The 267,606-nt window shown below is 51.8% G+C and overlaps 27 protein-coding genes across 56 annotated transcripts in view; 13 read left to right on the forward strand and 14 right to left on the reverse strand.

The window, feature by feature from the left end:
- The first annotated feature begins 1,268 nt into the window (after positions 1–1,268).
- Positions 1,269–9,218, forward strand: DCAF11 (DDB1 and CUL4 associated factor 11). Of its 7 annotated transcripts, none has more exons than XM_080807475.1 (15): positions 1,269–1,425; positions 2,076–2,232; positions 3,154–3,281; positions 3,505–3,632; positions 3,909–3,973; positions 4,287–4,387; positions 4,618–4,764; positions 4,978–5,032; positions 5,370–5,438; positions 5,795–5,852; positions 5,953–6,138; positions 6,581–6,734; positions 7,143–7,295; positions 8,149–8,255; positions 8,350–9,218. In XM_080807475.1, exons 1-15 carry the CDS (start codon positions 1,320–1,322, stop codon positions 8,482–8,484), a joined length of 1,749 nt encoding a protein of 582 aa, XP_080663601.1. In that variant the 5' UTR covers positions 1,269–1,319; the 3' UTR covers positions 8,485–9,218. The 7 variants fall into 7 exon arrangements, with proteins under 7 accessions (XP_080663601.1, XP_080663602.1, XP_080663600.1 ...); XM_080807476.1 differs by having other exon boundaries at positions 1,289–1,425; positions 2,049–2,255; XM_080807474.1 differs by having other exon boundaries at positions 1,295–1,425; positions 2,049–2,232.
- A 3,888-nt stretch (positions 9,219–13,106) lies between these two features.
- FITM1 (fat storage inducing transmembrane protein 1) lies at positions 13,107–14,401 on the forward strand. Its single transcript, XM_080807481.1, has 2 exons — positions 13,107–13,387; positions 13,763–14,401. Exons 1-2 carry the CDS (start codon positions 13,122–13,124, stop codon positions 14,373–14,375), a joined length of 879 nt encoding a protein of 292 aa, XP_080663607.1. The 5' UTR covers positions 13,107–13,121; the 3' UTR covers positions 14,376–14,401.
- A 1,798-nt stretch (positions 14,402–16,199) lies between these two features.
- PSME1 (proteasome activator subunit 1) lies at positions 16,200–19,231 on the forward strand. Of its 2 annotated transcripts, none has more exons than XM_080807482.1 (12): positions 16,200–16,247; positions 16,457–16,586; positions 17,215–17,247; positions 17,392–17,454; positions 17,570–17,680; positions 17,769–17,814; positions 17,928–18,025; positions 18,277–18,345; positions 18,431–18,498; positions 18,606–18,660; positions 18,738–18,824; positions 19,005–19,231. In XM_080807482.1, the coding sequence occupies exons 2-12, from the start codon at positions 16,548–16,550 to the stop codon at positions 19,083–19,085; spliced, it is 750 nt and encodes a 249-aa protein (XP_080663608.1). In that variant the 5' UTR covers positions 16,200–16,247; positions 16,457–16,547; the 3' UTR covers positions 19,086–19,231. The 2 variants fall into 2 exon arrangements, with proteins under 2 accessions (XP_080663608.1, XP_080663609.1); XM_080807483.1 differs by having other exon boundaries at positions 16,210–16,247; positions 16,532–16,586.
- On the reverse strand, positions 19,227–21,618 carry EMC9 (ER membrane protein complex subunit 9). Of its 2 annotated transcripts, XM_080807485.1 has the most exons (6): positions 21,483–21,618; positions 21,208–21,250; positions 20,989–21,065; positions 19,810–19,879; positions 19,636–19,730; positions 19,227–19,470 (listed from the first exon to the last, which is right to left on the reverse strand). In XM_080807485.1, the coding sequence occupies exons 2-6, from the start codon at positions 21,229–21,231 to the stop codon at positions 19,290–19,292; spliced, it is 447 nt and encodes a 148-aa protein (XP_080663611.1). In that variant the 5' UTR covers positions 21,232–21,250; positions 21,483–21,618; the 3' UTR covers positions 19,227–19,289. The 2 variants fall into 2 exon arrangements, with proteins under 2 accessions (XP_080663611.1, XP_080663610.1); XM_080807484.1 differs by lacking the exon at positions 21,483–21,618 and having other exon boundaries at positions 21,208–21,474.
- A 1,102-nt stretch (positions 21,619–22,720) lies between these two features.
- On the reverse strand, positions 22,721–26,591 carry PSME2 (proteasome activator subunit 2). The gene is made up of 11 exons (XM_080808951.1): positions 25,931–26,591; positions 25,589–25,621; positions 25,109–25,171; positions 24,787–24,873; positions 24,652–24,682; positions 24,471–24,568; positions 23,829–23,897; positions 23,593–23,660; positions 23,370–23,424; positions 22,975–23,061; positions 22,721–22,884 (listed from the first exon to the last, which is right to left on the reverse strand). The coding sequence occupies exons 1-11, from the start codon at positions 25,976–25,978 to the stop codon at positions 22,804–22,806; spliced, it is 720 nt and encodes a 239-aa protein (XP_080665077.1). The 5' UTR covers positions 25,979–26,591; the 3' UTR covers positions 22,721–22,803.
- A 274-nt stretch (positions 26,592–26,865) lies between these two features.
- On the forward strand, positions 26,866–36,920 carry RNF31 (ring finger protein 31). 2 transcript variants are annotated; one of them, XM_080808008.1, is made up of 21 exons: positions 26,866–27,256; positions 27,344–27,490; positions 27,629–27,784; positions 28,021–28,089; positions 28,183–28,258; positions 28,737–28,914; positions 29,804–30,206; positions 30,378–30,668; positions 30,934–31,182; positions 31,293–31,478; positions 31,584–31,790; positions 33,244–33,417; positions 33,501–33,599; positions 33,695–33,784; positions 34,969–35,083; positions 35,197–35,315; positions 35,589–35,702; positions 35,853–35,910; positions 36,107–36,203; positions 36,498–36,666; positions 36,777–36,920. In XM_080808008.1, exons 1-21 carry the CDS (start codon positions 27,065–27,067, stop codon positions 36,828–36,830), a joined length of 3,243 nt encoding a protein of 1,080 aa, XP_080664134.1. In that variant the 5' UTR covers positions 26,866–27,064; the 3' UTR covers positions 36,831–36,920. The 2 variants fall into 2 exon arrangements, with proteins under 2 accessions (XP_080664134.1, XP_080664135.1); XM_080808009.1 differs by having other exon boundaries at positions 31,012–31,182.
- A 518-nt stretch (positions 36,921–37,438) lies between these two features.
- Positions 37,439–42,647, forward strand: IRF9 (interferon regulatory factor 9). Of its 6 annotated transcripts, none has more exons than XM_080808011.1 (9): positions 37,439–37,574; positions 38,354–38,534; positions 38,848–39,034; positions 39,513–39,643; positions 39,727–39,811; positions 39,914–39,988; positions 40,612–40,953; positions 41,887–42,008; positions 42,168–42,647. In XM_080808011.1, the coding sequence occupies exons 2-9, from the start codon at positions 38,355–38,357 to the stop codon at positions 42,294–42,296; spliced, it is 1,251 nt and encodes a 416-aa protein (XP_080664137.1). In that variant the 5' UTR covers positions 37,439–37,574; position 38,354; the 3' UTR covers positions 42,297–42,647. The 6 variants fall into 6 exon arrangements, with proteins under 6 accessions (XP_080664137.1, XP_080664140.1, XP_080664139.1 ...); XM_080808014.1 differs by having other exon boundaries at positions 39,518–39,643; XM_080808013.1 differs by lacking the exon at positions 37,439–37,574 and adding an exon at positions 37,621–37,644.
- Positions 42,648–51,208: 8,561 nt separating this feature from the next.
- REC8 (REC8 meiotic recombination protein) lies at positions 51,209–56,758 on the forward strand. The gene is made up of 19 exons (XM_080808537.1): positions 51,209–51,408; positions 51,480–51,548; positions 51,674–51,816; positions 51,911–51,986; positions 52,097–52,217; positions 53,042–53,126; positions 53,479–53,558; positions 53,798–53,930; positions 54,017–54,089; positions 54,169–54,254; positions 54,406–54,455; positions 54,779–54,928; positions 55,249–55,315; positions 55,412–55,560; positions 55,747–55,795; positions 56,026–56,092; positions 56,188–56,319; positions 56,400–56,506; positions 56,612–56,758. The coding sequence occupies exons 1-19, from the start codon at positions 51,353–51,355 to the stop codon at positions 56,701–56,703; spliced, it is 1,785 nt and encodes a 594-aa protein (XP_080664663.1). The 5' UTR covers positions 51,209–51,352; the 3' UTR covers positions 56,704–56,758.
- Positions 56,759–56,795: 37 nt separating this feature from the next.
- On the reverse strand, positions 56,796–65,956 carry IPO4 (importin 4). Of its 2 annotated transcripts, XM_080808538.1 has the most exons (30): positions 65,840–65,956; positions 65,659–65,745; positions 65,452–65,531; positions 65,320–65,361; positions 64,558–64,687; positions 64,275–64,454; positions 63,976–64,041; positions 63,761–63,862; positions 63,592–63,675; positions 62,740–62,904; positions 62,600–62,653; positions 62,333–62,442; positions 61,933–62,041; positions 61,643–61,772; positions 61,335–61,448; positions 61,120–61,233; positions 60,756–60,876; positions 60,472–60,583; positions 60,249–60,364; positions 60,070–60,147; positions 59,936–59,993; positions 59,729–59,834; positions 59,435–59,628; positions 59,247–59,285; positions 58,719–58,844; positions 58,420–58,628; positions 58,173–58,305; positions 57,986–58,090; positions 57,265–57,334; positions 56,796–57,164 (listed from the first exon to the last, which is right to left on the reverse strand). In XM_080808538.1, exons 1-30 carry the CDS (start codon positions 65,906–65,908, stop codon positions 57,034–57,036), a joined length of 3,234 nt encoding a protein of 1,077 aa, XP_080664664.1. In that variant the 5' UTR covers positions 65,909–65,956; the 3' UTR covers positions 56,796–57,033. The 2 variants fall into 2 exon arrangements, with proteins under 2 accessions (XP_080664664.1, XP_080664665.1); XM_080808539.1 differs by lacking the exon at positions 59,247–59,285.
- A 296-nt stretch (positions 65,957–66,252) lies between these two features.
- On the reverse strand, positions 66,253–72,304 carry TM9SF1 (transmembrane 9 superfamily member 1). 2 transcript variants are annotated; one of them, XM_080808541.1, is made up of 6 exons: positions 71,733–72,304; positions 70,714–71,075; positions 69,310–69,931; positions 68,692–68,877; positions 67,472–67,745; positions 66,253–66,910 (listed from the first exon to the last, which is right to left on the reverse strand). In XM_080808541.1, exons 2-6 carry the CDS (start codon positions 71,056–71,058, stop codon positions 66,517–66,519), a joined length of 1,821 nt encoding a protein of 606 aa, XP_080664667.1. In that variant the 5' UTR covers positions 71,059–71,075; positions 71,733–72,304; the 3' UTR covers positions 66,253–66,516. The 2 variants fall into 2 exon arrangements, with proteins under 2 accessions (XP_080664667.1, XP_080664666.1); XM_080808540.1 differs by having other exon boundaries at positions 71,388–72,304.
- A 3,408-nt stretch (positions 72,305–75,712) lies between these two features.
- TSSK4 (testis specific serine kinase 4) lies at positions 75,713–79,439 on the forward strand (the record flags this gene model as incomplete). 2 transcript variants are annotated; one of them, XM_080808542.1, is made up of 4 exons in its annotated part: positions 75,713–77,456; positions 77,821–78,035; positions 78,415–78,811; positions 79,257–79,439. In XM_080808542.1, exons 1-4 carry the CDS (start codon positions 77,232–77,234, stop codon positions 79,437–79,439), a joined length of 1,020 nt encoding a protein of 339 aa, XP_080664668.1. In that variant the 5' UTR covers positions 75,713–77,231. The 2 variants fall into 2 exon arrangements, with proteins under 2 accessions (XP_080664668.1, XP_080664669.1); XM_080808543.1 differs by having other exon boundaries at positions 78,445–78,811.
- A 1,450-nt stretch (positions 79,440–80,889) lies between these two features.
- Positions 80,890–84,939, reverse strand: CHMP4A (charged multivesicular body protein 4A). Its single transcript, XM_080808066.1, has 6 exons — positions 84,745–84,939; positions 82,992–83,141; positions 82,728–82,905; positions 82,178–82,292; positions 81,634–81,769; positions 80,890–81,204 (listed from the first exon to the last, which is right to left on the reverse strand). The coding sequence occupies exons 1-6, from the start codon at positions 84,905–84,907 to the stop codon at positions 81,146–81,148; spliced, it is 801 nt and encodes a 266-aa protein (XP_080664192.1). The 5' UTR covers positions 84,908–84,939; the 3' UTR covers positions 80,890–81,145.
- A 361-nt stretch (positions 84,940–85,300) lies between these two features.
- Positions 85,301–86,941, reverse strand: LOC308345294 (magnesium-dependent phosphatase 1). Of its 2 annotated transcripts, none has more exons than XM_080807316.1 (6): positions 86,638–86,941; positions 86,467–86,527; positions 86,284–86,394; positions 85,853–85,960; positions 85,676–85,761; positions 85,301–85,507 (listed from the first exon to the last, which is right to left on the reverse strand). In XM_080807316.1, the coding sequence occupies exons 1-6, from the start codon at positions 86,672–86,674 to the stop codon at positions 85,416–85,418; spliced, it is 495 nt and encodes a 164-aa protein (XP_080663442.1). In that variant the 5' UTR covers positions 86,675–86,941; the 3' UTR covers positions 85,301–85,415. The 2 variants fall into 2 exon arrangements, 1 of the variants encoding a protein (XP_080663442.1); XR_013967050.1 differs by having other exon boundaries at positions 85,308–85,507; positions 85,614–85,761; positions 86,638–86,798.
- Positions 86,942–87,547: 606 nt separating this feature from the next.
- NEDD8 (NEDD8 ubiquitin like modifier) lies at positions 87,548–99,429 on the reverse strand. Its single transcript, XM_080807317.1, has 4 exons — positions 99,299–99,429; positions 88,732–88,779; positions 88,484–88,566; positions 87,548–87,903 (listed from the first exon to the last, which is right to left on the reverse strand). The coding sequence occupies exons 1-4, from the start codon at positions 99,314–99,316 to the stop codon at positions 87,807–87,809; spliced, it is 246 nt and encodes an 81-aa protein (XP_080663443.1). The 5' UTR covers positions 99,317–99,429; the 3' UTR covers positions 87,548–87,806.
- A 97-nt stretch (positions 99,430–99,526) lies between these two features.
- On the forward strand, positions 99,527–106,136 carry GMPR2 (guanosine monophosphate reductase 2). 2 transcript variants are annotated; one of them, XM_080807487.1, is made up of 10 exons: positions 99,527–99,902; positions 100,288–100,408; positions 100,521–100,640; positions 102,917–103,000; positions 103,148–103,321; positions 104,058–104,139; positions 104,228–104,334; positions 104,521–104,563; positions 105,136–105,295; positions 105,503–106,136. In XM_080807487.1, exons 2-10 carry the CDS (start codon positions 100,322–100,324, stop codon positions 105,690–105,692), a joined length of 1,047 nt encoding a protein of 348 aa, XP_080663613.1. In that variant the 5' UTR covers positions 99,527–99,902; positions 100,288–100,321; the 3' UTR covers positions 105,693–106,136. The 2 variants fall into 2 exon arrangements, with proteins under 2 accessions (XP_080663613.1, XP_080663614.1); XM_080807488.1 differs by having other exon boundaries at positions 99,755–99,902; positions 100,312–100,408.
- TINF2 (TERF1 interacting nuclear factor 2) lies at positions 103,589–109,239 on the reverse strand. Its single transcript, XM_080807486.1, is given in 10 exon segments — positions 103,589–104,585; positions 104,587–104,592; positions 106,942–107,033; positions 107,137–107,204; positions 107,295–107,754; positions 107,913–108,009; positions 108,095–108,202; positions 108,284–108,385; positions 108,508–108,612; positions 108,757–109,239. Coding segments are annotated over 10 exon segments (1,380 nt in total). The 5' UTR covers positions 108,949–109,239; the 3' UTR covers positions 103,589–104,435.
- A 7,165-nt stretch (positions 109,240–116,404) lies between these two features.
- On the reverse strand, positions 116,405–134,088 carry TGM1 (transglutaminase 1; the record flags this gene model as incomplete). 2 transcript variants are annotated; one of them, XM_080808099.1, is made up of 15 exons in its annotated part: positions 116,405–117,430; positions 122,311–122,447; positions 122,809–122,969; positions 123,098–123,379; positions 123,497–123,650; positions 124,131–124,219; positions 126,678–126,781; positions 126,913–127,051; positions 127,434–127,608; positions 128,048–128,155; positions 128,260–128,378; positions 128,764–129,012; positions 130,015–130,203; positions 130,325–130,636; positions 134,007–134,088. In XM_080808099.1, the coding sequence occupies 15 exons, from the start codon at positions 134,086–134,088 to the stop codon at positions 117,202–117,204; spliced, it is 2,529 nt and encodes an 842-aa protein (XP_080664225.1). In that variant the 3' UTR covers positions 116,405–117,201. The 2 variants fall into 2 exon arrangements, with proteins under 2 accessions (XP_080664225.1, XP_080664226.1); XM_080808100.1 differs by lacking the exon at positions 134,007–134,088 and adding an exon at positions 133,181–133,282.
- On the reverse strand, positions 134,043–147,877 carry RABGGTA (Rab geranylgeranyltransferase subunit alpha). 5 transcript variants are annotated; one of them, XM_080808103.1, is made up of 17 exons: positions 147,775–147,877; positions 139,709–139,766; positions 139,438–139,548; positions 138,949–139,073; positions 138,570–138,757; positions 138,122–138,325; positions 137,724–137,807; positions 137,553–137,635; positions 137,362–137,463; positions 137,155–137,260; positions 137,008–137,059; positions 136,762–136,850; positions 136,532–136,620; positions 136,322–136,438; positions 135,374–135,487; positions 135,046–135,133; positions 134,043–134,285 (listed from the first exon to the last, which is right to left on the reverse strand). In XM_080808103.1, exons 2-17 carry the CDS (start codon positions 139,709–139,711, stop codon positions 134,137–134,139), a joined length of 1,704 nt encoding a protein of 567 aa, XP_080664229.1. In that variant the 5' UTR covers positions 139,712–139,766; positions 147,775–147,877; the 3' UTR covers positions 134,043–134,136. The 5 variants fall into 5 exon arrangements, with proteins under 5 accessions (XP_080664229.1, XP_080664230.1, XP_080664227.1 ...); XM_080808104.1 differs by lacking the exon at positions 147,775–147,877 and adding an exon at positions 146,143–146,176; XM_080808101.1 differs by lacking the exon at positions 147,775–147,877 and adding an exon at positions 140,085–140,193.
- Positions 147,878–152,186: 4,309 nt separating this feature from the next.
- DHRS1 (dehydrogenase/reductase 1) lies at positions 152,187–158,692 on the reverse strand. 3 transcript variants are annotated; one of them, XM_080808342.1, is made up of 9 exons: positions 158,435–158,692; positions 157,796–157,947; positions 156,340–156,483; positions 156,106–156,185; positions 154,612–154,744; positions 154,147–154,293; positions 153,559–153,625; positions 152,936–153,016; positions 152,187–152,769 (listed from the first exon to the last, which is right to left on the reverse strand). In XM_080808342.1, the coding sequence occupies exons 2-9, from the start codon at positions 157,943–157,945 to the stop codon at positions 152,633–152,635; spliced, it is 939 nt and encodes a 312-aa protein (XP_080664468.1). In that variant the 5' UTR covers positions 157,946–157,947; positions 158,435–158,692; the 3' UTR covers positions 152,187–152,632. The 3 variants fall into 3 exon arrangements, with proteins under 3 accessions (XP_080664468.1, XP_080664467.1, XP_080664469.1); XM_080808341.1 differs by having other exon boundaries at positions 157,796–157,969; positions 158,435–158,655; XM_080808343.1 differs by lacking the exons at positions 157,796–157,947; positions 158,435–158,692 and adding an exon at positions 157,217–157,336 and having other exon boundaries at positions 156,106–156,483.
- On the forward strand, positions 158,642–164,106 carry NOP9 (NOP9 nucleolar protein). Of its 2 annotated transcripts, XM_080808340.1 has the most exons (10): positions 158,654–159,097; positions 159,312–159,770; positions 160,717–160,827; positions 161,068–161,209; positions 161,302–161,494; positions 162,130–162,270; positions 162,648–162,773; positions 162,929–163,165; positions 163,379–163,484; positions 163,824–164,106. In XM_080808340.1, exons 1-10 carry the CDS (start codon positions 158,716–158,718, stop codon positions 163,979–163,981), a joined length of 2,055 nt encoding a protein of 684 aa, XP_080664466.1. In that variant the 5' UTR covers positions 158,654–158,715; the 3' UTR covers positions 163,982–164,106. The 2 variants fall into 2 exon arrangements, with proteins under 2 accessions (XP_080664465.1, XP_080664466.1); XM_080808339.1 differs by lacking the exon at positions 162,929–163,165 and having other exon boundaries at positions 158,642–159,097; positions 163,824–164,096.
- On the reverse strand, positions 164,085–166,918 carry CIDEB (cell death inducing DFFA like effector b). Its single transcript, XM_080808344.1, has 5 exons — positions 166,721–166,918; positions 166,262–166,406; positions 165,230–165,379; positions 164,814–165,004; positions 164,085–164,659 (listed from the first exon to the last, which is right to left on the reverse strand). Exons 1-5 carry the CDS (start codon positions 166,759–166,761, stop codon positions 164,521–164,523), a joined length of 666 nt encoding a protein of 221 aa, XP_080664470.1. The 5' UTR covers positions 166,762–166,918; the 3' UTR covers positions 164,085–164,520.
- A 1,649-nt stretch (positions 166,919–168,567) lies between these two features.
- Positions 168,568–169,644, forward strand: LTB4R2 (leukotriene B4 receptor 2; the record flags this gene model as incomplete). Its single annotated transcript, XM_080808345.1, has 1 exon — positions 168,568–169,644. The coding sequence occupies one exon, from the start codon at positions 168,568–168,570 to the stop codon at positions 169,642–169,644; it is 1,077 nt and encodes a 358-aa protein (XP_080664471.1).
- Positions 169,645–172,997: 3,353 nt separating this feature from the next.
- On the forward strand, positions 172,998–174,842 carry LTB4R (leukotriene B4 receptor; the record flags this gene model as incomplete). Its single annotated transcript, XM_080809735.1, is given in 3 exon segments — positions 172,998–173,105; positions 173,108–173,175; positions 173,816–174,842. Coding segments are annotated over 3 exon segments (1,203 nt in total).
- Positions 174,843–176,104: 1,262 nt separating this feature from the next.
- Positions 176,105–191,376, reverse strand: ADCY4 (adenylate cyclase 4; the record flags this gene model as incomplete). 2 transcript variants are annotated; one of them, XM_080808614.1, is made up of 25 exons in its annotated part: positions 176,105–176,816; positions 176,901–177,025; positions 177,333–177,447; positions 177,540–177,647; positions 177,940–178,086; positions 179,375–179,533; positions 179,990–180,074; positions 180,231–180,415; positions 180,674–180,784; positions 181,398–181,535; positions 181,644–181,728; positions 182,397–182,494; positions 182,829–182,898; positions 183,102–183,188; positions 183,314–183,357; positions 185,798–185,971; positions 186,174–186,306; positions 186,566–186,724; positions 186,879–187,006; positions 187,703–187,814; positions 187,893–188,041; positions 188,698–188,847; positions 189,481–189,642; positions 189,728–189,925; positions 191,218–191,376. In XM_080808614.1, 25 exons carry the CDS (start codon positions 191,374–191,376, stop codon positions 176,664–176,666), a joined length of 3,234 nt encoding a protein of 1,077 aa, XP_080664740.1. In that variant the 3' UTR covers positions 176,105–176,663. The 2 variants fall into 2 exon arrangements, with proteins under 2 accessions (XP_080664740.1, XP_080664741.1); XM_080808615.1 differs by having other exon boundaries at positions 180,231–180,433.
- A 1,601-nt stretch (positions 191,377–192,977) lies between these two features.
- On the reverse strand, positions 192,978–196,923 carry RIPK3 (receptor interacting serine/threonine kinase 3). Its single transcript, XM_080809146.1, has 10 exons — positions 196,746–196,923; positions 196,411–196,551; positions 195,968–196,277; positions 195,398–195,531; positions 195,224–195,270; positions 194,845–195,012; positions 194,637–194,704; positions 194,033–194,395; positions 193,829–193,889; positions 192,978–193,291 (listed from the first exon to the last, which is right to left on the reverse strand). The coding sequence occupies exons 1-10, from the start codon at positions 196,763–196,765 to the stop codon at positions 193,146–193,148; spliced, it is 1,458 nt and encodes a 485-aa protein (XP_080665272.1). The 5' UTR covers positions 196,766–196,923; the 3' UTR covers positions 192,978–193,145.
- Positions 196,924–223,610: 26,687 nt separating this feature from the next.
- Positions 223,611–232,899, forward strand: NFATC4 (nuclear factor of activated T cells 4; the record flags this gene model as incomplete). Of its 2 annotated transcripts, none has more annotated exons than XM_080808489.1 (10): positions 223,611–223,710; positions 224,834–225,929; positions 227,531–227,693; positions 228,278–228,477; positions 228,791–228,963; positions 229,407–229,547; positions 230,566–230,621; positions 230,899–231,025; positions 231,220–231,801; positions 232,525–232,899. In XM_080808489.1, 10 exons carry the CDS (start codon positions 223,611–223,613, stop codon positions 232,590–232,592), a joined length of 2,706 nt encoding a protein of 901 aa, XP_080664615.1. In that variant the 3' UTR covers positions 232,593–232,899. The 2 variants fall into 2 exon arrangements, with proteins under 2 accessions (XP_080664615.1, XP_080664616.1); XM_080808490.1 differs by having other exon boundaries at positions 231,220–231,480; positions 232,525–232,757.
- Positions 232,900–265,408: 32,509 nt separating this feature from the next.
- The window catches only part of NYNRIN (NYN domain and retroviral integrase containing), a 9,857-nt gene continuing 7,659 nt past the window's right edge, over positions 265,409–267,606 (forward strand). Inside the window, exons 1-3 of the mRNA XM_080808640.1 lie at positions 265,409–266,206; positions 267,095–267,225; positions 267,317–267,413. Of these exons, the coding sequence (XP_080664766.1) occupies positions 265,476–266,206; positions 267,095–267,225; positions 267,317–267,413 (959 nt within the window). The 5' untranslated portion in view covers positions 265,409–265,475. The remainder of the gene's footprint in view (positions 266,207–267,094; positions 267,226–267,316; positions 267,414–267,606) is intronic.

A 267,606-nucleotide genomic window follows, 5' to 3' on the forward strand; every position in this document is an offset into this window, starting at 1 on the left:
GGTGGGTGACCGGCAGAACAGACTATATAATTAGTAGAGCCCAGAGCAAGATGAAAATGCGGGGTGCTGGTTCAAATACTAAGAATTTCAGACAGCGACAGCAGGACATTAAACCAAGCACGGGGCCCTTCTAAGCGTAGAGCCCTGTACAGATCCCACGCCCATATGAAGACGCCTCTACTGACCAGAGACGATAAGCTTGACTCTAGGCGTCTGGAGACCAAGAAGCGCCTGGGTCTGACTACACCCTCGCCCTCCCAGGGACAGTGAGCGATAGGAGGGCCCACAGGACCTAAGAACCCTCGCACCCATCCCTGACCTCAGGGGGCCCCTGGGAGAGCTCGCAACACTTCTAAGAGTGTGGACTGGAGGCGCTGAGGTGCAGCTTGGACCCAGGGCCTTTGCACCCGGCGCGGCGAGGTCACTTGGCCTCCAGCCTTGGAGAGGATCCCGAGCCGTGGCATGTCCCGGCCTTGGACTCAGCGGGTTATTCATAAACCCGAAGGACAGGTAGGAGGCGGCACTCGTGCACTCCCCATATAAGGCGCCGGGAGATGATGAGAGGCCCGCTGGAGACCGAGGGCCTAGGGAAGGTCTGCAAATCCTGGAAAGCGCAGGGGCGTTAAGGACAACAGACGGAACCGGAAAGGCCCCTACAGACCCTGCGAGAATTAGGGAGCGTCTGCAAAGACCCCGGAAGGAATCCAAATGTCATCTAAAAAGTTGCCAAAGACGCTAAGGGGTGGTCTAGAAAGGGCAATCCCCACAAAACAAGGCTTCCGGAAGCTAAACCCGGAAGGGAGGGTGTGGAGGACTGCCCATCCGTGACGTGAAAACACCCTAAAGGCGCCGGTCACCCCTTAGGGCCCGACCGGCAGAAGCTGCAACCAGGAAAAAAAAAAAAAAAGGCTGAAGCCGGGGGGCGGAGGGTTAGGAGAAAGGGAGGCCCTTAGAGATCGTCTGGAAATTGCGAAGCCAAAATAACTTGAGGGGCCGACAGCAAATTGTATCCTTCGCTAAAGACACCTCCAGGTAGCGAACCACCGATTTCTTTTGTAAGCTCCGCCCCTCACCTATTAAGCGTAGTTCCGTTGTCTCTGATTCAGGAAGCTGCCGGTTCCCCATTTACTCCTCCCAAGTGGGAGCAAACGCCCCTCCTCGGTCGCGCGCTTTCTCCTCCCCTCCCATCCCTCACGCACTTTCTCCCGCCCATCTGTCAATCACTGTGCTCAGCTGTCCAGTTAGCGGGCCAAGGGGGCGGAGTTGTCAGGGGCAACGCGTGACGTCTACAGTCCTCCGGCCGGGAAGCCAGGAGATGCATGACGAAGGAGGCGCGTGACGGAGGAGCGGTTGGCCAGCGCTGCGGCCTCCGTCGGTGTAAACAAGGCCTCGCGCCGCTGCGGGTCCTGCGACCGCTCCTGGCTGGTGGGTGGTCTCGCGCGGGGCAGTAACCGCCGGCTTCAGTGGGAGGGGCTTCTCGGCTTCCTCCCTGCCTCCCCCACTTGGCGTACACACCCCCGGCACACCACGTGGGCGTGCGGCGAGAAAGGAGGGGGTGTTAGGCCGAATTCTAACCTCATTGGTTGTCGCTGATGCCGGCTTTCGCAAAGGAGTGCTCTGATTGGTCGGTAAGGGGGGGCGTCGGGGGGTCTCAGAGCCCTAAGGCTTCTGATTGGTTAGGTAAGATAAGCTAATGAGGCGCTTTCTTCCGCGAGGGGTTTTGATTGGCCGGCCGGAGAGGTTACCTGGGAATTCACCCACCCACCCCTCCAGGGACTTTGATAGGTGAGTTTGAGGTAGAAAACTGAGAAATTCCTCTTCAAAGGATTCTCATTGGTGAGCTAGGGTAGCGCCCTAGGCTTCACTCTGATTTTTTTTGCTTCACAGGATTGGGGAAGGTTTGTGTTCCTGAAGCCTTGGGAGTTGTCAGAGGCTACAGTGAAGGGATTTCAGTACCTAGGAAGGGTCGCACTCTTAGAGATAGCCACCGCTCTATCTCGGGAGCCCCTGGTGTTTCTAGAGCAGGCTTTGCTTTCACCAAACCCAAGGAGGTGACAGGAGGAGTCCCTGCACAGGACCTAATGATGCTGTGACCAGAAGATGGGATCACGGAACAGCAGCAGTGCAGGAACTGGGTCCGGAGACCCCTCCGAGGGCTTGCCCCGAAGAGGGGCTAGCCTACGTCGGAGCGAGGAAGAAGAAGAGGAGGATGAAGATGTGGATCTGGCCCAGGTACTGGCCTATCTCCTCCGCAGGTAACTTACCCTCTGATGTGTCCCCACCAGGGACCACCACAGTCCCTTGGTCCCAACTCCAGGCAGGGAGGTTACAGAGGCTAGGGAGTGGGATTAGCTCAGACCAGCTGTTGTGTTTGAACTTCCCTTCTGGACACTCATGGCACTCAGCTCAGAACCCAATAAGAGTAGTTCTTAATTAGGGTCACGAAGACACTTCGCTTTTGTGTTTGTGTTTAGGGGGGCCGTCTCTCTAGCTAAGACTATGCAAGTGTAATCTTGTTCCCAAGTAAATAAAAAAAATAAAAATGTTACTCTGATGGAAAAGGCGTGATGTAAGGGGTAAAGAGAAGAGCTGGGGAGGTGGGTGTTGAACTTTGGAGAAGTTACGGACATGTGATATGAGGCCATGTGGATTTACTTGAAAAACAAGTTTAAATTAACCTAACTCTAATCCTGTTCTTGAGGAAAGAATGCTTTGAGGAAAGTGACCACCACCAGTAATTGACTGGAAAGGTGTGCCACTTGGCTCTGTTTCCCAGCTGTGGCTCCTGGGGGAGAAGACAAGCCTGGGAATCCCTTCAGAATACTGTGTTCTGTGCCAGGCTCCTCAGGCAGAGGCTCGGAAGGAAATGCTCTCAGGAATTTTAGCTCTCTAGGAAGTCAGCTGAGTAGGTCTGTCAACCTCCATGGAATGTTGGGGTTCTCTACTCCTGCTGTAAGCATGAAGATTCATTTCCTACCATGTCTTTTAGGAGACTGAAAATAACAGCCAAGGTCTAGTCAGCTGCAAACTTCAAAACAGAGACAGTATGAGGGTTTGAGTAGCAGATAGTCTAAGAGCTCAATAGCCATTGACTCTGAATTTGGTTGGTTTGGGAAAGGGATCCTCCCTTTTATCATGGGCATCTCTCCACAGAGGCCAAGTGAGGTTGGTGCAGGGCGGTGGTGCAGCAAATTTACAGCTCATCCAGGCCCTCTCGGACTCGGAGGAAGAGCATGACAGTGCTTGGGATGGTCGTCTTGGGGACCGATACAACCCACCCGGTAAGAGGAAAGGCCAACTGAGACCTTAACGTTGGAAGACTTTCACTGGAAAACCCTTTTTCTGTTTTATTGCAAGAACAGTAGGTGAAGTAGAAAGAAGATGAGATAATTCAGGGAATGAGAGCGTCTTTGCAGCCCCAGTCTCTTCAGCTGCATCGAGTGTGCTGGAGCACAGTTCTGGGGCTGGAAGACCTAGGGTGGAACTTCTGCTTGGTACTCACAGTGGATGCAACCCCTGACACCCGGGAGCTGGAGTGCAATGAGATCAAGACCCAAGTGGAGTTGGCCACAGGGCAGCTGGGTCTTAGGCGGGCAGCCCAGGAGCACAGCTTTCCTCAGATGCTGCACCAGGTAGGCCTCTCCACCTCCAATCAGCCTGGCAGCAGGCCTCTCGAGGTAGCCAGAAGTTCTGCCTACCCCAGAGGAGAGGGAAGTAAGCCCTCCAAGGAAGCCTCGAGTGCTGGAGCTGGAGAGTGCTTGGCCAGCCTGCATTGGAGTTTGGTGGAACTTACTAGTGTGTGGGGTGTCCATTTCTGTAGCAAGAGCACTATCTTTGGAGGAGGGGGCTTGGTGCGGCTGAAGTGGCCCTCTGTTTCTGCTAGCAATATTCCCAATCCCTTCCTTTAGAGAGAACGGGGCCTCTGCCACCGGGGAAGCTTCTCCCTTGGAGAACGGTCTCGAATGATGTCTCAGTGAGTATGGGGCTTGGTGGAGAGACTCTAAGGGCCAGATAGGTCTTATCCCCTAAACTTTGAAGGGACAGGTGTTAGAGGATCCTCAGGGATATTGAAGTTAGGTCGAACGGGGTCGAAGCTTGAGAGGAAACAAACTGGAAGAGTATAGAAATTGAGAGGAGGATGGAATGAATGAAAGAGAAGGGATCATACCCCAAGCCAAAAGGGAAGTCCACCCTTGCACTCACACCCAGTTCTGTTAGGATTCCGCTAACCAGGACCAACTTCATCCTCAGCTCCCTTTACCTTCACTTTCCCTCTGCTTTCCCAGCTTCCTGCCCAATGATCTGGGCTTCACTGATACCTACTCTCAGAAGGCTTTCTGCGGCATCTACAGCAAAGATGGTCAGATCTTCATGTCTGCTTGCCAAGGTACCAGACCCTGGTCCTACCAAGTGCCGTGGCACAAGGAACATACCCCCTGACTGAGGCTAGAAAGCTCCAGATCCAGGGAACTCAGACCCTGGGTTAGGGATGCTTAGCCAGAACATGTTTCCCATGATCAAGGGAATATTCCACAGACATACAGTGGAAGCGAGGTCAGATCTAGAGAGGCTGCAAGGAGGGGGTTCCCTAATTCTGCCCGATCCCCATTTACCCAGACCAAACAATCCGACTGTATGACTGCCGGTATGGCCGCTTCCATAAATTCAAGAGCATCAAGGCCCGGGACGTAGGCTGGAGCGTCTTGGATGTGGCCTTCACCCCTGATGGGAACCACTTCCTGTACTCCAGCTGGTCTGATTACAGTGAGTATGCCCCAGACTTCCACTGGCTCTCCAGCCCAGGACCCCAGGTCTCCAAATGCCCATGTGCTCTGTGCCCAGACTCCGTGCCTTCTCCTGGGAAGATCACCCCCAGGGTCCAACACCCTCACCCTTTGTTCCATCTCCTGCCTCACTCCACTTCTGCCCTCCTTCCCCCAGCCCTGAAAGATTTCTTGTTTCTCTTGCCTCTCTTAGTTCATATCTGCAACATCTACGGGGAAGGAGACACACACACTGCCCTGGACCTAAGGTACTGCCCATCAGAAACTTCTCAGGGAAGGCTCCTGGAGGAGCAGACCTCTTGAACTGGAACCCCTGCTTAGAGGGAAAAGTACACTGGTTGCAAGTGTCTCTGTGGATTTCTGGGAGGGAAGCACCCATCCTTGTCAGCCAGAGGACCAGGGTAAAATAGGTGGTTGTAGGATTACTTCAGGGTGCTCACGGAGGGGATCCACGTTCTGGGATGTGTTGGCAAGACTTCGTTTTCCCCTCTGAAGTACACCTTAACAACCCTCGTCCAATTCTGTGTAGAGGCACAGAGGCTGAGGGAGGTCCCCTTGACCCGGCTCCCCCTTTGCTCTTTTCAGGCCAGATGAGCGTCGCTTTGCAGTCTTTTCCATTGCTGTCTCCTCCGATGGACGGGAAGTCCTAGGAGGGTGAGTATGGTAGGGGACAGAGCCTTCAATCTATGAGCTAGGAGTTCTCCCAGAGACCCGCTCTGCTCCCGCAGAGACTGTACTGGACACTGCTATTCAGGCAGCTACAGAGAACAGCCAGCCCTTTCCCAAGGTCAGCGATTACAAGCTGCTTCACCTCTTGCTCACTCTTTCCCCAGCATGAGATGGGAGGTCTCAAACCTCCTTGCAGACATAGCTAACTTTTGTCTCACCTCCGGCGTAAAAGGAGACCAGGGCTTGCAAAGCGAGACTTTGCAACAGGGACTGTCCAGAGCGCACGTAGCACTGGTTTTCTCAGTTACGGCTCCAGACCCCTCTCACCCCTTCCCTTTCAGGGCCAATGATGGCTGCCTCTATGTCTTTGATCGAGAACAGAACCGGCGCACCCTTCAGGTATTGCTTCTGAGACTTAGAGCCTCTGCCTCCTGGTCCGTGGCCTAGGAGAAGACCTAGAGAGAGAGGTCCTAGGTATTCTGGCTTCCTGCTTCCCTAGATTGAGTCCCATGAGGATGACGTGAATGCAGTGGCCTTTGCTGACATAAGCTCCCAGATCTTGTTCTCTGGGGGCGATGATGCCATCTGCAAAGTGTGGGATCGACGCACCATGCGGGAGGATGACCCCAAGCCTGTGGGTGCACTGGCTGGACACCAGGATGGCATCACCTTCATTGACAGCAAGGTGGGCTGGGAAGCAGACCTGCGTGGCCAGGTTACAGTCATCCAGGAGCCTGTCAAGGGGGCTGGGTGTGGGAAGTCCCCAAGCTCCTTATTCAGGTTTGCAAGAGCTGGAGTTTAGGGAAGGGGCTTAAGCCTGGGAACACGAGATCCTTCTGTATTCACAAGGCCTCAAGGAGCAGGGCAGGGCTTTCTGTAGAAGGAAAGACGATTAATCCAGGATTGACTAGGAGGCCCAGCCAGTGCCCTGGGCAAAGAAGGGGAAACCTAGCCAGAGGGTTGGTTCTATGGTAGAAAACCAGTGGCAAGCTCACCTGGATGAAGAAAGAGGCAAGCTAGGTCAAAAGACTGGCATTCTTACCCCTCACCTGGAGAAGCAAACCTAGATGGACAGACACCAGTGTTCGCAAGCTCTAACACCTGGGTATTCATCTGGGGATTCACAGGGTGATGCCCGCTATCTCATCTCCAACTCCAAAGACCAGACCATCAAGCTCTGGGACATCCGACGCTTTTCTAGTCGGGAAGGCATGGAGGCCTCTCGGCAGGCTGCCACACAGCAAAACTGGGACTACCGCTGGCAGCAGGTGCCCAAAAAAGGTGAGCAGAGAAAGTGGAGCCTGAGATCTGGAGAGTAAAGAGTCGGGGGTGGCAGTTTACATAGCTAACCCCTGGTAAGGCCTGGCCTGGACACAGTGGATATGACTGTAGCCTGGGGGTCTCCACCCCGCCCCTGTGCCCCCTCACCAGGCATTAACTCTTCATTTGTCTAATGGTGGGGAAAGGGGGGGTTCCTTGGGCTGGGTGCCAGGGATCACTCAGAACCAAGACTAAAGTGTTTCAGTATCTTCACAACCAGCAGAGCCATCTTGAGGAATATTAGGTGGGGAAAGAGCCACCCACTGGGGATTGAAAAGGTGGTCGGTGAGCATTAGTCTTTGCTCAGAACTAATGGTATGGGAGAGTCCAGGCTCCCTAACCTAGGGCTCTCCGTGCATTGCTACCCAGCCTGGCGGAAACTGAAGCTCCCAGGGGACAGCTCCTTGATGACCTACCGGGGCCACGGGGTGCTTCACACCCTCATCCGCTGCCGATTCTCCCCAACCCATAGTACCGGTCAGCGGTTCATCTACAGCGGCTGCTCGACTGGGAAAGTGGTCGGTAAGGATCATGTCAGAACAGGGGGCCCAGGAATAGGCACCAGTGTTTCTCGGGCGTCTTACCTCTAACCACCAGAGACCACCTTAAAAATCCCATTGGTGACTACAAGTCATGTTTAATTGAGCTCGCAGCAGATTGGGCTTCAACAGAGAAATGGAAAACCTTGTATTCATCAGCATTTTAAATTAAGAAAGGGAACCTAGAATCCTAGTCAGTAAATAGCTTACCAGAAATGCACTTCACTCTGTTTTGTAGCCAGTCAAGGAAGGAAAGAGATGGCAGATCAAAGGTAGAGGGGGACAGAAACAAAAGGACAGCAGCTCCTAGTAAAGGATGTGCGGCCGCTAAAGCAGGAGTTGTGTACAGAAAGACACACAAACACACCTCCGGCCATAAGGAGCCTCAGCTGGTGCGGTACCTAGGAGGGCACCCGGATAGAGCCCCCCTCAGGGAGAAAGATGAACCCCCGTCCTGATGAGAAAGATCAGGTTTGGACCTCTCAGACAGCCCATTGTTCACTTCTGCTATGCCTTCCGTGTCTTGTGGCTTTCTCCAAAAACCTATGTAAAGAGCTTTAAAGCCACGTTTTGTTTTCTTAGCTGTAGACCCTGTGACGTTTAGCTAAGGGCCAGGGAGAGATACCCAAGCTCTGCTAGACCACACACTCAGCCTGAGGTAGGGAGAGAGGGAACAGAAACTGAGGAATTAGAGCATCTTCTGGTGGGGGCTTTGCTCCCCTGCAAAAGTGGGGAAGTTGCCTGAGAGGCAGGTAAGCAGTGCAGCTCCAGAACCACGAGGGGTGCTTGGAAGGTCCTCTGGCTGTCCCTTCTCCACTCTGGCCTTCCCTGGGCAGTGTATGACCTCCTCAGCGGCCACATCGTGAAGAAGCTGACCAACCACAAGGCCTGTGTGCGTGACGTCAGTTGGCACCCCTTTGAGGAAAAGATCGTCAGCAGTTCGGTGAGGTCGTAGGGGGTGGGGGGACCAGCGCCTTTCTGGGACCTGGACTCAGGAAGGGCAGCACCCCTGACTACTTGCTGCCTTCGGCCCGCAGTGGGACGGGAACCTGCGTCTATGGCAGTACCGCCAGGCTGAGTACTTCCAGGATGACCTGCCAGAGGCTGAGGAACCGCCCGGCGCCCCTGCTCCCGTGCCCCACCCCTCTACCACCTTTTCCTCACCCCAGTAGATCTGCTTTCCAGCCCCGTCCACGGGTGAGCCTCTGACAAGCTCTCTGCCTCTTCCTGCCTTTCTCCCTTCTGGGAGATCTTTGGGGAATCACTGGCATTGGATGGGGAGACACACAAGCCCCGGCTTTTGGGCCTTGCTGAGCCCTGGAAGATCCTCGCTGTGGGGCAGAGTGGTCTCCTCGTGTGCTCACACCAGGTTGGCTTGGTTCTCTATCTCTGGCCAGAGTCCAGCAGAACTGCCATTATCTGAGGTGTGGCCCTTGGCAGCAGGAGAACTGTCCCGAGTGTTTTTAATCATGTTTGGATGTTAAGTGTTAGCTCCTAGAGTAGATGCCTGGGGTCAGGTCTGAACTGAGCTGTCAGCCGGGCCCATTGCCCTGGCCTTCGTGTTGAGGATTAGACTGGCCAGTCAGCAGACCAGGTGTTCTGGCCATTCTTCTAGAGGTCCTGAAGGCTAGAGTTCTAGCCTTTTTGGATAGGGAATGAGTAAGGCATGTCCTCAGCACCCTCCTGGGGTAGGGAATTATGTCTTCTCCCTCTCTGTCTGAGTCTTTGAGGTGGGACAGGCTGTGGTGTGAGAGGTTCCACGTGGCTCCACACAGGGCAGGCCCTCCCTTCCCAGACTATTCCATCATGCTGGAGGCCAGCAGCTTCAAGGAGGGATGCTGAAGTAGGACTCCTTCGTCCTCTCACTTGTTTTGGCTCCCTCAATAAATTCTCTGTGGGAACCGGGCTCAGTGTCTGTCTCTCTCTTTTTCCTGTCTGAGGGCTTTTATCCCCTCACTTCAAGAAAATAGTTTTGACAGAGCCTTCAGATATGCTTCTCTGTGGGGAAAAATACCCCTTTGATGCCCCCAAGATGAAGAGAAATACCAAAATCACTTGTTAACTGAGCTCTGCACCAGAGAGCTCCCTCACTGAACTCAGAAACTTGGAGCAAGTAGAAATCAAGATAGCAGGAAGCAAGCATGGTTTAGATTAGAGTCTGGAACAACCACAGCAGCTTTGTTCTGGGGTTGGCCTTGGAGCTGCTCCAGTCTATGATAAGACGTAGCCCAGAGCCAGAGAGAACCTGGCGGGCACTGATGCTGGGCCTCATCTGGGGGCTTCACGCCCAGGACCTCCTCCACCCTCACGGCCATGCTTTGTACAGGTCAGGAAAAGACAGCGTGCAAGGTCAGGCGACAAGCCCCAGAGCACACCCGTGGTGTGGTCAATAGGGTAGTTGGTTGGGCTTCACCTCCAGCTCTGATCGATCTGTTGCCCTGACATTGCATTATCCCTAAGGCAATTTTCAAACCAGTATGCACACCTCCAGGGGTCTTCACAGGGACAGCCAGGGGTAAAAGGCATCCCTCTTTCACATCAAAACAGGAAGCTTTAAAAGAATAGCTTGTCTAGCTACCCAGCCTACATGTGTTCTCCTTCCTCTGACTGCTCTGCCTCATGTGAAACTATCATGCCAGTGTTCCCTCCCCCCGTCCCGCCTTGTTCCCCTTCTGCCACTTCAACCCAGCGATGCCCCCAGTCTCACCCAGAACCTCTATTACCTCCAGGGCACGAAATTAGAAGCAAATTAAAATTCTTTGTAGCCTCAAAGCCTCCTTTATATTTTTTTTTAAAGATTTTTATTTATTTGTCAGAGGGAGAGATAGAACACAAGCAGAGGGAGTGGGAGAAGGGGAAGCGGGCTCCCCGCTGAGCAGGGAGCCTGAGGTGGGGCTCAATCCCAGGACCCTTGGGATCATGACCTGAGCTGAAGGCAGACACTTAACTGATTGAGTCACCCAGGCATCCCTCGAAGCCTCCTTTAATCAAGGCCCCAAGGACCATTCATTCTTCTCATTAAGAGATGCATTTACAATTCGGTTTGTATTTAATATTAATTATCACAATGTGTGAAGTCTTTGCTATACTGTGGCAAAGCTATACTAAGCAAAGCTGTACTAACAACGTCTTCTATAATTTTGTACTACTAAGAGTTATTGTGAGAACTCTATCCAGAAAAAAGTATTTTAACTTCTAGGACCTTATGATCACAGGAAATATTTAAAAATTAAGTTTCAGGGGCACCTGGGTGGCTCAGTGGGTTAAAGCCTCTGCCTTCGGCTCAGGTCATGATCTCAGGGTCCTGGGATCAAGCCCCAAGTCGGGCTCTCTGCTCAGCAGGGAGCCTGCTTCCTCCTCTCTGCCTGCCTCTCTGCCTATTTGTGATCTCTGTCTGTCAAATAAATAAATAAATATATTTTTTAAAAAATTAAGTTTCAGGGGTGCCTGGGTGGCTCAGTAGGTTAAAGCCTCTACCTTCGGCTCGGGTCATGATCTCAGGGTCCTGGGATCGAGCCCCACATCGGGCTCTCTGCTCAGCGGGGAGCCTGCTTCCTCCTCTCTCTCTGCCTGCCTTTCTGCCTACTTGTGGTCTCTGTCTGTCAAATAAATAAATAAATAAATAAAAATCTTTAAAAAAAAAAAATTAAGTTTCAGGGGCACCTGGGTGGCTCAGTCAATTAAGTGCCCAACTCTTGGTTTTGGCCCAGGTCATGATCTCCCATAGAGTCTGCTTGGGATTTTCTCCCTCTCCCTCTGCCCCCCTGCTTGTGTGCTCACTCTTTCTCTAAATGGGTAAATTGTTAAAAAAAAAAAAAAATTTAATGGGGCACCTGGGTGGCTCAGTGGGTTAAAGCCTCTGCCTTCAGCTCAGGTCATGATCTCAGGGTCCTGGGATCGAGCCCCGCATCGGGCTCTCTGCTCAGCGGGGGGCCTGCTTCCTCCTCTCTCTCTGCCTGCCTCTCTGCCTACTTGTGATCTCTGTCAAATAAATAAATAAAATCTTAAAAAAAATTTTTAAAAGTTTAAAATTACACACTTTTTTGGTAGAGAATTGCGATCAGTAAAACATTCAGGTATAAAAACATACTAGGATAACTTTTATGAGGGAAGTCTGATGGAAATATAATTTCTGACTATTAAGATCTTGTCACTTTTTTTTTAATGGAAAATGGTAAGATATATAATCACGGTAGTGTTTAGATCCATTGGGCATATTTAAAAGAATGAGAGAGAAATAATACACTGGAAATTATGTCCTGTGTAACTATTTAAAATTACAATGAAACATTTTTTGTTGGACACCTGAATGTCTGAGTCAGTTGAGTGTCTGCCTTTGGCTCAGGTCATGATCCTGGTTTCCTGGGATCCTGGGGTCCTGAGATCCAGCCTGCTCAGCTAGGAGTCTGCTTCTCCCTCTCCCTCTGCCCCTTCTCCCTATTCATGCTCTCTCTCTCAAATAAAGGAATAAAATCTTTAAAAAAATATTTTGTCAAAAATGTGAGGCATTCTATAGGCCTTCTGTTAGGGTCCGTGAACAGGAACCATGTTGAGGTATGGGCTTTAGGATCTGGAAGGAATCTGATTGATGAATCCATCTTGATCAGTTTATGGATGTGGGCACTGAGGACCAAGGAGGATTAGTTGATCTTCCAGAAGTCACACAGTTTAGAACCCAGGTGCACTTTCTTGCTCATTCCTTTTACTACTTCATGGGCCTACACTGTGCTCTGAAATCCAACCACCAGTCCTGAGGAATGATAAAGGATGACTAAAAAGGATCTTAGAACAGCTATTGAATAACAGGGACATCCCTTGATAGATTGCTCTCCGCGTTGTGGCTCCAGCCCTGGGAGGTCAGGCTGGGAGGCCAGTGTGGTACTTAGGACCCAGCAACCAGTTGGAGGACACAACCTAAGGCTCTGATAGGCTCCAAGCTGGGGATTTTCCTTGTAGGGTCTCCCCCACCCCATCCCTATCACATGGCAGTAAGCCTAATATTTGGGGTCCTGAAAGTCCAGACTGGGCCTCTGCCATCTCTCATACAGTATACCTTCCCGGGGACACTTAAAATTCATCTGTTGGCCGTCATGACAACTATACCAGAGAATGGTCCCATCTTAGATCCAATGTCTTGTGCATTGCATAAGCACCTGGTTTACTTAGGGCCAGACTAGCCACTCAGAGCCCCTCACACCAGACAGGGGCTGGATCAAGCCCTAGGGTCATGATACACACTAAGTGGGTATCCCTGCTGGTGTACCCTGCCCCCCAGCCTGACTTGGATGTGGGGCTGTGCACAGCCATCTTGTGCTCAGAATTTAGGAGAGGGGCTGGATCACACTGATGATGAGGCAGGCACAGATTTTTTTTTTTTTTTTAATGATTTCCAAGGTTTGTGGCACTTGATTTCCCCGTGGAGCAAACATGGTCAGGTTGGGGTGGGGTGGGGGTGACTGGCTGACGACAGACGGGCAGACCCAGGCAGGCTATGGACAAAACATTGAACAGCAAACCTGGCCCTCTGACATGAACCAGAACATGGTTGGACCTGGGGACACGGGGCTAACAGGAAAGGACACAGGCCACTGTCAGGACACACAGCCAAAGCTAGGACCCTGCTGACGTGGCAGCCCTCGGCCCTGGCCCCTTACTGCCCCCCGCCCCTCTCCCCCGCCTGCCAGCTGCCAACAGGGCTCTGCCCTGTGTCTGCCACACCTGTCACTGCCTGTCCTTGTCCAGGGGGGGCCCCATCAGCCCCTCCTCAGCTGTCCAGCAGAGCAAGCGGTTAGTGGGGAGGGGAGGGAACATGGAGCGGGGGCCGGCGGTGGGGGCAGGGCTGGGGGCCGGGGCCCGAATCCGGGCACTGCTGGGCTGCCTGGTCAAGGTGCTGCTCTGGGTGGCGTCTGCCTTGCTATACTTTGGAAGTGAACAGGCCGCCCGCCTGCTGGGCAGCCCCTGCTTACGGCGCCTCTACCATGCCTGGTTGGCAGCAGTGGTCATCTTTGGGCCCCTTCTGCAGTTCCATGTCAACCCTCGGACTATCTTCGCCAGCCACGGCAACTTCTTCAACATGTGAGTCCATTGGAGGCTGTGGGTGCCGGCTCCCTGTACTCCAGGATCCCAGCTCCCCCCTCCAGACTTCTGTCCTCCTGCCAGTCTGGACACTAAAAATAGGCTAGGAGGTTGAAGAGAAATTGGGGGGAGGGGGAGGGGAACAGAGTTGGGGGGTCCAGGGGAAATCAGGAGCAGGGCTGAAGAGGAAATGAGGCTCCTAGAAGGTTGAATGGGCCTCTAAGGAGCTGGCCAAGTTTAAGTGGCTGGGGAGGAAACAGAACCAGTGCTGATATGTAGGACGGGAGCCACAGCAGTGATGAGGACACAGATGGGGTGGAAGATGGGGTGGACAGGGGGTCTCTGTAGCTAGCCTCCCTTCTTCTCTGCCCACAGAAAGTTTGTGAATTCAGCATGGGGCTGGACATGCACCTTCCTGGGGGGCTTCGTGCTGCTGGTGGTGTTCCTGGCTACACGGCGTGTGGCAGTGACCGCACGGCACCTGAGCCGGCTGGTGGTGGGGGCTGCAGTGTGGCGGGGGGCCGGCCGGGCCTTCCTGCTCATCGAGGACCTAACTGGCTCCTGCTTTGAGCCTCTGCCCCAGGGCCTGCTGCTGCACGAGCTTCCCGACCGCCGCAGCTGTCTGGCAGCTGGCCACCAGTGGCGGGGCTACACGGTCTCCTCCCACACCTTCCTGCTCACCTTCTGCTGCCTGCTCATGGCCGAGGAAGCGGCAGTGTTCGCCAAGTATCTGGCCCACGGGCTGCCAGCCGGGGCCCCCCTTCGCCTCGTCTTCCTGCTCAACGTGCTGCTGCTGGGCCTCTGGAACTTCTTGCTGCTCTGTACCGTCATCTATTTCCACCAGTACACCCACAAGGTGGTGGGGGCTGCAGTGGGCACCTTTGCCTGGTACCTCACCTATGGCAGCTGGTATCATCAGCCCTGGTCTCCGGGGAGCCCCGGCCACGGGCTCTTCCCTCGGCCCCGCTCCAGCCGCAAGCACAACTGAAAGAAATAAAGGCAAATCAGGCCTCGATGGGGCTCTGCTCATTCTTTGGCTGGGAGGACTCAGAAAGGGTGGGAAGGGTGAGAAGGGAGTCAGGCAGTCTCTCTCGCGCTCCTCAGCCTTTCCTTGCCCTTAGCAACCTTGAATATCCTTCCTTATGCTTACTCTCCATCCCTCTTGCGGTCAACTCTCCCAGTCCTCGCAGATTCAAGCTCTCTGGTGGGACTTGGATGTCAAGGAATGGCAATGCTAGAGCAGGTAAGACTGCCCATAGGTAGGGGCAGCACTCCCGCGGAGCACGTGCTTCTCTCTGCCCCGTTGACTGTTTTTTCTGCCTCCTTCACTGAATCCCCCCTTCCACCTTCCCTCAGGGCCTGCCTGTCTTTTTACTTTTTACTTTACATTTACTTAGCAACTGTTTATTGAGCCAAGCATAGTTCCATGCCTTCTGAATAATAAAAACAAGGTTTCTGCTCTTTGAGGGCTGATGGGTAATGGGGGAGGCAGATGATAAACTCACAAATAACGGCAAATTTCTCTTGTGCTCACTATGGGTCAGGTAGAGGTCTAAGTGTCTCTAAGCTCTTCCTATAAATCTAAGCCCTCATAACACCACCACCAGCAGCAGGTGGGTTTGGTAGTGTTTCTATTGTACAGTTGTGAAAACAGGCACAGAGGTTAAGTGACTATGAGCCCAGGCGACAGGGGTCCATTTTCTGTGCTCTAAACAAAGAACCTGCAACTACAGCCCTCCTGTGGCCAGATTTTGTATGGCCTGAGAGTTAAGAGACGATTTTACATTTTTAATGAGTGAAAAACAAACAAACAAACAAAAAAACACAGAAGAATAATATATCATGGTCTGTGAAAATACGGATTTCAAAGTCCAGTGTCCACAGATAAAGTTTTATTGGAACCTGGCCCTGCTAATTCATTTAGGTATGGCTGTTTACCTGCTCTAATGGCAGAGTTGAGTGGTTACTTCAGACACCATATGGCCCACAAGAGCCTACAAATATTTGCTATCTGGCCTTTTAGAGAGTTTGCCAACCCCAGGTCTAAACCACACTATCTCCCCCCCCCCCAAATAAACTGGCTAATATCAGAGAGCTTCAGTGCTATGAATGTACTAAAGCAGGCTGGTTTGTAATAAAGACTTGGCAGGGAGGTACTTTATGGAGAGAGTTCTCTCTGGAGAGGTGATATTTGAACGGAGAACCTAATGACGACCTGAACAGGGAAAGGGTGTGTCAGGCAAAGGGATTGGTAAGGTCAAAGGGCCTGAGGCAGGAATGAATGTGACACCTAACACAACGGGTTTAAGCAACAATGGAAAGCTCAGCTATTTGCAAGTTCAAGGGAAGGGGGAAAGCAGTGGAAAGTGAAGTTGCTGGAGAACAGGGGCCAGGCAGGCCAGGCAAGACTTCTGGGCCAGGAAAGCCCTTTAGATTTCATTCTAAGATCAACAGGAGAGTGAGAAAGAGCTTTAAGCCAGAGAGAAGTCTGTGTGGAGAGTATAGAGGAGTATAGTTCACAACGAGGGTCAGAAGGGAGCTGACCGGGGCTTGGATTGGAGCGGTGACAGCTTCTGAATGTCACCGCATAGGCCAGACGATGCCCGTGGAGCCAGGGCTAGGGAAGGGAATCCAGAAAAGATGGAAGAGCGCCAGATAAGGCTTATCACTGTCCCAGGCCCAACAGAGACAGATTACCAGAGGCTTCCGGGCTCAGGGAAATGGAAGGCGGGGACTGGCCGGTGGCCGACCAATGGGCTCCGGGAGGCGGGGAGGCGGGCCCGCGGTGCATGGGGGGCGAGGGCGTGGAAAGAAGTGTGTTTGGTGAAGGTAATGGCAGCAGGCCGGGAGACGAAAGGCGGTGAGTGAGGAGGCGGGGAGGGAGAGGCTGGGCTTCGGGAGCTGGGCGGGGAGGGGGAGGAGGGCTGGGGCGGGCCGCCGAGTGAAGAGGGAGGTGGCAGCGCTCCTTTCGGCCTCCAGGGGGAGCCCGGCCGCGACGGTCGCCCTCCGCCCGCTCCTCTCCCGGGCTGGCCCCGCCCCCTCCAGTACCTCCTCTCCCTGGCTACCCAGGAAGGCCGTGCGGGTGGTGAGAGCTGCTTTCGCTTTCCCTTCCCTGTGCACCCTCCGCTTCTCGTGCGGCGCTAGGCCCCCCGCCCCGGCCATGGCCACGCTCAGGGTCCAGCCTGAAGCCCAAGCTAAGGTGAGCGCTGCGGGTTCGAGGAGGGGCTCCTTAGGGAGGCGTGGCTCCGAAAGGCTGCAGGCGTCGGTGACCCGCCCCCCAGCCCCGGTAGCTAGTCGGGGTCGCAGTCGATCGGAGCCCACGTGAGCCTCGGTGCCAGGAGCACCTGCGCCCTGGCCGGGGGAGACAGGTGAGGTCCGCCTGCCGGGAGAGGCCAGGCGGTCGAGCTTCAGCGGGGTGCGGTGAAGCGGAGAGCTGGCGTGGAGGGGAAGTCCGCTGGCGCGGGGCCCCGGGCCACACACAGGGTGCTGGAGCTGCACTGCCACCTCATGGCCTTTCCCACGGAAGGGCCCCCGGCCCACCCCACAGGGTACGCCGTCCCTGCCCCAGTCGCAGAGGCTCTTACACCTCTCCTTGCACAGCCCAGGAGACCCGAGGGAATCTGTTCCCACTTGGACCATTCACCCTTCACCGCCAGGAATGTTCGCATCCCCCACAACCAGCCCCACGGGGATCCACTTCACCCTTCCCAGCCCCAGGGGATGCATTCCACCCTTCCCCAGGTCAGGCCCTACATAACCCTAAGGGTACAGTCCTCAAACGAACTAGCCATAAGCCAGGTGTGTGAAGGACTGCCTGTGTCCCACAGGTGGATGTGTTCCGTGAAGACCTGTGTACCAAGGTAAGACCTGCCCCATCAGCACCCTGCCCCTACCTAACTCCCCTTGCTCAACCCTTCCTTGCTGGACAGTGTCAGCCCTGCTTCACTGCCAGGAAGAACATTTGATTCTGACCCACATCTTCCCCCACCCAACCTCACACACAGACAGAGAACCTGCTGGGGAGCTACTTCCCCAAGAAGATTTCTGAGTTGGATGCATTTTTAAAGGTACTGGGGGCAGCAGAAAGCTAGAGAGTAGGGGTCAAGGGGGGAGTCTGGGAGGCCATGAAAGCGAGGTGAGAGGGATACCCTTGCCTCTAGCCCTCCTTCCACCCTGCGCCAGGAGCCGGCTCTCAACGAAGCCAATCTGAGCAATTTGAAGGCCCCGTTGGACATCCCAGTGCCTGATCCAGTTAAGGAGAAGGAGAAAGAGGAACGGAAGAAACAGCAGGAGGCAAGCCGGGAAGAGCTGGGAGGAGGGACCCAGCCATGGAAAAAGTCAACCTTAGGCCTAACTCGCAAGAGCCCCTCTCTCCCTGCAGAAGGAAGACAAAGATGAAAAGAAGAAAGGGGAAGATGAAGACAAAGGTACCACCGTGAAGGGATTGAGTCTCACCTCCTAGGAGCTCTTCCCTGGGGATTCCTCTTCCCTGCCCTCACACAGTCCCAGCCTGGTGACTGACCCATTGCCCACTGCCTAGGTCCTCCCTGTGGCCCAGTAAACTGCAATGAGAAGATCGTGGTTCTCCTTCAGCGTCTAAAGCCTGAGATCAAGGATGTCATTGAGCAGCTCAACCTGGTAAGACCTCCCACTCCCACCCCCAGGCTTCAGATCTAACCCTTTGTCCTCCTTGGTCTCTGCCAGGTAGGACTTAGCACTGGCCAGGTATTAGCAGGAGAGAGCACAGCAAATGAAGCCAGAATTGTAGGCCCTGGGGCTTAGGACAGACTTGGCATACCTCCCCCGACTGTGGGCAGGGACACCAAGGATAGGAACCTGGGAATTAGGTTGGGAGCTGATGTGGTTTTGATGCCTTTCCCTCCTCCCAGGTCACCACCTGGTTGCAGCTGCAGATACCTCGGATTGAGGATGGGAACAATTTTGGAGTGGCTGTCCAGGTGAGAGCGCTACCTCACCCCTCTGCCTTCCCTACTGCTCCAGTCCCAGCTGCTTTCCACTTTCCTCCTTGCATTCTTTTCCCAGGAGAAGGTGTTTGAGCTGATGACCTCCCTTCACACCAAGCTGGAAGGCTTCCACACTCAAATCTCCAAGTGAGTGACTGCCCACCTCCACCTGCCTGCACACTCTGCCTTGGCCTTGGACAGAGGCCTGGGCTCTGTCTTCCTTCTCCCATTCCATAGCCTTCTACTTCCTACAGGTATTTCTCAGAGCGGGGCGATGCCGTGACCAAAGCAGCGAAGCAGCCCCACGTGGTAGGTGAGGCCCAAGTCAGGGTGCATGGTGGGGGAAGGACGCATCTGAAGTCAGGCCTGACCCAAGTCTCCCACAGGGTGATTATCGGCAGCTGGTGCACGAGCTGGATGAGGCAGAGTACCGGGATATCCGGCTGATGGTCATGGAGATCCGCAACGCTTATGTGAGGAAGAGAAGGTTGGGGGGCAGAGTAGCAGAGGCAGCTTTCCCAGGCCACCTACTCCCTGACCCTGCAGGCTGGGGGTGAAGGGTCACAGACCTTAGCCTCTCCATAAGGTTAGAAATGGGGCACAGGAGCCATTGGGGTCCTGTGGCTGACCCCTACTCCTCTCTGGCCCTGTAGGCTGTGTTGTATGACATCATCTTGAAGAACTTCGAGAAGCTTAAGAAGCCCAGGGGAGAAACAAAAGGAATGATCTATTGAGAGCCTCCCCTCATTCTGTAATGGGTCTGGCAGAGACCTTCTTATCTTTTACAGAGGACTCCAGACTTTCCCCAACTTCAGCATGTTGAGGTTTGTCCCCCTCTTGCCTCCCAGGCACAATAAATAGTCACACCATTGTCCTTTCATCCAAGTATTTTTATTGGATCCTGATCCTTCCCCTCCTACCATGCCCCCAGCCCTGGCTCAGGTCTTTCCATTGGTGGGACCCACCCATTGGGTGATTTGGGTGTTTAGCTGCTGGTTGGTCCAGTCCTGCCGGATGTCATCAAGGTGGCAGTCAAAGTCCACAAGGTGCTGGTGGGCCCGGCCCTCTAGTAGTGCTCCCACCATCTGCCGTGACTCTTCCCAGTCCCTCCACATCACTCTGAAATCATAACCACACCCCGTGGAGGTCACACTCAGCAGGCAGTGGCCTGACACTTGGCAGAGGTTAGCATCTAGAGAAGGACCCTTGGGGGCAAGATCAAGGACAGAGGAGGCCCAGGAGCTTTGGGCTTCCAGGAAAAGGTGGCGGGAGTAGGGCACTCACAAGTTCTTGTCCTTGGGGACCCAGCGGAGACCATGGTTTTCTAGGACGATGACGGGGGGCACATGAGGCTGAGACACCAGTTTCTGATTATCCAACTGCGGACAAGGAAGGAGTGGTGAGGGTTTCAAGGATCCCCCTTCCTACTTTCTCCCCACCCTGAAACCCAAACCTCACCATAATAAGGACTGCACCAGGGAAGAATTCTGCAATCCGCCCAGCAATTTTCAAGGCCAGGGGTCCAGCACTGTGTAGAGGAAAGATCAGAGGAGTGAGGAGCTGACCATGGGTAGACCTGTCCATCTGAACTGGACCTCCCTGGTCTCCTAGATGATGGCACAGTGGTGGCCTTTCCCTGTCACAGGCCTGGGGGTTAGGGCTGCTTTAAGCTTCATACACAACTGCTTTGAGGCTTGAGTGCAGTTGGGAACAGGTGCTTAGACTGCTGGTTAAGGTGGAGATCAAAGGTGGTCTTTCGGGAGGGTAATTTGGCATAACCACCCAAATTTAAATAGTATATTATACATATGCTGACCCAGAAATTCCATTTATAAATGTAATAGTTGGACAGTGCCTGTATTAACAAAAAATGGGAAACAATGTTTAAGGCATTAAATAAATCACGGTACATCCATACTCATACTATATAGCTGTTAGGATAAGGCAAATCTTGGTGCAGAGATGAAAATATGGCAGATATTTACTAAATGAGGAGGGAAAAGCAAATTACAAAACTATAATTTGATCCAGATACATGATTAAAACATAAGTAGATAATTTTATATAAGAAAATTTCCTTTTGGGGCGCCTGGGTGGCTCAGTGGGTTAAGCCTCTGCCTTCGGCTCAGGTCATGGTCTCAGGGTCCTGGGATTGAGCTCGGAGAATCCAGAATCGAGTATCATCCAATCCGGCTCTCTGCTCAGCGGGGAGCCTGCTTCACCGCCCTGCGCCAACCCCCCCCCCCCCCCCGCCTGCCTCTCTGCCTACTTGTGATCTCTCTCTCTGCGAATAAATAAATAAAATCTTTTAAATTTTTTTCCTTCTTTTTCCCTTTAAAGTTGCTAGTTGGGCTTCCTCTGTGTTCTTTCAGCACTTGGCGGAGGGGAGGTCACCTCGGTTAAAAGCAGGTGTCAACTTATTGATACACAGCTATCCTCCCCATCCCCACGGGATCTCCTCCAGGGACCTTCTTCATATTTCTCTATATTCCCTCACTCCAGTACCCAGCCTAGTCTGGTGGATATAGACCCCGCTCCTAAGCATTTGACGAAGGAAAGATGGAAGGAATGACCAGGAGTTCTCTTGATCCCCCATCCCATAACCCTTAGCCTTCTGCCTCTGGCTACTCCACTCACCTCTGGTCGTCCAGGGCTGCATTGGCATGATAGTACCCAGCCACTACCAGACCGGCCTGCGCGCCCCACACATCCACCTGCCGTGGGAAAGGGGCCATCAGAAACTCAGTGGCGACGCCCGCCCTGTAGGTGCGCACTGCTGCCAAGAGGCCGGGGATGGGCTTGGGCTAGGGGTGTTAGGGGGGTTCGCGGTGGCCGGTGGGCGTCCAGAGGCGGCACCTGGTTGAGGGCGACCTCCAGCATGACGGACAGGGCCAGATGGCTGTGGAACAGGGGCACACAGTCGGTGAGACACAGACATTCTCCCGACCGCGGCGCGGGCGCCAGCAACAGCCCGTTGACGGCGGCGTGCGGGTACCGGGCGGCGTGCAGACACATCTTCACGTAGGCCCGGGCCGAGATCTCCACCTCCCCCATGGCGAGCGGGGCCCCAGCTCGCGTCAGCGAAGCTCCCTCCCCGGCGCCTTCCTTGGCCCTTCCCTCTGCCCCCTCACTTAGATTCGGCAGTGACGCTGACTCGAGTCGAAGGCAGCCCGCTGGCTCCCAGGGACCTGGGTCCCGGCGCCCGGCCCCCACCTGGCCCAGAACGCAGACGGTACGGATTGCATGCTGCAGCGCCGAACTCCGCCTCCGCCCGCCCCCAGAGGGCGGCCGCAGATCCCGGCGGGTCTGGGGGACTCCCGGCCTGCTGCGGTAAGCAGCCCCGGTTTCTGTAGTCCCGCCCACGTGGTGCTCTTCGATAGGCTTAAAGGTTCTCATTTTGCCCAATCATCGGCCGTGCCCAAACCTTGCCCCGCCTTTGTCTCCTGCGAACTGAAAAGAACCCACAACTTAAAACTAAAGAGAACTGCCCACACGCTGATTGGCTAGGCTACTTGACTTCGGCCCAGGATTGCAGGATGGCTCCGTCTGATACCTGCGCCTTCCGCCCCCTAGGCCTAGCAAAGCCGGCAGGGTGGAGCGTGCGCCCAGCTTCGGGTGTTCCAGAGAGCCAGCGCCAGATTTCCGCACCTGGGAACGAAGCGGACTGCCCTCTTCCTCCTAGGGGATGGGTGGATTTGTACTCTAGGCCAGCTCCGTCGCCGATGAGCCGTATTACCTTTGCCACTACAGGGTATCTGGACCTTGGTTTCCCTAATGTAGCCTCAGAAGAAATAAAGGCGCAATTGGCTGAAGGAGGAGGAAAGAAGACAAAAAAAGTTATAGGCCCATCCTTCCCTTAATGTCCTACCGTATATCCTTCAACATAGTGTCTTCGGAGCGTTTTTTTTCCTTGTCAGCCCTTGAGGAGGAGTCCCACCATTCACCCATAATTCTCCCAGTGAAACCTCACTCCCTCTCCCGGCTGGCACTGAGCTGATGATGAGTGGTGTTCTTTCTTCTTTCCCTGATCTCAGTCCCAGAGCTTTCTCCTTGCTCAGCTTTCAGTCCAAGGCCTGCTTGTTCCTAAAAGGGGTCTGCGCAAATGCCACTTCTTCCAGGAAGCACTCACGAGCCCCCTAAATGTTTGAAATAATCTTGTGAAATTCTCAAATACAGGCTATCTATATAGCTATCATGACATGTCAAAATTTCCACCCTGTTCTTTAGGATGCCTTCTTAAGAACAGGATGGGTTTCCCCTTCATCTTTGGCCTCATGCATCCCCACTCTTTCCTGCCACCACATTCACATTCAGTATCTGGACATAGGCGACATTCAATAAATGCCTTCTGAATGAATGACACACCCCAGAGGTAATACACACAAAGAATAGGTCATTTATTTTTATTATTATTATCATTACTATTATTATTATTATTACTTTGGCTCTGGACTAGTACATAGATGGCTTCTCTTCACCCTTTGGGTTGATAATTTTCTCTAGGTTGCTGCTGATGATATGATAAAGCTCAGCCTGGAAGAAGGACAGAGAGTGGCAATCAGGTTCTTGGCTTCTCTCCTGTCCCCCTCAACCATCTCCCATAGGAGCTTCCTCCGCACTCACATAGAAGGCCCTCAGGTCCAGCACCATGGCCCTGAGCTCCCCATAGGCTGCCTCATCTCGCTCATGCACCAGGGCCCGGTAATCCATCTGGGATGTGGGAGGCAAAGCTGAGTCAGCCCCATGGGAGGCTGGGACATTAATCTGGTTTCCTCACATAGGGAAGAGGTAACTTGAGGATGAGCCCTTCTCAGGACCAAGAAATGGAATCCCTCAGGATCAAGCCAAGAAAGGGGTCAAGGTTTTTGAGGTCCAAATCAGTTTTTCTAGCCAGTGCTCTTGGGTTAGTATTTCCCACATTGGGAAAGTCAGAAAACAGACAGGGAAGACCTCTAGCCCCTCTTCCTTGCCCCACCTCCAAACAGCCTCAGCTAGAAGCCTGGTGACTATGTACTCACTACATGAGTCTCCTTAGAGGCCTTGGCCACAGCATCCCCACGTTCTGAGAAGTACCTGCCGAAAGTAAGGGAATAAACACAGGAACGGGTAGAGAGAGAGGGAGATATTCCCTCAGACCCTTCCCAGAGGCCCCCATCATCCTGATGGGACTGCCCAACTACAGGAATCCCAAAGAAATGTCCTTGCAGCAACCCCCCAAGCTGGCCCTCCGGCTACCCTCACTTGGAAATGGTTGTCTGGAAGGCTTCTACTTTTGTCTTGACTGCATTTACCCTCTCCAACACCTTCTCCTGTGATTCAAAAAAGAGAGAGAGAGATGGGCAGCAAGAAAAACACTTCATCTCTTCCCTCCTTCACCCACCACCTTCCTCCTCCTCCTCCCAGATTATGTCTAGTTCCTATCTCTCACTTGCCAAGCCTCTCGCTCCTCTCAATGTCCTCATACACCCTTTTCTTACCTGGATTGCCACCCCAAAGTCATTTCCATCCTCAATCTTGGGGATCAGGTGCTGGATCCATGTGATCACCTAAATTATAATCATGTAGAAATCATTCAACAAACTTACTGGGTCTTTCCTTTTACTGCCACTTTCTAATAATAGCTGTATTTAATTGAAGAGTTATTACAGCCAGACACTGTGCTACACATATATCTCATTTAATCTTCACAGTAGTTTCTCAAGATACATATTCTTATTGTACCCACTCGATAGATGAAAAAACTGTGTCACGGAGTGTCCAAGAAGCTTACTTAAGGTAACCAGCATGGTAAGTGATAGAGTCAGGATCTAAGCCCAAGCAGTCTCTAGGGCCCAAGCTCTTAAACCAACTCATGATGGCACAACACCTGCACTGTGTACCTGGTAAGAGGTGGGTTCTGACATTATGGGAGTGGATACAGCACAGTCTCTGATTACAAGGATACCACTGTGAAATCAGAGGTCTTGCAGAATGAGAACACAAGGTATCCAAACCAAAAGCACAGAGGAAGTTTCCTATATCAGAAATAGGTCCTTGAATGAAGGACTTGCATCTCTCAAGGAGACTAGGGCCGGCCCGGCTTGTCTTCCCTTTCTCTTTCTCCCAGTTCCCAGGCTTACCAGAATGCATTTTTCTTTGAGAGTCCAGACTTCTGGCTTAACCAGGGCAAGGAGGGCGAGAACCTTCTCATTTCCAGGGAGAAAGCCACACTTGGGAACTGTGAAAAAAAGGACATTCAGGCCCCTTCTCCAGCAGGCAATGTGCTGTTTCCTCTTCCCTAGCCACCCCTTCCTCTCTTACCTTCTTTCTTTTCCTGCTTATCTGTTTCCATCTAAGGTAAAATGAGGGACAGCAGCTTTAGAAAAGTCTTGGAGGTTGGAGGGCCATCATCTCCACCCGGTTTATAGTCTGAGCCCTGCACCCCGAGTGCCTCACCTCATCATCCTTGGGCGGGGGGTCTGGGATGGGGATGTCCAGTGGGGCCCGGAGAGAGGTCAGGTCAGCCACATTGAGGGATTTCTCCTGCATAGAGCTCACTGTCAACAGCTGTCCAACCTATTCCCTCATTCTGAGTCACAGACTTCCCTCCACACAGCCCACCCAACTCTCTCCCTATACTCAGGCCTCACACTATCCTAACGTTTCCAGTCCACCACTCAAACTGTTCTCTGCATGCTGAGCCCAGTTGTTAGCTAGAGGGGGTGGATGGAGAGGAGAGAGGCCTTGGGATGGGGTGGGAGGGGCCCATACTACTCACTTGCAAGAGCTGATTCAGGTGTATGATTTTCTGTGGCAAGAAACTGTAGAGGAACTCCTCCGCCTGTGGGTTACATTGCAAGGGTGGGGAATCTCAGAAGACACTCCAGAGGTGTCAGAGAAGTGAAGACTGGAAGGGCCCTTGTAAATCATTGACTCCAATACTTACAAATAAGGAAACTGAAGCCAGGAGAAGTGAAGGGACTTGCCCAAGCTGGGAAGTGGCAGAACCAAGGTTAGGACTTTGGGGCCACAGCTTTTCCCTCCACACCAAAAGGGGAGAGAGGAAGCAGCAGAAGTGGAGAGAATATTAAGAGGAGTCAAATTAAAGGTAGAGATCAATAATTAGGAGCCTTGGGTGAAGGTCTGATAAGGGAAGTAGGACCAAGGGTGGGTTTTGGGGGGGTCACTCTGAGAGGCTGCGGCTCTCAAGTACTGGTCTAAGATTCCGAGTCAAATCGCTTGAATCTAGGAGACTTACCTCCTGGAAAAGATTTTGCCTGAAGACATCCACCTGCACAAAGAGCAGTACCCGGATGTTGGTTAAGGGTCTCAGTTGTCAAGAGTGAGATCCCACCCACAAAGGGATGCCCTCCAACTTGACTCAGGCCTTTCCTACCACAAGCCAGATTTCCCTGGAAGCTCAGGCTCCGTGCAGAGACCGGCCAGAGGGCAGGAACTGGGAATCCCCAGGTAAAAGTGAAAGCACTAAGGAGAGGTTGGGGGAGTTCTGTGGCACGGCCCTGATCCCCTGGAGTACCCAGCCTGGCCACTAGCCAGGAGGGCTCGCCGGCCCTTTCGTGGCCTCCCGATCCCCCATTACCTGTTTGCGGGCTTCCCCGCTCAGGCGTACCCCACAAGGCTTGGCCATGCTGCTACAGTTGCAAGATCTCCGCTCTCCCAGCTCGCCGCCTGGCCTTTCGCTTTCACTCCACACGTCCAGGCCCGCCCCCCTCAGCCCCGCCCCCTTCCTTCTTTTCCCCCTCCCTCTGGCAGGCCGCAAACCGTAGGCAGCCCCTCAGTCATTCCCGGCCTGCTGCGACTAGTAGAGGCGGTGCGGACTCGGTCACAAGCCCAGGGGCTGTCCGAGGGAGGGGCTAGGATAAAAGTGGGACCGCGGCTACCGAACAGGGGCTGTCCCTCGGGGAAGTGGGGGGGCTTCCAGGGAGGAGTCAGAGCGGTCCTGGGAAAGTCCAGGGTTGGGGTGGGAGGGGTTGGAGAGTGGGAAAGGGGGTGTTCAGTGGTGGGGCTCCCCCTAGAAGGCGCGACTGCAGGGAGGAGCCCGAGAGGGATCAGAGTGGAAGTGGGGGGGAGGGCCGGGGGCTGAGAAGGACTAGTAGAATATGCAAGAGAGCAGTCTCGGGGATCCCTCCAAAAGAGCAGGAAGGGGCAGGACTCGCTTGAGTGGGCCCCAGAGTGGCCAAAGCTGAGTCCCGGCAGAGTGGGGCTTCCCCGATGGGGACCGGAGTAACGCCGACTGATCTAATAGAAAAGGTTTTGAAGGAAATAAAGTAACCCCGCGCCTAGGGCCATCCGGAAAGGGGCGGAACCAGCCTAGAGAAAGGCGGGGAAGAGAGCGCGTTCGGTGTTTAAGGACCGGACGCTCTAGGGGAGGAGCCAGGGACTATTTGGCCTTCTCATTGGCTGGCCCCTGGCTTCCCTCTTGGCCACGCCTCCCGATTTCCTGACCCCACCCTGGCCTAACCTTAAAGCCCTCCCCTTCCCCTGAAACTAGGTCGCAATCCCGCCCTCTTTGCTAGTACTTCCTGTTCCCGGCTAACCCTGGCGCGGGGCTCGGGGCTGAAGACTGACCGTGGCCCGAGTGACCTGGGGTGGCTTCGCCGACCGAGTCGGGCCGCGAAGCCGGACACCAGGCGGGAGGGGTGGCGCTCAGGCCGCGCGCAGCCTGCGCCAGGTCCCGGCGGGCGACGGGGCTGGGGCTGACTCCTGTCTCAGGATGCCGGGGGAGGAGGAGGAGCGGGCCTTCCTGGCTGCCCGTGAGGAGCTGGCGAGCGCCCTGAGGAAGGATTCAGGGCAGGTGTTTTCCATGGAGCAGCTGCAGCCGCTATTGGTCACATCCCTGCCGCCAGCAGCCCGCTACCTGCAGCTGGACGCCTCACGCCTGGTCCGCTGCAATGCTCATGGGGAGGTGAGGCCCGGCCCCGCTCGGGAGGGGGACTGGAGGACCGGAGCCCAGGGCGGGGCTCACAGCTCTCCGCTCTCTGACTGCTCCCAGCCCCGAAACTACCTCAACACCCTGTCCACGGCCCTGAACATCCTGGAGAAATATGGCCGCAACCTCCTCAGCCCTCAGCGGCCCCGGTACTGGCGCGGGGTCAAGTTTAATAACCCTGTCTTTCGCAGTACGGTGGATGCTGTGCAGGTGAAGCCCCTGGGCCCCTTGTGGAAGAAGGGGACTTAGCCTGGGCTGGGGGGTTGGCTAGAAAGGGCCGGAGGCAGTGCCCCAGCCCCTTTTGGGAAGGGGACCTGGTGGGTGGTGACTGGTTTGAATGTGTGGTAGGGGGGCCGGGACGTTCTGCGATTGTATGGCTACACAGAGGAGCAACCAGACGGATTGAGTTTCCCTGAGGGGCAGGAGGAGCCCGATGAGCACCAGGTGGCTGCAGTCACACTGGAAGTGCTGCTGCTTCGGACAGAGCTCAGCCTGCTGTTACAGGTGAGATGTTGAAGGAGTGTCTCTAGTCCTGAGGACTTAAATACCAGGTCTGGGGAGCCCAGCCTCACTCCCAAAGGCAGGCTGGGGACCTCATGCTGCTGAGCCATGGGCATAGTCCCCATAGCAACCTGGGAACTCCCCATACTGTTCTTGCTGTGGATGGTGGGAGACCATGGCTTTGAGGGCAGGCCTTGCCCTAGGACTCCAGGTGGAAACTCTTCTTACCTTGTTTGCAGAATACTCACCCAAGACAACAAGCCCTGGAGCAGCTGCTGGAAGACAAGGTTGAGGATGATGTAAGCAAGGTAGGGATAGGGCTCTAAGACCTAATGACCAAAGGGGACAGGGGTTGTGGGACTGTGGGTCCCCAAATCCTTGCCCTGTCCTTTTCTTCTCAGATACTGCAGCTCTCAGAGTTTGCCCCCTTATTGAGAGAAATTGCTCCTGGCCCCCTCACCACACCCTCTGCCCCAGGTATTATTCATCCTGTAATGGGGGGTGGGACAGTTTCTAGTAAACCAAACTGATGGAAATTTGGGGCCCTTCTCTGTGTATCTTCTTGGCCTTTTAAAAGAGATTAAAAGTTAAAAAAAAAAAGAGAGATTAAAAGTGCTACCTTAGGCCTGGGTATGTTGAAAAGTAGTCTATGATTTGTTCCCTCCCACAGCAAATTCAGATGTAACTTGGTCTTTTTCAGAAATATGTTCAATTTTGGGGGGCGCCTGGGTGGCTCAGTGGGTTGGAGCCTCTGCCTTCGGCTCGGGTCGTAATCCCAGGGTCCTGGCATCGGGCCCCGCATCGGGCTCTCTGCTCGGCGGGGAGCCTGCTTCCTCCTCTCTCCCTGCCTACCTCTCTGCCTGCTTGTGATCTCTGTCTGTCAAATAAATAAATAAAAATCTTTGGGGGAAAAAAAAAAGAAATATGTTCAATTTTTTTCTCTCCTATTTTTCAGGCTGCACTCCTGGTCCCTGCTTCCTCTGTGGCTCTGCCCCAGGCATACTGCACTGTTCAGCCTGTAAACAGGCCTTGTGCCCAGCTTGTGATCGCCTGTTCCATGGACACCCATCCCGTGCCCATCACCTCCGTCAGACCCTGCCTGGGGCCCCCCAGGCCACCCGCCTGACCCCCAGGTGAGAAATCTTCTCTTCTGGGTGGGAGTGAAGTTGAGAGAACTTACAGTGACTTGAATATCTACTGTGTGTCAGTTTTTATGCTAAAGACTGTTTCAGGGATGCCTGGGTAGCCCAGTCGATTAAGCAGCTGCCTTCGGCTCAGGTCATGATCCCAGCGTCCTGGGATCGAGTCCCATATCGGCCTCCTTGCTCTGCGGGGAGCCTGCTTCTCCCTCTGCCTGCCACTCTGCCTGCCTGTACTCTATCTCTCGGACAAATAAATAAAATCTTTTAAAAATAAATAAATAAAGACTGTTTCATAGAAGACACGTAGGCAGTTATTGCCCTCCAAGAGGTCACAGACATACATTTAAAGCAAGTATCAGTCACAGCAAGATAGATTATTATGTTGTGCAAATAGGAAGAGGAGGAACCTAGCCTAAAGGATCTGTTCAATCAGTAGGATTTCCTTTCTTTTCTTTTCTTTTTTAAAGATTTTATTTATTTGGCACAGACAGTGATTAAGAGAATCAGTGGGAGGAGAGGCAGAGGAATGGCAGCCTCCCTGAGGAACAGGAAGCCCGATGCAGGACTCGATCCCAGGACTCTGGGATCATGACCTGAGCCGGAGGCAGACGCTTAACCAACTGAGCCAAGCATGCCCCCAATCAGTAGGATTTCTAAGCACCTAGTATGGGTTAGGCCCAACATTAAGGATATCTATCAGCAAGATGTGAACTTTAAGATATAATTAAATATTAAACAGGCTATGGGTATGGAGTGTTCCAGACAGAATAATATGTACAAAGGACAGGGTCTGTGTTTTCCCATAGAGAATGAGGGATGTCCAGGAATAAGAAACCCAGGCACCAGGGCCCCCCAACAGACCTCTGCTTTTTCATTACAGCTTACCTGCATCAGCTCAATCACGGACCCAGTCAACCTCTGTGCTGACCCTGGGAGACAGCTCTCTTATGCTTCCCCTGAAAGCTTCCCCTGATCCCACAAATGCCCATCTGCCCTGGCACTGTGCTGCCTGTGCCATGCTAAATGAATCTTGGGCAGTGCTCTGTGTGGCCTGTGATCGGCCCAGAGGCTGTAAGGGGTTGGGGCTGGGGATTGAGGGTTCCCAAGGAGCTGGGGGCCTAGAATCTGAGCTTGCACGGGGTCGCTGGGCCTGCCAGAGCTGCACCTTTGAGAATGAGGCAGCAGCTGTGCTATGTGCCATCTGTGAGAGACCTCGGCTGGCTCAGCCTCCTAGCTTGGTGGTGGATTCTCGGGATACTGGCATTTGCCTGCAGCCCCTTCAGGTAACCTGTTCCTGGCCTTCCCAGCTCTTTATTTGCATCTGTTACCACAGGCCATTCTCTACTTCATCTCCTTTTTCCTTCAGTTTCTCTGTGTCTTTCCCCCCAGCTCTCTATCTTTCCATCTTGAGCCTCAGCCAGCTTTCAATCGGATAATTCTTTTTGCCTTCCCAGCAGGGGGATACTTTGCTCTCCTCCTCCCAGACTCCAGTCTGGTACTGTATTCACTGTACCTTCTGCAACTCGGGCCCTGGCTGGGTGTGTGCCATGTGCAACCGGACCAGCAGCCCCATCCACATACAGCATGCTCCCTGGCCCCATGCCAGCTCACTGGAAGAGCGACTCCCTGAGCCAGGGCCTGCACGACGCCTCAGTGCCCCCCTTCCCAGTTCCTGTGTGGACCCCGAGAAGCAGCGCCAAGACAAGATGCGGGAAGAAGGTCTCCAGCTAGTGACCAAGATCCGGGTAAGCATTTAGGCCTGGGAGGAGGTAGGGTTGAGCTAGTTATGAAAAGGAAAGGCCACCAGAGATTAATACAAGTTCTTGTAAAACTTGATGTTGTTAGCGGCAGCTGCCTCTTACTGAACACTTCCCACATGACCAGTGGCATGCCATACACTACTCACGTGATCCATACATCTAACCACTGTCAGCATTTTGGTTCGGGCAGAGAGTGGGTGGATGGTGCCCTTCCTGATGGGCCATCTGTCGGGGTGGGACTGTGCCTTAGGAAGGGGAAGCTGCAGGTGCCTGTCCAGAGGAGATCTTCTCAGCTCTACAGTACTCAGGCACTGAAGTGCCCCTGCAGTGGTTGCGCTCAGAGTTGCCCTACGTGCTGGAGATGGTGGCCGAGCTGGCTGGACAGCAGGACCCGGGGCTGGGTGCCTTTTCCTGTCAGGAGGCCCGGAAAGCTTGGCTGGATCGGCATGGCAATGTTGACGAAGCTGTGGAAGAGTGTGTGAGGGCCCGACGGAGGAAGGTACCAGCTGTGCTGGTGGGGTAGGGGGTTGAGGACTGTGGGTCTCGGAGCTTCTTACACTCTTTTGCCTGCCATTTCCCTCTTCACTCCTCTCCACCCCCAATTCTCAGGTGCAGGAGCTCAGGTCGCTGGGCTTTGGGCCTGAAGAGGGGTCTCTTCAAGCATTGTTCCAGCATGGTGGTGATGTGGCTCGGGCCCTGACAGAGCTCCAGCGCCAGCGCCTGGAGCCCTTCCATCAGCGCCTCTGGGACAAGGGCCCTGATCCCACCCTTTCCTGGGATGGGCCGGATAAGCAGGTGCCGGGAGGAGAATCCACTTGGAGGAGCAGGGGGAGGGCCAAAGGGTAGGATTCTTGGGGTGTGACAGCCACTTCTTCCCCCTCCCCCTGAATCACATTGCAGAGTCTGGTTAGGCGGCTTTTGGCAGTCTATGCACTCCCTAGCTGGGGCCGGGCAGAGCTGGCACTGTCATTGCTGCAGGAGACACCCAGGAATTACGAGCTGGGGGACGTGGTGGAAGCTGTGAGGCACAGCCAGGACCGGGCATTCCTGCGCCGCTTGCTTGCACAGGAGTGTGCTGTGTGCGGCTGGGCCCTACCTCGCAACAGGGTAAGCCTGTCCCCTCTGCACCTGGCCTTCGCATGACTCTCTTCCCTTTGGGCCCTGCTCCGTGTCAGCCCCCGTCTCTGGCCCTGTCTTTTGCTCTGCAGTTGCCCACGTGCTCCAGACAGTGTCGATGGGGGGTGAGGGGGGCAGGAATAGGCCACCTCCCCCCCCCATTATTTTTACAATTCCACTATGGAACATTACAAGCACAAAATGTCAGCTTTCTTCCTCCATGTCCCCCCAACTCCTACGTATTCATCACCACGCTTCTGCAGTCACCAGTGTTTAACCGGTCTTTATTCCATCTACACACACACACACACACACACACACACACACACACACGATTACTTTGAAGATCTTGGGCAGCATGTAGTCAGTCTGTAAACACTTGAGTGCGTATCTCTGAAAGATAAGTCTTTGAAAACACAGCTACAAATACCATTGGCACACCAAAAAAATAACCAGGAATTCTTCAATGTCATCATCAAATATCCATTTTGTAGGAGCAGGCCCCTCTTATCTCCCAAGCCCCTGCTTACTCTAGGCCAGAAGTAGCAGTTCTTGGGGCAAATACACTCCCATTTAGTTAGACGGGCTCTGTACGTGTTGGTGTGTGTTTTGTTTTATACTTTCTGTTTTAAAATAGTTGTAGATTCTCAGAAGTTGTAAAAATAGTATAGGGTCCTGTGTGCTCTTTACCCACCTCCTCCCAATGGTAGCATCTTCTGTAATTACTGTACAGTATCAAGACCAGGAAATAAACACTGGTACCGTGTGGGCCAGACTGCAGACCTTGTTCATTTTTCACATGGATGTATATGTGGCTCTGTGCTGTTTCATTCCGCGTATAGGTTCATGTAACCAACAAGATATGGATTGTCCCATCACTTGAAAGGATCCCCCTCATGCAGCCCTTTTATAGTTGCAACTTTCTTCCCTTCCTCCTGTCACCTGACAACTACTAGTCTGTTCTCCATCACTATACTTTGTTTGTTTTAAAGATTTTATTTATTTATATGTCAGAGCACAGAAGCAAGGGGAACAGCAGAGAGAGAGGGAGAAGCAGGCTCCCCGCTGAGCAGGGAGCCCGATGCAGAACTCGATCCCAGGATCCCGGGATCATGACCCAAGGCAAAGCAGGCGCCTAACTGAGCTGCCCAGGCGCCCCTCCATCTCTAGAGTTTTGTCAGTTCAGGGATGTTATTTGTTTGCTTCTAGTTGGATGCAAATACCCTTCCTGAGAGCACTCTTCCGTTTGCTGTAGGCCTCACCACTGTTTTCTTCCATGAGAGTCTTCAGACACTTAGGTTGCCTGCCAGGCACTTGTTGGAAGTTGCTACCTTGGCAGTCGTTCATTAGACTCGGGTTTCTCAACGGACCCCTGGCTACTGCCCCCTCCCCAGGCTGGCAGCGATGGCTTCAGACCCCCTCCTCTCTTGGCCTCACCCTGCAGATGCAGGCCCTGACTTCCTGTGAGTGCACCATCTGCCCTGACTGCTTCCGCCAGCACTTCACCATCGCCTTGAAGGAGAAGCACATCACTGACATGGTGTGCCCCGCCTGTGGCCGCCCTGACCTCACTGATGACACGCAGCTGCTCAGCTACTTCTCTACCCTTGACATTCAGGTACTGCAGTCCCTAGGACTCGGGGTGCCCTGGGCTTTGAACAGGAACCCTGCATACCCACCACTTCTGCCTCCTGTCCCCAGCTGCGGGAGAGCCTAGAGCCAGATGCCTATGCACTGTTTCACAAGAAGCTGACTGAGGGTGTCCTCATGAGGGACCCCAAGTTCTTGTGGTGTGCTCAGGTAAGTGGCCTGCCCAGGGGAGCTGACTGGAGTGGGTGGAGGAGGGCAGGGTGCCAGATCAGGTCTCATACAGCTTTATGTTCTTATACCTACAGTGCTCCTTTGGCTTCATATATGAACGGGAGCAGCTGGAGGCAACCTGTCCCCAGTGTCACCAGACCTTCTGCGTGCGCTGTAAGCGCCAGGTGAGGCACATTGATCCTTTCAGAAAGAACTTGCTAAGCTACTGACATATACTACATCAGACTCAGGGTATATCAAAGCATGGAACAGACGTGAGCTCTGGCCTCAAGGAGCCTGCAGACTAGTCAGGAAAGGAGGGAGGGATGGAGGGAGAGAGGGAGGCTGAGGGGGAGGGAGGGTGAAAGGTAAGGAAACAGAGGAAGGAAGGGAGACGGAGGGAGGGAAGGAAGGAAAGGTGAGGAGGAAGGAGGGAAAGGGAGTGTGGGAGGGAGAGAGCATAAATACACATGTATAAGTTCTATAAAGAAAACACAGGAATTTGAGATTAGGAATAATGGAACGGACCTACGTAGGATAGGGAAGTCAGACAAGTCTTCTCTAAAAATGGTTTAATTTAAGCTCAGGCCTGAAAGTTAAGAAGAAGCCAACTTTGCAAAGGATATTCGGGCCAGAAAGAACAACACATGGAAAGGCCAAAGTCAGAAAAAGTATTGTGTGGCTGGAACCCCAAGAGCAAGGGTGAGAGTGGCAGGCGGTCGGAGAGGAGCTAGCTGCCAGATCAGGAGAGGCCTTGAGGCCGAGTGAGGAAGGTATTTGCCTTTTATTCTAAGACTAAGCAAGGGGTGATACTATCTCATTTGCCTTTTAACAAGTTTAATATTTGAGCGCTCATTTTGGCAGCACATATTCTAAAAAGTTTAATGATGGATACCAAAAAGTGACATCTGTATTACAAAACAGTAATAACAAAATGACCACCTGAGACCCTCCCACTAAATCTTGAAGCTGGAACACTCCCAGTGCTGTGGAAGCTGCCTGCCTTACACTCTCCAAGGCATCTTGGCCACCAGGTGGAGCCTGCATCGCAGGCCAGCAGGGGTGGAGGCAGAGACACCGGGAACAGAGGCCAGACCTGACCTGGCTTGGAGTAGCACGGCCACAGTAGGGATGAAGAGAAAGGAACAGCGCTGAGATAGGCTTGGGGGATGGACCGAAGAACTGCCAGTGAATATGTGCCAGTATGAGGACGTGAAAGAACCACGGCCAGCCTCTTGGTTTTAGATGGGAGCCAATGGTGAAGGACAGTGCCATAAACTCAGCCAGGGAGCACTAGGTATGACAGGCGGGGCCCTCAGGAAGGGCCTAGGGTGGAATTTTCAGGTGAAGCTTGCTTTCCCTCCTGCAGTGGGAGGAGCAGCACCGAGGCCGGAGCTGTGAGGATTTCCAGAACTGGAAACGCACCAATGACCCAGAATACCAGGCCCAGGGCCTAGCCATGTATCTTCAGGAGAATGGCATTGGTAAGGGCGGACCACGAGGCCTGTTTGCCCGGTCATTTGTCACTGCCAGCCTCTCGTCCTGAGAGCCTAGAGGAGCAGTGGCAGCCACAGCCCTGACCTGCCGTCCTTTGCAGACTGCCCCAAGTGCAAGTTCTCATACGCACTGGCCCGAGGAGGCTGCATGCACTTTCACTGCACCCAGTGCCGCCACCAGTTCTGCAGTGGCTGCTACAATGCCTTTTACGCCAAGAATGTGAGCCTGGAGATGGGGAAGGAAGGAACAGGAGAGTGGGCCTCTGCCATTGGGTGGGGGAGGGGGGCAAAGGCATGGAGGAATAGCCTAGGGGAAGAGAAGGGGAGGCCAGTGAGGTGTAAAGCACCTCTCTGTCCCCTCCCCCCTTCTGCTTGCTCCAGACCCTCCAATGTCTCCATCTTCCCCAATCCCTACACCCCTCATGCAGGGGTTCTGAGAAGCCAGGACCCCAGCCATCTCCAACTTTCCCTCTCCCATCTGGGTTTCTGCCAGAAATGTCCAGACCCTAACTGCAGGGTGAAAAAGTCCCTGCATGGCCACCACCCACGAGACTGCCTCTTCTACCTGCGGGACTGGACTGCTCTCCGGCTCCAGAAGCTGCTACAGGTCAGGGCTGACCAGCCTGGTTGGGTTTGCAGATTGCCCAGGGTGGGAGGCAGGGCCCTGGGGGGCAAGAAAGGAAAGGCTCTCTGCTGGGCAATGCAGCAGGGCTGGCATCAAGGGGAACCTAACGCCCATCCATCTGCCCCTCCTTAGGACAATAATGTCATGTTCAACACAGAGCCCCCAGCGGGGGCCCGGGCGGTACCTGGCGGTGAGTGTTGGGACAAGCCTTGGTGGGGGGTGGTGAGGGCAGGCTGGGCTCCCACTGTGTTGTGGGTAAAGGGGAGGCTCAGGCGCGTGGTCCAAGTTCGGCCTGTGCTGCCACCGTTGATATCCCGGTTCTCTGGAGGCTTCGTGGTTAGTGACCTCCTCCCAGCACAAGGATCCCTTCTTTCCCTTACCCTTAGGTGGCTGCCGGGTGATGGAGCAGAAAGAGGTTCCTAACGGGTTCCGAGATGAAGCTTGTGGCAAGGAGACTCCGGCTGGCCATGCTGGCCTCTGCCAGTGAGTGTCAGGCATGGCATGGAGCATAGTGTTGGGGAGGGTACGCCTGGGGAGTGAAGGGGGTCTCCTGGAGTAGTGGGTCCTGCAGGGGAAGCAAGAGCGGGGCTCTCTGGGCAAGGGTGTGGCTAGGTAGGAGCCAGCAGCGTGCACAGGGAGACGGTGCCTACCCGTGCAAGTGGCAAGAGTTGTCAGTCTCGTTCATGTGAGTGGGCCAGTGACCGGCAATGTATAGGGTACACTGGCTCGATATTAGCCAAACAGAAGAACAATGATTCCACCCTGTCCTCTCCCCAGGGCACACTACAAAGAATATCTTGTGAGCCTCATTAATGCCCACTCGCTGGACCCCGCCACCCTGTATGAGGTAGAGGAGCTGGAGACGGCTGTGGAGCGCTACCTGCATGTGCGCCCACAGCCCATGGCCGGGGAGGACACTGCTGCCTACCATGCCCGTCTATTACAGGTAAAGCGTCCCCCCAAGCCTCACCTCTGACCCATGCTCTAGAAGTCCCTGTCCAGCCTGTGTCTGAGCCCTAGGCTTCCAGTGGCATCCTTTTCTCTCTCCTTCTGCAGAAGCTGATGGAAGAAGTACCCTTGGGACACAGTATCCCTCGCAGGAGGAAGTAGCCGAGGGCAAGAATCCTCCTGAGGGTCTCGAGGCCCAGCCTCCTGAGGAACAGCTCCAGCACCAATAAAGAAGCATCTCCTTGCCCAGGCTTTTTGGTGGTCCTTCTTCTGGCCCCACCATCTGGGGCACAGGGAGAGAGGGTGGGTGAACTGAGAGCTTTGCTGGAAGGGTCACCAGCCCACCACCTGACCCTCCTTGGACTCAGGGCCCGGAAGGATGGCCAAGGAGGCCCTCCCCAGTCAGCCACCTGCCTGGGCTTTCTCCTCTGCGGCCTCCTTTGTTCCTTCATCCAATTCAGCTGGTATCTGAGGTCACCTACTAGGCACCAGGCAGGCATGAGGAGGGAAACGTAGAAGCATGGGTGGTATAGAGCCAGCCAGAGGCTTCAGGCCAGACTCCACAACCCTGGCCTCGCTGCGAAGCGTTCGCAGCAGTGGCGCAGAGATCAGGGAGTAGCTAAGCGGGTGGGAGGGTATGGAAATTTGCCTGAGCGGGGAGGGGCCCTCCGGTGTCCCAACAGTGGAATTTCAACAGTGAGGTCCTCAGATGCTGCTGCCTCCTGGTGGCGCGCGGTTGCCCGGCAGCTTGGACCACGTGATTTCTGAGAAGCGGCCCTGCCTGGAGGAGAACTGAAACTTAGGGTGGGGACTGTAGGAAGGGGCGGGGAAATCAGGACGCTGCCTGGACGGCTGCTGAGCCGAGGGCAGCTAGCTGCATCCTGGGACAGCCAGCGAGCCGCGCAGGTAAGATGGGCTGAGCGTGGACGCCAGCCTGGTTTAGAGCTGGAAGGCCGGGCCGGATCGGAGGCGGGAGGTAGGGGGCAGGGGCTCCTGGGGCCCCTCCGCGGAACAGGACTATACAAATGGCCTGTGAAATGGAATGCGGGGCTATTTGGCCTGAGTGAGAGACTCACCTGGGGCCAGGGTTCCCAGCCCTAGAGGCAAAGGACAGGAGACCCTGCTGCTAGGTTGTTGAGGAGGGAAGTCTCAACCCGGGATCGAGTCCAGCGGCCCCTGTTTGTTTTCTTGCCTTCTGGCCCTGCCCACTTCCGCCAAAGCCCTGCCCCACCTACCCCAGAGGCAAGCAGAGGGGAAGGGTTGGTAGGGTCAAACTTAGGTTATGGGGGTGGCGGGTGGGGGATCGATGGGGTTATCTCAGAAGCCGAAACTACCTCTGCCGATGGTTGGGTAGAGACCAGGCCTCTTCCCTTGAGCCACACCGAGGGAGTTCTCTGCCAGACAGCCGATTCCTCAAAAGTCTTAAAACTAAGATCAACGCGTAAGGTTTCCTTCCAGATGTCATAGCTTGGGATGTTATAAGGGATGTATTTTCTTTATCATTACTAGTGAAGGGAGAAACGACACAATTTGGCCCCAGAATTTTGAGAAATGTCTACAGACAATAGATGAATGGGATCCCTGAGGGCCCTTGCCAGGACCCAACCCCATTTGTGAGGACCTTGGCAGATGTGCCCTCCCACGGCGTCGGTTCCACTGATGCTGCCTGCGACCCTTGTCCCCAGGATGGCATCAGGCAGGGCACGCTGCACCCGAAAGCTGCGGAACTGGGTGGTGGAGCAAGTGGAGAGCGGGCAGTTCCCCGGGGTGTGCTGGGAGGATGCCGCCAAGACCATGTTCCGGATCCCCTGGAAGCACGCGGGCAAGCAGGACTTCCGGGAGGACCAGGACGCTGCCTTCTTCAAGGTGAAAGAGCCCGGAAACTAGCCCCTCCGAGGGAAGGGTGGCCTGTACACCGAAATTCTCACCCTCCAAGGCTTGTGTCGGCCTGGGTTGCAGACAAAGGGGAGATGGGAGGGTAGAACCAGCTGCAGAGTGGACACAGCCCCATACAAAGTGAAAGCGCAGAAGCTGTGAAGGATTTGGAGGCAGCATAAACCTGAGCGCTGGCTCTTCTGTGCATGTGCTCAGGTGGTGTATCCCCAAAGTCGCTGCCCCCCTCTACCGGGGAGTGGGGTGTGTGACACGCTGCCTCTGCTTGACTTCCTGTGTCTTGAAGGCATGGGCGATGTTTAAGGGGAAATACAAAGAAGGAGACACAGAAGGCCCTGCCATCTGGAAGACGCGTCTGCGCTGTGCCCTCAACAAGAGTTCTGAATTTGAGGAGGTTCCTGAGAGCGGCCATAGGGACGGCGCTGAGCCCTACAAGGTGTACCGGCTGCTGCCGCCATCAGGGACCTGTCCCGGTGGGTGTCCCCTTGTGTCCCCTTGCACTGCCACTCCTAGAAGCAGCAGCCTGCAGACGGGGGAGGATGGAGATGGGAGCCTTCTGGGAGGGTGCTGGGCCTCTCTGCGGGATCCTCACTTAGAGTCCTGCCTGTCCCTGTACTTGGGAGCTGCTGCCCAGGTTCCCCTGCCTGGTCCTCCCCATCCTTTCACTGCCTCCTGTCCTACCCTCTGTCCCCAGTTAAGACTCTGATCCTTGGGATGCCTGGGTGGCTCAGTGGGTTAAGCCTCTGCCTTCGGCTCAGGTCATGATCTCAGGGTCCTGGGATCGAGCCCTGTGTTGGGCTCTCTGCTTAGCAGGGAGCCTGCTTCCCCTCTCTTTCTCTCCACCTGCTGTTCTACTTGTGATTTCTCTTTCTGTTAAATAAATAAATAAAATCTTTTAAAAAAAATAGAAAAGACTCTGACCCTTGTCTCCCCCTCCATGATATTCCACAGTGCAGCCAGGGACCCAGAAGTCACCATCGAAGCGATGTCACAGTTCTGTGTCCTCTGAGAAGGAGGAGGAGGAGGGCACCACAAAGAACTGCATGCTCAGTCCCTCCTGGCTTGAGGACCCCCTCAGGAATGTAAGCACTGGGGAGGGAATGGGGGATGGGGCAGGACATTAATTAGGTGAGAGGTGGGCCAATGATAGACACTGTGTCTGCAGGAGGAGGTGGGGGCCAATGGGGGAACAGGCCATTCAAACTTTGGGAGCAGCAGCAGCAGCAGCAACAGCCCTGAGCCTCAGGAAGGTACCACCTCCCCTGCCTCTGTTTGTCACCCCCGTGCCACAGCCTCTGGCCCGAGGACTCCCCATTCCCATCCTGAATCATATGCCCCTGCTTCCCCGATAGGTGCGGACACAACTGAAGGCACCCCTTTCCAAGGAGATCAGGTGTCATTGGAGTTTCTGCCTCCTCCAGACTCAGGTGTGTGGCGTTTCTGACTCATCCCTGTTCCCTGTCTCCCCAGCTTGTCTCCCGGGAGTCATGCGTGCATTACTGTATCTTTCGGGGCTTGTAGCAAACTGGGCCCCCCTTAACCCAACAGAGGCACTGGTTTCTAGGCAGTACACCAGGCCAGACTCCAGACTCCAAACAGCTCAGCTCTCAGAAGTAGCCCCTATGCACTCTGTTCCCTAGGAATCCACTTTGAGACATGAATTCCCATGGGTCAAGCAGAGCCCCAGTCTCTGGGACCTTCTTACAAACTGTAAGACCTTGGGCATTAAGCTCTGAGTCCTCTGGGCATTTGTGTATCAGCTCCTCTCCTGAGTGATGGGAAAGTCTGGCAGGAAGCTCCTTGGCTGGCGGGGCTGGCAAGAGGGTGGATAAGGAGGGAGATGCCTCCTCTAACCTCAGAAGGGGCAGCCAGAGCCCCAGCCCATGCTTGGTTTCCCTCTCTGGGCTTCATATTTCTCACCCACAAGATGAGGATGTGGGATTTGCAAGGAGCCCCTCCTGGTCCCCGCAGGCCCTGGTGCTGACCAGGCAGACCCCACAGGTGAAGGCCAGGTGCAGGCCAGGTGCAGCTGGTGGTTCTTTGTCTGCAGACTACTCTCTGCTGCTCACCTTCATCTATGGCGGGCGTGTGGTGGGAGAAGCCCAGGTGCAGAGCCTGGACTGCCGCCTGGTGGCTGAGCCCTCAGGCTCCCAGTGCGGAATGGAGCAGGTGGTCTTTCCCAAGCCTGACCCAAGGGAGCCTACCCAGCGCCTGCTAAGCCAGATCGAGAGGGGCGTCCTGGTCGCCAGCAACTCCCGGGGCCTCTTCGTGCAGCGCCTCTGCCCCATCCCTGTTTCCTGGAACGCGCCCCAGGCACCGCCCGGTCCAGGCCCACATCTGCTGCCCAGCAATGAGTGCGTGGAGCTCTTCCGAACCACCTACTTCTGCAGAGGTAAGGCTGTTCCAGCCAAGCGCAGCCCCTGCTCCTGCCCCTTAGTCCCCCTCTACTGGACCTGGTAGGCTCTGCTACCACCCTGTTTCCTCCAGTAGATCCTTCCTTATAGCTCATGCATGGCATCCTGCACTTGCACAGTGCACAGCCTGGGGGGCCGTGTGCTCAGCCCTGGCAGCTACCTGGCAGCTGCCCTTCCCCAGCCCAGGCCTCAGAAGATAAGGCTTAGGTGGAGCTGAGCAGGCGAGTCCCATCTCATGGACTGCCCCCCGAATGGCACCTGACAGTAATGGGAAGGTGTGCTCCCAGACCCTCCCTGGCGTCTCTACTTACATACACACCATCGACACCTTTGGGAGAGCTGGTGCACATTACCCACATCAGCCCAGCTACACCCTAGGCAGCAACCCTGATTGGCCTTCTCCCATCCACTCCTGCAGTTCCACTTCCTGCTTCCATTCACCTCTGAATCTGAAATCTGACCTTAGGAGTAGGGGCCAGAAGTATAGGGGATGCAGGGCAGGAGCGTGCCAGGGCCATGGGTGTCCTTGGTAGCAGGGTTGTGAGCAGGCAACAGAGGGGGGAGCCCCTGTGTGGTAGCAGCCCAGGCTGCTGCTATGAGGACTCTAAGCTCTTCTAGCAGAGGGCTTTGCAGGCTGTATTTAAAAACCAGTTACCTCCAAACACTTCTTACTTGGAGAAGGGGCACCCTTTCCTATTTGCATATGGGTGAATAGCAGCAGAGTTGCTGGCATTTCTCCTGGTGTGAGGAAACAGCCTCGTGACCCTGCAGCTCCTGTTCTAGCCCTGATCTCCATTTGGCCCTGCAGTCACCGCTCTTTCTCCAGGATGGGCCCCCTCTATACCCTTCTTGCCTGTGGCCTCTCTCTTCTCTTTCTTGCTTCCAATCCTTGACCCTTTCTCTTTCATCAGACTTGGCCAGGTACTTCCAGGGCCTCGGGCCCCCACCCAAGTTCCAGGTGACACTGAATTTCTGGGAGGAGAGCCCCAGCCCCAGCTGTACCCCAAACCCAAAGAGTCTTATCACAGTGCAGGTGAGTTCAGGGCGGGGGAAGACCAAGCCTGCCTGTGTGGGTGGGGTGGGGTGGGGTGTTCCAGGAGAAGAAGGGGCTTCCGGGGGGAAGGGTGCTCCTAGGGTAGTGTCTTCCCCAGCTGTGCTCATGACCATCTCTTCCCCCCCTTTTCTGGCACAGATGGAGCAGGCCTTTGCCCGACATTTGCTGGAGGAGACTCCAGAGGAACAGGCAGCCTCTCTGTCCCTGCTGCAGAGCCTGGGGGACCCACTTTCCTCCTTGCCTCTCTCTTCCTCCTATCTCCTTTGAAAGAGACTCATTGTCCACACCGTTGACCTGCCTCCCTCATGCTAATTCTCAGTGGTTGTCTCTCTCTGATGGTTACGTCCTTGAACTGCCGATGTACCTGGCTGGTGGAGAACTCAACAGTGATTTTTATCTACCCCACCACTTTTTTTTTCTCTTTCTTTCTTTCTTTCTTTCTTTTTTTTTTTTTAAATTTTGAGATATGCCTTCTTTCATCTCTGAGGAACTAACCTGGAAAAGTCCAAATGGTGTGAACTCAGGGTACCTTTCCTCTTCTCCCACCCCTAAAGCTAAGCACTTTATATTTTCTTCTTACTCAGTAGGGGTTTAAAATAAAACTTTATTGAAAGAGGAGTCAGTATCTGCTTTGTTGGGATGAAAAGGTAGCAGGGGTGACCAGGAAGTGCTCAAGACGTAATTTGAGAGTGAGGTACTTGGGTTCTCCTCCTGTTGACCTCCCTGGGCCCCTTTCCTCTCCTCCAACTGAGGTTCTGGCTAGGAAGATGTCTTTGCTCTGTGGGTTCTGGGCCCAGGGAGAGGATCAAGGTTAGCCAGCAAGAAGAACACAGCCCACAGCTGCTGTTGCCACCAGCTTCACTTGGAAAAATCTGGGTTCCGCTGATCTTGGCTAGAGGCCTCTGATTCGGGCCTTGCAACAGGCTCGGGGGGACTCCGGGCGGGAGGTCTAAATGAACAGGAGAACTTGAGGTTGCCCTCAAACTATGGGCTAGGGACCCTGGGTCCTGGGAAGGGAGGGGGAACCAAAGGAGGTGCTGAGCCCTCTCAGCGGAGGGAGACCAGGCCCCAGTGCCTCTTCTCCCAGCACATGGGGCACTGTCATCCCGACAGAAAGGGACCCCCGACCTGGTTTCCTTGCCCTACCTAAGCCCCACAAAAGACCATCTGGCCTAGACTGCCATGTCACCAACACTATTGGCTGAGATCTGAGAGCTCCAAATCATTTGACACTCCTCTCCCTTATGCCTGTGCTTCTTTGGCCACCGAACTGTAAGTTCTCCCTTCACAGGCCACTTGTCATCCTACCTCTCCACTCACGTCCAGCAGACCAGTTCAGACCTAAGCCACCACTTAGCTGATGGCACAGCCTACAGCTTCCCCCTTCTGCAGGGGACACCAGCTTAGAGGAGGGGGCCTCCCAGATCAGGCTCTTCCCTGTCATACCGCTCTTAGAAGCCTCCCCTGGCTCAACTACATGATCAAAGCCCAACACACCTAGATCCTCAAGGATCTTCTTGCTGTTGCATTTGACAAACTTCAGTGCTGCCTTCGAGCCTTGCTGCCTCCCTGGACTTTCTTCCTCTTCAGTCTTGCCCATCATCCTCCTGAGAAGCCAAGAGCCCAAACAGGCATCTGCATTAGCAGGGAAGTATACAGGCACTGAGCGTACAGGTACATGAACTCTGTGGTGCCCTTGATTTGCTAAAATCCCTCCTGGCCCTTCTTTGCACTTGCTACCACCTTGACTTCCATTTTCTTGCTTTCCCTTTCTTTTTAATTTTAATTCCAGTATAAAGAATGCACAGCGTTAAATTAGTTTTCACGTATATAATTTTTTATCCATTTATCAGTGGATACCTGGGCTGCTTTCATAGTTTGGCTATTGTAGATAATGCTATAAACATAAGGGTGCGCGTATCCTTTTGAATTAGTGCTTACATATTCTTTGGGTAAATACCCTGTAGTGGAATTACTGGATCATATAGTAGTTCTATTTTTATTACTTTTAAAGATTTTATTTATTTGAGAAAAAGAAAGTGAGCTCAAGCAGGGGGAAGCGGTAGAGGGAGAAGCAGACTCCCTACTGAGCAGGGAGCCTGATGTGGGGCTCGATCCCAGGACCCTGGAATCATGACCTGAGCCAAAGGCAGCCGCTTAACCCACTGAGCCACCCAGGTGCCTCAGTAGTTCTATTTTTAATTTATTAAGGAACCTCCATAGTGTTGTCTGCAATGGCTGCACTGGTTTGCATTCCCACGCACAGTGTACAGGCTTCCTTTTTCTCCACATCCTCTCCAACACCTGTTGTTTCTTGTGTTTTTTATTTTTAGCCAGTCTGAGAGGTGTGAGGTGGTAACTCATTGTGGTTTTGATTTGCATTTCCCTGATGATGTGATGTTGAGCATTTCTTCATATGTCTGTTGCCCATCTGGTTGTCTTTGCAGAAGACATGTCTTCTGCCCAGTTTTTAATTGAACTATTTGGGGGGTTTTTGGTGTTGAGTTGCATACATTCTTTATATATTTTAGATACTAACACTTTATGAGATATGTCATTTGCAGGTATTTTCTCCCATTCAGTAGGTTGCCGTTTAGTTTTGCTGATGATTTCCTTGCTGTGCAGAAGCTTTTTATTTTGATGTAGTCCCAGTAGCTTATTTTTGCTTTTGTTTCCCTTGCCTCAGAAGACATAGCTAGAAAAATGGTACAGCTGATGTCAGAGAAATTACTGCCTGTGCTCTCTTCTAAGATTTTTATGGTTTTAAGCCTCACATTTAGGTCCTTGATCTGTGCTCAGTTTATTTTTATGTATGGTGTAAGAAATGGTCCAGGTGCATTCTTTTGCGTGTTGCTGTCTAGTTTTCCCACCATCATTTGTTGAAGAGACCGTGTTTTTCCCATTGCATATTCTTGCCTCCTTTGTTGAAGATTCATTGACCATATAATTATGGGTTTATTCCTGGGCTCTCTATTCTGTTCCATTGGTCAATGTCTATTTTTTAAAATATTTATTTATTTTAGAGAGCAAGCAAGCATAAGTGGGAGGGCAGAGGGAGAGGGAGAGAGACTCTCAAGCAGACCCTCCACTGATCGCAGAGCCAGACATGGGACTCAGTCACAGGACCGTGAGGTCATGACCTGAGCCAGAATCCAGAGTCAGATGCTCAACTGACTGCACCACACAGGCACCCCGTTACTTGTCTGTTTTTATGCCAGTACCATACAGTTTTGATGACTACAGCTTTGTAATGTAACTTGAAGTCTGGAATTTTTTTTTATTTTTTTATTTTAGATTTTATTTATTTATTTGACAGAGATCACAAGTAGGCAGAGAGGCAGGCAGAAAGAGAGGGGGGTGGGAAGCAGGCTCCCAGTTGAGCAAAGAGCCCGATGCAGGGCTCGATCCCAGGACCCTGCGATCATGACCTGAGCTGAAGGCAGAGGCTTTAACCCACTGAGCCACCTAGGTGCCCCGAAGTTTGGAATTATGATGCCTCCAGCTTTGCTTTTCTTCTTCAGGATTGCTTTGGCTATTCGAGGTCTTTTGTGGTTGCATACAAATTTTAGGATTGTTTGTTCTAGTTCTTTGGAAAATATTGTTGCTATTTTGATAGGGATTGCATTAAATCTGTAATCTGGTTTGGGTAGTACAGACTTTTTAACAATATTTGTTCATCCAATTCATGAGCATGGAATGTCTTTCCATTTCTTTGTGTAATATTCAATTTCTTTCATCAGTGTTTTATAGTTTAGAATACATATCTTTTACCTCTTTGATTAGGTTTATTCTTGGGTATTTTATTACTTTGGGTACAATTGTAAGTGGGATTGTTTTCTTAATTTCTCTTTCTGCTGCTTTATTATTAGTTCATAGAAATACAATGGATTTCTGTACATTGATTTTGTATTCTGTGACTTTACTGAATTAATTGACACTTCTAGTAGTTTCTTGGAGTTTTTAGGGTTTTATATATATACTATCATGATATCTGAAAATAGTGAAAATTTTACTTCTTCCTTACCAATTTGGATGCCTTTCATTCCTTTTTCTTGTCTGATTGCAGTGGCTAAGACTTCCAGTACTATGTTGAATAAAAGTTGTGAGAGTGGACATCCTTACCTAGTGCCTGACCTTAGGGGAAAAGCTTTCAGTTTTTCCCCATTGAGCATGCTGTTAACTGTGGGTTTTTCATATGTGGCCTTTATAATGTTGTGGTATTTTCCCTCTATACCTTTGTTGTTGAGGGTTTTTATCATGAGTGAATGTTGTACTTTGTCAAATGTTTTTTCTGTGCTTATTCAACAATCATGTTTTTTATCCTTTCTCTTATTGATATGACATATCATGATAGATTTGCAAATATTGAACCACCCTTGCAACCCAGGAATGAATCCCACTTTACCGTGATGAATAATTTTTTTAGTTAGATTCAGTTTGCTTGTATTTTGTTGAGGACTACTTTTGCATCTCTATTCATCAGAACTACTGGCCTATAGGTTTCTTTTTTTGTGGTGTCTTTGTCAGGTTTTGGTATCAGGGTGATGCTGGCCTCATACAATGAATTTGGAAGCATTCCTTCCTCTTCTACTTTTTTTTTTTTTTTAAAGATTTTATTTCTTATTTGACAGAGGAAGAAAACAAGCAGGGGAGCAGAAGAGGGAGAAGCAGGCTTCCCACTGAGCAGGGAGCCCAGTGTGGGGCTTAATCCAGGACTCTGGGATTATGACCTGAGCCAAAGGCAGACACTTAACTGACTGAGCCACCCAGGCACCTCTATTTTTGGGAATACTTTGAAAGAATAGGAATTAACTCCTTTTTAAATGTTTGGCAGAATTCACCTGTGAAGCATCCAGTCCTGGACTTTTGTTTGTTGACAGTTTTTTGATTACTGATTCAATTTCATTGCTGGTAATAAGTCTGTTCAAATTTTCTATTTCTCTATGATTCAGTTGTGTCTCCAGGAATTTACCCATATCTTCTAGATTGTCCAATTTGTTGGTGTATAATTCTTCATAATATTTGATAATCTTTTGTATTTCTGTGGTGTTGGTTATTTTCCCTTTTTCATTTCTGATTTCATTTAAGTCCTCTTTTTTTTAAATGAGTCTAGCTAAAGATTTATCAATTTTGTTGACCTTTTCAAAGAACCAGCTCCTAGTTTTATTGATCTATCCTTTTTTAAAAATTGTATTTACTTACTTGACAGAGAGAGAAATATCACAAGTAGGCAGAGAATGAGTGGCGGATACCGGCTCTCTGCTGAGCAGAGAGCCCCACGCAGGGCTCGATCCCAGGACTCTGAGATCATGACCTGAGCTGAAGGCAGAGGCTTAACCCACTGAGTCACCCAGGCACCCCGATCTATCCTTTTTTTTAATTTAATTTTTACTATTTCATTTATTTCTGCTCTGATCTTTATTATTTCCTTCTTTCCTTCTATTGATTGGGGGTTTGTTCTTCTTTTTGTAGCTCTAGCTTTAGGTATAAGGTTTATTTGAGATTTTTCATGCTTCTTGAAGTAGGCCTGTACTGCTAGAAGTCTCCTTCTTAGAACTGCTTTTGCTGCATCCCAACAATTTTGGACCATTGTGAGTTTGGGGGGGTTTGTTTTTTAGAATATTTTATTTATTTGTGAGAAAGAGAGGGAGCACAAGCAGGGGGAGCAGCAGGCAGAGGGAGTAGTAGGTTCCCCAGTGAGCAAGGAGCCCAGTGCACAGGGCTTGATCCCAGGACTCTGAGATCATGGCCTGAGCTGAGAGCAGATGCTTAACTGGCTGAGCCACTTAGGTATCCCTGGACCATTGTGTGTCTTAATTTTCATTTGTCTCTATGTATTTTTTGATATCCTTTTTGATTTCTTAGTTGACCCATTCATTGTTTAGTAGCAATCTCCATGTATTTGTGATCTTTCCAGATTTTTTTCTTATGGTTGATTTCTAGTTTCATAGTGTTGTGGTTAAAAAAGATGCATGGGGCGGGGGGGCACCTGGGTGGCTCAGTGAGTTGGGCCTCTGCCTTCAGCTCGGGTCATGATCTCGGGGTCCTGGGATCGGGCCCCGCATCCGGCTCCCTGCTCAGCGGTGAGCCTGCTTCCCCCTCTTTCTGCCTGCCTCTCTGCCTACTTGTGATCTCTCTCTCTGACAAATAAATAAATAAAATCTTTTTTAAAAAAGATGCATGGTGGGACTTTGATACTTTTGAATTTGTTGAGGCTTCTTTTGTGGCCTAATATGTAATATATTCTGGAGAATGTTCCATGTGCACTTGAAAAAATGTGTATTCTGCTGTTTTAGGATGGAATGTTCTGAATATATCTGTTAAATCCATCTGGTCCAATGTGTCTTTCAAAGCCACTGTTTCCTTATTGACTTTCTGTTTAGATGATCTGTCCATTGGTGTAAGTGAGGACTAAAGTCCCCTTCTGTTACTGTATTACTATTGATTACTTCCTTTATGTTTGTTATTAACTGCTTTATGTATTTGGGTGCTCCCATGTTGGGTGCATAAATACTTACAATTGTTTTATCTTCTTGTTGGATTGTTGCATTTATGATTATATAGTGTCCTCTTCCATTTTCTATCACATCCCATATCCAGTTCATCAGCAGAGCTCATTATTATTCCTTCAGAACCTATCCAGAATCTGACCAGTTTTCTCTGCTTCCACGACTAACACTTTGGAATAACCTACTGTCATCTCTCACATCTCTTTCTGTTTCCTTCTACATCTTTTCTACCTCCACTATTCTCTCAACACAGTAGAGATCCTCTTAACACATAAATCTCATGTAATTCCTCTGCTCAAAACCCCCCATTGGCTCTTGACTCATTCAGAGTAAAAGCCCAAATCCTTACAGTGGCCTCCACGTCCTTGTGATGTGGCTCCTATCCTCCTCTAACCTCACCCCTTACGATTCTAGCTCCAGGCTCCTTGAGCCCATCACATTTCTGCCTCAGGACCTTTGTACTTGCTGGTTCTTTTGTGTAGAATATTTTTCCTTCAGGTAGATGCATTTTGTCTCTTCTCCTCAGAGAAGGCTTCCCTGAGCACCCTACCTAGACAGCAGCCCTCACTACTCTCTGTTCTCCTATGCTGCCTCATTGTTCTTATGGCACTGATCACCACTTAACATATTTCTATTTGTCTACTTACTTAGCATCTCTCCTTCCCTACTCCATGAGAACAGGGACTTGTTTTGTTCATTGCTCTATCTTCAGTGCCTAGAGGAGTGCATGGCACATAGTAGGCATTTCATAAATTCTTGTTGAATGGAGGGATGGATGAACAAATTACTGTTATCTCCTACACTAGTTTCTAAGTACCTTAAGGGTAGATGCCCCCACTTTGCATCTACCCTTAAGGTAGATGCATCTACCTTTGTTCCCCAGTGTGAACTTATAAACAGTGACAACATATGCGATTGAAACAATTTGTATTATGTAGAAACTCATTTAGCCAAGCACAGTGGAATAGGTACTAGAAATGCTGGAATTCAAGAGAGCAGAGTTCCCAACCAGCCTGTCATTCGGGAGCTTTGTGTTCTGGGAAAAACTGTCATGTGGGCCTCTGTTTTCTCATCTGTAAAAGCAAGTGCTGTAAAGCTTACAAGGACTAGATTTTGAAATCTCTGTCAGCCTTGACTGTCTGTGGTTGTAAATTTGGGGTAATTGCATATTCATTTGACAAATGTTTCCTGTGCTAGTTTCCAGGAACTAGTTGAAAAAGAAAAAGAAAAAAATATATCTTTTTTTTTTTTTTTAAGATTTTATTTATTTGACGGAGAGGGAGAAAGGGAGCACAAGTAGGGGGAGTGGGAGAGGGAGAGTCAGGCTTCCCACTGAGCAGAGAGCCCAATGTGGGACTCCATCCCAGGACACTGGGATCATGACCTGAGCCAAAGGCAGCTGCTTAACAACTGAGCCACCCAGCCCCGCCCCCACCCCCACCCCCCGCCAAATATCTTAATGTCAAGAGCTCATAGACTGAAGGAACAAAATAAAATAGGGTCAGCTCAGCACCAGTAAGAGCTGAGTGTTAGAGGCAGAAGCATGCCCTGGGGCCAAGCCTGGAAAGGGCATTTTAAGCCAAACCCAGGGGGCATACAAAGGCAGGAGGCGGGAAAACAAAGAATTTTTTGGGTCAGATGGTTTTTGTATAGGGAGATGTATGCCTTGCATCCCACAAAGCTGAGGTCTGTTTCAGCCCGGAGAACATTCACTACTGGAAAACAGCCAGAGGGGGCATGCCCACAGCCCAAGTTGTTCAAGTTTAGGAAATGACTGAGCATGTTTCCTGTGAGATCTGACTTCTTCCTCATTCATCCGCGGTGTCCCCGAGGCCACCTCACACCATCTCCACCTGCCCAGCTGAGGACAAGCCCAAGGCTGGACACAGAGGCAGACCAGTCTTTGGTACTTGGTGGGTTTCAGGAGAAAGGGCAAGGTCTAACCTCAGGTCAGGCACCCGGAATGGGGCAGAGCCCTTGCCCTGGGCATGACCCGACCTTCTCTAGTGGTCGAAATGGCCTTGTTACCAAGCTTGCTGCGGGGGCGAGGTTGGGACTAGCCCCTCGCTCATTGGTCAGCAGAGAACTGCCACCGAGAACCCTTGTTATCAGAGGCTAGAAAGAGAGCCCATTGGTCAGGACACCTCACAATGGCCCCCGCAGCACGCAGGGTTCTTCTGATTGGTTCGCTGTCTGCCTCGGGAGACACCTGTTGCCTAGACCCCAGGGGGGCTACTTGGTGCCCCGAAACCGAGCGCTCCCAAGCCCAGCCCTGTTCCCCATTGGCTGCTGTGGGGGCCGCCGCCATCTAATGACGAGGGAGGCGCCGAGTCCCGGAGCGCACGCCCCCTGCGGCGGGATCTAGGGCCGCGGGGACTGCAGGTGCATAAGCTGAGTGCAAGGCCCGGGAGCCCGGCGCCCCTGCAGAGGACCCCGTTCTCTCTCGGGACGGCCTAGGACCCAGCCCCGGCCTGCACTTGGGGCACTCTGTCTCTCCAACCTGGAACCCGACCCGGAAGGCCTCAGTAAGTTCGAAGCAGCCACGCGGCGTGGGAACCCACTCCCGGCGGCAGAGAGGGGCCTCCTGATTGCTGTGTGTGCGGTCCGCGCCTCCGTTTACTTCTCACCCTAATTGTTGACCTACACCTGAGTGTTTATCCGTTCCTTTACCGGGCGTTCTGGGGCTGCCCCGGCTGCTGCCTCTCCAAGCCCTTTGCCCCGACGGCGGTGTTTGGAAGCCCCGTGCCACAAAGAATTCGGATTGAGACCCCAGCGGAGGAGTGGTGGGGACAAGGGTGAAAGCCCGGTGGGACAATGTTCTACTATCCCAACGTGCTTCAGCGCCACACTGGCTGCTTCGCCACCATCTGGTAAGGCCTGGGCTGTGCGCGCCGGGAGGGGCACCCGGGGCCCCCAGCCTGACACCCCCCACCCCTTCCAGGCTGGCAGCGACTCGTGGCAGCCGGTTGGTGAAGCGCGAGTACCTGAAGGTGAACGTGGTGAAGACCTGGTAAGGCTGGGAATGGGAGGAGCGGGCAGGCCTGAGTGGGCAGGAGAGGTGGTGCTGGATGGGGTGCGCCAGGCTGCGGGGCTGGGCCTTGGAGCAGTGGTGATCGGGGCACGTTGTCCCCCTAGTGAGGAGATCCTCAATTACGTGCTGGTACGAGTTCAGCCCCCGATGCCCGGCTTGCCCCGGCCCCGCTTCTCCCTCTATCTGTCAGCCCAGCTGCAGATCGGCGTGATCCGGGTCTATTCTCAGCAATGCCAGTACCTCGTAGGTAAGGCGGGCAAGGCTCAGATAAGGGGCAGAGTCACCTGGCCCTGTGGCAGCGAGGGGAGGCGTGCTCTCCACCTTGCCCTCCCTGCCCGCAGAGGACATCCAGCACATCCTGGAGCGCCTACACCGCGCGCAGCTACAGATCCGCATGGATATGGTGGAGACTGAGCTGTGAGTGGCCCTGGGGAATGGACCACTCAGCCTTTGGTGGGGATCCTCCCTGATCAGGGTTGGCCCTCTGCCTCAGTTGCTGGACAGCTCACATTTTCTCTTGGTCTCAGACCCAGTCTGCTGCTTCCTAACCGCCTGGCCATGATGGAGACCCTGGAAGGTGCTCCAGACCCCTTTTTCGGGGTGATGTCTGTGGATCCCACACTTCCCAGCCCCTTCAGTATCCCTCAGGTAGGGCTCGTTCCCCACAGATGCCTGAGACTGGCAAGCTGACAGTGCGGGAGGGGAGTGCTGTTCCTGTGTCTGACACTGGGGTTCGGGAAGGGGGCCTGCCACAGCTCTCCCCTCTAAGAGTCCTTGCTGGGGGACTGTCATGGCAGACCCCTCCAGACAAAGCAGCCCTTGTCCCAACTTCTCACCACACAGTTCCCACTGCCAAGGCTCTAAGCCAGGCCCTTAGCATCTCTTAGCCTTAGGTTTCTGTGCCCATGTCTCCCTCTATCCATGTCCTGACACGTCTACAGCTTAAGACAATGCTACTTCCTTCTTTCAAAGACACCTCTGGCTTCCCACTGCACACAGCCCTCCATGCCCCTAACGGTCACCATTGTTCTACACTAGTTAAGTCCCACATGTCTTTAGCAGGCCTGGCTCCAATGTTTACCCCTTTCTATGAGGCTTTATCTCTGGCCAGAGCCAGATGTTGCTTTGGAACTGAGCACATTGCTAGTGCCTTGTCTCACCCCTTGTGCCGACTTGCTGGGGTCCTCTACACACTGGTCTTTCTATTAGACCATAGGCTCCTTGAGGTCTTTACCCCCCAACACTTGACGTAAGGGTGCAGTGCTTCCTGCACAGAAAAATGGACAAAGTCTAGATAGTGGGGGCAGGAATGGGAGGAAAAGAGAGCAGATGGTGAGTGGGCTCACTGTGTGCTGGTGTCACAAAGCTGCAGCATGAAGGAATATTTCCGTTTGCTGTCTGAATAAGGTTGTGGAGGTGGGAAAACGGGCTGAGGATGAATCCTCCCCTTTCATCCCCAATCCTCTCCAAAGATTCGACAGCTCCTAGAAGCTGCAACCCCAGAGAGAGAGCTTGAGGAGGCCCCGCCTGAAGTCCCTGTGGAGCCTAGGAAGCCTGGTGAGCAGAGAGCCTCTTTCCTGGGAGAGGCCTCAGAAGGCCCAAGAACTGAAGACCATCTTTGAGCTTCTCTTAAGAGCCAGGCCCTGTGAGGGGCATTCCATTTGTGTCACCTGATCTCTGCCTCACAAGAGTCCTATGAGATCAGAATTCTTATTGCCATTCTCCAGAGGAGAAAAGTGAGGCCTATAGTGCTTGAGCAACCTAGCCAGGGTCAGATTGCCCGTGACTGGCCAGGGCCTGACTAGAACCCCGGTTGACTCGATTCCAGAGTCTGTGCTTTGGCCGCCTCATGTGGCATGGGAAGCTGGAAAGCCACAGAGGGGCTGATGTGACTTTCCTGCCCCTCCAGACAGGATCCCGGTCACTGTGGTGTCTCCAGAGGCCATCACCCTCCAGGAGGCAGAGCCCATCCGCATGCTGCAGATCGAGGTAAGCTGTCCCCTTCCAGAGAGGCTGAGGCCTGAGTCCTGCCTCTGGTGGCCCCGCCTGCCTCGTGTTACTCTCCTGTCTGCGAGTCCTGCCTTCTCATCTCCATTCCAGCACTCCCTGCACCTGGCACTTGAGCGCATGGTGGGCCCCCTATTGCCCGCCTCTCAGGCCCCATCTCCTAGAGCCACTTGCCCTTTTCAGCAAGGGGATTGCATCCCCTCTTCTTACTCTCTTGCCAGGGTGAACAGGATCTCCCAGAGGTCAGCCGCCGAGACCTGGACCTGCTGATTGCTGAGGAAGATGAAGCCATCCTGTTAGAGGAACGGCGAGGCAGGCCTCCCCGGGAGCGAAGGGCACGTCCGGCCCCAGAGGGTCAGTGCCCTGGCATGGGCAGGCTGGGCCTGGGCGGTGCGCCCAGCTCCTCCTGTACGCTCTAAGCCCCAGTCTTCTCTCTGCAGAGGCCAAGGAGGAACCCCGGGCCCTGGAGGGGGAAATGGCAGTACCCCCGCTCTCACCTCCAGCTCTTGCACCGTAAGGGCAGGGTCCCCTGGGCCAGGTAGGGGGCTGATGCTGGGAGGGGTGTACTTATTTCTCCTGCCCATTTTCCCAGGGTGGAAGAGGCAGCAGAGCCACTTCCAGTCCCGGCCCCCGAGGAGGTGAAGCCAGTAGGCTGGGAGCCCGAGGCTCTACTTACTGGTGAGTGCCCATTGTGCCTGTGGCCTTCCTGGGGCTATGTGCACAACTGCCGCCACTCAGGGCCCTGTTGAAGGGAGGCCTTCTAGCTTCTGGCCTGGGCAGCTGCCAGGACAAATGCCTGTGGCAGAGCCGTGACCTAGTGTTGTTGCAGAGGTGACCCCCCCACCAGAGCTGCGTCTGCCAACACCACTCAGCCCAGAGGTGAGTAGTGCCCCTTCCAAGCTTTCTCCGCCTCTTTGCCCTCCTCTCCCAGAGCTGCTCATCTGTATTCAGCTTCCCCAAGCCCTGGGCCACTGCTAGCCTATCTAGGATTTGTGCAAATTGGTAGAAAATGCCCTGTTCACTCTCCATTTTATTGAGCCTGCACTCCCCATATGAGGTCAGAGCTGCACCCAGAGGCCCTGCCCAAGCTCTTTACCAGGGTGCCTCTGGAGTGGGGATGTGGGGCCTGTTTTATAGCCCATGAAGGTGACAGGAAAAGGAGTAATGGGGTAGCCTTGGCCCTGCCTCCCCTCCCCATTCAGAGGCGGCAGCCTCCAGTGCCCCCATATCCTCGGAGTCCGCCTGCTCGCCGCCGCCGCCGCCGCCAGTTATTATTCTGGGACAAGGAGACTCAGATCTCCCGGGAGAAATTCCAGGAACAACTGCAAACCAGAGCCCACTGCTGGGAGTGTGTGAGTGCAGCCCAGGCTCTACAGGTGATGGAGGGAGGCAGGGAGGGCTCCGGGCCATAGGTGCTGGGGAGGCGCTGGAAACAATCCCCAAAGTGCATGTGTTCCAGGTTTATAGAGACAACTCTCCTTGCTCCTTTAGTGACCCCACGGAGCACATGCCTGGGCACCACCTAGCAGTAGGCAGGGCAGGCAGGGGCCAGAGCCAGCATGGGGGGTCAGAGGTCTTGGAACAAAGCTTTGCAAGATAGTGGAGAAGGGGCAGTGAGGAGGGGCTCCCTCCTAACTGGGCTTCTGGCCTCCCCCTCCACCCCCCCATGCAGCCAAAGGTACAGCCTCCCGAGAGGACCATCAGGAGTCCCACGGAGCTATTCCGAACCCCAACTCATGGTAAGGAGTTGGCATGTGGGGCCTTCTGAACCCACAGTCCACTGTCTCAGTGTTCCTCACACCTCAGACCCCATCCCTGCCACCCCTCCCTCCCAGCTGGCTGGCTCCCCCCAGAACTGCTGGCTCTCTGGACCCACTGTGCCCAGCCACCCCCAGAAGCACTCAGGCGAAGGCCACCCCTGGAGCCTGAGGAGGAGGTGGCAGCTGAGGAGGAAAGGAGGATGGAAACTCTGAGCGATATTGAGGTAACTGCATCCCCTTCCTCCTCCCTTGGGAGCCGCCCCACTTCACTTGAGTTCCCGCAGGCTGCCTTCTGCCCACCCGAGCCAGTGGTGCCAGGTTCTGTCCTCGAGCGCAGGCCAAGACCGCGTCACCCTGCCCCAGGTGCTTCTGTGATTTCGGGGGCTTAGTTCTCACTCTCCCATCCCCAGGTCCCTCGGGAGGCCCAGGAGCCCAGCGGGCCCCTCATGCTGTCTTCAGGTAGGCACCTGGAGAAGGGAGAGGGCCACCACCACAGCCACCGTCCCAGGGAACGGGTACCTTAACCGCGAACGGTTTTTACTAGAGGGAGCACTTAACGTAAGGGAGCCTAGATCTCTTCCTTCTTACAAGTCACTGCACAGCAGTCACATCTAGTGTGACCAGGGGTCCTCAGGGTCCCGACCATTCTGATCTAAGCAGACCCACTCAGGACCTTCCCCTCCCAACAGAGCTCTCTCTAGAAGCGGTGGAGGAAGAGAAGGCCCGCATCAGCCTCATCCCCCCAGAAGAACGCTGGTAAGCCGCCAGTCGGGGGGAACTCAGGGTGGGGCCCTCGTCCATGTCACAGCTGCCACCTCCCCTGCTCCCCGCTGACTGCTGTGTCCTTCCAGGGCCTGGGCTGAGGCAGAGCAGCCTGAGCCCCCTGCACTGCCTGTGGTGCCTGAGGTCCCGGAAGTGGCCCTGGAGTTGCCTTCAGTGCTGCCGCTGGAGCCTGAGCTGCTGTCGCTGGAGGCCCTGTACAGGTGCAGGGAAATGCTGCCAGGGGAGGGAGGGGGGCGGTGGGCAGGCTAGGACTCCAGCTGACTGTTCCTGATCCCTACAGGGCCGTGGCCCAGGAGCTGCAGGCCAACAGGGAGCCCGATTTTGATAGCCTGGTGTCCCCACTCAGCCCCCGCTGGATGGCCGCCCGGGTATTCTACCTGCTCCTGGGTGAGTATGGGGACGAGTGGGCCCATGTGTGGGGCGAGGACACATAGGTCCGAAGGCTGCCGCAGGGATTCCCCCTGACCGGCCCCATCCTCTTCTCTTAACCAGTGCTGGCGGCGCAGCAGATCCTCCGCCTGGAACAAGAGAAGCCATATGGGCGCCTCCTCATCCAGCTGGGGCCCCGGTTCCACTGCGCTTAGAACTGACAAAGCTGCCAGGAAACTGGCCACATTAAACCCATCTTGCCTGCCTCGATTTTGAACTCTCTGCTTCCTGCTCTCAGAGCTACCGGTCAAGCAGAAACCGAACTGCCTTTATTAGGGTAGGATGTCAAGACTCCATTTGCACTGTCCTACAGGGTAACAGACCCAGCCCCAGAGACACCCCCATAAGGCAGCAAGGGGGGCTGAGACTCCCGAGTAGGTATGAGGCCCAGAATCTTTGGTAAGGCGTGAGCTGAAACAGGGCTGAGAGGTGGTCCTGGGGCCTGGGCAGGCTCTATTCTCTCTGGCCCGGCTGCAGCCGCCAGTCTAGGTGAGGCCCAGGGCGGCCTGGAGTTCCTGAGCTTTGTCACCAGGCAGCGAGCCCAGGGCCGAGTGGAAGCTGTCAGTGTGCTGTTGGGCCAGGAACGTCAGGAGCAGCAGCAGTGTAGCCTTGGTGTCTGCGTGGAGAGTGAAGAGGGAGAGAGCGGGGAGGCCTGGCCTGTAGGTCCCTAGCTGGCCCCCACCTCCCCGTGCCCTGCCCACTGCCACCCCACTCACCTGGTGGGATCTTGTTCTCAGCCAGGATGAGGCTGCAGATGCGCAGGAGCTCAGGAGCCACATCTACAACCTGCGGGGCGGGGTAAACAGGCTGACTTGGGGGTGCCAGCAGCCCTGGGCCCTGGGCCTGAGGAGAGCCGGAGTCTCCTGCTAGGGATATACACATGACACTGTTTCACATCTGAGACAACTGGGAAACCCAAGAAGGACCCATGAAACATGATGGGAGTAATTTTTTTTTTGAAGGAGACAGATGATGACCAAAAGAAGCCCAGACACTCAGAGGAGGCACACCCAACACAGCAGGCTCTGAAGGTGTAGGACAGAGGTGAACGACACAGGAACGTGGGCACCCAAGTCCAAACCTAGCTGGATGGTGCAGATGAATCTCATTCAGAAAGCAGAGCTGCTCTAACTGGAAGGGACAGGGAGGGTGGCCCAGAGATGCCCATGCTCTGAGGAACACCATAAGAAGGAACCCCAGTGTAGGAAGTCAGCCCAGGGAAGCTGGGACTTCCGCCTCCCACCAGAGGGTGCACAGGGCCAGGGAGGATGGGGTCTCCCGAGGGAAAACTGCTGTGCTGTGAGGGGGGCCCGGCCGCCGACCCTGGCAGAGTAAGGACACAGGAGTGTCCAAGAGCAGTTTAGACTGTGACTGTGTCAACTGTAAAGGAGGCCAAGCATGCCTCTGGCTGGAGCGTGAAGCGCCCCTCCAACTCACCTGGTCGGGGCTGCTCTGGTACAGGAAGCTGAAGAGATGCCCTATGGTGACCCACTCCTCCAAGTCCTCCTTAAGGGGCAGGGCGTGCAGCAGGGCAGCCAGCACCTGGACACAGAGAGGCCTCAGACCCCTGTTCTGTCTCCTTCCCCCGCCCCCGCAGCTTCTGGGCCTTGCCCCCAGCTCTCACCTGGGGCTCCGGTTTCCTTGTGGGACTGGCCATCAGCAGGCGGGCCAGTGCCCCGCAAATGTTGTCACGGACGCGATTGTGGCGCTCCCGTGCCAGGAGGGGCAACAGCAGCCCCAGCAGCTTGGGGAAGTATCTGGTTCCACAGTCAAGGAACAGGCCCACGGCAGACCTCTCCCATCCTGGAGCCCCAGGGATACTCTCCATTCCCCACTGGCCACCCCCACTGCCCCCCATAGCCCGAGGATACTCCTGAGCAGGCCGGCCCCCATGCTCCGCCAGCACACCCAGCCCGAAGACCGCATTGCTCCGCACCTCAGGGTCAGCCTCCCGGGCAGTGCTCAACAGCACAGGGAGCAGCCGGGACACGAACTGGGCTGAGGCGCCACCCAGGCCCTGAATGGACTCTGCCAGCGTCCCCACAGCAAAGGACTTCTCTGCCACTGTGCAACCCTGTTTCTGGTGGAGGGAAGAGTGTGAGTCAGGGTGGGACCAGGCACTGGGTGCACAGGCAGGACGGGGTTGGAGGCCAGGGCACAGAGCACTCACCGTCTTGCACAGCAGCAACGGCAAGAAGCTGGCGAAGAAGGGGGCAAAGGCATCTCCCCCCGCCGCAGCGGCCAGGGCAGGAATGGCCTCTCCAGCATGCTCTAGCAACATGGCGTCATACTCGGCCTGCGGAGCCGGGTCAGGGGCTAGGGTACTGGGGCTAGCTCTGCTGCAGGGGACACCCCCCACCCAGTGCTCTGCCACCGCCATAGGTGGCCCCCAGGGGTGGCCCTGGGTTGATGGGATTGGGTCCTGCCAGGCTGGACTCCTGTGAAGACCAGCTTTCTCTCCTGGTGAGCCTCCTCTCCCCTCTCGATCCCATCCTCCCTGCCCCCAGACCCTCACCTGCAGAAAGCCTTTCCAGAACCTCCGCTGCCTTCATGGGAGCAGGGATGCATTATTCAGAGCCATAACCAACCTTTTAGCAGCCCTGGCTCCCTGAGGCCAAGCCCAGGGACACTGTCCATCCCTGCTCTGCAGACACCCCAGGGACAGCCTGCTCCCACCATGTGCCTCCCACACTCTCACCTGCTCCTCTTCCTCCTCCTCAGGGTCCTGACAGGCTGTCTGCAGGAGGAGAGTTCAGCTCAGCCTGGGCTCTCTGGTCCCTTCTCTCCATGATGGGGAGGTGGGGGAAGGCTGGACCTGTAGCCTCTAACCGTCCCTGCTCCGGGCCAGGCCAGCTCCTCGCTCCACAGCCCACCTGCCCCGCTCACCTTCCGCTGCAGCACAGCCTTGAGCATGCCACAAAGCTCAGCAAGGCGCCCGGGGGGCTGCAGCACGAGGGGACCACAGCCACGCAGCACCCCCGTCAGCGCCTCAAGCACAGCCATCACCACCTGGCGCTCCCGCTCATTGCTCACTGCCTGCATGTAGGATGGCACCACCCGGGCCAAGGCGACCTGCAGAGCTGGGGACATCATTGGCTGAGGCCCCGGTAAGGCCCTGCCTTCCCCCGCCCCCCACCCCACCATCCACAGTTTCTGGAGGCCCCACTCTCCGCTGCTCACCCGTGGTGTTGGGTTCCGAGGGGCAGCTCTGACAGGCCTTGTGCAGTGCACAGCAGAACTGCCCGAGGGCCTCATGGGCTGCCTTCCGCACGTTCAGGTGAGGGCACTGTGGGATGAGGACGGGCAGGACAGGCCTGCCATGTTCATGGCCAATGCAGGGCCCCTCACCCTGGGGACCCCACCTGCTCCGTCCGCTAGCCCTCTCACCTCCAGCAACTTGAATACTTCTTCAAAGACACTCTCAATGTACGGAAGGAAGGCCACACTGTGGATAGACACACAGCCATGGGGAAGGAGCTCCCAGGTGGGGTTCCCAGTGTCAGGAAAGGACCAAGGCTCACCTAGTGTTCACCGAGATCTCCCCCAGAGCAGCACAGGTGTCTTCCTTCTCATCGAAGAAGGCGTTCTCCACGCTGTACCTGCAGTAAGGTTGGGGGTGGCAGTGATCAGGCACCTGCAGGGGCACAGGGCCCTTGCCCAAAGTCAGGGTTCCTCTGAACAGAATGGCACCCCTCCGCACCCTGAGATCTCAGAGTCGTCCTCCTCTTCTTCATCCTTGTCCATGAGCTCCTCCTCTTCCTCCCCATCACTCTCGTCGTCAAACAGAAGGAAGGAGCTGCTTCCGTCATACTGAGGCTGGGCAGAGGAGGTGCAGCAGGGACTCGGGCTCAGCTGTGCCCAGATGATTGCCACCCCAGGGCTGCCCTTCCTGAACCAACCCTGCCCACCCATTCTCTGCTCACCACAATGCCCTCCGTGGAACGCAGGGACAACAGCATGAGTGTGGTGATCTGTGGCAAGTGCGGTGCCAGGCCCTCTCCCATGAGCCCTGATAAGGCTGCGAACAGGCTGTACCTGGTGGAGGCAGGTGGAAGCCGTACAGTCCCGCCTGCCGGAGCCAGACAAAATGGGGAAGCCCAGGGAAACCCACAGTCCAGAACCACAGGACCGGGTTCTGGGCTCAGGGCTGGGGATCCAGTGGGCAGGCAGGAGGCGCGGGGTGGGGGCAGGACAGGGGCTCACTCACGTGCAGCGCCGCAAGTCAGGGTCGTCTACCTGGTCACACAGGCCCAGCCCCAGCTGGCAGCACTCTTCAGCCAGGGGCCTCATGGGCTCCCCCACTGCTCGAGCCAGCACCCCCAGCGTCTCTGTGGGGACAAGAGCCAGGTTAGTACTAGGAGGCAACCATGAGCCAGAGGGATTCAAGGCCAAAACCTGAAGGACCAAAGATAGCAGCTGGGGGGGTAACTGAGCAATCCCACTGGTTTCTAAGTGCAGTGGGAAGAGTGGCTCCTTGGATGGGAAGATATCTGTGCTGGCCTGGGGGAGATCCTCATGAACCCCTTGGCACTTCCCCGGCACTGGGAGCCCCGCCTGAGCCCCTTATGCACCCAGGCTTTGGATCTGCACAGGCTGGAGGTCCTCGCGGCCTGTCAGCAGGAATTCCCGCAGGTGCTCCATGATGGTGGGGAAGTAGGGCAGCAGGGAGGCCTGTGCAGCTGTGGCTGGGGGACAGAAGGACAGTGTCAGAGCTGGAATGAGAATCACCGGGACCACGTGCCACAGGCTCTATAGGGGAACCCAGTACGTGCCGCCTTCTCCTCACCAATGGCTCCCAGGGCGCTCACAGCCAGCTCCTTGGCCCGGGGGCTGCTGGGATTCCTCAGAGGCTGCAGCATGCACTCCATCAGCTCCGGAAGGTAGGGCTGCACCTTGGGCCCTGTGGGAAAGGGCAAGTCTCTAACACCCAGCCCAGGTCTCCTACTTTCTGGGGGCCCCCTGCCTCCAGGCTGACCTCTAACATCCAGCCCAGGGCTCCTTGGCAGCCTGCCACACACCTCTCCCTGCCGCAGGCAGCACGTCCCACCCCCTTCATCCAAAATGACAGCTCTGTCCCCTCCCTCCCACACCTACCTAGGTTCTCCACGAAATTCTCCAGGGCATAGCAGGCCTTGGCGAGGTGGTTTGTGTGCCCAGGAGGCACCGACTTCAGGTAGGCGAGGAGCAGTGGCATCACCTCCCCTGCATAGCTGCTGATGTGGGGCTGGGGGAGGGGTAAGGAGGCCCCGAGTCAGCCTACCGGGGCTGTGCCCACTAAGTGCAGTGGCGGCAGGGATGGGTGAAGAGATGAAGCTGAGGGGAAGCTGGTCCTGGGGACGGGTGGGGCTCTGCTAGGGTGGCCGCCCACGTTCAGCCTCACTGACCTGGAGGTTCTCTGAGAACTGGCCCAGGGCAAACAGTGCAGCATTGCGGACCACCTGGGACGGGTCCTCCAGGCCCTTGCATACGACCTGCAGCAGTGGGGGCAGCAGCCTGGGGGTGTGGAAGCCGGATGCTGGCTGAGGGGCGGGGCCAGAAAGCCCTAGGCTGAGCCCTGCCCCTTATTTCCCGGTTGAAACCAGGGCTATGTCACTGACAGCAGGCACCACCCCCTGCTCTCCACAACTGAGGTAGCCATTTCAATTATTTTTCAAACCAAAGCACTTGTGAGGGGAAATACTCCCCATATTAAGCTCCAACAGCTGTGAGAGACTAGGACCATCATGAGCCATGCGGTGGTCCTCCCCATGGCCCGCCTTCCCTCTAGGACGGAGGAACAGGCACCTCTGCCTGATGTGGTCACCAGCTCCATCAGACAGCACGGCAAGCACTAGGAGGCCAGCCTTGCGTTGGTATGGTCTCTCACTCCGCAAGGCCTCTTCCAGCACAGGCATCTAGGGGAACGGATGGTCTCTGCTGAAACCCTGGTCCAAGTCTGCCCACTCCTGCTGCAGCCCTCCACACCTGCCAGGGCCCAAATAGCCTCAGTGGTGGGAAACTAGGCACACTGAGGGAGAGGGAGGGGCAACAGGAGGACAGAGCCATACTTACCAGCAAGGGACAGAGCTTCTCCGGGGGCAAATGTAGTGCCAGCATGTCCACGACCTGAAAAAGGTCAGGAAGACTTTGCTGGACTCCATCTCTGCCCCACAGTGAACTAACTACCTGCCCCAACCCATCGCACATCTCACCTGTACAGCAAAGTGCTTAGGAGTCTCTCCTAACAGCCCACTCTCCAGCTCTTCCTCTTCTGAATCCTGGTCCTCAGGATCCAGCTGGCCCAGGGCAGGCTCAGCAGCCATAATGGGGAAAAGGGTGTGTAGTAAGGGTGGCAAGAGACGATTCTTCAGTAAGGCCTTGAAAGGGAAGGTGGAACCATATCCCTGAGAATCTGCTCCCGAGATGGACTCACAATAAAAATTCCAGCCTTGGGCACCTGGCTGCCTCAGTATGTTAGGTGTCTGACTCTTGACTTTGGCTCAGGTCATGATCTCAGGGTCATGGAATCGAGCCTCACACTGGGCTCCATAGTTGGCAGGCAATCTGCTTGAGATTCTCTCTCCCTCTAGTTCTGTCCCTCCCCCTGCTCATGTGCACACAGCTCTCTAAAATAAATAAATAGGGGCGCCTGGGTGGCTCAGCTGTTAAGCATCAGCCTTCGGCTCAGTTCATGATCCCAGAGTCCTAGGATCGAGCCCTGCATCAGGCTCCCTGCTTGGTGGGGAGCCTATTTCTCCCTCTCCTACTCCCCCTGCTTGTGTTTCCTCTCTCACTGTATCTCTCTCTGTCAAATAAATAAACAAAATCTTTAAAAATAAAATAAAAATGATAATAATAAAATAAATAAGTCTTTAAAAAAAAATTCCAGCCTCCTAGACCATAAAGGGTCCAGCAGGAAACTCCCAAACTCCCAGCCAAGAGCTGGAGTGAGGCCAGATCAAGTTTTGAAAACTGCAAGATACCCCTGAGATGAACAGAATGTCCCAGAAGTTAGCCCAAGGATGGAAATGGGGGTGCAGTCATGTGCATCACAGAGTACTCACTTTGCTCTTGACTTTGACCAAGAAACTGAGGCAGCAGAGAATCCGTACGCGTATCGCATCACCCAGAGCCACATTTCTAGCCACCTGCCCAGAGACGAACTTGAATCAGAGACAGGCAAGGGAACTCCAGCAAAACAAGCAGCAGAGGCTATGCCCATCCCCGGCTCACCTCCAGGCAGAATGTGAGGACCTCAGAGAGGTGGGAGGTGATGATGGGCACCTCTGACTCCAGCAATTCATCCAGGGCCTCCACAGCCTCACAAGCCTTTGCCTGCCAGCCAGTCAAACAAGTCAGAGAGTTACCATCGGGTTACTTTAGTGGACCGGGCCGTGTGCTCCTATACTCTCCTCAAAACAGAGCTCTTGCCCGAATGTTATCCTCACCTCATCTGCAGAGATCAGAGTCTGCACGGCCACAATGAGCTTGGGCACCAACATCCGTGCAAGAGGCTGGAGGGCAAAAAGCATAATGCACGCTCACTCATCCCAGGCCCCAAAAGCTGGCTGCATCCTCAAAGCCCGGACACAGGAGCCCAGGTACAGCCACCCACACTATCCCCTCTCAACTGCTAGGGACGACAAATGGCAGATAAAGAGTCTGAAATAGTTCTGCATCCTGCAAGGGTGAGGACACAGAAGCTCTGAGGACAGGGAGCCAGGAAAGGGGAGGACCCACATCTCACCACATCATCAGTGCCCAGGTAAGGGGCCATGGTGGTCAGAGTGCGCAGGGAGTAGAAGAGGAGCCCAGGAGATCCCACCTCACCAAGGGTCTCATTCAGAAGCTGAAGAAGCTCCCGGTGGTGGGGCTGGAAGGCCTCAGGCCGGGAGGTCACCACCACACTTAGCAGCAAAAGCCCCATCTATCCAGGTGTAGGGGATGAGAGAGAAAAGCGTATATGGTGTATCCAGCTGCTCAGTCCCCCTCTCCCTACTTCCCTCCCACCACCCACCATGTGCTAGTACCTCTCTCTCTGGGATATGGGGGCTGTGGGTACTGTGTTGAAGAAGTTGCATGAGCTGAGGCCAGGCCTCCAGGCCTTCCTTTCGAAAAATGGTGGCTGAGAGCTGGGCCAGGCTAAGGCTCACAGAGTGCCTGCAAACAGGAGAGATTGCCCCTGACCCCCAATCACTCTCCAATACCCTCCCCAGCACATGCTGGGCCTGCCTCCATGAGGTGGCCAGGACAGAAACCTCCAAGTGTGGGCAGAGGGTCTGCCAAATTGGGACACATAAGAGGGGGGCTCACAGGAAGACCAGCAGCAAGATAGGTGTGTAGTCTGGTGAGCCTGAACTCACGCAGACAATTTTGGTTCCATTTTTTTTTAATAAAGATTTTATTTATTTGACAGACAGAGATCACAAGTAGGCAGAGAGGCAGGCAGAGAGAGAGGAGGAAGCAGGCTCCCTGCTGAGCAGAGAGCCTGATGTGGGACTCGATCCCAGGACCCTGGGATCATGACCCTAGCCGAAAGCAGAGGCTTTAACCCACTGAGCCACCCAGGTTCCCCGGTTCCATTTTTCTGATTCGGGTTTAGGAGACCATCACAACCCATTCTCATGAAATTTAGTCTTCAACAATCTTAAAATCCTTGCTCCACTCTTGGTTTAAAACAGACATCTTTCCCCCTCCCCGGCCCTGTCCGGAGCTGAAACACAAGGCAGAAATCCAGAGGGTCTCAGCCTGGAGTCAGTCGGGATCCCAAGAGGAGGCAGGTAGGCACTTACTCGGTCTCCCTCTGAAAGGCGGTCAGAACCAGGGACTTGAGGCTGGAACACAGGTGGCAGGTGTGGGTACTTGGCCCGCCTAGGAGCCGCCTCCGCCCGGCCCCGCCCCGCCCCGCCCTTGGCCCCGCCCACCTCTCCCGGTGCTCCGCCGCCAGCCGTCGCCAGCGTGTGCTCAGTCGTCCACGGGTCAGCACGGCCGCGAACTGGCGGATCTGGGACGAGGAAGCACGCATGTGAGGGTCCGGGCAGGAAGGGGCTGGGCGGGCCGCAGGGGGGCAAGCTGGCGCTCGACCGGTGGCGTACTATGGGACGCTCCACGGGAAGGGACAGGCGTCTCACCTGAGGGTCGACCGCCGAGGCGAGCAGGTCGCAGAGGGCGGGCAGGGCGGCGGGGTCCCGAAGAGTGGTCTGGAGCTGCTCGGTGGCCTGGGAGGAGTCCCGGGGTCAGAGTCGGGGCTTTCCCACCACCTCCTCCCGTTCGTCCCGGCCCGGTCCCCACCCCCACACCCCCGTCCCGTACCCGGCGGATGCGCTCGGTGTCCGGCAGCAGCAGCTCCCGCAGGATCTGCTCCAGCCCGGCAGGCTCCATGGCAGCAGCCGAGCCGCCACTACTGGGTCGGGTGGGGGGAGGGACAGCACGTGGAGGCCCTGAAACCCGCTTCCGGCGGAAAGGGCGTTGCTCCGCGCCCCTCCCGTCGCCAGGGTGATTCAACTCGCTTTCCACAGGGAGCTTCGGCTTCGCCACTTCCGTCGGCTTTCCGCGGAAACAGGCCCCGGCACCGCAGGTTCCCCCGGACGAGAGTTCCCAAGCGGAGAACTCGCGTTCCGTGCGTTCCGTGGCCGACCCGTCTTCCTAAGGGACAGTGCCCATAACGGCAGGGCTAGAGTTCCTATATCCAGACCAACTCCCCCAACTACAGAATCCTTTTTCTTAATAAATTTTATTTTGATAATTGTAAAAAGAAAAATCAGGACGAAAACTAAAGGCAACTTAAAAAGTTCAAATATATACTCCTTATATAATAGAGATTTGTAATTTTCAGGCTCTCCGGGGGAAAGGAGGCCCAAAGGGCAAGGGAAAAGGCAACAATGCCATCACACAATTCAGTCAATTAGAAGAGACGTTGGTAAGAAAGATCAGTGGGCCTCTGGACGTGAAGAATGGGAGAGAAGAGCAACAGCTTTGTCACCCAAAACTCAGTCCATCTTGAGGTTAACATAGATATAACGGATGAACTTTAGGGAAGAAAAAAAGGAGATGGTGCCTAGCATGAGGAAGAAGACATAACCAGTGAGTAAGGAGTAGCCAAAAAACTCTACTGTCTGTACCGCCCCTGACATGTTGGAGCGCCGGGCATAGTAGAAAACGGAGTAGAGGAAGATGAAGAGCCCAGTGGAGCCAACACTCAGCACAGATCGCCACCACCAGCGGTAATCCTCCCCAGACAACTGGAAGTAGGTGAGCGCAATGGAGATGCATGCCCCCACGCTCAGCAGGATGGCGAAGACAAAGAAGAGGATGCCATACAGAGTGTACTGTTCCCGACCCCAGACTGTGGCAAAGATGTAGTAGAGCTCCACAGAGATGGCACTGTGAAGAGAAGACACGACACACCGCATTAAAGGGCTGTGCACAGGGCCAGCTCTGCACCCAGCCACCACCCCTCCGTGGTACCGGGTCATTGTGAAAAGTGGGTCTGCTCCAGTCCCTACCCGGGAGTGCCTGGCTTCATAGGGACTCTTCTACCCATGACTCGCCACGGTCGTTTCAAGAACATCTGCCCTCATCGGTTGAGAGCAAGGATCTTGCCTGTTTGATTTTCTGCTGTATCCTCTGCCTGGCACTAGAGGTCCTCAACAGATTGAAAAAGCAATGACGTGGGCTTCAAGCACCACGTGCTGCCTGTGGACACTAAAGTCAGAAACCAGAAAGATGGTGAAAGGGAGCAATGTCTCCGGAGAGCTTCCTAAGTGAGACACCCTCACCTGTGAACTGCTTCAAGCGGAGTCCTGCTTGGAGAAAGGAGGACTCATGTAATGATCTCTTACTGGTAAAGCTGAACCAGGGATTATCACTCTTGTTGGGTTAGGGTCCTGCGAAAGGAAAAGTCAGGAACCTGAGAGTGATGGCCATGGCATAAAGGGAGGATACCTGAAAGGCAGGAAGCCTCCAACAGTCATGTGGATGAGTGTAGACTTGTACCAGGGCTGGGGTGGGATTTCCCGGGCGATGTTCTTGGTGCGACAAGGTGCGTCAAAGGGGCTAGCATTGTTCTTCCCGAAGATGCCTCCGATGACCGTGAGGGGAAAGCCCACCAGCAGCCAAACTGTCAGCAGCAGCAGTATGGTGGTGGCTGGCAGAGCCTGTGTCGAACCATTAGCCCAATGCACCGAGTTCACCACACTCCACGTCAGGAAGAAAGGCACTGCAGGGATGGGCCCCCAGAAGGAGGGTCAGCAGGGGGAAGTTGCATCCCTGGGACCACCCACTCAGACTATCCCTGACCGGGAGAGAGGGTATGAAGTATCCTGCTCCCAGGCAGACCTCCGCCCTGCCACAGCCTGTAGTTTCTGTTCCTTATCTTACCAACATCCCCTCCCCCATTCATTATCATTAAAGAACAAGGCAACTGTTACGCTGTTACAGAATGATCTAAGAGTAACACAATCCACCTGCCTCCAAGGCCCTATCCCTCTGTGGTATCCTATCCAGGATTCCTAGCACGAGACATCCCTTTGGATTAAGGCCCTGTTTTCAGAAAGCTCTGGTTCAAACATAAATGTGATAAAATATAAATCAGACAGGATTGGGAACACAAAAGGCTTAGAATGCACACTACTACTGCCTCTGAAAGGACAAACTGGCTTATAAGGCTAGAGTCCGGTAGCCACCTCCAAATAAAAAAAAAATACTTTTTTTTAAGGGGGGGAGTATCAAAAAATAAGTTCCCAAAAGAGTGTTATTTCAATCTTGATGTAATGGTCAAGAATACGGGATCTTGAGTCACAGTGCCTAGGTCTAAAACCTGCTCCACTCCCTCTTAGGAGCGTAATGTCAGGCAAATTACTTAACCAGCTGGAAGTTCATTCTCCTCATCAGTAAAATGGTGACAATATTACCTTCACATAGGATTACTGTGAGGATTAAATGAGAGGAACGTGTGTCGAGTGCTTACCATGCTGCCTAGAACATTTTGCAAAAGAAATGCATTCTTGTCTTCTGAATGGTTTTGTTTCTTTTGCATATTTTTATTGCTTTGAAGCAATAAAAATAGAGTGCTTTGAAGCACTCCATTGCGGGTTCCACAATGTGATCTAAGTTTCTCAAATCGGCCCACCAGGCCAGCCCACCAGGGAAAGGGCAGTCCTCACCAGAGAAGAGGCTGGTGGTAAGAATGATGTTCCACACCCAACGCTCGCCTCCAATCTGCCGGTAGAAGTGGCTGGACACGTAGCCAGAGATGCAGCAGGTCAGGGCATACAACAAGATGGCTGCCGAGTTAATGGCCCCATGACGGTGCACATTGAACATGCCCAGCAGTGCCATGACAATAATGCCTGCAGGGTGGTAGTGGAAAGCCTGTGTCAAGTCTTAGTCTCTCCCTTTTCTGGCAATTTCAGAGGAATCAGTCCCCTTCCACCCAGACCCAAGGTCTCCAGGAAAACAATATCCCCTAATTCTGTTGTCCAGCAAACCAACTGAATATACATCTTTTTTTTTTCCAAGTAAGCTCCACGCCCAGCATGGAGCCCAAAGCAGGGTTTGAACTCATGCCCTTGAGATCAAGACCTGAGCTGAGATCGAGTTGGATGCTTAACCGACTGAGCCACCCAGGTGCCCCATACACCTCCCTTTTGAGGCCACCCCACCCCCCTTCGGTCTGCCCCTCACCTTGGACAGAAGAGAAGATCTGTAGATCTTTCCAGAACAAACCACCTGCTTAGTTCTACCCCTTGAGAGAAATCCCTGATTAATTTTTATCACCTCACCAGTGCCAAGGGCCAGGAACTGGGCACCCACACCAAGCACAGCACAGAGTAGACCACGGTATGGAGGGAAGCGGAAGACATCTGTATGGATAATTTTCCAGCCATTGTCACCTTGGTCAAAGTCATCACCAGAACCTGCAGACGTAGTCTCCTCATCCAAGTTGTATCGAGCCAAGTCGTTTCGAAGCACACGCATGAGAATGACAGCCACAAAACCCACCAGTAAAAACACAAGCACCATGGAATTGATGATGGATAACCAGTGGATTTCCAGCGTTCTGGGAAAGAAACCACCATCATCACCACGGCGCCTGTCACTCCGACGTTCCACTGAAGTCTCAGACCAGCGCACACTGTAGGTGTGGGTGAGGCCTAGGAACTCATCGGGTCGTAACCCATCTAAGCTGTGGGGCTTGACATCTCGCACTGAGACATTGGCAAATATAATTCGATCTCCATGGAATTCTAGGTGGAAGTCCAAATGGGTCCAGAGCCCTATTTTGTGGCTGTGAGGCAGGAAGCCACTCTCCTCCATGTAGCCCACAAAGCCACGGATTGGCAAGTCGTCCACTACAAATTCAAAGTAGTACAGTTCCTCAATGGCCTGGCGAAGTTGTTCCACCTACAAAGAGTAAGTCAGGAGTCAAACACAGCCTCCCCAGGCAGAGGGTTAGAGCAAGGTTTCACAACCTGGACACCACTCATATTTGGGGCTAGATAATTCTTTATTGCAGGGAGCTGTCCTGTCACTATAATAAGCACCATCCCTGGCTCCTTCCCATTAGGTGTCAGTAGCACCACCAACAGTGACAAACTGATCTCTAGTAGACATTGCCAAATGTCCCTTGAGAAACAAAACTGAACTGCCTCCTGTTAAGAAACATTGGGTTAGACCCTGGTATGCTGGGATTCTCCAAAGAGAGCAATATGACTTGATAGGTGTTAAGGTGTAGAAAAAGGAGAAAGGCAAGGTGGAAGAAGGTTTGGGTAAACTAAAGAAAAGTGCCCTAAGATAGGATCTGCTAAAGAAAAAAGCATCACGGGAAAGATAAGAGTGTAAAGGAGCTAGTTAAGAAAGCCAGTAAGTAGGTATGGAAGGAAACAACTATGCAGCAGTGACAGGTGGGACCTTATTACCAATAAGCAGCTTGGAGTCAGGAGCTCTGGGCTCTAGTATCACCTCTGTAATTCAATACCCACGCAGTCTTGGAAAAGTCTCTCATGAGCAAGTATGTTTCTTCCTCCACTGAATGCAAATAATACAAGTCCTGCCTACCAGTGGGGTTGTAGTTAGAATCCAGTCGGATCATTTCCATAGAGGTGCTACAAAACCATAAATTAGGAGGCACTCTTATGAGTCCCTGGGAGAGAGGGCTAAGCACTCGCCAAAGCAGAGAGGCTGACCTGCGCAGAATTGAGCTGCATGTGGCACAGAATTCTCTTCTCCACATTCTCCCGAAAGCGTATCTCGTACAAAGACTCGGCCATTCGGTCCCCATCCAGCACTTCACCCAGGCTAAGGCTTTTGTGACGGATCTTCTCAGGGCAGCAGACCGGAAGCTGATAGTAGTGGTAAGTCTCCTGAGGGTTGTGGTAGGGTCCCACTTTGTTGACGTAGAGAATGACAGGGTCACCGGCCTTGTAGTGTGTCACACCTTCCACCCCTGGCTCATAACCTGAGCCCAGCAGCAGTATCAGGACTGGCAACCACTGGCAGCTCCAACTCCGCGGCTGCCCAAGGACTGTCATCCTTAAGCCAGTGGAACCTGTTTGGGGGAATCCTGCAGTTATGAAAAGCAGGGATCAACTCCTGACGCCCCAGGTCAGGTCCTTCGAAACGAAGCCCCATAGCTCCAATCTCTCCCCCTGGCCGCTCAAACCCTCCCTCGGGAGGCCGCCCCCCGACCCCAACACAATCCTGTCTCTGTCCGCCTCTGCGCTCTCGTCCTCTAGATCTGGGGTCTCCGTCCCACAGTCAGCCTGCCCCGGACCTCCCAGCGCGCCCAGCCCGTTTCCATGGCAACACCACGCGGCCTCGCGCCTCCGGCACCTTCCCGCGGCACCCGCGGGGTCCTCACCGCTCGGGTAGGGCTGGCCTCCGCGGCGCCCGCGGCCTCCGCGGCCCCGTAGCTGCCCTTGGGCTCCTGCCCGGGTCCCCCCCAGAGCGGCGCGGAGCGGCGGCCCGGAGAGGACCTGACGACCGACCTCCACAGGGTTGGCCGCCGCGGCGCCTGATCGCAGCGGCTGCGGCCGCACCACGCGGGACGCCGCGCTCGGCTGAGTGACGGGCTCCTCGACGAGGTTTCTCCAGCCGGGAGGCCGGCCCAGCTCCGGAGAGCCCGCAAGTCTCGGCTAGTCTGCTCCCCCCGACGGGGCCACCCCACCGGCGATGTGCAGAGCAGCCCAGGACACGTCAGTCTTACCACTTCCGCCTCTCCCTCAGGGGCCTCAGCCCGGCGGAAAGCTCCTAGCTTGGAGCCGAGAGGGGACCACGCCCCCGCCCCTGCGGCCGTGGCGCCGCTCGGCCAGCGGCTTCTCGGGCAAGGGCTACGGCTGAGGCTGGGCTGCGAGGCTGTGGACGCCCCTTTGGGGTAAGAGTCGCCGCTGGGCCGCCCGCCCGTCCCCGGGGAGACTTGGGGCCCGGGCGGAAGCCCGGGAACCGCGTCCGCCGCCCGCGTCCAGTGACTGTCCCGGAGACGGAGCCGGGTTGGTGGCGGGGCCCATAACTAGCGGACGCCCGGAGCATTTGCCGGCTGAACCAATCGGACTCGCCCCCAACTGCAGAGGGCGAGCTCCGAGAGGCGGTCCGTGGCCCCAACCCGGGCGGGGCGGTGGGGGTGGGGGGAGTGAGACTTTGGGTGTCACTGTGCTAGGACAGCTCGGGCACAGTCCGTGCAAGGGTCCTGGAGTCTGGATCTCTCCTCACTGTTCTCCCAATCTGTCACGAATGGTCTCCCGCCGAAAAATAAATACATGAATAAAAATATTTTCCCGGGGCTGCACCGGAGGTCTCCCTGGCAATATAATGACCGTCGCATGTTCGAACTTAGGCAAGCCCGAGCCAAGTCTGGTGCGGAGACGGGCAGAAGAGACAGGGTGTCACCCCTTTTATCTGGTGAGTTGGGCAGCCTGACAGGGTTATTGTTACTTGCAGGTAAAGAATCTGGGCATACGTTCGACTCTTTGTTTTTGTTCGTATTTATCTGTGTACGTTCGAGCTTAATTTTGTATTGCAGGTTATTCTGGAAAAGCTTACCTTTGCCTGTCTCCGCTACTCCAAGGGCGTCTGCCATTAGGGGAGTTTTGAAGATCAGACCTAGGGGTAGTGACTTCCTTTTGGCTAGCGGGGGGCAACATTTAAGGATGCAGACTTAAGGTTCCCTTTCCCCCGAGGAAAGACGTATCTAGTACAGGGGAAAATCCTAAGTGGCTTCTGACCTGAAAAGTCCTCCATTTACCTTCTTCTGCCCTCTCTGACCCAGCCCTCCTCTCTGCAGGAGGAGGAGGTGAGGTTCTAGGAAGTAGGAGATTGAGGTTTTTTTTAGCTAAATCAGTGAATTTTGTAATTAGAAAAGTAACTTAGAGAAGCCAGAGATCTGGGACTGTTTCTCACTCCCCCATCCCAATCACCAGCCTCCTCAGATCAATGCTGTCAAGCCCCCCTGCTGCTTATTTCCTCAATATCTTCCAAATACTTGCCCTCCATGGCTACCTTGGTTCAGGTCCCACCCTCTCTGACCTAAATTAACACGACAACCACCTTGCTAGTCTCCTGGGCACCTCCCCTCTTGGGTCCATTTTCCACTCTGCTGCTGTAAAGATTCATACATCTACACACTGTCTATACTATTCCCTGCAACAGTGGTTCTCAAATCTTGGTGTGTATCACATTCGGCTAGAAGCTTATAAAAACAAGGAGCTCTGGGTCCACAAAATCAGAAGGTGACTAGGCATCATGATTTTTTAACAGGCCCTGACTTTGACCATTTTGATCAAAATTTGACCATGAGTACACTGGAGAAGCTCCAAAAGGCTTGGTATATGAGGCCTGTCAGACCTGGATCTTTATTACTTCTCCAGGTACATTACCCTTTTGGAACCCTATTCTGGATTCAAATTAGAATCTTGAATGTCATGTTCTCTCAAGCCTGCAAGCCTCATACGATTCCTTCAGCCGACAGCCCAGTCTACCGTTCCCTATTTATGTGCCTGGAGACTCCTCTTGAACAGTGCAAATGCCTCTTCTATAAAGTCTGCCTTTACATCTTCCAGTCTTTGTTTATAGCACTTTATCTCAGTGCACTGTTATTTTACCTATGTGTCTGTCGTCCTTGCTAATTACTAACTACTCCTAGGAAGACTAATTTATCCATCTTGATATCCTCAGGACTTAGCAGTGTTTTTGTATAAAGTAGGCAGCTTAATACATGTTTTCAAATGAACTGGTTTACCCACTGGACATGAGGAGGACAGAGCTGCCACCAAGCCACCTGTCCAGAGGAGCAGATGGGCAGGGCTGGGTGGCGGGGGTGGCTTCCTGACCATGGTGTGCCCTGGACAACTCATCTTGCTAGTGTGAGAATGTAGATCTAGCTTCCAACAAACTTTGGAACTACCCTGCCAGCAGGATCAGCAGGCTGTCCATAAGCAGGAATTTACCAGTAGCCTACCGCATAATCTGTTGTTGGAATTGTTTTTGTAAGACAGTAAATCTCATTCTTCTCCTGTTCTTTCCCTGCGTGCCATGTTCCCACCTTGCTCACACAGTCTTATATCCAGGTAACCCCTCTAGCAAGAGACCACAGTCTCTTGTCCTCTGTCATTCCCTCCAGACTTGTTCTTGTTTCATGGAGAACTGCAATCCCTCCTCTTGTCCCTCTGACCTTTTTCTAGCTTGTCTTTTGAACCCATGTGGCTTAGATTCTGCATTCCATCATTTCAGCCACATTCTTGCCTGTGTTCTTGATGCCTCTCTTCCATTCTTTCATTCCAGCTAGCGGGGGAAACCTTAATCTTGGGTTCATCTGTCAATATTCAAGCACCTATGGGGCACCTGGGTGGCTCAGTCGGTGAAGCATCTACCTTCGGTTCAGGTCATGATCCCAGGGTGCTGGGATTGAGCCCCACATGGGGCTCCCTGCTCAGCCGGGAGCCTGTTTCTTCTGCTCCCTCTCCTGCTCCCCCTGCTTGTGCGTGCTCTGTCAAATAAATAAAATCTTAAAAAAAAAAAATCAAGCACCTATACCCAAGATATTAAAAAAAAATCTTAACACTGTTAAAATCATGTGTCTATAAATTGTGTTTTTAACTTCCGTTGGACCCCCAGTGCTGCCCAGTGATCCTGCTCATTTTCCAGATCAGCTCTCTTCCATTCTCCACAACCCATTCTTCTCAAACCTCTGACTTCATCTCCCTCTTCTTGTCAATTGACCTCCCTTACAGCCCTAGCGGGAGATGCAAGCAGAAAAAACACAATTACAGACATTATGTTAGATGTGGTGACAGAGAAAGTACTCGGGCTCTGGGAGCACCCAGGAAGGAGGAACATCAAGTTTGGGTTTGAGCAGTCAGTAAAAGGTGTCCTTAAAATAGCTCATGAGCTAAGTACTCAAGGAAGAGTAGGGGTTTGCCAGTACAGAGGGAACAATGAAGGGAAAGTAATTGTTTGGCTGGAGCACTGCATGTATTTTAAAAGATAAAACTGGGGGCATCTGGGTGGCTCAGTTGGTTAAGCATCTGCCTTCAGCTCAGGTGGTCCTGGGATCAAGCCCCTCACTGGGCTTTCTGCTCAGCGGGGAGCCTGCTTCTCCCTCTCCCTCTGTCTATAGCTCTGCCTATCTACTATTTCTCTGTCAAATTAAAAAAAAAAAATCTTGGAAAAAAAAGATAAAACTGAAGAGGTAAGCAGGGTCAGATGCTGAAGCCATATAAGAATTTGGACTTGATCCTGAGACTGGGGAAGACATTGAATTGTTTTAAGTGGGAATAAAGTAAGTGTTATGCCTTGGGGTTCAGGGTGGACACTGGCAGGGAACAGAAAGCTTGCTAGAATTGATGGAGGCTTGACCTAAGTGGCAGCCGCTTCAAGAGGCCGGAATGTATTATTAAAGATAATTAGGAGGTAGAAGAGGTGACAGATCAGATGTAGGGGCTGAGGCAGAGGGGAGGGTCTAGGATGACACCTGGGTGTGTAAACTGAAGACGACTGTAGAACTTAACAGAGGGCACCTGGGTGGCTCAGTTGGTTAAGCGACTGCGTTCAGCTCAAGTCATGATCCCCGGCTCCTGAGATCAAGCCCCACGTCGGGCTTCCCCCACTCTGCTGGAAGTCTGATTCTCCCTCTCCCTCTGCCTGCCTCTCCCCCTACTTGTGCTCTTTCTCTCTGTCAAAAAAATTAATACAATCTTAAAAAAAAAACAAAACTTAACAGAAGGAGGCAGTCTAGGCCAAGAACATAAAGAATTCAATTTTGGACATGGTGAGTTTAAGAGACCTGAAAAAGACCTATCCATGTGATGTCCAGTAAGCAACTGGATGCTGGATCTGAAGTCCAGAGGACATCTGGGGTAGATATGAGATTAGGAGCAGTCAGCATTGATTTAATAACTAAAGTGTTGGGAATGGGTGAGATCCTAACAGGAGAACATAAAGCCCAGAGGAAGTAAGGCCTGTGGCAGGATATAATGAAGGGACAAATAGAGAAGATAAGGCTCCAGTGAAGTCTGAGGAATGGCTAGAGGGATAGGAGGAAAAACTACAGAACTTAGGGTCATGGGAAGCAAGATAAGAATGCGTTTCAAGGTTCACAGGTGGAGTCTCTCCCATCCCTTCGATCAGAGATCTCATAACCTTATAACTGTTTTTACTTGTATAAAGGTATGGAGGTGATGCTCTGCAATTTTGGAGCCTAGGCTTAGTTGATTGTGCAATTTCTGATTTTTTTTTTCCCTTTTGAAATTCAGTGCTACTCTGAGGGTTGCTGGAGGGGAAGAGGGCAGGAGGGATGAGGTGGCTGGGTTATGGACATTGGGGAGGGTGTGTGCTATGGTGAGTGCTGTGAATTGTGTAAAACTGATGAATCACAGACCTGTACCCCTGAGACAAATAATACATTACATGGTAATTTTTTTAAAAAAGCAAAAGAAAAGAAAAAGAAATCAGTGCTATTATGTGGAGGAACTCTGGCTAGTCCGGCTGGATGGTGAGACCATATGGGGGCAGAAACAAACCATCCCAGCTAAGATGAGACCACCAGAAGAATCACCCAAATGAGCCCAGCTCAACTTGCCAAAAAAAAAAAAAAGTGGTGGTTACTTTAAGCCAAACAAACAAAAAACACTGTAAGGTTAAGATTCCTTAGAATAGGCTTCTACAACACCTTGTAATTCTCTGTAATATTCTCACACGTTTGTTTCTCATTCTGGATAATAAAGTCTAGGAGAACAGGGTTTCTATTGGTGTTACTGGCGATTTTATCCCAGCACTCAGCATGTGGCCTAGCACACAGCGGATGTTCAATAAACATGCATGTTCAACTAGATCTACTGGGGGTCTCACCAGACTGCAGAAGTTGCCTCCGGGAATATGTTCCACAGTGCACCATTCTCAAGCCTTGTGGCCAGTGGTGGAAAGAAGGTGAATTGTGATGTATGTGGAACATGGGACCCTGGGGAGTTCCGTAACCAGGAGGAGAAAGAAGCAACAGCTAGTGGAGACAAAAAGAACTGCTGCTCCCTTCTTCCCCCTCCATGTTCCTAGTGGAGAGTTGAGCCCAGCATCCCAGACTTGCGTGACTATAGGCAAGCATTCAGAGACTGACTTCATTTTGGTACCCTAGCCCTCAGTGGCTCAAGGTTGGCTTTCTGAGCAAATAATAGGCTTTTAAGTAGCAAAGTTCCCTGCTCTCAGCAAGCCCAACACCATGGGGAAGGGAGACACCTCGGAGGTAGCACCACCCACCTCAGCCTACCGCTCTGTCATGGAGGACTATGGTTATGAGGTGGGCAAGGTCATTGGCAATGGCTCCTATGGGACGGTGTATGAGGCTTACTACACAAAGCAGAAGGTCATGGTGGCTGTCAAGATCATCTCAAAGAAGAAGGCCTCTGAGGACTATCTTAACAAGTTCCTGCCCCGTGAGATACAGGTTGGAAAGGGGGCCGGAAAAGGGAACTGATACTGAGCTGCTTAAGACTTCTCAGAGGGCTATGGTTAGGAAGGGGAGGAGACAAAACACCACCCCCCCCACATCCCAATCAGGGCTGAATGTCTTCCTAAGCAGATGGAAAATGATTTGATGGAAATTCAACCTCTTTCCACCCACCCACTCACCTCCAGCCCCTCACAAAGTAAAAGTCCAAAGCATAGGGTTTGCCCACAGACCATGCAGGCCTCTGGAGCTTAATCAACTCTTGCAAAGTTCTAAGTTCGTTAGAACAGCAGGAGGAGGGCTGGGAGCACAGCCAGGGTTCTCCCTTCCCAGGTCTGATGGGTCCCTCTTCCGGGGCCAGGTAATGAAGGTCCTGCGGCACAAGTACCTCATCAACTTCTACCAGGCCATCGAAACCACATCCCGAGTGTACATCATTCTGGAGCTGGCTCAGGGCGGGGACGTCCTGGAGTGGATCCAGCGCTACGGGGCTTGCTCCGAGCCCCTTGCTGGCAAGTGGTTCTCCCAGATGACCCTAGGCATCGCCTATCTGCACAGCAAGGGCATCGTGCACCGGTGAGGGTGCTGCCACCAGGCTGGGGCCCATGGGCTCTCCAAGGGGTTTCATGCATGTTTCCCATTTTCTGCCCTCTTTTCTCCTCCCTTGACCTTCCTCAGTTATCTAGGCCCCTTCATCCCCTCTATCTTAATTCTCTGCTCAAGAACGTTTCTGTAGCGCCCACTGTGAGCATGGCACCGTGAACTACAATGACGAGCCCCCTGTGGTCCTCAGGTACCATCCTCTCTCACCTTTGGGCTCTGCTCACGACTCCATGGCTCCTCCTCTCTACCCTGTGTCCACCTAATGGCACCTCTCTCCACTTTGCCTTTTCCATCTCTAGCCTCTGACCCCTGGCCCTTCAGCTCCCGGTCTAATACTAAGCCCTCTCCCCAGCCTGACCCCCAGCCTTTCTGCTGCTGGTAGGGACTTAAAGTTGGAGAACCTGTTGCTGGACAAGCGGGAGAATGTGAAGATATCGGACTTTGGCTTCGCCAAGATGGTGCCTTCTAACCAGACAGTGCACAGTAGCCCTTCTTACCGCCAAATGAACTGCTTTACAAACCACCTCAGCCAGACCTACTGTGGCAGCTTTGCTTATGCGTGCCCAGAGATCTTGCTGGGCCTGCCCTACAACCCTTTCCTGTCTGACACCTGGAGCATGGGTGTCATCCTCTACACTCTAGTGGTTGCCCGGCTGCCCTTTGATGACACCAATCTCAAGAAGCTGCTGAAAGAGACTCAAAAGGAGGTCACTTTTCCATCTAACTACTCCATCTCCCAGGAGTGCAAGGTGCTGGCTCCCCCAGGAGGGCTGAGGCCTCAGGGATGACCCACAGGGAGGGAAGACCCATCCCAGGCCTTCCCACCCTGGGGGAGGCTCTTCCCCACCAGATCCACCTCATACTTTAACCCCTGCCCTAGAGGAGTTGACCAGGAGGGAGCTAAAAGGGACACCCCTGGGCTCCACACCTTACATGACAGTCCTAAGCAGGTTTTAGCCTCTGTCTCTTTAGGCCAGAAGGGGATTATGCAAGTTTTCCCCCAAGGTACCCTTCCATTCCCTCTCCTCCAGGGAGTTAAATACCTGGCTCTTCTGGATAAAATCAGGACCACACTCCCTTTCACCAGAGTGGTGTGATGGGCTCTCCTGCTTCTCTCTTAGGTCCAACTGCTCACTGCCCGTGTGGCACAATGGGGGGCGAGCTCAGCCAAGACCTCTCTTTCCCCTGCCCTAGAACCTGGTCCTCCAGACGCTACGCCAAGCCACCAAACGGGCCACCATCCTGGACATCATCAAGGATCCTTGGGTGCTCAAGTTCCAGCCTGAGCAACCCACCCATGAGATCAGGCTGCTTGAGGCCATGTGCCAACCCCCCAGCACCACTAATCGGCACCAATCCTTGGAAATCAATACCTAAAAGTGGTTGAAGGAAGGGGTTGAGAGAGGAGCAAAGCAGGAGGGTCTGGGGCTAAAAATCTTTTATACCAAAAATAAATCTGATTTAGTTTCAGCAGCTGGGGTCAAAGACACTCTTTCTTCAGGGGAACATTAGCAGGGAACACTTACTGAGGGTAGGAGGTGGATTTTTTTCTTTCTTTCTTTTTTTTTAAGATTGTATTTATTTATTTGACAGATCACAAGTAGGCAGAGAGGCAGGCAGAGAGAGAGGGAGAAGCAGACTCGCCGCTGAGCAAAGAGCCTGGTGCAGGGCTCAATCCCAGGACCCTGAGATCACGACCTGAGCCGAAGGCAGAGGCTTAACCCACTGAGCCACTCAGGTGCCCCAAGAGGTGGATTTCTAACCAGAGTCTATAACCAGTCATCTTGGTATCTGTTAAATCAACAGGGTAATTCACAATGTAGCTCATACGTGGCTCATGGGGGAGAGGGTGCTGGGATGAACACCCACTTTTGGGAAGCTTCATTATTCTGGCCAAGTAGATGCTCATTATTTTACATCTCTGTGCATTCTAAATGATCAAGCAGTGGGACAGAGCCCCGGGTTGCTCTTTGGTTATGGCTCTGCCTCTGTATACAGTCCAAAGGGATGGCATTATTTGTTCTCTTTGAAATGGGTATCAAGATAGATGAGATATCCTGGTTCCTTCTCCCTTCTCCCGATGCCACTTTAACCACTACTGGAACAATCCCAGTGCATCACGGCCCCTCGTCTACTGCTCTTAGAAACAGAAATGACAAGGGCACCTGAGTGGTGCAGTTGGTCGAGCATCCCATGCTTGGTTTCTCCTTGGGTCATGATCTCGGGGTTGTGGGATTGAGCCCTGCATCAGGCTCTGCGCTCAGCAGGGATTCAGCTTGGGGTTCTCTCTCTCCTCCTCCCTCTGCCCCTCCTGCTTGTGTACACATGCTCTCTCAAAATAAATAAATCAATCTTAAACAACAACAACAAAAAGACACCAAAATGGCAGTTCAAACCAAGCCTACTAATCATGGATTGTGAATAAAGGAAAGCTACTTGCTTCTTTAACCCTGTATTCTCCCTCCCTGACCTTGAAAATGGACTTTGCAAAAGGAAAATGAGTAGTAAATCATGGGGCTGTCTTGGCAGAGGCATGACTAGGGGTAAGCAATGGCAGAAGACTCAGACAGCTCTGCATAGTTCTAAGATAAATAATCCCTGTGCTTAACCTCAGCAGTAAGCAAGCACCTCTAGGACAGACTAACTTGAAAGATAACAGCACCTACCTAGAACATAGGAGGTCAAGATATCATCAACTCCTATTTGTTCCCTGTTCTAATACTTCGTTACTCCCTTCATTACTCCCATTGTGATTCACTGCTTGACACAAGGCTCCAAAGGCCAGGGAAGAGTTTCAGGTGTAGACGAGGCAGTGTAAGCACTGTGGTTCCATTGGCCCGATTTTATTGCGAACAAGGGCACCGTAAGTGCAATCACAGAAAAGGGAGCCCGGGGGCTCCTCTCTCACCATGGTCCTTTTTCAGAGTTTAGCCAGGGAGGGGAGGGCGACAACCCCTTTTCACAAGGTCACACTATCATCCTCAGCAGGACCTCCCCAAAAGGCTTTGTTCCTTTAGCTTAGCACTTGGCACTTAAGGAAAAGGGACCAATAAGGCAGCACTGGGAAAACAAGCCCATACTCATCAGGATACCCACTCAGCCAACTGCTTTAGGGCTTCTTCATCTTCATCTGCTTCAGGAGCTTTGGGGACAAGGACACCCAGAAAAAAAAGAAGTGTTAGGGCCATAGCAACTCCCAACAATCCCCTGCTAGAATGCTGAGTCTGCTGAATTTTGTCTCCCCAGCAAAGAACCTAAATGTATGGTCCTTCTGCTTGGTGAGCTGCTGCTAATTCCCTGAGCACCCCCGTACTAATTAGGAGAATGTGCTGCTCTCTCCCAGTACCTGCAGCCCTATACCAGGGTACCCAGCTTGCCAAGTGAGGCTCAAGCAGGACTTTAGTCTTCATTCCTGCTCAGTCAGATGCCCTTATGCAGTCAACAACCTGTGCAACTGTAGCAGCAGTCCTCTCTGCCTGGTTCCTTTGAAGCAGTATATAAGAGGAATAATCTTTCCCCATATCTGTCCCACCTCCTCAAGTCCTTAAGACAACAGAATAGCCCTGAGTACCTGGCCCTGCAGGCAGATGTGTAGAGGGTACACTGGGCAGTTCGATGGGGGGTTCTTCCTCCTTGTCACCCACAGTTAATAAGTCCCGGGACAATTCCTCCTGCTCCAGCTCCTCTAGCTCCTCCAACAGTTCATCCTGGATACGGAACAACAAAACTGTTCAACCTAAAGAAATGAGGGGGGCTTGGGTAGTACAGTTGGTTAAGCATGTGACTCTTGGTTTCACCTCGGGTTGTCTTCTCAGGGCCCTGATCTCAGGGTTGTGAGATCGAGCCCCATGTCAGGCTCCGAGCTCAGCACTGAGTCTACTTAGGACTCTCTCTCCCACTCCCTCTACCCCACCCCTCCCGCAATCTCATGCTTTCTCTAATTAAAAAAAAAAAAAAAAAAAAAAAAGATGAAGAAAGGGAACTCGTACTTCCAAAAACATACCACTTCTGGAGTCCCTCTCCTCCCGCAAACTTGCCCCATGATTCTCTCGGGCCTTCCTTCTGGCTGGTCTCTTGCTTTCTCCCATATTTCCTGACCCCTCACTCCCAATCACCTCATCCACAACATCTCCAAAGCCCACAGGCCGAGAAATGGCATCTGAGATCTGCTGGGCCACCTCCTGTTGTTCTGTGATGTCAGCCATCAATTCATCCACCTTGTCAATGTCCCTGAGAACAAGATATACAGCCAAGAAATCAGGCAACAACCCTCCTAACGCTCCTGTCTTGCCTGAATGAAGACCCCTGCCCTGCCACCTCCTGTGGCCTGAGGCTGATAAATCCATGGCCATCAGGTAGAAGAGATCCCTGGGAAATTGTACGGAGGCAAGGCTGGCCTGAGGATTGGCAAGAAGCCACAGTGGGGAGAACAGGCTGCACTCCCTTCTCTGAAGGGTCTTCAAAACTTAGAAAAATCATCTTTCCTCCCTATAATGATTTAGCCAGCAAAGAGACCTTACAAGAAGCAAGGAGACTGACAAAGATCTCGCTGTCATAGGCATCTGTACTGTAAATTCCCATTCTGAGAGGTCTTAAGATTCAAAGTACAATACAAGCTACTTTCCCCAGTGCCTGGGCCCCCTGCTGCCCTCCCCCCGTACCCACATGTCCTGGTAGGCCTTCTTCATGCCTTGGGCAGCGAGCTCCATGGTACGAACCACTTCTGCATTGGTAGTGGCATTTTCAATGGCCTCACGCTGAAACTCCAGGGTGGATAATGTCCCATCGGTTTGTGCCAGCTGTTGTTCCAATCTTTTCTTCCTCCGCAAAGCCTGTAGGGCAGCTGATGTGGCACACATCCTGAACATCAGAGCCAGAAGCCCTTGATTCCCACCTGGGCCCGCCCTGTTGGCCCCTCTCCCCCATTACCTCTCTTGTTCTTGATCCCATGCTTCTTGGCCATCTGTAGCTCCTGTTGAATCCTCTGCTCCAGAAACTCCTGTTTCTTGATCAGTATCTTCTCTGTGTCCTTCAGTTTCTGTATTGCCTCTTCGGGGGTTGGCCCCTTCTCTTTCTTCCCTGGAGTCCCAACCAAGCCGACCCATATTGTGTGAAGGGAAAAAATCAGCCACCAGTCACCAAGTGCAGAGTGTGTGCTAGGCACTCGAAGGCGGTCCTGTCAGTCCCTAAATGATTCTCTACAGTGAATGTACTATCTTCAGTTTACATATACGAAAAGAGGCATAAAGACGTTAAAATAGTTTTGTTTGTTTAAAATCACAACTACTGGGGCGCCTGGATGGCTCAGTGGGTTAAAGCCTCTGCCTTCAGCTCAGGTCATGATCCCAGGGTCCTGGGATTGAGCCCCCATCAGGCTCTCTGCTCAGCAGGGGGCCTGCTTCCTCCTCTCTCTCTGCCTGCCTCTCTGCCTACTTGTGCTGTCTGTCAAATAAATCAATAAAATCTTTAAAAAAAATAAAATAAAATCACAACTACTAAAAATGGAGGAGGAATCGAAATGTGGCTTCCGAATCCAATATTCGCTGGCTATTCCAAGCTGCCTTTCAAGTCATTTCCAGGCCTTGTTGTTGTTGTTGTTAAATAAGAAACTTTCTTTTTTGGAGCCGGTTTAGGTTTACACTGTAAGGTAGAGTTCCCACCCACTCCCTGCCCTCACACCGGCACAGCTGTCCCATTATCACATCCCCGCCAGAGTTTGGTCACTTTTTATAATCACTGTTCCACTTGCTGTCCTAGGAGATGCCCAAGGTCCTGATTCCACAGGATCAAACTGAATGAAGTACAGGGGCTAGAGAAAAAAAAAAAGTCTGGTCTCAATTTTCCCCTCCATCTTCTGCACTTCTAAGAGTTATTATAAAAAAAGAAGAGAAAGAAAAAAAAAAAAAAAAGATGGCCCTTGCCTATTTAAAATCCTTCCAGACTCTATTGCCTACAGGATAAAATCCAAAACTTTAATGGGACATACAAGGCCATTCTTGATCTGGCCTTTGTTTACCTCTCCATCCTCACTTCCTTCTACTTTCCTCTTTTTATCGGGAGCTGCGCGAGCGCGCGCACACGCGCACACACACACACCCACGGCAGCCAGAACTCCTTTTCCCTAAACACACCATACTCCGTCCTGCCTGTTTCGCACACAGTGCCATCTTCATGGAGTCCCTCAATTCTCCACCTGGCATACCTCTCGCCTTCTGGATCACAACCCCCGCGCTGCTTCTGTGCTTCCCCGGATAGTGGGAACATCTCCGTCACGGAGTAGCTACACCACACTGTGTATGTCCATTTCTGCTTGTCTTCCCCCACCACGTAGGAGCTTTAAGTACGCAATCTTTCTTCACCACCTCAGATCCCCTCGGTCAGCATAAAGGAAGCACCAGTGTTTTGGAAAGGGCTGGATGACGACAGGCGGAAACTCATCGCCCCAGCCTAAAAGGCGGGGACCCCCCCCCCCCGCTCACGCCTGGGGCCGGCCCCCCTCTCTTCTCTCCGGGGTGGGGGAAGGAGGCAGCCGGAGCCTGGCTCCCGGACAAGGCGGAGACTCCTGGCACGTGTGGAGGCCTCGCTGGGCAGCGGATGGAGTTTTCCGGACAGCCCCGAGCCCCCGCATTCCCCGCAACCCCCTTGGCCAGAACCTTCCGCCTACCAGCCCGCCCGCACTCACCCCTCCCGAAAAGTCGGCTGAGACCACTCATCGCCACCCTCGCCTCTCCCGCCTCCGCCCCACGGCGTCCTGCGACTTCCGCCTTTGCTCGGGGAGGGTGCCGCCTCAGCGCTCCGAGGCCGGCCTGGGCCAATCGCTCCTTGGGGCATCCCGGCGACATCATCAGCTGGAGCCGACGAGGCCCCTTCCACCACGTGACCCGAGCCGCCTGCGGCGCTCCTCCCCACAACCCTTTAGCGCCACTTAAAGCCGCCGCTTCGCTTGGGACTATTAAAAAGGCCGCCGCACCCCCACCCCAAAATACAGTATTTGTTTTCCTGGGAGTGTGCAGGGTCGTGCACCCCACTGCTTGGCGACAGTGGAAGAGTTCTCCGGGCCCTTGACAGCGCTCAGCAAGCGGGGTGCGGATGGCGCGAGCACAAGGCGGGCACAGTCGGGGGCGCCATAGATTTCTCCGGCCCAACCTGATGAAGTCTAACGCCACGCCCTCCGCTCTTGGCCCCTCGGGATGGCCGAGGCCGGCCACACCGCTAGGCAAACAGAAATAAGCCGGAAGATCTCTTCTGTCACACACAAACATACTTTAATAATTTACAAATACACCTGGAAATGCCTTCCCGATTTCCTTTCCGTTTTATGCCTCCAATGAGGCTCAGCCACAGGACTGGACCTCAGGGTCCAGCCTGGGCCTTTGCAAATGTCTCTAGTCCTTCAGTTAGGGTTTGAAGACTCATTCCATTCTGGACAAGAATGCAGGTAACTCCTAGGAAGAAAAGAAGCCACATTTCATCAAGCCTGTTTTTCCTCTCATTTTTTTTGGATGTCACCCAAATACTGTCACGCAAACTACCCATCCCACACACACCTACCTAACCCCTCATAGGAACCCTTTCTCCTCGTTCCCCAAATGGCTAATCTCACTACTCAGTACCCAGTTTGCTGACGTCTATGATATTCCGCTTCTCATCATCAAAAAAGATCATCTGAGAGAAAACCACTCCAGTCTTCTGCTGCAACCTGTGCAAGGAGGGACAGGGTAGGACCCCGCTGGCTTCTTAGCTCCTTCAGCCTCTCTGGGCTCCCTCTTGCTACCCTCATCTCCACCTACCTTTCAAAGTGGGTGACCTTGCTGCCTGGATAGATTTCCCGATGAACAAAGTATCTGTCAAGGTCAAAGAGCTCCAGAAGCTGCTTGGCCCCTTCGATCTCCCCGGTCCTGCAGGAAGGTGTCATAGATGGGATCCGGGGGACCAGAGCGGCAAGCCAAGTTATATTTAACCAGGGGGAAGTCAACTTGCTATTTTTCCAGGACAGGTAGGCATCCTAGGTCCTCATTCAACTCCCTAGCCTTCCCGTCTGACACAGGCGACGCCGAGCCAATGTTTATTAAAAGCACGGGAGAGGGTACAATTACAAAGCTATGCAAATGAATGCAAATCCGCACCTCCGAAGGTTTTCTAGCCCAGGGGTGCCGCGAGCCGTCTCCCGCCTGCGTCCCTCAGCGTGAGACCGGCAGCGTTTTCTCTTCGCTCTCCTTACCGTGAAGCGACCGCCACGGGCACGCCAAGGTCCTGCAACCGTCGCAGGACGTCGGGCACCTCTGGGTACAGTCGGACGGCCTGGTCCCGCCGATCCCGGACGGCCCCGTCGCTGCGGGGCGAGAGCGCGCTCAGCTGCGGCCCGGGGCCCAGCCCGGCGCCGGCCTCCCCAGCGCCGCCTCACCTGCTCCTGTGGAACGGGGGGTCTACGTGCGTGTCCACCCAGAACGGCCAGAGCGTGTAATCTGCGGGAGGACGCACGGAGAGCTCAGGCTCCGAGCGCGCGGGCCTCGGGGGCCGCCGCTGGGGTTTGGAAGAGAGCGGCCTGCGAACCTCCCCCGTCCCGTCCCCTCACCCAGATCGAAGACCGCCAGCTTCGGGAGCCGCTCCATGGCGGGCGCCGGCAGGCTGCGCGCCCCGAGGCGAGGCGAGCCTTTCTTCTCCGCGGCTCAAAGAGCCGTCCCGCCTGCCTTACAGAAACCGGGACCACAGCGTCGCCGCGCCGGGCCCTGGCTGTCGGCTGGAGACTGCGCAAGAGCGCCTTCTGATGGTGCGGGGGGAGGACTGCAGTAAGGTGCCCACGCTACAGCCGGGGTGGGGGCACCGCGGCGGTCCGGCCGCTTCAAGGCACCTTCTTCCCTTGCTGCTCGGCTCCGCCCAGCCTGGCCGGAGTCGGCTAAACTAGAGAAGCCAGAGAAGGGAGCCCTTTAGTCTGGCACCTCTCTCTCATTTTATTTTATCAGTTGAGACGTAAGTGACCCATAGCTTGTCACTCCTCACACAACTTTTCTCCAAATCTGCCTCTCTCTGTAAATACAGAACCCAGAGCCCGGTGCAGCATTTTAGCCACAATGTAGTGTCAGTAAAGCCCTTAAGGTCTTAATCAAACCAGGCCCAAACGTCCGGCAGGGCTACAATGGCAGAGAATTCACTGTCCTGGTTTCTGCCACCCACATCGGTAGTATAGTGGTTAGAGTGTAACAACCACTTTGGGGGGAGGGACTGATTTGCCACTGGAGGCCAATTTAAAGCTACCAGCATGAAATCACTTATGGGGTTGGGGAGAGATGCCAATTATTAGATCTCCTGAGCTGGTAAGAACTGGCTACACACCACCCAGAGTAGACTTTCCTAGAGTCTCATAATCCCCCACCCCAAAGGCACATTCCCTCCCATTGCCCTACTTCTTCAGAGGTATAAATGAGTGTGTACTGGGCCCATTTCAATTTCAGTCACATTTGTGCAATACAAGAAAGATTCCAGGAGGTCAGGAAATATTTTATTGACAACTAGGGACATGGCCATAAGAGAGGGAAGCACACAGGACTGCAAACTAAAACCCAATAGCCAGCAAGGGCCCTTTGGGCCAGGAACCCTGAATCCTGGGGTCCTCACAGTCTCCCACCAAACAAGACTGGGCATCCAGGAGAAGGGGCAGTGGCTCTGGTGTCCCACAGAGTGAGAGGATATATGATGTCTCATTTTGAGAGACAGGGTAAGGAGGTAAAATGGAGGGAGGGTCCATCACTGCCTAAGACCACCTCCTCCTCTCAGAGCCAACACCAGATGGAGGACTGAACCACCTAGGATCTTGTAATCAGCTGCTGTCTTCTCATCATTCCTGCAGGAAAAGAAGGCCAAAAAAAAAAAAAAAAAAAAAAAGGAGGCCTTAGAAATACCATCTAGAACAGGATTCATACACTGGGTTTCTTGAGTCTTTTTCCTGATCTATGAGCTCAGATGAGAAAAAAATTACATCTTTATTTTTACTAACCCTTAACCGAAATTTGATTATTTTGATTGCTTTATTTAATTTTGAACACAAGCAAAAAACCCAAAGTGGTATTAGTGACATGTGTAACTGGTTAACAAAAGAAACTGGATATTTTCATACCATATTACAACTGTTTGCAAGTATTTTGAAAATAGGTCAAAATTAATGGTAATTAAACCCATTAGATCTTAACATATTAATAAGCCACATCTATTATACCACAAATGTTTTTAGTATTTTGAGAACTGTATCTCAATATAGTTTCTTTTGTAAATCTATGTATTTTATGTCTGCAAAAATCTTATTCTGAGAAGGAATTCACAGGCTTCACCAAATCACCAAAGGATCTGAGGCTCCTCCTCCAGTATTTGCTCCCTCAACCTCACGTAAGATTGTCACACCTCGTGAGTATCCATGTCAAACTCACATCTGTTTTCCGCTGTAGATGAGCCGCTGCTGCTGTGGGGGGATTCCCTCTTTCTCCTCCACACGCTCCTTGATTCGCTCCACCTTTAAGGGTACAAGTAGTCAGGGACTGCTAAGGGGTAGAACCATGGAAGCGGAAAGAACAAGAGCTATGCAGATAGCATGAAAGCAAAAAGGACTAAGTTCATCAGCATATCCAAACGAATGTGCATGTAGGGAGACAGGCATGAAGTACTGGCCATACATTACCTTGTCTGTAGGTTCAATGTCAATTTCAATCTCCTTTCCGGTCAGCGTCTGAAACAGGCAAGGGTTTCATGAGTCCTGCAGCCTAATATACAATTTGTCTTCTAGGTATAGTTCCCTGTCCGGGTCTCTGGGGATCTACAACTTTCAAGAGCAGCTCATTCTCAACAAAGCTGCTTTGAAGAATCAGAAGGCTTTGACCCAAACCTATATTTATCAAATACTTTAAGGCTGTAGACAGCTTTGATAGGGCAAGATACTATGAGCCACTTGATTCTCTTAATCCTACAGGTTATATTACCCCCCGTTCTTCCTACCCTACCCCATTAGAAACCATGAGAATAGTGTCATTCCTTTGGATGAGACCGCAATAGAGACGTCCTAAGGAAAGCATGCCTTTCAATCAGGATGCCCTGGTTTCCTGTATCAAAGCTAGAAATTAACATTCATATAATTCAAAGAATTCTCAAGGACACCAGAGACCACCTCTGACCAGCTTTAAAAAAAAAAAAAAAAAGATTTTATTTATTTGAGAGAGCAAGTACGCACAATCAGGGAGTGGGGCAGAGAGAGGGACAAGTAGACTCCCCGTTGAGTGGGGAACCCGATGTAGAGCTTGATCCCAGGACCCTGAGATCATGACTTGAGCCTAAGTCAGACACTTAACTGACTAAGCCACCCAGGCTCCCCCAGCTTCTTAAGTAACACTAAAATTCAACATTCTATTCTCCTCTTTCTCCAGACTTCTACCTAAGTACTAAAGTGCAGCTCTAGTCTTCTTGACTTCTTCCATAGGCTAAGGGCTGCTGATAATACATACAATTATTACACTGATTGTACATTTACAAATGTTGTGCTTCATCTAATCTAATCTCCCACTCATCCTTGCTCTTAAAGCTCTATCTGCATCAGTCTACAGTAATCCAGACCACAAACAGACCAAGCACAATCTGACTTAAGGGCATTTCTTTGAGTCTCCTGGTTCCCTTCTTGCCATACACTTCCCTACTCTTTCCCAAATGTTCAAGGACTCTTCAAAATTGATGACAGGTCCCCAGTGCACTTTAATACCTCTTGCTAGTTACTTAAGTGTTAAACTCTCTAATTTACACTCCATCCTCCTAAAAAGCAGAAATTCATCTTCCTAATCTAAGCACAAAGCACAGTTTGACATATAAGCAGTCAATGAGTATTTTTGAAAGGGCCAAATACACCAATGAGTATGTCCTGATCATAGCCAGCATTTAACGAACACTTTCCGACAGTCAGAAACTTCACTAAGCATCAATACATTTAATCCTTGTAAGTATTCTTGAGATATATACTATTACTATCACCATTTTATAGAAGAGGAAAATGGGGCTTGGATAGGTTAAAAAGCATGCTGATGAAGTCAAAGGGAGAGTGTGGACCCAAACACAGACTCTCTGACCCCAGACCCTGAGCCTCTAAAAAGAAAAGCTCTATATTCAGTACTGCCTGATTCTCAATGGTCTAGTATTGGGACCTGATGTATGCTCCTGTGATAGGTTCACAAAATAACATGGTTTCTACTTACGGGATTCACATACCCAACATGATGACAGTACTTAGGATCTAATTTCTCAACCATGAGAATCAATTCAGTACTAAGAATTTTTTTTTTGAAGACTTTATTTATTTATTTGTCAGAGAGAGAGAGAGCACAGGCAGACAGAGTGGCAAGGAGAGGCAGAGGGAGAAGCAGGCTCCCTGCAAGGAGCCTGATGTGGGACTCTAACCCAGGATGCCGGGATCATGACCCAAGCCAAAGGCAGCCACTTAACTGACTGAGCCACCCAGGTGTCCCACTAAGAATATTTTTTAAAAATGCAAGAGTAATAAGAGACTCTTAATGTCACAAAACAAACTGAGGGTGGCCGGGGGGAGGGGGGTTGAGAGAGGGTGGATGGGTTATGGACATTGGGGAGGGTGTGTGCTATGGTGAGTGCTGTGAAATGTGTAAGCCTGACGATTGACAGACCTGTACCCCTGGGGCTAATAATACATTAAATGTTTATAAAAAAATAAAAAATTTTTTTTTAAATGTAAGAGTAACTCCTTTAGATTTACCTGTTTGGGCGCAAAAGAATAAATTACAACAGTGCTTCTCAAGATTCTACCCTAATCCAAGCTGGTGTGTGTGAAAATTTATGGTAAAATGGGAAAAATAATGACAACAGTAAGATTTTTATAAAGCTAAGAAATATATTCAGGGGTGCCTGGGTGGCTCAGTCGGTTAAACTTCTGACTCCTGATTTCAGCTCAGGTCGTGCTCTCAGGGTCATGAGGTCGAGGCCCGAGTCAGGCTCTGCACTCAGCTGTCTGCTTGAAATTCTTTCTCCCTAAAACAAATAATTAAAACCTTTTAAAAATTTGGGACGCCTGGGTGGCTCAGTTGGTTAAGCCGCTGCCTTCGGCTCAGGTCATGGTCCTGGGGTCCTGGGATTGAGTCCCGCATTGGGCTCCACGTTCGGTGGGGAGACTGCTTCCTCCTCTCTCTCTGCCTGCCTCTCTGCCTGCTTGTGTGTACTCTCTCTCTGACAAATAAATAAAATCTTTAAAAAGAAAAAAAACAAAAAAACAAAAATGGGCACCTGGGTGGCTCAGTGGGTTAAGCCGCTGCCTTCAGCTCAGGTCATGATCTCAGGGTCCTGGGATCGAGTCCTGCATCGGGCTCTCTGCTCAGCAGGGAGCCTGCTTCCCTCTCTCTCTCTCTGCCTGCCTCTCTGTCTACTTGTGATCTCTCTCTGTCAAATAAATAAATAAAATCTTAAAAAAAAAAGAAAAAAAAAACTTTTAAAAATTAATAAAAATGTTTTTATTTAATTATTTACTTGTTCATTTTTTAAGATTTTGTTTATTTATTTGGCAGAGAGAAAGAAAGCAAAGCAGGAACAGAAGCAGTGGGAGTGGGAGAGGGAGAAGCAGGCTTCCCGCCAAGCAGGGAGCCCAACATGGGGCTCGATCCCAGGACCCTGGGATCATGACCTGAGCTGAAGGCAGACGCTTATCGACTGAGCCACCCAGGCGCCCAAAATAAAATTTTTTTTAAAATGTCCTTTTATGAAATAATAGAAACAATATATGGTGGGGTTTTTTTAAGCCCTTTCCTAACAAAATGAAAAGTTTGCAATTCTGTGTCATCCATAAATTATTTCACTTTATTGCTCTTAATACTTTTTTTTTTTCTTTTTTTTTTTTGGACAGACGGAGATCACAAGTAGGCAGAGAGGCAGGCAGAGAGAGGAGGAAGCAGGCTCCCTGCTGAGCAGAGAGCCCGATGCGGGGCTCGATCCCAGAACCCCGAGAGCATGACCTGAGCCGAAGGCAGAGGCTTTAACCCACTGAGCCACCCAGGTGCCCCCGCTCTTAATACTTTAAATGCAAAGATTCTCCAAGCAGATACTCTATTTCTAGATGAACTAGAAAGAAGGAAAAACTTGAAACTTGAGTACATATCCTAAGAGGAATATGAATACTAAACAGCACAGTTTTACTATAAAACACTAGGAAGAGCCTAACACCTATTAATAAGAAAACTATTAAATTATGGTTACATCCACAGGATGATATATTTATTACACAGTAGTTTATACACTAACATGGAAAGATCTAAAGAATGTACAATTAGGTATCATTTTCCATATGAAGATACGCACACACGCACACACACACACACACACACACAGAAGGACTAACAGTAATTATCTTTGAGAAGAGTAGGACTGACTGAGGGGAGGGTTTATTAAGGGGAACTCTCTCTTTATCTGCACTATTAAAATTTCTAGTAAAAATATACTCCATCACATAAATACTAATAAACAAATATCCATTCTGATTTAGAAAAGATTTTAAAGAGTAAAAAGGACACTAAGAGGGGCTCCTCGGTGGCTCAGGTAGTTAAATGTCTGCCTTGGCTCAGGTCCCAGGGTCCTGGGATCGAGCTCCGCTTCCATTGGGCTCCCTGCTCAGCGGGGAGTCTGCTGCTGCTTCTCCCTCTGCCCCTCCTCCTGCTCATGATCTCTCTCTCTCTCAAATAAATAAAATCTTCAAACAAAACAAAACAAAACAAAACCCTAAGATAACTGTTCTCCCAAGGGTAAGATGCTTGGACATAATGACATTAAAAAAAAAATAGTGATTTGTAAAATTTAAAACTCTAGAACTGTAGAAGTCTATGAATATATCCAGAGAACAATCTGCCAAAGTGGTGTCCCAGTAACAACACTTCTGGGAAGATAATCATGACTATGTAAAAAAATATCTATGACAATGGTCATTACAGTCTTTTGGTACTGAAAAATTACAAACAATCTAAATATCAAAAAACTGAGGGTTAAATTATGCCACAAACACAAAGGAAAAACTACAGTCCTCAAATAATGTGTGGAATAAGGGTACAATTCCAGTTTCATTTAAAAAAAAAAAAAACCACACACAAAACACATACATGTATTATTTATAGGCTTTCAAAAAAGTTTGGAAGGATATATTCATGAATGTTTTTATCTTGAGTTGTGAAATTATGGATGCTTTTAATTATATCATTTGTGCATTTCTGTATTTTTCATTTTTTTTAATACCATGGATACACTGTAATGAGAAAAACATTATTTTTAAAACAATGTTCTTGATGGGAGTATAAGGAAATGATTCTGTAAAGCAGCACTGGTCCAACAGAGATATAAACATAATGCAAACCACATACACAATTTTAAATATCCCGGCAATCACATTTTTTAAAGGTGAAATGAATCTTAATATTCTTAAACCCAATATGTTAAAATATTATCAATTCAATGTATAATCAATATAAAAAGTAATATACTTTACATTCTTTTGTTCTAACTAAATGTTCAAAGTCCTGTTTCATACTTACAACACATCTCAATTCAGATGGTAAATTTTCATCTGAAATACTTGATCTGTACTTAAATTTTATAATTTACAGTTAAAAAAGTAGATTTACATACCTAACTTGTTCCAAGCATACTTAAAAGTTTTCCACTGACTGAATAAAGTCTCAGGCTTGGGGCACCTGGGTGGCTCAGTGGGTTAAAGCCTCTGCCTTCGGCTCAGGTCATGATCCCGGGGTCCTGGGATCGAGCCCCGCATCGGGCTCTCTGCTCAGCAGGGAGCCTGCTTGCCTTCCTCTCTCTCTGCCTGCCTCTCTGCCTACTTGTGGTCTCTGTCTGTCAAATAAATAAATAAAATCTTTTAAATAAATAAATAAATAAATAAATAAAGTCTCAGGCTTTATATTTAAGATAAGTAAAATTAGGGCTGCCTAGGTGGCTCAGTCATTGGGCATCTGCCTCTGGCTTGGGTCATGATCCCAGGGTCCTGGGATCAAGCCCCACATCGGGATCCCTGCTCCCACTCCCCCTGCTTGTGTTCCCTCTCTGACTGTGTCTCTGTCAAATAAATATATAAAATCTTAAAAACACACACACACACACATATATATATATATATACACACACACAAACATAAAATTAAATACAAATAACATAGGTAGCGGTTAACTTCTAATTTCTCAGTCTCACTAGCCACATGTCAAGTGCTCAAAAAGCCCATGTGGCTAATAGTTACTGTTCAAGCATTCCAGCTAATATATGAAGCAACGATAAAACTAGATACCCCTGTTTTGTAGCCTCCAATGAAATAACAGATCGAGGCAATGAATAACATAGAAAGCAAAACAAGCTGACAGAATTACATGCCATACCATCACCTATGTATTATTTTCACAAAAACACATACAAAAGACTACTCAAGCCTCTAGATCTTACTACCAATCGACAGGAAATACTGAGGAAAGGGGAATATATTAAAAGTCAATATGGGGAGGAGCTCCTGGGTGGCTCAGTCCATTGAGCATCTGATTCCCCATTTCGGCTCAGGTCTGGTTCTCCAGGTCATGAGATTGAGCCCAACACAGGCTCCCTGCTTAGCAGGGAGTCTGCCTGGGATTGCTCTCTTTCCCTCTGCCATTCCCACCACTCGCAAGTGCTCTAAAATAAATAAATAAATACCTTTTGAAAACCCAAAAACAAAAAAGTCAACATGGGGAAAAAGTCAGCAAATTCCAAACCGGGAGACTGCATCGCACAAACAACCTACTTTATTCAACACGAAGCGGGGGGAAAAGGGGGAATTATAGATTTTTTAAAGACACTTAGAATCCCTATCAACCAACTTCAACATATAGCTCTTAGCTGGACTCACGTTTGTACAAAACAAATGAGAGGATGGGATACATTTGATGATAGTGAGAAATCAGTTAATTTTTTAGGTATGATAATTATACTTACATTAGAAAAATAAGAGCCTTTTTTTACAGATAAATACTGAAATACATACAAATAACATATGCTATCCTATTTGGGATTTGCTTCTTAAGACATCAGGTAAGGAGAGTTGGCGAATATAATTAAGATTGGCCATGAGAAAAAAAAAAAAAAAAGACTGGCCATGAGATGATAGGGTTTGAAGCTGGATATAAGGTGCATTATATCCTTCCCTCCCCTGCTAAATATGTTTGAAAGTGTCCATAATTAAAATTCAAAGTGAACAATTTTTTTTAAAGACTTTATTTATTTATTTGACAGACAGAGATCACAAGTAGGCAGAGAGGCAGGCAGGGAGAGAGAGAGGAGGAAGCAGGCTCCCTGCCGAGCAGAGAGCCCGATGCAGGACTCGATCCCAGGACCCTGAGATCATGACCTGAGCCGAAGGCAGAGGCTTAACCCACTGAGCCACCCAGGTGCCCCTCAAAGTGAACAATTTTAAAAGATATTCTTGATACTGTGTTTCTTCCCCCAAATCTGGTCATTGTGACCTGGGAATACATTCAGTGCTGTTTAGCAAGTCAATGATGAACCTAAGCTGAACATACTGCTTTAGCCACCAGAAGGATATAAAAGAAACTAAGTGTTCCAGCCCTTGTAAAAAATCTTTTTCAACTGGAGATTTTTAACCAAGGAACAATGAGACATACAATTAATAGAACAATCCAGTATAAAGAAAATGCCATATGGAATATTACTATCCAAAAACAAGGTATGATGACAAAGTGCTATGGTGGGTGAGAATCACATCAATTTAAACTTGAATGAAATTAACATTTCACACCCAGTATAATAGCTAAAATAAAAATGATGGACATAACTACAAGTTAGCTAGGGTACAGAGCAGCTGGAATGCTTATTCATTGCAAGTGGGAATGTAAAATGGCACAACCTCTTACAGAACTGTTTGGCAGTTTCTTTTAAACTTACATATGTTTACCACATGACCCAGTAATTCCATTAATAGGTATTTATTGAAAGGAAATAAAAATCTATGTCTACAAAAAGACTTGTATAGGACGCCTGGGTGCCTCAGTTGGTTAAGTGTCTGCCTTTGGCTCAGGTCATGATCTCAGGGTCCTGGGATCGAGCCCACGCTGGGCTCCCTGCTCAGCGAGGAGCCTGCTTCTCTCTCTACCTCTGCCACTCTCTCTCTCAAATAAATAAAATCTTAAAAATAAAAAAAAAAAGATTTCTATAACAATGTTCAAAGAAGACTTCTTTAAAATAGCCAGAAACTGGGAACAACCCAAACGTCCATCAACAGGAGAATGAATCAACAAATTGTGATATAGTCATCCAACGTAATCGTACACAGTAATAAGGAACTACACAGACGACAATAAACACAATTCTGTGTGAAAGAAGCCAGACACAAAATTATATATTCTGTAACTCCATTTATATGAAATTTGAAAACAAGCAAAACTAACCTATGGAATTTTTACAGGATAAGGGTGAAAATGTTCTAGATCTTGATGCTGGATGTGGGGTCAGGGAGTACTGTGATGAAAAAAAAATTTAAAGAACACTATGTACACTATGATTTTTTGTATGCCATGTCTCAAGCTTAGACTCTTCAAGCTTAGACTCTAAATGTTAGGGGGGTACACGGTAGGAAAACCTGGTTGGAGGTATTATAGAGAAATAAAGATATCAGTGAATGAGACCCTACACCAGAGAAAGGGTAATGGGAATGGAAAGGAAATCAAGCAAAAAAGAAGTTATCAAAGGAAAAATCAGGTTCAAAAGCAAACAATGACTCTAAAGAACTGGGTTCCAGATACCAGGTAGATTGATGGGATCAATATATGAGATGAATACTGGGAAGATGGCCTAACGCAGAAAATGATGTATTTAATTTTAGAAAGACAGAGATGAGGCATCAAAAGAAAATTTAAATCAGGAGGGATTTTGTTGTACAGGACTGCAGAAAGAGATATGGAAAAAGTCAGCTACATGGAGATTACAGCTGAAGAATTCACAAACAAACCCTGATAATAGAACCTATCACTTGTATAGTAACGGAAGAGCTAACTAATGGCTTTCCCATGTAGTTAGCATGATAAAACAATGCAGCCTACAAAAGAGGGAAAGATGAAGGACATAGAAACCTGTATGCGGAGGCACAAAGAAAATTGTTTCAGGAAAGGAGACTGACAAATTTAGAGAAATACCAAACGAAAACGGATTCAAAGAGACAAAATCTAGAACCTTGCTAGTCAGTGTAGTCCCCAGACAAGCAGCATAAGCATCACCTAGGGGCATGTTAGAAATACAGAATCTCAGGTCTTATCCCAGACTCACGGAATTAGAATCTACACAACAAGATCCCCAGGTGATTCTTATGCACTTTCAAATTGAGAAGCCCAACCACAACACAGTATTTTTAAATTTATTTTTATTTATTTTTTTAAGATTTTATTATTTATTTGACAGAGAGAGACAGTGAGAGAGGGAACACGAGCAAGGGGAGTGGGAGAGGGAGAAGCAGGCTTCCCGCCGACCAGGGAGCCTGATGCGGGGCTCGATCCAAGCACCTTGGGATTACCACCCAAGCGGAAGGCAGTCACTTAACAACTGAGCCACCCAGGCACCCCCACACAGTATTTTTTTTAACTGCAGGTCTCAACCCATCAGTGGGTTATGAAATCGACTTAGAACAGAACTAGAAATACCAGAGCATATCACACATGGTAAGTTTTCATTTTTATGGGACACGAGATAAAATTTTTTTAGCGTAGCGTGAGGGTTTTTTTGTTGTTGTTTGTTTTTTTAAGTTCACAAAACCCAGCACACCCGGATGGCTCAGTCAGTTAAGTATCTGTCTTTGGGTTAGGCCATGATGTCAGGGTCCCGGGATGGAGCCCCAAGTCTGTCACCTTGCTCCACAAGAAGTCTGCTTCTCCCTCTGCCCCTACCCCTGCTTGTGCTTGTGCTCTCTCTCTCAAGTAAAATCTTTTTTCAAAACAATAAGTTTACAAAATCCTGAACACAAGTACAGTAAAAACCTTTTTTTTTTGACTAAGAGGATGTGAGAATCCATATCCAAAAGCATTCTAGTGTTTCTCAGATTTTGACAGTGATTCACACCAAGAAATACATATGTACTAATAACACATACATGTGTTTAATACGTATAAAGTGAAAACAAAAATTTCGTGAAACAATACCCTGATATTTCTATTTTCTTTCTTTTGATGTTGCTTGTGACCCATTCAATTGATTTTACATTAGTGACTCTTTTAGTCACTACTCAAAAGTTTGAAGACCCATGATTTTTAACAAGCTCTTTGGTCTCAAACCTCAGCTAGGAAGTGGTTTGGAAAGACTGAAGAGGTTAAGAATGGCTGTTAAGCATGGTAAACACACTGATGAAATAATAGCAGACTTACTCAGCAGTAAAAAGGCCAAACGGATGTTGCACTGCGTCAATTTTTAGTCTGTCTCCCTGTCCGAAGGTAGGAAAGAAGCAACAGCAGATAGGACTAATGAGGGTTGGGAACTGGTGAAGAACCACGGGAGAGATGGGAGGTGAAGGAAACGCTGCTAGTACCAAGAACCAGGGCACGGATAACTAACCTGCCTCAGCTAAGGAAGTGAGGCTGGTCCAGGCGGCCCGGCTCAGAAAGGCAGGTGCTAACTGAACATACTCCCAGCTTTCTTTCCTGAAGGCCGGCTGAGATACCGCACATTGGCGACAACCAGCAAAGGCTTACAGTCTAGCTCCTGAGAGGCCCCCGGTTCCCCAGGCTAACGTTTTTGTGCTGCGCTTGCTTGGAAGCAGCTGCATTAGGGGCTGGGAGAAGCACGTAAGGAGGGTAATGCAGAATGGAGATTACAGCTTATTCCAAGAATCCGAGAAAGGGAGCCAAGCTGCTGCTTGGCCTTCTCTATGACCGCGGGGGTTAGAGTACACCGAGACCCCGAGCAAAGGCGACCTCCTTCTGGGTCATGGCACAGTCCTGGCAGAGAGAGCAAGACCCGCAGAAGCCCCGGGATCGTCAGGCCGGGCCAGTCCCCAGCCCTCAAAGCCCCCTTGGGGGCCCCCTACTTCCCATCACGCCTCGCGCGGAGCCTGAGACTGTCAGCACCCTCCAGGCTCGGGAAAGGCGTGGTTTTCCTTCCCCGCTTCTCCCGCAAGGCACAGCGGCCAGCCCAGTACCACAGAGTCTCGGCAAGGCTGGAGGTGCTCCCACCTTCACTTTAATTAGCATCTTCTTCTCAGTGTGGAGCTGCACACAGATACTTTGCTGCTGCTATCGTTGCGGTCGCCGCTGCCGCTCCCCAGCAATCCGCTTGCGGGAGTCACTTCTGCTTCCGGGTCACTGCCTGGCTCCACCCCCTCCTCCCCCTCCCCTTTCCACCGGGTTCCCGAGAGGCTCAGGAATGCTCCCGCGTTTCGTTTTGGTGGTGTCGTAAATAAAAAGAAGGCGGAGGTTTAGTTACAGCAGACATGACGCCTCCGCGATTCTTAGAGTTTCTGGTAAACTGGGGTTTGCGAAGCGGTGTCGGAACGAACTACTTCTCCCATCATGCCTGGGGAGAGCCCCGCGCGTTCCACCCTGGGAGTCGTAGGCTTCCGCCCCTCGGATCCAACGACAACCTCCGTGTGTGAACTCTGTTACCCAGAAGGCCTCGCAAGACCCCGGCCGAAACTGGGATTTCCCTGTTTCTCCTTTTCCCCCCCGCAATTGGCGGAACCTGTTGGTGTGGCCCACAAGGCTCAGCGGGGCTGCACGAGGCTAGTTGCTAAGCAAGGGGTACTGTGGTCAACTGCCACCTGAGCCACGGCGACAGGAAGTGAGTACCCCTATTCCGGAAACTAGTTGTGGGAATATCCCCCATTCCTCCTCACCCCCAAATCAGCCTCTTATCCCAAATTGCTCTTTGCAAGGGTGGGAGAAGGAAGAGCAGTGGGGGTAAGGAATGCACATTTTGGGGGTCCTTCACGACTCCATCGCAGTTCTCCCCATCAAATAGAACCTGAGATAGAGATACGTAGAGTAATTGCAACCATAGGACGGATCAGAGGTGACAGTCTTCAGGGACCATGCCTCAGCCAATGCACGACCTTCCATAATTTAAGCAAGGAGAGAGATGGGCACTGCCGTTGGCTCTAACAGGGCATTTAGGCCTACGGGGAGATTGGTTCAGATCTCTCCACCTGACTTTTCCTACCTTCCAGTTCTCGGATTTGTTGCTACCCCAGGGTCCCCGCCATGCCTCACATCGACAGTGACATCAAACTGGACTTCAAGGATGTTTTGTTGAGGCCCAAACGCAGTACCCTTAAGTCTCGAAGTGAGGTGAGCCTGCTTTCCTAGCTCCTGGTAGGCCAGGATCGAGACAGATTTCTGGTTCTTATCCTCCTACAATACTCATTTATTTGGTGAATGAAATTTCCTCTTCATATCTCAGGTAGATCTCACAAGATCCTTTTCATTTCGGAACTCAAAGCAGATGTACACTGGGATCCCCATCATTGCTGCCAATATGGATACTGTGGGCACCTTTGAGATGGCCAAGATTCTCTGTAAGGTAGGATTCCCTTATGCAGGTTTTCCTACTGGTGACCAGTTGTGTGAGCTGACTGCAGACATAATTTGCAAACTGCCCCCCCACCCTCCCCCATCAGCTGTGTGGCAGGTAACAGTCAAGATGTTCCAATTTACTATTTAATCCATTTTCTCCAACACTAATGCCCTTATCTGATAAGTTCAAAGGCACATCTGAATTAGTAAGATTCAAAGCTAAGTTTTACCCCATTTTTCTGATATATAAACATAACTTCCTTTTCTCCCATCCAGCAGTTTATACACCCTGCCAACTCTTCCCACCTCCCAGGTCATCCGCTCTAAATCACATTCATCCCTCCCATTACGCCATTGGTCACGACACTAAATACCTACTGTTTTAGTCCAGAAACTAAATATAGCGTGAGCATTCAAAAATTCCTAGCTAGAAGATCCTGGAAAAGTAGCTTGTTGATTTTCTTTCATGTCTGCTACCCTTTTTTATTTTTTTAATCTTCCTCTTCTGTAAGTCCTAGGTTTCTGGGAATTTCTGGGATGTGCCCAAAATGGAATGTTCTTCTTAGGCACGGGTTATTGTTCACTTTGAAAACAGAAGATGCTGCTCCCATCCATAATATTACCTGCCTCTATACTTGTAGCTGAGAAGGTAGATAGTCAGTCTGGGCACTCAAAAAACATATGCATTCTTCTGGTTAATCCATGTAGCCCTGGTTGATGGATTCTCCTGCTGCTTGTGGCTCTGTTAGCCTTAAGGACTTCTTCTCCCTTTCTCTATTTTCAATCGCTGTAAGTCTGTGTGGAATGTCTTTTGTCACTTCTCTGAGTTTGATAGTTATACAGTTTTAGTACTTCATTGCTGTTGCCATTCACCAACTGCTTAGGAATCTTCTTGTCCATGGTCCACCTGCTCTGCCCAGCAGAGTTGAGGAATAGTGAATCTGACTTTAGCATTAACAAACGTGCTGGAATATGTGGCCCTTGTGGAGACTGTCTTAATACTTTGTGTTGAGATTGGCTTTTCAGTACTACTGATGGGTGCTGAAGAAATCAGATTCTAGAGATAGGGCCAAGTTTCACAGTAATAATAAGGTTGGATACACTCATCTTTTTCTAGATCTCTAGCATGGTATGTAATTGGATATGCCTATCATGTCCCACAATACCAGTACATCTCCAAGATCTACTGACCTCATGGAATGATTTTTCTTTGTGTATCAACACATTGATGGCAGAGTGTTATTGAGGAAGTAGAACTCAATACCAGCTTTAGCAAGATGGTGTTGATGAGTGAGTATAGCAATACCACTTCCTTACTGCTGATACATGACTTCCTTGGATTTCTTGTCACTTGCAGTATTTGTGCTCTCTGTCAACTGCTCTTTTGTCTATTTGCATGTCTGCACCTTTAAAGCCCAAGCACTGGGGTACCTGGCTGGCTCAGTCAGTGGAGCACGTGACTCTTGATCTCAGGGTTGTGAGTTCAAGCCTCACATTGGGGGTAGAGATTACTTAAAATCTTTTAAATAAATAAATAATAAGGCACAGGCACCAGCATTTACAGTGGCCTCTGAATGCCTTTCTCAAAGTATTGGGATATTGTTTTGCAACTTGTTGACCCTAGGGAATACAAGTCTGATGAGTTAGTTCACTGTATCCTTGAACTTGGTTGACTGAAATAGATGGAATGCAATGGACTTTTTAGGTTGGTCTGTGTCTCCAAAAAATGTGGTCCTTTATTCCAGTGGAGATGGAGAAAGAATGGGGCAGCACCTTATTGGCTCCACTGAGGCCTTGCCTTTTGTGAGCATTTAGACTCACTGAATTATTGCTGGTAAATAGACCAGAAGATACCCCAAAATAGGTGAGTTCCGTACTAGGTTACCATGGGGGAGGGGCCAAGTCAGTGCAGGCAGACACCGGCTACGTACAACCTCGTCATGGCTCTTTCTTGTCTGCTGCTTGTCCTACTGCACCAACAGCTTGTCTTTGTCACCTTTTAAGTTAGAAGCCCTTATGTGCTGATAAGTGAAATCCACTCCAGGTGACTTTGTACCTGACCTGTTGGAGCGCTGGGCAAGCATTGGCTTATCGTAAAGCCCTACTGGTATTTGTAGGGAGAAAAATGGTTAAACTAAAATCCCAGCTCAACCTGTGGTTTCTTTCAAGTTGCTTTCCAAAGCTCAGTCCTTTTTCTCCCTCAGAATACTAAAAATGTCTGTTTCTAGCAAAAGAGACACTAGTATAATTCTCTCCTTTTTGATGGCTTTTTCTTCTCCCCAGTTCTCCCTCTTCACAGCTATCCATAAACACTACAGCCTCCAGCAGTGGAAAGAGTTTGCTAGCCAGAATCCCGAGTGTCTTGAGGTAATGCTGGTCCTCCCCTGATCCCTTCCTTATCCCAGTTTCCCATGCATCTCTTTTGGCTTCCTGGGGACCAACCCTCCCCTTCCCACCCCCACTGGCTGCTCACTGGGTCACTTGTGACAAGCCACTGGCCCTGTCTCTCTCAAGCATCTGGCAGCAAGCTCAGGTACAGGTTCTTCGGACTTTGAACAGCTCGAACAGATCCTGGAAGCTATTCCCCAGGTGAAATATATATGCCTGGACGTGGCAAACGGCTACTCAGAACACTTTGTTGAGTTTGTCAAGGACGTGCGGAAGCGCTTCCCTGAGCACACCATTATGGTACGTTTCTACCATAATGGCTGGTATGTTCCTCTTCCTTCCACTCTCTCCTGACACTCCACTTTGTTATGTCAGTTCATTTCTCCTCTGCTGCATTGATTTTCCTAGCCCACCGACTCACGTCACTGGGCGATAATCCATGGTTCCAGGCTTAAGAAGTTTAGATTGGTTAGTGCAGTTAGCTCTGTCCCTTGACCCAGGCCTCGTGCATACCTACGGTACATATTCATCTGCCCACTGAGGTGCACTAGAATCACATTAAAAGGGTCGCATGAAAGCGTTTTATTTGTTTACAAGCTTAGAGGAGTGATGACAAGGCCGCTTTTTCTCTGCAGCATCTAGGGGTCTCTCTGTACTGTCCATCGAAAGTAAATACAGCCGTGCAGGTGGCTATTTAGCTTATAGTACCGCATCTCCCCCTTTCTCTGAAGCCAGAAATTGTATGATGTAATGGCTTAAGGACAGGATATGTTAGAGTCTCTTGGCAAGGATGGGAAGATACATCAGCTCTGGCCTTGGTCTAGCTGGACCCCAGCTTTACCCTAGTGCAACAGTGATACTGGCCACTCACCCCTTTACCTCAGCTTGGGAAGTAGAGTCCTTGCCCAGTAGAGGAAACCTAGGTACCCTTCTTTGTATTAACGCTGGAAGGTCACAGTCCAGGCATGCTGTGTGTGAGAGCGCGCCACCTCCTCTCTGGTTTCTGACCCTAAGAGTGCCCTGTTTTGTGCCTCAGGCGGGGAATGTGGTAACAGGAGAGATGGTGGAAGAGCTGATCCTCTCTGGGGCTGATATCATCAAAGTGGGAATTGGCCCAGGTAAGCTGCTTTACTGGGGGCCTCAGTCTACTGCTCCAGTGGCACACACCCCAGGAGCACTTCACTGTTCCCGTGACATTCTTCTCAGGCTCCGTGTGCACCACCCGCAAGAAAACCGGAGTGGGGTATCCACAGCTCAGTGCCGTGATGGAGTGTGCAGATGCTGCTCATGGCCTCAAAGGCCACATCATCTCAGTAAGGGCCACAGGCAGGGGAGGGGAGGAGGCTGCCACACCGCTGTGTTTCCTGCTGTGTGGAAACTGTGGTAGCAGTGGATCAGGACTCCTGGGTTCCTGTCAGCTTGGAGGTGGGCCACGGGGACATCGCTCAGAGTGCTTGGGCAGTCCGTGTTCTCTCTTCACAGTGCTCCTTACTTTGCAGGATGGAGGCTGCAGCTGTCCTGGGGATGTGGCCAAGGCTTTCGGTAAGGATGCTGGGAGAGCAGGGAGGGTCCTGTAGAAGAGGATAGGTCACCTCTGAGGGTCAAGGATCAGGCTTGGAAAGGCTGAGAAAGCCATTCACATTCTTTCACAATATGAACTAGTGATCCTGAAGCTGTGGTGTCACTGGGGGCAAGGAAGCAAGGGAATCCTGAGACTCTGGTATCGACTGCCCAAGTATAGGCCATCTATAATATCCCCTGTACTGTTGGACTAAAGTTAGAGACCTTTGCCCTTGGGACACTTGGAATGAGTCTTGTTTAGCTGCACACAATGAAAAGAGAAGACCAGAAAGAAAAAGAAAAAAAAAAAAAAAAAAAGCAGAAGCCAGGCAAGGAATCTCCAAAGGCTCTTTGTAAATTCTTGAGGAAATCAGGCTCACTAAGGCATAGAGGCCAGAGCAGAGCAGGCCTGTGTGGGTTGTGGGTCAGCTAGGGAAACAAAAGCAGGAAGATGTTAGACTCATTGTCAGGACTGAGAATTTGGCGTGAGTTGCTTCTGAGGGTGGGCATGTGAGCCAGATTTAATTCATTGCCCCCCTTGTTGACGCTGGCAGGGGCAGGAGCTGACTTTGTGATGCTGGGTGGCATGCTGGCAGGGCACAGTGAGTCAGGCGGTGAGCTCATCGAGAGGGACGGCAGGAAGTACAAGCTCTTCTATGGGATGAGTTCTGAAATGGCCATGAAGAAGTATGCCGGGGGCGTGGCTGAGTACAGGTGGGTGCAAGGGAGCCAGGAGCCCAGGGTTCCTGGAAAGCATGACTAAGTAGGGTGGTGGCAGAGCTGCTGGCTGCTGGGAGAGGCACATACAGTTCTGGGAGGAAGAGTGGTGAACTGGGGCTCAATGCCAGACAGCAGGGGAGAGTCATCACTGGGCTTAAGGATTCCAAAAGGAAAGAGTAAGAAGGTTTTGCCTCCTCAAAGGGCCTCAGAGGGAAAGACGGTGGCGGTCCCCTTTAAAGGGGACGTGGAACATACCGTCCGAGACATCCTTGGAGGCCTCCGCTCCACATGCACCTACGTGGGAGCAGCTAAACTGAAGGAATTGAGCCGGAGGACCACCTTCATCCGGGTCTCCCAACAGGTGAATCCAATCTTCAATGATGAGAGCTAGACCTGAGCAGCTGTGCCCTCTCAAGGCACTAGCCCCTGAGCAAAGGGCCTCTCAGGAGGGCTCCTCACCCATCTCAGCCACTGTGGCTATTTCTTACTCAGTCAATTCCTGTCGCCTCACTCCTGAGGGCTCCCACAGTAATACCATACTCTGTACCCACAGAATGCCCAGGGCACTCACTGGGGAGGAAGCAAGGCAGGCAGGGTGAGAAAATGAAGTTAAGACAGTCAAGTGTGAATCTGGGGACCCAGCATCCTGAGAATTATTAAAAGGAACAGATGCTGATTCCTACCTAAGTGTTTAATGGCCTTGGTCTGGAAGAGGGAGGCTCTTGAAATCATGTTTTATTAATGAGCTTCATTAAACAGGATCTCTGAATACCTAAAAAGCCCAAAAGTGTTGCCATATTTTAAATATCTCAATAAAGAGATCCCAAGGACTTTGAAGAGATTCTGGATCTTTCTGCACAAGACTGGCATTCTGGGTGCCACTCCAGGGTAAGTGGAAGTGGAGTTGGCAATGACCCAGTTGAGCCAAGGACAGGACGTACTTTTTCCATGAAGTATCTCCATTGCAGTGCCACCACCCCTGGGTAACCCGATGGCATGAGAGTTTATGAAGTACATTCTGGCATCAGGACACACAGGTATTTTTGGCATAGCAAAGGGAAACTTCCCTTCCAGACTTTCAACCCTTCTTGGCATACATGAACATTTTCCAGGGGAAGTAAAAAGGCAAAGGGATTCCTCCAGCTCTGGTGAAGCCAGTTCTAAGGAATGACCTACACTGACTTGACAGAAGCCTTGATTTCCCTCCCTCACACCAAGACAGTGTTTTAACAAATCCAAATTTTAATTAACAAGGATTACAAAGTAATTTTAGCAAGGTAGTCAGGTCACCCAAGCCCAGGCTTCTGCTTTATTCCCACTAAACTGTGTAGAACTAAGGAACTCCTTCCTCAGGCGGAGTGCAGAGGGAATTCCAGTCCTATCCTGTGTCTAGACCTGTCTCTACTGTCAGGGAAGGGACAGACATGGCCCTGGGGCCAGAAGTGGGGAGATACTCATAGAAGGTGGGGATCAAGGTGTCAAACTTTGTCTTCTGATAGTTTTCCAGAGACTCCTGCAGAGAAGGGAGCAGGGAGATGCTATCATCATCTCATTCCCTGAGACCTCCATATTCTGGAGCATGTGGATTTCTGTCTCATTCTGCTCAGCCCCTTCCCCAGCTTTCTTTCCTTCCTACTCACCCTTCCTTCCTTCTGGCCATTTTCTTCTTCATCAGAATCCAAAACCAAGTCCCCTATGGTAATGACAGAGCTGCACAGAGATGGAGGACACACTGCAGGAACGAAACAGAATCACAGTACCCTTCTAGGTGAACAGGCCCTCAAGACTCCGCGAGAAAGGAAGCTGTCTAGCCCAGTCTGATTCAGGATACTTACATGGCTTCCTGGTCCTAGGAGGGGATAATGACAGTCTCAGGGGGTCCATGGGGCAAACCAAGCAATTCCTGCATTGGGAGCAAGCAAAAAAGATAAGGTGAGGGGAAAGCAGGCCAAAAAATGTCCTGCTAGGAGGGAGAAGCAACTGTTCCACTCACTCTTCTTGCTCTGAAGCAAACACCTCAACTGGGTTCTCTTTCAAAGCCCTTCCCCCCAGCGGCCGGGGTGGACTCTTTGGCTTTCCAGTGGACGCTGCTCTCGTGCCCACAGCACCTGCTGGATCTGCCATGTTTGTCCCATGTTCTTCCCTGTTCTCAGGCTTAGAAATGACTTGGGGTGGTGAACCCAGATTCCTAAAGGGGAACAGCATGACTGTGGGGCGCTCCTTATGGCCTCCCTTAGTGGATGCCCATCGGGACTGGATTCTTCGCCGGCCTAGAGGGGCCAGATTGAAGTGGTGGCCGGCCGTAGGTTCTGGGTCCTTCCTTGAGGCTGGTCCCTGAGGGAGGTATGGGCCAGAACTGGCTTCTGGCAAAGGATCGTGAAGTGCTAGTTTTGGTTGCCGAGGATTCTGCTCCGTGGGCTCTGTCATGCTCACCGAATCGTTAACGGAGCACTCTGAAAAAGAAAACGAAGCTCTTCAGAACAAACAAACACAACTCCGTCTAGTTTCTTACAGCTCAGGTCCATGTAACCCTTCTGACAGCCCATCTCAAAAGGTCTCAGGCTGAACAATCCACCCCCAAGTTCCTAGTTCTCCCAGAGGGTCCTCATACCTGGAAGTGGCCACCCCATGTCCACAGCATACTGGCACAAGACAGAAGAAGTAGTGATAGAAACTCCAGGCTGCATCCAACTGACCACATCCTGAAGCTGTGGGCAGAGGGAGAGAGGCATGAAGACCACAGTCCTTGATACAGCCATCCGCCACTCTGCCCTTACCTTATCCCAACAAAACCTGCTGTGTCTGCAATGCAGGCAGGGCTTTCTCTAGCTGACACAAATATTCAAAGAACAGCTTTTCCATGGCATCCAGAAAGGGTTCCCCATACTCTTGTTCAAGTTCCTGCAGTGAGGAAAAAAGCAGGTCAGAGGAGGACTAGAGCAATTTTAGCCCCATGATAGCTTCCAAACCAGCCAGTCTCACCTGCACCCTGGAAGCCAAGTCCACTGGGGCCTCTGCTAGATGCTTCACCTCTTGGCAAAAGGTCTCCTGCGCCTCCAAGACCTTCCTCAAATCCTGCTTTGTCTGTTGAGGGTAAGGAAAAGTAGACAATTTAGGGTCACTAGGACCCAGTGGCTGGAAGGACAATCAACTCTGTGGCACCCAGTGTTAACTGGGGTATAGGGCTTGTTCCGGAGATTACTCACCGCTTTGGGGTCCCGCACTACAGGTCCAGACTCTGGGAAATGGTGATGCAGGGCATTCAGAACCTGGGCCCATGGCCGGCCCTGCAGGATCAACTCCACCACTACCTGTGAAGGGTACTAAACTCACAATCTCCACTTCGGGGCAAGCGCCCTTTTCCAACAGTCCCAATCCCAAGCGGTCAAACCCTCCGCAAGTCCCCTCGTATCCCTCCCCTTTCCTATCTTCCAACTCTTAACTAGCTATAATACCTTGGCCTTCAGACCCATACACAAGCGTTCGTGGTGGCGGTAGCGAACTAAACCAGGGGCAGCAATGCGCAGTGATCGCAGAAACTCTAATACTCGCGGGAAATGCTCCACGCAGCGTCCCCGCACGACTTGCCAGCTGGCGGCGGCGGCGAAGCGCAGAGCCGCGGGACCGGCCTCCGGGGGCGTGGCCATGGCCGCGGGCTCTGCCCCGGGGGCAGGCCCTCTGGGTTCCTTCTTCCACGGCGAGGCTTCTCGACTCCGCCTAGGGGCGAAGCTTCCGGCGGCTCTCAGCGGCTGAGCTGTTTCGGTCTGCGCTGGGTACTTCGCGATGCGATCCCTTCCATAGGCCACCGGAATCCTGGAGGTGTTCAAAGCGGGCTAAGGCCAGCTCCAATGGCACCAGGTTCTCTGTTTTCCACGCCGCCGCCCCCTCAGGCCCGAGGGCTACCTCGCTTCCGGCTCTGCAGCCACTCTCCCTGCCCCGGAAAAGGGCGGTAATGGAGAGCCAATGGGCTACCGGGCAGGCTACGCGACGTGACGTAGCGTCATAAGGCCACGCCCCAACAGATCGGGCACCTCCCCCGCCCGCGCTCCCTCCGTAAGCAGCCCCAGGGCGGCAGGGACTGCTGTTGCAGGGCTTCGTGACCCCTACCTACCATCGCGGAGCCTACAAAGTCACGTCCTTCTCTAAGGCTGGACTTACGTGTCTGGAAAACGAAGATCATGCCTTTCCCCTCCCCGTCATCGGCGCCGCTGATGTACGATTCCTTAAATCCTAGCCTCGAAGCAGCGCCTGCAAGGCCTTGCCCGGCGGCACGCCCTCTTCCGTAAGAATTCAACTGTCCCTTTTGCAAAACAGTAGAGGGCGCCCACCTTTAAAAAAAAATACAAAGTTTGAAAAGCTACATCACGTAGTTAACTTGGTTTTCTCAGGATGATGAGACTGTAGGTCTCATATCACTTTTCTGTGATTTTTTTTTGGTATCATGTAATTTTATTTATTTTTTTTAAGTTTTTATTTATTTATTTGACAGACAGAGATCGCAAGTAGGCAGAGAGAGAGGAAGGGAAGCAGGCTCCCTGCTGAGCAGAGAGCCAGATGCCGGGCTTGATCCCAGGACCCTGGGATCATGACCTGAGCTGAAGGCAGAGGGTTTAACCCACTGAGCCACCCAGGTGCCCCTGTATCATGTAGTTTTAAAACAAACAAAAAAAAAAGTTTTCCTTTTCGGATTTCTGTTATGTGCTTACTCCAGCCAGCCCCCTTATGTGATCGACTTGTCTCCTTGTCACCCTTCCTGGTGTCTCCCCTTATTTTCATCACCAAGTACAGAGCCTGGCACACAGTGTATAGTCTTTAAATGTCGGTTGAATGAACTACCCTCCCTGACTACCTTATAGGAATGTAGTGGAACTACCGTTGTTTCGGATCATCTCATTTCTTAAGAGGTAGCGCCCCCTGGATCCTTCCTTGACTCACCCAAGATGAAACTTAGGTGATCTACAGGGACGGCTGGACTGAGAACCGGAAGTTATCTTCCCTTTTAAATTCTGCGCTTCCTCCTGGGCTCTGTAGTTTTGTGCACAGCGCCTCTCCTCACCTGTGAGTGAGAGACCCAGACCACAGCCCTTAACTCAGTCCTCCTTCCTCTCCACATCTAATTGTCATCAAGTCTAATCAGTTCTACTTCCTCTGGAACTTTACACCCCACCCCGTTTTCATTCTCACTCCTCTATCCTATTTCAGGTGTTCCTGTCTCTCACCCTCCCCACACCCAGCCCACCTCCTTTCTAATTTCTTTACCACATTGCTTTCATCATGAATCTTGTGAAATGCAAAGCTGATCATGCCATTGCTAACTGAAAGCTCTCTCTTACTTTCAAAAGAAAGCCCAAACTCTGAAATAGTCTGAAATAGCCCAAACTCTGGCCAAGCTTCTCTTCAGCCATATTCCTTGCCACTTTGCATGTACGCACCTAGATGCCAGCAAACAGGTTTCATCTTCCAAATATACTGTGTTGTCTTACAGTTCTGTGCCTTGCACATACTGGATGATTCCTCTGTCCTCCTTGCCTCTTGGACTTGATCCTTCCTCATCTTTTGTGGTTCATTTGATAACCACCTCCATAAAGCCCATCAGAGTTTTCTTGGGGTCCTCAGTACATCTTTTTATCACCACCACTGTTGCAGAAGCTATCTTGTAAGGTGATTGTAAGGACTAAATAAATTAGTAGTTATAAAGCACTTGGAACAGTTCTTGGCTCATAGTAAGTACTACATATGTTTGTATTGTTAATGTTTACAAGTCTGTCACCCCCATTCAGGGGGAGCCTGGGAAGAGCTGGTTCCTTTCTTGTACATTCAGCACCTTGTTCATGTATTTACAGCTAATACAACCAGCCCCATTTTAAGTCTTCTTTTTACTGCCTTAGGAGCCCATTGTCTTGGAAGCTGTCTTAAATCCAAAGGTTCAAGAAGACAAGTGGTCAGAGCTCCAAACTTTGGCCATGTAGTCTCATGGCCACTGCTGGCACAAGAAGAGTCTTGGCACAGAGAACATGGGGAAAATACAGCCGAGAAGAAATATAGAAGGTGGTTGTCCTCAATCCTTACTCTGCATAGGAGTCCGCCCCTTAGTGATCTTGTTAAAACACACACTTCTTGGCCTCTGCTCTGGGGATTTGGGTTAGTGAGGTCTACACTGGAGCCCAGAAATCTGTATTCTTTTTTTTTTTTTTTAAGATTTTATTTATTTATTTGACAGAGATCACAAGTAGGCAGAGAGCTAGGCAGAGAGAGAGGGGGAAGTAGGCTCCCTGCTGAACAGGGAGCCCGATGCAGGGCTTGATCCCAGGACCCCAAGATCATGACCTGAGCCTTAACCCACTGAGCCACCTAGGCGCCCCAGAAATCTGTATTCTTACCATCTCAGTTATTCTAATGTAAGTGTCTAGAGACTAGACTTGAAGAAGCCTGGGGTAAGGGAACAGTTTCAGTCAAACCAAATCCAAATCCTCCAAGTCACCCAAAGGAAAATTTCCATGTGGAAGTGAACTATACAAAGGGTATTGACTCTCTTGTCTCTGACCATTGCCTTCCCCTGCAGTTTCCTCTCTCTGGTGAAGGACCCCTGTCCCTGTGGATGGCACCCAATCGGAGTTCTCCACAAACCTGAGACCTGGGGGTTCTCCTATTACTGCTCCTCTCCTCCCTCCACCCAGACACACCCATACCTCCCCCAAGTACTGTGCACTTTATCCCCCAGATATTCCTCCAAGCTTTCCACTTCTGTCTCCAGCACCACCCTTCTGGCCCAAACTACTTACCATCTCTAGCATAAACGACTACAACTGCCTTCCAATCAGCGTCTGCAACCATTCCGACCCTGCTCCAATCTATTCTTGACACTACAGGTGGAGTCATCTGTTCAAAACACAACCTGGTCACGTCAACTCCAATTCCTTAATGCTTTCAAAGGCTTCCCACTGCCCTAGGGCAGATAAAGATCCCTAATCTGGCCTATGAGGCCCCACAAGGCATGGGTGGCCCTGTGCTCCTCAACTCCACATCCTCCACTCTGCCCTGTGCCTCTGCCCTTTGCTTTCGCTGCCTTAGCTACACCATCTTTCCTTGTCTTGTTTACTCTTCCAGACTCCCTTCCACCACAGGATCTTTTCACAGGCTATTCCTTTGATCAGCAGTGGTCTCCCTTCCCTCTCTGCCTAGATATCCTGCAGGGTCACCATAAAAGCTTGCCTAAGCACCACCACCATATCAGATCAGTGCCTTTACTGTTAACTTCAAAGTTATTTACTCTACTTTATTTCATGCAGTTACACTGTTTCTTTCTCAGGCTGCAAGCTCCATAAGGCAAGAGCTAGGATTGTCCTGTGCTCTGGCACTTTGTCCATTGCTTGGGACACATCATTGAATATTTCTTAAATGGGTAAAAGAATGGGTCCATTAGCCACCACCATGGCTGGACCCTGCCAGTCAGAGTCTTCTGTAAAATTCTGGTTCACCTGTGGACAAAAATTCTCTTTCCAGGGAGAACCTTAGAATGGCTAAAGGTAGCCATTATTTTAAAAAATTAACTTTATTTAAAATAAAGTACAATCACTGTGGTCTTTTCCATAAATCTGGGAAGCATTTATAAGTCACATCTTGTAAACCTTTGTTTTATATTTGTAATTAACTCCATCTGGCTTATTATCAGGAAAATAAAATCTTCCTTTTGATGTCTTTACTTCTTGCAGAATTTTCAAGCAGTCCATCCTAAAGGGCCAGCCTTCCAGCTTCCATGATTATTTGAGGAGACTTATGCTCTCCACAGGGTCTGTCATACTTCTTCCACCCATTCAATGTCCCCTTAGAAAACCAGCCACAGAGGGGCACGTGGGTGGCTCAGTTGGTTAAGCACCTGCCTTCAGGTCAGGTCATGATCTCAGCGGGATCAAGCCCCGAGTCAGGCTCTCTGCTCAGTAGGGAGCCTGCTTCTCCCTCTGCCTGCTCTGCCTGCCACTTCCCCTGCTTATGCTCGCTCTCTCTCTCTCTCTCTGACAAATAAATAAATAAAATATTTAAAAAAAGAAAATCAGCCACAGGGATTGGTAACTGAGCTCTCAGGCTTTGATACCCGGTCCAGACTGCTCCCTGGGCCAAGGGGCTGCAGGAGATTCTAGCATTGGCCACAAGCTTTGCCAAATCAAACCCACTCAGCTGGGGTTCAGGGACCCTCAAAAGGCTCAGACAGTTCTCAGAGCCTAGGATGGGCCCCTTCTCTGCTATTAGGCCTCAGCTGAAGCTACCACAGTCCACACTGATGTTCCCAATTTTAAATCTTGGGGCAGAAGTGATTAAAGAGAATACTGGTTCTTTATACTCAGGAAACCGTGGGCTATTGAGGCGAAAAGTCCACCTCCTCCCTAGTGATCATCTTTGTATACCAGGTGTCCCAGGAGAAACAAAACAGGTCACCAAGATGCTCAGACAATGACTGCTTCATCAGTCCAGGGGCACCAACTAGGAGAGCAACCCTAGTGGATTTCCTAAAACCGAGACTAAGGATACCTTCTTTTTATTAAAAATAAAGTGGGTATTGCCTGGGTGGCTCAGTTGGTTGAGTGTTCGACTTTTTATTTTATTTTATTTTATTTTATTTATTTGAGAGAGAGAGAGAGAGCGCGAGCATGAGCAAGGGGAGGGGCAAGGGTGAGGCAGAAGCAGGCTCCCTGCTGAGCAGGGAACCCAACAGAGGGCTCCATCCCAGGACCCTGGGATCATGATCTGGACCAAAGGCAGATGCTTAACCAACTGAGCCACGCAGGCACCCCAAGTCTGTTTGCCTCTTGATTTCAGCCTAGGTCATGATCTCAGGGTCATGGGATGGAGTCCTGTATCAGACTTCAGGCTCAGCCTGGATTCTGCTTGTCCCTCTTCCTCCCCCTGCAAAATTAATTAATTAATTCTTTAAAAATAAAACAAAACAAAACCACTCTGTAATATAAAGAAGGATGTCAAGGAAATAACCATATAAATAAACATAAACAGGCATAAAGTTGGTTTCCTTGGTATAGTTTTCTGAGGTACAGTCCCAGTAGGAGTCTGCACGGATGGTTATTACTCAGCCAGGTGCCCATTTAGGTGTCCCCCAGGTGCTCTTTCCTAGAGCTGGTCTAGTCACCCATCATATATTCTTCTCCCAAATGTCTCAAAACACAGTCCTCCACTGCTCCCCCCTGCTCCCAGGCTCCCCGTCACAATCCAACCTAGTTCCTCGTCCATTCAGCAGATAACTTGTGGAACACCTGCTGCATGTCACCAACTGAATCAGCCCTATCTCTGTCCTTATGATCTGACATTCTAGTAGAGGGGACCTAGAGGCCTGCGGCCAGAGCACAGTAGTCACGACACCAGGGATTCTAATGCCCACCTCCACAGAATTAAAGGAGATGCCCCTCTAGAGCCCCCAGCCGGAGCTTAACCCATTGTGGGAGCTCAGTATGTACTTGTTTCTTTCTCTCTAGCTGTTTGGAGAACAGAATTGCCTCCCCATTTTTTGTATTTCTGTATTTCTTTTTGAGGATATGGAGCATTTTTGAGCTCTAATAAACACAGGGGACCAGGGTAAAATGAATAAATGTGAAGCAAGTTATAAAGTTGTTAGAAATCTTAAGCTCTCACATTTTCTCTCAGGTGTTCAATAAAAAAAAAAAGATACTGTTGTGTTGCTGCTCCAGCTTTCTGGAAACTAATTAACAAAATGTATCCACCACCTTAAATATGCTCTAACCCTTTACCCAAAAATTCTCACTCTAGGGTTTTTTTTTTTTTTTAGGGAAATAAAAAAACAAGCACAAAGATATATGTGTTTGAATAAGAATATTTGTGCATGTAATAGCAGAACATTGCAAAGACTTAAACTTCCAGGAAGAAGGGATTAATAAAAAAAATCAGGTCATTCTATGGGACAGAATTTGTTCATTTGTTATTAAAAATGGGAAAACATTTAAAATAAAATAAAATAAAATAAATAAAAACATAGGGAAGCCACTGGAGTTTACTCCATAAATTCAAGGAACAATTAAAGGTCACATCTTGCAAGCTGCTGCCTTTAAATTTTAAGGAGGAAACATCTCTTGCACTGCTTGGTGCTAGGCCCTGTTCTGGGTCTTGGGACTGGGATGTGAACAAGACACAGAAGGTCTCAGTTCTTCCAGAACTCACATTTCAGAGAAAAGAGACAATTTAATAAGCAGGAAAACACCCCAATGTCCAACAATGAATGCTAGGCAGGACATGAAACAAAATAGGATGATAGGTTAAAGAGACCAGGGGCCAGGAAAATAACCAGATGGAAGGCCAGGGAAGAGCTCCCTTACGAAGTGGACTGTGAGCTGAGACCTGGATAACAGGGCAGGACTGGCCTTGCAAGTTGGGGGCAGTGCTCCTCCAGAAGGAGAAGCAGGGGCCAGGCCTGTAGAAGGTTTTGAGCAGAGGACTGACTGGATTAGATTTACCTGGCCATTCCAGCTGCTGTGTGCAGAACAGAGGACCAGAAGGCAAGAGTAGAAGTGGAGGAAATGATCAGGAGGCTGGGGGACAACCCAGATGAGAGCTGAAGGCAGCTCCGGCACCTGGGAAGGGAAGAGGAGATGAGGACGGGGCAGATTCTGAACAGCTCTATATGGAGATAGACCATCAAGATTTGCTGGTCCACTGGATGTGGGATGTGAGAGAAGGAAAGCCAAGAATGACTCCAAGCTTTGGGGCCCATGAAACTTGGAAAGATGGAGTTGCCAGTTGTTGATAGAGGGGAGGCCACAGGACATAGGCTGAAGGAGGTCTGGAGCTCGATCTTGGACACATACCACGTGGGGCATCTATGAGATATCCAGTAGATGTGCTGAGAAAGCAAGAGATAAGCAAGTCTGAAGTTCAAGGAAAACAGATACAATGTGGGAGTCCAGCAGTCTTTACAACCATGAGACTGGTAGGGCTCACTGAGGCAGTGTGTAGCTGGTTGGGGGGGGTACCTGAGTGGGGGCCCGAGTCACTCCAACACCCCAAGGCTCAGCCGGGGCTGCAGGAGGACCAGGAGGAAGGCCGGGAAGCCAAGACCACTGTCCAGTGTAAACATGATGTTTTGGGAAAATATTTAATGCTGGGGGAAAATGCTTACCCCAGTTACATGGGGGGGGGGGGGAGGGATGAGAAACAGCATATAAAACACAATGTTAACAACTATTTTCTGTACCTGGTGGTGGCTGAGGCTTCTTGTCTCCTTCTTTACAATCTTCTGTATTCTTTCAATTCTCAACATTGAACATGTATTACTTTTGTAAAAATTCTTAGATGAGGACATTTGAAAATAAATACTGAAAAGTGGTTTTGGCTGCTTGGAGAGAACACCAGCCTACTTGTACCTCCAACATGTCTCTCCAAAAGGCAGTTTAGATCCTTCTCTCCCACTGTAGGTGCCAGGGAAGGGAGGCAGTCCAACCCCACTCCAGGGGGCTTCCAAAGGGCTTTGGTCAATAGCTGCACCCTGGGGTTGGGGGGTGGGTCAAACACTCAAGGTTGTCCTGACGCTAAGCAGCCCTATCTTGAGAGCTGCTGCGCTGGTCCCATTGCTGACCCACCAGCCAGCCTTCTCTGACCCAGCAGCACCAGAAATGCCCCATGTGTCCCTGGGACAGACTGTGAGTCCACACTCCTTGGCCTGGCATGAACTCACAAATGGACAGAACAGTTTCCTTAAAAACAGTTCATTAAAAAATAGTTTATTAGCATCTGTGCTGCCCTGTGCAAGTAAAGAATGGCTCCCTCCCCAGATGCCCAAGCCTCCCCTCCTGGGCCTCTGGAGAGCAGCTCTGCAGTAGGCCCCTGATTTGAGGCAATGTCCTTGCTCATCTGACTCCAGTCCCATCACTCCTGGCCAGGGGCTAAGCCCCACCCCGAGATGCCATAGGGATGGTCTCCCCTGAGTGACTGTCGCCTCCAGCATCTGCGAAGATGCCCCCACCCCCAGGGGCCGGAGCCACGTCCACCTGGATGACACCGTGCACCTGGGAGAGCTGTGGGCTGTCCAAGCTGGCGATGAGCTGGCGGGGGCCTGGTCGCACTGGCACGAACTTCTGGTGCAATGTCACTGTCTCGTTGCCCCCAATGTCCCTGTGGGCAGAGACAGGGTCATGGGCGATGTGGCAGCCAGGAAGGAGGAAGCAGGAAGCAGAGCCCTTCAGGCATTTCTAGGCTCAGCTGGAACCCCTACACCCATGGCCAGGACAAAGCCTGAGCCCCAAGGCTTCCTGGCCTTTGCCTCTGCATAGTCAGGTCAGTGGCCTCCCAGCTGCCTAAGCTGGGAATCTTCTGGTCGTCCCAGGACTCCTCCCTCCCCACTCCCACACAGACCTGGACAGAAATAGCTGTCTTGTCTCCCCTACCTCTCCACCACCAGTGCTCCTGCCCTAACCACAACCATCCATACCTATCCCATCTGGGGTTTCCAGGACTGAGGAAAGTTAAATCCATACTTTGGGGGTGCCCAGGTGGCTCAGTCAGTTAAGTGTCTGCCTTTGGTTCAGGTCATGTTCCTGGTGTCCTGGGATCAAGCCCCAGATCTTGCCTCGTTCCCCACCCTCCTGCTCAGCAGGGAGTCTGCTTCTCCCTCTTCCTCTGCCCCTCCCCCTGCTTGTGTGTGTGCGGGTACGGGTACGCGCTCTCTCTCTCTCTCTCTCTCTCTCTTTCAAATAAATAAAATCTTTTTTTTTTCAAATAAATAAAATCTTTAAAAAAAATTGAGACTTTGGGGCTTAGCACAGTACTGCCAAATAATTTCAGTTTTGCCAAGAAAGGAAGTTGAAGAAAATTATATTTTGCCATGATCACCCTTCTAAACAGGAAGGAGCACTTTAAATACCTCAAAACATTGGACGGATGCTATCTCAGAGAAAAAGGAAAGTTCTTCCCAAGAACAGACAACTGGTGTCTTTAAAGTGACACTGTGTGTGTGTGTGTGTGTGTGTGTGTGTGTGTGTGTGTGTGAAAGAGAGAGAGACATACACGTGTGGGTATGCACACACTTACTAGTGTCTTCATTTTCTCCCTTCCTCACGGATATCTAGCTATTTAGTCCCAGACCATCCCTCTGGAAGTCACAATTTCACCAGCCTTCCAACTGGCCTTCTTGCTGCCTACATCCTATCTTATTTTTCCACTCTGGTCTCTGTTAACTCAGAGGTGAGCTGAACCCTTTGAGGGCTGGGCTTCCTCGGCACTTATGGGATGAGACTGAAGCTCCCTAACCTGACACACAGGCTCCCTCTGACTCAGCCCTGCTTGCATGGCCTCATCATCCCCCACCATTCCACCATTCCTCCTGCCCACCAGCCCTGACAGTCAGCTCCTTCCCCTCCCTGAACTTACGCAGTTTTCACGCTCTGCTCCTGGGCTGGCTCCAGGCCCTGCTCATACCACACTCTCAGTGAGAGCTCCCTTGAGCACCTCCTGCCCTCAGGGAAATAAGCCTTGTCCTGCTCTGAGCTCCCCCAGCAGCCCAGATGTGCGCTTTACACACTGAACATGACTGCATCCCCATCCTGCTGGCACATGCCTCTTAGCATCTGTCCTTTCCTGCCTCTGCCTGAACACTTGCTTCTGGCCCCCTAGTCAAACTAAGCCTGCCCTGGGGATCTTCTCTTCTCTGGAGCCCGACTCTGGGCAGACAGCTCAGTCCTCCCAGGGAATGAGCCAGTACCCCAACATCGAAGATGCGCTCTCCTTGGGGACAAAACATTTAGCTTGGAGCCTGCTTCCAAAGGGCTTCCCTGGACCACTTTGTACTCTTTCTGCTACCACTGTTAGCTGTGTGGTTTATGATAAGTCATTAAACTTCTCTGATTCTCACTTTCTGGTCTGTAAAATGGGATTGAAATGCAAAATGAGGGGGTGGCGGGGCACCTGGGTGGCTCAGTGGGTTAAGCCTCTGCCTTCAGCTCAGGTCATGATCTCAGAGTCCTGGGATCGAGCCCCGCATCAGGCTTTCTGCCCAGCGGGGAGCCTGCTTCCCCCTCTCTCTGCCTGCCTTCTGCTCTGCCTACTTGGGATCTCTCTCTCTGTCAAATAAATAAATAAGATCTTTAAAAAAAAAAAATGAGGGGGTGGGATCAGATAGTCTTGTAGGTGCCTCTAAGCTCCACGAAGGAGGGAAGAAGTGGCAGACAGGTAGTATATACAGTCTATCTGTTAAGTTAAAGACCAAATTTCTAGACTTCTTATCAAAATATATAATTAGACATGAAGTCTACAACATAACAGATAGGCTATACTGTGGCTGGTTACAAATTTGTATTTGTAACTTCTGCCGACTTTTCCATAGATATAAGAGTCAAGTTGTTTAGGCTCAGACCAGCCTTTAAAATTCCAGGTGTGCCTGGGCAGCTCAGTCAGTTAAGCATCTGCCTTTGGCTCAGGTCATGACCCCAGGGTCCTGGGATAGAGCCAGTAGGGACCCTGCTTCTCCCTCTCCTGCTCCCCCTACTTGTGCTCTCTCTCTGTCGAATAAATACAAATTTTTAAAAAACACTCTACTTAATTCACACTAGAACTGAATTGTACTATTTCAGAATACAGCCTTTATTTGTAACATGTTTCCTAGGGGAAGCTGCTTTCCAGCTTCCAGCCAGCAACATCAAGATCTCTCCCAGCCCTGGCCTTGGTGTCAGCCACGACCCTGCCACACCCACCTCTGTGAGTTTAAGTGGGATACATCAGCTGCTACAGCTGGAATGTGCCTGAAACTGAGTGTAGGTAATGAAACCAACTCTCTGACGAGGACACCAGAAATGAGACATCCAAATAAGCACTGTCCTGCAATTACGTACTTGTTCAGCCATGTTGCCAAGACTTGAAACATTTCTAAAAACTCCTCTCAGACTTTTCTTCTGAGCCACTGAAAACCACAGGCCCATCAAGTGCGCCCAGTCTAGTGTCTCTCTCTGTCTTGCCCCCCACCCCCCCAGCCCCTGCCCTGACACCCCATTTCTCCTTTACAGCCAAGCTTCATTTCTGATGGAAGAGGGCATCCCCACCCATCTTGTTCATCTGCCTTATTAATTAATCTTAGCTCTAAATAGCCTCAGGCTGTTTCCCCAAAGTCAAAACTGTCCCAGAAGGCCACCCTAAGGACATTCTAGAGACTATGATTCAGGCTGTGGGGGAAATTCCCCAGAAGGGCTTGGAACAGACTTCCAGCCTCCCCTGGTGACTGGTTTGGCCGTGACAACAGCCATCTGGAGGAGTAAGTCTGGAATGTTTACTAAGTGGCCAGTCGCCCCGCTGGGAGGCACACCTTAGGCTTAATGGGTTTTCCATCCCACAGCCTTTGATGTGCCAATAAGAGCAGAGTAACACCCAACTTGGAATCTAATATATCTGAACCACCAGCCCAGGCACTTCCCCTCAGAGTTCTCAATTGTTCTGTAGACCCCAGACTGGGCTCGAAGTAGCGAGGAGCCAAAGAACGTCCAAGGAGGACCTGCCTTGAGAAACCATCATCCAACCCTCTTGTTTGGGGGTGCGGGGCACGGACTGGGGCCTTTAAAGGCAGGGGTTGGGGGAGGCTCATACAAGCCTCACAGCTAAAGAGAAGGGATGGATCCCCCATGATCAGCACAGGGGTCCCCTCTTTACTCCCAGTTTGGGGGCAAGAATCTAAGGTCTGGTGGAGGTGCTGAGGAGAGTCCAGCTCTGGGAACCGCTCTCCATCATCTGCAGGTGAGAGATGTCTATACGGTGAGCTACCTGGGAGCCCCAAGCTGCACTCTCTAAGGTGACAGGGACCCACGTAGGGTGAATGGGGAAAAGCACTCTTCTGTGGCATATCACATCACCAAGGGTCAAGGCTGGGGCAAAGATCAGGATAGCAACTATTCAGCTTTGGCCTGTTGGCAAAAGTGAGCGGCCACCGCCGGGCAGAGCCTGCTGTGTGTCAGGAGAAGGAGTGGGCAGGGCAGGCAGGGACCCCCTGCTTCCCTCACCCCACTCCTCCACAGAGGCCACCCCTTTCCCTCAGGCACTCTTTGTCAAAAGAGGAAAACACCTGCCCCTGTCCTCAGAAGTCTGATCTTAAAGGTCAGCCTCTGGCCTTCTCTGCTTTCCCTCTGTGCTATTCCGGGGAGGGACATAGCAACGTGTGCACATCTATGTCAGAGATGACAGCACAGGCCCAGGGACACAAGCACTGTCACCTCACTGGGTACGGAGGCTCCCCTGGCCCTGTGCCTCAGGCCCCTCGCCTTGGGAACTGCTGGAATTGCTGCTCCACCCTCATGACGCGAAGGCAGCAAGAGGGTTGTGAGCCGGCCTGTCAGGTGCGCTGGGGCAGGAAGAGCGCCGTCTGCCCCTTATGGCGTGGCTGCCAGCTTCCCTGTGGTAAAGCGGGGCCGACGGTGGCCATAATCAAAATAAGAACAACCAACAGAGACTCACGCTGGGCCAAGGCCAAACTAAATGCTTTACGTGCCTATCTCACCTAGCTCTCTGAACCTCCCTCGGAACCCAGAGGGTTGTCATGCCCACTTTCCAGGTGAGAAAATAGGCTTCAAGGAGATAAGTCACCTGCTCCAGGGCACAGAGCCAGTGAGTGTTGGAGTTGGGACTTGAACCTAAGTCTTCAGGATCCCAAGGCTTTTCTTTTAATCATATGATGAGCTAGAATGTACCTTACAGGGTTTTTGTGGTCTGCGAATGAGATAATGACCCTGAAGTGCCCAGTGGGTTTCTGAGTGCTGGGCATGTGGCAGTGATGAGTTGCTAATGATTCCTAAGGGAAGCGCTGGCTCCCCAGGGAGAAGGCGGGGGAGGACCAGCCCGGCACTAGGCACGTGCCAGGTCTTCTTAACTGCTCCTGGCCCTGAACTGAGTCAGGAGACATTGCTGGCTGGCTCCAGGCTGCTGTACTGGGTCCTGGCTGACTATTGTCCTGACCAAGAGAGGAAGCAGCGTGGGACCCGGGGCAGAAAAGAACAGGGGTGGGGAGAGGCCAGACTCACCCCACATTGAGGATCTTGGGTCTCTGTAGGCCGGAGCCCTCAAGCCGGAAGACAACGTTGGTGAGGGTGACAGGCAGGGGGTTCCTGAAGACAATCTGTACTTCGCACTCCTGGCCAACCACAGCTGCCCCCAATAACTAGGAGAAGAAGCAGCCACCTCCACGTCAGAGAGCCCGGCCAGATACAGTGGAACCATCACTCCACCGATGGGAAAACTCTGCATCAACATCTCCCCAAGTCCCACATTTCCACCCTGGGGAGAAACAGGGCTCCGCAAAAGCCAGAGAAGAAACTCCAATCAGGAATATGAGATCTGATTTTACAGATGAGGACACGGAGGCCCAAGGGCCCAAAGCCAGTCTCCAATCTCCTTCTCCTAGAACTGCTCGCCAGGCCAGCCCTCTTCCAGATTCGTGCCCTTGCCCCTTCCCCTCCACCTTCTCCCACCGCCCCACCCCCACCCCCACGCACCCAGGGCACCCAGCAAGCCACACTCACTGTGAGGGAGAGGTCTGGAGTGCGCAGACGGAAGGTATGCTGCTTGGCCAGCACCTGGCCACTCTCCTTGACGTGGCCCGAGACATTGAGCAGCATGGAGCCCTGGTCTACAAGGTGGGGCCGGTATTCCTGGTAGGCCACAGGCATGGACACGCGGTCCGCTGTGGAGAAGATGCAAGGTGTCACGGGGGCCTTCTTACCCAGACACGGCCTCTGGGGGGGGTCCCTGGGCCCACAGCCCCAGGGTGCCTGGCCGCCCGTGGGGCAGGGCTGGGGAAGGGGCTCTTACAGGCCCCTGGCGCCAGCACCACTTCCTTCTTGCTCTCCTTGAACACAGGCCCTGTGACCCCGGTGTAGAAGGTGACCGAGAGGTAGAGGTGCAGCTTCACGGTGCGGGGGCTGCCGCCGCGATTGCTCAGCACCACGGAGACTGCCAGGTCCTGCCCCATCACTGCGTCCTGGGCCTCCACCTGCATGGCCACATCCTCTGCCGAGTCGCGGCTGGAGTACACATTGGGTTTGCTGCCATGTGCGGCTGCTGTCTCCACTGCCTTCCGCTCTGCTTCTGAGCCTGGGTGTGGGTAGGGGTCGAGGGTCGGGGTGAGGTTGTGGCTGCTGCTGGAGTAGGCAGGTGCTCAGTGGGAACCCTGGGGGCGGGCCAGAGCCAAGCAGGCCGGAGGACTGGTACCTTCCGGGTGTTTATACACGTGGGTGACATCGTCCCGCATGTTGGATCCGATGGCCTTTGTGACGATGAGTGTGCCAATGGCCTTCTCCTCCACATACACGATCTTGAAGCTGCCATCGTCCTGTCGCTGCCAGTAAACTTTGTCACTGTTGACCTGTCAGGGGAGGGGAGTGGTGGGGGGCAATGAGCCAGGACGGAGCAAGCCTGAGGGTCTGAGGGTGGGCCTGACCCCCAGCTGCAGGGAGGGCTGGATCCAAAGGTCGGGAACTTCCTTGCAGTCGAACTGGGAGACTTTCCAAGCTGAGCCAGACGAAGGCAGAGACGAGAAGCTGGGAGGCTCCGTGCAGTACATTTGGCATTAATAACAGTAATCCCTTAAGCTCATCCACTGACTTTACGACTTATAAAGCAGTTTCATACTCATTATTTCTTTTGATCCTGAGCACAGGAAGCACAGCAGCCATGATTATCACCCTTTCACAGTGGAGGAAACCTAGATTCTAGAATGAATGACTTGTCCAAGGTCACACAGCTACTCTGTCAGCAGTGAAGTCAGGACCAGAGAACCCAGACCCGATGCCAGTGCTCTTGTCCTGCCAGACTGCCTGAGAAGGACCTGGAGCAGAGCCCTCACCTCGGCAAAAATGAAGGGTGTGTCATACTTCATGTAGACCAGGCCATTCTTGATGGACTCCACAGAGCAGGGCCCACAGCAGAAGATGCCTAGGGTAGCAGGACAAAAAGGGAGGGATCAAAGGAGGCTGAGGGAACCCTGTGATCCTGGGGAGAGGCCCACCCACCCGGGCCCATCGTCCACTGTCTCAGGGTCAGGTGCCACCTGGTGCAACCCAGGGAAGGAACACAAAGAAGAGTTCAGTTCCATTTGGCCTCAGTCAACCAGGGCGAGGCCAAATGTGGGACAAGCCTGCCCCGACAACCAAATCCTCAGCACATCCTTCCTCCATTGGCCGAAGCTGGATGGTGGCTGTCTGTGACCCCAGATGTCAGGACCCCCATCCTGCACCAAGACGAACCCAGAGCCCATTGTGGCTCTGCCTGCTGGCTGGGAAAAGAGCCACCCTTCTAGAAAGATCCAGAACAAACCCTCAGCTCTGGAGCCTGCAGTGTGTCTTCTCTGTGGGGAGGTGGGAAGGGAGCTGGTGGGAAATAGAGGCTGTTCTCAGCATGCTCAGGGGAGATTTCTGGCAGAGATGGACTGACAAGGAAGAAGCTTGGCAAGAGAGGACACAATATAGGAAGTGAGGGCTATCCAACAGAGAAGAATCTTAGAGGGGCGCCTGGGTGGCTCAGTCATTAAGCGTCTGCCTTCAGCTCAGGTCATGACCCCAGGGTCCTGGGATCAAGCCCCACATCCGGTTCCCTGCTCAGCATGGAGTCTGTTTCTCCCTCTCCCTCTGCTGCTCCCCCGGCTTGTGCTTTCTCTTCTCTCTCTCAAATAAATGAAATCTTAAAAAGAAAAGAAAAGAAAGACACAAAGAAAAGAATCTTGGAAAACACCAGCACTATGGTTTCCTTTTACAGATGGGGAAACAGGCCCAGGAAGGCCAAACAGATATCAGGGTCTGACAAGACAATCAGATCAGAGAAAGGAAGGAACGGATATTGAGAGAAGCTGCTATGCTCCAGGCATGCTGCTAATCTCGCAAATGTATGATGACCTCATTGAATTCCCCCAACAACCCTATCTGGTGTATACACACACACACACACACACACACAACCCTATCTGGTGTGTGTGTGTGTGTGTGTGTGTGTGTATATATATATTCATTCCCCATATTACAGAAACACCAAAGTGCAAAGGTGCAAGCAACTTGCCCAAGGTGACCTGAGAAGTGATCAAGCTAGAATCAAGCCTGGGTCTGGCTGGCCTCGGAACCCCTGTGGGCTCTGCACCCCACTGCTCCCCAGAGTGGGGACAGGAACTCAGCTCTCCCAGGGTCCTGGGCCAGGCTGTCCTGGTGGGCAGCACTGGGTTGCAGGAGTCAGGGAGCACCATTCTCAAAGATGATTGAGAGGGAGGGGTCTGGCCAGAGAGAAGGAATGTAGGCTAGGCAAATGCCATCTGACATGGGGTGAGGAAGGGAGAGGTGGGGAAGAAGGCAACAAGAGGGGGAGGGCTGGCTGCCTAGCCCTGGAATGTTAAGGTGGGAAGGGAGGGCTGTTTGAGAACACAGTGTACAGCAGGTCTAGTTTTGGAAGAAACGTGTGTGCTGGGGAAAAGGAAATCAGTAGGTGAGGACATCAGCGATGGTCTCTGAGGTTTGGGTTATGAGGGCTATTTTCTTCTTCGAACCTGTCTGAACCCTGGTTTTACTTTGTACCATACATACAACTCAAAATGAGCAATAGAACAGACAAGAGGGGAACTTGATGAAAGTGAGAATGTGTGAAGGGAGGAGTCAGGGATAGGAGAGGCTCTGCTACTGACCTACTGCTCTGTGCCCTAGAGAAAGTCACTTGACCTCTCTGGGCCACCACTGCCATGTGTCCCACAAGAGCTTGCGGTGGTCCCCAACCCAGCTGATCTTCAGCATCAGCAGGGGAACTTTCAAACTTTCAAAAATATAGATTCTTAGTATCCATCTATCCCTGAGATGTCTGATGGGTCAGATCTGGGGTGGGACCTAGACATTTACTGAAGACAAAACAAAAACGTCCTGAGAGAGAATTAGGGAACTTTTACATTTTGTGTTATTGAATTCTAGACTCCCCTACTCCACTGTCCAGGCTTGTACTACTTATTATAATGACCTTTTTAACTTTAAATATATATATATATTTAAATAAAAGAGCCTTCAATTAATTATCTCCGGGATGTGTGAGTAAAAAAACAAATGAGAAGAGTGGGTGTGTTTGCGAAGGAAACCTCTTCCTGAACTCTCTCGAGTCTTTTGATTTTTGAGCCATCTGAATCTATAAATCATGAGAAATCATAAACAAAGGAAATCTAGGCAAATAGATGGTTACGCAGAAAGGCAACAATCGACTAAAGGCCAGGCGGTGATTCTGCTGGTAAGCCCATTTAAAGAAATATGGGGGTTAAAGGGCCTGGCTCTATGGCCCAGACTGGCCCTGACACTCAGGGTCTGTCACCCAGGCTGGGAGACGGGGATGGGGCCAAGGTGGGACACAGGGGCCAAGCAGGGCCCCGCCTCACCGCTGCTGGTCTCCTGGGGCGTAGCGTCCACCACCTGCCACCCATCAAAGCCCGATGGCAAATCTGGCCTCTTCATCCAGCAGTCGTTCCACACGTGGAAGTTCCTGGATGGACACAGAGGGTGGGCTGGGTCTGAGCAGCCTGCTCAGGGCCTCCCCACTGTCCCCTCAAAGTCCAGGTCATGGTCACCATCCCTTGGCAGGAATGGGCAACCCAGGCCCAGCCCCAACCTCACCAAACAGAATCATGGTTCAGGTGCTCCAGGGGTTTCATGTTCTCATCAAAGTAGATGTCCATGGTAAGAGATGTGTCTGTGTCGTGTGCCGAGTTGAAGTTGGTGACAGTGCGGGTAGCCAGGCCCAGGCAACGCAGCACTGTGGGAGAGCCAGGGTTAGGGTTCAGGGCCCGGACAGGGTGGGGGTGGTGGGCAAGCGAGGTACCAGGTGAGGAACAACAGGGTGACAAGGGTCACTGGGGTTGCCAATTGGCGTCAGGGGTCTGGAGGCCTTGGGGCCAGGGAGCGTTGGGGGTCAAGGGAAGCCAGGCTACCTGCCTGACATGTCCCTGCCTGGCTCTTCTCCCTCCTTTCCCCTAGGCCTCTCTAAGTAGTTAACACTAATTAATGATAATTAAGGCCAGCCTACCATCCATCCCCCCCACTTGTCCCTGCACTAGAGCCACCACTGGGTGGGGCTCTGGTTTCCCTCCCTCTTTCACATGGGGCCCAGGCAGCTCCTGGCCCAGGCCTTCCACTACCTGTGGTGGTCACGCCGGCGAAGACCCAGCACTGGCCATAGGGGACCGAATAGCCAGTGCGTAGGTAGCTGAGTAGGATCTCCACGCTGCCCACCCATGCTGAAGGGTTGGTGCCTCGAGAGTAATCACCAGACCAGTTTCCAATCAGGACCCCATTGTCGTCCAAGGAGTTTACCTGCCAGGACAGGATGGAGTGGGTTCGAGTGGAGGGAGATGTCTGGGACCTTCCATGTAGTCCCCAGCCCTGCCCCTGCCTCCACCACTTACCCATAAATGCCTTGGGATCTAGCCAGCAGCCTGAGCCCTGCCCACCCCTCCCAAAATCATCAGTTCCCCCCCCCCACAACCCCTGCCAGATCTGACACTGTAATGTGAATCCTGGGTGTGCCAAGTTTTGGGTTTGGCCCTACATTCCACAAGAGCTGGGACTGAAGCCAGGAAGATTGGGGTGTGGCCAGGCAAGAAGGAAAGAGGGAGTAAGACCCCTCCCACAATGCCCTTTGCAAGGGCAGGATAGGGCCGAGTTCTTGGAGAAATCAGAAAAGGCAGCAACATTGGACAGAGAGGGCAGGAAGCAGACACATAATAACACTCAGAGACATGAGGGTGCTCACCATGGCAGAGATGACCCGGGAGACACTGACGGGGTCCCCACGGCCTCCATATGGCATTCCCCGCCGGTCCAGGATGTACAGGCAGGCATCCAGCACTCCATGATCAAACTGGAGGGAGGGAGGGCAGAGGTGATGCCTAGGTCACCCACTCCCTCACCCCACCCCACTGGCCTCTTTCTTCCCCAGGCACATGCGGCCATGGCCAGCCGTACCTGTCCATAGTTCCAGGTCCGCTCACCAATCTGGGCTTCAGTCCCATAGTAGATTCTCCCAGACTCATTAAGCACATACTCTTGTCGCCAATCCTCATGGTCCACGTACACGATGTCCTCTGTGTCCCCAAAACACACATACCTGGTCCCTTCTGGCCCTCTCCCTGGGCCCCACCTGCCCCTGGGCCCATTCTGCAGAACTACTGTCCACAGAGGAGTGAGGACACCGCTAGCCTGACAGCATTTCTCTCCCAGGAAGGATGGAGGGAGCGTGACAGAGATGGTGGGAGGAAGGCGGCTGTAACCAGAGCTGTTCACCAGCAGAGGCAAGGCTGCATGACCTTGGGCTGTCGCCTTTCCATGCTGGACCTCGGTCGCCTCACCTGGACAACAAGGAGGCTGGCTTCTCCTAGTGCCAGAGACCTAGTCTAGGATTCTAAGAAGGGAAACTCTGACCGGTCCTCCTTCCTGTCCACGCCCTGCTCCTGATTCCAGCAGGCTCACCTGGGCACCAGGGATTGAAGAGGATGTAGATCTCGTTGCTGGGGTCAAAGGGCAGCTGGAACTCGCCAGCCTCGCAGCGTGTACGGATGGTGAACTGAAACTTGCCGATGATGGCATTGGGGGAAGTGTGGACCCGGAGGTTCAGATTCTGCCCACTGGCCTTGGTCACCTGGGCTTTCCAGCCTCCACTGCCCCCCTTGCCCACCGGGATGATCACGTGGGTGCCCTTCCCCACCTCGGGGTTGTTTCCTGGAGTAGGGGAAGCAGCAGTTAGCTGGTGAGGCTTCTCTGAGGGGAGATAAAGCATTAGACTTCTCCCAGCCCCACCCAGAATGTGTATGAGCCAGCATGCGTGTGTGTGTATGTGTGTGTGTGTCCCTGAGTTGGGCCATCACCTTAGTCTGTGACAGTCTCTGAGAGCAGCTCTGTCCCCACCCGATGCTGGCCCACATGCCAGGGCAGAGCCCCAGTCCAACATCCCAAACCTGTTCCCCTGACACTGAACTCAGAGCTGGGTAGAAGAGACCAGGCCACCATCACCCTCTGCCTGGCCTGACTGTCTCAGTGGCTGTGCTGGAGAAGTAGGGCTGCCCTGGCTGGGTCCCGGAGCCCATGTGGAAGGGCAGCCCACATCCCAAAGGAACCCTGCCTACTCTGTGGGGCTGCAGCTTCCAGAGCCTGGAGCATCCCTGGTGGCAGTGGTGGGGGTACCTGGGAAATTAGAGGCTGGGGTGGGCAAGGCTGGGCTCTAATCAAAGGGTATGAGGAGTCGCCCGCCCCCGGCAGCAGCATAATCACCAGCCTGGACAGTCAACGGCCACCAAGCAACGCGGTGAGGGAGGCACCTGCCCTGGGCCACGGGGACGGAGAAACAGAGACAGAGCTGGACAGAGAGGAGGGAGAGAGCCAGCCACACCCTGGGGAAGGACAGTAGACACAGAAAGAAAGACACACAGAGGCAGCCACGATGAGGAAGAAGTTGAAAGAAGCACTTAAAGAGAAAGTACTTTGAGACAGATGCCCCTAGAGGCTCAAAGAGGCTGAGCTTAGGAAAATGGAACACCAGGACCCTCCCTGAAATATACTCCCATGCTTGCCCCTGGCTTACATGGCAGAGGTGAGGAGTGGGGTGAGGGAGGAGCTTGAAGATGTCCCTCCGACCCTAATACCAGAGCTGCGAGGCCCTGCTAGCTAGCACCCCCGCACCCCCAACTCTAGGGCTTTTGTCCTCCCGCTGCAGGCCCCACTGACCAATAAGCAGCTCCAGGGCGACATGATCAGAGGACTCATAGGGCCGAGAAAAGTGGAGGACCACGTGGAAAGGCTGTCCACGGCGTATAATCAGCTCATCATACTCAAACTCGTCTGTGTGGTGCTCTCGGCGGTTCTGGTCTGACCGTGCACTCAGCAGATCCACACCGGTCACCACCAGCATGCCCTCTGCAAGGCCACGGCTCTGGGTCAGCGAAGCCCTGCGGGAAGCCCAGGCCTCCATCCTAGGCCTCCCAGGCCCCCATTAAGGTTTTTCAGCTCACAGAGAAGGTGGACAGGAGGGCCTCACCTCGGATGGTACCATCTCCAGCGGCGTTCACACCGCCGGTCCGGGAGCCAGGTCGGCGGGAATCTGAGCCCCGGGAGTCCGGTCTTCGACTTCCAGAGCGAGACCCTCGACCTCCATAGGGCTCAGGGCCCCCGTCGCCATCTGTCCCATTTCGGCAGGAGCAGCAGGCACAGCAGCGAGCCCAGAAGGAACGGCCTCCTCGGCGAGACCCTCTGTCTGGCTCTGGTTCTGGCTCCGGAGAAGGTGTGGTTGGGGGCTGCCAGGGGTTCCCACCCCAGCGGCCCACATCGGACCGAGGACCATCTGTCATGCCTGTGTGGAAGAGGCAGGGAGGCTCCGATCACCCACTAAGACCTCCTGTACTTAGAATGCCCTAGCCAACACACACAGAAGCCCTCCATCTGGAGAGCTCAGTCCCATCCAGCTGAGATGATCTGATCTTGCCCCAGAGACTCCTCCAAACCCAACCAAGGACCCTCCCCAAAGACTGCTCAGATTCACCTAAAGAAACTACCCACGTTGCAGAGAAATCTTCTCCCTTTCACCCTCAGTGACACCCACCAAACCAGACACCCCGTTGAGAAACCTGCCCTCAAGAATTCATCCCAGAAAGGAGTGGACACTTGTCACAGCCTTAGGACCCAGTACACAGACCATCCCTGGGACCTGCTCCCTCCACCTGCCAGTTACTCAGTTTACAGGTCCATGAGCCGTTTGCCTCTAGGACTTACTCTAAGCAGAGAACCTTCACCCCCATCCCTTAGCAGAGGCTCCCTGCAGAAGACAGGCGGTGAAATGCAGGACTTGGGGTTCTTGGCATTCCCCACGTTGGGTCAAACACCCGCACAGAGCTGTGGGAGTGGCAGGGCGCTGCAGGTGCGGGAGCCCGCAGTCCCCGGGGCGCGGAGCCTCTGTGTCGGGGGCAGCCTGACCTGGGCTGGCAGGCTCTGGCTGGTCTGCGCCCCAGTCGGCCTGACCCAGGTCCCCAGGCTCAGCACCGCAGTCCCCAATAGAGCCTCACCTGGCAGCGGTGTTGGCGACAGCAGCGCTGAGTGCCGTGGCCGGGCTGGGACAGGTCGGGACTGCTGGGACGGGGTGAGTGCAAGGTGTGGGGCGGGCGGGTATGTGGTTTATGAGGGGGGAGGGCGGGGCCAAGCTGTGGAGAAGGGGAAGCCTGATTGCTCCAACCCCCCCCCACACACACCCCGCAGAGGCCCAGCCTCCAGGGGCTGTCTCCAGAGGTAGGGGCAGGAAATGAGAGCTGGCCCCATCCCCTTGTCTCCTTTCCCCTTTCGAGGAACTGTGGCAATGAGATGATGCGGGGTGGGGCCGGGGTCTGCCAGGACTCAAAGCTGAGGTGAAAGTGGAAGGCTTTGGTGAGACTGCCCCCACTGAGGGACCCCACTCCAGGCTAATTCCTGCCAGACTGGGGCAGAAGGGACACCCTCTCCTGGGTGAGAGAGCCCGAGGGCAATGGGGCAAGGTGCCCCTTCCACCCTGGCCCCTATGCTGGGGACCCTGTTCCCAAGCTCAGGTGGGCTGTCTCTGCTCCACTCTCACAGGCCCCCTGCTGCCAGGCTCTGATCTGGTGTGGCCCAGGCCAGGCTCAGCCCTGTGAAACTGGCCCATGGGCCTGGGCCTGGTACTGGTCCTGCCCAGGGAGGTCACGGGCTCCTTAGCTGCAGACTGGTGACATCAGCAGCCAGGCCCTCAGACTTGCTCCACCAGCCAACCCCTGACCTGCCGGCTCTACCAGATCCTCTGATCCCCCCACCCATCTGTCCTTCCTACTTCCTCCAGCTGCTTCACAACCCCAGCATGAACAAACTGCCCCCAGCTTCCTGTGTCCCTACAAGTCTGAGATTGTGTTGGGGAGGGGAGTGACGGGTTACGGTCAGGGTAGGAGTAACTCCTTGTTTTCTCCCCTCAGCCTGGGAAGAAAGGCTTAGATCCTTGCTCTGCGGCTCGAGTGGGAATTGAGGCCCCCTTTCTAGAATGCAGAGTACCCCCTTCTCTCACCGAGAAGGTGGCCAGTCAGCTGGAGTCCAGGATTCTCCAGCCTGGAATTCTTCCCAGAAATCCTGACCAACCGGCTCCAGGCACCTGCCCTGTGTGTCTCCCAACTCCACCCTGGCACCGGAACACCGGGGATGCCATTGAGAGAACCCTAAGGCCAAGTGGAGGTCAGGCATCTTTGGGGAGGCTCTCCTGAAAGTTCGGGAACGTTGGGGCCCTTTTCGTGAGGTCTCTTCCTTCCATCCTGCTGTTGTCCTAGCTCCATCCATGTGCCACCAAAGAGAAGACAGTGAAAATGGGGTTGACAAGATGACACAAGGAAGCAAACTTGAGGAAGGGCTAAGTTTGGTGATGCATCAGTCAGGGAGGGGCCTCGGAGAGTAGGGACTGAGACTCTGGGACCTGGCAGGGAGCCCTCCACACCCACTCTGACTTTGCCTGCCCGGTTCTCAAGCCCTAGACCTGGCAGCACCTTCAACACTCTCAGGGGACACACAAGTAAAAATCAAAATTTCAGGCAAGCGTCAAGCAGGTCAGCCAAAGGGCTTTGTTGAAGGTTGCCACTAAGAACTTGTTGGGCAGAGGGGAAGGTTCTGAGCAGCCGGAAATGTGTGAGCACATGTGGGCCCCAGGAGATTCCCAAGGAGCCAGGGAAATGCTTTGTCACACTCTCTCCCTTTTGTTTCTCCTTCCCCACCTAGCCAGTTTTGACTCAGTGCCTGAGCCCCTGAGCAGCTCCCCTCTCCTCCCTCCAGGAAGGCCAAGCACCTCAGGGCTTTAAAGTTAGGACAAAGGGTGTGTCTGGGGGGGCTCTGTGGGAGCTGACACCCAGCTCAGTACCTTGGGAGCTGAGGTCAGGCTCTGCCCATCACTAGGTCCCAATGCGGAAGCAAGAACACGAGTCAGGAATCCCCAGCCGAGGTGCAGAGACAGCTGTGGCTCCCGCACGAGCGCAGCACACGGCGGGGGGGGCGCGGGGGGGGCGCACCCTACCAGCAGCTTCCTCCTCAGTACAGTGGGCCCCAACTTCTCATCCCTGAGCGCTTGGGAGGGCCAGCTGGGATCTAGCATATTCAAGGGCTCTTCAACCACAGGATGCTCCTCATGAGGACCGACGCTGTTGTTGCAGAGGGTGGCACACAGACACCCTGGTTCCTCATGGGAACAGCCCTCTCGGCTGTGGTGAATGAGCCAGGGCACGGAGGGCCTCTGGAATAGGCAGGAGTCATGGGAGAAACTTTTATGAGTCCTTCTAGTTGGAGACTTGGAGCTGCTCTGCAGCCCAGCCCCGGCCAGAACCTGAACCCAAACCCGATCCCTGCCCCAACCCAGACCAGAAGGTGAGCTCAGGTTTTGCTGATTCACCCCAGTACGAAGACTTCGGTTCCCCACGGTTAAGAAACAGCAGAACTGGGGTGCCTGGGTGGCTCAGTGGGTTAAAGCCTCTGCCTTCGGCTCAGGTCATGATCCCGGGGTCCTGGGATCCAGCCCCGCATCAGGCTCTCTGCTCAGCGGGGAGCCTGCTTCCTCCTCTCTCTCTGCCTGCCTCTCTGACTACTTGTGATCTCTGTCTGTCAAATAAATAAAATCTTAAAAAAAAAAAAGAAAAGAAACAGCAGAACTGAGCAGAAGATGAAAGCACAAGGGAAAGCTGACACAGCCTCACCCTCTCCCTTTCTTGTCCAGAATAGCTGGCAGGAGTAATGGCAGTAGTGGCACAGCATAGCAGCCCGAGGGGGCCTCTCCATTGTTTATTCAGTCCCAATAAGTTAAAGAGCAAGGGAGAGGAAGGATCTCTAGGTGAGGATGCTGTTAACTGAAGGCAACAGCTCAGCCAGGTGCTCAGAGGCACCCACTGCTTGGCACAGCGGGTTGCCCTGCAGGTGGAGGAGGACCAGCTTGGGGCAAGAGACAAGAGGCTGGAGCACTGTGGGCTGCCGGAGGCCTTGGACAGGAGAGTCAAGGAAAGCATGGCCGGTTCTCCCAGACCCACGTGCTCCTGCATAACCATCCCGGTTTTCCCACCAGAACAGGGGCTGCTGCTTCGCAGTCTGGCTGCTAGGCATCTGGCATGCGGCCCTGGACAGAGTAAGGCTCCAGACTGCGAACCCCTGCCCCCGGGGCCAGGCAGGAAGCCCAAGCGGTAGGTCGGATATGGTGCCGGGACTAGTGGACTATAGCCAAAGAGAAAGCTAGCTCTGGTTCCAGAGGCACCCACGTCTCCACTCGACAATGCCCAAGGCTGGCTGAGTGGAAATGCAGGCCAGAGGCTGCTTTAACGTCCATTTTTTTTTTTTTTTAAGTAGGCTCCACACCCAGCATGGGGCTTCAACTCACAACCCTGAGATTAAGAGTCATATACTCTACTGCTAAGGCAGCCAGGAGTCCCTAATCTCCCATTTTTAAGTAGTATCAGAATTCTAGATTTTTTAAATACAAAACTTCCTGATTTTTAAAATATCGTGTGGTACCCAAGCACACCTGCAGGCTAGTGGTCTGTGAACTGTGGCTTGAGAAAGTCACTTCCGCCCCGCGAAACCACCAGTGCACGGCAACGAGGTCCGTACGGCCTCAGGCTATCCTCTCTCCTTAGCCCGCACTGCCACAACCAGCCCCCTGACTCCCCACACACTTGCTGTGTATCCCTTCCCAGTGTGGCACCTCACCCCACCCGCTGCCCGAAAGGCACCCAGGAGGAAGGATACAGTTGTTACACAGGGAGAGCTCCTGCAGCCGGGGCAGGCTGGCGACACCATCCAGGGACTCTATAGCATTATCGTTGGCCTGCAGGACCTGGGGAGCAGGGAAGGCAGAGAAGTCGAGGCAGGGTAGGCAGCTGGCAGCATGGGACTGGGGCAAGCAAGCACGGAGGTTGGGGTGATCAGCTTACAGTGCAGGGAAGGCTGCTGGGGTCAGGCTAGGTGATGGAGGCAGAGAAGGCAAGGGGTCATCTGCAGGGGCTTTGTGGGGTGGGCAGACCTCTTACGGGGAAGGGAAAGGGCCACCCGGGACAGTGACAGAGCAGATCTTTACCTCAAGACAGCGCAGGGCAGCCAGGGCGGGGGGCAGGGCTCGTAGACGATTGTGTGACAGGTCCAGGTGAGTGACCAAGAGCAACTGCTCCAGATGGCAGAGTACCGTCAGATCCTGAGGAGGGGTATATCTAGTGAGACTTGGGGGAGGGTCTGCAGCCATGGCTCATGAGGCACTTACCCTCTGTGCCCCACACAGAGCCTTGGGTACCCTGGCTGAGGACAGGAACAGAATGGGTGACAAGCTTACCTTACAACCCCAAGCAGTCCACGTCAAGGACAAGGGACAGACAGGGAGCGCTGGGGTTGGGTGGTGGGTGGGTGGAGGGGCGGAGGCGGCTTGGAGTTGGGGGCAGGCACGGGGGATGGAGGAGTGCGCTGGGGAAAGCACCGACACCGTCAGGAGTGGGCCTGCTGAGTCTGGGGGATCAGTGTGGTGGCAGCAGAAGTGGGTGGCAGTGACATGACAGAACTGCTGTGTTGGGAAGACTGATTGGGAAAGACCACGAAGACAGAAAACAGAGTCTGGGAAGTTTGTCAGACCTCTCTGGAAATGACCCAGGCCTTAGGCTCGGGGGCCTGTCCCAGGGAGAGAAGGATCGGAGTGAGCGGGTGTGGGTGAGGCCTCACTGTGGGGAGGAATGAAGATGTGACTGGCCCTGGGGAAGGGATGGCACAAGGTGGCCCTGGTGACTCAGGACTGGAGACTGGGTGACCAGAAAGACGGGGGCAAGTGACAGAAAGCAAGGCCAGAAAGAAGACTAGGCTGGAAGGAAGATGGAGTCAACCTTGGTTAGGTAGAACATCCGGAAAGGCACCTGCTGAGGCCAAAGCCAGGGGCACAGGGAGGCCAGAGCGTCTCCGCTCAAGTGCATGGAGTGGACACAGAAGCTGGCCAGGTCACGAGGAAGGAAGGGTGGGCCCGGGAAGGTGCCCACAGCAGCTGTACCTTGTGACCCAGGTGCAGCACGCGCACCTCGGCGTACTCCATCTTGAGCACACTGTTCTCCACCAGGAGCTTGCTGCGCAGGTCATCCAGGTATGCGGCCCGCATCGGGTCCACGGCCTGGCAAGGAGGGGGATGGCAAGGAAGGCCCATCAGCTGTCTTCCTGCTGCCCACCGGGCCTCCCTGATCCCTGCTCCCACAGCCTGACTTGCCTTGAGGGTCTGGAAATACTGCAGCGTCTCCTTCTCATACAGTAGGGGGTCCAGCGCCCGCATCAGCAGGATGATGGTGAGCAGACACCCTAAGGAGAGAGTGAGGAAAAGGACTGTCTCTCCTAGAGCCTTCTCCGCTCCCATCTGGAGACCCTTCCCGCTCTCCCGGAGAGGCCCTCCTGGAAAAGGGCCTCCTCAGAAGAGTAGGATGTCAGGGAATGGGGCCTCACATTTATTCTCCGGCTCCAGCTCCTGCAACTCCTTACAGGACTCAAGTTCAGACTGGAGCACCGTAGACTTCTCCACCGACAGCTCACACCTGAGGATGCACAGGGCAGGGGAGAGGACGACGTCTACTTGGGTCGCCAGTTGTCCCCAGTATCTAGTCTGAGACCATCTGCCCAAGCCCAGCCTCCCGCCCCAGGCGCCCAGAGTCCAGAGCCCCTCTCCTGGTCTGGGTGCTTCCCTGCCATCACCTGAAGAGCTGCTCATCAGTGGCTGAGTCCCGGCACCAGCCCTCCTGGCGGCCTGTGAACAAGAATGGGTAGTAGAAGGGGACCACCATGAGGGCAGGAGAGGGATGAAAGTGCTGCCTCGGGGAGGAGAGGTAGAGACTGTGTCACCTTTTAAAAGCACACACTCCTTTTGGGCATCGCCTGCTGTCCAAATGACACGAAATGTATGCTGGGGCAACTGGTCATTGAGGGAGGCGGCAGGCAAGTCACAGAGCTGGAAGCACCGGGTTAAGGAAACGCTTGAGCCTCACCACTTCTCTGTCCCACTCCAGCCCCGCCCCAGCCCCCTACTCTGCCCCACCGGTCCTGGGATACCCAGACGTGGCTGGGCCGGGTCCTGCCATCTGGGGTCCTCCACTCCACAGCCAGGGGTGACTCGTCCACCATGAGCAGCAAGGTCTCTGTCCCAGACCCCACCTGGCCCAGGGGACAAAGACAGACCCGTCAGCCCCAATGGCACCAGGCCAACATCCATGATGCTCTCCGGCAAAAGCTGCAGGACTCACTAGGATGGGCCGAGAGAAGGAGACAGTCAGACAGGCCTCATCTCGGCTCACATGCAGGCAGCGCAGGGCATCTTGAGGGTCAGCTGGGGGGAGACACACCCTCAGGTCTCCTTAAATCCTCTTCCATTCCTTCCAAGCCCGAAATGCCCAGCCTCTTTCCCCCCTGCTCACCTCGTCCCAGGAGCCAGCGGTGATAGAACCAGGCACTCTGATCATTGGGGTCAGTGAAGAAGGCGTTCTGTACCAGCTCCAGTTCTGCAAGGGACCAAAGAGGCACGGGCTATGGCCAGGACCCTGGGGGGCCCCTGACCACCCCAGCATCCCACCCTGGCCCTGGAGTACCGCCAACTCTTGGTTCCATTCATCTGTTGGCCCTACACAATGGCTGCATCTTTCCCACTGGACACTTGAGTCTGCTGTAGCCAGGGGTTGACTCTTAGGTGCCCCCAAAACCAGGCACAAAGTAAGGGCTCAATGAGCCCAAGGAGCAGGTTCAGGAACAGGGTTAGGTAACAGGACTGGAAAGGCAACACCACAGAGTCTAGCCCAGCACCTCTGACCCTGCTGACCTTTGAGGAGCACATCCTCGGGGAGGCGTCCCTGGGATCCAGAGTCTGGCTGGGGGTGCAGCTGGGGCAAGAGACAGGAGCGGTAATGCCAGGAGGAGTAGTTGGAGAAGTTTCGGGTGATGAGGCTGTCGGTGAAGGCTAGCTCCTCTGCAGGGGGCACAAGTGCCTGTGCGGCCACAAAGCGCCGGTAGTCCCAGCAGTGAACTAGGGGAGGAGAGATAGCACATCTCAGAAGTAGGGCAAGGGGAGCCGCACAGCTGGAACCCCTGGAGTTCCTGTGGAAGCCCTCAGAAACACATCCGTGCGCTCTATGGGGGATGCGTTTGGCTCCTTCACCCCTTTTGCCATCAGCTCTGTGGGTCTGTCGTAGTCATCCCTCCCAACTCTGGGCATTACTGAGGCCCCAGGGACCCAGGGCACGGGGCACAATCGGCAGACAGGCACGTACAGTTCCTCTCATCAACCTCGAGGAAGCGGGCACATAACTCCAGCTCCCGGGCCCAGTTGGGCTCTGGCAGGCGGCTGAGCAGCCAGCAGCGGTGGTGCCAGGTACCATAGGACTTGGGGTTCACCCGTAGGCAGCTTTCCAGGAAGCCCAGTTCTGTCTTCACCAGAGCTGCCAACTCCTCAGGGGACCTGCACTCAGAGGGAAATGGGACTCAGGGCCCTTCAACACGCAACCTCAGCTCAACTCGCCCCTCACTTTCTACACCCAGCCCTCAGCTCCCCTCTATCTATGCCCCTGGCTGCCCCATTCTTCCTCTACCCCTGGACTCAGGCAGGACAGGGCCAGGGCCAGCTTCCTGGGGCCCTGAATTCCTACGCACTTTTGGGCCTCCAGCTGCTGAAGCACCTCGCGTCGACAGTTCCAGAGGGTGGCAAAGTCGGGGTTGGCTCCCAGAATCTGGCTTGTCAGTTCCAGCACTGATTCATCCAGCTCACCAGCCTGGCGCTTAGAAGATAGGTAGCAGGGTCAGAAATCATTATCAGTCTCCCACTGCAAGGCTAAATCAGATAAGCAGAACTACTGAAAATTCTGTAAACCCCACACTACACGATAGGTACCACGCAGAGCACTTCAGGTTTACGGGTATCCTCTGGTTGAACGTTCACAAAAACCTTATGCAGTAAGGCCCATTTTATGGAAGAGCAAACTGAAACTTAAAGGGATTCAGTAACTTGCCCAAGGTCACACAGCTTGTAAGCAATGGAATGCAGATATGGATCCAAGCAGTCTGACACTAAGGCCCAGCTCTTGGCCTCTGTGACACAGTAAGAGGGCCACCTGGAGAAGGGGCTACCTCTGAGGGCCCCACCTTCTGGAAGACCGTCTGGGTGGCTGACTGGTATAGCTTCAGCTTCTGCTCCCGCTCTAGCCTTTTGGCCTCCGCCTGCTCTTCCGATGTCTTCACCTTCAGGCGCCCGTGCTACAGGGATGGGAGAGTTGGAAGGGTGCAGGCTGCCTTGCAGGAGCATACCCACCGAACTCCCCCAACTGCGGAGCCCCAGGTTTATAGATGGCAACGGAGGCAAGGCCACGAGGGCCACGGGCATGCGGAGGTGAGGGGCTTGCCTCAAAAGTCTCACCATGGTGCCAGCTCAGGGCTCAGGACAGGGGAGGGGGTCCAGCAGAAGCCCGAGAAACCTGGGGAAAGAAGTGTCAATCACGATAGCCCCGCCCCCGGTAGCCCCGCCCCCAGCGAGTCCCCGGAAGCCGCACGCGACTCTTGGCGGAGACCCCCGGGACGTGAAAGGGTCCTGAGATAAGCGGCGCTAGTCCTAGAGGAGGCGCCCACCCAGACCGGGACTCGTACCCGTGTCGCCTCGCCCACAGCCGATCCTCTCCGGGGCCGGACCCAAGCCGGGGCACCTAAGCAATGGACACCACTCCGCGCCTGGAGACTACCGCTACCCGCCCACCCCACGGATCCCAGACACGCCCGCCCCCCGCGGGCGGACCCACCTGCGCTGAGGGGAGGCGTGGGGCACGCTAAGCTGCGGCGCCCGCCACCGAGCCCGGGCGCAGGGTAGAGCGGCGCCACGCTCCGGCTCTCCGAGACGCAGCGCCCTCTGCAGGCCTGGGGAGGGGCCGGTGGCGGAGTAGGCGGGCTCGGGAGGCGCGTGCGCTGATCCTCTCTTGAAAGGCCAAGTCACTGTAATTAGCCCTCTGGTGCCTATTAGTGCGCATGCGCGATGGTGTGCCGCGCGTGAAAGCTGTGGGGCTTGCAATTTCAGTCAGCTGTTCAAACTGCAGTGTTTTCAACAGCCGGGGACTCACGCAGTCACCATCCCACTGACCTCACTCTTCCTGCGAGGGCCGCCTTCTAGTTGCCACATCTAACGGGTGGAGTTTCCTGTCGTTATCTCCACTGACCTTTGTAGCTTTGATGCACCGACTTCCTTCCCCTTGATTACCCTTCCTGGCTTCTGCACCTTTGCCCCTCTCTTCTCATCTGTTCACCTTCTTCTCCCCTAAATGTTAGTGATCTCCAGGGCCTTTTCCTCACCCCCTTTAACATCACACACTATTCCTGGAAGAAGATTCACAAATCCAAGGCTTCTTCTGCTTGGAGTGGGAACTCCCCAGAACTCTCTCCTGGACCCACAGATTTCTGGCCCCACACTTTCTCTGGATGATTTCATCCACATTCATGGTTTTAATTACCACTTGTGAGCTGATAACACTCAAATTCGTGTCTCCAGCCCAGATGTCTTGTGAGCTGTAAAAATGAACTGAAAAATACATATATTTGAGGTGAAAAAAAAAAAAATATATATATATATATACACACACACACATACATATTCAAAAGTCTATTGGATATGACCTGGGTGTTCCAGAGACATCTAAAGCCCCAAAACTAAAAAGATACCATATCCCATCCATTCTTAAACCTTGGCCTTTAAGCATCCTATTGTAGAGAATGGCACTATTCTCATCTCACTTTTCCTTAGTAGCTCTTAAATACTATCTCCATTCCCATTGCACTAGAAATTAAGTTCCTTTCTTCCCTGATTGTTGAAAGTCCTTTCAATGTTCCCTCATCTCCACTCTGTCCTGTTCATTATGAGCTCATCATCTGTGCTGCTGGATCAACTTTCCTAAAAATGCAGTTTTGATCATATCACGTCTTTGCCTAAAAGCCTTCTATGGCTCCTAGACCAGCTCAGGAAGGTTTCCTGGTGAGCCTTCTTGGGGTTCAAGATGGCCAGTGAGTGTGTATGCGTGAGTGAGCATATGATGTATTTGTGAGAAGTGTGTGTCCCTGTGGCATGTGTTTATAGCTCACATTTAAGAAAGTATTTCTTTATATTTCTTTAAATTCTTTATATTCCCTCCACATCTTTCTCAGGTCCTGGAAATGTATATAAAGTGCCCACTATCTAGTCTGTCTTTCCTAGGCCCTGCAACAAATTACAGAGGAAAAGAGACGCTTTTCCTGGCCTTGTATACTTGTGGTCCTAGTGAGGAAAGATAACCACTTACTGGTTATCTTTGTGTCAGGCATTTTGACGGGAGCTTTGTGTGCACACAGGATTATCTGTGGAGGCAGTAAACAGAGTATGTGTGAACATGGACTCTTGGGCGCCTGGGTACAGATCCTGGTTTTGCCACTTAATAGCTCTGAGATCTGGGGAAAGGGACTTAACCTCTGTGATGTTTCCTTTGTGTCTCAGTTTCTTCAAAAGTAACAGGGAAGAAGTATTATCTACCTGAGAGAGTTGAAGTGGGGATTAAATGAAAGAATCTTTGTAAAGTGCTTAGCTTAGAACAGTGCCTATACCAAGTAAGGGCTCAATAAATAGTAATGGTAGTGATAGTATTATTATTTCTCATCTTCCCGAAAAAATATACAGGACATTGAGGCTCGGAAAAATTAAGTAACTTGCTAAGGGCCATCCATGTAGTAAGTGACCAGATGGGACCCCTGTCTGGTCTAGTCCAGCTCTCCCACCTCACCAACTCCTTTTTTTTCTTCCTTCCTTTCTTTCTTTTTTGTTTTGTTTTGTTTTGTTTTGTTTTGGTCACCACCTACTATTGCTTCCTGCTCTATACACACTCACATATACAACCAGATACCTGGAAACACTGATTATATCTTAATCACTAAGGGAGGGGGAAAGGGGCTGGTTGAAGGCCAAAGTAGGCATGAAATGATTTTTAGTGATTAGCAATCTTGAAACTGGAAAGGTAGAATCAAGTAGGCCTAAGAAAGGAACTGAATCTCAGGAAAGAATCTGCATCTGGGAAGATAGGGCCCGGTTTAGAAAAGAGAGGGCGGGAAGGGCATTTCAGGTATGTACTGGGACGCGAAGGTGGGGGAGAGAACAGATCTGGCTGGCTGGCAGATACCAGGTAACTTTGGAGGTAAGAACAATGGAATGAATGACAAGTGTCTTGCTTTAAGGCAAAGGGTGCTATCAGGAGTTATATTTGGTCTCCTGTGTGGGAGAAGTGGGAACCACACAGGTGTCTGTGGGCTGTGATCTGAATGATGTTTAAGGAAAAGCTCTTACTGCCCTCTATGTGGACAAAGGAACAAGCAATAATTGAGTACCAACAGAACCCCACACATCTTCTTTAATGTACTCACTACCTATATCAAGTTGTTATTTTTATCCGTATTTAAAATGAGGAAACAATGCATATAGTGGCTTCACAGAAGTTAAGTGGCTTCCCAAGGTCATACAGCAGGGAGGAAACACAACCAGAATTCGAACCAAAGCCTGGGTGGCTGCCTACCACATAGGTGGGAGCAGCCATTGCTAGAGGCTTAAATTTGAGCTTCTTGAGGCCTGGAACCCTTGTTCCCTTCATGCTGACCACCCCTTCCCCTGCCAGTTATTTCTCTGCAACCACTCCCCAAACACACACACACACACACACACACACACACACACACACACACAAACTCTCTCTCACAATGTTCCTAGAACCGTGAGCCAGTCATGGACCAGAGATGGTCTGGAGGGAGCAAGGAGACCATGAGCCCTGGGTCACAGTCCCAGTCAAAGCTTGGCTAGAAGCCATGATCTGAAGGTGGGGAGAGTAAGAGGGAGGTGGGTCCCATCGCCAGGGCTGGGCCTTGTGCAGAGTGTGGCAGCATATGAAATATGTTGATATTTGTTTAGTATCAGAGCTGGGTTTGAGAGTGTCCTGGGTGCCAGGGATACTGTGCAGGACCAGAAAGATTTGGTCTCTGTCTTCCTGGAGCTAGACAATGCAGTGCTATGCTAGACTAGAACTTTCTGCAGTGTGGAAATGTTCAATGTCTGTGCCATCAACTGTAGTCACCACTGGCCTCATGTGGCTATTGAGCACCTGAAATGTGCCCAGTGCAATGGATCTAATCTAATCCAATTTTAATTTATTTACATTTGAACAGCTACATGGGGCTAGTGGCTAGTATTGGACAGAACAGTCTCATGGGTGAGACAGACATGTCAGCATGTAAGCTGGAGCAGGGCAGGGGCCCATGGAGAAGGGGCACTGACCCAGACTGAGGTCAAGGGGATTTTGTTCTAGATCTAGTGATATATAATGGTTTAGTGTTTCTTTTCTTAAAACTCCTAATGTTTCATGGCGCCTAGGTGGCTCAGTGGCTTAAGCCTCTGCCTTCAGCTCAGGTCATGATCTCAGGGTCCTGGGATCGAGCCCTGCATCGGGCTCTCTGTTCAGCAGGGAGCCTGCTTCCCCCTCTCTCTCTGCCTGCCTCTCTGCCTACTTGTGATCTCTCTCTCTGTCAAATAAATAAATAAAATATTAAAGAAAAAAAAATCTCCTAATGTTTCCTTTTTCTTCCTGTAAAACTTGTCAATGAAGAGCAACATATATACTGAAAGTGTACAGCTTTGATCCTCCTACTTTAAACTCCCCAGCCACAGGTATGGGGAAGGGGGCTATTGTCTTCTAGAAATACAGGGAGTAGAGAGCAATGTGAGGAGGGGGGCCAGTGAGTGGATATAGACCCACTATGAGGTAAGACTTTCTAATAATTAAAGCTGTCTAAAGATGGAATGGGTGAGTTGTGAGCTTACCATCATGGGAGGTAATTAAGCATGTGTTGTTTAACCACTTTTTAACAATGTGGTCAAGGACATTGAAGGGCCCACCCCAGAGTTCTGAAAGGTTCTGATCCTTGGGTGGACCAGGGGACCAGAATGACTCAAAGTCCAAGAAGATCCTCTATATCACCCATTGCCTCAGCTCCTGGAATTCCTTGGGTGTTTGGTCTGAGTGCTTGGATTTTTTTCTCTTCTCCCTGCTCCCCAGTTTCTTCTGCCAGGCTGGGAAAATCCCTTGATGGCCCGTGATGCCACCATATGCCCACAGCACACTTCCTGGCTGAGGAACAGGAAGGAACGGGCTTGATGATGATATGGGGAGGACAGACCCAAAAGACAGGAGGACCCCAAAGGGAAAGTCCCCACAACAGTGCATGGTATTTCAGTGGGTGCTGACTCATGCCGGCATTTCTGGGGGAAGAGGTGCAGAGAGAGCACCCAGGGAATGGGGCTGAGAAGCTGGAAAAACTCCCTGAGCCAGAAGTGGAGCCTCTGTTATGGGACCAGGCGCACTGCACGGGGCGAGTGGTGATCATGACAGCATTGCATTACAATTGCTCAGAGTAAGATACGGAAGCTGAAGGGACTCCATCTTAGAAAGGCTCCATTTCTGCTGTTTCTCTGGTAGGCCTCATTCACACATGCTCTGTATTTCCCCTTGCATCTGAGTACAAGAAGTCCTCCTTTGCTCCCGCTCTAAGAGGGAGGCAAGAAAGTGAATCATTCTCTGCGTTTCATCCCAGGCCCCCGTACGCCTGATAACGTCTAGAGATCCTGAGCATGTTCCAGGACGTTTGCTTTGAACAAACTGTGGCTGACATCGGCGTCCATACCCCTTAACTTAGTGATTTACGGAATAACACTGACACCTGGCTTGGATCGGACCCTACTCCAGATGCCTGGAGGAACATGTGCGCTGGACCCCTTTCCAAAATAAACCCCTAGCCCCCAGCAACAGAGAAACTCACTCCTTTTCTGAGTGTCCCAGACCCTCCGTCTCCTAGACTCTATCACTTACGCTATTCAGTAAACTCTGCTCTCACCTCCTCCTGGCTGGAGTTTGAATTCTATCCTATGTGAAGCCAAGGACCCCTCTTGGCTGGTCCTGTGGCACCCCCTCTAGGTCGTCGGACCCAGCCTGCCCACATCAAGAGCACTGGTGGAGGTGGGAATGTGGCCAAGAAGCTCCTGCCTGGCAGGGCCTGAGTGGTGACCACCCCTGAACAACTCCAGGGGGTGCTTTGGGTTCAGGGCATATAAAATATGATTAGTGCCAGGAGGCAGTGCCCTCAGGCTCTGTGCCCATGTGAAAAACAGAAGCCTTGGAACAAGGTGAGACTGTGGGTGTCTGGAGCAGGAAAGGGTAGATGTTCTGGTAGATGAATATGGGGGACAAACAACTAGTCCCGGAAAGGAGGCACTGCTTCCTTGGGGGTAGACCCAGCCCTGACCCCTTCCCTGTCCCCTTCATTCATTCAACAGATAGCAACTAGGTGTCCTCTGTGCTGGACACAGTGACAGGCATGGGGGCCATAGTAGTGAGGAAAACACAGATACAGCCCCTGCCCTCATGGAGCTTCTGGCCCAGAGGAGGCCTGTCCAATAAAACTTTCTGGATGAGGGAAATAGTGTAAAGAGGCAGCTAAATAACAGTACAAGCAAGTGTAAGGTTACGGCCATGCCCTTACAGAGATGGGTGTCCTGCTGGGTGTGTCCTATGGCTGGGGGAGGAGCTGCCCTCTGGGGGGAGGGGGAGATTTCCCAGGGTAGTGAGCTTAGAGCTGGGGCTGTCGATTGGAGACTGGTTCCACACCTCCTCCGTGCTGCTCCAATAGTGGGGTCTGTGGGGCCTGCATTCTAGCCCATTCTGTGGGGTACAGCATCCCCATTTCCACTCTCACTGTGAACTACCCAAGGAGGCCCATTTGACCACCTCAGTCCCCTCGGCCCCTCACCTAGCCTGGAGCCACAGTGGTTGCTCAACATTTACACAATCCAGCCAGTCATCAGGCAACAATCAGTGAGCCCCAGAACAGCCCCTGCTGTCACTGAGCTTACACTTGAGTCGGGGAGACACACCCTGTAGAAACAAATACATACAAAAGGTGATTTCAGCCAGTCATAAGTGCCCCAAGGAAAATTAAAGAAAGGACTGACATGCAGCTGGCAGGGGTGGTAGGAGTCCTGGGGAAGAATGGATGAGTGAAGGAATGAATGGTGAGCACTTAAGGTCAGAGCATGCACACTGCACCCCCACTGGGCTGGGGCAGGGATTAGGCAGGGAGCCAAGACTCTCAGATCCCAGGGCAGGGAGCTTGGAGCAAGGTAGGGAGGGGTGGTCAGGGGTGGCTGCACTCCAGGCCTCATGGGCAGGGCTGAGTGCTGAGGGAGGAAATGGACAGGGAGTGCTGTGGAAACTCAAAATTTCGAATAAGGAAGGAGTACACCGGAAGTGCTGACAGGAACGGAACTGTGTGCTGGTCCCCCTGTACCTCCATTCATGACTCAGGTTTGAGCTCAGAGGGGAAAGGTGGGGCAGGGAGGGCCCAGCACTGAGGTTCAGGGAACCTGGCTTGGGTTGGCCAGCCTCACCCCTGCCCCCTGCAGAGGTGGTGGGGGGAGGAGGCACCCAGCTGGCAGCCTTACTGGGCAGTCTTCTTCTGGGCCCAAGCCCCTGAGGAAGGGTCGTGGAGGCGGAGATGTATGTGGTGAGCAGGATTCAGGCTAAGGACTGAGGAATACCTGAATGCTGCAGTCTGGGGAGGGTCAGACCTGGGCACATAAGCTGGCCCAGCCCGTCGGACTCTAGTAGGGAAGTGGGACCCTTTCCAGGAGCTCCCATTGGGCTTGGGAGCTCAGACACGCTCTGGATAGTATGGATACTCCAGGCACTGTGCTCTTCTGTCTGCAGGATTTAAAGGTTCTGTGAATGTGGGGAGTGTGGGGAGTGTGTGTGTGTGTGTGTGTGTGTGTGTGTGTGTGCATGCGCGCGCGCTCGCTTGTGTGTGTAAGGGGGAAGGTCCATGGCCCAACCTCTGACCTGGGGGGCTTGTCAACCTTAACTAGGGGATAAGGTGAGGAGGACATCTACGGCTCCAATACTAGTCAAGAGCCAAGCGAGTGTCAGAGGTTCCCCAGAAAGGGAGAGGAGCAATGGAAGGAGGCAGAAGCTTCTAGGACATTGAGATGGGTCTTGTGAGAAAAATTCTGGCAGGTAGAAATGGGGCTGGGGTTGGGAGGGGGTGGCACCTCAGGGAACAGAATAGCTGGAGCAAAGCCACGGAAGGGAGTGTGATCAAGTTGAAGGAAGAGCAAGTCTGAATTTGGCCAGGGCACCCTTGGGTTGAATGACCTTGGGAATACTTTCACCATCCTGCCAAATCACCAACCCCAAGATCCTCCCAAACCAAAACCAAACAACCCCATTCCTCCAAAACCAAGCAGCAGAGGCAGGGGGGTGCTTGGCAAAGAACCCGTGCTCGGGAGTCATACGTTGAAGCTAGACTCTTGCTGTAAAGACTTGCAGCTTGGACAAGGACCTCAACTTTTCTGAGCCTCAGTTTCCAGAGCTGTAAGAGAGTACTTACCTCATGTGGCAGATGTGAAAAGATTAAGTAAGACCTCGGAGGACTGCTCAGGTCATTGCAAGTGCTCGATAGATGCTAATTCCCTCAGCTTTTACCATAATACAAGTCTCTGGCTGGCTCAGCTGTGTTCCAGTGACAGTCAAAGTCCAAAGCCGAGTCACCTTTGTTCCCTCCTGTACGAGCCCCTTTGGGGATGCCAGGCATTGTCTGTTTGTGGAGTTCAGGCTTTGTTTATTTCTTCTGGAACCACCTCTGCAAGGAGTGGGGAGCCAAGATCTGCTCGCTGGAGGACAGGTGCATACGTGTCTGTACCTGCTAACAGAGACTACACCAAGCTGACCCTTTGTCCTCCCTCTCCCTCTTTCCTTACATTTCTCACAGCCTCCTCCATTTCCAAGGGCCTAGTAAGGGGTTCTTTTCCCTCCTAGTTTCTCTTATTACCGAGTTAAGCACAAGCAGCTTCCAGTTCCTCTGGTCTTCCGGCACACAAGCCCAGGCAGGCCCTGGACCCCTTGACCTTGCTGCAAGCAAGCGGCCCACTTCTAAGCTCCCTGAGGCACCTCAGTACAGAGGGCTGTGGCATCCACCCTGAGAAGGTCCAGCCCATGCCTGTCCTTTGCTCGTGCTCAGGGCCAGTTCTGTCTCTGCAGCTCAGTGTGAGCTCAGCGTGGGCCAGTTCGGCCTGGTCAAACGGGAAGCCCCAGGGCTCTGTGAATGGTCCCCAGGCAGGGTCACCCATGGTTGAGTGTGGGGTGGGATGGCTGGCCAAGGCGTGTGTCAGGGAGGGATCAGGACAGAGATGAGCAAGGACTGGACCGAGGTGTGTAGATTCTAACTTTCAGGACACGTCACCGAGGAGGAGTTCCCATCAGTTCCTGAAGTCCCCTTTGGGTGTTGTGAGGGGGGAGAGCCAGGCAAGGGTAAAGAAAAGCCCACATGAGGGCCCCGCAGGAGCCCAAGCCCAGTGGACAAATCAAGATGAGGTGGTTGAGCCCAGGCCTGTCTTTTTTCCTTCCTCATTCTGGTTCCTACCCATCCACAGTCCTCAGAGGTCTTGACTTCCTCTGAGATCTTTTCGGAGGTCCCTCCAGCAACTTGATCTCCCCATCCCTGGGCACAGTCCCCATGGTGACCTCAGAAGTCACTTTGCTATAGCCTCCCCCCATCCCATCTGTCCCCTGGTCTTCACCACCTCGGTTGGTCCGCCCCTCCACAAAACCCCTCTCTCTGAACCCTTCCGCCTATGCCCTCTCAGGCCCCCCATCCTTCCACTGCTCCTCCTGGCCCCATAGCCCATCCTCGCCTGCCCTTTTCCTGGCCCCGGTGCTGAATATTCCCTCTGCCCTTCTGTCTCCCGGTCAGCTGATATCGGTGGCAGCTTCCTTTGTGCCCAGCCCTGGGCGGGGAAAGGTGGATGGGTGAAGGAAGGCCTCGTGAAACAAAGGTCTGGCTCTCGATGTGCTTCCAGTTATCATCATGAGACAATTAGACAACCATGGGGAGACCCAGGGTGGGGACTCAAAGAAGCAGGAGGGGTCAGGGTAGCCAGGCTGCCTCCCGGGTCGCACACAACTCTTGCTCCTTTTGGGTTTCACTTTCCTGGGCATGTCACGACATTCTCATCCCCGCCTTTCCCCGCAAAACCTCATCTCCATCTCAGTTTCTACCTCCAGGCATCCAGGGGCACCCTTGCTCATCTCTGTCTGTCCTGATCCCTCCCTGACACACGCCTCGCCGGCCACCCCACCCCACACTCAACCATGGGTGACCCTGCCTGGGGACCATTCACAGAGCCCTGGGGCTTCCCGTTTGACCAGGCCGAACTGGCCCACTCTGAGCTCACACTGAGCTGCAGAGACAGAACTGGCCCCGAGCAGGAGCAAAGGACAGGCACGGGCTGGACCTTCTCAGGGTGGATGCCACAGCCCTCTGTACTGAGGTGCCTCAGGGAGCTTAGAAGTGGGCCACTTGCTTGCAGCAGGGTCAAGGGGTCCAGGGCCTGCCTGGGCTTGTGTGCCGGAAGACCAGAGGAACTGGAAACTGCTTGTGCTTAACTTGGTAATGAGGGAAACTGGAGGGAAAAGTACCCCTTTTGTGCCTCAGGATGTGCCCTTTATTTTATTTTTTTAAAGATTTTATTTATTTATTTGACAGAGAGTGAGAGATCACAAGCAGGCAGAGAGAGAGAGGGAAGCAGGCTCCTCGCTGAGCAGAGAGCCCACCACAGGGCTCGATCCCAGGACCCTGGGATCATGACCTGAGCCGAAATCAGAGGCCTAACCCACTGAGCCACCCAGGCGCCCCTGCCCTTTATTTTCTTAATTAGAAATAATTAAACCTCCCCACTCCTCCACTCTCCCCATTTTTTAAGTCTTTGGCCAGTTCTCTAATGGAGCTAGTTGCTCCCACCTGTATTCTCAGGGTACTCTGTGTGAACTTGGCTATGGCCCCCCTCTCGCAAACTTAACTAATCTTCCCAGGGCCTGACATGGTGCTGTGTGTAGGCATAAACAAACATTTTTTTGGAATGAATTTTGGAATCGATCCCCTCGGACCACAGTCCTGTGACTCTGCTATTGGGCTTCTCAGATCTCGACTCTCTTCTACCTCCAATCAAAACCCAACTGTCCATGTTTCATTCCCTCTGAGCTGTTACTCTATTGCTTGTTCTGAAGAGTGACTGACACTTGTTGGAGGGAAGCAAGGTGGGGTGAAAACCCTCTGGGGGCCAGGGCCTGGTTTGTCTTGTGCTTTGTGTTCTCAAAGCCAAGAATGGTGACTGGTACAGGGCATATTCTTAAATATTTGTCAGGAGAAGGAACTGACAGCTTCGATGGCTGCATATCGCCTGGGGTTTTATACATGTTACTTCATTTCATTCTCAAAATGGTGGAGCCAAAAAAAAATTTTTTTTTAAGATTTTTTATTTATTTATTTGACAGAGAGAGAGACAGAGGGCACAAGCAGGCAGAGAGGCAGGCAGAGGCAGAGAGAGAAGCAGGCTCCCCACTGAGCAAGGAGCCCGATGCGGGGCTCGATCCCAGGACCCTGAGATCATGACGTGAGCCGAAGGCAGCGGCTTAACCCACTGAGCCACCCAGGCGCCCCAAGGAGCCAAAATTTTTATGTAGATTTGCGTGAATCTGAAACCCACATTCTTCCAAATCCTCCTTGTGGCCTTTAGGCAGCAATGCCATCACACAAGGATTTGTTCTAATGATGGCTGTGGAAGGCTGCAGGTCGAGAGGCCCTTATTGGTATTGTAGCATATAGGCAATACCTCTGCCCCTCGCCAACCTTAGGAGATAACAGGAACTGAGAGGGGGTGAGTGGGAGGGGGCGAGAGGGTGCTGAGGACATCTGATCACTGTGCTCTACATGGGGCGCTTGGCCAAACGGTGAATTTAGGTATATGGCTCCAATCACATGCTAAGCCAGCTCTAAATAAATAAATAACTAGAAGCCCTGATTAGTAGCTTTTCTTGGGTTTTGTGGCATGCATACCGTCGCCGAGGCTAAAGTCAAGCTGCAAATGTTGAAGTCACCACGGACTGCAGAGCTGGAAGAGCACAGAGTCAGCGCTCACGAGCCAGGGAGCTGCCCTTGCGCACATTGCTGGCACGTAAAGCAGTGGGTAAGCAGTGCTGTCCCCAGAAGCCACAGGAAGCCCAGCTTCCACACAGGCTATGGCAGCTTTGAGAAGCCTTAGCTCTCACGCTGCCTTTTACAAAGAGGAGAAATGGTCTTTGTGCCTCTGATGGACAGTGGCCATCCCATTATATTGATGGCCATCTAGGCTGCTGCTGGGCAGGCTCCCTCACAGTGGCCCTGGGCTCCCCTTGGCCACACACCCCAGGTGGCCTTTTCTCAGGCTGGGACAGCTCCCGGAGCAGGCCAGGCAGCGCTATAGGGCTAGGGCTCTTGCTGCCAATTCCTCGGGAAGCAATTCGGGTGGTACCTTCCTGAGAGGAAGGTGCCTGCAGCTCTTCCTCTGCCTCTCGCTTCGATATGGACAGTACTTTCCCCCAAATGCCAGGAAATCATAAACACCAAGGAATCTGCCCTTGGCGCCCTGAGATCAGGCCCAGCTAGAAGGCAGCAGGCATCCTTGAGGTGGTGGTGGACTGTGGGGGTGGGAAAGGACTGCAAGACAGGGGTGTGCCTGCTTCTGGTTGCAAACGGACCCTGTTCCCCAGGGAGGCGTGGAAACAGGCCTCATGTCCTGAGATGGGCAGCTCTACAGGGAAGAGCAGGAACACATCTGGAGGAAAGGGGCTTTGTCCTGGCAAGGGAACTCCTTGAGGACCTAAACATTTTGTGTATCTTGGAGTTTTTCTCTCAAGCACTTAACACTTTGCTGAGCACACAATCAATAGCCAAAACTTGCCAAAAGAGAAATGAGACTTTTTTTTAAAAAAGATTTTATTTATTTATTTGACAGAGAGAGAGAGAGAGAGAGTTCACAAGTAGGCAGAGAGGCAGGTAGAGAGAGACGGGGAAGCAGGCTCTCTGGTGAGCAGAGAGCCCGATGTGGGGCTTGATCCCAAGACCCCGAGATCATGACCTGAGCCAAAGGCAGAGGCTTAACCCATGAGCCACCCAGGCACCCCAAGAAATGAGACTTATTAGCCCCCAGAGTGTTTTCCAATACTAAGGCAAGAAGTAATATGTAGGAGCAGGTAAAATTAAGGCATAAAGGAGGATCCATAAAGGCCCCAGGGCTCACCCAGGACACACAGGGGAGGCCTTCTCTCCCTAGCAAGGGTATGAGGTAGGCAGGAGGGGCTGCCTTGTTTCACTGAGAGGCCCTACCGCGTAGCCTGAGGGAGAGCAGAGTTATGACGTCAGGCCAGGAGGGTTAGAACTTGCTCGCGTAGAGGGTCATAATCCACTTAGGCATACGGAGGAAGCCAGGCAAGTAGGAGGCCAGCCAGCCCAGGCTGGAGCCATGGGAGAGGACGGACCTCAAAGACAAATAGTCTTGGACGGGGCGGCCTGTGGACCACAGGAAGAGGAGGAGGGTTAGATCCTCATTTCCCACTCCTTAGACACCTCTGCCTTGGCTGAAACCCTGAGTGGGATGTGAGGGAAGAAGGAACTGGAAGAGAGTGTGGGAGCAGGAGTGAACAGGCAACGGAGGACGGGAGGCCGGAGCGCTTACCATCCACGTCCTGAAGGCTGTAACGTCGCGCAAGGTCACAAGATGGCAGCACCTTCCCACTCAGGCTCAGGATATTTGGGTCTGTGAACACATATACAGCTTAGGAGGCATGGAAGTGACGCAGTGTGACAAGGTTTGGGCCCAATGGGACAGGGCACCACTGAGACAGGAAGGGCACCACTGTTCCTAGGAAGGTTCTTAGACCTCTGGTTCCTGGCTACACTTCCTGTAAGCCAGTTCCTGAGGTTCCCAAAACCTCAGACTGGGCCGTTTTGGGTCTCCAGAAGCCAGAGAAGAGAAGGGCCTGTTCCTCTACCACCTCCTGAGCCAGGACTCAGGACTGGATGCCAGCTCCCTGCAGATTCTCCAGGCCTGCCCTCCCTCCCTCCCTCCCTCCCTTCCTTCCTTCTTCTTCTTCTTTTTTTTTTAGATTTATTTGAGAGAGAGAGCACACGGAGGGAGAGGGAGAAACAGTTTCCCACTGAGCAGGGAGCCCGATGCAGGCTCGATCCCAGGACCCTGAGATCACAACCCGAGCTGAAGGCAGGCACTTAACCGACTGAGCCCCATGAGTGTCCCATCTCCAGCCCCCTTCTTGTTACCACCTGCCCCAACCTCTTTACCTGTTGCCAGAGCCACCACACATTTGCCACTCATTTCTGTGGTCTCCGCAGAGAAATTAGATCTGAGCTGAAACATAGGGGCAGAGAAGGAAAGGGCTAATCTCCAAGAGAACTGCCCACATTTCTTCCCCACTTTCAGCTCCTATTCCAGGAGAGACAGGCCCTCATCACTGCATCTGCAGGACTCAGAAACCCAGAAGGTGCTGGAGCAACTCTTCCCTACATCCAGGTGAAGGCTGGACCCACTGCCTCTCCTAAGTGGAAGCATCTTGGGATGTCAACTACGTCTGGACCACCTAGGCTAGTTCAGTGCAGGGGTCAAGAGCATGGGCTTCAGGGCACGAAGCCTTTCCACTTATGGCATACATGACCTTGAGCAAGTTTCTAACATTTCAGTTTTGCCATCTGGAAAATGGAGATAGTATCTCCCTTACAGGATGAAAGGGCATAATGTGTGTCCAGTGCTCAGCCCTGTGCCTGCCACAGTAGGCACCAGGGGATTGGCTGTTGGTGTTACTGTATTATCATTGGAGATGGAGAGGCTGAGTCCTCTGCATCCTCTGCCTCCCTCGCCCTCCCCTTGCCCACCTCCTTCAACAGGGGATCGTCAGTATCGTCGTTTTTCACCACGACCTCCTTCATTAGTTCTGTCTGCACCAACCCTGGCCACAGAGACACATAGCTGACCCCATGGCGCCGCAGCTCCTGGGCACAGTCCACAGCCAGCCTGTCGCACTGTAGGACAGAAGGCAGGGTAAGAGCCAGGGCATGTGGCCACATCCCCTTCCTCCCCTGCCTTCCCTGCTTCTGCTGGTGATGCCCAGCCCCCTCACCCTTCCCAGAGCCCTGTCTCAGCTGTCTACCTCCCCAATGTGCTGCCTATTCTGGCCACGTAGGAGGAGCCTGGGCAGAGGAGCTGTCTATGGAGGGGCATGGAGGGGAGGAGAGGGCCAGCTGGCCTTACTACTCTGACCACCGGGAATTGTAGCTCCTGAGCCAGAGGTACCGTCACGGTCCAAGGCCTCCCTAACCCCCGTGCTATTGGATCCTCACCGCAGCTTTGCCCACGCCATAGGGGACATTGAAGACATACTGCAGCCCCCCAAGGGAGGAGATGACCACGATGAGCCCCCGGCCAGCTGGAACCATGAGCCGCGCTCCGTACACTGAGCACAAGTAGTGGCCTCTAGAGAGTGGGGCAAGGAAGGAGAAGGAATAAATGATGTCCACCCCTGGCCTGGCTGCCGTAGCCCTGGCAGCTTCCTCTGCCCTCTAGCGGCTATGACAGCTGACAGAAGGCCACATGGGGCAGCCATGGGGAATCAAGGGCTAGAGGCCACTTTCTAAGAGGAACACTGGTAAAACGAACAACCAATGAATGAGTGTAAAGGAAAAACTTAGTTTTCCACCTTTCTATGTAGGGAAAACCCAGTGCACACATACTCGGTAACCAGAAAAACATTTCATTTGCATGGAAAACGGGTCCCTCCAGGTGGAAACAAGGAGAATTATAGTTTCAAAAGGAAAGCCCAGTGTAAGGTAATACAGAGGAAAGGCACGATCAATGTATACATGAATGTGTGTGTGTGGGGGGGGGGGCGGTGAGAACATGTTGCTGGGCTTCAAGAGGATCACCAAGTGGCCTTTATTTTGGAAAATTCATCAGGGCTCAGGGGCCAAGGTCTGGACCTCTCTGCCTTATAGGCTCATAACCCTGGCTCGAAGGAGATGAGAGTGTGGAGGGCCTTTCCCTTTGGAGGGCTAAGCATGCAGGCATTGCCAGTACCAGTCTTTGGGTTTTCTTTTCTTGCCTCTTAGCTGACCACCCCTCCCTGTCCTCATCATCTTTCTTCTACCTTGGAAATCACAACTGGATTCTAATCCTGCTTCCCTGGGATTGCCACTAGAAGCTGTGGGTGTTCCTAAATGCCTTAGTCACAGATTTTCAGGTAATCTCTTAGTTACTCCCACAGGTGGCTGATCACGCCCACGGAGTGCAGTTTCCAAAAGGGCACCATCGTTCCAATACTAAAAAAAGAGACACAACTGGTGTATCATGCTAGGGGAACTCTGCCTGCTGTGTTTCATCTTGCTCCCATGCCAGAAGTATGTGTAACTCTGAAGTGGGAGTGCCCCTGCCTGCGGATCTGGAGTGAAGATATGGAGGCTAAAAGAGTAGGCACTCACTCTCAATGACTGTCTCTTGATCTAAAACAAAAGAACTTCTTCCCCTAAGCATTTTTGTCAAGATCAACTACAGGTCGTGTGCCTGACTGAGGAAAGGAGGCTCCCTTCCGGGCCATGCATTTGGATGTGCAGAATAAGGCAGGAGAGAGGCCAACAGCAAGTTCAGATGAAATTACTGACAGAAACAAGGTAAAACTCAATGTTCCCAGGTACAGAGCTACCTGGATGGAAATTCTCCAGGGGTATAAAATGAATGGGACAAGGAGAAGAGATGGGGAGGTCAAGAGGGACAAGGAGAGGGCACATGGGGAGAGGTCCAGGCACACCCAGCCCTTGTGGCGGGAGAAAGGGAACACTCACCTGAGTCCAACATTGTTGATATCATCCCAGATGGAGGCAGGGGCTTCCCAGAATGCCTTCTTAATGTTCTTCATAAGTGTCTGGAAGGCACAGGGGGTGTGGTGAGTTGGACGATCTGAAGGCAGGAAAGCATGAGGGGCTGGATAATGAAAGGGACGGTGAGTGGGAACGAGCATTCCAGGGTCAGAGGGGGAGGTCAGGAATGTGAAGCTGGAATCAAAGTTTAAAGAGTACTGGGACTCCGGCATAGGCGTTGTTGACCAGCACATCCAGACGCCCTTGCTGTTCCCGATCGACTTGCTCAAACAAGCTTTGCACTTCACTCTCCTGGCTTGAATCACACACCACAGGAACACACTGGCCCCCTCGAGATTGTGCCTGGTGAGGGACAGAGGGCATATGAGTTTATAGTTGCACATGAATGTGTGACACGAGGCAACTCTCTTCAACTCCCAGCTTGGGGGACAGAGAGGGCAAGAGGAGGAATCAAAGCCAGTGCTAGGGGAAGACAATGAGCAATATCGCCCTCTGGTGTCTGTTTGAGGAGCTTCAGGAATGCTAGGTCCTTTTCCTACAGACCCCAAAGTACTGGGATTTCAGGTTTAAAATCTACATTTACTGAGGCCTACCACCCGCAAGGCATTGTACTCTGCTAGTGGAAGGCAAGGCACAAATAAGGCAGGGGGGCTGCTCCTGAGAAAGGAGTATTTCTCTCTCTCACCATTTTTTTTTTTTAAGGTTTTATTTATTTATTTATTTGACAGAGAGAGATCACAAGTAGGCAGAGAAGCAGGCGGGGTAGGGGGGAGCAGGTTCCCTACTGAGCAGAGAGCCCAATGTGGGGCTCGATCCCAGGACCCTGGGATCACAACCTGAGCTGAAGGCAGAGGCTTAACCCACTGAGCCACTCAGGTGCCCTGGAGTATTTCTCTTTTTCCTTCTTCTCAGTCATTCCCATCTCTCATGCTCTGAGCTCCCACCCTTCACCACTCACTTGCAACCCCTACTCAGTCCCAGCCCTCTGACAGTCACCTCACCAATGCTCCCACCTAGCAACTGAAAAACCCAAACTCTCAGCTATGAACTATTTCTACTTTCCGTTCTATCTTACCTTCCATAAATGTGTCCCAAACCTCCAACTTCACGGGAAGAAAAACACCTTACTCAAGACCAATCCTGTTCTCCAGATCCATGCTCTGGGTCCCACCCTCTTACCTCCTTGCTTCCTAACTGCTCACCCAAGCTCCCAGAGCATTCTGTGCCTCTAATTTCCTGCTAAGGCCCTATCTTTTAAAAGTAGAAGTGACATCTCACTAATCTTGGTTAACCTCAGTGCTTCACGCAATGTCTGGCAAACCAAATATTTATTTAACCGAAATCCAGTAGAAAAGTCAAGCGAAAGTGCACAGCTCAATAAAGTCTTGCCTAAAATAAAGGAAACCACAGGTCCACAACCCTTCAGTTGCAATTCCTAAAGGTCTTAAACAGAAAGTTTCTTCATAAAACTCAGTGGCAAACTTTGACCTGATCTGAAGTTATTTATCGGCTTTGTTTATTCTAATTTGAATAAATGTTGACACTGTGTTGAGGAATATTATGGCTTCAGATAAGGGATTAGTGGACAGAGTGGTTAATGGGAAGGGCTACCTCAGGTGGTTTCTGCTCCTGTGGTCCCAGAGGAAGCACCCACCTCCTCAGCAGTGGCCCGCAGGGTGTCCATATGGCGGCCAGTGATGTAAACTGTGGCACCTGCTTGGCAGAGTTGCAAGGCGATGCCACGGCCAATACCCCTGGAAGCACCAGTCACCACGCACACTTGGCCTTTCATAGGAGCTGCCATGACTCAGAAGCAAAAGGGGGAAATCTGTGTAAGGAAAGACTTGCTCTAGGGAGGTCTGCAAACTGTGAATGCGCAAGGGTGATCCTGATAGTGGTAGGAGGGGGAGGCAAGGTTGGAATCCTTTGAGCAGAGAGAAGTTTCAGAGCGGGACAACAGTGCAGGCTGCTGGGCAAGATTGTTAGTCCTTTCTGGGAGGTGAACGAGTTGGCCTTTGCCGCTGGCTAGGAGCCGTCAAGGCACTATGACCCCAGGGGCTGAGCAGGACTGTCCAGGGCTAGACACCTACCCGGACTCTGAAAGCGGCTGACAAGGTGGGGTTCTGGCGCGGCTGCCCCTCACGGGGGGTCCACGCAGGCTGCTGGGCTATCAGGAGCTCTGGCTCTGGCCTGGCCCTGTCAGGCCTAGCACAGAGGCGCGGGTTCCAGGTCGGGGGTAAGCGCGAAGCCCAGGGACCCTGAGTCCTAAGTAGTGGGAGCTCGCACTCCTTACCTGCTACTCGTGCGGTCTTGGAGTCTCGGCGCCGTCTGGCTCGCAAAGTCCTTGGTCTTCGAGAACTTCAGTTCCGGCCGCGGGGGCAGGATGGGGTGACTGAAACTGAGTCAGAGTATGAGGCTGGGGAGCCAGTCTGCGTTCCGGCCGAGGATCAACTGGAGGCGTGGAGGAGAGGGTCGGTCTGGGCTGATTCTCAGGAGGGACAGAGCTGGACGAACGGAGGCGGGGCGACCTGGGAGCACGCCCACTGCCGCCGGGGTAGGGACCGTCGCGGAACTATGACGTATACGCGGCGCCCGGAGCGCGACAGCGTTTCTAAACTCCGTGCGGTCCAGTCCCTACACGCGCTTGGCTGCTTGAGGTTCACTTTTCGCTGGGGAAGGTTTGGCGGACGGACACTGGCTTTAGCACCCATGGGGCTGGGTCCGCGCTCCCCCAACAAGGCGGGGCGCCGGTTCCCAGCAGGTGGCAAACGAGGGCGCGGGGCCAAGGGGTCGGGGCGCCCCCGACCAGGCCGCCAGGGGCCATCCTGTTCGCCTCCGGACGGGAGCTCGGAGCAGGCACTCGATGCGCCCTCTCACCTGAGTCCCGAAGCTCTCGGGTATTTCCGCCGGGCGCTGTCCGCGCTGAAAGAGGCTCCCGAGACCGGAGAAGAACGAGGTGGGGAGCAACCGCAGGGTGGGACTAGGAGGGATTCGTTGGGCATAAATTCCAGGACAGGAAGGGAAATTTTCATGGGTCCCCAGGGCGAAGGGACTTTAGTCTCATCTCCCATACCCTCTTTTTCGCTCCCCCCCCTCACTCGGTTAACTGTTGGAACATAAACTATTTTCCTCTCAGTCTCTAAAATTAATTTCTTTTCTTGTCTATCCAGAACTGATGGTGCACAATGTTTTGAAGGAAGTGGAGGCTCAGGCCCTAGCCTTGGCCACAAACAGGACTGGCAGTGAGATTATGCAGGAACTGTTGGGATTTAGTCCCCTGAAACCGCTCTGTCGAGTCTGGGCTGCTTTGCGCTCCAGCTTGCGCTCTGTGGCCTGTCATCGATGCGGGGTGCATGTATTGCAGAGTGCTTTGCTGCAGCTGCCTCGATTGCTGGGGAGCCCGGCAGAGAAGGAGGAGGAGGACGTGGAGGAGGAGGAGAATGGAAAGGATGGTCCCTTGGAGACCCTGGAGGAGCTGGTTTTGGGACTAGCCTCTGAAGTGTGTGATGATTTTCTTTTCTACTGTGGAGACACACATGCCAGCTTCGTGGTTAGAACTCTGCTGCAGGTGTTGGGAGGGACTCTTCTGGAGTCTGAGAGAACCAGACACCGCGGCTCTCAGTCACCTGGTAAGTATTACAAGAGAGGGAAGTGGACCTAGAGGAGAGTTTAGGAAGTCCAAAAGGAGAGAGTAAGCAGAGGAGTAATTCCTCATGACTTTGAAGAATTAGCAGAGAAATGAGAACAAAGCTTAACAAACCAAAGATTAGTGTGAACAAAGGCCCAGAAGTGAGGCTGCATCTGTGTGTTTGAGGGGCAGCTAGTGGAATGGGCCAGGGGCAAGAGGTGATTTATTTGGGCAATGGATGTCAATTTCTTTTTAACCACAACTTATGTAATTTTTTTAAAAACATCACCAAACTGCCTATGTGTATGTATATAGATACTGGACTCAAACCAGAACTTTGAGAAGCAATATTCCTAATTGATATTTTTCTTCTGGTTTTATTTATTTATTTGATAGAGACGCAGCAAGAGAGGGAACACGAGCAGGGTCAGAGGGAGAGGGAGAAGCAGGCTTCACGCCAACCAGGGAGCCCATTGCCGGGCTCCGTCCTAGGACCCTGGGATCATGACCTGAGCCGAAGGCAGACACTTAATGACTGAACCACCCAGGATCCCCTTCTCTGTTTTATTTTATTCTGTTCTGTTCCACTGAAAAAGACCTGGTTAAGATCCACTAAAGTGATTTCATGATGCAGTCATAGGCAGTGCCCTACATTTAAAAAAAAAACTGGGAAATAAGGTTAAAGAGTTTAAAGGAGGCCTGATTTCTGAACATCTTGAATTTCTGATTGAGAGTTTGGCCTATCTCCTGTGAACCACTGGAGAGCTGGCTGAAATTTAGAAAAATTAAAACAGAAACATAGTCTCAGTTCAGTCATTCAGATGAAAAGACAGATTCATACGTATGCTGCATCTCCAAGGCAAATCTTTGATCATCTATGGACTCATTCTCCCTCCTGGATGGTCCTTTTTGATCCCAGAACTGCACAGTTTTTGTTCTTCTTTCAGATGCACAAAGGGCCCCGGCTCGGGAATGTAAGCCAACTGATTTTGAGGTCCCTGAAACTTTCTTGAATTGCCTTCAGGACCTGAGCTCTTGCTTTCTGAAGGACATTGTTGGTAAGGAGGCTAAGAGAAGGAGGGTCTAGGACCCATTTTTCTGGAGGTGATTGTCATCATGCAAAGCCCTCACTTAGATCAGTCATATTCCTCTTCGAATCTGATCTGGTTTATATTGCAGGCTTTGTATAGAGCCTTTATGTCCATAGTCCCTGGTACCTTACTGCTTGAGGTTTGAGATTTTACAGGTTGTCTGGATTTTGGAAGAGCTGTTTTGATTATTTCTGTTCTCTCCCATAGTATTTATCACTGACAAGATCTCCAGCTTCTGCCTTCAAGTGGCCTTACAAGTCTTACACCGAAAACTGCCCCAGTTTTGTGCTCATGTCTGCAGTGCTGTGATCAGCTATCTGAGTAGCCGCAACGGCTCAGCAGATGGCAGGTATGCTCAGACTGTGTGAAGTGAATGGAGTGACGCAGGTATTTTAGGTGAAGTAGAGTAAGGCTGCCTGATCACCTTCTCCTTGTCCCTAGCCCCCTGCTACTATTTCTGCGGGATCAGACAAGCTCCAGACTCCTGGAGCAGGTCCTGCTGGTGTTGGAGCCCCTGAGGCTCCAGAGCCTCTTTGAGGATCACTTCCAAGGGCAGCTGCAGGCCCTGGCTGCACACCCAATTGCCAACTTCCCTTTGCAGCGTTTACTGGATGCTGTTACCACCCGTGAGCTGGTGAGTTGAGAATGGGGCTGGATCTCTTTCTGTACCCTGTTGTTTCTGCTAGTTCTTGTTCATTGGGCTTTATTTCATCGTGTGCCTACCTCGGTGTCTCTGACTGTGTGCTGGCCATTCCCTTAGAAAGGTTATTCCTGGGGTTTTCTTAGAGTTTAGGACAAAAGTACCTTCTTCCCAGAAAGGATTTGTGTTAGCTTCTCAGGTGCATGGCAGGAGACTGGCTTAATCCAGATTTGCAGCTTGAGGTTCCATGGTCCATTCAGACCCTGGGTACTTAGCTACAGATCTGTATGAGTGCTAGAGCTATGACCATAGCTTCTTTTTGCTTTTGCTGCTTAGCACCAATGCATGCTTGCCTGTGATCTCATGGGTTGGGAGTTGGAATAAGAAGGGCAGATTTAATTCTACTATTCCCTTATCTTGAGAGGGTGGCCATTTAAAGTACCCTGCTCCCCCCAAGTGAGGGGGTACCTCGAAGACTGCACCCTGGTCCTGGACTTGGTGTGACCAAACCAAAACCCTGATATTGGCAATGTTTATCTAATGTTTTTAGTTTTCAGTAGGATTTCTCTGAATAACTTAGTCCACTGTTACAAAATGCCAAATATTCTTCTTTCTGTGTCTCTCCTCAGCTGTCACCTGTGTTTGAGGAGCTGAGCCCTGCTGTGGAAGCTGTGCTGGCTCAAGGTCACCCAGGGGTGGTCATTGCCCTTGTGGGGGCCTGCCGCAGAGTTGGGGCCCACCAAGCCCAGGTCCTGCAGCTGTTGTTGGAGGTGATGTTACCCGCCACCCATTTATGCCCTCCATTCAAATTCTACTGGTTAAGACTTCTCTGATCTTTGGTGGTTGTTTCTGTGGTCTCAGGAGGTCTCATACCCGAGGAGTTCACAGATATGGAGCGAAATGAAGCCAAACCCATCTCATAGCCCTGGCATGAAAATTGTCTCCCAGAACTAAGCAACTTAAGGACTAAGTGTTTGTTCAGCCCTTGTCATGTGTATAGAGGCTGGGGATACAGCAAGGCAGATAAGATCCTACCCTCTCCTACAGTTTACAATCTCACGTCTCTTGAATACTTTCCCCTGTCTACAGAGTCGGGGTTAGGGATGAAGTTGTTCTCAGATTCATCATGTTTTGTCTTCCCCCCTAGGCCTTCCACTGTGCAGAGCCCTCTTCCCGGCAAGTGGCCTGTGTGCCTCTCTTCGCCACTCTGATGGCTTATGAGGCGTACTATGGACTGCTGGAGGAGGAGGGGGCGGTGCCTGCAGAGCACCAGGTGAGGTAGGAGAGGGGCCAAACCAGTGACTAACTGGGGGCCGGGGTTTAAAAAGTTCTTCACCCTTGTGGTGAGGGTAGTGAGGCCTCTGGCTTCATCCAGGCAGAGATGCAGTTTGGTGGCTGCCTCCTAATGCCCTCTCTCTGTCCTTCCAGGTGGACATGGCCACAGCCAGGACCCTGGGGGACGTGACAGTCCTGGGGTCCCTCCTGCTTCAGCATCTATTGCATTTCTCTAGTCCTGGTATCATACTTCAAAGTCTGGGTGCCTTGACGGGACCACAGCTTCTGACTCTAGCCCAGAGCCCTGCTGGCTCACACGTGCTCGATGCTGTCTTGAGCAGCCCCTCTGTGACGCGCAAGCAGCGCCGCCGTGTGCTGAAGACCCTAAAGGTTCTGTTTCTGCTCTGATGCCCCCACCAGCATCCATTTACGAGAACATGAGCTTGCCCCAGTACTGTCCTTCAGAGTCAGAGAGAGAATATGTAGTTCTCAGATTCTCTTGACTCCACTTGTAGACTTCGGAAACTTCACTTCCCCCTTGCCCTCCCCAGCACACCTTTGTGGACTGCCCTAAGGGGACCTACCTTGCTTGTCTCACTGCAGGGACAATATGTGGCTCTGGCCTGTAGTCGCCATGGCAGCCGTGTACTAGATGCCATCTGGAGTGGAGCAGCCTTGGGAGCCCGGAAGGAAATTGCTACTGAGCTGGGTGAGTACCGGCCCCTCTCTCTGACCTTTCCAAACTTTCCTCACTTCAGATAGCTGGGTAGCTAGAGAAGGGACTTAAATTTAGCAGAGACTTTGATTCTAAAGGGTGATGATGGCCATGAGTTCTTAGCAGTTTGCTCTCCTCCCCTTCTCCTCTGTTGATTATGCAGCCCTGTGCACCCATGCCTCCCCTGGCATCTCTTTGGAGAGTGAGGTATTAGTTATCCTGAGACCATCCCAGGGCCCAGGAAACATTGAGGGGCCTTCACTCAGGGAGAGTCCCTTTGAGCATGGTGGGTGATTGCATGACGATACTGAACATGAGTGGTTCCATTTGCAGGTGAGCGGAACCAGGAGCTGATGAGAGACCCTTTTGGCCACCATGTGGCTCGAAACATAGCCCTGACTACTTTCCTGAAGCGCCGAGAGGCTTGGGAACAGCAGCAGGGGGCAGTGGCCAAGCGGAGGCGGGCTTTGAACTCAATACTTGAAGACTGAGGCCTTTGGATCTGGGACTGAGTGGTAATGGGGGAGGGGTAAAGGGCATATCTGTCCTGTCCCCTTTGTAGTTTAAGTTGGAGTCAAAAGCCTTAATAATAAATACCTTTTTATATTTTTATTGGAACTGTTTTGTTATTTGGGGGAGAAAGGTATAAAGAAATCAAGGTCTCAGAGGCAGAAAGAGCTGAATTCAGTGCATTGGGAAGCTGAGGGGCAGGAAGAGGTGCAAAGAATCGAGATGTAGCAATGATCAGGGTGGAATCGAGATGCGTGCCGATGGGCTTGTGGTCCTTCAGGGTAAGTGAGAGGCTGGAAAGATGGCTAGGAAGGAAAGAGCATTCTTCAGGACAGGGTATAGGCTAGGGCTGGAAGGCCTTAACAATGGTATGCCATAACAATGGGCTTAGAGGACAGTGGGGAAATCAGGTGAGTCATCTCATCTGCACTGTCCTCACATCTCCAAAGCCAATGCTGTCACAGTCCTCATGGTGTGTCTCTTGGAACGAGTCTAGGGGCAGAAAGCTCAGAGCCCCTTCTCAATAGGGATGGAGGCGACCCTGCCGCTGCCAGTGCCACTGCTCAGCCCCTTCTACTACATGACGGAGGCTGGAGGCAATTCCCAGCAGCATATGGCCCAGGCCTTGCAGCAGTGCAGAGGTCCAACGGAGGAGCTCCCTGAAGGGCAGAGACAAGATGGAGTCGGATGGGTGGGAGGAGGCCATCGAGGGGGTTTTCCACAAGGGAGAGCTAATGGGGTAGGTGAGTGCAGAAGGAATTAGGGGGCTACAACTGTAGGGGGATGGGGAGACATGACCTGTTGGTCTCTGACCTGAGTACTTTCTTTGGGCCGAGTCCTTGAAAGTCACAGCTCATGGAGTAGAGCCCATAGAATGTGGCTTTGATATTGAGGCTGCCAAAGAGGTCTCGAGGGTTTTGCTTGTATACGTCGAAGGTGATGCGGGCGATGTCCTTGCTGTGCTTGGGCTTGTCCCGGCCCAGGCCATATGACAGCATCCCACTCTGTAGGGCACCTCCATCAGTGCAATGCACCCCACACACAGGGAGCCACCACTATGCCCCAGCAGCACTGGGTCAGACCCACCCTTGCCTGGACTGTTTGTCCCCTATAAGGGGTCCTAGGCAAACTCCTTGCCTCTCCCCCCAAGATCATGGCTGGGCTAGAGAAGCTAGAAGAGAGCCAGAAAGGACTGGTGGCCAACAACAGCCCCACTGTGGGCCTCTTACCCTGCTGGGGCTCCAGTTCTGCCCACACTCCAGCACCATCAGGCATGTGTCATCCTCCAAAAGCTGGAAGAAGTCTTCACTCTCCACAGCGGTCCCATCCTCCTCCAGCACCAGTGTTAGCATCCCGCTCAGGAACAGGGCCTCCAATGCCTGCCCAGCCACCGGAAGCAGGAGGGAAAGGGCAGAGCTTAGCCATGCCCTTCCCTCTCCAGCGACCCTGCATCCATTGGTTGGTCCTAGATACTGGCTGATATGCCAACTCTACTTCCTGGAAAACTGCCATCCCTTCAAATGGCTCCCACGCTCAGTGTTCTTGGTGTTGCTGGCGGACTCTCACTAAGGGCTGACTTCTTTTCCTAATTGTTCCTATGTCATTCTCCACGTCATTGTCTTCTCCTGTTCCTCCCCTCTGAGCCATTCCTACCGGCTTGGAATTGAAAAAGCTCGCTTGCTTCTGTTGAGGTCCATCCTTCGGTCTTATCTCCAGTGTCCTACATCACTGTTCCCCACCCTCAGAGAGTCCTCCAGAACTGTTTTCAGTAATAATGACCCTTAACCTTTTGAGTCTTAGTGTCACATATCTATGTATCACTTTACATACATTGTCCTCTTTGATTCCCTTCAGTAACTCTAGAAGGAAGGTGTATCCTTATTTCCTTTTTGTAGATGAAGAAACTGAGGTTTTGATAGATTGAACAACTTCCTACAGTTTGACATTAGCAAACCAGCAAGTCCTGATGGAATCAGGACTTGAACTTGATTTGTCATACAAATCACTCCACACTGACTTCTGAATGCCATTCCTCCAACCCTCCCTTTCTACTCCTTCCTCTACCCCCTGGAAAAGAAATGAATTGATCCAAGTACAGCATTGGTCATTGGGCTGACCGTCTCCCCCCACCCCCTTTTAGTCCTCAGAGGGAGGGGCAACCCTGTACTCAACCTCAGCCTTTCTGCTCACTCCAAGTTCTTACTCTTCTCTAGCCCTCTGGCTGCTGCTGCAATAGGAACTTAGGGATTTGGCTCACTTACCTTGTCTAGCAGCTCCTGGCGGGTGGCAGCTGTTAGACCTTTCCGCGTCGTCCGCTTGTGATCACAGACTCGGAAAGGTCGCTGGGGTGGTGAAGCTGAAGTCCAGACTTTCCGGCCAAACTCAGAGCCCATACTGGATACCGACCTGGTAGTTGGGAAGAAAGGTCTAGAACTGAGGAGCTGGGTGACTGCAGTGGGGGTGTTTGGGGATGGGGTGCTTGGAGAGTTAGGGAGGGCTCTAGGTTTGGAGATCAGAGTAGCCTAGGGAGAAAGGGAGAGACCATGGAGTGGGGGTGGTAAGTGGTGGTTCCATAGCTGGACGAGCCGGCTGTGGAAAGTGGTGGGGAGGGGAGAGGGGAAGGGGTACACGAGTCTCTGAGTCTCCTAGGGGCTGGATGGAATTTGGTTGCCATGATCTATCCTCAGAGTTGGAGGGTAGAGAGGAGGGTTAGAAATCACCTGAGCAGGCCGCTGGGGTTCAGGGCTGAGAGGTACTCCATGGTGGAGGGTAGGAGCAGGAGTGTTGCCTCTCCCAGTGACTTCTGGGCTCCGTGGTTCTCTGCTGTGCTGGGACTGAAGTGGTGGTGTTTTCTGTTAGATCTCAGCCCCAGTGAGATGGAGGATGAGTCACCCCGGACTCTAGCCTCCCCTGCTAGGCCAGTAAGAAGGGCAAAGTCTAAGGGGAGGGAAAGGGGAGGGGAAAAGGAGGGGCCTAGATGGGACCATGGAGGAGAGATTGAGGCCCAGAGTTGCCTGCATAAGTCACTGAAGCTTGTGTGTGTGTGTGTGTGTGTGTGTGTGTGTGTGTGTGGTGGCGGTGTATGCTGAGGATAAGTGGGAATCATGTAAGAGGACGGGATGTGATCTCTGGTCTTTTCTTTCTATGGAGAGAATTTCTAGGGATTGTTTCTGGCTCCCAGCCCTCAGCGGCGTTCTGTGATTTGTGCTGGACTTGCTGCCACCTACTGTGAGAGCCACAAACTGCAGCTTTGGGAAAAGGGAGGCCCTGCTGAGAGTGGGATGGTGGGCAGGGCTTGGGCACTGGTGTCCTGGCTCCTTGGGAGCCCCCAGTTCCAGCTGTTGACTGGGCAAGTGTCTTCCCCCTTAATTCCATTTTATCAGTGTACCAGGTCCCCCTGAAATTTCTGCATTTCCGGGCTTTGCCTCACCTCTTCACCCAGAGAAGTTTCTTGTCGGCATGGTTCTACAAATGCACCATTTCTTTTCTTCCTAGCTTGTATCCTGGTTGAGCCTGGTAGCAGGGTGTCTTGGAGGTTGTATGTTGTGATTCCTCAAGGAGGTTATAAGCCCCTCCATGCGTCCTCCAGAACTCAGCACCATGACTGGAAGTTGTCACTGATAGCCCAGTGAGAGACCCCGGTGGGGGTGGTGGGGGGGGGGATGACAGGAGCAGGGCCTGAGGTTAGAGATGAGAGGAGTAGGTAGGAAACAGGAAAAACGAAAGTTCAGCAGGATCAGAAGTCTGGAAATGGGCCAAGACAGAGCAGCCGGGGGAATGAGTAATCTGGGTCACCTACTCTGCTAAGTGCAGGCCCGGGAAGGCTGAGAGCATGTAACAGGCGGGCAGTGGGACTGGGACAACTGGGGCCAGAAATGGGGGAGGAATGAGTACAGAGGCAGGACCCCAACTCAGGACTCAGCAGTGTCCCTACTCACCTACACGATCTGGGAACCTAATCTGTACCCTGCAGCTTATCCTGTTTCCTAGGGAGGCGGACTCTCACACGCCTGGACGTGTTAGTGATGGGAAAGAGGAGAGTGCCGGAGGGGCCCCAGTGAGAGGCCGGAGAAGAGCTCCACCTCGTCCCTCCCCATTCTCATCTCACAGGGCAAACCTAACAGGCGCAGGACAGGAGTAGGCACATCACCCACTGTGGCTGTGCCTTTCCACTTCCCCAGGCTCCTTGTGGGCCCAGGATCCTACTAGCTCCCGACTGGGTAAGTTGATCTGCTCATGCACTTGGGACTTCCCACCACTCACCTTCGCAGAGGTAGAAGGAATGGAGCTGGACAAAGGAGGGCCCAGTTACAGGGGTGGAGGTGGAGGTAGTGAGAACCGGGGAGTCAGGACTGGGAGGTGGGGGGTGGTCAGCAGACTGACAGCAGGGATTTGGGTTCCAAGAAGCAGTGTTTGAGCTGCTAGGGTCCACCAGGAAGTAAAGTCAAGGCTCCTAGATGGAAGACAGGAAAGTGGGGGGAGACACAGTCCCTTCTCCCCTGGCAGAAGAGGCCTTTGCCCCACACCCTAAATGACTTCTATGGCCCCCACCCCCAGGCGTGGAAGAATGCTGGCCTGCTACCGACCCCCGGGGAACGAGACGCTGCTGAGCTGGAAGGCCTCGCGGGTCACGGGCACAGCCTTCCTGCTGCTGGCGGCGCTGCTGGGGCTGCCCGGCAACGGCTTCGTCGTGTGGAGCTTGGCGGGCTGGCGGCCCGCACGGGGGCGACCACTGGCGGCCACGCTCGTGCTGCACCTGGCGCTGGCCGACGGCGCGGTGCTGCTGCTCACGCCTCTCTTCGTGGCCTTCCTGGCGGGCCAGGCGTGGCCGCTGGGCCAGGCGGGCTGCAAGGCCGTGTACTACGCGTGCGCGCTCAGCATGTACGCCAGCGTGCTGCTCACCAGCCTGCTCAGCCTGCAGCGCTGCCTGGCCGTCACCCGGCCGTTCCTGGCCCCCCGGCTGCGCAGCCCTGCCCTGGCCCGCCGCCTGCTCCTGGCCGTCTGGCTGACCGCGCTGCTGCTCGCCGCGCCGGCCGCCGTCTACCGCCACCTGTGGGGAGACCGCGTGTGCCAGCTGTGCCACCCGTCGCCGGCCCATGCCGCCGCCCACCTGAGCCTGGAGACGCTCACAGCCTTCGTGCTCCCCTTCGGGCTGGTGCTCGGTTGCTACGGCCTGACGCTGGCGCGGCTGCGGGGTGCCCGCTGGGGCGGGGGGCGGCACGGGACTCGGGTGGGCCGGCTGGTTAGCGCCATCGTGCTCGCCTTCGGCTTGCTCTGGGCCCCCTACCACGCCGTCAACCTTCTGCAGGTGGCGGCCGCGCTGGCTCCGCCCGGAGGGGCCCTGGCGAGGCTGGGCGGGGCGGGCCAGGCGGCGCGAGCCGGGACTACCGCTCTGGCCTTCTTCAGCTCCAGCATCAACCCTGTGCTCTACGTCTTCACCGCCGGGGATCTGCTGCCCCGGGCCGGCCCCCGCTTCCTCACGCGGCTCTTTGAGGGCTCGGGAGAGGCTCGAGGGGGCGGCCGCTCTAGGGAGGGGACCATGGAGCTCCGAGCTACCCCTCGGCTCAAAGTGGTGGGGCAGGGCCTGGGCGATGGAGACTCCGGGGGCGGAGTGGAGAGGGACAGTCAGGGATGGGATCCTTGACACCAAAGCCTACGACCTGGCCTGCCTCTTCCCTGTCCCCTTCCATCGCCCCTCCCCCAGAACTCAGGGAACCACTCTGGAGGGTTTGGGGACCCTTCTCTGGCCACAGTTTGGATCTTTCTGGACAGGCCCAACTCCCTCCAAACAGAGTGACTGCAAGGGGTGATGGTGTTGTGTGCTTGCAGGTTCCTGGGCTCGTGTGCCAGAGCTGCTGACTTGCTGCCAAAACCTACTGTGAAATAAAGGGGGGGGGGCATCACGTGATGGCATAAGCATGCCCCCACTGGTGGTTCATCATGCCTGACTTGTACCCAAGCCACCTGGTTCTCTGCTGGGTCAGCCCAAGGCTGGGCACCGCCAGCCTTCAGTGGCATCTTGACTTGTCCTCCCCAGCCCAGGTGGCCTAGTTCCCCCAGGCCAGCCCATTGAACCACTCTCGCAATAAAGGGAGAAAAAAAGGAAAGCTATGGGTAGTTGAATGACAGATGGGGACAGGATCCATTCTCTGGGGTCTGAAAGAGCTGAGGGGAGAAAAACCTGGCTCTGGAAGGAGAAAGACCATCTGTGGGGCTTGGAAGGAAAGTTTTCCCGTGTTGTGGCTGGTACAGTGGGGAAGGAGCCCTGGGTGTCATATTTGTCTTCCCCTCTGAATCTGACTCTTCCCCCAAAGGTCACCTGACTCAAAAAGGACCCCAGGAGCCTGCACATGCTCACCCTGGGGACATTTGGGGCCTGGGGCTGAGTGGGTATGGGGAATGGTGTGGATGGCTGGAGGACAGGAAGAATTTTTCAAGGAGGCGCCCCCTCTCCTTTGTCTCCTTTTTCTCTCTGCCAAATCTTGACTCCCCCCAAGAACTCAGCACTCTCCAATACTTCTTGGCCCCCATCTTTGGGAGGCTTTCCATCTCTAGGTCCCGAAGCTGTTTTGGATCCAGATGCTTTTAAGTTTGGGGAGGTAGGATAGGATTCATTTTTAGAGGGTGTCTACGTGCACACACATGTGGTCACTACATTGACCAACTCATCCGGTTAGCCCAAGACTTTCCCAGTTTTAGTGCTGAAAACCTCTTGTCCCAGTCCCCTCAGTCCCTGGCAAACCTCACTGGCTGGTTACCTGAGTGCTCCCTTGGACTGTCACCCCAGGTTCTGCTTTAGTGACTGTTTGTTTACACCACCCAGGCAGAGGCCAAGAAATAGCTAAGGAAATTTGGTTCTCAGGGTCACGCCAGGGCCACCCAAACTGGGGCGGGGTGGAGCTCTGGATTTGGGGGTCAGGAAGTACGCTTAGAGTAGCTAGTCTGGGGTGCAGAAAGAAAGGACATTGAGAGACATGGAAGTGGGGAGTAGTGTGGGAGAGGAGGCAAAGACAACCCAGCTTCTATCAGATGGAACCTCTGGTTGACCCTGGAGCCCTGAGTCAGAACCTCCCCAGACACGGACAGCAGGGGCTTCTTCCGGCTCTCATGTGCAGGGGCAGAGGCTCCCTAACTTCCTCTCTTCCAAAGTCCCCATCTCACAACTGTGGTCAGAAGGCCCTTCCTCAACCCTGCCTTCCTGCTGCGGTTTCAGCCCATTTCTTTGCATCACATCCTCTGCCTCACAGCTACTAGGTCGGCTCTGCCCTGGGCTTTCCTTAAAGCAGAGAAAGTGGGCATGCCGTGAAGGGTGAAGGACCTCCATGACCACCACCACAGGCTGCATCTTTCCTGACAAGTGACAGAGTTGGCAGGGAAGCAGGAAGGCTCACAGTCAGATTGAAGGAAAGATGTTTCGGATGTTAGCCCCTGCAGGAGAGGTCAAAGGGGGAGACTGCCCTCCCTCCAGGAAGGGAGAAGAGTGACCATTGGGGGCGGGGGCTGTTCCTCCTTGCACATTCCTGGTTTCCCCTCCTGGCAGGGCAGGTGTGAGGCACTGCTGCTACCTCCTCTCCCTGTGCTCAGCCTCTACTTTTTCTGTGTGTCTAAGGTGGGACCGGACAGCCAACTATGGGAAGGTAGGAAACAGGTGCTGCTGACCTCTTTGACCAGTGCCCAGATCTTAAATCCAGATTCATGTGGCAGGGAAGCCACATGGGCAAGTGCAAGGCAAGTGGCTGGGAAAGGGGGCAGAAACTGAAATTCTGTGGGATACTAAGGAGATCCTTTGGACTTCAGCTTCTGCCAAAGGAAAGGGAGAACTGACTGACCTAGAGCTGAAGCAACCGCTTTAAATGAGGGAACAGATGGGGTGCTGGAGGAGGGCTCTCCCCCTCCAACTCCACTCATGGCTTGAACCCAAGCCAAAGACAGGATGCTGTCCTCTTTAAGCCCTGATGTTACCTAAACCCAAACCCATAATTTAGCCACAGGTCTAACCTACACTTCCTATTAATCTAAAACTCTACATTATTATTATTTTTTTTAAAGATTTATTTATTTATTTATTTGTCAGAGAGAGAGAGAGGAGCGAGAGTGAGCACAAGCAGACAGAGTGGCAGGCAGAGGGAGAAGCAGGCTCCCCGCTGAGCAAGGAGTGGGACTCGATCCCAGGACGCTGGGATCATGATCTGAGCCAAAGGCAGCTGCTTAACCAACTGAGCCACCCAGGCGTCCCTAAAACTCTACATTATTTATAGTGGTATAAAGATACCCATAAGGGCACCTGGGTGGCTCAGTGGGTTAAGCCTCTGCCTTCGGCTCGGGTCATGATCCCAGGGTCCTGGAATCGAGCCCCGCATCGGGCTCTCTGCTCAGCAGGGAGCCTGCTTCTCCCTTTCTATCTGCCTGCCTCTCTGCCTACTTGTGATTTCTCTCTGTCAAATAAAAAAATAAATAATCTTTAAAAAAAAAAAAAAAAGATACCCATAAGGGCACCTGGGTGGCTCAGTGGGTTAAAGCCTCTGCCTTCGGCTCAGGTCATGGTCTCAGGGTCCTGGGATCGAGCCCTACATCGGGCTCTCTGCTCAGTGGGGAGACTGCTTCCTCCTGCCTGCCTCTCTGACTACTTGTAATCTCTGTCTATCAAATAAATAAATAAATAAAATCTCTAATAAATAAACAAATAAATAAAGATACCCATATTCTGGCCTCTCAATCTGAGCCCATTTCCCTTCTTTGGCATCCCTCCCTCCTTCTCCTGTATGACAGTTTAGTACTCTATCCAACTCTCCAGTCTAGACCTGCATCTGAGGCCACACCCCAGCCTACTCACTCCCCTCACCCCTTTCCTCTCACTGCACCTTCCTGGGCTTTTCTCATCTGGTCCCACCCCTGAGGAGTCTTCCTGCCTGCTAGGCTCTTCTGGAACACAAAGACTATTCTCCCCCACCCCGCAGTGAAGGGAGGGCTAGGACTTTCAGCCCCACCCTCAGGATGATGTGTCTTCCCCCTCCTCTGCTTCTTGGTACTTCCTCTCTGGCGGACTTAGCTGACGGCAACCAGACCTGGGGCTGGGGACCCTGGAACAGGGGCAGGTCTGGGAATAGGCTACGCCACTCTGCCCCGGCCTTGAGATTGGCACCAGCTTCCCACTGGTACCCGGCAAAGCCTGGAAGTAAGTATCCTAGGAGTAGGGGAGGTATGAGGCAGGATACAACCGTAAGAGAAGGTGCAAAGGAATTTCCAAAGAAGGCCTGAGCAGTGGTAAAAGGACTAGGGAGGACTTGTTCTTGTCTCATAGCCTCAGACTCCTCCCCATCCCTGTTCTTCCTGGTGGGCCCTGGGCAGCTCTGGAGAGAGTCGGTCAGTGACTGGAGGAAGTCAATGGGACTGAGAGGGCTAAGGGCCTGGCAGGTGACAGAGAAATTAGGCTTTTGAGGGGTGCAGCTTTGGTAAGGAAGGTCCCCCTCCCCCATGTGGTTCTGGGTCTCAGAAGGGAAGGAGGCAGAAAGGGTATGAAAGTACTGCTGCTGCTGTTGCTCCATATTTTGCAATTGGGTCTGTGGGCAGGAAGGAGCCCCATGGTCCAGTTAGAAAACCAGTCTTTGTGCTCTGCCAGGTCCCCTGAAGACAGGTCCGTTGATGAAGTGCTGAAGGCAATATATCGCAGAGGTGCATCTGCTGCTGCTGATCTTGGAGATGGACTAGGGTACTCAGGCTAGGTGTCAGGAAACCTTGGTCCCCTACTCTCATGCCTGTGTTCGCCCTCACCCTCCAGGTCCTCGCAGTGGCCACGGACCCTACATCTTGGGCAGTACCTCCTCACTAGGGGTCATGTTCATCGTTCCGTTGACTATCATCCTACTGTCAGTGGCGCTGGCTGTGGGGCTTCCCGGCAACAGCTTTGTGGTGTGGAGCATCCTGGTAAAGATGCGGAAGCGCTCTGTCACTGCCTTGTTGGTGCTGAACCTGGCCTTGGCAGACTTGGCTGTATTGCTTACTGCCCCCTTTTTCCTCTACTCTGTGGCCCAGGGCACCTGGGGTTTTGGACTGTTTGGCTGCCGCCTGTTTCACTATACCTGCGGAGTCAGCATGTACGCCAGCGTCCTGCTGATCACGGCCATGAGTCTGGACCGCTCGCTGGCAGTCGCCCTCCCCTTCGTGTCCCAGAAGTTTCGTACCAAGGCTGTTGCCTGGTGGGTGCTAGCAAGCATCTGGGTGATGTCCTTTCTGCTGGCCATACCTGTCATCATGTACCGCAACGTGAGCTTGAGACAGGACAACCAGACCCGCTGCTTCCCAACGTACTCCAGCCAGCGAGTCAAGGCATTCCATCTGCTCTTCGAGGCCCTCACTGGCTTCTTGCTGCCCTTCCTGGTGGTGGTGGCCAGCTACTCGGACATCAGGCGCCGGCTGCAGGCCCGGCGCTTCCGCCGCAGCCGCCGCACCGGCCGCCTGGTGGTGCTCATCATCCTGGCCTTCGCCGCCTTCTGGCTGCCCTACCACCTGGTGAACCTAGTCGACGCGGGCCGGGTGCTGGCCGGCAGGGGCGCGGCGCCCATGGGAGACCCGCTGGTCCTGGCGCGCCATGTGTTCATCGCGCTGGCTTTCCTGAGCAGTAGCGTGAACCCCGTGCTGTATGCGTGCGCCGGCGGCGGCCTTCTGCGCTCAGCCGGCGTGGGCTTCGTCGCCAAGCTGCTGGAGGGCACCGGCTCCGAGGCGTCCAGCACCCGCCGCGGGGGCACCCTGGGCCAGACGGTGAGGGGCGCCCCCGCGCCTTCCGAGGCTGGCCCCTCCGGGAGCCTCGCCGACTCCATCGACGCCCTCCGTGAAGCGAACTGAACTAACCCTGGGGGCTGCTGGTGGTGGTGGTGCTGCTGCTGGTAGAAGGACGCTGGCGGTCCTCGTGGCGGAATGTTCCCCACATTGGCCTGACCCAGTTTACCTCGAAGAGGAGGAGGAGAAGGAGAAGGAGGAGTAGAACGGGAGTGGGGTGGAGCGGAAGAGGAGGGAGGGGCGGGGCTGGGCAGGTAAGGGCAGAGTGAAAGCCTGGAGCAGCTTTGCGATTAAAACTGGTATCACGTTGGGTCAGCCCTGTGTGTGGGGCACGTGCATTAGGGGCAAGAGGGATGCTCCTGGCACTCTTAGCGGAGTGTGTGTGTGGGGGGTCCTTCTCAACAGGTGAGAGGCACATCCTTTAGTTTCCCGTGATTTTCAGTTTGGAAAGGGACACAAAGGCACAGAAACCAAAATCCCCTCTCCTCCCCCATTCTGAGGCTCTGCAGATCATACTTAGAACAATACAGGGCTACAGACCCCTGAAGGTGCTGACCAAGGAAGACCACCCATGAGGGCCTATCACTCCAGACTCCCTGAATCAGCGGATGTTATAAGTACACTTAGCACTGCTGTGGGACTTCTACCCTGAAGCTTGTGATGGGTATCACTGTTACCATGACTCCAACTTCCTGCTACTCATCTTTGTCCTTTCAGTGGGCAATGTTCTAGGGGACTTCCCTTCATTTTCCAAGGAGGTCTCATTTGAAAACAAACTCATCAGATCTCAGTCTGTGGAATTCTGCACAGCTTTCTGCCAGTACCCAAAATACACTCTGATGCCCTCTGTACCCCTGGTCATTCTTAGGAAATTAAGATTCCTGTAAGTGAGAGGGTTAAGTCTTTCTTTCTGAGGGATGACTGTTGTTTTAGAGAGCCTGGGACTGGTTCTGTTCCAACTGCATTTTAGGAAGATGGTAGAAGAAGTGGCAGCAGTGTACTTTCGTAATCTCTCCTGTAAAGAAAGAGCAACTAGGAGAAAAACCAAGAATCCATGTGTAACATCTGTAACAAACTTAGGGTGTCAAGATATTGCTCACAGACTCCAAATATGAGCAAGGAGGAATGAACCAGGGCTGCTTCAAGACCCATCTAAATCAGCACCTGCAGAAAGAAGCAAGAGGGTATCTGAGGGACCTGAGAACAAGAGAAGGCCCAAACTGTCTACAGGTCTTGGCTGGAAAGCATGGGTCAATTTGACAACAGGGAGGGACCCAACAGATGATTTCCCAGGCCTCTAGTGCCCATGCTGCCTTGGAAGCACAGAGTAGATGCTTATTTAGTGTTTATTGAATGAATAAAGGTCAAATGACATTTTCCTAGCCAATATTTGTGAGTGGGAAACAGGAAAAGACAAATCCTTATTTTGAGCCATGTGGCTAAAATTCTTTATGCTTCTGAGGCGTACAAAATGCAGGAATCAGGCAGGGAGGCTGAGGTAGTCCTCTTCCTGAGCTTGTGAAGAATCACTCCTTTCTAATACACTCATGATCATACTCGTGTACGGACACTCAGTTTAGTTTGGGAAGAAGCATCCTGCTGAGAGGCAAGGAGAAGGTGATCTGTAGCTATACCAGGAGCTGCTGCTGCTGCTGCTTCTTTTTTAATAGATAGAGGAGAGAGAGAAGGGGCAGAGGGAGAGGGAGAGAGAGAATCTTAAACAGGCTCCATACTCAGTGCTGAGCCCAATGTGGGGCTCGATCTCACCACCTTGAGATCATGACCTGAGCTGAGATCAAGAGTTGGACACTCAACCCACTGAACCAGCCAGGTGCCCCCGGAGTCTTTTTATTGAAGATCTTAGAATAGAGAGGATGGGTGGGGGTCTCAGGCTAGGGTGGCTGAGGGAGGGCCAGTTCGTGTCAAATCTGTGTTCAGGAAGTAGGTGCAGAGCTGCCCTTTGCCTTTGACCTTGATGATGCCCCGACTGTAGCAGGTATAGCCTAAGGACTGCAACACCCGGGCTGTCTCTTCAGTCACCTGTGATCAAAAGGGTGTGAGCCTGGAGTGTGGGGGTGGCCCTATCCCCTCCCCCAACCCCGTGCCTCCAATATGCCTCCTCACTTGGATCTTGCCCAGGACTCCTGTACTCTCCATGCGGCTCGCGACGTTCACCGTGTTGCCCCAGATGTCATACTGAGGCTTCTGGGCCCCAATCACTCCAGCAACTACAGGTCCGTGGTTCAACCCTGACAAGAGGTATGGTAAAGAGGGGCCCTGGGAGGCAGTGGGGGGAAGATTTAAGGAGGGAGAGAGGAGGAGGAAGCTCCAGGACTTATGGTGAAGGACCTGGAGATCTTAGAAGAAAGGAGAATGGGTCTGGAGGGGTGTGGCTTAGGGAAGGGGTAGCTGAGCCCCAGAGCTCCTGGCCCAGCAGCTTCATGCTCTGCCTCCAGGGATGAGGCTGGAGAGTAGCTAACAAAGGACTTGGGGGAGGAAGAGCCTGAGAAGGTGAAGAGGAAGTCCCAGACTGGCCCAGCAAGGGAGGGCCCTCACCCACACGCAGGCGGAAGTTGTTGAATGAGTGCTTATTGATGACATCCAGCTTTGATCCAAGGGCCACTGCAAACTCCACCATGGTGCCCAGGTGGCTGCAGCTTCGCTCGGCATCCTAGCAATGGGCCAGTCCACCAGGATGGAGCAGTGAGGGCCCAGCAGCACAAGCCCAGAGGGGCGCTGGTAGGTGAGGAAGGGAGGTTGTACCTGCTGTGTGTCCTGTCCAGAGGTGGCGTTTAAGCCTGTGGCTGCCATGTAGGTGCTGCCGATGGTTTTGATCTTCTCCACCCCACTAAACTTGGGCTTTGAGAGCAGCTGTACAGAAAGGAGGTTGTGTCCCCAGTCTTTCTTACTCCCTCCCTCCTCCATCTCAGAAGCCCAGCCCCAGGCCTTTAGAGACAAAGGACCAGGTTGTGGGGTCAGGGAGTGTGGCAGGAGGGAGACTGGATTGTGGGAAGAGTCGCTGGAGAGCTGGGGATCAGAGGAGGAGCAGCAGGGCCAGGGAGAGGAGCATGGGCCCCTGGCCAGAAAGCAAGTGGGCAGGAGGGACTGGTGGGAAATTCTAGCATCCAGGACAAAGGGTCTGGGGGACCCTTCGAGCTGTCACCTCATCAAAATCTGCAATGATCTCATTGAGCAGCCGCAGACACTCTAGACCCTCGTGGTTGATGTTGGATTCAGAGTAAAATTCCTTAAAGTCTGGAACTGAGGCGAACAGGACACAGACACACTCGTAGGACTGGTGGTAGAGGTCCTGGAGGGTGGGAGGCTGGGATGAGGCAGCAAGCCACGTTCTTTCCCCCGTGGGTCTGCATGGGCCCCCTTCCCTGTGTCCATACTCTTACTCCTCTATTTAAGAAGGATTGGAAAGGAGGGAGAGGGATAGGGCCAGGTTACCCTGGTTGTGTGACTCGGTAGTCAAAGATTGGGTCTCACTATGATTCCAGGAGATAGGGGTTTGGAGTCAGGGTCACCTCACAGCAATGTGAGAGGCGTCTCTTCAAGAACTGGGATCATACTACTGGGAACTGTCTTTCTGTCCTATCTTACTGCTGACAGGTGTTAAGCCAGTTAACTCAGTTTACAAAGATAGCTTCAATTTGGAAGATAAAATAATAGGAGAAATGTGACAAAGGAAAAATAAAAGTAAGACAGGAAAGATGGAATCCTATTTGAAGTTGGTTCACAAAAGGCGTGACACAAAGTCCTTGTCAGTCCTAGGTTCTGGCTCTGGGCTTTCTAGCAGCCAGTGTGAAAACAGAAACAGGAACAGTTACAAGAGTCCCAGTATAAATAAGAGTAGAAACCAGCGGAAGTAGATCTACTGCCGACCTTGAGCACAGAGAGCACTGGTGGGGGCATAAAGCTGTGAATAGACCCTGACCTGTTTCTTTTAACATTCCTCAAGACAGGCCAACAGTATCTCCATAGCAGACAGGGAAAAGTTCAGGCGGTACAAGCAAAATGGCGCTAATATGTAGGTGACCTTCTCTGATGGTCTGACTAGAGAGCATTTGAGGATGGAGATTAACATCTACCAATGGAAATTCCTGTGGTTGGAAAGTTCTGAGTATGTGATGTCTGATATGGTTGCCACTGGCCATAAGCAGCTCTTAGACACTTGAAATGTGGCCAGTGAGGCTGAGGCCCTGAATGTTCCATTTTAATTAATTTAAATGTAAATGGCCCCACATGGCTACTGGCTACCATCCTGGATAGTGCAGGCCCAGAGGGCTGGGTGCCCTGTGTCCTCCATACAACTCCCATCAATACTCGAAGAAGCTTCTGGAAGGTATGGAGTGGCCATGGGTTGGAGAAGACACTCCTTCTAAGTAAGTACTTGGAACACAGAGGTTCTGTGCTCAGCAGACTAAGCCTAAGAGCTTATGAAAACGGAGGCACCTACCTGACAGGGACAGGGACCCGGGCGGCCACCCAACCCAATGTGGGGGAGTCCAGAGATGATGGGCCAAGGGCCAAGATTTTAATCTGAAATTAGTCCCTATGGCATCTGGGGCTCAGGAGTCAGGGGTGGGAATCACCTCATTGCGCCGGTTCTGGCCGATGAACTGGGGGGCCACGTGTGCGGGGAGCACATTCTCCAGCAGCAGCCGAGTCAGGTTCTCCATTGTCTCTGTCTCCTCCTGCTCCTGCCGCAGCTTCTTCTTCCACAGGAAGTCCAGGCGGCAGTAATACTCATTCTGGCAAGGTCACCAGGGGCCCACGTGGAGACACGGTGCAGGGGGAGCCTCAGCTCCTAAGTGTTCACCCCCCACCCACTCCATGATGCCTCAAACCATACCACTCCCCAGTCTAGAGAGAAGGCCTAAGGGCCGACTATCCCTGGGGAGGCTACTTTGGAACTAGATTCAGACCAGACAGACTTGGCAGCAGATTTTTTCTCATGGGTGGTTTTCCTGGACTTGGGGTGGGAGGGACGAGGGAGGGAGAATTTGAGGGCACCTCCCTTGGGGAGTGAAGGAGAAAGAAAGGGAGCAGGAAGGTTCACTTAGAAGCTTCCAGTGGACACACTATTTGGGCTCAACCCTGAAGATATAAGATTGAGGGAAAGGGTGAGAGAAACCAAGTCACAAATATGGGGACCCCCGCCTCCCCCTTCAAAGGGGAGCTCTGGTGGGTTGAGCTGGGTGACTTACCTGCCGAGCCAGGACAAGGAGGGTGAAGAAGAAGATGAAGAAGGAGATAGCTCCCATCAGTTTGGGCTCCTTCAGCACCCCTGGCCTGAGGAGGCCATGGATCAGAGTTGCCCCTTGCCCTGCCCCTTCCCGATGGCCTCCTCCCTACCCCCAGTGTCCATGTAACCCTTAGCCACCCTCCCCCTTTCAGGTCAGTGAGGCGAGGACAGCTTGGGCATCTCTGTCCCATGGCGATGCACACCTGGAGTCCAAGGGATCTGGATAGAGGCAGGCGATAAGGCAGTCGGACAGCCAGGCATGGGAGTGCAGGAAGAGGGAGCAGGAGGCCCCCAGCCACAGCAGGAGCAGCAGCAACTTCAGCTCAAAGCTCATGTGCAGAAAGAGGGAGCAGGACAGGAACCCCAGCACGCAGCAGTGCATAGAGTACTGTGGGGCGGGGTGGGGCTGTCAAGGGGTGGGGCATATGCCACACGCAGGGGTGGGAGAATATCTCAGGGCTCCTGTCCCACCCCTCCCAGGGCCCAGGTCCTATCTGGGGACAAGGGGTGTCATACACACAAACACACACCAAATGTTTTATATCCATCCCAATTCACAGGATGGAATGTTTTTCAGCTAATGGGGTAGCAGACAGGCAAAGGAAGGCTCTGGATAAAGTGATTCAGGGCTGTGAGGAACACTCACCGGGACGCTGATGAGAGGCAGGGACTCAGGAAGCTCCCAGGAGAGGTTGAAAGCCACAGAGGACACATTGGGAGTCCGGGAAGGGCAGTTTGATGCTGCTGGTAAGAAGAACTGCAGAAGGAGGTGAAGAGCTGAGGTGGGCAGGCAGCTCCTGGGGCCCAGTGGTGGCTTGTGCTGGGTTTCGGCTGACCTAGGGATGAGGGCCAGACTCCTCCAAAGGGGTGGATCCTGCCATTTCTGGCTGGTGAGGGAGCCTTAGCACTGGGGTCCTTGCTGGGCAGTCAGGGATGGGAGGAGAGGGTGTCCTGAGCGCTAGTCTGCCAGTGGAGCCACTGTGTGATCTCTTGCCAGCCACTTAACCTCTCTGGGCCTCAGCTTCCTCTTCTGTGACTTGGCTAGGGGATGATTCCTAAGGTGTCTTTCTGGGATAGAATTCTAGGAGTGACTGTAAGTTCTGAAAAATCCGCCAGACTCAGCTACAAAATCATAGTGAGTGAGCTAAAAAATGAATATCTGCCTACATAGAAAAGATAGGAAGGATGTCCACCAGAGTGTTATGAACAATTCTGCAGGTGGCAGATTTTTTTCTTTATACTGCATCCAACATTGCCAGAATCCTCTGGCCTCAGTGCAGCTGCTCTCCCAAATCCAGGGGTCCCCGCTCAGCCTCTTATGGGTCCAACAGGCCCTGATGGGGGTGCCTGGGGCCCCCTCTTGCCCTCACCAGGCTGGTAATAGCCATGATAAAAACGAGGAGGATGGTGGCAGTGCCCAGGGCAACTCGCAGTCCGGGCCGTGTGGCCACCAAGCCAGACAGTGTGGGAAGCCAGTGCAGCATCTTGGGGCCTTTCAAGACACCCTTCTGTGGAAGGAGCAGAAGAACCTTAGTCATGTGGCTGGGGTACCCCACCTCAGGCCAGGTCGTGGTAAGGGCCCAGCTCACCACTTCCACCCCCCCAGCCCACCTCACCGTCAGGTGCTCTGAGAAGCAGACGAAGAGGAGGAGGAGGAAGAGAAGGAAGGTGATGCTATAGGTGATGGCCAGAGCTGGGGGCCTAAAGGGAGACAAGAGTGAGTGAGGCCTTGAAGGGTCAGAAGATGCTCTGTGTGCTGGGAGGGTGCTGTGTACCCTGGCTGGGAGATGTGGGGAGGAACAGTCCTGGGGACCTGAACTGGCCCCCGCTGGGGTCTGCGCTGATAAAAGGCATTGCATGCCAATGACCCAGGAAAGCTGAGGGGGTGTAGGGTGGTGGTGGGGTGGGGCAGGAACAGTACTGGAAGGTGGCAGGGGCTCACGAGGGGCCCCAGCTGCATCAGGCCAGTCTCTGAGCCTTCAGGCCAAAGCTCTTCCACCTGGCTGCGTTTTGGACGAGTCCTTGCAGCCCCTCCCAGCCATGGGCTAAAAATGAGGACCTGCTTCCTGGGCTCATCTGCTGTGAGATTTGGGCTTCTCAATGAAACAGATCCTGTTTCATGGAAAAGTGATCAGGACCCAGAGATAGGCATGTGAAAGTGCTCAGATTACATAGACAGTCCACAGGATGTGTGATAGTAAAATGAAGGCTGTGATTATCACTGCTTCCCCAGAACACACACTTCCTCTGTGGCTCAGCGTCTGAAGCCAAGGGGAAGTAGGTAAAGGAAGAAAGTGTGGATCAAGGATCAGCAGGAGCCTGGTGGTCCGTGTCTGAGACTCAGGGCCACCCTTGCGTGGGGCTCTCACCTGTTGGTCACCAGCATCTGGATGATGAAATTGGAGAGGAAGACCAGGAAGGTGCAGGCTGCATAGTATTTGAAGGCGGGGAGGGCAGAGAGTCGATACTGGAAGGACAGGGGTCAGTGTGGTGGCAGGAGCGACCAGGGCTGCCCGTAACCTTGGCAGTGTCCACTGCAGGCAAGGAACAGGTATCCCAGCCTCCCATTCAGTCTCAGGTAGCTGCTACGGCTCTCCCAGGAGCTGGCCTCCTCCCTCCCATCCCCACCTAGTAATCCAATCTATAGGGTGACCTCCATTTGGAGAGAGGCACAAGTCCCTCAACCCAGAATCACAAACTGAGCAGACCTGAGGGGTGAGGTATGACCACAGGGCTTGCCAGCTCTCCAAGGCCAAAGAACTAAGGCTAGAAAATTCTCCACTGCCACCCCCCGCACCCACCTCCTTCTCCAGCTCCTTCTCTCTGAAGTACAGTGTCAGTGGGCTGAAGTCCTTTGACTGCTTCCATTGTCTGTTGGGAGGTGGGGGGCAGTGAGCGCCAGAGAGGAAAGGTCAGGGCAAGGCAGTTGGGGGGCTGTGGTGGCCAGATGTGTGTTTTCCTGGGTTGGAGCAGGGAGGATGCTCCCTTCCCACTGGGTCATCAGGGGAACACATCCGTTTGCTACCTGGGGGCCCAGCCCCACACCCCTCCCAGCTGCCTTCTGTTCTCCATACTTCTGAGAGTTGAGCTGTTCAATGACTTGGAAGAACTTGGCATCCCCAGTATCCAGGTCTTCATCTAGTCCCCGGGGGGTACGGCTCCTGCACAGTGAGAGCCCAGCCTGTCACCACAGGAGACCCTCCACAGCATGTGGGCAAAGCAGGAGCAGCCCCCCTAGGGAGGATGGAGGCAGGTCACTCAGACAGAGATGCTGGGGCCTCCTCACCGGTCCAGGCTCCACTGGGGGCTGAAGGAGGCAAGGGCCTTCTCCTGTTGGGAGAATACAGGGCAGGGGGAGATGAGGCAATGCTGAGCATCCCTGAAGCCTCTCTAGGGTGAGGCATTCTATAGCTATAGATGTCCTTGGCCTTGAGCATCTGATGTGTTTCCCCTGCCTCTGATGACTTCCTCTTTCCATCAAATCCCACCTGCCCTTAAGGGAAGGGTCAAACCACATTTATTCCTTAAAGGTTCTTCCGGACTCTTCAGACACCCAGGGTTCTTATGCTCTTATTTCCTCAGTTTCTACCACTTAATGAGACAACCCTGTAGGTCTGAGGGGTGGTCATCTTCCCTAGGGACTAACCAAATCCCAAAGGCAGGGACTTGCCCATCCCCCCAGCATGCCCAAAGATCCTCGTTGGTTTAAATTGAGGGACAATGCCAAACATTCTGACTCCCTTGTGGTCAGGCTGAGCTGGGGTGTGGTGGGAGCAGAAAATAAAAAACCTAGAAGGAAGGGAAAGAGGAAGGGAAAAACCAAACCTGGTCACAGTCATTCTTTTCTGCAGTAAAAGGAAGGCATGCTGTGTGCAAAGAATCAAAAGCAAGCAGACAAGTAAAGCCCCATGAAAGAGAGCGAAGCACGGCGGCCACTGCCCAGGGCCAGGTGTCTGGGGACTATTCTTTCCCGCTCCCCTGGATCAAGTGAAGGCAGCAGGGTCACAGGGGGCCACATCGTCCCCACAGACCCAAACCTGGCATATAGGAGAGGGAGAGGGGAGGAGAAGGGAGATTAAAAGGGCTGTTCTAGGTAGGAGCCCATCTATGCATCTCGGTCTGAGCCTAACTTTTTTCAAGCTACCCACCTGCCTCTCTACCTTGCTCAATGCCTATATGTTATTAGAGGCAGGAAAAACGTTTTATTTATTTCTGTCTTCTCAAGAACTAGCTTAGCGCCTGCCACATGGTAAGTGGTTTAAGATTATGGAAGGATGGATGGATGGATGGATGGATGGATAGATGGTTGGATGGATGGATGGTATATACTAGTACCAACCATGCGCCAGCACCCCAGAGGTCCCCATTGTAAGGGTAAGCTGATGTGATTCTCAGATTTTCTAACATCTGACTGAGGGCTTGGCACTTCAGGGGGTGGGAAGTGAATTTCTGGGCTGGTGAAGTCCTGACTTGGGAGATACCCTTGAATTAGGGGTTCCTACCTCTCCACCCTGACACTTCCTAGCCTGCACACTAGTGGGGTCTTGGGGAGGTCTGGTGTGAGTTCTGGGGGCATCTCACCACAGGCATTGCACCCAACACTGTCTCACAGTCCCTGGGCTCCCATCAAAGCCTGCCCTCTACTCTATCTCCCCCTGGGGGGCTTCATCCTGCAGCGGTCAGAAGGGTCTTGGATTCTTTCTTCTTCTCCCTCCTGCTCACTAAGCCCTTCTGGCCCTTCCCCTACTCTATGTTAAGGCTCAGTATTAGGTATTCTCCTGAACCACTACTGCCAAGGTTCCCCCCCCCCCCGCCCCCGCCCCATTCCACAGTGCTCACTGATCTCTGGCCTGCTTTCCTGCTGGGTGGGTGGGGTGGGGAGATAGAACACAGAAAGGGTACTCTGAAGTCATCCCACATACCCAACTGGGTCTACCCAGTAGAGAAGATTCTGAGCAGAAGATCTGCAGAAAGGTGGCTGGGAAAGTTTGGGGAAGATCAGGTGAAGAGGAGGAGAGCAGGCTGAGGAAACTTTTCTTGGGGCAAGCCTTTGGGGACACAGCCTCAGTCCCTGCAAGAGAGGGTTCTGGCTGCTTGTTACCAAGCACCAACCCTGAGAGCCAGCTAGTGGGGGAGATAAAGGCTCCTGCATCAGCTAGTGGGTCACCGATGAGCTGAGGGGAACAAGCACAGGATCAACCAGTAATCCACCGTCCCCTGGTGTCCTCTCTTCCCTCTCTCCCTGACCCCTGCCTGCTCAGGATGACTTCCTTCAAGGCCATGTGAGATTTTCACTGTCACCTCATTTTATCCTCACACCAATGCTGGAGAGTGGGACAAGAACTGATTTGCCCCCACCTTCCCAGTCCTAGTGGGGATGAAAAGAGAGGGTCCAATCTCAGGAATGGAGTTGGACAGAGACATTTCCCAGTGGGAATAGCTGTAAGCACTGGCTTCAGACTCAGGACGAGTGTGGGCTATACCTCTGTGGTACTGATGGAAGGGGGTTCCCGAGTGGAGGCCGGGGAACAATGGACATAGATAGTGTCTATAGGATTTTGTATCTCAGGTGAGCTCAGAGGGCAGTGATCTTTGCCCTTTCTTTGGAAGGAAGGGCAAGGAAAAGCCTGAACCAGGGACTGGGGCAACCAGACAGTTCAGGGCCTCGGAATGTCATCAAGTGACTCACTGGTGGTGAGGACAGGGAAGTCGAGAGGGGCGGTGAGGGTGGGGTTATTAAGTGCTTGGGCTCAGATGGAGATGTACTTACCGGGAGAGGGGTAGAGGTGGACACAGGGCTCTCTAGGTGGCTCAGGTGGGCAAAAGGCTTGGCCGCGCCCCAGGACTCCAGGTAGCGCGTCATCAGCAGCGATGGACGCATCTTGGGGCCCTCGAGAGAGGACAGCAGCCCTCCTGCAGTGCCCTTCTCATCCTCCTCCTCAGCCTGGGACATATGAGAGCTGAGAGTCAAGATCACAAATGCGTTCTACATTCTCCCCACAACCCCTTAGAAAATTGGCTCTCCTCCCCCTGATGCACACACTGGAATCCAGGAATTCAGTGTTTGGCATAGGAGAAGAGATCAGGCCTGTCAGCTGTGAGTGGTTAGTACGGGCCAGCCCATGGGGTCCAGGCTGGGCTTTTACCCGGGGATCGATGACGAGGTAGGTTGGCTCCCCTAGCTCCCGAAGGTATGGGTCCCGGTGTTCCATGGATACATCCTCCACAGCGTAGGCCCCTGCTAGCAAGGCCAGGGTAGCCCCTGTAATATGCACTCGTCTGGAAAGAGGGGTCAGTGAGAGTCAGGAGGGAGGGCCTGTAAACCTCTCATTTTTTCCCCAGGGTCCTTCCTGGAGGTCTGACTTTAAACAAGGCCCTGTGCTCCCAGAGGTGTCTCCCAGCACCCCTCCCTGCACATCAGGATCTCCCTGAGCCCCAGGTAGGATTGTGCTCATTTTAGGGAACTATAAATAGGGTGGCAGCACGTGCGAGGCCCGGCTGGTTTCTTCCTGTGGCCTCCTGCAGCCCCACATCTCACCCTGGCACGCCACCCGCCTCCATGTGGTTGGCCAGCGTGACATCATGGGACCAGACATCATACTGCCACTTCTGCAGCCCGATGACTCCGCAGAGCACGCTGCCCGAATGCACGCCCACACGCATGTTGATGTCCACGCCAGTGGCTGCACGGAGTTTCCTGAGCAGGATATGCAGGCGACAGTCTGAATGCTGCCTTTGGCACCTACGCATGCCATACACCTCCCTCTCTCCAAGAGGTCCTCCAGTACCCTGCCTGCTCCTCCCCCACATCCATCCCTGGGTAGCCCTCCTGCCCGCCCACCTGAGCTGACCTGATGGCCCGGCACATGTCCAGCCCCATGCGCACGCAGTTGATGGCGTGGTCGGGCAGGGAAAGCGGGAGCCCAGAGACACAGTAGTAACAGTCTCCCAGAATCTTGATCCGCATGCATTCATGCTCCTGGGAGTGTGTGTGTGTGCCGGGGGGGGGGGGGGAGGGCACCTGGTTAGAGGTCAGAGGAGGCATGAGGGGGCTGGGACAAGTGGGAGCAAATGGTATTCCTGAACAACTTCTGAGGTTGGAAGTCTCTGGGTCAGATCTAGGGATTCCCTTAACTTGATATGGGGCTGGCTGAGGTTGGTGGCTCTCCCCCAGCTTTGGCACGTGTAGGGTATATTCAGATTTGAGCACATGAGTGTGGCCTCAAGACTGCAGTTTTCTGGGGGAGACCCAAGATTAGGTTTGTTGGGGGCATCCCTGGGGTCTGAACAGGAGGCAGGGCTGGCCTGGACTGATGTTGCATGAGGCAGAGACTTCCCTTGGAAAATCTAAGATTAATCTGAAAACCTCTCTAGATTTGGTTGTAGTGTCCAGATACCCCCTACACTGAGAGCTCTGAGCATATTTAGGGGTGTTGTCATTGGGGCATTTGTGGGGCATTGTTGAGAAGTCTCTCCAGGTTTGAGGTGTGTGATGAGCAGCTCCATACCTGGGGTTGTTTGAAAGGGTTTCCTAGTTCCATTGGAATATCTTCCATTAGAATACATGGGCTCTGAAATGGGACTGGGATCGTAGGTGGCAGGAGTTTCCCTTGTAAAGGGTTCTCCAGGGTGGGCATTTGAAGGTCCCTGGGTAGGGAGGGAGGTCCCCTCTGACCTTGGCAATCTGGTCGAACTTGCCAAAGAGTTCGTTGAGCATGAGCACCAACTCCTTAGGGGAGCACTCACTGGCCAGCCGTGTGAAGCCCACGATGTCAGCATACAGCACGCTGGGCAGGGCAGAAGGTGTCAGTGGGGTCAAGATCTCAGCCCATCCCCCCTTCCCCTTGGGCCATCCTCTCTCATACCTGACTCCCTGGTGCCTCTTGACATAGAGGCTGTGGAAGTTGTTTGTGCTCTCTGGCCGTGACCCCTGTCCAGCCTGAAGCCGTGCCATGATCTCTGCCTTCATCTCTCGGGCCAAGTAGGCAGGAAGGATGGACAAGAGTAGGTGTTCCTAGAGGAGATCACTATGAACAACCAGCTTCTTGCAACCTAAAGCCAGCCTCCCAACAATCTAGGAGCTCACCTACTTCCCCAGCCCCACTAGTGTGCCCCAGAGTACTCCCCCAGGTCCTCCCCATCACATAGAGCTGGGCTTCAGCACCCCATCCTGCACTCATCACCTTTAGGGACTGAACTCCAAGCACCAATGCCAGAATTAAAGTTCTTCATTTAGTATCATAAAAGTGCTTTTACAGGGTGCCTGGATGGCTCAGTGGGTTAAGCCTCTGCCTTCCACTCAGGTCATGATCTCAGGGTCCTGGGATTGAGTCCCCGCATCTGGCTCTCTGCTCAGCAGGGAACCTGCTTCCCTGTCCCCTGCCTGCTCTCTGCCTACTTGTGATCTTCCTCTCTCTGTCAAATAAATAAAATCTTAAAAAAAAAAAAAAGGAGTAATGTTAAAAAGAAAAAGTGCTTTTACAAGCTTCAGGGTTTTTGAGACTTAACACAACTCCCCAAGGTGGGTGGTAGCCACGTTTTACAAAGGAGGAGAGAAAAGGGCAAGTAGCTTGCCCAAAGTCATTCGCCTTGCAAAGGACCCCCCTTGTGTGATATAAACAACTCCTTTCTCAAACCCTGGTCCCGCCTAGCCTCCCAGGCCCAGCATACCTGGTGCTTCTTCTCAGTGTCCAGCCTCCGGCGCGAGTGCAGGGACCGAAGAGCCTCCCGGAACGTGGCGCGCAGCGCGCGCTCCATCAGTGCCTTGTGATAGGCTCCAGCCACGTTCCCGCACAAGAACAACACGGCGTTTGCTGCCAGCTGGGGGAGAGGATCAGCCTTAGAGGGTGCTGGCCACAGGTGGTGGGGCAGTGGTTACGTGTGCAGCTGGAGTTTCTCCAAGAGGGTTGAGGAGGACTCCACAGTTAGAGACCTAAGTATTTCCAGGCAATCGGTGCCACACTGCCGTGCCCGTAGGGTGGGCTTTCCCGGCCCCAGTATCCCTGCTCTAGACTCAGTTGTGCACCAAAGAGGCTTCTTAGGTCTAGAAACCCTTGCACACACGTTTTCTCTGCCTGGCATACCACCCCACCATCTAAGCCCCTCAGCGGCTCCCCGAGCACAAAACCACTCAATCTCCAATTTTTACATTCTCTGTGAAGGTTCTGTCATTCAAATCTGTCCCCACAACTGGGTCCCCTGGTGAAGTCCCTTCCCCTGGGCCCAGAGGCATCTTCTAGTGTCTGCAGCCTCTGACTGCCGTGATGTACCAGCTCCCTGAGGGCACCGTCTGGGGCTACGGGTCTGTATCCTGTGCTTAGCTTGGCACCCTGCCGTGGAGTCACAGCTGGGTGAGCAGTCGGCACATGCTCAGAGGAACCAATGGCGGCCAGTAGAACCAGTCCTGCGCGCCACCGGGACCCTGGGCGCAGCCTGTGCTACGTGTATTCTCACCTGCGGCAGCAGCGGTGGCCGGGAGTCCGGCTGAGGCCCAAGGTACAGCCCAAGGATCAGCAGGTGGGACAGTGATGAGGCAAGGCCCGCAGCTGCGGCATCCCGCATGCCCAAGGGCAACATGGCGTACACGGTGAAGATGATGAAGAGAAAAAAGGACACCTGGGGAAGCAGAGGCACCGAAGCTGCTGGCTGCTCTTGGCCTGGGTGTGCTCCTGCCCCCTGCTCCACCTGCTGCTCCTCTCACCTGGTCCCAGGCGCTCACCAGGCCCCCAGTGAACAGGAAGCCATGGCCTAGCCCAAGTAGTGCTGCCCACACGAGGACCGACAGGGGACGTGTCCAACGCTGCAGTCGTTGCTCACGGGAAGCCAGGCCCAGGAGAAGTGAGAAGCCACCCAGTGCGCACAGCACAGTGGTCAGGAAGCCCGGGTCTGAAACTAGATCCTGTGGGGAGGGGGTGCTTGTGGCAGGACTGGGGTGCGGAGCTTGGGGAGCTCCTCCAAGTTGAAGAGCAGGCAGCCCCCCAGGCTGCTTCTGGAGAGTGTCTTTAACTCAAGTCAGAAAAGGAGACAGGGCATCTGGGCCGGCCATTCAGATTAGGTTGAACCATAGGAAGTTGCCAAGAATCTGTTTTTAATCTACAGAGACTGCTGTCTCATATGATTCAACCTAATATCTCACTGGCAGCCGGGATGGGGAAGGCTTGGGCCATCTACCCAGAGTCTACCCATATGGTGCATTTGTGAATCCGGGACCTTTCTGAGCCTGTTTTCTTATCTGTCAGGTAGGAATTAGAATACCATCCTGGGGCCCCCATGCAAGTGAAAAATCCTACCTCATGGAACACTTAGGAATGAGTGTATCCAAATCTGGCCAATTTGCTTAAGGAGATTTCCTGCCCTGGGCACAGGTCTGGGAGTAGCCCCTCCCAGCCCCAAGAAGTGCTCCAGCAGCAAGGGGCACCTGGAACCTCCCTCCTGGCAGGGGCGGAGGGTCAGGGGGGAGCCCTACACTTTCACCACCCACCTCTGGACATGGACCTCCTGCCCCTGTCCCTGTCCTGTGTCTCCACCTCTTTCTGGACTTCCAAGTGGCCCAGCAAGAACTGGTCAGTTTAGTGGCTTCCCCAACTTGCCTTCGAAAAGTGAAAAGAAAACTTGGAGCAAGATATTTCCAGAAATGGAATTGAAGACCCCTTTCTCAAAAAAAAAAAAAAAAAAAAAAAAAGAAAGAAAGAAAGAAAGAAAGAAAGAAACTGGAAATGGCCTTATTTGGGGACTAACTGTGAGTGGGATGGAGGATGCCTTCTGAGAGTCTATGGGTACAGCTGCCCCACAGCCCCTCTGAGAGAAAGAAAACCAGGAAACGGATTCCCACGGGGCCCAGTGTAATTTCCCTTCTGGAAAATTGGAAAACCCGGTGTTGAATTTACTCTAGAACCAGTAGATCACAGAAGCTCAAAAGGTCTGTCAGTACCCTGAGAAAAGTTAAAAGCACCCAGGGCTCAGCTTTCTCCCAGCGGCCCAGCGACTGTGGACCAGAGAGGTGCAGTGACTTGTCCAGGATCACTACATTTCCTAGCAAGGCTCGGTGCTTCTCTCCTGGGTTCCAGCAAAGAACGTGCGGTGAAAAGAAGACCCCGCCCTAAGTCCCTACCCAGAAAACGCCCTCTAGGCGGTGACCCTCCCGCCACCCTCGGGAGGGAGCCCCGCACCACCAGAAGCAACCCCGCTCACCCTGCCGCTGGCTGACGCGACAGCCAGCATCGCCAGAAGCGCGCAGAGCACGATCACCAGCAGCAGCAGCAGCAGTGGGTACTGCTGACTCAGGCTGTAGTAGGTCTCGTAGAAGAGATCTTCGCTGGGGGGCGGCCGGGGACTGAAGAGACGGGCCATGGTCCTCCCTGCCCCGGTGCCTAGCGGGGGTGGGCGGACCCCGGGGCTGGGGAGGGCCAGGTGTAGCGTTACTGCCTGTGGCCGGTCCGGACCCCAGGTGTGCCTCTCTCACTGGGTCCAAGCCACTTCCACCCCGTCTTCCCAGCCTCGCGGCAATCCCATCCGCCAGGCACTCCCTGTAGCCTCCCAGCCTTTTCTCAGTTGGCTGTGAGAAGACTGCCCCATCTTTCGCTCCTCCCCCCTCAAACCCAGACCGCAGAGATGCCCTAGCAAAAGCCTCGTCTCCGGGAGAAGCAGGGTTTGGGATTGAAGAAAAGGAGCCTCGAGATCCTCCCTCCGCCCCCCCAAACTCACTGCCCGCGATTCTACCGCGGCTTGAATGGGCCAGACCCGAGGAGGGAGCCCAGGACAGCTGGTAGTGGAGTCCCGATCGACCGCCGAGAAGCTAGTGGCTCAGAACCCCGGGCAGCAGGCGCTTCCCTCCCGGCGCCGGGAGAGGGGGCCCCCCTCCCACTTCCCCGACGGGACTGCCCGGCCCCTTCCCGTGCCGAGGCGGACTCCCCAGGCCTCCTCCCTCCCTCATTGTCTCCCCTAACACCGTCGTTGCCTTCGCCCTTCAGCTCCCTCCAGAAAGGCGAATGCAACCTTGGGAGAGGCGAGGGGTTGGGCCAGGCTGAGCAGCAAGTGTCAAAATGGGGGTGGAGCCCTTGGGCACGGGGAGAATGGAGTGCTAGAGTGAAGGCTAGCCAGAATGTAGGGAAGAATTTGGGGCCGAATGGGGCTAGGATTTAGGTTGGAATGGAAGGGTTGGCGTGCGCCTGTTCCCCTCCCCTCTTGACTGGATGCAGCTGCTGTGGAACCTTAGCTTTACATTCCAGACACCAGCTGAGAATCAAAGGGCTCCGCCTGGGAAGCAATGAGCCTGGGAGTGTAGGTAGTGAGTGCTTGTGGTGGAGGAAAATAAGTATGCGGGCTGACCTCTGAGAGGCTGGGGGCACTGTGCGAGGCAAAAGATGTGCCGGGGTCTTCCAATGCCCAGGGAGAGCCCCCTCCTCAGAACCCACTGTGGCTTCTCCGTAGCCCAGAGGAAAAGCGAGGCAGTGAGGCTATCCCCAGATTTTCGGTTTAGGGTGGGGTCTCACCCGATCCAGAGGAAGTGCTCCGCCCAGAGATTACAGCGGCCCCAGGAGCCAGGCCTCCCGGATTCCTTCCTGCCGCCAGCTGGGCCCTGACCTGGTGTGCCACGCCTGCCCACCCCCAGCCCTAAGCATCCCGCTTCCGGCCTCAACTAGATGGCAGGGCCTCTGGCTCCCTCCATGTCAGCTTTGCGGTCACCCATACAGGTCTCCACTGCCGGCTCCCGGCCTAAGCCTTAGCCTCCCAAGTGTGGCGCTTTGGTTAAAAATCCATCAGGTTTGGGGCTCCTGGGTGGGTCAGTCAGTTAAGTGGCTGCCTTCAGCTCAGGTCATGATCCCAGGGCTCTGGGATTGAGTCCGACATCAGGCTCCTTGCTCAGAGGGGGCTCTGCTTCTCCGCGGCCTACTGTTCCCCCGCTTGTGCTTGCTCTCTTTCTGTGTCAAATAAATAAATAAAGTCTTTTTAAAAAATCCATCATGTTTATTGACTTCCGTGTGCATAAATCAGTTGGCCTTCAAAGAAAGTCTCAGCTAATTACCTCACATCCAAGAGGTAGTTCAGAAGTTGCATCATACTGGCCCTGCCACCGGCCTGCTCCAGGCTTCTTGGTTCTTGCGGCTCTCCTTTCCAACCTACTTGTGTGGGGCACGCGGCCAGCCTCGACCCATGCCCCAGGGCGCCAGGCCTTGCGTTGGCAAAGCAGTTCGTTCTTGTATAACCAAGTAGTTGTTGTCTCCCACCTGCACCGCGTGGCTGTCATGTATGGTAACAGGGTTACCTTTAAAAGAAATTGTGGTGTTGGTGGGATGGTTAACTCAAAATTAGGAGGAGTAGCGGGGTGGAGAGGCAGCGGCACCTTGTGTCCATCCTGGGGAAATGCAAGTATTGGGTCTTTAGGGCGGCCTGTGCCTGTGTCAAATGTGCCTTGGGCGTTCACCTTTGTGCTGCCCCTTTGAAACCGGGTTTGTGGAAGCTCAGGAGTGGCAACTAATACCTGAGACCCTAATATTTGGGTTTTTTCTTCTAGGAGTCCCTCTGGACCAACATAGCAATGGCGGAAATTAGGGATTCACAAAGCTGGTTCTGGGGAAAGTCGGAAGGCCCAGGGCAAATCCAGACTTTGCTGCGTGACCCCAGCAGGACCCAGTCCCAGCGGGTGTCAGTTTCTTCATTTATGACTTGAGAAGCTTGAGGTAGGTGGCCACTAGCCCTTTCTCCTTCCTGCTACCTAAGGTACCCCAGATCTATAGACAGTCTTGAGGAAGAAGCTACTGGAAGAATTGAGCAGGAGAAAGGAGGAGTGAGGAGCAGGTACCTGGTATTGGATTGGGCCGTGGTGCCCTGGGAGACCAGTTGGTGCTATGTCTCTCAGCCCCCTGCAAACAACACAGCTCTCTTAGCTTCCCTGTCCTGGGACTAGTTCCCATGCTGTATCCCCCTCAGGCCCAAGTCTTCCCTGGCAAGGGGGACAGGGTTCATGGGAGTCCTAGTGCATCCCCTAGTTCTGCCAGTGTCTCACCTGATTCCCTGCAGGTCCAGGACCTGGGGTCCAAACCAAGTTGGCGCTGGGTACCCAATTTCTTAAAGGTGAGGTCTCTGGAGTCTGGGGAGATGGGGCTGTTGAATCGAAAGGCATCCCTGCTATCTGGTCTGGCTGAACCTTGTCTCCCTGTGCCCTGATCCCCTTGGGAAGGTTTGTACATTTTTTAGGAACAGAGCTGGGGAACTCCTTCAGATTTAGTTTGTTTAGCATCTCCGTGGCTATGATGTCATGGCTTCCTGTGGTTCCCCTAGGGCCTTCTGTTTCTGTCCCTTCTGGGCCTGGCTTAGGCGAAGATGACATCCTGTTGCTGCCCTGGTTTTCACGCAGGAATTTCTTCACCTGCAAGGACATAGGGAGCTTTTCTGGGCAGGGAGGTGGGAGAAGCAGCCTAAACCCAAGAGAGGAGTGTCTTGGTCCATAATCTATTACCTGGGAACTCAGTGGTGAGGTGGGGAGAGTGAGGACAAAGAATAAGGCACAAAGAACAGTGGCCAGTGAGGAGGCATCGAGTGGCCAAGGGAGACATGTCACACCATCCTTGCCCAGCTCCTGGGTTGGGGGGGTGGCACTGGACACTCACTGTGGAGACTGCGGCATCCATCTCCTTGTTTACCAGGTTGAAGGCTTCCTCGGTGTTTGGTCGGCATTCTGGAGACAAGGCAGAGTGGGTGGCAGGCAGTGAGCCAGACTTTCCCAGGGAGAAGTCCCCTGCTGACAGATCCAGGCCTACCCTGGCTGCCAGCTAACTGGCAGTTCACCTTGGAGTTCACCTTGAACTGCCAGTTCACCTTGGAAGGAGGGCCTGTCCTTGGGCTCCTGGCTCCAACAGTGTTGCATTAACTCCTTCAGTCCTGCCAAGCCAGGAGTCTCAGTGCTGGGTTGGGGTAGCTTGGTCAGCGGGGGCCGAATCTGCCTCTCACAACCTGCTTCCTGCTCAAGTGATGTCCCGGACACTGCTGGAGTGGGGGTGGGGGATGCAAAGAGAAGACATTCAGGGTAGGAGGGGCCACTTGCTCCAACATGGAAGCAGGAAAGGAGTGTAGTCCAAGGGGAGGTGAGGAGAAAGTCGGGCAGTCTGAGTGGGTAAGCTGGAAGAAGAGGGTTTTGGAGACTTGCAGGGGGAGGGCACCCAGAGTTAAGGATCCCAGTGTCTGCCCAGAGTCTTACTCTCAGCTTCTCTTCCAGCTAGCACTGCCCACATTAGGATCCCGAAGCTGCAGGAGACACAAAGCTGAGGCCTGGCCCAACTGCTGGCAGAGATTCCTTTCCAACACACGGCCCCCTAGAAGGGCCCAGAGAGGTGCAGAAATGTGGAATGTGTGTTTGGAGTGGGTATCTTACCTGTAGACATCACTAGCCATGGAGGCCTTTCGGTTTACATCAGACAACAGTTCAGGGGCCAAGTAGGCTGGCTCTGGGGAGTCAGCCCCTGACCTTGAGCCTCTCTGAAATGTGGACAGGCCAAAATCTGCCAGCTGTAAAAGGAGGAAAGAGGGAGAAGGTAGAGGATGGACAGGGCCAGGCAGCTTCCATAATCCCTTCTCTGACCACAAGGTGCAGGTCCAGCCTTATAAAGGGGGTTTTGAGGGTTAGGGGAATGGTAGGACCAGTGGAATCCTTGGGTTGGAGGTCTGGGTCCCCTCTTCAGGGGGTTAGGTCAAGGTCTAAGTCTCCCAGGCAAGGTCAGCCATGGGTCTTTGGACGGAATGGTGGATGGGCCTGTGGAACCGACCATATGGATCAGGGTTGCTCACACCTGGCAGGGTAGGGCTAAAGCTCCTGGTTGGGCTTTGACCCTCAGCAGCCCTGTGTCCAGAGGGAGATGCTGGGGGTATGGGGTCAAGAGGGCTGGGGGTATGGAGTCGAGAGGTTCTGTGCCCAGAGGCTGGGCTGATATATGGATAGGCTGACCTTGGCGTGCAGGTCTGAGTCCAGCAGGACGTTGGAGGGCTTGAGGTCCCGGTGCAGGAGCACGGGGTTCTGGCTGTGCAGATAACACATCCCCAGGACCAACTCCTGCAGCAGGCGGCAGAGGAAAGGCCAGGGCCGAGGACAGTGGGGCTGCAGCAGCCCTGCCACGGAACCATTTTCCATGAACTGAGTCACCAGAGCTGGCCCACAGGCGGATTCCCACTGGAGCTCCTGGGTGACCCCCAGCAGGAGCAGTATGTGCTGGTTATGCAGACTTGCCATGGCTTTCACCTCCCTGGATATCGCCTCCCTACACTCCAGGAAAAGGGTTGGAGTCGAGCCCCTGGAACCTGGAAAATCCCTCCCCTCCCCATGCAGGCCTGCAGCACCTCACCCCTCCTCCTTGGGCAGACCCTGGGAGGCCCACGGCTCAGGTCACTCACCCTTTCAAGATCTTGACAGCCACATCTAAACCCCACGTCCTGTGTCGGGCCCGGAACACCACCCCGAACCTGCCTGCACCGATGAACTTTGGGTTCTCCAATTCTTTGACAGACACCAGGGAGGCTGGGGTACTGCTGGGCCTGAAAGAGGAGGCCTGGTCTTCCAGCTGCTCCCTGTACTGGCCCCACCTCTGTGACCCCAGTGACTCCACCTGGTCAGTTCTGACCTCGGTGACTCCATGTGGTCAGTTCAAAGTCTAGTTTCCCCCCACCCGGCCTCCTATCCCCCCGGGGGGCAGGGGCCCCACTGTGCGTATATCCCGCCCTCCACTAACCATAACTTGCCGCCAGACATCGGGCTGGAAGGTGCAAGTCCACAGGGAAGGAGTGACTTCTGGGAGCGGGGTTTGTGGCAGCGAGGGGCAGGGGGTCTTGAGAGGGGTCAATCTCTATGTCACTGCAGGGCTTCTGACTTCCGACTGCCTGGTTGCTCTCCTACCCAGTGACTAAACCACTTCCTTCTTAGGCGGGTGCAACTAGGTCCCACCCCATCAGGGAGGGAGACAGAACGGAAGCCTTGGCTCAACCCAGAGCATCTGACAACACGGTGGACACTGGGGGCAGTACGGAAGCGAGTGCTTTTCTGAGCACCTGCTGCAGATCGCAGTCAGCTTAACTGTCCCTGGACATTCAGAGGGCCACAGAAGGAGACCTCATCTTCCAGGAGCCCACAGTCCACTCCTGCAGCTGGTGTCTTTCCCTTCTCTCAAGGGATTTCCGGGCTCCACCACCAACCCAGCCTGGGGTGGGGAGGGGGTGGTGTTGAGGAGGGTTTTATGTTGCTTTTGTGCTCAGCAATCCCCCAAATGCCCCTACAATCATGGTTAACAATTCTGTAAAGTTCCAATGTGTTAGGTACCTGTATTAGCTTACTTGCTGCTCACATCAACCCGAAGGGGATTGGTCCTGCTTTTATTCTTTATGAATGAGGAAAAAGGCACTGAGGTACTTAAAGTAGCTTAAGTACCTTTCTCAAGTCAGTGTGGAGCTGACTTTAAGCCTACCTCAGAACCATCAAGTGTTCCTATTTTCAGACAGGCTTCGGAGCTCTACCTTCCAGCAGGCCCTAAATGTGGCTAAAGAAGGTGTGAATAGTGTAGCGAAGGATCCCTGACAGGTGTTCTTGCTGAGGCAAGACCTTAGCCTTCGTAGTAACTTGACCCCCAGGGTATGGTGGTCAGCTAGATGAACTGGCCCAGCCAAGGGCACTTGGCATTGTGGTGGACGCGGGAGGGGAAACGCATCCCTGCCCTCTCCTCCCATACCAACTCTTCCGTGCAAATTCCCTGCTTAACACGTGTTCCCAACAAGCATATACTCTGGACAAGGGGCTTTGGGAACTCAGGAGCTTGGGAATCCTTAAGGATTTAGGGTAGACGAAAGGTGTCTGTGTTTTATCCACTCCCTACTCTCCATTCTTGGGCTGGATACCCAAGCCTGACCGTGGCTAGACATTGTGGAAACTCTTTGTGGCCAGTCCTAGGCATTCAGTCCTTCATGGGGAGACCGGACTCTTACGTACTTTCCATTCCATCCAGTAGTCCATGGGCTCTGCTGGAAGGAGCAAGAGGGGCCAGCAGTTAACTGTGGTTTCTAGAGCGGTTGGGAACTCCAGAATCCACCCCATGAATTCTGATGGCGTCAGTTTGTCCTATATTGGCACCCAGTAAATATTGGTTGAATTGAATTAACACATAAACAACCAAGACTGGGGGCTTCCTTACAACTTTGATCACTCCAGCTGAAGCTCCATACTCATTGGGAGGAAAAAAAGAGGTTGAGCTTCTCTAAGGTTTGGGGGCTTTCCCCTGTACCTGCATGGTTGACAGAAGCCACCTGAAGTCAATTTCATTGCAGAGACACAGTGGTATCTCGAGGAATCATCAAGGCAAGTGCGGAAGGTCCTCGAGTCTAGTCGGGAGTCAAGAGCCACCAGAGAGGGCAGCCATCTTTTTCATGATTCTTGTTTGGGAGAAGACCCTGGGCTCCCCTTGAGGGGGAACAGGCAGAAAGGCATGAGAAGGGTGCTTACCAACCTTTTTATTGTTAAATAGCTTCTGATTGGGATAAGGCCCTGAGCATCAGGGGTCAGCAGCTATAAAGTGTGGGGTTGGGGAGAGTATCAGAGCCTCTATTGCTCTTTGACTCAAAATAAACCAAACCCATTTAAAAGAAGGAGAGGCAGCGAGAGGAGCCTGGAATGAGTGCCTGAGGAGACCCTCAGCTTCTTGGCTTGTCGGTGGAGGGAACCTGGTGAAACAGAGTTGATCCCTGGGTTTGGGAACCGTGGCCTTTCCTGAGGCCTTGTGCCACTGACCCTTACCAGAGCCTCTGCCCTATCTCTGTCCCAGGCTTTTGGAGTCTTTTTAGGTGTCTCTCATCCCTTCAGTTCTTTGCTCCTGATTGTCTTTGGTTACCTTCAGCCCATCCCTTGTAACTGCTCTGGTTCCCTATCCTTAGTTGTGGGGGTGAGAGGGCAAAGGATGTGTTTCTTTTCTTACATATTCTAGCCCTAACTAATTCTTCTCTGTCGTTTGGTTAAGAGATTCCAATTATAGATCAAATGGTATAAACTGAGGTGATGGTAAAAACTATTATGAGGAATTTTCATTTTCCTTAGTGTTTGAATAGTTTTTATTAGCATATATTACTTTTATAAGCTGTTAAGGAAAGAAGAAGATCATATGTATGCAATAATTTAGCTGTAAGGATATTCACTGAAGTGTTGTTTAGCACAGTGGAAAAAAATAGAACCCTAAATATCCAATGATAGGAAAAGATTGTACATAAATAAATATATATATAAAGATTATAAATAAATTATGTAGTGGATGACCATGTAGCCTTTAAAATGATGCTCTAAACCCATGTTGTTTTTTTTTAAAGATTTTATTTATTTATTTGACAGAGAGATCACAAGTAGGCAGAGAGAGAGGCAGAGAGAGAGGAGGAAGCAGGCTCCCCACTGAGCAGAGGGCCTGATGCGGGGGTTCGATTCCAGGATCCTGAGATCATGACCTGAGCCGAAGGCAGAGGCTTTAACCCACTGAGCCACCCAGGTGCCCCCTGAATACTACATAAAACATAACCAACACATTAAAAAAATTCTTTAGTTAGCTCCCAAGAAAAGAAAGGTAATTTCCCAAGGACATCCTCCTGAAACTAATAAAATAAAACAATACAAAGCAAAAAGTAAATAGTAAGTAAACAGTAAATCAACTACTAGAAGCATAGAGTTTTAGGGACAGGGAAAGGGATATGCAAGGTTGGGGGAGAACCACAGAGGGACCCTGTCATAGGGCCTAGGAAGATGGAAGAACTAATTGTGAGACACCCTATTCCCCAAAGAGCTGGACCCTCAAAAGTGCTACATTCTCAGTGGAAAAGAAAAAGTCCAGCTGCTTACCAAGGGAACTTACAAGGAAGCCTGTCTAGGCTGCAGCACTAGATGTTAAAATTAATAAAAAATGTTGGTTTCTGGGGCACCTGGGTGGCTCAGTGGGTTAAGCCTCTGCCTTCAGCTCAGGTCATGATCTCAGGGTCCTGGGATCTAGCTCCCCCACCTCCATCAGGCTCTCTGCTCAGCAGGAAGCCTACTTCCCCCTATCTCTCTGCCTGCCTCTCTGCCTAATTGTGATCTCTCTCTCTGTCAAATTAAAAAAAAAAAAAAAAAAAAAAAAGTTGGTTTCCATGTGAGATCTGCTCTCACAAGGATCTGTAGTTGGAATTTTTACTCTTTGATCAATAAACCATAAGCTGAAAAGTGTAAGTGGCCCCAGATTATTAATGCCCTCTGGAATCTGGCAGAAGCAAACTGAATCCTCCTTAGAGGAAAGCATGCTCAACCCCAGCTCAATCCAAGCTTCTGGATTAAATTCTGGCATAAACAGACTCACACACAAAAAATTCTAAATATGGGGGCGCCTAGGTAGCTCAGTGGGTTAAGCCTCTGCCTCCAGCTCCAGTCATGATCCCAGGGGCCTGGGATCGAGCCCCACATCGGGCTTTCTGCTCAGCAGGGAGCCTGCTTCCTCCTATCTCTAGCTGCCTCTCTGCCTCCTTGTGGTCTCTCTCTCTCTCTGTCAAATAAATAAAAATTTTAAAAAAATCTTAAAAAAAATTCTAAATATGTAAGGATTCAAAGCACCATGAGGGAATATCAGCAAGATAAAAAATCAACAGGTTTGGATCTTGAAGGACTTCAGAATTTGGAGTAATCAGATGAAGAATCTAAAGCTTCTGGGAAATGTTTAAAAAGATAAAAGATGGAATAGAAAAAAAAAATGAGGGGCGTCCGGTGGGCTCAGGTAGTGATCCTAGGGTTCTGAGATCAAGCCCCACATCGAGCACTCTGCTCAGCAGGGAGCCTGCTTCCTCCTATCTCTGGCTGCCTCTCTGCCTCCTTGTGGTCTCTCTCTCTCTCTGTCAAATAAATAAAATTAAAAAAAAAAAAAAGAAAAAGAAAGAAAATGAGCAAGGAATAAGAGATAATAAAAAATGCCCCCCCCAAAATGCCCTGATAGATTTAGGGGGAAAAAAAAAAGAACATCAAGAAATTTTTAAAAAGTATGTAACATCAAGAAATTTTTAAAAAGTATGTAACATTAAAATTGAAGTTGCAATGCTTAGTTAAATCGAAAACCCTGCTGAAGAGAGAAACAGCATACCAAAAGATAGATCTGAAGAAATTCCCCAAAATGCAGCAGAAAGAGACAAGCAGATAGAAAAATTGAGGGACCAAGAATGAGGAGGTCTCACAATAATCTGACTGGATTCCCATGAGGAGAGAAAAGGAAAAAAAAAAAAAAAAAGTTGGGGCAAGGCAGTATTTGAGGAGAAAATGGCTGAGATTTTTCAAGATTTGATGAAAGACAAGAACCCACAAATCTGGAAAGCACGGTTTATGTTAAGAAGGATTACTCTAAAGAAATCCACATCGAGATACACTTCAGCAAAACTGCAGAATCATTAAGACCAGGAAACAATCTCACAGCTGGAGAGAAGACAGAGCTTCTACAAAGGAACACGATGGAACCAATAGCACACTTCGCAGGAGCCGCAGTGGAAGCCAGAAGGCACTGGAATGACTGAAAGTGCTAAAAGAGAGGGGGGGAAAGTCTGTCAACATAGAATTGGATACCCAGAAAAATGATTTCTTTCAAAAACAAAGGCTTAAAAAAAATATTTTCAAATAAACGAAAACTGAGTTTAACACCATCAGACCCGACCCTGAAGAAATTCTAATGGATGTGAACCAAGAAGATAAAGAAAACTTATGTCAGATAGAACCTGTGAAAGGCAAGAAAGAAGAGCAGTTTTCCCGAAAATTCAACCAGGAATCCAATCAGCATCATATCAGACCCATAGCAATGGGAGAGGTTGGCTCATTGATTTAAAAACAGACCTTCTACCTGGGCCCCTGGCTGGCTCAGTGGGGGGAGCATGGGACTCTTGTTACATCCCCATACTGGGTGCAGAGATGACTTAAAAAAATAATATCTTGGGGCACCTGCGTGGCTTGGTCATTGGGCATCTGCCTTCAGCCTAGGTCATGATCCCAGAGTCCTGGGATGGAGCACCACATCAGGATCCTTGCTCCGCGGGAAGCCTGCTTCTCCTTCTCCTACTCCCCCTGCTTGTGTTCCCTCTCTTGCTGTGTTTCTCCCTGTCAGATAAATGAATAAAATCTTTAAAAAAAATCTTTAAAAAGGTGCGCCTGGGTGGCTCAGTGGGTTAAACCCTCTGCCTTTGGCTCAGGTCATGATCCCAGGGTCCTGGGATCGAGCCCCACATCAGGCTCTCTGCTCTGCGGGGAGCCTGCTTCCTCCTCTCTCTCTCCCTGCCTCTCTGCCTACCTGTGATCTCTGTCTGTCAAATAAATAAATAAAGTCTTAAAAAAAAACTTTAAAAAAATAAAAATAAAGATTAAAAAAATAATAAAAATCTTCACCGATGACTCCACTTCTGGGTATATACCCAAAGGAACTGAAAGCAGGGACTCAGATATTTGTACACCAATGTCTATCACAACATTATTCACAGTGGCCAAAAGGTAGAAACAACCCAAATGCTCATCAATGGATGAACGGGTATACAGATATCATATATACATATAAAGAAGATATTATTCAGCCTTAGAAAGGAATACAATTCTTTTTATTTTTTTAAGATTTTATTTATTTGACACAGAGAGAGAGAGATCACAAGTAGGCAGAGAGGCAGGCAGAGAGAGATGGGGGAAGCAGGCTCCCTGCTGAGCAGAGAGCCTGATGGGGCTCCATCCCAGGACCCTGAGACCATGACCTGAGCCGAAGGCAGAGGCTCAACTCTCTGAGCCATATCCTAAAAGGAATACAAATTTAACATATGTACAATGTGGATGAACCTTGAAGCTATTATGCTAAGTAAAATAACCCAGTCACAAACAGACTCCACTTACTTGAGATACCTAGAATAATTAAATTCTAATCATTAGAGACAGAGGGAGAACAGTGGTTGCCAGGAGCGAGGGTGGAGAGGAAATGGGGAGTTACTATTTAATGACTACAGAGTATTAGTTTGGAAAGAAAGATGAAAAGTGGGAAGATGAAAGGAGGGGAAATTTCTGGAAGTGGTGATGGTTTTGGAATAATGTGAACGTACTTACTGCCACTGGAATTATATTTAAACATCATTAAAGTGGTAAACTATTATTAAAGTGGTACATTTTATGTATGTTTTTATAAAGATTTTGTTTATTTATTTGAGAGGGAGAGAAAGAGAGAGAGCAAGAGCGGGGAGAGGAGCAGGGAGAGGAGCAGAGGTGCTGAACAGGGAGGCAGTCTCGGAGCTCAATCCCAGGACCCTGAGATCATGACCTGAGCTGCAGGCAGCGCTAACCCGACTGAGCCACCCAGGTCTCCCAATTTTATGTGGGTTTTACCAAAACAAACACCTCCTAAAATGATGGCTCCGTGTTTTAGATAGTGATGTGGAGGCCGAGAAAAATCAAGGCCATCCCACCTCAGGTTTAGCCTTAGCATAAGTACAGCAATCTCAGACCCCTGTGCCCAAGGGCTGAACTTTCCTTACTTTACTTTGGTTCCAGAAACCCCCACCCTGCTTTAGTAACAGGAACCCATAAATATAAACATAACCCCTGCCTTAACTAAGCTCGGGGTCCAAGTCCCTACTCCGCTGTGTCAGGTATACTTGGGCCCAAGCTTAAGCTTGTCGAATAAACCCTCGTGTGATTGCATCGGTGCTTGGCTCCTTGGTGGTCTCTCAGACGTGAAAACTCGGGCACAACAGTGAGATGTGAAGATTTATGTTAATAAACATTTAGTTATTTGACTTATTTAGTTATATGATTTAAACATTTAATTTTACTGGGGAAAAAGCAAAAGTATATATTTATATATAATATATGATGTAGGAAAGATGTTAGGTTCAAAGCTGATGGCCAAGAAAGAATTCTTGAGACATCTTTGGTGAAAAAAGTGGTTTTATTAAAGCACAAGGACAGGACCCGTGGGCAGAAAGAGCTGCACTGGGGTCATCAACAGTGGCCCATGATATACCTTCAAGTTGGGTGTTAGGGATAGCACAAGTCTCTAAGGACTTTTGGAAGCAAAGTTTCCAGGACCTTGAGGGGATTAGCTATTGTTGGGAAAATGTCATTTATTACTGTCTAATAAAACCTTAGTCATGAGACCCTTCAGATGTATATCAGTGGGTCATATGCTTAGAGGATGACTGCCAACATGTATCTTGGGGGACTGAGTTAAGGAAGTGTCCAAAGGAATTTTTGTATATTAAAGTAGTCTTACAGGACCCTGGGGGTCTGGCTAAGATTGCCTTTTGCCTTTAGCAACATATTAACATCGAGGCAGCTGAGTTCCTAGAAGAATATCACTCTGCCTGTTTCAAGGACTTGTCAAAAGACTGTAAGTCATAAGGAAGTTTAATTTTTTCTTTTCCCTTTGTTTCCCACATCAATTTATATATTTTGAAAAATATAATAATATGTATACATTTTTGTATATTGTAATGTATAATACATATTTAGAACAATTTCTAAATGGACAAATAGAAAAAGTTTAAAGTTATGGCGGGCGAGTTTACAGGTGATCTTTATTTTATGTGTTACATTTGTATTTTTTTATTTGCATTTCCTAACTCTCCTAACATGAATTCACAGATACTACACTTCAGCCTCTTCTTTCCCCTCAGGACATCGACCAGAGATGTAGACGCTTCCCTGGGGCGGGTGGGGGGGGGCGGAGGGCTGCCACCTGCCATAACCCGGAAATGTACTCAGTGGGCTCTTGGTTTCCTGCAGCTGTTAAGAAGGACTACTGGCATCATCTTGGATTACTTGGTTGAAGTTAGCCCTTGGCAGTCCAATGATGAGTAGCATTCTGACAGACAAACTCTGGAGAGGTGGTTCCAGTCAGAGAGGATGTTGTGAGCAAAGATGCAAAGTTCACATAAATAAAGTCTTTTTTTAAAAAGGTGTGTGGGGGGGCGCCTAGGTGGCTCAGTGGGTTAAAGCCTCTGCCTTCATCTCAGGTCATGATCTCAGGGTCCTGGGATCAAGCCCCGCATTGGGCTCTCTGCTCAGCAGGGAGCCTGCTTCCTCTTCTCTCTCTCTGCCTGCCTCTCTGCCTACTTGTGATCTCTGTCTGTCAAATAAATAAATAAAATCTTTAAAAAAAAAAAAGTGTGGTGGGGCTGCTGCCTGGGTGGCTCAGTCATTGGACGTCTGCCTTCAGCAGATCCTGGGGTCCTGGGATCAAGCCCCCCCCATTGGGCTCCCTGCTCAGTGGAGAGTCTGCTTCTCCCTCTGCTGCTCCCTCTCCCTACTCGTGCTAATAAATAAATAAAATCTTAAAAAAACAAAAACAAAAACGGGCAAAGTTCACAAAATGAACTTTGGAAAAGGCAGGAGTCCAGACTGGCTGAGTGACTTTTTTCTCCTCCAAGCACTGTTCTCTTCATCTCTGTCATCAAGGATGACAAAAGCTGGTCTTTTTTCACACTTGATAGTTCTCAAAGCGCTTAGGGCAAGTCACCTCAGTTCTTTGAGTTTGGACCTCCCATTAGGTTCTGTAGATGAGGAAGCACAAAGCCCTCCTTCTTTTGTCTGGATGTGAAAAACAAACAGAAAGTGATCAGGAAGCTATTTAGGGCGGCGGTGCGGACGGCTCCCCCCCTCCCAAGCAAAGCTGCTCCTGCTCCTTGCGGGGCACCCTTATCTCGGCTCCCAGCTGCTGAAAAACAATCCCTCATCAGAGGGGCAAGGGTGAATGGTAGACAAATGAGCTGTCACTTTGGGGGACTGGACTGCACACGACTTGGAAAAGTCACAAGACAAACGCCAGGGTTTGTTCCACTCGGAGTGGGATCCGTGATATTGCGATTTACAATAAGAGATAGATGTTCAACCCCCATTCCTGGAACAGCACTCCGAAACCCTTGGAATTTCCTGTGAGGAAAGCGGAAAGAGGTGTCTTCTGTTATGTTAATGAGGTGACCTTCGGAAAGCGGGGAGATAACCTAAGGGAGGGGGCCGGTTGTCGGGGTTGGTTGCCATTCCTGCAACTGGAGGACTGAAAGTTTCAGTTCCTGCCTGACCTCGGTGGGAGGGGACATGAGCTGGAGGTTGAACCCATCCCCAGGGGCTGATGATTTGGTCGTTCAAGACTGTGTGACCAAGCCCCATAAAACCCCGAAAGGATGACCTCTGGAGAGCTTCTGGGTTGGTGAACGGGAGGTGCTGGGACAGTGGGCTCTCATGGTGCAGGGAATCTCCGTGCCCTTTCCACACACCGTGCTCCATGTGTCCCTTCGATCTGGCTGTACCGGAGTTAAATCCTTTATAATAAACCAGGAATCTGGGGCGTGTGGGTGGCTCAGTGGGTTAAGCTTCTGCCTTCAGCTCAGGTCATGATCTCAGGGTCCTGAGATTGGGCTCTCTGCTCAGCGGGGAGCCTGCTTCCCCCTCTTTCTCTGTTTGCCTGCCTACTTGTGATCTCTCTCTCTGTCAAATAAATAAAATCTTTAAAAAAAAAAACAGGAATCTAAAAACAAATTTTTTTTTTAACAAACCAGGAATATAGTAAATAAAATGTTTTTTTCTGTGTTCTGTGAGATGCTCTAGCAAATTAATCAAACCCAAGGCAGGGTTCAGTGGAACCTCTAGTCTATAGCCTTCTTGGTCAGAAGCACTGATGACAATCTGAATTTGCAACTGGTGTCTTTAGCAGGGTGTGTGAGTGTCACTCCTGTGAGACAGAGCCCTTCACCTATGGGATCTGATACTGTCTCCAGGTAGATAGTGTCAGAATTGGATTGAATTGTAGGACACTCTGCTGTTGTCTGAGAACTTCTCGGTGGTGTGGTAAACTCCTCTTGCTACACAAGTTGGACTTGGGTCTGGAACTTTAGGATCCCACCCACCATGCTCCTGTGGAGGCCGAGAAAAATTAAGGCCATCCCACCTCAGGTTTAGCCTTAGCATAAGTACAGCCATCTTAGCTCCGGCAGCCATCTCAGACCCCTGTGCCCAAGGGCTGAACTTTCCCCTACTTTACTTTAGTAACAAGAACCCCCACCCTGCTTTGGTTCCAGAGACCCCCACCCTGCTTTAGTAACAGGAAGCCCCACCCTGCTTTGGTTCCAGAAACCCCCACCCTGCTTTAGTAACAGGAATCCTCACCCTGCTTTAGTAACAGGAATCCATAAATATAAACATAACCCCTGCCTTAACTAAGCTCGGGGTCCAAGTCCCTACTCCGCTGTGTCAGGTATACTTGGGCCCAAGCTTAAGCTTGCCGAATAAACCCTTGTGTGATTGTATCGGTGTTGGCTCCTTGGTGGTCTCTGGGAAGCGAAAACTCGGGTATAACACTCCCTGCTATTCTCAGCCCTTGGGGTTGATGTTTTGGGAGCCCTTTCCAGAGCCTAGGATCCTTTAACAGTCCAAGCAGATCAAAGGCCCTTTTTAACTTGTTTTTCCTTAGCAAAGGTGAGAGAATGATGATTTCACAAAGAACCATGCTGCCCCTAGGGCCATCTGCCCCTGCAAAATGGAATCCCTGCTCATTTGTCATCTGTTTCCTCACAGCAAATGTGGTCATGATGTCCCGTGGGCAGTTTGTAAATTACCCATCATGCATCCTCAAGGCAGGGGAGGCTGAAAAGGGTAATCTTTTTTTTTTTTTTTTAAACTCTACCTTAGTGAGATGGGACTAAAACGATTTTGAACAGCCATCAATGATAAGTGTCCGCACACATATGACAATCAGAATGTACTTTCTATCTATATGGAGTCCTCTCTTTGCTCACTGCGTCTAGTTAACGCTGAAGATCTAATTTTGGTAATCTCCCAGGCCCTCTCATCCCAGGATCTCATCCCTCTCATCCTTGGTGGGGGTGAGGTGGAGGGCAGGTCACTGTTTCAAATTGATTTTCCAGCTGGAGTATGTATGTATGTATGTATGTATGTATGTATGTATGTATGTACAGAGGGATTTGAGTGCAGCCTGATGGTCAAAGGTCCAGGCTCTGAGGTCAGACTAGGTGGGATTGAATTGTGGCTTTGCAAGTTACTAGCTGTTTGATATTTCCTCTCTGAGCTTCAGTTAATTACAGTCCTTACTGGATTGGATTGTTGTGGGGCAGATGTGAAAGAAGGGGTGGAAGAACGCGGGGCACTTCCAGGCACAAATTATGTGCTTCATTAGTGATAAGCACTCATGCAATAAACACTGTTGTTTTTTCAACCTGATGAACATTTCTAGTTCACAGAGTATCTGTAGAGCAGGGACCAGTGATTTAACTACTGCTCAGTGAAATAGCTCTTCCTTCTTCTGGTAAATTCCCAGCCCCACCCTTTCCTCCCAGGGCCCCTTCAGTGACTCACGCCTCAGGTATTCTCTCCTCTCTCTCCCAGACAAATGTCCTGAGGGAGGGATTGGGGAAGTCACTTGTGTCCCTGCCTGGAGTCTTGGGGAGAGAGGACTTTAATCCCGGGTTTCTAGCTTCTCAGCTAAAAGGTACTTGAGTTGTGTCCTGGCATGGAGGTACTCCATGTTGTTGATTGTAGCATGGGCTTTGAGGCCTGAGGCAGCTACTTTTGGGGCCCCACACCACATGTCCTCTGGCCACCTTTGATTTGAGCTGAGGTCGCATGGACGGTCCCATAATCCTGCCGGTGCCTCGTGCAGCAGGCCTGTCTCTGCCTCAGTTAACAGAAGTGTGGTGAGAAGCGAGGAGCTAATACTGAGGGCCACACTCATGCCTGGAGGACACGGGCCAGTGTCCCAGCCTCCTGTCTTTCAAGGGTCCATTCTGAGGTGCGTTCTACAATTCCGCCGAGGGTTTCTGACTACTGAGCTCCGTATCAGTGGCTAGTTCAAGATGTACCTGTCAGTTGGCCTTTTCTCTTTCCCTGACTCACATTTTTCTGCCCTCCCCCCACCCATCCCTGGGACCACCCTCCAGGAAGTCTGGTCTCAGGCACCGTTTTCAGGGGAACACAATCCAAGCCCTTTGCCCTGTTTCCTCCTCATTGTTACTCCTCTGATTGTCTTTGTGACTAGGATCCCTCCCTGTCTGGAAGAAGAGGGGAGAGGAAGGGAACAGAAAGGAATCTAACTGCCTCAGAGATGGGACCTAATTGTATTCTGGAGTCTAGGATGTGCTAGGGATTCTCTGTTATTGCCCTCAAATTTTAGCAACAAACCTGTGAGGCATATTACTATTAGCCCCATCTTATGGATGAAGAAGCTATTTGGAGGCTGTGAGAATTTAAGTAACCAGCTCAAGGTCATACAGCGGCTTTATGGCAGAGCGGGTTTTAAACCCAGATCTCTGCTCTTTTAGCTATTTGCCTTTATGAGTGAGGTCCTTTGATAGAATCTGGAAGCAGGGCTTTGAATCACGTGAGACTACTGGGTTTTTAAAGATATTTTAACAGCTTTATCGATGTAGAATTGGTATTCAATAAAGTGCATGTATTTAAGGTGTACAACGTGATGAATTTTGACGTATGTTTATGCCCATAAAACCATCACCACGATTAGGATGGGGAATGTATTTATCACACCACAAAGCTTCCTTTTCAATTTTCCCCTTCCGCCATCTATGCCATGCCCCATTTCCTGGCAACCACTCATCTCCTTTCTGTCCCTTTAGACTGGTTCTATTTATTTGTTCATTTATCCATTCATTTAATTAAATTCATGTATTTATTTATTAATTAAAATCAGGGGCGCCTGGGTGGCTCAGTGGGTTAAGCCTCTGCCTTCGGCTCAGGTCATGATCTCAGGGTCCTGGGATCGAGCCCCACATCGGGCTCTCTGCTCAGCAGGGAGCCTGCTTCCTCCTCTCTCTGCCTGCCTCTCTGCCTCCTTGTGATCTCTGTCTGTCAAATAAATAAATAAAATCTTAAAAAACAAAAAAATCAGCTCTAGGCCAATGTGGGGCTTGAACTCATGATCCAAAGATCAAGAGCCGCATGCTCTACCAACTGAGCCAGCCAGGTGCCCCACATTTTCTCTCTTGCTCTCTTTTTCTTTAAGATTATTTATTTATTTATTTGACAGAGAGAGAAATCACAAGCAGGCAGAAGTAGGCAGAAAGGCAGGCAGAGAGAGAGGGAGAAGCAGGCTCCCTGCTGAGCAGAGAGCCTGATGTGGGGCTCGATTCCAGGACCCCAAGACCATGACCCAAGCCGAAGGCAGAGGCCCAACCCACTGAGCCACCTAGGTGCCCCCACATTTTCTCTTTTAAAGATTTTATTTATTTTAGAGAGAGGGAGAGAGCATGATGGGGAGGGGCAGAGGCAGAGAGAAACTCAACCAGACTCTGCACTAATCCCAGAGCCTGATGTGGGGCACGATCTCACAACCCAGAGATCACAACCTGAGCTGAAACCAAGAGTTGGATGCTTGGCCAACAGCACCACCCAGGTGCCCCAGAGCACTTTCTATTTTATATAAATGGATCACATAATTTGTATTCTTTTTTGTCTGGCCTGTCACACAATGTGCTTATTTTGAGATTCACCCATATTATTGGGTCTACCAATGATTCGTTCTTTTTTATTGCTTTGTAGTATTCCATTATACCACAATTTCTTTATACATTTACCTGTTCCTGGACAGAATTTCTGGCTTTGACAAATAAAGCCCCTATGAATATTCATATACAAGTCTTTGTATGGGCATATACTTCCACTTCTCTTGGGTTAATACAGAAGAGAACCCAGCGTAATCGAGGTCAGGCCAACAGAAGGGAAACTAGTGAGAGAAACAGGTCAGCAAGGCAGGAGCACAATCAGGAGACAATCATCAGAGTCAACTGCTACTGAGAAGGCATCTAAGTTCGGGGTTCCCCCAAAGAGGAGCCTCAGCATAGTTTTAGGTGCAAGGAAGACTTTTGGGGAGAGATCGCAGGAAGCAGGAGAAGGAGGGAAGGAGGAAATGGAAGGAGAAAAAGCCAACAGATTGCAGTGCTCTGCAAGAGAAGCTCTCTTCCAGCATAACCTCCAAATTTAGAGACTGCCTCCCAAGACTGTCCACGGGAAAGATGGGAGGCTGAACTATTCTTTCCCCAGGGCTGTAGACCTTGCTCAAGGAACGCACCTGGGGCACTAACTCCCTCGCGTTTCCTGGCTGTGTTTGCATCAGAATGGGCAAAGAGAGGGGTAGGGAGCAAGCTCCCATTGTGTGGAAAAATGACCCGTGGTGGTTAATTTTATGTGTCAAGTTGGAAGGTATTTTTGGATGAGATTAACATTTAAATCAGTGAACTTCCGGGTAAGGCAGCCATCATAATAGGGGTAGAGGTCATCTAATCAGTTGAAGGAATTATCCAGTGGAAGACATTCAGACTCCACCTGTACCATCAGTGCTCTTGCATCTCCCGTCTGCCTGCCTTTGGCCTGGAGTTAGGATCTCAGCTCTCCCTGGTTTTAAGCCTGCAGGCTCACCCTGCAGATTTTAGACTTGGCAGCCTCCGTATTTGTGTGAACAACTTCTTTGTAATATATCTCTAAAATATATGTTTGGGGGCACCTGGGTGGCTCAGTCGTTAAGCATCTGCCGTGGACTCAGGTCATTATCCTGAGGTCCTGAGATCGAGCCCCGCATCAGGCTCCCTGCTCAGTGGGAAGCCTGCTTCTCCCTCTCCCACAAGGAACTTGTTTTCCTTCTCTCGCTGTATTTCTCTCTGTCAAATAAGTTTTAAAAATAATAATAATAAATAAAATACACACACACACACACACACACACACACACACACACACACACCCTATTGGCTCTGTTTCTCTGGAGAACCCTGACTCATATAGCTCTGAAGCAGAATGTAGGTCAAAGAGCAGACTTGGGGATCCTAGCCGTGCAAGGTGAGTGTGGCCTCATGCAGAGGGCACATGGGGCACCACAACTGTGGCTGAACCCAGAGATGGGATGAGCACACCACAGGCATCTGCTAGAATGATGAACAAGGTGAAGACAGCCTGTGGGGTTTGCTGGCGAAGAGGACTTTGGTGACCTTTGTGAGGGAAAGTTTTATGTCTCACTTTGAGTGAGTGAAGTGTGTAGAATCTGAAGTAGAAGCAGAGAGCAGAGATTACTCTTGAGAGTTTGGTAGTAAAGGAAGGAAAAGAGGAACAGATGTTAGATGAAGCAAGAAGGATCAAGGAATTCTTTTTTTTAAAGGGGGATGACTTGGGGCGGTGGAGAGGAAGGGGGAGTGGCAGTGTAGAAGGAAGAGTCACAGGCCTAAGGGAGGGAGTAAGGACCCTGAATAGTGGCTAAGGGGGGTTTCAGGGGCTCCTGTAGAAGGAATAGGCTTGCACGAAAATAAGGATATAATTTCATAAAAATTTTAAAAAAAGGGGAAATAGGTGAAGATACTACATTGTGCTAAAGAGATAGGAAGGAAAGTAGTTTCCATCTGCTCAGACAAGTAGGGCGGAGAGATCTAGTGTAGAGCAGTGGGAAGAACACAGATCTGGAGTCAGACTGGTAGACCTGGGCAGGGATTTAAGCCCCACCATTTCAGAGTTGTTTGTCTTTGGGAAAACTCCTTAATCTGTATCAGTGTCCTTATGTATTAAATGGGGAAACTAGTATTTGTGTAAGGTCAACAGGTGGATAGAAGTATATGATGCATGTATTACTGTACCTGATATATAATGGGCAGTCAAAGATAATTATTATTAAAAAAGCAATTTTCTGAATGGGAAAGATTAAGTGGGACTTGGGCATGGATCAACTCCTATGAGAAGTGAGAAATAAAGACAACTGGATTTTTTCAATTCTAGGTTTTACATTTGGTTAATAGATTTTATTTCTCTGCTGAAATTTTCCATCTTATCATTTGTTTTCTCAAACTTATTGATTGTAGTTATTTCAAAATCCATGTCTTATAATTCTAATAATTGGTTCAGCTGTGGGTCTGTTTCTATGGAGTATTTTTTTTTCTGCTTCGTTTTCAGCCATTTAATGATATCTTCTGGTATGCCTGGTAATTTTTGATTGAATGACAGATATTTTGTATGAAAAATCATAGAGATAGTTGTGTCTCTGGATAATATTAGGTTCCTTCAGAGATAATTTTTCTATTTCTGGTAGGCAATTGGAATAGAAGAAAATCACTTTCCTCCAGTATGGGGTCAAGCTGATTTGAAGCTGCATTTCAGTCTTAGTCTGGGCTCTTCTGTTTCTGAATTGTCCTTTGTGCCAATTATCAATAAACTCTCTGCTCTGAACCCACCCTCTGCTTCCTGCTTTGCAGTATTGGAGCTGGATTCTCTATTTCTCTTTTGCCAGCTGGCACAAGGTGAAGCATTGTCAGTAGAGGGTGCTGGAGGAACACTGGAGGAGGAGGAGTTCTCTTCCTAGTTCTGGTGTTCCTTTGGCCAGGCTCCAGTGGCATGTACAACTCATTCAGTGCTGACTCCTGCAGAACAAGGCAATCGGCAGTGCCCAAGGACCAACAGCTTCACCTGGCACCTCCTTGGGTGGCTTCCCAGTGAATTGCAGCTGACGAAGCACCTTCCTCTGAATGACTGGACCCGTTTGCAGTGAGTTCCGAGGGGCAGCATCTCGGCATCTCAGTGATGCCTCTGCCCCCTAGTGAGTCACAGTTCTCTTAAGTTAGGTCTGGATGTCAGCCCTGGGAATTTGGGGCAGGGTGGGTGGTCTTCCTAGACATTTTATTCCAGCCTTAGAGGCAGTGGCTCTTTCTTGTATCTGTTACCCCTGTCTTCTTTAGAATTTCTTTTCTTCTTACTAGCCAATCTCTCAGTACTCTAATACCCTATTAGAGTTGAAATTTTATATTAAACTTCCCTGGTTCAAATTCTTGTGTGATTTATAGAACCCTACTGATACAACTTTTGTCTGAGGGTATAAGTTCTCCAGGGGCCCTAACTGAAATCCTGGGGTGTTAACCAGGGTCCTCCTTCTTTTTTTTTTTTTTTTAAAGATTTTATTTATTTATTTGACAGACAGAGATCACAAGTAGGCCGAGAGGCAGACAGAGAGAGGAGGAAGCAGGTCCCCCGCTGAGCAGAGAGCCCGATGCGGGGCTCCATCCCAGGACCCTGGGATCATGACCTGAGCCGAAGGCAGAGGCTTTAACCCACTGAGCCACCCAGGTGCCCCCAGGGTCCTCCTTCTTGACAGGTCTTGAACTCCAGTTTTTGTTTTCTCAGTAATGTAAGACTGCTGAAATTTTTTTTTTTTTTTTTTTTAGACTGCTTAAATTTTTTCCTCAGACTCTTACCTAATATTTGAGGACCATTCTTCTTTTTTTTTTTTTTTTTAAGGATTTTATTTATTTATTTGACAGAGAGTAAGAGATCATAAGTAGGCAGAGCAGCAGGCAGAGAGAGAGGGGGAAGCAGGCTCCCCACTGAGCTGGATCCCAGGACTTTGAGATCATGACCTGAGCCAAAGGTGGAGGCTTAACACACTGAACCACCCCTGGGGACCATTATTCTGTCCACCGCATCTTGTTTCTCATGAACGATCTATTCCGGTATTGAATAAACAATACCTTGTATTAGTCACAAGACAATTGGCTGTACCACATACATGTGACTTCTCCATCTGAATCGAGCCTCTTTGCAGCATAGCAAGCATTGAGAGAGAGAGAGAGAGAGAGAGAGCGCAAGTCACTAAGTATTTGACTTAGGTCAAAGTACAAAGAGCACTTAACCTCAATATGTTTTCTCTGTGATGGTGAATTAAATGATTGCTCAATAAGCCTTTCCACTAATCTATAGGTAGGACTGTATGCAGAGAATATGCAGGACATATGGACTTGGATATGGAGTAAAGATTGAGCAAAAGGAAATGAGACTCCTTCCATATTCTAGCAAAGCAAGCTAGATGAGATTCTAAGGGACCAGGTAGCAGTTCCTATAGAATAAGTTAAAGGTGGTGAGAGATGTGGAATTTTAGGGTTTGATTTTTCTTCCAATAGTATTGGATAGCTAAAGCTAGGAGAATAAAAATCTTAGAACCCAGAATATCAATCTGCAAGTGAAGAAGAAAATACGGCACAGTTGCAAGCATCTTTCTCTGTAGATGTCAGATAGAAACTGAATGCTGAAACTGATCTTGCACATTGTTGAACTACAGATATATTTGCAACCCGATCAAGACTCTGCAGTGATTGGGGTGTCAGTCAGTCGGTCAGTCGAGGGTCCAACTCTTGATCTCTGCTCAGATCTTGATCTCACGGTTGTTAGTTGGAGCCCCACATTGGGTGTAGAGATTACCTAAAAATAAAAAAATTAGGGGCGCCTGCATGGCTCAGATGGTTGAGCAACTGCCTTCGGCTCGGGTCATGATCCTGGAGTCTCGGGGGTTGAGTCCCACATTGGGGCTCTGCTCAGCAGGGAGTCTGCTTCTCCCGCTGACCTCTCTCCTCTCACACATTCTCTCTCTCTCTCTCTCTCTCTAATAAATAAATAAAATCTTTAGAAAAAAAATTTAAAAACCCCACGAATATGGACATAAGAAAAGAACTAGTTATTTTGGGAAAACCCAGTCCCATAGTCTTCTTTGAAATGTTTTTTCATTGTGTCCCTCTTGCACAAGGGAGAGTGCTTTACTATTTTGTACCCCATATCTCACTTCCTTTCCTGTGATCAGGATGACCCAGAGGGTGAGAAACAATAACATGTCAAAGTAAATGAAAAGAATACTCAGAAGGAGCTGCAGGAAATTTCTAAGGGGAATTCTATGTGATCATGAAATTCAATGCGTGTTATCATGAATTTATTAAAAACGGCAGAACATAATTTTATTAAAAAAACTTTTTATGGTAACAAGATTTTTGCATTTATTTACTTATTTATTTAGTCTCCAAGACTTGATTGATTGATTGATTTTTGTGAGTAAAGCGAAAGAAGTTTATTAAGTGAAAATATAGAAAAAGCTCTCGAGAGTGAGTTTTTTTTTTTTTAAGATCTTATTTATTTATTCAACAGAGAGATAGAGAGCACAAGTAGGCAGAGCAGCAGACAGAGGCAGAGGGAGAAGCAAGCTCTGCTGAGCAGGGAGCCCAATGCAGGGCTCGATCCCAGGAGCCTGGGATCATGACTCCAGCCACTGAAGGCGGCTGTTTAACCCATTAAGCCACCCAGGCACCCCAGCATATACCATTTTAAATGTCTCTATGGTTTTGCCTTTTGCATGATAATTCAGGAGAAGTGTAGGTCTCGATGAGACCTGAGAATAGTGTCCCTGGTTACAGAGCGAGGACTCTCGCTTTAGACAACATCATGGACTGAATCCCTAAAATAGAAGAGCCATAAATCTCAAAAAGCTGTTTCTTCTTGGCTATAAAATAAACTTGATTTGTTCTGTATAATACATAATGAGGATAATTATGTAGTAAGTCAAGAAAATATCCTGAATTAGAGGAAAGAGACTGTATATATGTAATTGGAATTTATGGATAATCCCCAAATCCCATTTCTCTAGTTTGCAGAGGCTGCTAATTGGCTCCTGGAGTCTTTCTCCCCATTTTCCTCAATAATAGAACATGACATTTTTAGCTAGATGTATGTCCACTTGGAATAAACACATTTTCCAGCCTCCCTTACAGCTATGTGTGGTCATATGACTAAATTCTGGCCAATTGGAAGTAAATATAAATGGTGTGGGGAAGGGGAGGGTGTGTATTCCTCTATGCTTCTTTGTTCTTCTTGGTTTAGATATGGTCATGATGGCTGGACCTTGAGCTGGATCCTTTATGGGTCTTCCATGAAGTGGAATGCTAGGGATGGTGGAACAGCAAGGTAGAAGGAGCTTGGAAGCCAGAGAGTTGTGGAGCTGTCATACATGTAGTGCTTTTGTGTGGTACCTACATGTAGAGCTTTTATATGAGAGAAAAATAAAACTTCTATCTTGCTTAAGCTGCTGATAGGTCAGGTTTTTATATACACATAGGAAACCTAATTCTAATGGATGCACGTAGTTATTTAAATACCATCTCTTACTGACTCTTTCATTGGTCAACTATCTTCTACGAATCTCTGTATCCCAGAGCCTAGCACATAACAGATGTTGATAAAGGCTCCTATCTATCTGCTCCACAATGCCTGGTGGGAGACTTGAAGGCTGGAAGCTAGAATCATCATATGCATAGCAGTTGATGTTGATGGTTGGCTGAGACTATAGCTAGGACAATTGGCTGTACCACATACATGTGACTTCTCCATCTGAATCGAGCTTCTTTGCAACATGGCAAGCATTGAGAGAAAGAGAGAGAGAGAGAGAGTACAAGCGAGCCATCAAGTTCCAGACATATCCTTTTTATGACCTAGTCTTGAAAGTTATTGTCTGCCATTGGTCAAGGCAGTTACAAGCTCCTGGTCAGAATCAAGGGGGAGAACACAGACCTCTCATCTCTGGGTGGAAGGACTAGGAGTTACACTGTAAGAGGGGCATGTTGAATGGGAAAAACACATACATCTCTGGAAAATAAAGTCTGTCACATTCTGCCTGTTGGTCATAGCAATTCACATCCCTCTCATAGTCATTCCTCCCCTTAAAATCTTAAAGTATAATCCATCATGGCACCAAGCTCAAGGGGAAGGGCCCAGATCTCATCACCTAGCTCCTGGACCTCAAGCTTGAGAAAACACTGTGTAACAAATCACCCCAAAACTTAGTAGGTCCTTCCAGGTATATATTATCTAATTGGGAGATAAGATGTAGACATGTGAAAAGTTATATACTAATAGAAGGATTTAATAATAACCAATGCAACAGTTTTTTCTAACTATTTATATATCTGTTGCTTTGTGTAAAGAAAAATTTCAAAATTAAAATTGATAGCCATAAAAAGGAATGATGACATACTGATACTACAGCATGGGTGAACCTTGAAAACATTATGATAAGTGAAAGAAGACAGGCACAAAAGTTGTGTGTTTATATGAAATGTCCAGGGACATCTGGGTGGCTCAGTTAAGCATCCGTCTTCAGTTCAGGTCATGATCCTAGGGTCCTGGGGTCAAGGCCTGCATCAGGCTCCTAGCTCAGTGGGGGAATCTGCTTCTCCCTCTGCTTATGGTCTCTTTCTCTCTCTCTGACAAATAAATAAATAAAATCTTAAAAAATAAATCTCTAGAACAGGCAAATCTATGGAGACAGAAAGTTGATTAGTGGTTTCCAGCAGTTAAGGAACAGGAGAATGGAGAATGATTACTAATCACCCTTTTTGGGGTGAAGAAAATATCCCAAATTAGATATATATGGTGAGGGTTGTTCAACTTTGTGAATATACTAAAATCTACTGAGTTGTACGCCTTCAAAGGATGAATTTTATAGGATATAGGTTATATCTTAAAAACATTTAAAATTATTACTAAAAATTTTTAAAGATTTTATTTTTATTTATTTGAGAGATAGAGAGAGAGCTCACGCAGTAGGGGGGAGAAGTAGAGGGAAAGGAGGCTCCCTTCCGGGCCTCCCCTCCGCAGGCTCCCTGCGGAGCAAGGAGCCATCATGACCTAAGCCTGAGGCAGAGGCTTAACCGACTGAACCACCCAGGCTCCCCAACACTTAAAATTATTAAAAAGTTTACTTTGGGGGCACCTGGGTGGCTCAGTCGTTAAGCGTCTGCCTTCAGCTCAGGTCGTGATCCGGGGGTCCTGGGATGGAGCTGTGTATCCCATTGCATTGGCCTTCCTGCTTGGTGGGAAGCCAGCTTCTCTCCCTCCCACTCCCCCTGCTTGTGTTCTCTCTCTTGGCATCTCTCTCTGTCAAATAAATAAATATATTTTTAAAAAGTTTCCTTTGATCAACCATTGAGTGAGACAGATGAATAAATCTGGCTCTATTGTCTATATGGGAAGGTCAGTTTTTACAAAATCATTGACAAATTTGGAAAAATTAAGACCTGGAAAATAAATTGTAATGTTATAATATATTCCTATGACAAACCAATATGTAAATATGTTTCTCTTTTTTATTTATAAAATATACATATATAATTACAATTAACCCATTCCTTTTTTCCTTTCTTGTACTGTAACACACATATATGTATATATACATACATACGTGTGTGTGATATATATATGCATGTGTGTTAGATATATACATATATATGCATTACTGACATATAGTACTGACATTACTATGAACAAATTAGGTCAAATTTTCTTTCATTGACCTAATTTGTTCATAGTAATGTCAGTACTATATGTCAGTAATGCATATATATGTATATACCTAACACACATGCATATATATATCATGGTCATGGTCATGATTATGTTTCAGATTATGACTAATACTGGAAATAATTTTTTTAAAAGATTTTATTTATTTATTTGGTAGGCAGAGAGGCAGGCGGGGGCGGGGGTAAGCAGGCTCCCCGCTGAGCAGGGAGCCTGATGCAGAGCTCAATCCCAGGCCGGGGGGGCGGGGGGGGCCACACCCAAGCCGAAGGCAGAGGCTCAACCTACTGAGACATCCAGGCACCCCTGAAAATAATTTTTTGTTAAAGAAGAGATGAGCTTTAAAAATGATAAATAAACTTCAATTGTCAAATGTGTAAAGTTGACGTTAGATGCTGTTATTGCGAGTCTAAGTCAGAAAAAGAATCAGGGTCTAAATTGGGATGGCAATGAAGGGAATAGAAAGGAAGTAGATAGATACTGCATGAATAAAACTGATACTTTTCTACAGTTACAGGGGCAAAGAAGAGGGAGATGTCAAGTAAGAAATATATTTCCAGCTTGGTAATAACTGGCAATTCTTGGGGGCTTGGTTTGTAAGTATAGGTACCCCATGCCTAGAACTGCCTCAGAACATAGAGGTGCTTCAGTACATATTTTTTGTCTGAATGAATGAATCATCTTGTACAGGACACATCCTATTTGCCTCATGTACTCTCCATCCATCTTTTTACTCTAGCTGTTACCTTGGCAACCAACTGCTTGCAGGTGTCACCTGACAGTATCTGCTCCCAACTACAGCTCCTATCTTTGCCTTTCCCCAGGGACTCCTTTGCTGCAGCCCTGTGGGGCATCTACCATTCCTGACACTTGTGTAAATCTTGAAGAGTGAGGGAATTAACACTCAAGGGGCACCTTTTGGCCATTGGGGGTAAGAGTGAGTGGATAAATATACCTGTCTCTTTATATAAATATTTTTTTCTTTATATAAATATTTTAAAAAATTTTTAAAAATCATTTATTTGAGAGAGTGAGAGAGAAAGGAGGAGCCGGGGGAGGGGCAGAGGGAGAGGGGGAAGCAGACTTCCCGAGGAGCGGGGAGCCTGACGCCTGTGACAGCAATGAGAAGACAAGATGATGACAATGACAACGTGGGGCTCAATCAGGGGACCCCAGGATCATGACCTGAGGCGAAGGCAGATACTTAACTGACTGAGCCACCCAGGCGCCCCTCCTATGTCTCTTGAATCACATTCTATATGGCTCTACAGAAGGTTCCAACCGGACAATGTTCCAGTTGTCCAGACAGCAACCAACTCAGTATCACATCCTTGGGCCTGCCTTCCTAGCTCCCCTCTTCCCATTCCCCACCAGGCTTGTCTCTTGGGATTGTTTTCCACAATAAACTGCCCACATGTCACTCTTGTCTCAGGCTCAGCTTTCAGGGGGAGCCCAGGCCAAGACTGACTCCTATGTAAAATGTGGCATGGAGGAGTTAGCACTGGTAAAAGACCCACAGACCTAGCTGTTCACTAACCTTCCTTGAAGAGATGGACACTTTTATTACCATTTTCAGATGCACGTGTACTGACAAGAAAAGATCTCCAAGCCATTTGTTAACGGAAAAAACAAAATAAAAAACAGGTCAAGAAAAATGCTTGTAGCAAGGGTCTCATGTTCCTGAAAAAGAGCAAGTGTGTGTACATACATGCTAATAAATGTATACAAAATATTGGGCTACCACGGTTTTCTATATAGTTTTATATGGCTTGAATCGTTTACAAGGAGAATGTATCTGTGTAATTATAAAAAAAAAGAAAAACCCAATATTGTCCATCTCCAAGGCCATTGAATCAAGCCAGTGAAAGTGCAGAGCCAAAGGTAAAGCGCATCACCAGCACAAGGTGAGACAGCCGAGCTGTGATCAGGTTTGCCCGCTAGGGGGCAGCGGAGCGAGAACAAAGGCTAGGCGGGCGAGAAACCTGGGACCTGAAGGGAGGGTGGCTGGGTCTTTGTGGTCGCCAGGGAGCAGAAGTGTAGGGCAACCTAAACCTACAAATACCCGCTCTTCCACAGGCAGGACATTGCAGAAGTCATAAATTCCATCCCTCTGCCGCACCCTAGACGGATCGAGGATTTCCAGACTCCAGGGGACGCCCCCCTCCACTTCCCCAGAGAGAAGCTTGGCTCTCTGAGCAGTCTTCAGGCTCGTTCGTACCACTTGGCCGCTCAACAACTCTCCCCTCTGTTCCCCACCCTCCCCCCGAAACCCGCAGAGGGGAAATTGAGTCACTGGGAGGCGAGGCCCGAGTCGCCGGGGAATGTGCGCCGACGCCAGCCCTCAGGGCCTTCCAGATGCTTGGAGGAGGGGAGGGTTCTCCAGGAAAATATACAAAGGGGGGTGAGAGGGGGAGGTGGCTGGCTGGGCAGGAGCTGAGCCAGACACATGGAGAAACGCTGCCCAGGATCAAAGGAAATATGACATTTGAAAAGAATGTGCGCGTCTGCTTGTGCAGCAGAGGGGGGCGTGGGGGTGGCGTGTGGGGAAGCAGGGGCTGGATTGGGGTCTCTACCCTTGCCCTTCTAGCCTCCGCTTGCCTCCTCCCTCTGTACACCCCCCCCCCCGCCTTAGGTGGAGGCCTGTCGCGGGTCTTAGGGTGTTCCTCGCTCTCCCTCCCCGTGGGTCTCTCCTTCCTTTATTTCCGAGATGAAGCTGGAAGGGAAATGTAACCTGAGGAGACCAATCAAAGGGGGAAAAAAAAAGGAAAGAAAAATCAAACCAAGCCGCCTCCCGGCTCGGCCTCGGAACATTCTTCTCTCCCCGCCCGCCTGGCCTCTTATCCCCGCCCCTCCAGCGTCGCGGTCCCGGGCTCGGAGCCGGAGCCGCTCCGCACGTCACTGGGGTCCCCGGGGGCTGGGGGGGTCCCCAGGGCGGGCCAGCGGGAGGACGCGAGGACGGGAGGGAAGGGAGGGGAGCCGCCTCTGCCGCGGCGGAGCTCCGGCCCGCCGAGCCAGCCCTCCCCTCTTCCCTTCTGCCCCGCAGAGCCTGTTTCTCATTAGAGTAACGGGCGCGGTCCCCGCCCGGCTCCCGAGTGTTTGTAAACGTCTGACCCGAGGGCCCTAACTTAACCCATTAGGTGCGGGGTTGGGGCGCCTCAGGGGGGCGCAGCCCTGAGCTGGAAGGATACAGGTTAAAGGTCGCTGCGGCCTGTTAAAGAGGTTTGAAGTACACCTTCGGTGTTGGTCGGGGGTGGGGGATGGTACCTCCCACACACCGGTCCGCCTTTCGAGTCAAGAATCTCCCATTCTAATTCCCTCTTACCCCAACAGGCCTGCCCTTCCTGGAACTCCAGCCCGAGTCTTCCTTCCTCCCCCCGCCCAGGTGACAGGTGTCCAACCCTGGGGCCCACAAGGTCGTCGGGCTTCGGGCTCCTAGAAAACCTGGCTAGGATTTGTCAGGCTAGTCGGAGCAGGATGCTATCGGATCAGAGAGTCATTCCAGACTACAGTGCTGGGCGGGGGGAGCCGACTTCCCGTGGAGGCTAATTAATGGCCCCTCTGGGTGGCTGGGACTCGGGCAGCGGTAAAGCCCGGCCTGGATCACCGCCCAATCAGGGTCTATAGACCTTTGAACAGTTCCCCCAAACGCCTAAATGTTCTTCACCTTTGAGGGTTGGGGAGCGACGGTGCCTGAGAGGGCTGACTCGGCAGGGCTTCCAGAAGGCCCAGGCAGGGCGGCTTCAAGGGAACGATGACCTTTTCCTTTTCAGAGCAGCCTGTAGCCACTCTGAACCCAAGAGCCTCCTGGGCCTCAAGGCTTGGAGGGAAAGGGGAGGAGAGGTGTCCTTCCTTGAGAGTTGCTGACCGCACAACTCTTCAGAACTTAAGAAAGGATCTCCGTGGGCTCTCCACACTATAGGCCCAGGATGTAGCCGCCTTAAGGCCCTCGGACCCGGAGCCCTCAACTTAGACTAAGTTGGGGGTGTGTGTGTGGTGGTAGTGCTCCCTGAGGGATATGATTGTCATGAGTGAGGGCCAATAAGCTTTAGTAAGGTCGCACCACGCTTGAAGGACAGTTTTCCAATTCAGTTTTGTTCTTTTTTTTTTTTGAGGGGGAGGGACTGGAGAGAGGACAGAGGGAGGGAGGGTGGGGGAGGACGAGGGGCGCGTGGTTTTCTCATCTCATCCCTGGAGGAGGGGCTGGAGCATCCCGGGCAGCCAATCAGGGACAGGCTGGGGGGGGCGCTTTGAAGAAGTTTGGGGGAAAAAAGTTTGGAAAAGTTTCTATAATAACGAGGGGGCGTCCGGAGGGAGGAGGCAGCGGCGGAGGAGGGGGCGTCTCAAAGAAGGGGAGGGAGGGAGCCACGGGTGAGGATACGGCAGCCTCCTGAGCTCCCCCCTCCCACCCAGACCGGGACCTGGGGGCTCTGGCCGGCTCCATGGGGGCCGCAAGCTGCGAGGATGAGGAGCTGGAATTTAAGCTGGTGTTCGGGGAGGAAAAGGAGACCCCCCCGCTGGGCGCGGGGGGGTCGGGGGAAGGTTAGTGCGGGGCTGGGAAGGGGTCTCGGGGTCAGTGAGGGAAAGGGCCCGGAGATCCCGAGTCTGGGAATTTTAGGGCGGGGAGCCTGGGGTGGAGGATGAGGGGCTTAGAGGTGGAGGGGAGTCGCGGGGCACGGGGGTCTGCGGAGGTGAGGCTGGGGGCCCGGCACCACTTTCTCCTTTTTAGGTCGTGACTGGGGTGGGGGTGGGGGTGCCGTTGGCTGCGCGCCGCCTCTCGGCTGGGCCGTCTGTCACTGGGATGGGGGGCGGGCGGGAGGAGCGGCCCCGAGAGCCCCGGGCGCCGCCAGGGGAAGGGGAACGGGGTAGGGGGGGTGTCTCTGGAGCGTGCGGCTGGCTGACCCGGCCCTGGGCCCGCGGACCCGACGCCGGGGGCTGGGGGAGCTCTCGGGCCCCGCCAGGGCGCCCCTCCCCCTCCCCCGCCGGCTGCAATGAGAGGCAGATGGCGGGGATTGAGCCGGGGGCGGCGGCCGCCGCTCTCACGGAATCGGCGCTGCCCGCGCCCCCCTCCCCGGAGCCGGGCCCGGGGCCCGCACGCAGCATCCCCTCCGCTGCACCCCCGCCCACAGATGGGGGGAGTGAAGGAGGAGCCACCTCCCCTTGTCGCCACAGCCCCGGCGCCCCCCCACCCCTTGGCCACCGTTGCGATGGCAACTGGGGCTCCTGCCAGCACCGTTTGGGGGTTTGGGAACCGCTGCTAATTGGGTTCATGTGTGAGTCGCCCCCAGCCCAGCCCAGCGCCTCCCTAAACACGCCTCCAGGCCCAGCTCCAGCCCCTCTCCAGTCTCCTCCCTCACCTTAAGACCCGCCCCGTCTGGTACCCCAGGTCCCAGGGCCAGGGGCTCAAGAGTGTCAGGTTCTCCGAGTGGGAAAAGGCCTGGGACGTCTGGATCTATGTACTTCACCTTCTGAGGTCCAACTTTGCTTTTATCTTTGTGGCTCTTAAGGGCATCTCAGGGATCCCCCCCCTTATGCTGAGGAGGGGGTGGCATACAGGATTTGGAGGGCTGGCCACTCAAGGAACCCAGACATCTCACCTGCTTCTCTTTGTCCCCATCTCCTGTGGCATCCTTCTCTCTGTCCCCCTCCCTTCCCATTTTGACAGAACTGGACTCAGAGGACGCCCCGCCATGCTGCCGTCTGGCCCTGGGGGAGCCCCCTCCCTATGGCGCTGCCCCTATTGGCATTCCCCGGCCTCCACCCCCTCGGCCTGGCATGCATTCGCCACCACCCCGCCCAGCCCCCTCACCTGGCACTTGGGAGAGCCAGCCCGCCCGGTCAGTGAGGCTGGGGGGCCCGGGAGGGGCTTCTGGGGGGGCTGGGGGAGGCCGTGTTCTTGAATGCCCCAGCATCCGCATCACCTCCATCTCTCCCACTCCTGACCCACCGGCCACGCTGGAGGACAACCCCGATGCCTGGGGGGACGGCTCCCCCAGGGATTACCCACCACCAGAAGGCTTTGGGGGCTACCGAGAGACGGGGGGCCAGGGCGGGGGCCCATTCTTCAGCCCCAGCCCTGGCAGCAGCAGCCTGTCCTCGTGGAGCTTCTTCTCCGACGCTTCAGATGAGGCAGCCCTGTACGCAGCCTGTGATGAGGTGGAGTCTGAGCTGAATGAGGCAGCCTCGCGCTTTGGCCTGGGCTCCCCCTTGCCCTCACCCCGGGCCTCCCCCAGGCCATGGACCCCCGACGATCCCTGGAACCTGTATGGTCCGAGCCCTGGAGGCCGGGGGCCAGAGGATAGTTGGCTACTCCTCAGCGCTCCTGGGCCCACCCCAGCCTCCCCACGGCCGGCCTCTCCATGTGGCAAGCGGCGCTATTCCAGCTCGGGAACCCCATCTTCGGCCTCCCCAGCTCTGTCTCGCCGTGGCAGCCTGGGGGAGGAGGGGCCCGAGCCACCTCCACCACCACCATTGCCTCTGGCCCGGGACCCTGGCTCCCCTGGCCCTTTTGACTACGTGGGAGCCCCGCCAGCGGAGAGCATCCCGCAGAAGACCCGGCGGACTTCCAGCGAGCAGGCAGTGGCCCTGCCTCGGTCTGAGGAGCCTGCCCCATGCAATGGGAAGCTGCAGTCAGGGGCTGAGGAGACTGTGGCGCCCCCCGGGGGGCCTCGAAAGGAGGTGGCTGGCATGGACTATCTGGCAGTGCCTTCCCCCCTGGCTTGGTCCAAGGCCCGGATTGGGGGACACAGCCCCATCTTCAGGTGAGGATTGTGGCTAGCCCCACCTGTGTCTCCAGTCATCCCACTGAGGGAGCAGAAGGTCAAGGAATGGGTTAGAAGGGCGGTCCTGGTTCTGTGCCCTTGGCATTTCAAAAGAGACTCTTCAACCTTACTCAGTTTTGGGGAGAATTAAACCAAGCCAAACCAAACCCAAGCCCCACCCCCTCCAAACATAATTTGCAAAAGGACAATCCCTCCCTGTGGACCAATAAGGAAAAACCTCCCTACCTCCCAGGAGGACCACTTAGGTAAAGAAGGAGTGCTTGGCCTCTAGCGTGTCCCCTGTCCCCAGCTCTGCACTGGGCACGAGCCTGGCTGGATTTAAGCCCTGCGCTAGGTAGCATGAAGTCTCTCACTTAATTTCTAGGGCCATGACTTACTGATTAAAAGCGTAGCTGCTAATTTGAATAAAATAGCTTGCAAGTCAAAGAATTCCTATTAAAACAAGTGGTGCTTAGGGTTCTTCCACCCCTTTCACTCTCAAAGAACCCTGCCCACTTCAATCATCCTGAATCTTGGGATGTCACATTGAGCTGGCTTCATCCAGAAAAGTTTCCTGGGAAAAGAAACCTTAACGTCTGTTGCCTTGGGCTTCTGTAGAGCAGGGTTGTATGGGGCTGTGGCGGGCACTGTAGGGTGACTTAACGGCATCCGTGGCCTCTATCTGCTAGGTACTAGTGGCACCCTGTTCCCTAGGTGGTTCTACTCAGAGTGTCTCCAGACATTGCCAGCCACCACCTGGAGGAGATCTTCCCGCTCAATACAGGAAAATTGCCCATCTGTAACCCCTGTCTTTCTGGAACTGACCTGTCCAGCCCCAGCTAGTGGAAAAGGTGCTGGAAACAGTCCTGGCTTCTGTCAGTGACTGTCTTGCTTGGCCTGCTGGATTCTACTCCCTGGGGCCTCGATTTCTTTATTTGAAAAACAAAGGGATGAACCTCTGAGGACTTTTCTGGTCCGAGGTGGTATTTCTTTCTTTCTTTTTTCAAAGATTTATTTATTTATTTATTTATTTATTTATTTATTTACTTACTTACTTACTTACTTACTTATTTGACAGACAGAGGTTACAAGTAGGCAGAGAGGCAGGCAGACAGAGAGAGGGTGAAGCAGGCTTCCCGCTGAACAGAGCCCCATGTGGGGCTTGATCCCAGGACCCTGGGATCATGACCAGAGCCGAAGGCAGAGGCTTTAACCCACTGAGCCACCCAGGCGCCCCTTGAGGTGGTATTTCTTTACTTAACTCTTCCTGTCCAGGTCTGGGGCTTAGGATTAGGTCTATGTTGACCGCTGTATCCTGGTGAATGAACCCTCGCCACCCCAAACCCTGTGCTCAGAGCTGGAAAGAAAGGAGTCTCAGGCCTGGTGCCATCTTCCACACCCTCATCTCAAGGGGTTCTGAGAGGGTTGTCTCCTATCTCCCCCTGCTTCTGGGCTTTCAGACTGTTTTATTTCTGCTGTGATTTCCTTTCTCCCACACCCAACACCCCGTCCTCCCTCACATCGCAGGGAGCTGGGCCTAGTGCTTCCCTGATGGGTCTGAGGCTACAGATTGACGGTCAGTGCTCTTCTCTCCTCTCCAGGACCTCCGCCCTACCCCCGCTGGACTGGCCGCTGCCCAGCCAGTATGAGCAGCTGGAGCTGAGGATCGAAGTGCAGCCCAGAGCCCACCACCGGGCCCACTATGAGACTGAGGGCAGCCGAGGAGCTGTCAAAGCTGCCCCTGGTGGTCACCCTGTAGTCAAGGTAAGGGGCAGAGGGCAGGCCTCATAGACTTTCTCTTCTCCAGTCCCAGATCCCTGCAGATGGGCTCCAGCTGTGCCGACCCATGGCACTGCCCTTTCCCACACTCCCTCAGCAATGACCCTGCAGGCAGCCTGGGGGAGGGGCAGGAGTTAGAGGAGGAAGGGTGCACTTCAAGGACCCGGATATACTTTCTACTTCTCTGTCCCTCCACCCCCGCTCCACTCTTCCCATGGGACACCAGTCTCATGTCTACTCTGGAAAATGGTGGCGTGCCAGATGTGGGGGATGGGGTGAGGCTGAGGCCAAAGTTCACTGGGAGTTAGGTTGTCTCTTGAGTTGGGCCAGTCTCTCTTGGAAGATTTTCCCCTTTGCCCAACCCAGTTTGGGCCTTATTCCAAGAATAGCACTGTGAACTCCAGGCCACGTTTTCTCCACAGCTGATGCCCAATTCCCTCTGGGAGTCCCTTCCAGGATATCCTTTATCTTTCACCATCCTCATCCCCCAGTCGACTGAAAACCCAGGGATGGATGAAGGATGAGACAGTGGGGATTTCAACTGGATGGCTTCTCTCTCCTTCTGCCAGCTCCTGGGCTACAGTGAGAAGCCACTGACCCTACAGATGTTCATTGGCACTGCAGATGAACGGAACCTGCGGCCTCATGCCTTCTATCAGGTGCACCGTATCACGGGCAAGATGGTGGCCACAGCTAGCTATGAAGCTGTCGTCAGTGGTACCAAAGTGTTGGAGATGACCCTGCTTCCTGAGAACAACATGGCAGCCAAGTAGGTCCCCGTTTCACTTCCCCTCAGTCTTCAGGCTTTAGGACTGACCTTTTCCATGAGGTCTTCCTCTTCCCAGAAGAGCTAGACATCACCCCTAGGAGCAGGTTTCAGGCTTCTCACGATCTAGAAGAGGACTTTGGGGGTTAGGGAGCACCTTGGAGAGACCACCTTTGATTAGAAAATCACCCCCCCTCCCAGGCTCCCAGAGGAAATCATTCAGGGCTTTGGATGAAGGGTGGGGGTTTCCTTCTTGTGGGGGCATCACTGTTCACCTGGGTGGTGGGGGGGCTTGCCTTCCATTCTCTGCCTTCAGCATTGACTGTGCTGGAATCCTGAAGCTCCGGAATTCAGACATCGAACTACGGAAGGGGGAGACGGACATCGGGCGCAAGAACACGCGAGTGCGGCTCGTATTCCGGGTGCACGTGCCCCAGGGCAGTGGGAAGGTCGTCTCAGTGCAGACAGCATCGGTGCCCATTGAGTGCTGTGAGCAAAGAGGCCCTGTGCCGGCTCTGTGTCTCCTGCCGCTCCCTCTCTGTATGTCTGTCTGGCTTCCCATCTCTTCTGCATCGTGTCCTGTGTCCTGTCTGTCCTAGGTAGCCCTGAAAAGGACTCAGCACTTATTTCTCTTATGGAGGGGGTGGGGGCAGTGTTCTCAGACTGTCTGGGCTGGCCTAGAGTATCCCTGGGTCGCTCTGTGTCCTTGTCTGGGTAACTTTCTGGCCTTTGGTGACCTTGTTCATCTCTCTCTGCCCAGGCTCCTTACCTGGTCTGTATGACCCCAGGGATACCGTTGGTTTACTTGTGTGTCTGCTGCTGAGGAGGACTCCTCCGGGGTCCTGTGGCAGTGATTCCAAGGAGGGTGGGGGCACAGGAGGCTGTCTTCTCATGCGCAGCCCCGCCAGCTTCTCTCCTGCCCTGCTCTGCAGCCCAGCGCTCAGCCCAGGAGCTGCCCCAGGTAGAGGCCTACAGCCCCAGTGCCTGCTCCGTGAGAGGAGGAGAGGAACTAGTGCTCACTGGCTCCAACTTCCTGCCAGACTCCAAGGTGGTGTTCATCGAGAGGGGCCCTGGTGAGCACCCATGGGGCGGGGGGCAGGCAGGAAGAGTTTGGAACCGGCAGGTGAATGATTTCGGGCTCTATCACTAAACTAGCAAGTTGAACCTCCATTTCCCTCTCTGTAAAAGGGAACAGTTAGATTGCCCTTCCTATTGTCCTGTCTGCTTCCCGAGGGGAGATCGGTGTGACAGCAATCTCAAATGCTCAAAGGAGGTGGGGGTGGTCCTTGGCTGGCTCAGTCAGTAGAGCATGGGACTCTTGGTGTCGGGGTTGTGAGTTCTAGCCCCTATTGGGAGTGGAGATTAATTAAAAATAAAATCTAAAAAAATAAAATAAAATGCTCAAGATGATGAACAAATGTAAGAAATCCACATTCATTTTATTAAAGAGGAGTCAGCTTTGACATAATTTACTCCCACGTGGATAGGCTATAGAGGAGAAGGGGAGAGGGGATTTAGACCGTCACAGCTCCTGAAACCCCCCGAGTTATGGGCTTGGTAACACAATTGTGATTGAAAAGCTTGTGAGGGGCCTCAGGTCAGCTGCAGGGCTGGAGAAGGGGAGACCGAGGGGTCCAGGTAAAACCACCACCTCCCCTAACCCTGCCCATCGAGAGCCCCAGCTCCTACACTCAAATTTAGCACCCTGAGACCATGACAAAGCAGGTGCAGAGGTTCTGGGTCTTGAGATTGGGGTCTCATTGCCTTCCTGTAAGCGAGGACCCTTTCCTACCCTTGAACTTCCTCCCAGCACTATGACAGGAGGGGATGTTTGGAGCTGGATGGGAGGGTTCATGCCTTGTCATGAACTCTGTCTGATTCCTGGGCTGGCCCTGCCATTTCTCTTGGTTTCAGTTTGCTGCCTCTTCCACCCAATTGAATAAACACTCAGTGGGCTCTTCTGTGAGCCAGGCCCCATAGGGGACTTCTGAGTCTGGCCTCAGCTCTAGCAGGAGGGGAAATGGCAGGGGGCAGGGGGCAGGGGGCAGGGCCCCTGGAGTTGGGCTGGAGCTCTTTGTTCCTCCTGCACAGATGGAAAGCTGCAGTGGGAGGAGGAGGCCACAGTGAACCGGCTGCAGAGCAACGAGGTACCAGTGTCACTTGGGCATGTGCCCTGGGCGGGTGGTGGGAGAAGTCAGGAAATTCACAGCTTTGTCTCTTGCCCATGGGAATGGAGTCCAGAAGCTACCTTTTCTCTTCTGAAGGAGGCAGCCTGTCTACCATAGAAGCAGGTTCATCTCTAGGGAGTGAACTTTGCTGTTAAGCAAATGAACAAAACCAGGAGGTGGAGCTTGGGTCCCTGGGAGGGATGGGCTGAGTCTAGATCCCTGAGGGCTGACTGCCTCATCCTGTGCTCTTCTCCAGGTGACGCTGACCCTGACTGTCCCTGAGTACAGCAATAAGCGGGTGTCCCGGCCAGTCCAGGTCTACTTTTATGTCTCCAATGGGCGGAGGAAGCGCAGTCCTACCCAGACTTTCAAGTTTCTGCCTGGTACGCTCAAGGACAGCCCATGGTGGGGGTGTGGGAATATGGGGAGCAGGGGTGGGGCAGAGGGCTGCAGTGACCCATGGTTAGGGGCCAAGGGATGGCTGAAGCCTGGGGATGGAGGGGTGGTTGGAGGCTGTGCGGTGGGGAGACAGCCTGCCCTCTCACCAGCGTGTCCTCCTGCTGTCCCTTCTACCCAGTGATCTTCAAGGAGGAGCCCTTACCGGACTCATCTCTCCGTGGCTTCCCTTCAGCACCTGGCCCCCCCTTTGGCACTGACATGGACTTCTCACCACCCAGGCCCCCTTACCCCTCCTATCCCCACGAAGACCCTGCTTATGAAACTCCTTACCTGTCAGAAGGCTTCAGCTATGGCACACCCCCTCTGTACCCCCAGACGGGACTCCCACCATCCTACAGACCTGGCCTGCGGATATTCCCTGAGACCGGGGGTGCCACAGGTTGTGCCCGCCCCCCTCCAGTCTCCTTCCTTCCCCGGCCCTTCCCTAGTGACCCCTATGGAGGACGGGGCTCCCCATTTCCCTTGGGGCTGCCATTCCCTCCTCCAGCCCCCTTTCGGCCTCCACTGCCTTCATCCCCACCACTTGAAGGCCCCTTCCCTCCCCAGAGTGGCATTCCTCCCACACCAACTGAGGGATACAATGAGGTAGGGCCAAGCTATGGCCCTGGGGAGGGGGCTCCGGAGCAGGAGAAATCCAGGGGTGGCTACGGCAGCGGCTTCCGAGACAGTGTCCCTATCCAGGGTATCACGCTGGAGGAAGGTGGGTGTGCGCCTGGGGGCTGTGAGTGTGAGTGTGTGTAAGAGGTTGCTCTGCATGTTTGCTGAGGGCTGGAGTTTGGCTTCCGTGATTGGGCATCCTTGGTCTCTTGGGGCCAGTCAGAGGGTCTCAGGAGGCACATGCTTGGTGCATGTGGCCCCCTGAATCCAGTTCCATTTAGTTCCAAAGGGTACATGGAGTACCGGCCCCAGCCCTTCTGCCTTGGCTCTCAGTCTCAGGGCTAGAAGCACTTTAAAAGTCATGCAGCCTAGCTCCCTCCATCTGTGGACTCAGGCACTGTATTTCAGAGACGGGTAGGGGCTCTCAGAGGTCCCGCCGGAGCATATTGCCTCAGCTTTCCGCTCCACATGGTGACTGTGATCAGGGTTGGTGGTGACAAGCCTTGGTATTTTGCATCTCCTTCCTCCCACTGGCTACCCCCACCTGCAGCACTGCTGACTGCACTTGCCCTGACGTTGCAGGCCAAGCCAGCAGGACAGGGCTGGGATGGGGGCCTGGGAGCCCACATGGATGGAACTGAGCGAGATTGGATTGGGACCAGGTATCCAGACACACTGGGGAAACTGAGGCCCAGTGGAAGAGAAGCCAGTGGAGGAGGAGCCTAGAGGCATCGTAGACTGAGGCCTGCCTGGAATGGATTGGGGGTCTCTGGAGAAGGAGGGGACTAGTCCTTAGCCCAGTCTTTCAACTGCCCCTCCTTTACAGTGAGTGAAATCATTGGCCGAGACCTGAGTGGCTTCCCTGCACCTCCCGGAGAAGAGCCTCCTGCCTGAAGCGTCGCCTGGCAAACCCCAGCCCTGCCCAGCCTTGCCCACTTTCCCTTCATCCTGGGTTGGTGGTTTCAGAAGCTTGGGCCGACCTGGCTCCTCTTTCTCCAGCTTGATATGCCTCCTCTCCCCTGCCCCTCACTGAGGTGTGGCCTTTGGGCCTGGTGCTGCCTTGGAGGGCTAAGATGGGAGTGGGGCCCGAGGCCAGGAGTGAGGACAGACCGGAGTGAAGGCTGTGTCTCCTTGTGTACAGGCCATGGTGCTGGGAGGCTGGGGACAGATTGATGGATAATAAACTGCTCACTGACTAGTGCTTCAGGCTCCAGAAGTCTTTGGAGAAAGAGAGATGGGGCAGCTTACTCTAGCCCTGGTCCAAGGAGGCTTGCAGGTTGTATCCCAAAGAGTTTCTCAATGGAGGGGTGCTGGGGAAGGTTTGGAGGGACTCCAGAGGCTCCCCAGCTGGGGTGAGGTTGGGGACCAGGGCTGGAGGAGGCCTCTCCTCCATGGGAATTCAGATTCTTTGGGAGCTTTGGGATGGGGCCCAGGGATTTGTGTGTTTTCAAGTTCCTTTCTCTTGCTGCTGCTCAGATCATTCTGATTCATAGTCAAGGTCACAAAACAGCAGTCTAGTCCCTTTTCCCCATTTATAAAGGAGGAATCTTGACTCAGAGAGGGAAAGGGGCTTGTCCAAGGTTACACAGCTAATCCACTAGCAGGCTGAAAACACTCCGGGCTCCTGCTCCCAGCCCCTCTTCAGATACCCTCACCCCTGGGGCTTAAGCCCCACCAAAGGCTTATCTCCCTTGAGTAGGGTTGGGGATGAGGGAGGGCTGGCATGGATCCATCTACGCTGGATTCTCCCACCGCTGGGGACCATGAAGACGTTCTGGAAAGATCTGTGGTTCAGAGGTAGACTAGGAAGCCAAATAGCTCCCTAACGTCTCTGGCCACCACTCGCCATGGTACAGGCCATTGTATGACCTTCTGGCCCACCTTGAGGGTACACCCACATATCACCACTGACAGGCCAGGCTTGGAAACCTGGTTTACCCCAGTTCACAGGCTCTGGGACCAACCAGTGGGCTGGGGAGACTCAAACCTTGTCTACCCTGCTCACGTGGAGCCTGGTACACAGTAGGCACTGAGTACCACCAGGCTGAGTTGGTGAGGGCTGGCTGCAGGGGGCCATACTCAGAAGATATTCAGGGAATTAGTACTTGAGGAATCTGCTGCACCTAAGGCTGCTGGGGCCTCTCTATGCCCAGGGGGTCAAATACCTATTTTTTCAGGGGCAGGTGTGGCAGAAGCTAGATTGGAGGATTGGAAAACCAGGGTCATACCTTTTCCCCACCCTCTTCCATCTGGGTTGCTGCACTGAAATGAATTTCCTTTGTCTTCATGAATACAAATTTCTGTGAACCAAACTGACATCAAATGATCAGCTCACTGGGCTTTGGGTGCTTCTTAAAGATATCCCCAGGGTGCCTTGCTGGCTCAGTTGGTCTCTTAAAAAAAAAAAAAATCAGTTCATCTCAGTAAATAATTCTTCAAGAAAATAAAAAAAGATTTTATTTACTTAGAGAGTGTGAGCTAGGGGAGGGGCAGAGGGAGAGAGAGAATCTCAAGCCGACTCCCACTAAATGCAGAGCCTGATATGGGGCTCAAACTCGCAACCCTGAGATCGTGACCTGAGCAGAAATCAATAGTATGCTGCTGAGCCACCCAGGGACCCGGTAAATATTTCTTGTACAGATGGTATGTCAGGTCTTGAGGGTGGAGGTGGGCAGCGAGTAATTTTAATACCAGGTATAAAAGGAGCAGAGATTGGGAACACGTCATCCAGCTGTGGGTTTAAGGGGCTAATTTCAGGATGATGGAATTAAGGGATGGGCAGGTTAGACCGAGCTAGCAGAATGGGCCCAATCCTGGAGGAGAGAGGAGGACTAATAGGTTGAAGTCTTGGCATTCCTGGAGGAGCGGAGAGGTTCTGTCGGGTGGGGGTGGGGTGTAGGCTAAGTTCTGGAAGTGGGGGACTCTTAAGGACTGGAGAAGTGAGTAGGGGCTGGATTCTGAGGGGCCTTGTAGCCATGCCAGGGAATTTAGAGTTATCCAGGGATGGTGGGAGAATTCCCTCTAGAGGGCAGGCCTTAAGCTGGGAGGGATCCAACAGACAGGCCATGAGTCTTCCGGAGAGGGGGGTGGCTGACATCTGCTCCCTGTGACTTGCTGTGCCAGGCCTGTTCTGCCCTCTGGGCCCACACTTTATAGGCTTAACCCCTTTTCCTACTGGAATCCTGATGTGGGTCAGTCTCTCAAGGTCATTGTTCCTTCCAGGATCCCTACAGGCATCTAGGTCCCTGAGGCTGGATTTGAGAGAGAGAGAGAGAGAGGAGGAGGCCAGACCTTCAGCTGGTGCCAGAAAAGACTTTCTTGGCCATGATTTCTCAAAGTGTGGTCTGAGATTTCTTGCATTTGAATCACTGGGGAGAGTTTTTTGGTTTTGTTTTTTAAAGATTTTATTTTATTTTTAAAGATTTTATTTTTATTTATTTGAGAGAGAGAGAGAGAGAGAGAGAGCATTCGTGAGAGAGCACAACAGGGGGAGCAGCAGAGGGAGAGGAAGAAGCATACTCCCCACTGAGCAGGGAGTCCAAGGCAGGGCTCTGATCCTAGGACACTGAGATTACGACCCAAGCCCAAGGCCGACACTTAACTGACTGTGCCACCTAGGAGCCCCTAAAGATTTTATTTTTAAGTAATCTCTACACCTAAGGTGGGGCTCAAACCCACAACCCCGAGATCAAGAGTTGCAAGCTATGACTGAGCCAACCAGGTGCCTCTGTTTTAGTTTTTTTTTTTTTTTAAAGATTTTATTTTTTTTATTTGACAGAGATCACAAGTAGGCAGAGAAGCAGGCAGAGAGAGAGGAGAGAGCAGGCCCCCCGCCGAGCAGAGAGCCTGATGTGGGGCTCGATCCCAGGACCCTGGGATCATGACCCAAGCCGAAGGCAGAGGCCTTAACACACTGAACCACCCAGGCGCCCCCCTGTTTTAGTTTTTAATGTAAATTGTTAGGCAACCCTTGACCTACTCAATTATAGTCTCTGGGGGCAGGACACAGGTATCTGCATTTTAAAAAAACATTTTATTTATATATTTATTTACTTGAGAGAGAGAGAGAAGCAGAGGGATAGGTACACATAGATTCTATGGGGAGCACAGAGCCTGACTCTGGGCTGACTCCATGATGTGGAGATCATGACCTGAGCTGAAATCAAGTTGGATGCTTAAGGTATTGAGCCACTCTGGTGCACTGGTACCTGCATTTTATTTTATTTTATTTTTAAAGATTTTATTTATTTATTTGACAGAGAGAGATCACAATTATGCAGAGAGGCAGGCAGAGAAGGAGAGAGGAAGAAGCATGCTTGCCGCTGAGCAGAGAGCCCGATGCGGGGCTCAATCCCAGGACCTGAGATCATGACCTGAGCTGAAGGCAGAGGCTTTAACCCACTGAGCCACCCAGGCACCCCTGGTACCTGCATTTTAAAGAGGGCCCTAGGGGCACTTGGGTGGCTCAGTGCGTTAAGCCTCTGCCATCGGCTCAGGTCATGATCTCAGGGTCCTGGGATCAGCTCCGCATCAGTCTCTCTGCTCTTCAGGGAGCCTGCTTCTTCCTCTCTCTCTGCCTGCCTCTCTGCCTAATTGTGATCTCTCTCTCTCTCTCTGTCAAATAAATAAATAAAATCTTAAAAAAAAAAAAAAGAGTGCTCTAGGTAATCATTCAACACAAGAATGCTTGAGAGCTAGAGTCATTTGTGTGCTCCTTCCCACTCCAGACTCTAATAAAATGGCTCCCTGCTCCCTTCGCATAGATCTTGCCTGGGCTGTCCTGGGTGAGGCTCACCCGGAAAAGTGTTCTTAGGAGAGGGGAAGGGCACACACATTCTTGACATTGCAACCCATCTCTCCCTTCACCTGGCTCTGTCTTGCTGCTTGGATAATTTCAGTTGTCTTGAAGAAGGCTGCAGAAAAAATGGCACTTCCTGGAAATTCCAGATGTGGGAAGGGAGAAGAGGTATGGCTGCTTTTTTGGAAGCTAGTTTTGGCCTCAGTGTCTCATTGCTCACTTGGCCAACTCCCCACAAAGCCCCCCGGGGCCCCTACTGTGTGCCAAGCCCCGTGCTAGGCACAAGGGCCATGGGCATCACACTGGGGCCTTGCCGTAGATAAACCAGATAAACCAGTCACTAGTAGGAGAGACCTTCCTCCCTGGAGACAAGGGTGAGGTGATTTTATGTGAGCTGCCCAAGAGGCAGAAATGGTCTGTTGCTATGGAAACACTGGGAGCTAAGCTTGAGAAGGAGGGTTAAAGAACATTTTACAAAGGCAGGTGATTTTGAGCTCAGTCTTCAAGGAGAAAGGGGGATTTTCTGGACAAACAAAAGAGATATGAGAGGGGGTCATGCCTGAGGGTTAAAACATGAGGTCAGGATAAAACATGACGTCCCACACCCTGGGAAGGAATCAGACTTGAGCTGCTTTAATCAGTCATGCAAAGGACCAAAGATTTGGTTAGAGGGTCTACAGGTGTGGACGTGCACATGCGTGATTTAAGATTTAGAAACTGTATGGAGAAATACTGGTCGGGAGATCAGAAATAGTTTTGCAGTAGTTTAGGCAAGAGAAGTTTGGGCTTTATCTACTGATCAGCTTAGCTAAATAGGTTCAAATAAGGTGAGGGGTTGGGGAATAAAAAAGGTCCTGGGCTTGGACACCAACTCAACCATCAACTCTTTGTGTGATCTCTAGCATGTCCCAGAACTAACTGGGCGCTAGCTGCCTCATCTGTAAATGTTTATCGCCATCCTGCTATGCAGCAGCCTCTGGGAGAGCTGTTGGGGAGGATAGAACTCTAATTGAGACAAACATGGTTCCTTCTCTCATGGAACTCAAGAGTTTATAATAGGCAGTTACAGAACAATGTGTAATGGTGGGGAAGTACTGGAGGCCCCTGGATCTTTCAGAAAGCTCACTGAACCTTCTCTTCCCACTATTTGTGTATCTCTTCTAGTAACAGTAGATGACTATGTTTTGAAAGAATCTATTGAACCTATCCCTTTGAGGGGTGGGGGAGGGGTGTGGACAAGACATTCCCTGAAAGAAATGGATATTCACAATGTCAGTTATCCTGGATGAAGAGCATCCAGGGTCAGGAAATGTGGATTTATCATCAGACCTTGTGTAGCACTGGAAGGAGCATTGCTCTGTTTTTCTCTCTTAGGCCTGAACCTTGAGAGGTCTAGTTAGACCTGAGTGCGTCCAAGCGTCCTCTACCACAGTGGGTCAGGATCCTGGCAGGGCAGTAAGTCAGGGGGCCAAGGCTGGGCAAGATGATAGTTCCATGTGTAGGTAACACGACATTTTATGTTCCTCTGAGTAATTCTTTTTAGCTCTTTTTTTTTTTTTTTAAAGATTTTATTCATTTATTTGACAGAGAGAGACACAGCCAGAGAGGAAACACAAGCAGGGGGATTGGGAGACGGAGAAGCAGGCTTTCCGATGAGGAGGGAGCCCAATGTGGGGCTCTATCCCAGGACCCTGGGATCATGACCTGAGCCAAAGGCAGACACTTAATGACTGAGCCACCCAGGTGCCCCTCTCTCTCTTTTTTTAAGTTTATTTTTCTCTCTTTGTTTATTTGTTTGTTTGTTTCTCTCTCTCTTTTTAGAGAGAGAGAGTGAGGGCTGGTGTAGAGGATGCATGAGCATGAGTGGGGGGTGGGTGTGGATTCTGGTGGGGGGAAATGAGGCAGGAGGGGGAGGGGCAGAGGGAAGGCGAGAGAGAATCCCAGCAGGCTCCATGCCCAGCATGGGTTGCAGTGCTCTATCTCATAACCCTGAGATCATGACCTGAGCCAGATGCCTAACTGACTGAGCCGCCCAGGTGCCCTCTTTCTTTTCTTCTTTTCCTTTTCTTTCTTTCTTGCTTTCTTTCTTTCTCTCTTTCAATATGTATGTATGTATGTATATATGTAAGTAAATCTCTATACCCAACATGGGGCTTGAACTTTTAACCCCGAGATCAAAAGTCACATCCTCTTCTGACTGAGCCTGCCAGGTGCCCTTCCTTTTTAGCCCTTTTCGAATGTCTTAGTTTCCTTGGGCTGCCATAACAAAGCACCACGAACTAGGTGGCTTAAAACAATAGACATTTTTCTCTCATAATTCAGGAGGCCAGAAGTCTGAAATCAAGTTATTGGCAGAGTTGGTTCCTTCTGGAGGCTCTGAGGGAGGATCTGTTCTAGTCTCTTTTCCAACTTCTCCTGGTTGTTGGCAATCTCTGGTGTTCCTTGGCTTCCAGAAACATCATTCTGATCTCTGCCTCTATTATTGCATGTAATTCTTCCTTGTGTCTCCTCTGTGTTTCTATGTCCAAATTTCTCTTATAAAGATACCAGTCACTGAATTTAGAGCCTACCCTCATCCAGTATTACTATATTTTAACTTGAATACATCTGCAAAGACCCTATTTCCAAATAAGGTCACATTCAAAAGTACCAGAGGTTGGGACTGGAACATATCTCTTTTGGTGACCCAATTCAATCTACCACACTGAATTTCACATAAAGTTTTGTCAATCTTTCTGATCTCAGTTGTGTTATGGCAAGTTAAGCAAGGGTGTCCATGTTTGGACCCAAGCAGTGCATGGGACAGCAGTGGCTTTTGATGCTGGCTGGGTGGATGCAGCCATGAGGCATGGAATTCCCAAATGAAAGGTGATTTTGAAGTAGCTACTTGAAGTAGTGACAAATAGGAATTTTAAGGCCAACTCTCAATCCTCAGGAGATTCTCCTTTTCCTGCTGTTTTTGGACAATCTCCATTTTACTTGGGATGCTGGGAGATTGTAGATTTATTTGCAACCGACATCTCCAAACTGGAAAGGTAACAAGATGAACAAGGAGTAAACAGTTAAATGAGAATGGGCATTCTCAATGAGCAGTTAGCATATTAAAAGCTCTGAAGATTCCTCCAGTAAATAAATCCCTTTAGTTATATAATCCAATGTTTCCTAAATGCAGTTTGTCATGAAGTTCTTTTATTTAGGACAATACACGATTAGTTATCTGTTCTGAGATACCATATTATCCCAAAACTTAGTGGCCTAAAACAACAATAAAAAGTTATCTTTCACCGTTTCCAAAGGTCAGAGATTTGGCTGAGCAATTTGGCTTGGAGTCTTTCCTGAGGCTGCAGTCATCTCAAGGCTTTGCTGGAATCAGAGAATGCATTTTTTTAAAAAGATTTTGTTTATTTATTTGACAGACAGAGATCACAAGTAGGCAGAGAGGCAGGCAGAGAGGGAGAGGGGGAAAGCAGGCTCCCCGCTCAGCAGAGAGCCCGATGCGGGGCTCGATCCCAGGACCCTGGGATCATGACCTGAGCCGAAGGCAGAGGCTTTTAACCCACTGAGCCAACCAGGCAGAGAATGCATTTTTGAGATTGTTCAGTTAGGCTGGAAAGTTGATGGTGGCTATTGGTAGAAGGTCTCAGTTCTTCATTTCATGGGCCTCTCCACTGGGCTGCTTGAGAGTTCTCATGACATGGCAGCTGGCTTTCCCTAGCATTAGCCATTCAAGAAGCCAAGGTGGAAACTTTACAAGCTAGCTTTGGTCATCTCCATTATACTTTGTTAGTTACAGAGCGTAGCCCTGATTTACTCTGGGAACAGCAGGAAGCGAGGGTCTTATGAACCATCTGGGAGGCTGGTACCACAAATATGAATCTTCACTTATTCATTCATCCAGCAAATATTTACTGGTGTTGGCTATGTGCCAAGCACTGTTCTAGACCCCAATGACACAACTTCAAACACAACAGAGACATCCCTATCCTTGTGGGCTTACATTCTAGTGACATTACTCACTCAACATCTGCTTGAGACAATCTAGGATATACTGCTTCACAAGGACATAGAAGGGTGAGAAGTGTGAATACAGAAAGTTTAATGCCAAGACAGGGGAAACTCATAATACTGTGGAAACTGGGGCTCCTGACCTAGGCTTGATATTTTGGAAGAGGCAAAATGATAGGGAAAGGAAACATCAGTGATTGTCAGGGGGAATGATTAGAAAACAAGGAATGGTTGACTATAAAGGGACAGCACACAGGAATTTTTAGTGCCATGGAACTATTCTGTATAGTAGGGTTGGTGAGTACATGACTATGCCATTATCAAAATCCATAGACCTCTATGGAGACTAAACTTCATTGTATCCAAACAAAAAAAATCATCAGTCCCAGGATGTCACATATGAATGTAACTGTATTACAAATATATATGAAAAAGGTAGTGGGGGTGGGGGAAAAGCTAAAATAAGTAAATTTGGAAAACAATCTTTTTTTTTTTTTTAAATTTTATTTATTATTTATTTGACAGAGAAAGATCCCAGTAGACAGAGGCAGGCAGAGGCAGAGAGAGAGAGAGGGAAGCAGGCTCCCTGCCGAGCAGAGAGCCTGATGTGGGACTTGATCTCAGGACTCTGAGATCATGACCTGAGCCGAAGGCAGCGGCTTAACCCACTGAGCCACCCAGGCGCCCTGGAAAACAATCTTTTGACTGGATACAGTAAGGCTATCGACAAAAGGAACCATAAATTTTTTTTTTAAAAGGGATCATATATAGACATTAGAGTTGGTAAATTTGTTACAGGTTAACAATTCTGAAATGATTTCACATATGTATTAGTTTTGAATAAATAAGTAGATAAACAATAGCTAATGGGACATAAGTTTCTTATAGTCAGAGAAAGAGGTGGTGGTTGGGGAGAAAGGCTAGAATAAGCCTTGTGGGACTGGATTTGAGTTGGATATACCAGTAAGAGCTCATGCTTGTTTTATTTTTTTAAAAGATTTTATTTATTTTATTTATTTGACAGACAGGGAGATCACAAGTAGGCAGAGAGGCAGGTAGAGAGAGAGAGGAGGAAGCAGGCTTCCCACTGAGCAGAGAGCCTGATGCGGAGCTCGATCCCAGGACCCTGAGATCATGACCTGAGCCCAAGGCAGAGGCTTAACCTACTGAGCCACCCAGGTGCCCCTCATGCTTGTTTTATATACATATACACATAGTATTAGAGACTATATGTGACAGATTTATATAGATGGATGTCACTCTATTTAGATCCATAAGCCACAGATATTTGTATAATATATACATACTTATTATATATAATATATCTGTATAATAGTTTATATAACATATAAAACCTTGTTAATATAAAAAATATATTTATAATTATATTATAAATAATTATATATTATATATCTATATTATATATATATAGACATACAAGTAATATAGAGATAAATGGTGTGAATATGTGAGCAAATATACATACATATATTTGCTAGTTTTGTCTGCTAAGAAGTCCGAAAATAAGGGGCACCACGTTAACAATGAGCACATCTAACATCCAGATGTTGGTTTCTGAATACCGTTCTTCAATAAGAAGAACAAGGGTTCCTTGGGAAAATGACTAATTCTAGGGCTGGACTATCTAATGCAAGATAAACCTGGAGCAACCTGAATTTCTAGAAAATTAGGGCTAAAAATCAAGCTGTGGGGTGGATATCAAAAGGATGCAGGAACCAACTCAAAGATGTCCTAATAGCCAAGGTTGAAACAATTTGAGCAATGTAATAAATAACAATGATATTAGATTATAACACAAATTATAAAATAAATCTATGTAAGTCCGTACAGACACAAATAAATGGCTGAATAAATAACTCACTGGTGGAGAAGGGACAAGTTTCCTTTAAAGAATTTCAGTTAATAGGGGCGCCTGGGTGGCTCAGTGGGTTAAGCCTCTGCCTTGAGCTCAGGTCATGATCTCAGGGTCCTGGGATCGAGCCCCACATCCAGCTCTCTACTCAGCGGAGAGCCTGCTTCCCCCTCTTTCTCTGCCTGCCTCTCTGCCTACTTGTGATCTGTCTGTCAAATAAATAAATAAAATTAAAAACAAAAAAAAGAATTCCAGTTAATAAATGTAGAAGGAGTAGATGAAATAGAAAATCACCATTAGGGGCGGCTGGGTGGCTCAGTTGGTTAGGGGTCTGCATTCGGCTCAGCTCACGATCCCAGGGTCCTGGGTTTGAGCCCCACATTGGGCTCCCCAGCTCATCCAGGAGGCCTGCTTCTCCCTCTCCCTCTGCTCCTCCCCCTTCTGCGCTCTCTCTCTTTGTCAAATAAATAAATCTTTTAAAAGAATCATCATTAGATCATCACATTAATAATTCTACAGGCAAGATCCATCGATGGATGCTAACTAAAATCAGTAGGTATAACTTTAAGGAAGAACAAGATATTTGCAGGCCGCAAAATATCTGTTCCAAAATACACTAATTACTGCGATGGTTTTAAAATACAATCCCAGAGGGGCGCCTGGGTGGCTCAGTGGGTTGGGCCTCTGCCTTCGGCTAGGGTCATGATCCCGGGGTTCTGGGATTGAGCCCCGCATTGGGCATTCTGCTCAGTGGGGAGTCTGCTTCCCTCTCTCTCTCTCTGCCTGCCTCTCTGCCTACTTGTGATCTCTGTCAATAAATAAATAAAAATCTTTAAAAAAAATACAATCCCAGATTCTTTAATATGCCTTGCTTTAAGAGGCAGGGCTTATTTAATTCCTCTTCGTTTGAACATGGTATGGACTTAGCAACTTGTTCTAACGCATAGAGTATGGAAAGGGAAAAAGAGCAACTTTACAGTACAGAAACTAAGCAAACACCACCTTAACCGAGCAATCAAGGTTAACATCATCAGCAATAATTCAGGTTGATATCAGACGCCCCTGATGTGATGCATTGAGAAGCACACATCACCTCTGTGAAATTCTTTCCTAAATCTCATAACCTCAGTCTAACCTAAATTGGGCAACATCCTACAAAAGATCTGCCCACAAATCCTGAAAGAGGTTGAGGTTTCAATTTTCTCATTTCGAGGAAAATCACACGCAGATTTATATACTGATGCCGGAAGGGAGGGAAGCTGAAGTTTTTGTAGAGGGAGGGGCCGGGCCGTCTAAAGCTTTGTGATTCTGTAGCCTTTGAAGATGCAGCCCGCGGCTGTGAAACACTTGGACCCTGCCTCCATCCCCCTTCCCTTCACCTAGGCAGTTGCTGTTTGTGTCCTTGTCCAGGCTGGAGAACTGAAGCAGAGAGACCTCTTTCTTTCCGGGGGGGGGGGGGGGGGACGACTCTGCTCAGCTTCAAGTCCTGCCCGGATGCGCGGTAGGTAGGTGGCCTCCTCCCCTTCCAGACTGCCCCGGGGTGAACACTGTCCGGATTATCACCCAGGAGTGCTGGGAAGGTGACTGACACCAGGGGGCAGCAGTAACCAAGTGGAAGGTGGGGTGGGCAGGCGAGAGGAGGAGAAAGGTCAGAAAAACAACGCCCCTGTGCCTACGTGAACTTCACATCGCATTCTCTTGTGCGTTTTCTCCGACGGCCCTTCACAGACCGGCTCCCACTTCTCAGAATCATCGGTCGTTTGGCGCTTGGCAATCATAGATTTGCCTCATTAACTGTACTTCTAGGGAGCTTCCCCTGTTTCCCCTGCCAGACTGTGAGGTCCTAAAGAGCAGAGCCAGTGTTTACATTTATAATTCTTTGTGCCTCCTTCTACAGTGAATAATAAAAGCTGCCATTTTGTGTGCATATTAGGGAGTGCTTTCTGTGTTTTAACTCCAGATTTGCTGTAATCCCAAATTAATGCTCGGAGATACTCACTGAGGATAGCAACGACAAAAATAGGTGACAGGGGTGCTCACTCTGCTCCCAGGACCTCATCAAGCCATTTACATAGCTCATCTCATTTAATCCTCTCCAAACAATCCTGGCACGTTCCTATAATTATCCCTGTTTTGTGGGTGAGGAAACGGAGGCACCGAAGACTTAAGAAATGTCTAGAGTCACAGCTCCCCAGGGACAGTGCTAGGATTGGAAGGCTAGCTCCCAACTCTAGGTCCAGTGATCTTTCCCACCATCCTGTAACCGATTCCTTATACATGGGTGAAATCAGATTCAAAATAAACATCCAAAGGGGTGCCTGGGTGACTGTCAGGGTCCTAGGATCTAGCCCCGTGTTGGGCTCCCCATTCAAGGGGGAGTTTGCTTGTCCCTCTACCCCCCACCCCGTACTCTTTCTCTCCCCCTCTCTCAAATAAATAAAATCTTAAAAAAAAAAACCCAAAAAACCACAAACATCAAGGGTTCCCTTTGAATGAGGTAACCAGACAGCCCAGAGATTGAACTTCAGACTTTTTTTTAAAGACTTCATTTATTTGACAGAGTGTGACAAAGCGCACAAGCAGGGGAGCGGCAGAGGGAAAGGGAGAAGCAGACTCCACTGAGCAGGGAGATCAACATAGGGCTGGATCCCAGGACCCTGAGTTTTGACCTGAGGACCTGAGCCGGTGGCAGATGCCTAACTGACTGAGACACCCAGTAGCCCCTGAACTTCAGACTTTTAATCAAAGATTTTAGGATTCATGCACTTGTCTGGCTATCATTCACTTCTTAAGGAAAAAAATACAGAAGTTGGGCTGGTTCAAACAGTGCCTGAAATCTCTTCAGACTCTAACACTCCAGGAGTTTATGTTGCAAATGGCAGCAGACAGAGGAATCTGCAGAAAGAGACTGCCCACTCAGGGTCGCTAAATAAATAAACAACAGGACGTCCTCATCGCCTCTGAGGGTGGGGTTGGGAAGGGGTACACACGCTGGGTGTATATAGAGATGAGGGGAAGATCTTGTTTTGAGCCCCCACTAAGCCCTTTTCCCTCCATTCTTTTAAGTCCTTTAAGGAAGATGCTCAGCCTCAGAGAGAGGTCTTTTTCATTCTTTGTCCCCCTGGTGGCAAAGGGCAGAAGAAGAAAGTGGGCCGGGGCGCCTGGGTGGCTCGGTGGGTTGGGCCTCTACCTTCAGTTGGGTTGTGGTCTCGGGGTCCTGGGATCGGGGTCCTGGGATCGAGCCCCACATTGGGCTCTCTGCTCGGCAGGGAGCGTGCTCCCCCCCCCCACCTGCCTCTTTGCTTACTTGTGATCTCTCTCTCTCTGTCAAGTAAGTGAATAGAATCTTTAAAAAAAAAAAAAAAAAAGAAAAGAAAGTGGGCCAACACCTTGGCCTGCCTTGGTACCTGGCCAGCTGCCACACCCTGGCTGTGCAGACAAAGCCATAGTCCTTAAATTCAACCAAATGTTGGAATGCTTTATGACCACTAACAGGAATGATGCTGCAGAGCATTAAAGCTTTCTCCAAGGCAGAGAAGATTACATTTCAGTTCCATTTTGGATTGTTTTTGGATTATTTTCTCCATCCTGAAAATCCCAACGCTTCCTAATTTACCACCCCATTGGCCACCGACTGTCACTGTGCTTGGTTTTGGAGCTTCCCAGGTTCAGGTGGCCTGGCTCCACTCTGTTTCCTGCCTCCATCAAGGCTCCCCGTTGTTTCTTCGGGGTTGTAGTTGGTCAGAGTGACCTTCTCTTGCTCTCCCAAGATGTAACACACTGTCACCAAAATTCTTGTTGACTTAACTGTTCATTAGCGATCCAGAATTCCATCCTAGTGTGCAGTTTATACTACTAATACATCATTTCTTTCTATTTATTTATTTATTTGAGAGAGAGAGAGAGAGAGAGAGCACAAGCAGGGGGAGTGGCAGAGGGAAAGAGAGAAGCCAACTCCCCGCTGAGCAGGGAGCCCAATGTGGGGCTTGATCCCAACACCCTGGGATCATGACCTGAGCTGAAGGTGGACAGTTAACGACTGAGCCATCCAGGCACCCTCTTCACAAAGGATTTATTAAGTAGGAAGTACCAGGCAACGGTATGCACTGGGGATGCTAAGATCAGTAAGATTTGGTTCCTGTCCTCCAGGGATTCACATTGAAGAGATCACTAATGGTGACTTGAAGAGTTTGGTTAATGTGGTGTTTTAATAATTTCTGCCTCTTTTCTTTTGCTGTGTAACAAACCAGCCCAATTTAGTAGCTTATAACTATAATGATTTTCTTTCCCTCACCATTCTGTTGTTTACTCTGGTGGTTCTTTTGCTGGTATCACCTGGGCACACACAGGTGGCTGCATTCAGGGGACAGTTTAGCTAGTCGGTCCTAGATGGCCTCACTCCCACGTCTCCCCAGATGGGACAGCTAGAATGGCTGGGATTAATTTGCTTCTCTCTGGCCCTATGGCCTCTCTCCCTGGGGGGTCTCATCCTCCTTAGGTGATCCTGGTCTACTCAGCAATTTAAAAGGGCAAAAGACAAAGTCACAAGGCCTCTTGAGGTTTTGGCTCAGTGTTGCCTGTGTCACTCCCACTGCATCCTTTCGGTCAACAACAGACACAGGCCAGGCCAGAATTAGTGGGGAGCAGAGACGCAAACTCCACTGCTGTTGGGCAGAACAGCAAGGTCATTGCCAAGGGTGCACCTATAGGGATGGGAGGAATTTGTGGCCATGGTTGGCAGTCTACCACAGTTGGTGGCATAAAAACAAAATGAGATTTTACATAAAGATCGGATTTACTATTTTTTCTTGAAAAATGAGGAGATTTGGCAACAAGCTGCTGGAGCTGAGCAACGATTTGTCCATTTTACACTGCACATTCTATCTCCAATCTTTGCAGTCCCCACCACTCCCTATTGCTTATCTGAGGCTCAACTCACCCAGCAGGTCTCCCACTAACAAGCTTCCCTTTTGGGGAGACAAACAGGAGAGACAAATAGGCTACTGGGACTCATGAGTTCCAGGCCAACAGGAGGGGTATTCTTGACAATGGCTTTTTTTTTTTTTTTTAATTAAAGACAGAGGTTAGCAAGATATTTTGCATTTATTTTTATTTTTTGATACAAACCTTAGAAAACTCAAACTACATCACAAATTTTATTTTATTTTTTAAAGGTTTTATTTATTTACTTGAGAGGGAGAGAGAGAGTGAGAGAGAGAGCATGGGGGGGGGAGGGTCAGAGGGAGAAGCAGATTCCCGGCTGAGCAGGGAGCCCCATGTGGGACTCGATACCATGACTCCAGGATCATGACCTGAGCTGAAGGCAGTTGCTTAACCAACTGAGCTACCCAGGCACCCCTAAATCACACATTTTATTTTATTATTAAGATTTTCATTTATTTGACAGAGAGAGAGATCACAAATAGGCAGAGAGGCAGGTGGGGGGTGGGGGAGCAGGCTCCCTGCGGAACAGAGAGCCCGATGTGGGGCTCGATCCCAGGACCCTGAGATCATGACCCGAGCCAAAGGCAGAGGCTCAACCCACTGAGACACCCAGGTGCCCCTAAATCACACATTTTAAAAAGCTGACAAATACAACCGACACCCCCAAATCTGGAAAAATAGCATGGTATTAAAAAATTATTAACTGGGCTCCTGGGTGGCTCAGTCAGTTGAGCGTCTGCCTTTGACTCAGGTCATGATCCTGGGGTCCTGGGATCAAGCAATATGTTGGGTTCCCTGTTCAACCAGGAGTCTGCTTTTCCCTCTCTCTCTGCTTCTCCACCCTGCTCATGTTCTCTCTCTCAAATAAATGGATAAAAATTAAAAAAAAAAACAACTAGGGGCGCCTGGGTGGCTCAGTGGGTTAAAGCCTCTGCCTTCGGCTCAGGTCATGATCCCAGGGTCCTGGGATCGAGTCCCACATCGGGCTCTCTGCTCGGCAGGGAGCCTGCTTCCTCCTCTCTCTCTGCCTGCCTCTCTGCCTACTTGTGATCTTTCTCTGTCAAATAGATAAATAGAAAAAAAATTTATAAAAAAAAAACCAAAAAACTAAAAGATTATTTATTTGACAAAAAAAAATTGTGTGACTTCAATCTTTGTGTGGCCATCCCAGGTCAGGCAAAAGGCATTATTTCTGAAAGCCATTTCAGCACAGGGCTGGTGAGCAATAACTTAACTCTGTGTGGAAGTTACCACAAGTCACATAAATCTATCTCACTAAACTTAAAATTAATGTATCTCATCTCACCTTCCCTTTTGCCAGATCCCAAAGCTGCCTTTGGGAAGTATGGCAGAGGGAACTCTGAAGGGAAAGACACAGTAGTCTTATACAATGGGGTTAAAATATCTTTTCCACATTTCACAAAACATAAGACTGTGTGAGCACATGACAGGGGCCTGTGCTCCTGGGGGCCCCTTCGGCCTCAGCTTCCTTAGCACACAGTACTGATGGGTGCGCTGGGGCAATCAGCAATTGGGTGTTTCCCCCTGAGCCCTCCTTCTCTTGCACTGGGCTTTATAAAATTCACTTGTATAGGTCTCGGACCTAGTTCCATACTAGGACATATTAGGTGCCTATTTTTTTTTTTTTAAAGATTTTATGTACTTATTTGACAGAGATCACAAGTAGGCAGAGAGGCAGGCAGAGAGAGAGGAAGGGAAGCAGGCTCCCCGCTGAGCAGAGAGCCCGATTCGGGGCTCAATCCAAGGACCCTCGGATCATGACCTGAGCCAAAGGCAGAGGCTTTGACCCACTGAACCACCCAGGCACCCCAGGTGCCTACTTTAAAAAAATTTTTTTTTTAAAGATTTTATTTACTTATTTGACACAGAGAGAGAGCACAAGTAGGCAGAGCAATGGGCAGAGGGAGAGGAAGAAGCAGGCTACCCTCTGATCAGGGAGCCCGATGTGGGGCTTGATCTTAGGACCCCACGACCATGACCAGAGCTGAAGGCAGCCGCCCAATCAACTGGGCCACCCAGGGGCCCTACCCCCTACTTTTTTTGAATGATAGTATCCCATTGCATGAATGGACATCCACATTTTGCCACGGCAAACAATGCTGCAAAGAATACCCTTGCTTCTATTTGTTTAAGCGTGTGTGAGAATATATTTGTAAAATACATTCTTAGAGTGTGATCACTGGCTCTGCTAACTGCTGTCCTTGGAGGTTGTGAGGACCTGCCAGCAGGGTCTGAGCATGGCCAACACTTCGTTAGCAAACATTGCTGATTTTTGCCACTCTGTAGGTGAAAAATCTTGCCATAGTTTTGATCTGGATTTCTCTTATCAAGAATGAAAGGGAGCATCTTTTCATATGTTTAAGAACCATTTATATCTCCTCCTTTGTGGACTGTTCATATCCTTTGTCCATTTTTCTATTGAGTTAGTCTGTTTCTTATTGATTTGTAGGAGCTGTTGAAATATCAAGGAAATCAGCTCTTGGTCTGGATATAATTGGTAAATCAGTTTTCTTGGCTTTCATTTGTCTGTTGACTCTGCTTATGGGGTTTATTTTCCCATGGGAAAAAAATGCATTTATGTAACTGAATGTATTTTTTTAAAAGATTATTTATTTGACAGAGAGAGAGAGACAGACAGAGAAAGAGTACAAGCAGGGGAAGCAGAAGAGGGAGAGGGAGAAGCAGACTCCCTGCTGAGCAGGGAGCCCCATGCAGGGCTCAATCCCAGGACCCTGAGATCATGACTTGAGCAGAAGGCAGATGTTTAACCAACTGAGCCACCCAGGAGCCCCTGTATTTTCTTTCTTTCTTTTTTTTTTTTTTAAGATTTTATTTTCTACATCCAGCTTGGGACTCAAACTCATAACCTAGAGTTCAAGAGTCACATGCCCTGTGGACTGAGCCAGCCAGGCGCCCTTACGTAACCGAATGTATTAAACACGTTTTTGATGACTTCTGATCTGGTGTCATTCTTAGAAAAGCATGCTTCTCCCAAATATAGTAATAAAAAAATTCTCCCATGGTTGTAGAATTTTTATGATTTCATTTTCAATATTTAAATAGGTGATTTTTCAGGAACTTGTTTAGGTGGACGAGGTGAGGTGTGGATATTTTATTTTAGCTCTGAAGGCTACCCCATTGTCCCAAGATCTTTATGGAAAATTCATCTTATCTTCACGGACCGAAAGGCTATCCTTGTCACACACCAAATTCCAGTGTGCAGTTGCTCTTCCTTTCTACATTGTTGATCTGTTCCACTCAACAGTTTGTCTATTCATGCACTCAGTTGCTAATGGTGGCTTTACGTGTTGTGTTTTGATTTCAAAATTTTAGCTTCCTGAACTGCGAGAGAATACATTTTCATTGTTTTAAGCCAGCCCCCTGGTTTGTGGCAGCTTGCAATGCTCATCGAGAGACAGAGCTGGGATTTGAAGGTGAGTCTGAGTGTGAGCCTGAGCCCCCTGTTCTGAGGGGGAGCGCGGGGACATTCATCCCTATTGCTGAGAGGGTGTGTGAGGGGAAGAGCAGGAGAAATTAGTGCATCCCCAATTTCCTTGGGCCTCATCATCCTACGGGTGTTACAGACAAAGGGGTATGCTGGCCATTCTGTGTCCTTTCTATTTCTTCTCTTTGCTCTCCAACGCCCTGCCCAGTGTCCAGCAGGCTGACCTCAATGGCCTTGCCGCCACCCTACTTCTTTGCCCTTTGGCTTCTGTCCGGAGTTTGGCCAATGCCAGTCACTGGCAGCAAGTTGGAAGTCTGCTCCCTCCATGCTGGGTCACAGCTTGTCAGTGGCTGTTCGTCTTTACCTAAGGCCACAGCTCCTGTCTTGTGGCCCTCTACAGCTCCAGCTCTGGTCCATTAGTTGGTGCCAGTAACCACTTCTTCCCCTTTCCCTTTCAGGCCTATGGTGGTAACAGCTTCCCCCACACTAGCCCTAGAACCTTGAGGTGAGGTGAGGTTTTCCCTCACCCTGCCCACATCCCCATAAAGATCCATTCTGTAAACTTCTTCAGCCATTCCTTTTGAGGGGACCATGTGTTTCATGACCAATATGGGGAGCCATCACTCTCCCCCAGAGTAAATCCCGTTTCTTTGGCTCTTGCCTCTGCTTGGTTATTTGGAACAACCTTACGTCCTGACCATTCCTTGTACCTCTGGGAAGCCATTTCTGTTCCAGTGGGAGAGGGCAAGCTGCTCAGGATTCTGGCAAAGTCAGGGAGTAGTCTGTCTCTGCTCTGGGTTACTCCCACACCAAAGTCCCAAGCAGGCTGCCTGGATCCCAGGGCTCCCCACCCCCACCTCCAGCAACTGGAAAAGGCCTATCTGTCAGGCTCCCGGGGAGGCCCCTCCTTTAATCTCTATCTTTTTCTGGAGGCTTCTCATTCCTTTTCAAACAGGCTCCTGGCAGGGTGTGCTTTCCTGTTGCCAGACATGCCCAGACAGATCAAATTCTCCTTAACTTGAGCTGGGAGCCTTCCACCCAAGGTTGGGAAGGCAGATTTGGGCCAGGGCAAGGAAAGCCTCTTAACATAATCGAGCAAGTCTTAACCTATGTTGGAGGCAAGGAATCACTAAAAAGATTCATGCTGGGGGAGGCTTGGATCAAAAATTGTTAAGAGCTTTGTACATTATCATCTCAGTGCCCATTCCTGCTCTCCCTCTAGCTGAACTCTCCCCTTCACCAGAGAGGCCCCATCTGGCACTTCATCAGCACAACTTACTTTCTTTCCTCTAGAATACTTACCATCCCCTGAAATCACAGCTGTTTTCTTCTTCTTTCTTCTCCCAGACCATGAGTGCCAGGAGTTAATTTAGTCAATGCTATACTCCCAGGACTGGCTTAGAGTAAATAATAAAGATGTATTGAATTTGTTGAATGAGTGAATGGATTTGGCCCAGTGAATGAATTTAGATGAGGAAGCCCAGAGAGGTCAAGGACTCAGCTACCTGCTTAATCGTGCACAACTCATCACTGGCGAAGTCAGGACTGGAGCCAGGCTATTTAATGAAATCGACTGTATCCAGGAGGAGAAGCAGAAGGAGGGGATGGTTTAGCAGGAAGGGTGAGGAGAGCCCCATCCAGGAGCCAGGCTGTTGAGAGTGGGAAAGAGGGGATCTCTGGGAAGCTATGGTGACATATGGGCCAGAGGTGAGGTGGGGACAAGAGACAAGATCTAGGGAGGGAAAATTAAAATGTATCTACTCTGTGCCAGAAAATGTGCCACGTGTGGTCCCTGTATGGTCCGATCTACAGCCTGTGCTGTAGGGATTATTATCCCCATTTTTATGAGCTGAAGAAATTCAGTCACAAGAGTTTATGTAAATTACCCTCTTTGATCCATTTATCAAGTACCTGACTCTTAAACCCGACGTCTTTCCATCCTCCACATGGCCCCTTGAACCTAGGATTAAACCTGCAAGTTTTCCTTGAAGATGCCACTGTGCGTGGGGTCCACAGTCAGCTGGAGAAGGTCAACAAGAGTTTCGTATTTATTTAGGGATGAGTGAGGACTAGGGGTAGGTGTCTCTCACCTTGCTTCTGAGGAGAAGAGGCAGGAGCCTCTTCTGATCAAGGGAGAGCAGACAGAGGTAGGAAGAGAGCAGAGAGGACCTGACGTTCACCCTGGGGGTCTGCTTCCAGGTGCTCTAAAAGGGCAGGACAGGGACATCAGATGGGTCCTGAGCAGAAGGCTGTGGAGCCAGAGGCAGCACATCACCTCCTCCTTTTCTGGGTTTCAGTCTAGGGAGAAGCAGCAGGAGTGGGGGGTGGGCTGGGACAGGATGGGCTGTGTCCAGTCCAGACTAGGAGTGGTATGAGCCCCCTCCTCTCCCCAGCTGGGCCCTTTCCTTGCAGTGGGGTGCTCTCCGCCCCTCATCTTCATGCACAGTCATGTCATGGCCCAGGCCGGCCAGATGTTCCAGGGACGGCCTAAAATTAAAGTCCACTGCCCTTCCCCATAGGTACACTTGTGCCTGTTGGAATACTGGTCTCATTTGGGGTTTGTAAAACAAAGGTCACCGAAGCCCAGGACCCAGACTGTGCCCTTCCACAGAGCTAGGTTGTTCAGGCTGCAGGGCTGCATAAGGTGTTCTTTGTGCCGGTGATGCCTCTGGCGCGGGGTGTTGGAGCCTGGCCTCCCCCATCCCAGAGCTGCTCCCTGACCGCTGATGCCAAACGGTTGGCTGTGGGTCAAGGGTTGAGGGAACCCTCAAAGGCGGCGTTCCAGGCCAGACCCTCACTCCCATCCTGGAGCCTCCCCTCCCAGCATTACTGAAATTCGCTAAAAGGGGCTTTCATAAACAACGCGAGTCTGAAAACTCGGGCGGCTCTCCCGCCCCTCCAGCCCTGGGGGCTTCAGGAGGGTCTGGGCTGTCTGCCAGCCCCGGCTGGCTGTCCCCAGACTTGGGGGTGGGGTGGGGAGGCGGTGCCGTTTCTCTCAGCTTCCAGCTAGGTTTCCAGCCCGGAGTTTCCTCAGGCCCCGGCCTCCCCCGCTCCCCACCCTGCTCTCCCTTAACCCTTTCCTTGGGGGGGGGGATGGGCGGGTTGGTCGTGCAAGGGGAGGAGTGGCACCGGTCCGCTACTCCTGGGAGGGCTGGGAGGGGCGCGGTGGGAGGAGCTGGGAGAAAGTCCCAGAAACCAAGCCCCCTCTCCCGCACCGAACGCCCCTCCTTCCCCTTCCTCTTCCTTCCACCCAGGAAAGGGGAACGTGGAAGGAAATTAACTTTGACCCCTGATTCTGGCTCGCGGCCTAAAACTTGGGTGGAAGGCGGAGGTTTCGAGGACCCTCCGGTTCCTTTCCCCCACCTCGTCGCTCCCTCCCCCGGCCTTCGGCGCCCCTTCTAGCCACCCGGCGGGCGGAGAGAGGGTTCATCTTGCGGGGGCTGGCGCAGTGGTGAAGGGGAAAGGCTGGGGGTGGAGGGAAGGGCGGCGGGAGCCCCAGTGGTCCCACCCCCAGCTGCAGCCCCTGGCAGGAAGAGATTGTCGCGGGAGCCGCCGCCAAAAGGGACGCAGCTCGGGCGGACCGGCGCCCGGGCGGTGGCGGGAGGGTAAGCGAGCCGGGAGGACCGCGGCCCCGGCGGGGGGGCGCGCCCCTCGCAGGAGGGGGCGTGGCCTGAGCTCCTCGGGCACCCGGCTGGGGCGCCTCCAGCGCTGGGAGCCCGGTGACACTGTCGGCGCCCTCCTTCCAGGGACGGGCGGGGCAGCCATGCTCCTGTCCGGGGGCGACCCTCCGGCGCAGGAATGGTTCATGGTGCAGACCAAATCAAAGCCCCGGGTGCAGCGGCAGCGGCTGCAAGTGCAGCGCATCTTCAGGGTCAAGCTGAACGCTTTCCAGAGCCGCCCAGACACCCCCTACTTCTGGCTGCAGCTCGAGGGGCCCAAGGAGAACATGAGCAAAGCCAAGGTAAACAGCTCGTCCCTACCCCCACCCGCCCCTTCCAGCAAGACTCCTCTCGCGCTCCCCTGCCCAGGGGAGGCGGGGGTCCCCAGAGGTCCCTCGACCTGGATTCGGCACTATGGCGGGCAGGTAGTGGGCCAGTCTCCTATCTTTACAGATCTGCAGCCTTGGTTCCTTCCCTCTGGTTCCCTTTTTCTTTTCGGCCTCACCCCTCTCCTGCATGTCACTTCTGTCTCTCAAGTGCGCTGAGAGAGCCTCCATGGTGTGTGTTCCCCCATGAGCCTTCCATGGCCAGGACCCCAGCATCCATAGCCTGCTCCCTCATCTAGGGAACAACTTAAGGTTCAGCATTTCTTTTCTTTCTTTCTTTCTTTCTTTTTTTTTTTTTAAGATTCTATTTATTTATTTGACAGACAGATCACAAGTAGGCAGAGAGGCAGGCAGAGGGAGATGCGGGGGAAGCAGGCACCCCGACGGGCAGAGATCCTGATGCGGGGCTCGATCCTAGGACCGTGGGATCATGACCTGAGCCGAAGGCATAGGCTTTAGCCCACTGAGCCACCCAGGCGCCCAGGTCCAGCATTTCTATGGCCTCTGCAATACCTCTTTGTTCTCTACCAAGAAGCTGGAAGGCGCAGGTCCTTCTGTCTCCTTTTAAGTCTCCTTAAATCCTGGGCTGCCCGCTTGGAGCCTCTCAGAGTGCTGGACAGGAGGGGCCCTTAGAGACCCTTCTAGAGCAATGCTGGCATTTTACAGATATGGCATTGGGGATTGGAGAGGGTAAGGGGCTTGCTTGACCTCACAGTGTCAGGTGGGGATGGGGGGAGGGTGGCAAGTGCTGGAATCAGAACCCAGGGCTCTGGGTTCCCTGCCCCACACTCTTAATGCCCTAGGCAGCCTCTTGCAGGGGCTGGTGTGTGTGTGTGTGTGTGTGTGTGTGTGTGTTTGTGTGTGTGCAGATGCTCTGGAAGACAACAGTCCTTGGGGATGGGTGGGAATCTTGGAAGAGGGCTATGGGCTTTCAGATGAAAGGGGTTGCTGTGTGGGGCTGTGCGCTGGACAGGCTAGGTCACAGTGCACCTCTCTTGCATTCTCTCTGGCTTCTCTCACAAGCTTCTCCATTTGGGCCTCTCGGGTTCCCTCTGACTCCCAGTCATGGCCAAGGTCTCCCTCTTCCCCTAGATTCCCTTATCTTTTCCTGGTAGAAATGCTGCAGCTTCCCTGGGTCCCAGGTCACCCACTTCCTGTGCACCTCTCACCCCCCCATCCCCCCAACACACACCCCTTCTCCAGCTGGGTCTATGCCAATATCCTAATTGGTCAAGGCCATGGGTGGGGGAGCCCAGAATACACTGGCCAGTGGCAGGCAGGCAGGCTGGAAAGTTCCTCCCTCAGCCCCTCCGCTGAGCTGCTTGGTCAGCAGTTTTTCCAGTTCTGACAGAGATGCAGGGGGAGGGGAGGGGTGCCTGCCCAGAGAATGGATGGGCCGGAGTCCCTGAGATTCAGACTTTTCAGTAGCTAGAATAGGGTGGGCTAACAAGAGGAGCCTTTGGGGTTGTTTTGGGTTCTCAATCTTTTTATTATTTTATTTTATTTTTTGTTTTAAAGATTGTATTTATTTATTTGACAGAGAGAGTGCAAGCAGGGGGAATGGCAGGGAGAGGGAGAAGCAGGCTCCCGCAGAGCAGGAAGCCCCACTCGGGGCTAGGGGCTCTTGGGGCTCGATCCCAGGAAAATGACCTGAGCCAAAAGCAGATGCTTAACCAAGTGAGCTACTCAGGTGCCCCAATTCTTAATCTTTTTATTAATTTGAAATACAACAACTCACCCTTTGGATTTGTATTTTCAGAGGTGCCTAGCCCTCCTGCCCCTTGCTTTAAATCCTGGATCAGCTTCTCCAGACCTGTCTGCTCCTGCTCCTACTACTGTCTCAGGGTTCCGTGGGCCACTCCCTCCCTCACACCCCAGGCACTGCTAATGTAACCAGTGGCTCTCTTGATTCCCCTGTCACCTCCTTCCCCTTTGTCTTCCCTCGGGGAAAGGCCCTGTTTAAGATGGAAATATAACATGGGGGTCTTCTAGGTTAGTCCCTCTCTTATTGCAGAAAATGAGCAGAGAGAAGAGACGATTGGAGGTTTGGAGCAGGAGAGCAGGGAGGGTGGGAGGATAAGGTTTTGTCCCAGGACTCAGGAGATCTGGGCTCAACCTGTTGTCACCAAGCTGTGTCTGGGACTGAGGGATGTGGCAGAGAGAATTTGAGATCAGGGTTTGCTAGCCTCTAACCGGGTGACCTGGGTCAAATAATTGACTCTGGAGCCTATTTCTTCATCTATAAAATAATAATATAACACCCATATCACAGAGGGGTTGTGAGTCTGCTGAAATAATGCAGGCTTAAGAATGTTCGCAAATGTGGAGAGCTATGTGATATAGATGTCAGTTATTGTTACTCTTTTTTAAAGATTTATTTATTTTGGGGGGGAGGGGCAGAGGAAGAGGAAGAGAATCCTCAAGCAGACTCCCCACCGAGGGCTCCATGGGGGTGGGGGAGGTGCCTCCATCCCAGGACCCTGAGCTTGTGGCCTGAGCTGAAACCAAGAGCTGGGTGCTGAACCGACCGACCCAGCCACCCACAGATGTCAGTTATTACTGTACAACTTTGAATGAGTGCTTTTGTCTCTGATTCTCGGTCTCCTTGTTTGTAAAATGAAAAGCTGAAATTAAAGTAAGACGAAATGCTCCCCAGGGTCGAGCAATCTGATCCGTGACAATTTCTCAAGTCTAATGATGTCTTGTGGCTTCCATGTGGTGGTGCTGGGCCTGACTCTAATCCCAGCTGTGGGGACACTGAAGCCTGCACTTTGATAACGTGCTGTGATACACAGGCCAACAGGCAGAGAGGACCTAGTGAGACCAGAGACTGATGTATGGGAGAGGGGTGAGCATGGGGTTGGCTGGATGGGGAGGGGAGGAGGGGTGAGGGAGACAGGCTCATCTGGAGGAGGGCCTGAGTATGCTTCTGAATTAGATGCACTGGCTTTCCAGGAAAATGTCCGTAGAACTCAAGAGTGCCTTTAAATTGTTATCTTGCGGTGGAGTTTAAGAAATAATGAAGTCATTTGCCAGAAATCACCTTCCCAGGTGGCAAAAAACAAACACTGGGGGTGTCTGGCCTCTCTGAGGTAAGATCCGCAAGTGGAAAGGAGGGTTTTATTTATTTATTTATTTATTTATTTATTTATTTATTTATTTATGTGTTAGAGAAAGAGAGCGAGAGAGCGTGCACAAGCAGGGGAAGCGGCAGGCAGGGGGAGAAGCAGGCTTCCCACCAAGCAGGGAGTATGATGCAGGACTGGGTCCCAGGACCCTGGGATCATGACCTGAGCCAAAGGTAGACACTTCACTGACTGAGGCACCCAGGCGTCCCTGAAAGGAGGGTTTTAATAATGATCAGAGTTGCCCACGGACAAGCCCTGCTCAGCGCTCTGTCCTTGACAGTCGCAAGGAAGCATTGAGCACAGAGAGGAGAGGTGACATTTCACTTTCCTCCTTTCTGGAGATGCCTCCTTTCTGGAGATGATGGAGGGAGCGGAGGGGGAACCAGAGACTGGGTTCAGAGAGCTGTGGGGCAGGGCGTAGTTTGCTGACTTTGGGCTTGGCTTGTCAGATGGAAGCTGATAAGTCCCTTGATTCACTCCGTAAGCAAGTCACATGGAAGTTGGTGGCCGGGGATATGCTGGAGCTGGGTGCTACTAACCCCTACTAACGTTTCAGGAAGTTTGCAAACCAGTGGCGCCCCACTGGTAGTTTGAAATCAGCCATTTTGGGAGTATTTATGCCATAGAAATGGTCAAATGCTACAAATCAGGGCTATCATCGCACCACCCCCCACCCCACCGCCCCTAGGGGCTGATTGTCAGTCTCTTACCAGCACACCTAATTGTGTTTTGGGCAACTAATCTCTCTCTCTTTTTTTAAACTTAATTTTTCTTCTATAAAGGTAATGCACAATTAAAAAGTCCAATACTTTTCAAAAAGCAGACAATAGCACACCGTGATTCCCTGCTGTGTCCCTTCCAACTGCCTCTTCTGTGCTCTTTCTCCTAGACAGTACTCCCTTTGGCATTTCCTCATCTCCACATTCCTAAAAAAAATAGTGTATATATTATATATATATATGTATATATATATATGTGTGTGTGTGTGTGTATATATATATATATGTATATATATACACACACATATATGTATATTATTATCTTTTGATTAATTGGTTTTATTTTTTCATGTATTTTTCTCTTTTTAAAATTTAAATTCAATTAAATAACAGATAGTGTACTATTAGTTTTTTTAGTCCTTTACATCGCCATCCTTTCTTTTTTCCCAATACAGTTATATATTTCAGTTTTCTGTCAAACCTGCGTCACTCACATCTGGGCATTGCCCTGTATTCTGCTTATGTTTTCTTTCTCACTTTTGTGCTTCACTAAGGCTAAGAACCCCTTATTTTTCAATTTGCTGGTTTTCCTTTGTACCTGTAGCCAATTCTTAAAATTTCAGTAGCCTCTCACTACAGTTTTCTAGAAGGTCAATCTATGTGCTCAGGGTGTTGTTCAGTTCCAGCTTTTTTCTTGAAGACATCTTTCTGTCTAGCCAGGACTGCACAGCGGGCATCCGAGACTTCAGTTTGCTGTCCTTGGCATCATTTGCCTTTTTTCTTTGTTAAATGCCTTGTTTCCTGGACTGAATGTCTTTTTCTTTCTTGGGTTGGTGGAGCACATCCTTCGGTGGTGTCATCAAGTGAGAAAGATGGTACAGTGCTGAATGGTATGCTGGTGACTGCTCTCAACCAGCTTGTGTCTTGAGTCTGACCCTCTAGACCAAACTAACTGTCCCCCTTGCCTGCGGATGCTTGTGCTCTTAGAACACTGGCTGGCACCTAGTAGGTGCTCAGTGATGATTTGTTGAATGGGTGGATCCATTCTGAGATCTGTCTTTGTTGTCATCCTGGAGATTCTCTGCTTTTTTCCGATGTCCTTTCTTGGTTTCCTTTGTTGATTAGCTGGAAGATATTCCCCAGTAGCTTCCGGAGAAAGACCCTCCCCCCCCAACCCAAAGGTGTTTTTTTGTTTTTTGTTTTTTTTTTAATTTATTTAACAGACAGAGATCGCAAGTAGGCAGAGAGAGTAGGCAGAGAGAGAGGGGGAAGCAGCTCCCTGCTGAGCAGAGAGCCTGGGATCATGACCTGAGCTGAAGGCAGAGGCTTTTACCCACTGAGCCACCTACGCACTCCAACTAACCCAAAGGTTTTATAGGAGGTAAAATGGTATGCATATTTGCATATCTACATAGGAGGTGTGAAGACCACTTGATATTGATAATTTGGTTGGTATTGAATTATAAATGGAAAATTATTTTCCTTCAGAAATGCAGAGGCCTTACACCATTGACTTCTTGCTTTTGGGACATCTGAAGCTCTTCAGGACCCAGGTCCTTTGTGTGTGAAATGTCTTCCCTCTGGAAGTTTGTAGTTTCCCCACTGTTTTGAGGTTTCTCAGTAGGAACCCTTTGTTTGGGTCTGTCTCACCCATCTTCAGTTACTACTGTGGTGCTCTGTGGGCATGTCTGTCTGGACACTCATGTTCTTCAGATCTAGAAAATTTTCAGAAACTATTTTGTTGATGATTCTCCCCTCCGTGTTTTCTCTGTCCTCTCTTTCTGGAACTCCTCTTCAGACACTGAGCTTTCTGGCCTGGTGTATTTATTCTTATTTTTTCTCCTGTTCTCCAATTCTGACTTTTTGCTCTGTTTTCTGGAGATTTCCTGAAGTTTATCTTCCAACCTTTTTATTTTTTAATTTTCTAAAAGATCTTATATATTTATTTGGGAGGGGGTAGGGGCAGAGTGAGAGGGAGATAATCTCAAGCAGACTCCTCACTGGGTATGGAGCCTGACCTGGGGCTCAGTCCCATGACCCCGAGATCATGATCTGAGCTGAAATCAAGAGTCAGGCACTCCACTGCCATCATATTTTTTAATATCTTAAAGTCATTTATGGGGGTGCCTGAGTGGCTCAGTTGGTGGAGCGTGTGACTCTTGATCTTGGGTTGTAGGTTTGAGCCCCGTATTGGATATAGAGATTACTTAAAAATAAAATCTTAAAAAAAAAGTCACTTATGTTTCTCTGAAATCTCTTTTCAAAGGGGTGCCTGGGTGGTTCAATCAGTTAAGCGGCCGGCTCTTGGTTATGGCTCAGGTTGTGGTCTCAGGGTCCTGGGATCAAGCCCTGCCTCGGTCTCCACACTCACCAGGGTCTGCCCGAGGATTCTCCCTCTCCCTCTGCCAGCCCTCCCCGCTTGCACACACACTCTCTCTCAAAAAAATAAATCTTGAAAAAAAAAAAAAAAGTATCCTATTCTTGTTTAATGTGCCATTATCTCCCTGAGAGAGCAATGATGGTAAATGTTTTGAAGTTTGCTTCTCCCTGCCTTGTTTCTCTTTCTTTTTTTTTTTTCTTCCATCTTTCCTTTTTTTTTTTTTTTTTGACCCTGAGATCAAGACCTGAGCTGAGATCAAGAGTCAGAAGCTTAATGGACTGGGCCACCCAGGCGCCCCTGTGTGTTTATTTCACATTAGAAGCTTTTCCCATGTGTCATGGTAATCCTTGCGCGAGGCTGACTCTTGTTGGTTTTGAACTTGTTTGTGCAGAGACCTGAGGGCACTATCGGGGAGCCTGTTTGGTGATCTTTAGGTCTTTGCTCTCTGGCTGGCCAGATTTCCAGAATGTATTTCTCTGTTCTCTGTCCTGGAGGGTCACGGTCTGGCTGCTGGGTTGCTGAATGGGAAGAATGAGTTGCTCTGGGTTCAGCTTTCATTGCAGACTTCATCATTTGGCCCTCTTCCCTTCCTTCATGTTTTTTTGTATGGTCTCCACACCCTCAAGTATGGTGATGAACCTCTAATCCCAGGACCTTGTTTCCCGCCTGCTAGTTTGTCTAGAGAGCAAACCTCCCGGTGTGTGGAGGTACTTGCCCAGCCTTCGTGTGAGGGGCTGGTTAATCTCCCGGCTCTAACTACTCCTCAAACAACTTTGCCTCAGTCTGCCTTTTTATTTATTTGTTTTTACTTTTACATTTTATTTATTATTTATTTTATTTTATTTTTAAGTAATCTCTATACCCAACGTGGGGCCCGAACTTACAACTCTGTTGTTTCTTTACCTTTTTTTGCTGAATGGTATAGACAGCCCCATGGCTAAGGCCCCTGACTTTGGAGTCAGAGTGCCTGAGTATCCCAGCGCACTATCTGTGTAACCTTGGACTTGTGCCCTTCCTTGCTCATCTAAAATGGGGATGGTAGCCATTTCCTTCTAGGGCTGAGAGAGGAATAAATGGGATCATGTGTATATAAGCCTGATACACAGTAAGTATTCAATGAATATTAGTTCACATTTATTATTTGGAAAATGATCTTAATTTTTAATCTATCTTTTAAAAAATATTGAACAGTTAATGGAACAATAACTATTTTAAGCTCTTTGCACAAAGAGAAGAAACCACCCACAGTCTTCTTCTCTAGCATATTTCTTCATTTTTACATATTGTTTTTCAAGTAATTGGAATGTAGGAGGCTGGGGTGGGGATTGGTTAAGGTCTGTGACAGTTATCCCGCTCCTGGTCAGATTCACCCTGCTGGGCAGTGGGACTGGCTGAGGTTCTGGCTGGGAGGGGTTGGCTTGGGATGTCTGTCAGGGTTTGAGCTGGTTTTGGACTGATCACGAAGGGCTTAGACCTGGGCCTAAGTGCCTAGGTGTATTTTAGGCCCTTTGGGGAAGGGGTTGGAGGCCTGTGGCCCAGCCCAGGTGGAAGAGGTAAGCACGGTTCTGAGCAGGGTGGTCTGAGCAAGGGGCTGGAGTGGTCTTCAGGACAGCTGCTGGAGATCTAAAATGGAGCCTTTGCTCACTAATGGAACTCTTAGGGGAAAACAGGAAGAGGGATGACAGTCAGGGATGTGGGGATGTGGAGGGACAGGAGGGACGTGAGGGCGAGTGTAATCGACATGGGTTGGCTGATGAAGAGGGAGTGTCCATGCTTGGAACTCATGGGGCCATGCTGGTATAGCTTAGCCGTGCAGGGGAGAGCTCCATCCTGTCCCCTCCCAGTGGCTGCCTGAGTGTGTGAGGCCTGTAAACACGAGGAGATGGTCTGCCCAGAGAGCCAGAGGCCTTCGTTCTGGTTCAGCCATCATGCATATCTGTGGCGCTCCCCTGGATGCTGGCCCAGTGACTTACCTCCTCCTCTCTTCCCTCTGGGCAATAGAGTTACCATGGTTACAGGTATGGGTTGTGCTAGAGACCTTCTGTAGGGGTATTAAGCCAGAATCCCACAGGATTACCCTGCGGTCACTGTGTAGTCTGAGGAGGTAGAAAGAGCCCTGGTTTCAGAGTCACACAGATGTGGATTGTGCTCCTGGCCCGTCAGCCTGTAGCTGTGTGTCATCGGGCAAGCGAGGTGTCCCTTCTGAGCATGCAGAATGGGAATAGGCTGAGCCAGACTCTAGGCTAAGCACTTCCTTTGTATTAATGCATCGAAGCTTCATATTAGCCTAATGAGGGGGGACTGTTATCCCCATTTTACAGATGAGGAATCGCAGGCACAGGGAGGGTAGATCACTTGCCCCAGGTCACATAGGTTCCTGGCACGGGGAGGATACTCAGTAGTGTGCAATTCCCCTTCTAGCTGGCTCCTTTTTCTAGAATTGCAGCGTAGGACTGGGGTATCTCACTTAACCTGCCATCTTACAGGCGAAGGGACGGAGGTCCCAGGAAACAGGTAAAGTTCCACTGTTAACCTGCCTCACCTGGTGCAGCCGAGTTGGAACTAGAGCAAGGGCCCCGACTCCAAGCCTAGGTGCTTCTCCCTTCCCCTGGGTGCCTCCCTCATCTCTTCAGAGAGTTCCCTGGGAAGAAGTGAGTGTGTGAGGGGGCAGGACCAGGAGAGAGGGGCTGGCCATGGGGGCAGCATTGGATTATGGTAGGACAAGTCCTTGGGGAGGGGCAGGTCTTGGGGTGGGGAGTGCAAGCCAGTGAGTGCAAGCCCATAAAAGGATGACTTCCTTTGTGCTTCCTCTCCCCACTGTGGCTTCAGGAGTATCTGAAGGGCCTGTGCAGCCCGGAGCTGTGGAAGGAGGTTCGCTACCCGCAGGCCCTGCACTGCGCCTTCCTGGGGGCCCAGGGCCTCTTTCTCGACTGTCTCTGCTGGAGCACCCTGGCCTACCTGGTGCCTGGCCCCCCTGGCTCCCTGATGGTTGGGGGGCTGACTGAGTCTTTCATCATGACCCAGAACTGGCTGGAGGAGCTAGTGGGGCGGCTGCGCTGGGGCCCTGCCGCTCTGCTCACCCCCCGGGGGATCTGGGAGGCCGAGGTGACCAGGGCCTTCGGGGCCCTGGTCTGGATCCGCGGTGACCAGTACGCAGGGGATCTGCTGCAGCTGCCCCCAGCGGTCCAAGAGCTGCTGCTGAGCCTGGTGCGGGATGCTGCGGGCAAGGAGGACATCATCGAGTGGCTCAGCCGCATCGGTACTTCCGAGTCACGCTCTGACCCCGAGGTCCTGATCTGCCCTCCCCACCAGCAGAAGGAAGGCCCGGCCATGGTGTCTGTGGGAGACGGTCCTGGGCCCTTCCTGGAGGTGGGGACCCTCCAGAATAGGAGTCTAGAACATTCCAAGAGGTTAACCAGCCTGGGAGCCACCAGGGCCCTGGTCTTGGGTGCCCCGGGCCAGAACACACAACAGGAAACAGTGAACCAGCTGGTACGGTAAGTTCTGCTGAAGAAGCTCTCTGCTTCTCTGATCCTCTCCTTGCCCCCCACCCCAAGGAAGTTGTGGGGGACTTACGTGGTCTAACCACCCTTCCAATAAACCTGGGCTTTTTCCAGGGTCGATTCCAATAGCCACGGTGGCGCAGACAGCGGTCGAGAGGAAGGACCAGCGCGAGCCACCAGCAGCCAGGACTCTGCACCCCACCCACAGGCCCTGTCCCAGCAGAAGCCGGGCCAGAAAGCGGAAGACAAACTCCCCTTCCAGCCCCCCGTGTCAGCCCTGGGCGTGTGCCCGCCCTGGAAGGCCTGGACCCCGGGGCCAGCCTTTGGGCCCTTGTGGCCGGGGGCTATCGCCGCCACCTTCTGGAGGATCAATGAGCTGCACTCCCTCCACCTGGCCTGGCTCCTGTCCCAGGCGTGCTTCAGTTTCCCCTTCTGGCAGAGGCCCCTGGGCCCCATTCAGTTCAAGCTACCAGGGCAGAATCCTTTGCCCTTGAATCTCGAGTGGAAGCAGAAGGAGCTGGTTCCTTTGCCGAGCATGGAAAGCCCTGAGTGCAGACCAGATGCGGGACCAGGAGGAGAGGCAGCCCTACAGAACTGCCCGAGGCTGGAGACCCCCCCGAAAGTCATGAGTTTATTGGTGGTCTCAGGGGGCTCAGGTGTAAAGGACAAGACTAGCCCCGGACTTCCCCAGATAGGGCCACCCTTGACCTCTGTACCGCCACTGCAAACTGGAAGCGAGCCAGGGAATCAAGGAAGCGGGCAGTGGGACAGTAAGGGGCCAGAAGAGGGGCCCTTTCCGGCGCTGCTGCCAGGGCAAGGAGTGTCTACAGCTCAGGAGGGGCCCGTGGCTCAAGGGGGGCCGACTGCGCCATCAGTACCTGATGCTCAAACAGTGCCTGAAACTCTTGAAGTGCCCATGGCTGCAGCAGTGGCCACAGCTCAAACCCCACCTGTGGATCAAGGGCTGCCTGCAGTCCCCAAAGTGCCTACAGCCCAGACGACGCTGGCAGACCCCGCGGAACCTGCAGCTCTCGAAGTGCCTTTGGCCCCCACGAAGCCAGCAGCTCCAGGGGTGCCCTCGGCTCAGAAGACAGCCGTGGCTCCGCCAGCATCAGCAGCTCCAGGGGCACCTGCAAATCCAAAAGCTCCCACGACTCAGAAAACGCCTTCAGCGAAATCGTCACCTGCAGGGCCCAAAGCTCCCAAAGCCCAAACTGGGCCTCTAGCCAAAACAGGGTCTGCTGGCCCCAAAGCCTCCAGAGCTCCCAAAACTCCTGCGGCTCAGAAGACACTCACAGATCCGGGGCCAGCCCCGGGTGCGGCCAAACTCCCGAGCGAGGGCCAGTCTTCATCAAAGGGTGATGCCTCTTTCCCAAAGGGCCAGGGGGAGGCCGAAAGGCAGGGCCCCCAGTCCGGCAGCACCTCGGCTCCCAGTCGTAAGCACCAAGCTCAGACGGAGGGGCTCCTGGGGGCACGGGAGGGGGCCCCAAGGCAGCCACCTCGTCACCCGCAAGCAAACAGCACGGTGACCAGCTTCCAGAGATACCACGAGGCCCTGAACACACCTTTTGAGCTGAACCTGTCGGGGGAACCCGGGAACCAGGGCCTGCGGCGAGTGGTCATCGATGGGAGCAGTGTGGCCATGGTGTGAGTACCCACCGGCATAGGGTGGCCCAGGGGGACAGAGTGTGGCATCCCCTCTTGACCTCTGTGGGTGGGGCCACAGGGTTCAAATGGGGAAACAGCAGTGTGCACGGAATGGTTAAGACGGCCCCGTGAAGGGAGATTTCTCTTCTTCCTCTTTGACGGAAGCAGAGCCAGGCCCAAAGAAGTGACGAATCTTGCCCCAGATTCCAGAGCCTAGTAAGGGGCCTGGCTGCCCTTGGCTTCCCATCTGTCCCCTGCCAAGGCCTGTGCTCCCACTGTGGCCTGCCCCACATGGTACGGTGTTTGTCAACCCCAGGCCAGCAGTCAGTGTTGAGCCAGAGCCTGACGGCCCAGCCCAGGTGTCCTTTATGTGGCCTTTCCTGCCTCCGCTAACCAACCCTTAGAGACCGTCCTGCCTGCTCCTCGCTTACTGCTGTACATGTGTTTGCCCAGTTGTGTGGGAGACCTGTGGTCTTTCCCCACAGAGGATGGGAGTTACTGTGCTGAATGTGCTCCCAGCAGACACTTAGTGGCAATGGCTGCTCGTTTGCTTCTAGCCCTGAATTGAGTTCTTTGGGTGTAGAGGTTGCCTTCTTTTTCCTCTTGCCCTGGAGGGCCCTATTCATGTGCATGCGCACGGGCACGCATGTGCACGCACGCGCACACACACACACAGGTGCGCAACGTACCCCTCTACCCAAGCATGCGCACACACACTCACAGAGTGGGTCTTTCCAGAATGTTCGATGATGGAAGAAAGGGACAAGGGCATTGCTGGCGCGGATGCGGGTGCGTGGCATTGCCTGGCTCTGAGGGAGGGCGGAGGGACAGGTCCATGTTCCTCAGGAGGAACTTGTTCACCTCCTGCCCCCACCCCCACCCTCCCAGGCATGGCCTCCAGCACTTCTTCTCCTGCCGTGGCATTGCCATGGCGGTGCAGTATTTCTGGAACCGGGGCCACCGAGAGGTCACTGTGTTCGTACCCACCTGGCAGCTGAAGAAGAACCGGAGGGTGAGAGGTGAGCTGCCCACTGCCTCTCTGTCCCAACCGTGGCCTCTGCCTGGTGGCCTGTCCTCTGAGCATCTCTGTCTTCTGCCTTTCGCTTCCAGAGAGCCACTTCCTGACAAAGCTGCACTCCCTCAAGATGCTTTCAATCACCCCCTCCCAGCTTGAGAACGGCAAGAAGATCACCACCTACGATTACAGGTGTGCCAGTCCCAGGCCTGCCTTCTGTAGGGCTCAGGGGGTGGGATGGGGGGGGCGGGGAGGGGCTGGGCAGTTGTGTCAGGTGGGGTCCTGCCTCCCCTGCTCTGGGGAGATGGAGGCCGGCATTTCCAGGGCATGAGAGGCACGTTTGAGAGGATGGCCTGGGGCGTGGGGCCCTCTGGAGGCAGAGGGA

This window comes from Martes martes, assembly GCF_963455335.1.
Source record: "Martes martes genome assembly, chromosome: 7".
NCBI lineage: Eukaryota > Metazoa > Chordata > Mammalia > Carnivora > Mustelidae > Martes > Martes martes.

Excerpts from the sequence above, each read along its gene's own strand:
- LOC308345294 (XM_080807316.1), bottom strand. The coding sequence starts at position 86,674 with ATGGAGCGGCTCCCGAAGCTGGCGGTCTTCGATCTGG. Across the intron at positions 85,961-86,283 it reads CCCGTGGCGGTCGCTTCACG|GACCGGGGAGATCGAAGGGG; the intron begins GTAAGGAGAGCG and ends ACCTTCCTGCAG. Across the intron at positions 85,508-85,675 it reads CATAGACGTCAGCAAACTGG|GAGTTACCTGCATTCTTGTC; the intron begins GTACTGAGTAGT and ends TTTTCTTCCTAG.
- NEDD8 (XM_080807317.1), bottom strand. Across the intron at positions 88,567-88,731 it reads ACATTGAACCTACAGACAAG|GTGGAGCGAATCAAGGAGCG; the intron begins GTAATGTATGGC and ends GTACCCTTAAAG. Across the intron at positions 87,904-88,483 it reads ATCTACAGCGGAAAACAGAT|GAATGATGAGAAGACAGCAG; the intron begins GTGAGTTTGACA and ends CTTTTCCTGCAG.
- RNF31 (XM_080808008.1), top strand. The coding sequence starts at position 27,065 with ATGCCGGGGGAGGAGGAGGAGCGGGCCTTCCTGGCTGCCCGTGAGGAG. Across the intron at positions 27,257-27,343 it reads GCTGCAATGCTCATGGGGAG|CCCCGAAACTACCTCAACAC; the intron begins GTGAGGCCCGGC and ends GACTGCTCCCAG. Across the intron at positions 35,703-35,852 it reads GGCTCCAGAAGCTGCTACAG|GACAATAATGTCATGTTCAA; the intron begins GTCAGGGCTGAC and ends GCCCCTCCTTAG.
- IPO4 (XM_080808538.1), bottom strand. The coding sequence starts at position 65,908 with ATGGAGCCTGCCGGGCTGGAGCAGATCCTGCGGGAGCTGCTGCTGCCG. Across the intron at positions 63,863-63,975 it reads CTCTGATCTCTGCAGATGAG|GCAAAGGCTTGTGAGGCTGT; the intron begins GTGAGGATAACA and ends ACTGGCTGGCAG. Across the intron at positions 61,234-61,334 it reads GAGCGCCCTGGGAGCCATTG|CCACAGCTGCACAGGCCTCC; the intron begins GTGAGGAGAAGG and ends TCTGTCCCCCAG.
- CIDEB (XM_080808344.1), bottom strand. The coding sequence starts at position 166,761 with ATGGAGTACCTCTCAGCCCTGAACCCCAGCGGCCTGCTCAG. Across the intron at positions 165,005-165,229 it reads AGAACTGGAGCCCCAGCAGG|AGTGGGATGCTGTCATATGG; the intron begins GTAAGAGGCCCA and ends GGTGCCCTACAG. Across the intron at positions 164,660-164,813 it reads GGCCCAAAGAAAGTACTCAG|GGAGCTCCTCCGTTGGACCT; the intron begins GTCAGAGACCAA and ends TCTGCCCTTCAG.
- TM9SF1 (XM_080808541.1), bottom strand. The coding sequence starts at position 71,058 with ATGACAGTCCTTGGGCAGCCGCGGAGTTGGAGCTGCCAGTGGTTGCCA. Across the intron at positions 69,932-70,713 it reads TGCAGCTCAATTCTGCGCAG|GTGGAACAACTTCGCCAGGC; the intron begins GTCAGCCTCTCT and ends TACTCTTTGTAG. Across the intron at positions 68,878-69,309 it reads GTTCCTGGCCCTTGGCACTG|GCATTATTGTCATGGCACTG; the intron begins GTGAGGTGATAA and ends ACCACCCTGCAG.
- IRF9 (XM_080808010.1), top strand. The coding sequence starts at position 38,298 with ATGTGCCCTCCCACGGCGTCGGTTCCACTGATGCTGCCTGCGACCCTT. Across the intron at positions 38,535-38,847 it reads AGGACGCTGCCTTCTTCAAG|GCATGGGCGATGTTTAAGGG; the intron begins GTGAAAGAGCCC and ends TGTGTCTTGAAG. Across the intron at positions 39,644-39,726 it reads TTGAGGACCCCCTCAGGAAT|GAGGAGGTGGGGGCCAATGG; the intron begins GTAAGCACTGGG and ends CTGTGTCTGCAG.
- NOP9 (XM_080808340.1), top strand. The coding sequence starts at position 158,716 with ATGACGTATACGCGGCGCCCGGAGCGCGACAGCGTTTCTAAACTCCGT. Across the intron at positions 162,271-162,647 it reads TCCTGCAGCTGTTGTTGGAG|GCCTTCCACTGTGCAGAGCC; the intron begins GTGATGTTACCC and ends CTTCCCCCCTAG. Across the intron at positions 163,485-163,823 it reads GGAAATTGCTACTGAGCTGG|GTGAGCGGAACCAGGAGCTG; the intron begins GTGAGTACCGGC and ends TTCCATTTGCAG.
- DCAF11 (XM_080807474.1), top strand. The coding sequence starts at position 1,320 with ATGACGAAGGAGGCGCGTGACGGAGGAGCGGTTGGCCAGCGCTGCGGC. Across the intron at positions 5,439-5,794 it reads GGACGGGAAGTCCTAGGAGG|GGCCAATGATGGCTGCCTCT; the intron begins GTGAGTATGGTA and ends CTTCCCTTTCAG. Across the intron at positions 7,296-8,148 it reads CTCGACTGGGAAAGTGGTCG|TGTATGACCTCCTCAGCGGC; the intron begins GTAAGGATCATG and ends TTCCCTGGGCAG.
- CHMP4A (XM_080808066.1), bottom strand. The coding sequence starts at position 84,907 with ATGATGTCGCCGGGATGCCCCAAGGAGCGATTGGCCCAGGCCGGCCTC. Across the intron at positions 81,770-82,177 it reads TTGGAGATGTTGTGGATGAG|GATGAACTGTTGGAGGAGCT; the intron begins GTGATTGGGAGT and ends TTCCGTATCCAG. Across the intron at positions 81,205-81,633 it reads ACATCTGCCTGCAGGGCCAG|CTCCTGAAGCAGATGAAGAT; the intron begins GTACTCAGGGCT and ends TTGTCCCCAAAG.
- REC8 (XM_080808537.1), top strand. The coding sequence starts at position 51,353 with ATGTTCTACTATCCCAACGTGCTTCAGCGCCACACTGGCTGCTTCGCC. Across the intron at positions 53,931-54,016 it reads GGCACGTCCGGCCCCAGAGG|AGGCCAAGGAGGAACCCCGG; the intron begins GTCAGTGCCCTG and ends TTCTCTCTGCAG. Across the intron at positions 56,320-56,399 it reads TCGCTGGAGGCCCTGTACAG|GGCCGTGGCCCAGGAGCTGC; the intron begins GTGCAGGGAAAT and ends TGATCCCTACAG.
- FITM1 (XM_080807481.1), top strand. The coding sequence starts at position 13,122 with ATGGAGCGGGGGCCGGCGGTGGGGGCAGGGCTGGGGGCCGGGGCCCGA. Across the intron at positions 13,388-13,762 it reads CACGGCAACTTCTTCAACAT|AAAGTTTGTGAATTCAGCAT; the intron begins GTGAGTCCATTG and ends CTCTGCCCACAG.
- GMPR2 (XM_080807487.1), top strand. The coding sequence starts at position 100,322 with ATGCCTCACATCGACAGTGACATCAAACTGGACTTCAAGGATGTTTTG. Across the intron at positions 103,322-104,057 it reads TCCCTGAGCACACCATTATG|GCGGGGAATGTGGTAACAGG; the intron begins GTACGTTTCTAC and ends TTTGTGCCTCAG. Across the intron at positions 104,564-105,135 it reads GGATGTGGCCAAGGCTTTCG|GGGCAGGAGCTGACTTTGTG; the intron begins GTAAGGATGCTG and ends TGACGCTGGCAG.
- PSME2 (XM_080808951.1), bottom strand. The coding sequence starts at position 25,978 with ATGGCCAAGCCTTGTGGGGTACGCCTGAGCGGGGAAGCCCGCAAACAG. Across the intron at positions 24,874-25,108 it reads ACCTGAATCAGCTCTTGCAA|GAGAAATCCCTCAATGTGGC; the intron begins GTGAGTAGTATG and ends AGCTCTATGCAG. Across the intron at positions 23,898-24,470 it reads TCAAAGAAAAATGCATTCTG|GTGATCACATGGATCCAGCA; the intron begins GTAAGCCTGGGA and ends ATTATAATTTAG.
- EMC9 (XM_080807484.1), bottom strand. The coding sequence starts at position 21,405 with ATGGGGGAGGTGGAGATCTCGGCCCGGGCCTACGTGAAGATGTGTCTG. Across the intron at positions 19,880-20,988 it reads GCAGCCCTGGACGACCAGAG|TGCTGGACCCCTGGCCTTGA; the intron begins GTGAGTGGAGTA and ends TCCTCTACACAG. Across the intron at positions 19,731-19,809 it reads CTGGTGCAGTCCTTATTATG|TTGGATAATCAGAAACTGGT; the intron begins GTGAGGTTTGGG and ends CCTTGTCCGCAG.
- PSME1 (XM_080807482.1), top strand. The coding sequence starts at position 16,548 with ATGGCCACGCTCAGGGTCCAGCCTGAAGCCCAAGCTAAG. Across the intron at positions 16,587-17,214 it reads AGCCTGAAGCCCAAGCTAAG|GTGGATGTGTTCCGTGAAGA; the intron begins GTGAGCGCTGCG and ends TGTGTCCCACAG. Across the intron at positions 17,248-17,391 it reads GTGAAGACCTGTGTACCAAG|ACAGAGAACCTGCTGGGGAG; the intron begins GTAAGACCTGCC and ends CCTCACACACAG.
- DHRS1 (XM_080808342.1), bottom strand. The coding sequence starts at position 157,945 with ATGGCAGCTCCTATGAAAGGCCAAGTGTGCGTGGTGACTGGTGCTTCC. Across the intron at positions 153,626-154,146 it reads ACGATCCCCTGTTGAAGGAG|CTCAGATCTAATTTCTCTGC; the intron begins GTGGGCAAGGGG and ends CCTATGTTTCAG. Across the intron at positions 152,770-152,935 it reads CAGCCTTCAGGACGTGGATG|GCCGCCCCGTCCAAGACTAT; the intron begins GTAAGCGCTCCG and ends TGTGGTCCACAG.
- RIPK3 (XM_080809146.1), bottom strand. The coding sequence starts at position 196,765 with ATGTCTGGCGGCAAGTTATG. Across the intron at positions 195,532-195,967 it reads ACTCAGACCTGCACGCCAAG|CTGGCAGATTTTGGCCTGTC; the intron begins GTCAGCCTATCC and ends CTCCTTTTACAG. Across the intron at positions 195,271-195,397 it reads ATGGCTAGTGATGTCTACAG|CTTCGGGATCCTAATGTGGG; the intron begins GTAAGATACCCA and ends TGTCTCCTGCAG.
- RABGGTA (XM_080808103.1), bottom strand. Across the intron at positions 137,808-138,121 it reads CGAGGATGTGCTCCTCAAAG|AACTGGAGCTGGTACAGAAC; the intron begins GTCAGCAGGGTC and ends GGTCCCTTGCAG. Across the intron at positions 135,134-135,373 it reads CTGCCCTGCGCTGTCTTGAG|GTCCTGCAGGCCAACGATAA; the intron begins GTAAAGATCTGC and ends CCTGCTCCCCAG.